At 40.0% G+C, this 274,323-nt stretch overlaps 40 protein-coding genes, 4 non-coding genes and 2 pseudogenes across 60 annotated transcripts in view; 25 read left to right on the top strand and 21 right to left on the bottom strand.

The window, feature by feature from the left end:
• LOC108597012 (nephrin) overlaps positions 1-21,248 on the bottom strand; it is a 22,590-nt gene extending 1,342 nt beyond the window's left edge. The window contains exons 1-10 of one of the 2 annotated variants that reach the window (XM_017983290.1): positions 20,874-21,248; positions 5,064-5,582; positions 4,826-4,996; positions 4,414-4,704; positions 2,866-3,456; positions 2,501-2,803; positions 2,158-2,442; positions 1,818-2,099; positions 960-1,756; positions 474-884 (exon numbers count right to left, since the gene is read on the bottom strand). In XM_017983290.1, coding sequence (XP_017838779.1) covers positions 474-884; positions 960-1,756; positions 1,818-2,099; positions 2,158-2,442; positions 2,501-2,803; positions 2,866-3,456; positions 4,414-4,704; positions 4,826-4,996; positions 5,064-5,582; positions 20,874-20,916 — 3,693 coding nt within the window. In that variant the 5' untranslated portion in view covers positions 20,917-21,248. The remainder of the gene's footprint in view (positions 1-473; positions 885-959; positions 1,757-1,817; positions 2,100-2,157; positions 2,443-2,500; positions 2,804-2,865; positions 3,457-4,413; positions 4,705-4,825; positions 4,997-5,063; positions 5,583-20,873) is intronic. The other variant, XM_017983292.1, reaches the window with a different exon arrangement.
• Positions 21,249-39,745: 18,497 nt separating this feature from the next.
• LOC108596451 lies at positions 39,746-40,853 on the top strand. Its single transcript, XM_017982199.1, has 2 exons — positions 39,746-40,045; positions 40,119-40,853. Exons 1-2 carry the CDS (start codon positions 39,782-39,784, stop codon positions 40,833-40,835), a joined length of 981 nt encoding a protein of 326 aa, XP_017837688.1. The 5' UTR covers positions 39,746-39,781; the 3' UTR covers positions 40,836-40,853.
• Positions 40,853-47,547, bottom strand: LOC108596449. The gene is made up of 9 exons (XM_017982196.1): positions 47,380-47,547; positions 44,943-45,989; positions 44,757-44,880; positions 44,513-44,703; positions 44,199-44,449; positions 43,951-44,140; positions 42,229-43,894; positions 42,045-42,167; positions 40,853-41,993 (listed from the first exon to the last, which is right to left on the bottom strand). The coding sequence occupies exons 2-9, from the start codon at positions 45,971-45,973 to the stop codon at positions 41,112-41,114; spliced, it is 4,458 nt and encodes a 1,485-aa protein (XP_017837685.1). The 5' UTR covers positions 45,974-45,989; positions 47,380-47,547; the 3' UTR covers positions 40,853-41,111.
• LOC108596452 lies at positions 46,003-46,780 on the top strand. The gene is made up of 2 exons (XM_017982200.1): positions 46,003-46,351; positions 46,438-46,780. Exons 1-2 carry the CDS (start codon positions 46,044-46,046, stop codon positions 46,754-46,756), a joined length of 627 nt encoding a protein of 208 aa, XP_017837689.1. The 5' UTR covers positions 46,003-46,043; the 3' UTR covers positions 46,757-46,780.
• Positions 47,548-47,626: 79 nt separating the features above from the next.
• Positions 47,627-48,626, top strand: LOC108596454 (transmembrane protein 208). Its single transcript, XM_017982201.1, has 4 exons — positions 47,627-47,732; positions 47,791-47,946; positions 48,002-48,138; positions 48,207-48,626. Exons 1-4 carry the CDS (start codon positions 47,727-47,729, stop codon positions 48,430-48,432), a joined length of 525 nt encoding a protein of 174 aa, XP_017837690.1. The 5' UTR covers positions 47,627-47,726; the 3' UTR covers positions 48,433-48,626.
• Positions 48,509-55,557, bottom strand: LOC108596450 (ATP-citrate synthase). 2 transcript variants are annotated; one of them, XM_017982197.1, is made up of 9 exons: positions 55,382-55,557; positions 55,028-55,201; positions 53,440-53,625; positions 52,649-53,375; positions 52,275-52,583; positions 51,352-51,562; positions 50,052-51,285; positions 49,655-49,995; positions 48,509-49,592 (listed from the first exon to the last, which is right to left on the bottom strand). In XM_017982197.1, the coding sequence occupies exons 2-9, from the start codon at positions 55,184-55,186 to the stop codon at positions 49,424-49,426; spliced, it is 3,336 nt and encodes a 1,111-aa protein (XP_017837686.1). In that variant the 5' UTR covers positions 55,187-55,201; positions 55,382-55,557; the 3' UTR covers positions 48,509-49,423. The 2 variants fall into 2 exon arrangements, with proteins under 2 accessions (XP_017837686.1, XP_017837687.1); XM_017982198.1 differs by having other exon boundaries at positions 51,352-51,511.
• Positions 55,558-57,324: 1,767 nt separating this feature from the next.
• LOC108597372 (transmembrane protein 131 homolog) lies at positions 57,325-62,689 on the top strand. Its single transcript, XM_017983900.1, has 4 exons — positions 57,325-57,923; positions 57,984-60,353; positions 60,412-62,002; positions 62,063-62,689. Exons 1-4 carry the CDS (start codon positions 57,342-57,344, stop codon positions 62,539-62,541), a joined length of 5,022 nt encoding a protein of 1,673 aa, XP_017839389.1. The 5' UTR covers positions 57,325-57,341; the 3' UTR covers positions 62,542-62,689.
• A 54-nt stretch (positions 62,690-62,743) lies between these two features.
• Positions 62,744-63,435, bottom strand: LOC108596838 (ubiquitin-fold modifier-conjugating enzyme 1). The gene is made up of 2 exons (XM_017982963.1): positions 63,233-63,435; positions 62,744-63,164 (listed from the first exon to the last, which is right to left on the bottom strand). Exons 1-2 carry the CDS (start codon positions 63,353-63,355, stop codon positions 62,790-62,792), a joined length of 498 nt encoding a protein of 165 aa, XP_017838452.1. The 5' UTR covers positions 63,356-63,435; the 3' UTR covers positions 62,744-62,789.
• An 86-nt stretch (positions 63,436-63,521) lies between these two features.
• Positions 63,522-68,668, top strand: LOC108596834 (monocarboxylate transporter 13). 3 transcript variants are annotated; one of them, XM_017982958.2, is made up of 4 exons: positions 63,522-63,750; positions 66,929-67,044; positions 67,104-67,568; positions 67,629-68,668. In XM_017982958.2, exons 2-4 carry the CDS (start codon positions 66,967-66,969, stop codon positions 68,475-68,477), a joined length of 1,392 nt encoding a protein of 463 aa, XP_017838447.1. In that variant the 5' UTR covers positions 63,522-63,750; positions 66,929-66,966; the 3' UTR covers positions 68,478-68,668. The 3 variants fall into 3 exon arrangements, with proteins under 3 accessions (XP_017838447.1, XP_017838448.1, XP_017838446.1); XM_017982959.2 differs by lacking the exon at positions 63,522-63,750 and adding an exon at positions 66,603-66,691; XM_017982957.2 differs by lacking the exon at positions 63,522-63,750 and adding an exon at positions 66,620-66,695.
• Positions 64,215-66,502, bottom strand: LOC108596833 (transcription factor grauzone). Its single transcript, XM_017982955.1, has 4 exons — positions 66,268-66,502; positions 65,223-66,205; positions 64,778-65,159; positions 64,215-64,720 (listed from the first exon to the last, which is right to left on the bottom strand). The coding sequence occupies exons 1-4, from the start codon at positions 66,382-66,384 to the stop codon at positions 64,451-64,453; spliced, it is 1,752 nt and encodes a 583-aa protein (XP_017838444.1). The 5' UTR covers positions 66,385-66,502; the 3' UTR covers positions 64,215-64,450.
• On the bottom strand, positions 68,654-69,516 carry LOC108596837 (proteasome subunit beta type-6). The gene is made up of 2 exons (XM_017982962.2): positions 69,397-69,516; positions 68,654-69,338 (listed from the first exon to the last, which is right to left on the bottom strand). The coding sequence occupies exons 1-2, from the start codon at positions 69,442-69,444 to the stop codon at positions 68,715-68,717; spliced, it is 672 nt and encodes a 223-aa protein (XP_017838451.1). The 5' UTR covers positions 69,445-69,516; the 3' UTR covers positions 68,654-68,714.
• A 100-nt stretch (positions 69,517-69,616) lies between these two features.
• Positions 69,617-70,881, top strand: LOC108596835 (exosome complex exonuclease RRP42). Its single transcript, XM_017982960.1, has 5 exons — positions 69,617-69,791; positions 69,857-70,053; positions 70,111-70,276; positions 70,329-70,617; positions 70,675-70,881. Exons 1-5 carry the CDS (start codon positions 69,735-69,737, stop codon positions 70,854-70,856), a joined length of 891 nt encoding a protein of 296 aa, XP_017838449.1. The 5' UTR covers positions 69,617-69,734; the 3' UTR covers positions 70,857-70,881.
• LOC108596836 (ER membrane protein complex subunit 7 homolog) lies at positions 70,868-71,871 on the bottom strand. Its single transcript, XM_017982961.1, has 3 exons — positions 71,482-71,871; positions 71,279-71,425; positions 70,868-71,216 (listed from the first exon to the last, which is right to left on the bottom strand). Exons 1-3 carry the CDS (start codon positions 71,809-71,811, stop codon positions 70,971-70,973), a joined length of 723 nt encoding a protein of 240 aa, XP_017838450.1. The 5' UTR covers positions 71,812-71,871; the 3' UTR covers positions 70,868-70,970.
• A 153-nt stretch (positions 71,872-72,024) lies between these two features.
• Positions 72,025-79,597, top strand: LOC108597726 (putative ferric-chelate reductase 1 homolog). Of its 2 annotated transcripts, none has more exons than XM_017984420.2 (8): positions 72,025-72,116; positions 76,727-77,211; positions 77,271-77,605; positions 77,659-77,810; positions 77,866-78,487; positions 78,550-78,662; positions 78,842-78,997; positions 79,064-79,597. In XM_017984420.2, the coding sequence occupies exons 2-8, from the start codon at positions 76,739-76,741 to the stop codon at positions 79,175-79,177; spliced, it is 1,965 nt and encodes a 654-aa protein (XP_017839909.1). In that variant the 5' UTR covers positions 72,025-72,116; positions 76,727-76,738; the 3' UTR covers positions 79,178-79,597. The 2 variants fall into 2 exon arrangements, with proteins under 2 accessions (XP_017839909.1, XP_017839910.1); XM_017984421.2 differs by having other exon boundaries at positions 78,869-78,997; positions 79,064-79,593.
• Positions 79,598-79,667: 70 nt separating this feature from the next.
• Positions 79,668-82,813, bottom strand: LOC108595184 (FAS-associated factor 1). 2 transcript variants are annotated; one of them, XM_017980363.1, is made up of 13 exons: positions 82,687-82,813; positions 82,409-82,477; positions 82,154-82,331; positions 81,749-82,085; positions 81,487-81,691; positions 81,342-81,427; positions 81,170-81,270; positions 80,953-81,098; positions 80,741-80,895; positions 80,532-80,680; positions 80,198-80,472; positions 80,007-80,126; positions 79,668-79,948 (listed from the first exon to the last, which is right to left on the bottom strand). In XM_017980363.1, the coding sequence occupies exons 1-13, from the start codon at positions 82,729-82,731 to the stop codon at positions 79,787-79,789; spliced, it is 2,028 nt and encodes a 675-aa protein (XP_017835852.1). In that variant the 5' UTR covers positions 82,732-82,813; the 3' UTR covers positions 79,668-79,786. The 2 variants fall into 2 exon arrangements, with proteins under 2 accessions (XP_017835852.1, XP_017835851.1); XM_017980362.2 differs by having other exon boundaries at positions 79,669-79,948; positions 81,170-81,291; positions 82,687-82,812.
• Positions 82,814-83,539: 726 nt separating this feature from the next.
• On the top strand, positions 83,540-84,982 carry LOC108594737. Its single transcript, XM_017979875.1, has 6 exons — positions 83,540-83,753; positions 83,854-83,979; positions 84,043-84,094; positions 84,144-84,353; positions 84,476-84,648; positions 84,715-84,982. Exons 1-6 carry the CDS (start codon positions 83,540-83,542, stop codon positions 84,867-84,869), a joined length of 930 nt encoding a protein of 309 aa, XP_017835364.1. The 3' UTR covers positions 84,870-84,982.
• Positions 84,983-86,637: 1,655 nt separating this feature from the next.
• On the top strand, positions 86,638-99,692 carry LOC108597202. The gene is made up of 15 exons (XM_017983640.2): positions 86,638-87,128; positions 91,890-92,305; positions 94,290-94,406; positions 94,549-95,326; positions 96,019-96,134; positions 96,205-96,551; positions 96,612-96,801; positions 96,864-97,000; positions 97,065-97,282; positions 97,341-97,416; positions 97,469-97,621; positions 97,690-98,996; positions 99,120-99,221; positions 99,279-99,382; positions 99,456-99,692. Exons 2-15 carry the CDS (start codon positions 92,104-92,106, stop codon positions 99,605-99,607), a joined length of 3,999 nt encoding a protein of 1,332 aa, XP_017839129.1. The 5' UTR covers positions 86,638-87,128; positions 91,890-92,103; the 3' UTR covers positions 99,608-99,692.
• Positions 99,693-101,454: 1,762 nt separating this feature from the next.
• LOC108597429 (membralin) lies at positions 101,455-113,786 on the top strand. 2 transcript variants are annotated; one of them, XM_017983984.1, is made up of 12 exons: positions 101,457-101,529; positions 101,586-101,884; positions 101,957-102,039; positions 102,098-102,337; positions 102,397-102,599; positions 102,654-102,819; positions 102,877-103,039; positions 103,097-103,238; positions 103,305-103,437; positions 110,531-110,630; positions 110,976-111,585; positions 112,577-113,786. In XM_017983984.1, exons 2-12 carry the CDS (start codon positions 101,774-101,776, stop codon positions 113,350-113,352), a joined length of 2,727 nt encoding a protein of 908 aa, XP_017839473.1. In that variant the 5' UTR covers positions 101,457-101,529; positions 101,586-101,773; the 3' UTR covers positions 113,353-113,786. The 2 variants fall into 2 exon arrangements, with proteins under 2 accessions (XP_017839475.1, XP_017839473.1); XM_017983986.1 differs by lacking the exon at positions 110,976-111,585 and having other exon boundaries at positions 101,455-101,529; positions 112,577-112,736.
• Positions 113,787-140,921: 27,135 nt separating this feature from the next.
• On the bottom strand, positions 140,922-159,195 carry LOC108596746 (dystroglycan). Of its 4 annotated transcripts, none has more exons than XM_017982820.1 (13): positions 158,739-159,195; positions 149,045-149,261; positions 148,648-148,842; positions 148,457-148,588; positions 148,250-148,392; positions 147,785-147,865; positions 147,672-147,726; positions 146,166-147,116; positions 144,166-144,246; positions 143,768-144,108; positions 142,554-143,713; positions 142,304-142,495; positions 140,922-142,239 (listed from the first exon to the last, which is right to left on the bottom strand). In XM_017982820.1, the coding sequence occupies exons 2-13, from the start codon at positions 149,123-149,125 to the stop codon at positions 141,956-141,958; spliced, it is 3,696 nt and encodes a 1,231-aa protein (XP_017838309.1). In that variant the 5' UTR covers positions 149,126-149,261; positions 158,739-159,195; the 3' UTR covers positions 140,922-141,955. The 4 variants fall into 4 exon arrangements, with proteins under 4 accessions (XP_017838309.1, XP_017838310.1, XP_017838311.1 ...); XM_017982821.1 differs by having other exon boundaries at positions 146,166-147,113; XM_017982822.1 differs by lacking the exon at positions 146,166-147,116 and having other exon boundaries at positions 158,739-159,190.
• Positions 153,920-154,668, bottom strand: LOC108596749 (annotated as a pseudogene).
• Positions 154,809-155,610, bottom strand: LOC108596748 (annotated as a pseudogene).
• Positions 159,196-159,270: 75 nt separating the features above from the next.
• Positions 159,271-159,663, top strand: LOC108596915 (39S ribosomal protein L34, mitochondrial). Its single transcript, XM_017983123.1, has 2 exons — positions 159,271-159,347; positions 159,407-159,663. The coding sequence occupies exons 1-2, from the start codon at positions 159,325-159,327 to the stop codon at positions 159,627-159,629; spliced, it is 246 nt and encodes an 81-aa protein (XP_017838612.1). The 5' UTR covers positions 159,271-159,324; the 3' UTR covers positions 159,630-159,663.
• Positions 159,664-159,675: 12 nt separating this feature from the next.
• On the bottom strand, positions 159,676-162,439 carry LOC108596913 (polynucleotide 5'-hydroxyl-kinase NOL9). Its single transcript, XM_017983120.1, has 4 exons — positions 162,079-162,439; positions 161,880-162,026; positions 161,760-161,819; positions 159,676-161,705 (listed from the first exon to the last, which is right to left on the bottom strand). The coding sequence occupies exons 1-4, from the start codon at positions 162,359-162,361 to the stop codon at positions 159,694-159,696; spliced, it is 2,502 nt and encodes an 833-aa protein (XP_017838609.1). The 5' UTR covers positions 162,362-162,439; the 3' UTR covers positions 159,676-159,693.
• Positions 162,440-162,813: 374 nt separating this feature from the next.
• Positions 162,814-166,344, top strand: LOC108596914 (ras-like GTP-binding protein Rho1). 2 transcript variants are annotated; one of them, XM_017983122.1, is made up of 5 exons: positions 162,814-162,930; positions 163,699-163,865; positions 165,050-165,199; positions 165,263-165,343; positions 165,408-166,344. In XM_017983122.1, the coding sequence occupies exons 2-5, from the start codon at positions 163,710-163,712 to the stop codon at positions 165,597-165,599; spliced, it is 579 nt and encodes a 192-aa protein (XP_017838611.1). In that variant the 5' UTR covers positions 162,814-162,930; positions 163,699-163,709; the 3' UTR covers positions 165,600-166,344. The 2 variants fall into 2 exon arrangements, with proteins under 2 accessions (XP_017838611.1, XP_017838610.1); XM_017983121.2 differs by having other exon boundaries at positions 162,814-162,986.
• A 7,031-nt stretch (positions 166,345-173,375) lies between these two features.
• Positions 173,376-175,546, bottom strand: LOC108595345 (GTP-binding protein Rit2). Its single transcript, XM_017980567.1, has 3 exons — positions 175,378-175,546; positions 175,099-175,155; positions 173,376-175,028 (listed from the first exon to the last, which is right to left on the bottom strand). Exons 1-3 carry the CDS (start codon positions 175,511-175,513, stop codon positions 174,511-174,513), a joined length of 711 nt encoding a protein of 236 aa, XP_017836056.1. The 5' UTR covers positions 175,514-175,546; the 3' UTR covers positions 173,376-174,510.
• A 760-nt stretch (positions 175,547-176,306) lies between these two features.
• LOC108596663 (aspartyl/asparaginyl beta-hydroxylase) lies at positions 176,307-183,355 on the top strand. Its single transcript, XM_033293360.1, is given in 14 exon segments — positions 176,307-176,486; positions 177,771-177,956; positions 178,017-178,282; positions 178,341-178,445; positions 178,498-178,608; positions 178,736-179,141; positions 179,339-179,416; positions 179,948-180,058; positions 180,219-180,689; positions 181,026-181,123; positions 181,592-181,835; positions 182,047-182,152; positions 182,203-182,928; positions 182,988-183,355. Coding segments are annotated over 14 exon segments (3,111 nt in total). The 5' UTR covers positions 176,307-176,434; the 3' UTR covers positions 183,139-183,355.
• Positions 183,356-183,459: 104 nt separating this feature from the next.
• Positions 183,460-186,804, top strand: LOC108596665 (venom carboxylesterase-6). 3 transcript variants are annotated; one of them, XM_017982670.1, is made up of 5 exons: positions 183,460-183,921; positions 184,804-185,024; positions 185,080-186,114; positions 186,170-186,468; positions 186,530-186,804. In XM_017982670.1, the coding sequence occupies exons 2-5, from the start codon at positions 184,818-184,820 to the stop codon at positions 186,723-186,725; spliced, it is 1,737 nt and encodes a 578-aa protein (XP_017838159.1). In that variant the 5' UTR covers positions 183,460-183,921; positions 184,804-184,817; the 3' UTR covers positions 186,726-186,804. The 3 variants fall into 3 exon arrangements, with proteins under 3 accessions (XP_017838159.1, XP_017838158.1, XP_017838157.1); XM_017982669.1 differs by lacking the exon at positions 183,460-183,921 and adding an exon at positions 184,202-184,300; XM_017982668.1 differs by lacking the exon at positions 183,460-183,921 and adding an exon at positions 184,549-184,599.
• Positions 186,805-187,875: 1,071 nt separating this feature from the next.
• On the top strand, positions 187,876-188,646 carry LOC108596024. Its single transcript, XM_017981382.1, has 3 exons — positions 187,876-188,113; positions 188,170-188,337; positions 188,390-188,646. The coding sequence occupies exons 1-3, from the start codon at positions 187,876-187,878 to the stop codon at positions 188,644-188,646; spliced, it is 663 nt and encodes a 220-aa protein (XP_017836871.1).
• Positions 188,647-188,957: 311 nt separating this feature from the next.
• On the bottom strand, positions 188,958-193,593 carry LOC108595073 (aquaporin AQPcic). Of its 2 annotated transcripts, XM_017980221.2 has the most exons (5): positions 193,415-193,589; positions 190,116-190,358; positions 189,913-190,056; positions 189,429-189,851; positions 188,958-189,245 (listed from the first exon to the last, which is right to left on the bottom strand). In XM_017980221.2, the coding sequence occupies exons 2-5, from the start codon at positions 190,305-190,307 to the stop codon at positions 189,210-189,212; spliced, it is 795 nt and encodes a 264-aa protein (XP_017835710.1). In that variant the 5' UTR covers positions 190,308-190,358; positions 193,415-193,589; the 3' UTR covers positions 188,958-189,209. The 2 variants fall into 2 exon arrangements, with proteins under 2 accessions (XP_017835710.1, XP_017835709.1); XM_017980220.1 differs by lacking the exon at positions 188,958-189,245 and having other exon boundaries at positions 189,372-189,851; positions 193,415-193,593.
• Positions 193,594-199,186: 5,593 nt separating this feature from the next.
• LOC108597084 (aquaporin) lies at positions 199,187-215,434 on the top strand. Its single transcript, XM_017983430.1, has 4 exons — positions 199,187-199,943; positions 208,857-209,041; positions 214,399-214,752; positions 214,814-215,434. Exons 1-4 carry the CDS (start codon positions 199,928-199,930, stop codon positions 215,000-215,002), a joined length of 744 nt encoding a protein of 247 aa, XP_017838919.1. The 5' UTR covers positions 199,187-199,927; the 3' UTR covers positions 215,003-215,434.
• Positions 215,435-216,641: 1,207 nt separating this feature from the next.
• Positions 216,642-217,468, top strand: LOC108595808 (extensin). Its single transcript, XM_017981099.1, has 2 exons — positions 216,642-217,211; positions 217,272-217,468. The coding sequence occupies exons 1-2, from the start codon at positions 216,674-216,676 to the stop codon at positions 217,385-217,387; spliced, it is 654 nt and encodes a 217-aa protein (XP_017836588.1). The 5' UTR covers positions 216,642-216,673; the 3' UTR covers positions 217,388-217,468.
• A 679-nt stretch (positions 217,469-218,147) lies between these two features.
• On the bottom strand, positions 218,148-221,074 carry LOC108595300 (SET and MYND domain-containing protein 4). The gene is made up of 5 exons (XM_017980514.1): positions 220,681-221,074; positions 220,427-220,622; positions 220,006-220,365; positions 219,702-219,944; positions 218,148-219,211 (listed from the first exon to the last, which is right to left on the bottom strand). Exons 1-5 carry the CDS (start codon positions 221,003-221,005, stop codon positions 218,341-218,343), a joined length of 1,995 nt encoding a protein of 664 aa, XP_017836003.1. The 5' UTR covers positions 221,006-221,074; the 3' UTR covers positions 218,148-218,340.
• Positions 221,075-221,400: 326 nt separating this feature from the next.
• Trnat-ugu lies at positions 221,401-221,472 on the top strand. The gene has a single exon. It is a non-coding gene; the product is annotated as a tRNA-Thr (tRNA).
• A 249-nt stretch (positions 221,473-221,721) lies between these two features.
• Trnat-ugu lies at positions 221,722-221,793 on the bottom strand. Its single transcript has one exon. It is a non-coding gene; the product is annotated as a tRNA-Thr (tRNA).
• A 6,026-nt stretch (positions 221,794-227,819) lies between these two features.
• On the top strand, positions 227,820-227,891 carry Trnat-ugu. Its single transcript has one exon. It is a non-coding gene; the product is annotated as a tRNA-Thr (tRNA).
• Positions 227,892-230,348: 2,457 nt separating this feature from the next.
• On the top strand, positions 230,349-243,337 carry LOC108597485. The gene is made up of 5 exons (XM_017984062.1): positions 230,349-230,932; positions 237,709-237,807; positions 241,356-241,759; positions 241,819-242,799; positions 242,864-243,337. The coding sequence occupies exons 2-5, from the start codon at positions 237,730-237,732 to the stop codon at positions 243,228-243,230; spliced, it is 1,830 nt and encodes a 609-aa protein (XP_017839551.1). The 5' UTR covers positions 230,349-230,932; positions 237,709-237,729; the 3' UTR covers positions 243,231-243,337.
• On the bottom strand, positions 233,014-233,085 carry Trnat-ugu. Its single transcript has one exon. It is a non-coding gene; the product is annotated as a tRNA-Thr (tRNA).
• LOC108597486 (persulfide dioxygenase ETHE1, mitochondrial) lies at positions 239,832-241,248 on the top strand. The gene is made up of 4 exons (XM_017984063.1): positions 239,832-240,251; positions 240,313-240,457; positions 240,519-240,882; positions 240,941-241,248. Exons 1-4 carry the CDS (start codon positions 240,066-240,068, stop codon positions 241,116-241,118), a joined length of 873 nt encoding a protein of 290 aa, XP_017839552.1. The 5' UTR covers positions 239,832-240,065; the 3' UTR covers positions 241,119-241,248.
• Positions 243,338-244,744: 1,407 nt separating the features above from the next.
• Positions 244,745-248,300, top strand: LOC108597344 (extracellular superoxide dismutase [Cu-Zn]). Of its 2 annotated transcripts, none has more exons than XM_017983849.1 (6): positions 244,745-244,894; positions 246,489-246,559; positions 246,617-246,844; positions 246,901-247,129; positions 247,185-247,206; positions 247,777-247,987. In XM_017983849.1, the coding sequence occupies exons 2-6, from the start codon at positions 246,497-246,499 to the stop codon at positions 247,970-247,972; spliced, it is 738 nt and encodes a 245-aa protein (XP_017839338.1). In that variant the 5' UTR covers positions 244,745-244,894; positions 246,489-246,496; the 3' UTR covers positions 247,973-247,987. The 2 variants fall into 2 exon arrangements, with proteins under 2 accessions (XP_017839338.1, XP_017839340.1); XM_017983851.1 differs by lacking the exon at positions 247,777-247,987 and adding an exon at positions 248,067-248,300 and having other exon boundaries at positions 244,749-244,894.
• Positions 248,301-249,358: 1,058 nt separating this feature from the next.
• On the top strand, positions 249,359-252,620 carry LOC108595691 (23 kDa integral membrane protein). Its single transcript, XM_017980972.1, has 3 exons — positions 249,359-249,534; positions 251,581-251,769; positions 251,823-252,620. The coding sequence occupies exons 1-3, from the start codon at positions 249,460-249,462 to the stop codon at positions 252,291-252,293; spliced, it is 735 nt and encodes a 244-aa protein (XP_017836461.1). The 5' UTR covers positions 249,359-249,459; the 3' UTR covers positions 252,294-252,620.
• A 582-nt stretch (positions 252,621-253,202) lies between these two features.
• LOC108594736 lies at positions 253,203-257,117 on the bottom strand. Its single transcript, XM_017979874.1, has 3 exons — positions 256,666-257,117; positions 254,565-255,181; positions 253,203-254,000 (listed from the first exon to the last, which is right to left on the bottom strand). Exons 1-3 carry the CDS (start codon positions 257,115-257,117, stop codon positions 253,423-253,425), a joined length of 1,647 nt encoding a protein of 548 aa, XP_017835363.1. The 3' UTR covers positions 253,203-253,422.
• A 3,317-nt stretch (positions 257,118-260,434) lies between these two features.
• On the top strand, positions 260,435-261,245 carry LOC108597641 (translocon-associated protein subunit delta). The gene is made up of 2 exons (XM_017984289.1): positions 260,435-260,771; positions 260,842-261,245. Exons 1-2 carry the CDS (start codon positions 260,529-260,531, stop codon positions 261,100-261,102), a joined length of 504 nt encoding a protein of 167 aa, XP_017839778.1. The 5' UTR covers positions 260,435-260,528; the 3' UTR covers positions 261,103-261,245.
• A 42-nt stretch (positions 261,246-261,287) lies between these two features.
• Positions 261,288-266,428, bottom strand: LOC108597640. Of its 2 annotated transcripts, XM_017984287.2 has the most exons (4): positions 266,410-266,428; positions 264,183-264,529; positions 262,806-262,956; positions 261,288-262,748 (listed from the first exon to the last, which is right to left on the bottom strand). In XM_017984287.2, exons 2-4 carry the CDS (start codon positions 264,367-264,369, stop codon positions 261,419-261,421), a joined length of 1,668 nt encoding a protein of 555 aa, XP_017839776.1. In that variant the 5' UTR covers positions 264,370-264,529; positions 266,410-266,428; the 3' UTR covers positions 261,288-261,418. The 2 variants fall into 2 exon arrangements, with proteins under 2 accessions (XP_017839776.1, XP_017839777.1); XM_017984288.1 differs by lacking the exon at positions 266,410-266,428 and having other exon boundaries at positions 264,183-264,615.
• A 3,694-nt stretch (positions 266,429-270,122) lies between these two features.
• Positions 270,123-271,451, bottom strand: LOC108594735 (putative gustatory receptor 47b). The gene is made up of 3 exons (XM_017979873.1): positions 270,510-271,451; positions 270,292-270,453; positions 270,123-270,233 (listed from the first exon to the last, which is right to left on the bottom strand). The coding sequence occupies exons 1-3, from the start codon at positions 271,449-271,451 to the stop codon at positions 270,123-270,125; spliced, it is 1,215 nt and encodes a 404-aa protein (XP_017835362.1).
• A 191-nt stretch (positions 271,452-271,642) lies between these two features.
• On the bottom strand, positions 271,643-272,521 carry LOC108597259 (probable N-acetyltransferase san). Its single transcript, XM_017983716.1, has 3 exons — positions 272,431-272,521; positions 272,011-272,334; positions 271,643-271,949 (listed from the first exon to the last, which is right to left on the bottom strand). The coding sequence occupies exons 1-3, from the start codon at positions 272,436-272,438 to the stop codon at positions 271,739-271,741; spliced, it is 543 nt and encodes a 180-aa protein (XP_017839205.1). The 5' UTR covers positions 272,439-272,521; the 3' UTR covers positions 271,643-271,738.
• A 117-nt stretch (positions 272,522-272,638) lies between these two features.
• Positions 272,639-273,383, top strand: LOC108597258 (mediator of RNA polymerase II transcription subunit 29). Its single transcript, XM_017983715.1, has one exon. It carries the CDS (start codon positions 272,702-272,704, stop codon positions 273,296-273,298), a length of 597 nt encoding a protein of 198 aa, XP_017839204.1. The 5' UTR covers positions 272,639-272,701; the 3' UTR covers positions 273,299-273,383.
• Positions 273,384-274,323: the final 940 nt, after the last annotated feature.

Here is a 274,323-nt window from a genome sequence, read left to right as displayed (position 1 = left end):
TAAGGGTTTATATTATCATTATTTTGACTAATTAAAAATATTATTGCCTTTAAGCTTTTATATAAAAATCAGCCAAAACCTCGTACTTAAAATTTGTATTAAATATATTTACAGATTCTTAAAACATTTTTTATATCATTACATAAAACATTTGTGGAATTATGTGATATTTATGTGATATACAAATATACACAATTCCAAGATTTTTTATATCAATCTGTTTATATTTTCTGAAATTTATATACAAATTGAGGCATAATTATTCTTTAAACATTTTTAAATTTAAACTAAAGAAATTCGAAATCAGAAAATCAGAAATCAGAAAATATTTGTCTTCAAGATATAGAATAGAAATATTCATACTTAAGGGTTATCTAAAGTTTTCTTGCGTTTTCTGATTTGAACTTTACTTAAAGCCAAGACTGAGCTCTTTACTTTTTAGCGTATTATAAAGTCATTAAGCTTGTACTCACCACAGGTGGATAGGACATGTACTTGTCGCTCATATTGAAGTAGGAGCCATCGGCTGGCGGCGCTGGCGATGGCGATGATATGTAGCTGCCCTTGATGACCAGCGAGGAGGCTGGCGAGGGCGACGGTATGTAAAGGCCGTTCGAGATGAGCATGTGGTCGTCCTTGGCACGCATGGGCATGCCCTCAATCAGACCCGTTGCACTGTTGCGTTGACTGTGCCGCTTGGGATTGGGCAGAGTGCGAGTGAAGTCCGGATTGCACATGGAGTGCTGATAGTGGGGAGTGCACATGGAGCTCTCCTGGTACTTGGGCGGGTACGCCGTCGACTGTATAATGTCCACATTCTCCACCAGATAAGTGGAGGCGGCGGCCTTCTTTTGCACATCCGCCTGCAAAGCAGTGATGGGCAGCTGGTTATAGCAAGTGGGTTCAAGTGGGTTAGTGGCAGAGTTAAGTTTAAGTTAGAATCTCGGGTTGTTAATTACCTTGTAGACTGACTGATTGTCGTCCTTGGAGTAGGCATCATCGTTGCTGGGCTCCGTTTCGCCCTGCGATTTGTTTTGCCGCCGAATGACGAACCAAGCAACGAGGGCTGCATTCAACACCAGCAGCACCATGGCAGCCGAGGTAATGCCAATGATCATCACATTGGGCAGCTCGTCCTTCTCCGTATACTCGGCCGAGTGCGGCTGCGAGCCCTTGCTCAGCGTCAGCTTAATGTCCGGCAAGTATTTGCTGTTGCCCGCCTCGTTGAACGCCATGACCGAGAAGTAATAGTTGCCGCCGGGCTTGAGCTGCTCCAGCGTTGCATTCAGCGCGCCCAGCTTAACCTCCACGGTCTTGTACTTGTCCTCACCCTGCTGCTTCACACGCAGGCGATAATAAGCCTGCATGCCACCATCAAATCCAGGCGTCCACATCAGCTCCACGCTGCTGTCGCTCACATTGCCCACGCGCAACTGCAGCGGCGTATCCGGACGCGTCGGCTTGCTGAACTCCAGCGTAGTGCTGGCCTGGCCCAAGCTATTCCGCACCACACACTCGTACTGACCATAATCCTCCGCTGCAGTGCTTTCAATCAGCAGCGCAGATTCAAAGTAAAGACCATCCACCTGACGTTCCGCCGTGCTGTACTTGTTGCGTCGCTTCAGATCCTTGCCATGACGTCGCCAGATGAAGCTGGGCTGTGGCGAAGCCAGCACGCGGCACACAAGCTGCGAGCGCACGCCCAGACGCGCAGCAAAGCGCGTGTAACCCGGCGTATGATCGATTTCCGGTGAAGCTGCAAGCACAAGCAAGCAAATGAGTTCAAGTCTTGGACATATATGAAGGTTGCAACTTACTTTGCACAACGAGCAGCACATTGCGCGAGACGGGCGCGCCACGTTGATTGTCCACGCTGCAGGTGAAGTTGCCAATGTCGCCACGTTGCACGTTGTCTATGTGCAACAGCGCTGTATTGTTCTCGAAGGAGACGCTCGTGCGCGTGGCAAAGTCGTAGCCGGGACGTGACCAGCTCACATGCGCCGCCTCCAAAGGACGCGCCTGGATCTGACAAGCGAGCACCGCCTGCTCGCCTGAGACAAAGCTCTGGCCCTCGGTAACGGCAGCAATAACAGGCGCATCTATTTAAAGCAGAGCATTGAGCAAATGTTGAGTAAGAGAACTGAGCTTGAGACTTACATTCCACCAGCACTTGCACCTCCAGCATGGCTGTGCCCTGCGTGTTGAGCGCCTCGCAGACATAAATTCCCGCATCGTTGCGACTGAGGCGACTAATGTTGAGCCTTGGTCCGTCGGAGATCAGGCGTTGACCGCTCAGCGCATTGCTGCTAATGGGCAGTCCATCCTTAGTCCAGGTATAGCTTATAGACATGGGATTGCCACTGGCATGCAGCTCCAGCTGCAGTGGAGCGCCCTCCACGCCCACAAAACTTGTCTGCTGAGCGGCATCGAACTTTGGTGCAACTGCAAAACAAATGCCCAATCAGTTAAAAGTCAGGAAAAGCTTATCCTGGTTACTTACAGAGTATATCCAGGCTGATGGTTTCATGCACGCTGCGCTGCAGCACCTCGTTGTGGCTTTGGCAGGTGTAGATGGAGCCATCTAGATCCTGAGTGATGTTCACATGCATTTCCAGCGTGGAGACGGAGCCGCCCCACAGACCCGGACGATTGGCTAGATTCAAACCTTCGACGGGTATGCCGTCCTTCCACCAGCTGATCTTGGCAGGCGGATTGCTGGAGCTGGAGTCGCAGATGAGCTTGGCGCGTATGCCAGGCACCAGATTCTTGGGCAGCACACTAATCTTGACCGTCTCGGGAGGAACTGCAAGTGCAGAAAGTAAATTAAACTGAACTGTTGCACTTCAGCTCAAAATGGAAACTTACAATGCACGCCCAGAGTTTTGGTTGCAAATAACGGTATTTCAATGGCGGCATTCTGCACCTCGCATTTGTAGATGGCATTATTATCGGAGGCATTCAACAGCAGCGACAGCTCGGAGCTAATTTTACTGTCCGTCAGCTTAGTGGCCGCATTCAGTCGCTTATCGTTCTTGTACCAATGCAACGCAGGCGGCGGATTGCCACCCGCCGAGCTGCACTGCAGCTTCAGTATGGAGCCCGAGATGAGTATGTCGCCATTGTTGTAGCCCGTCAACAGCGGAGCCGAGGGGGCGTACAAAACATTCACCGTATGCGAGCCCACCACATTTTGCGATAGCTCCGTATTGAGGGCATGACAAACCGCAATGAAGGTTCGGCTCTGCGCATCGATGGTTAGTGTTATGTTCGAGCTGCTCACCCAGCCGCCGGCAGTGCTGCTGCGCGTCTTGTAGCTGCTATTGTTCAACGGACGTCCATTCATGGACCAGCTAATGCGTGCCGGCGGATTGGACGCAGCGGTCACGCAGCTCAGCTCCACAGTGTCGCCCACTTTGGCCTGCGAAGCGCCGCTCAAATAAACATCCTTGGGTGCATCTACACAGAAATTCATTAAGCGATGGTTAGTTTGGGAATGCGAATGGAACTTAAATTTAAAATTAACAATTCTTTAATGCTAAACAAAGTTAGTAGCTATTACTAATCACTATTTCTTTGAAAGCTCAACTAATTGATTAACTGTCAACATTTATTTTGTGCGCTTCATCTCTAGCTGATTAAAAATTCAAGCAATTGCTACTAATTAGAAATAGTCAAGATTAATCTATAATAACATAATCTACAATAATACACATAATTTATAATCTGGGTTGCCACAGACTCTAATAAGCCAACGAAATCCACTTTGAGCTGGTAGATTTTATGACTTTTTTATGAATGGTAACAACTTTTAGTCACCCTAGTAGCTAAATATTCATAGCAATAAAATCTTCAAAGATTTCAGGATAAGATCTTTTGTTATTTCTCGGAACACATTACTGTGGTACACCTGATTATTTGTATTCGTCTTGTATGAACAAATTGAGTGAAAAAGAATGATCCAAAAAATTCAAACTACTTATAAAATTAGTTGTGAAGGCTTTGCATAAATTTAGGATCATTTTGGTTTATTATTGGAGTCAATGAAATAAAAAAAAAAAAATTCAACGGGAATTTATTACTAACTCTAATCGCAATTAAGCTAAGGCTTCACCTATACATATAATATATTATATATAAAAATATCAAAAATAAAAGGCTAAGTCTGAAACTAGTTTTTTTCATGTCGGTCAAATGTTGATAAAATAAAAATTATTAATATATGAGTAACTAAGGGTTAGCCAAAAATAAATTGTTAGCAATAAAAAATGTTCATTATCTGCTTATATAATTCTCAATATTAATTGATTATTAAACGCTTTTTAATACAGTATTATTTATATTGAAACTGCCTTTTAACTGTAATTACCCCTCTAAAATATTTAAATTGAATTTTGAAATGAAATCAACACTTACAAAGGACAGTCAGGTTAAGCTCCGCTCTGAGTGGCTTCTCGGAGAGCAAGTTCTTGGCCTCGCAGGCCAAATGGGCGCCATTATCGGATTCATTCGCTGTGAACTTGTAGACATTCTCGGAGAGACGGCCGGCGGTGCGTTGTGGCGAGTTAATGGCCACGCCGTTGCGGTACCAAACCAGCTGGGCAGGTGGATTGCCGCCACGACTGCGGCACGCGATTTGCAGCTGTTGGCCGCGGCGCAAGGACTCGCCCTGGCTGTAGCCCTCGAAGAAAGGCGGTCCAGGTGGATCTGCGCAAAACAAGTCAGAGAAGAACAATAAGAAGAAGAAGAAGAAGACGATGACACTTGAGCACGCGACAACGCAGAGTGCATATAATTTAAAAAAAGCGAAGAGGAATTGAAAACTTACAAAGCACAGAAAGTTGCAGCTGGGCACGCATGGGCACATCAGGTGGCAGCGCCTTGTGGCGTGCCTCGCAGGAGAATTCCTTGTAGTCATCATCGGCACGTGGCTGCAGCTGCAGCGTCGATGTGGTGCGATAACGCTTAAGCGCCGTTTGATTAACCACGACAGTGGGCACTAAAAGCAAAGCCATCAATTAGTTCACTTTGAATAATAGTTGCACATAAAATAAAAGTTTACTTACCTATATTCAAGGGTGTATCGCCTTGGAACCAGACAATTTCCGCCGCCGGATTGGCGTTCTCGGTGATGCAGGTGAGCGTTAGATTCTGTTGCTCCACCACCTCCACTTTGGCGTTGCGTGAGTAGCCATCGATGTAAATGCTGCTGGGCGCGGCCACAATGCTCAGCTTAGCATTAGCGCGTATGGCGGGGTTGCCGGGCGCCGGACCCACCTGGCATTGATACTCGGCATCATCCTCGAGCGAGGCGTTACGTATTTGCAAATTGTACACGCCATTGGGCTCATCCACCAGCGCCGAGTAGCGCGGAAAGCCGGGTATGACGGCCAGAAAGCCCAAGGCGAAACCATCCTTAACCCATTGCACCCTCCCAGCCAACGCGGTGACCTCGCAGCGCAGCAACGTATCCGTTCCCTCCAGTATCTGCATATCGTGCGGCGTTACGCGAAACTTTTGCACCACGCCCGCTGCCGACGGAGCTGCGACTGTTGTTGTGGCAGCGCTGCTAACGCCAATGGCAACTGCAAAAGGAGGAAAGCGTATCGTTAGTTAGACAGTTCGCTAGTCGAGGCCATACATTTGGTTAATCGGCACGTTCAACAATTGCGCACGTAGTTGCAGCAGCAGCAGCAGCAGCAAGTCGACAGCAATTGAATCAATGACAGCAGCAGCAAGTATTGAACGCACACATACACACAGCCACCCACACATATAAAATACACATTGCTTAAATGTAAGACCCACAAACGCAACTCAGTCACAACTCACTAATTTGGTACAACTTTTATTTTATTTGCCATTGTTTCTCACGCGCACACACACACACACACACACACACGTGCATGAGTCTGCGTGTGTGTGTGTGTGTGTGTGTGTCAGACTGTCATTGAGACATGGACTCATGTCACTCATGTCTTTCGTTCTCTCAATCTGTCCATTTGCCAGTCTGCATGTCGCTATAGCCCAGCCCACACCTAAATCGAAGTAGGTCTACAGCTTGTGGGCTCATTAGCATTAAAATGTCTTAAAGAAAAGTGCCCTGGCCACGTTCGATACGAAATTGAAGCAAGTTCTAAATGTGTGTGAGTGTGTGTGTGGGTTTTGTCTGTATGTGTGTCGTTGTCGTCGTCGACGACCTAATCAGCATTAGAGCAATCTACATAGGTAATAAGTATAAAAGCACGCACAGTGGTCAATAGAGCATAGAAAATTAAGCAAAAAAAAATATATATATATCAAAAACTCTGAATACAGCAGCCATAATTTACTGTTCAGTTTTATACTAAGCGAAAACAATAAAAATCATTAATATTTAAGTTCTTTTCTTTATTGCTCACACTTGGTTAATAGGGCCTCAACTTTATGAAATTATTCAACATTAAGAATTAAAATTGAAGAAATAAAACTTCAAAACTGAAATGTATTTTTTATAATAGAATTTATAATGATATACACTGTTTAAAAATACATTAAAATTATTTCTTTTTAGCTTTTGTAATACAACAACACGCAGTGCTGCTACTTTTTTGAAATGTTAATAAAATTTCTGGTCAATTTAGAATTTAAATTTATCATTTAATTTGGATTTGCCTTGAATTCAAGTATAAATAATTACTGAACTGCATTTGCACTTGGTTTTCTTGAGTTTTAAAGCATGTTAATTGCCACTTAATGTCAGTAGATTAAACACATAATATTCGTGGCTTTAAAGTTGCTGCAATTAATAATCATTTATCAAGCCAAACAAGATATTTAATTTATTTGCAACTTGGCTTAGAAAATAAAACAAGTTCAGCAGACACAAAACTGGTTCTGTAGACAAACTAAAAGCATTTTTCACATGATTATTTATTAAATACTTTTTTTTGTGTGTTTCTTTTTGTTTTGCTGGTGCCACTGTGCGCAGCGCTGCGTGAGACATGCTTACAAATGGCTCAACAAATAAACATCGCAGTCGTGGACTTCATCAATGGATTAATTGATTATTTGTTGTTGACAATGCGTATGGCTGGATAGATAGAGAGAGGGAATTGAGCACGCTCTGCAAATGAGCTCAATTTCCGTTGAACTTTGGCTGCTAGTAGCAACAGCAGATGACTAAGACATTGGCATATGATCAAGTCCGAAACGGAAATGCAGTTGACCACCCGCAGCTGAGAGTTTTGTAACTTTTTTGAATGTGGGCGCTTCAATTTGCAAGCGCTTAAAAGTTCAAGCAATTAACTGCCAAAGCGAGAGAGAGATAGAGAGAGAGAGAGAGAGAGAGAGACGCTGTTGACCAACTGCAGTGAGCGCACATTTCCTGTGGCAATTAACAAACAGCAACAAAAAGTGCAAAACTTGACAGGTTTTTGTGCTGACGACAATGACGACAAACGACAAAAAGCCAGCGACAGTAGTGTGGAAGACCCAGTCACCAGGTCCCATGTCTACAACTCATTTACAGTCATTACCAGATAGAGAGCGAATGACTGAGCGAGAGAACAATAAGCATGGGGTAATTGTCACACATATGCAAGACAGGACGGGAGGCCAACAAAGAAATCCTTGAAGTGTGACTGACTGTAGGAAGCAAAGGGCAGCAAGAGAGAATAAAAAGCCAAGTCGAGTGCATAAGCAAATGCAAGAAGCTACTGCCTGCAGCAAAGTAAACCGGTTCGAAGCGGTCAATTCATTCATGCAACAGCAGCAGGCAGCAGGCAGCAGGGCAGCATAGATATACACTGTTAAGGGCTGCAGTAATTGTCAACTTGGTCAGCAAGTTGGTCAGCAAATTCTACGCAAACTAAACTAACAGCTTAACCGCAAAAACCGTTGCCCATCGAAGTAGATCCTGGCAACTGGCTGCAACGCTTTTGGGCCACAAAAGTTAAGTGAGTTCCATGTGGTGGCAGCCTAGCCTCGCCTGGCCTGGCCCTGTGCTTGTTGCTAATAGTTTACTGAGCCAAACGTGTGGCAGTGAGGCAGCCAAGCCAAGCGCAACGCCGGATGTCGCACTAATGGTCAACGCAAAGATGCACACACCCCCCGCCCGCTTGGCAGCTCTTACTATATTGCGTTTGCTTTGTAAGTTAAACTATCTACAAGTCATTAACTCATACAAAGCCAGCAACTGTCGCACAGCAGGGCGAAACAGGCCTAAAGTGCTGCTGCTGCTTTTGCTGCTGCTGGTTGCAAGCAGACAATCCCAGTCTTTACTGTAGCGCAGTGTAGTGAAGTGTAGTGTGGCCCTGGACCCAAAGCCAAACGCACATTTTGCCCAACGCTTATTGTTTTTGTCTTTGCCTTTTTTTTCTGCTTCTTGCCTCTCGACTTGTTTCATGTTGTGCTCTCTTATCAAGACCAGTTTTCCAGTTGCTTGTTGGCCTGGCCCAAGCGCGTTAATGGAAAATATTGTGGCATATCACAGGAAATCCGGTGAGTTTTTTTCTCGCTCACGCTCTCGCTCTCTCACTGTTGGCAGCGCCAGGACACTTAACAGCATGACTTTAACAAATATTAACGCCACACATAAATCTTGGGGCTTGGCCTAGGCTTTGCTTTATAAATTTAATTAAAATTGTTGCTGTTTTGTCTCGTTTTTTTGTTTGTGTGGGATTTTTGCTAATTTCGCAATTGATTAAAGCGGCTTTGGTGCTAAAATTTGTTGTCAGCTGTGTTAAGCGGCCACAAAGTGTTTGAAATTGTTTTAAATGCGGCGTTGCGTTAAAGGATTTTTTTCACTCTCTCTCTCTCTCTCTGTGTGTGTGTAGCCATGACAATTATTTTCAACATGTGGCTTAGCATGTGGCAGCAACACAGCAGCCGCAGCATGTTGCTCACACTCTGTGGCCCAAAGGCTTATAATTTGGCAAAGCAGCCAAGTAAATGCTGCTGCACATAACACTTTCTCTCTCGCTCTCTCTTTCACACACTCTTGGCCCCAAAACGTACTTGTGGCATCAGTTTTTTTTCCTTTTTTTTCTCACACTCTCTGTTCCTCTCTATATGTGTTTCTTTTTCTTTCTTCTAAGCGGTTTTTATTCGTTTGTAGATTAAGCAAATGGTTTGTGCGGCAGCAAACTGCTAATACTCGTATTTCATTTATAGGATAAGCCTAAGCCGTGCTTAGTTGCTCAGACTCCGGCAGATTTCTCTCGAGCGTCGTGTGCCGCTTTGATGAGTTGCTTAGTGCCTAAGCTGATAAGATTGTCATCTGAGCAGCATCTCTTATCTATTAATCATTAACGAAAAGCTGCTTCAAATTTAAAAGGCTATCGCCTAGCTTAACTTAATGAAAAATAAATGTTCAAAATTGGTTTTCCTAATCTCTATTAGTTAAAATAAAACTATCTGAAATGATATTCAAGCTCAATAAGTTCTCTATTTCCTTCAATTGAGTTTTTAAAATGCTTGCTCTTCTGCGTATATTAAGCTTAAATTAGTTCTTGACAAATATTTTAAGATTATTTTATTTAGTTTTTATTTTAATTTTTTCTTGTTTTGAATCTCTTGTAAACAACCAAAATATTGACACATTTCCGCGAAAGTATCGCATGTCACTTTTTATCGAAATTGAGGCTTGAGTTAGTCAACATCTGGCAAAATATTATAATGATATTCTATAAATATAGCTTATAAAGATAACAAAATTTAATCAGCATCAGCTCATCAGTATTTTTTGATTTTTTGGACATTCGATACACTCGTGGCAATTCGTTCATATATATTATTTGCTATATATATTTTTTAAAATATTTTACTTGAATTAATTTAGCTAAAAATAATGTTTAAAATTACTAGTACTATCAACTTGAAGTTCTGCTTTAAGACCAACTTTCTATTCTTCATATCCTTTACTACTCTACTTAGTGCAATTTAATTTTTAATATAAACTTGTAAACTTACTTTCACTATAAACTTTACGTATTTCTAAGCTTGTAATAATTTTGTTCATATTTCTTTTATTAATCTTGCCGCCCACTGACGCTCGCATATGCTGCAGGGTCTTTATTTAAAAATTTTCAATAACTTGGATGTCCTCGCAGCCTTTTATGGCATTCATCTTTGATTCATCTTTTACTCTATCCATTCATCTGGAGCATTTTCAATATACTTTATTGCTTGGAGTCGCTTTGGGCTATCTTTATTGCTTTTTTCGCAGCCAATGTCATGGACCCAGGCATTTAATGTGAGCCTGGGGCACGCTTAATAAATTCACAATAAAAACGCATTTGAGTGCCAGACACACAGCCCCCTCGAAAAAATAAAACAACAACAAGCTACAATGTTTAAATGACCTTCAAACTGTTTGTCTCTGCCACCAACCACCCCCTAGTCCAGTGGACTGTGTTCATATTTGGCTCACAAATTGCCGCATTACCAAGTCTGTTTGTACGCCATGCACTGATTGAATTATAAAATTTGCAGCTTAACAAATGTGACCAGCCACAGCTAAACCATATACATATATATTTAGCAAGCCACCACAGCAGCAGCAACCAACAGCAGCAGCAGCAGCAACAGCAGCAACCAACGTTAAACTAATCAACTAATTTGCTATGAACTTTGCGGTCTGCACAAATTAGAGCGCCATAGACACAAGCAGTGTCCACAGCAGGCCGAGCTGAGGCGGAGGCTGTGGCCGAGTTGAGGCTGAGGAGGAGCTACGGCATTAACATTAATTATTTTCTGCTTGATGAGCATTTTAGATGAACACGATGCCTTGAGTTGTAGTCGTCGCATGTAGCTTTCATCTTTAATTAATTAATAAAAATTATTGCTCGCTCTCTCTCTCGCTGTCTCTACGCAGTTGAACTCTGACTCCACTGTCAGTCTGTCAACTAGTCACTTTTGGGCAGTAAAAATATTTCAAATATTTCTGTCATAATTCTTTGCATTGGCGTTGGCGTTGGCTTTGTACTTTGACTGACCGCACAGCGTTCCATGCGGGTCCAAAGCAATTAGTTAAATTAAAGCCTGGGATTTGAGGCCAGAGCATTGGTTAGAATTTTAAATCAATTAAATTTTTGAGAGCACTCAAAATAAAAGCAGCAGCATAATAAACATGAGCACACTTCTTAAAACAAAAGTTTAACACACAACCTTAAAATATATATCTATATATACCTATGCTGCATGCGTTGTAATAGATTTGATGATTTTATGGGCGTAAGCCACTCAGCCAAATGTTTGCTGGCTTAAATGCTGGACAACCAGTTTGGATTGTCAACGTGCTGCGTGGGCTCAAAATCTTCAAAAAAAAAAAAAAAATCAAACGAAAATAAATAAACAACACCCACATGTAGCTTTACACAACAAACTCCAAACTGTAATTTTATGACTGTCTTTTTTTTTTTTCGTTGTTGGTTTTGTTGTAAATTTGACAAATTTTATTAGTCATAAATTGCGCTGTGGCGAGCATTAAATTCATAGAGTCGCAACACCTAGGGCATAGAAATTGCTGCTGCGGCAGCTTATGAAAATAAATGAGGCAAGAAGCGCCTTAACGCCTGCAAATATGCAATGAAAACTTGGCGCATAAAATAATTTTTGGCAAGCAAATGAGTACGCTCGCTCAACTGTTTTGCCTGCGAGTTGAGGCCAATTGACTCATAAAGAAATCAAAGCACAACGCATATAAAACCAGTTCGGAGCCAACCTACGTGCCACCAATACGAGTTTTTTTCTCTTGTCTTGTTTTATTTTTTATGAATGGCTAACAAACTGAATGGCCTGAATGCTCGACAAACGTGGGCCCACAACTCAGCCAGGCCAGCATATGAAAAACTGAATTTAAAATTAAAGCCAGACACTGCAGTCTTAACGTGTTAGCTTGGCTTGCAGAGCACGCACCTGGCTCCAAGTCTGGCTCTGGCTCTGGCTCTAGCTTTGGCTCTCTTTGCTCACATTTTGCATTTAGCTTAGTTTAATGCCTTGCATCGACAGCATATCGAAGACAGTCGCTGCACTTGTCGTTTGGCAAATGCCAAGACACGATTGCATTGCATGCCACACTTGACTGTTGCCGCTTTGCTGCTTGCTGCTTGCTGCTTTGCCTGCCACTGGCAGCTGCATAATTATAATGTCTGGCTGCCCCTAAAGCCAACTTGCTTTATATATACACAAGCCTGTCTCTCTGTCTGTCTTGACTTGTCTTGCGTCTGGCCAAAAGGTCAAACTGCATATTTTCTGAACTTTAGTTTTGAGCCCGAACATGTTTTTAGCAGCTTAACTGTGCTAATAAATATATTAGGCAAATATAAAAAAATATAGCAACACTAAATTTTTAGCATTTTTTATAGCTCAACTCCCAACTAGTTTTAAAAGCAATAAAAAAAGCTAAAATGTGTTTCGAAAAATTAATTTTTAAAATGCAAACATGTGATTTTATTTTCACATTTTGTATTTTTTGTTGAGCTCATTAAATCAAACATAAAATACAAAATATTATGCAAATAATATAAAGCGGCGAACGCAGTTGATTTTTCATGTGTGTGTGAGTGTGTGTGTGTGTGTTATGAATGAAGCGCGTTGAAAACTTTTACAGTTTTTAATTTTATTTATGCATGCAGCTTTATTTTTATATAGCGATATAATTTGTGTTTATTCAGCTCGCTCGTTTGTATAAAAAACTTAATGGCCAGCTGATTGTATAGGCTATTTATAAAATTTCAAGGATGCGTTTACTGATTTATGTGACTGTCTCAAAGCAAAAGTGCGGGCTAAACACAACCAAAAAATACATTTCAATTTTGAGACTAGAGAACTCAAAAGCCAGTCAAGCGTCTCAACTCAACTCAACTCAAGTTGGCCAACTGCTTTGCTTTGCTGGCGAGTGTTAGCTAAGCCAGTGACACTACAAACGCGTCATAGCCGCCCAGATTAATGGCCAGCAAGCTGATTAGTTTGAGGCCAACTTATGAGACAAGACAAAAGGCCCGAGACGTTACCCATAATTAAACAAAGTGTGTGTGTGTGAGCGTTTAGTTCGAATTTGTAAATTATAGACAAGCAAGCTGCACATGCCTACATGGAATATATATACATAAGTATATGTATATATGCCCAGCAACCAAAATGTTCATTTGTCAAAATTAACACGCAGCCAAGAAGCCAAAACGCGCGCGCCCCCCTTCGCTTGGGGTAGGGGAGGGTTTGAGCCTGTCATAATGCGTAGGAGCTGACAGTCTAGCCGTCGCTGTTATTAATTTTTGTAAGCCATATGCTGGCTGCTTATCTGGTTAAGCCGTGTTGGGCATAATTAAATTTAATTATATTTTTAACAACTAACTACATTTAATATATATATATATATAACGCTTATAACGTTCCCACAGTTGCGCTTAGGCGCTGCTTAAATCGAATTATAATTGTATCAACACTCGAGCTAAAATTGTTGCGCAGTTGTTCTTGTTAAACAATTTTCACATTGTCGCAACTTGTTATTAATTCAATTTTTTGGGCCAACATTTACCGTACACTTTTTGTGAGTTTTGAGCCACGTCCCTGGCAGTTTAATTGAGGCAGCTGAGGGGTAAACGAGTCAACTACAACACTGACAACTGCTGTTGTGGAAAACCGGCTTAGGCGCGTCTCACACACACACACACACACACAGATACGCAGAAGTCAAGTCATAGCCATCCATCATTATGAAATGTATACGTGTGCGGTGCGCTGTTCTGTGTGTATTGGTAAGCTGCACCTGCTCGCATTTTGTTGGCCTGGGAAGCCAAAAGCCAAAGCGACTCAAGACAGGAGGCAGCAGGCAGAGGCAGGAAGAAGGTCTGGCCGTCCCATTGATAGTTGCAATGCACTAAGCGCGCTTAACTTTCGCATGAGCAAAGTTGCTGGACAACATATGCTGGCCATCAAAAGCTACAATTTCCACAGCTGCAGCCTCAGCTTCGCTTCAGCTTCGACTTTAGAACAGCAAGCGCTCCAAATTGCGCGAACTGCGAGCGTTGGGAGCACAGCTGGCCCCGCTTAAGCTTCTGTTTTAGTTGATTTTTTGCGCTGTGATTCCAGTTTTTTATACCTTCTATATATATATATTGTTGCTTTTGTTGCTGTTCTGTTTTTTTTTTTTTTTTGGTGTGTGTAAGTTAATATGACTTGTAGCACGATGATTGCTTCCTGTGACTTTGGTGAAGTGACTTGAAGCGCTGACAGCAGCATTGACGACGACGCTTCAGCAGCTTTTGTTGGCCAAGTTTTGTGACTCGTTTTCAGTTTGTGTCGTTTATGAATGAAAAATCGCTGCTGCTGCTGCTTCGATGCTTTTGCTGCTGCTGCTGCTTGTTGGCGGAAGTAATAAATTAATTGAGTAAATATCGATTCGCAGCTGAATAGCTAATTGGCAAGCACACACACACATAGAGATTGGCAAATGAATTTAGCAGACGGCAGCGTGTGCATTTTTGACTGTAACGCATTCAAATCAAGTTAGCAAAATCAAATCTACCCCCGCGCCCAGCAGCATCAGCAGCTACCATAGATTAATGTCCATTGATAGCGCTGAGCATCGAGTGCGCGCATGCAGCTTGATAATTTATTGAAAGCGCTTTTAATGAATTTTTATGTTTGCCGTTGCCTTTAAGTACGCACTGCAGCATATGGGGAGTGTTAGCTGCTTCAGCCAGAGAGAGCGCGAGAGACTTGCTTGTGTTTTAGCCATAAACTTAAAGCCAAATTGACTGACTGCTGGCGGCTTAGAGCCAAGCTACTAAGTGCCTTTTAACGTCTGCTTCCGCTGTGTGTGTGTGTTTTTTTTTAAGCGTCAAGCATTTTCTTTTTATTTTTCAACGTTTATGGCAGCGGCGCAAACAAGCTGCCTCATCATGCGTACTAAATTTAATTAATTGGCCAGCGGTGTTGCCTTAGCAATTATTACTAGTTCCTTAGCCGCCCAACTGCGCAAGCTGCTGTCGCTGTCAAGCAAAAGCAAAAGCGTTTAAATATTGTGAAAATAAAATAACAAGTGCTTAAGTAGTTTATTTTTAGAGCTTAGCTTTGTTTTAAAAATAAAACGTAACATTGGCCTGCTCGATTATTTGTTGCTTAGCAATTGTTATCGTTATCGATGGGGCCGAAATTGAGAGCCAAGAGCAATAAAAAATAAATGCAGTAGCTTATTGCTATAAGAAATAGCACAACTTATGCCTAAGAACGACAGCAACATGGCTAGCCCACACAGTAGTCATTCGATTTGATTGATTTGCGACAGTCTATCAAAAATTTACATTCATTAAGCCAGGCTCGCTGGCATTTGCTCACCGTAGCCCACGCGCTTCACTTTAATTGCAACTGTTGCCAGCAGCAACTTTAGCTGGCTTTAAACCAATATTTTGTGGCAACATGTATATATTTTTTGAGCTGCTGCTGGCTGCTGTTGCTTTATCGCATTGATCTGCGCGTCATGCATAATTGCACATAACAGCCGCAAACACCTAACTGTACATATACATATATGCATATATATAACTTTTATATATGTGCTCGTTATATTGCTGCACGTCATAAGCAGAGGCAGGCAACTGCAACTGTTGCAACTTGTTTGTGGTTGTTGCTGCTGTTGCTGCTGTTGACGCCACCTAACTGTCAACTTTCTTTTTTCGCCAGCGCACATAATTACGGTTTACACATATGTAAACGCTTGCATGTATGTGTTTGAGTTTTACTTGCATAGCAATTAGCATTAAAAGTAAAAAAAAATATCAACTTGCTTTTGCATTTATATAACGCTACAAATTATGCATCATTGAAGCTGCCACAGCAGCAGCAGCGCCAAATTGCAACGACGTTGAATAATGACCGAAAATGCAATAGCAAACAGGCTGCAAAGCCAAATGGCGTTAAGCCGCTGGCTGCCAGTTGCCACCGCCACCGCAGTTGATGTTGAAGCTGCAACTTCAACTTCAGCTGACGACAGACACAAGCAGACATTGAGACGTTGATGGAGTTGGGGCGCGCGCAGACTTGTAGGAGTCGACAGCATTATGGTAGCCTGAGAGTGCCACTGACACCTAGCGCATGCCACGCCCACCCACTTGACGCAAAAGGCGGCAAATCTGCAATTGCAAACATGCAAACATCAACAACAAACACAAACATGCGCCATGAGCCGCTGATAGGCAGCAAAATTATGCTCGAGTGCAGCGCATAGCGATGGGAGAGCAAAACAGAGAGAGAGAGAGAGAGAGAGAGCAAGAGAGTCCAACAAGCCAGTTCAATTATAAAATTCTTCGAAAACTTTTGAAAGTCGCTAATTTAATTAAAGCCTTGAAGCACAGAGCAATCTGCATAAAAATATGTTTTAAATTAATCAAAATACATATGTATGTGTGTGTGTGAACATAAAATGTCAACATTATGTGAATGTCATGTTGATTTTTAATTTGTTTAATGTTGTTTCTTTACACATTTTGCCTTTTTTTTCATTAAGCGTGTGAAAAGCATAAAAATAACAATATCGATAAAGTGAACGTGCTCATCTCTAATTTACAAATGCCCATGCATAACAGCCTGTGTGCATGTGTGCATGTGTGTGTGTGTGAGCTGTGTATATATTTACACATATGCATTGAGGCATAGGCTCAACTGTTGGATTGCTAGATTGAGTGGGTTTTTCTCTCTTTTTTTTGGGTGGCATGCAACGCATGAATAGCGACAGCTTGGTAGCATTGAAAGCGCAATGCAACGCGCCGGGTTTTCACTCACTTGACGCGCAAAGTGCTGCAAAATAAGCGCAGCAATGGGCGCATATAAAGCATCTAAAGAAAGCAAAAAAAAAACAAGCTGGCCTGGGTTGTTATAAAGAGACAAACAAAATGAAAGCGCAGCAGTGGAAGAAGAAAAAAAAATTGGTTCAATTTAGCACAAATACAACTCATGTGAGAGGCTGTGGCAACATTGGCAGCAGCCTACGACAGTTCAACATTTTGCCAGCGACAACAACTCGTTAGCGCAGTCCTTGGGGGCGGGGTGTGCAGCAGTATCAACGCCTTTTTAAATGGGCAGCAGCAGCAGCAGCAACGTAAAAAGCTTTTTATGCAACAATAGAACCGAAAAAACAAACTCGCCAAGTAAAACGCGTTGTTCCCACAGCCCAAAGCACAGAAAATTAACAACAACAAAAATAAACAGGAAAAGTCACTCCACTCGGCTTGTTGTTGTTGTTGTTGTACTTGATGTTGCTGTTGATATTTTGGCAAATTTTCATAAACTGTTATTTATTTTTATTGCACAAAGAAAATGTAAGCAAAAGCGCCAAAATAAAAAAAAAAAAGTCAAGCTAAAAAACGTCAAGTTGCGAGCAATTTTCTGCTGCTTTTCGTTGATTTTTTTCATTTTGTTGCTTTGTGTTGTTGGCAAAAGTCTGTGGCGGAAGTGAATTTGCAAAATACACACACACACAGACAGAGTGTAGAGCAGTTAAAGGAAGCTGCTGTGCGCTTTTGACCAAAGCTTCAGTCGTCCAGGCAAAAAAGCAAACATGTATACTATATACACTATATAGCCGTGTATATAGTGTCAGACTGAGCAGCAGCAAATATGCATAAACCAACAACAACAACAACAACAACAACTGGTAGCAGCAGTCAGAGCAACAACAATTTGAAAGCGCATTTTATTTACATAAAAACAAATGACCAGCATTTTGTGCGAGTCTCCAAGCTGCTAACTGAAGTCAAGCCAGGGAGTGAGAGAGTTCATAAAGAAAAAAAGGTAAGACAGGGGTTGTAATTATGGCCAGGCAGCGCAAGCTGGGGGCAGCCCTCAACAGAGTTGCACACGTTGTTGGGTCTATTAGGCGCGCTCTTGGCCCAGAGTTTGGTGTGGGGAGAGTTTTATGTGCTGGAATGTGCTTGGGAAACTCGCGATTGTCAGTTGCAGACAGTTAACAACATGAGCTGGCAAATATTTAATTGTATGGGCCTTAAAACAAAAAACAAAGCTTGCTAATTCAAATTGAAAATAAAAGCAAAAGCTTGCTAAATTTATAGCGAAATTTATCGATAATTAGCAGCGCTGAGAAAGCAACAAGCAGTGCTAGCTAGAGTAGAATATTTAAACTCAAAAATGTATGCGAAGCAATTGTAATTTCTACAACTAGCCAAACTACTTTTTTCTGAACATAATTTAGGCTAATTTATAGCAGAGCTTAACTACGCTAAATTAGACTCAATTATAATTCGAATTGCTTCGAATCTTCTTCGCTTTTTCGCACAATTTCCATATTCATTGCATAATTATCATATGCAGAGCAATTTTTTTCTTGGAGCAGCTCCAACTGGAGCAGCAGTTTCTAAAGCAATTGCGGTCAGTTAGGGTCTCACAACTTTTTTTTTCTTTACTTCCATATGTGGGCTAGTCATACCTACGCAGCCGCCCAGCCCCCGCCAACCTGTTCAACATCATTTGCAGCACAATTTGCTGCTGCTGTGCCCCATTACTGTGTGTGTGTGTGTGTGTGTGTCTGTGTTTTTTTCTAGTTTTAATCAGAGCAAGTGGCACATTGAAGTGGCTAAAAGCAGCTGCTGGCCAACGATTAGCCGTGCCGTCCAACTAAAAGTCTGGTTCAATGCACTGCAAAGTGGATTGCGTAGTCGAGAGCCTGGCGGGCCAGCCTACCCCATAGAGTAGCTGACAAAGTTTTCAACATGATACAACAACAGTGCGCGTCAAAAGTTTTATGCCACACTCACACACACAAACACATTTGGGGGCAAAATCAGTGCCGGCTAACAAGCCCGAAGAGGCGAAGACGACGAGGTTTTTAGCTCTAATTCAATTTGCTTAGCTAAATCGCCAGCGGATTATGTTGGACATTATATGTATATACGCTTCATAAACCTACATATTCGGCTTTAAGCCACACAGCAACAGCAACAACAACAACAACAGCAGTTTATGTAGGCAAAAGAGATTTGTAAATTCTACACTTCTCTTTTTTTTCTCATCTTGCTTTTTTGCTGTCTGTTCTTTAACCACATCCTCAATTTTTCTAGTTGTAATCATAATTTTTCGTTGCTTCTTTTTCACTTGTATGTGCTACACATGTTGGTTAAAAAAAAAATAAAGATGTTTTTTTTTTGTTTTCTTTTGAGCGCGAGCATGTTGCACGTTTGCGCAGTTGGAGGCAGGTGTATTACTTTTAACAGCCACAAGGCGGTTTGTTTTCCTTTTTCTTTTTTTTTTTTGGCTTTACTCTTTGCTAGGCTTTTGCCTTTAGCAGCTTCGGTTTTGTATTCAACAGCAGCTGCCACGTTCTGGGCCTGTCGTCCCCCCCAGGACATGTGTTGAAATTGAACTGAGCTATGAGGCTTGCAAAAATAAAATATTTAATTTTCAAATTCAAGCCAAGTCTAAAAATTCAATAAATTTCCAATCAAATTTTTATTCGTTTGTAATAAAAATTATTTCTTTATTTTTATTTGTAAGTAGTAAGTTTTAAATAATCATTAACACATTTTAATTTATTTTTTATTGCAAAATTAAATAAAAGTTTTTTTTATTTATTTTTTATTTATATATGAAAAGTCTAGTTTATAATAATAGTAAATTGTTTTTTTTTTTTAATTTGTACTCATATTTTAATGTTATTTTTTATTTATAACACAAAAACATTTTGTTTTTGATTTTAAAGTTAAATTTAAATTTATATTTAATACATTTACTTTTATTTATGACTTGCAAACTCTAGTTACTTATTTTTAACACAGTTTCATTTATTCATAACTTGCAAGAATAAAATATTTAATTTCAAAGCCTAAGCAAACTCTTAAATGCAATTAGACTGAATTTGAATTGCTTTTTACCAAGTTCTTAAATTATTTTTAACACATATTTATTTATGTATAGCTCCAAAAGCGCCGCTTTATTTAGCACGAAGCTAATTTTGAATGCTCACTAATAAATTCGTCATGTGGCATTAGCAGCATTTGGAAAACTGTATTGATCAATTAACAAATTGTTTTTCCTCAAGTTTTTCGATAAATTTATAGCAGCTGTTGCGCTCGATTCATTAACAGCAGCATCATAAATAAATCAAAAGCAACTTTTGTTACAAATTATCTAGCAAATCAAGTTGCGCGTATAAGTAATGCAAATAGTTTTCAATTAGCTGCTGGCGCAGACTACAAAGATGCAAAGGCAAATTGCAAATATTTAAAGTACGCTGGCAAAAATTAAATTATGTGTGCCACAAAGTTCGCCTCGAATTATGTCGCATAAATCAAATAAACAGCAGCAGCAGTAGCAAGTAAAGTTGGAGGCTGCAGAAAATAACTGAGCACAAAAAAATTTATACGAAAAACTTTTGCATTTAAAGCGAATGCTGTGAAACGCGACAAGTACGTGCAGCGGGGCAGGTGGTGGGGCAAGTGGCCCGTGTGTTGGCGCAACACTTGGCTATGGCCAAAAAAAAAAAAAAAAATGCTTATGCTGCCACTGTGTTGTGGTAAAAACCACAGTTAGCAGCGGCGCAGGCACAGCAGCGAAAAAAACAAGTGTTTAAATGTCAACAGCAAAGCGAAGAGAAAAAAAAAAACACACAGCAGTTACCTCCAGCCCTAGTAGACAAGCTAGACAAGCTAGACAAAAGGAGTTATGTGCGGCACACAATTCATATGGAAAGATAAACGCGACTGCGTTGCAAACTCATCTTCTTTTTTTTTTTGTTTTTGTTGCCCAGTCAAATGTCATGAACTCCGCCGCGCAGACATTTGCAGGCGGTCAAAAAGCAACTAACTATGAGTTCTCTTTTTCTTATAATTTGTTGCTGTTCGAGTTGTTGCTGCTGCATATGACGAAGTCGCTTAATAACTTACCTAAAAGCCATGCAAATGTCAAAGTTATCCAAAACTGCATCATCGTTGTTATTGTTGTTAGTTGTTTCGTTATATTCGCGTTGTGTTGCAATTGTTGCTTAGTACTATATTTTTGTTTAATTTCTGCTGTAGGCTGTTTACAGTTGTAACTTGTAGTTGTTTTAATTGCCAGCCAGCGCCAGCTTAGGGCTTGGCAATGCACTTAAGCCAAGCATTTGGTAACACATTTCAAGCACACACAGCACTGCACTTATAAACTCTTTAGGTTTATTTGTAATTGCGCTTCTTGTTGTAAGTCGCAGCTACTAGTTGTTGCACTTGCCACACGAGAAATACGCGCTCACTACATAAACAAACGCTCACGCCGAATTAACTCTGGAGAAACACGTCTGCTTCCGTCAACGTTTCGTTTCGAATTCAACAAAACTGTGCACGTTTGTTCAAGTCGCTGCTTGTCCAAGCGGTTGCAACATGTTGCGGCTCGATGCCAAACTTCAAAAGCAATTTGTAGCCATTAATAAAATTTTTACAGCATTGAAGCTTACTTATAAAATGTTTATTTTGCGCTAATCTAATATATAAAAATGCATACAAAAATTTTAAAAATTGTATTTATTTGTATGCAACATTTAGCAGTTGGCTGCCCATTGCGCATCCAAGACACAACTCTGCTACTTATACACAACATCGAATTTATGCTTTGGTTGCTGTCACAGCTAAGCTTGCTAACAAAACACAAAAAGATTATATGTGAAAACATTAACAAATTTTGTCAAATCTATGAGTTTAAAAGTTACACATTTTGTTAACTCTTATTAGTGAATAAAGAATCATTTTCTCTCATATTATTTGTGTAAATGTGCTGCTCTCCTTGTTACTAAAACACGAAGATTTTTAGTACTGACACTTCGTTTATCTCAGCTCTGCATACAGCAGCCAATGCAGCTGCGCAGTCATGCAGTTACAGCTCTGCTAAAAGTATGCAGACGCACTCTTCGAAAATGAAAACTCTGCTACGCGTTTGTTACAATTGCTGAATATACATTCGCAGACTATTTCGAAGAGTTGCAGGCATATAAGAGTGTTTTCGAAGAGACTTAACAGCGTGCTTGGTTACGAAAGTAAAAGTAACTTTCTGTCTGTCTGACTGTCTGGCTAACAGAGAATTCAATACAGCAATGTGAACAACAACAAAAACAAGAAGAAGAATACTTTACGCAAAGGATTCTAAAAACATTTTTATGCGACAAGTGAAAGTGACTTGCAATACTTTTCGCTGCGAACTATGAATTTTATATGAGTATGTCAAAGGTCACAATGCTCATATTTTTATTTTACGCAATTTATTAAATGTATGCTAGACATAAAGGACTGTAGAATACTTTAAATTAATTATATATGAGTAAATATTTTCAAATGAAATGTGCAAGGATTGGAGCACGCCAAATACTCAAACAGATGGATTAATGATACTTAATAGTCCGAGTTGTAGAATTGGATTACTCGGAGAGTTTGATGCAATAAATAGTTAATAAAGTAGTACAAGATATAATGGGATAAAATTACATTGAATTTGTCTCACAAAATATAAGGAGTAAATTTCACTATTCATCCATTTAATTTAATCATAAGCATGATTGTTAGTCAATGAGAGCAGATTAATTAACATAAGTCTACAAGAATAAGGAGGTAGCTCAATTCCAACACCTTATTAATTTCTAATTTATTAATTCTTCTGAACAGATACAATACGAATCTAATAGTTCGAGTATTATAAGAACCAAAGGCAAGATGAATATTCCAGTGCATATGAAATAAATGAATAGCTCAAATAGCTTAATGGACAATTGGCATAAGAACATAATAATATGCAAATAAAATAATAGAAATGTGTCCATCGTCGAATGTAGAAATTTGAGGTAAGCAAATATATCAAAGCAGCTGCATTAGCAAGCTTATTTATAAAATAATAATTTCAAGCTTTCGCAACACTTTTTGCATTAATAATAAATGAGCTGAAATACTCGTGATACTAACGATAATACTACACTAATAATTTTGTAGCGCTCAATCCAAAGTGTATTGCTTTTGTATTTTCAGCTGAATTTTTTTATATTTTTACAGCATGTTTTGAGAATTGACTTGCATTTCAAGCAGCTGGCAACAAATTGGAAAAAATATTTTAAAAATTCACTTTTGCATTTATTCTTCGACTGTTCGAATGCAATAAATGAATGCACTTTAGTAGCCAAACAGAAAATTGGCGCACACGAAAATATAAACAAACAAACAAATAAAAGAATCAACAAATATGCATATGTCTGTGTGTGTGTGAGCGCTTGTACAATAAAAATAGTAAAACACATCAGCTGGAAAGAGAGAGAGAGAGAGAGAGATAGAGAGAGAGAGAGAGGGCTGCTGGGTATCTGTGGTAGACATTTGGGCGCAACGTGCACAACGTTGATTTTTGCTGCATATTAAGTGCAACGTGGGTGTGCGTATCACATAACTTTGCATACTAGCTGGCTTACTATAGTACGACTAACAACGGCAGGCTTTATTAATGGCTCATAATGACTTAAGTGAAATTACTGAAGCGTAACAGCAGCGCCCCAGCCACACTCTCCCTCTCTCACACTCGCTCTGCAGGCTGCGCCACTGACTCATCCACTGACTGCGGCTAAGTTTTCCCTTTTAGCCTTGTGGTTGTAGCTGCTCAACTGCTCAACCATAAACAGCGTAAATTCCCACGCGGCATTTAATATTCTTGTTGCCCAAGTCAAAAATTTAACGCCGCTCACATGTTGCTCGGCTCATAGCTTGGCCAACGGGGTATATTGTTGTTGTTGGCCAAGTGCATTTATTAAGAAATTGTATAAAGAAGCGTGAAAGTATAATGACTCAATTTTAATTAATTCCAGCTTACGCTAACTGCAATGCAGTCAATAAGCGTAATATGCTCAGCAAAATGCTTTTTAACTAACTCTGGTTGCTAACCTGCGTCTATGCCAGCAAATATGTAGTTAAGGTCAGTTCATATATTATGCTTTGCCTGGCAAAAGGTGCCATAAGTCTATACACACGCACACACACACAAGCAAGTATGTGTGTGTGTGCGCATAGTTTTTATGCCCAAGGGCCTTGCTACATATTTATTTGCGTCTGCTTGTAGACAGAGGCGGCCAAGCAGGCAGGCAAGCAAACTGTTGCCTACTTTTGTGCGTCTCTGATGTCTGCTTGCTAATTAAGCGAATTTTTGCGTAATAAGCTTGTCTGTAATTTGCGCTATCTGTTGGTCTTTTGTTTTTGCCATCAGACCTACATATCGCTGCTGCTGTAGTTTCGCCTCTTTGCCATTGTTTTTGTTGCGGCTTTGGCCCTCGGTCGCCTTCTCTGTGTGTGTGTTGACTTTGTTAACTGTCATCAAGGTGTTCATTGGCTTTGTTATTACGCCTCAATGAATTTTCTCAATGCGCTGTACATGTATTTTTTTCTACAGTGTGTCTGTGTGTGTGTGTGTCTACACAAATTGTGCGCCATTGAAGTGATATATGCGTGTAATTTTTCATATACAAGCAGCAGCTAGAAACGATAGTTACAGTTGAGAGCCCTCTACAAATCATTTGGAGACAGTAACTGAATAAACTGATCTATTGGACAGCACGCCTCGGCACACAAGTGCGTGGTGCGGTGGAGGGCGGGGCAGAGCCTGTGGGGTCAGTCAAAAGAAAATTGAGCACAAATTTAATGGTGTGACTTAATTTATTTGCCTTAATGTGCTTAAGCTGTGTATTGATATGGCAAATTGTAAAAACAATAGCAAATTCAATGAGCGTAGAATATCTTTGTCGATAACGATAAATGCATAAATGAGCAAACTCGATAGGTATTAGCATAGTAATATATATAAATGCTAACAGCTATAAAAATTGCAGAGCAAAGCCTTAAAGTAAAATATTAAAAAATTAATTTACTCTTTTTTTAAATTTAAAAGCTAACGATGTAGCTCATCAGTCATTTTTGTAAATGCCAAAGGCTACAACAAAAAGTTAATAAAAACAATTATCAGCGCTTGCAGTTCAAAAATTGAAATCAATTTTATTTTTATATTTATCATCGTCACAATTGTCAGGCCTTAATTAGCTCTGCCATTAACAGCATGAATATGAGCCATATATATGACAGCGTGACGTAAATACAGTTGTATTTATTTTTATATGGCTGTCACTTAATCTAAGCTTACCGACAGCGCTCAGCAATCAAACAGCTTTAAACAACTGCTGCAGCAGTTCAAAGGTCAATGGATAACAATCTATGAATACCCATACCCATGCAAAGCACACATCACTGCTCATCAACAGACTTCAAACTTCCGCTGCATTTGTGTTTGTGTGCGAGATTTCTGTGGCCGAAATGTTTTGCTGATAAGCCGCATTATTAACGCTACGTCAAACTCAGCACACGCATAATTTCATCAAAAATTTACACACACACACACACACACGCAAGAGATACAAATACATATATATAATATATATGTATATTACGCCAAAGCTTAATGGAAAATGTAAGTCAAACCCATGTTAATATATATTTTTGCACCTGACTTTTTTTTTCATTTTTTGCGGTAATCAAGCAGCATAATAACAACATTATTTACACAGACATGACAAATATAACAGACACACACACATATACATGCGTAGATTGGCGGCATTTTAAGCACATGTAAACAAAACCGTTGAATTAAACCGAAAATTAGCATCGATTAAAGTCAAGAAGCAACAAGCCAAGCTCACCCCCGTGGTCATGCCCGCACACCTTATCAGTTACAAAGCCAACAGACACACACACATTAGCCACGCTTTAAACAAATTTTAACATAATTTAAACATGTGTTGAAGCTGGCGTGCGCGCACACGCTGCGTATGCTTAATCCCTTTTAATCCGTTTTGTAGGCGCACAGCCCGCGCCCCTAAGCATAACCTCAACAACAGTGACATGACGCAAAAACAAGCGCGCTGACTAACCTAAACCTAAACTTAATCTAACCTGCGCAACAACAACAACAACAACAGCAGCAGCAACATCAACAACAAGTGCAGCAGCGAATGATAACAACGCCTGTCGAGTGTCCTTGGCAAGTCCATCGAGGGGTGGCAAGCATAAATAAATAATAGCGTGTATAAGTAACCAACTATGCATGTGTGTATGTGTGTGTTTGTGTGTGTTGTAAAAATATTAGTGTGCTTGCGGCCTTGTCTGCTGCTTACACTTGTGAGGCAGGCGTAGAGCAGCTTGAGTTGCAGCCCTTAAAATGCGCCTGCTACTTATCATATGCAAATTTTTATTAGTTCTTATTTTTAGCTTGCAGCCAGCGCATTTAAGGCAGCAAACGCCTCTCATCCTTGCAGGCAGGTAAACAGCTCGTGCATAAATTCATTAGCAAAAGTTTTTTTTTTGCTTATACTTTAGTAGCTGTTGCTATTGAAACGCCTTGAACGACGTATTAGTTGAGTTAGTGGCGCAGAATGTGAGCAGCCTTTAGCTTTTTTACGTGCGCTCATAAAAAGGACGCATAAATAGCAAACATACCTACATATGTATGTACATATAGTTAGAGCGACCTAAGCTTTAGTTTATGTTGCAACTTCATTTTACGACTTATTAAAATTTGCGAGCCTAAAAGGGTCAATTTGCGCTTTAATGAAACACACACCCACACTCATGCAATACACATACGAGCAACCTTTAATTTATCATTAATTTAATTTGATTTATGCTAATTGGTTTGATTTACTGTTAATGCAGCTGTATGCAAGCTGCGTTCTTATTAAATAAATACAATTTTTCATGAGAATTTTAGGTGTTTAAAGCGAAAAGTAATTCTTCTCAACAGCATTCTGAAATATTTTATATAATTCGTTCTGAGTAAAACAAAAATGTTTCAAATAGTTGCTATTTATTTTTGTTTTGACATACAAAGTTACAAAATATTTATTACATATTTATTTATTATTTCATGTCAAATATGAACAGTCGACGATAAAAGAAACAGATTACATAAAATATTTAAAATTAAATTTAAAATTATTTAAAATGATGATTATTATATTAAATCTCTTTTATTCTGTGGCTTTAGCTTTGGATTTTCTTTCATATTGGGGCACACAAGATTTTAATAAGGAACAAGTAGAGCAACAAAAGGTTTTTTGGAACTTAAATAAAGCATAATTGTTAGCAAAGATTTTAATAATTTTTTGCTTTCAAACTTGCTTGATTATACTATGTTAAAAACCCATGAGAACATATTTTGTACTAAAAACTTTTTATTTGTATTTTATTTACATTTTCTACTTTTTAATTAGTATTTATTATTACTTAATTTTGCATTTTCTTGTATTGTATTGTACTATACTTATTTCATATTTATTTTATATATTTAAAACATTTTTGCCTTTAAGCTTAAAATTTACAAGTCATGAGCAGTCAAAGCTTTGCCACTTACTGTACACGGACTGCAATCTAATTAATTGGACTGCTTGCTCTGAGCTCTTCACTTTGTAGCCACGCTTACTTATCAGCATAAACATGTGCAAATCGACTGATTCATTTATCCGCTGGACCAGCTGGCATCTGTTTTGAACTGAGCTTGTTTTGCTTTGGTCTCGCTTTCTTTGGGTCTGCTGCGATAGCCTTGGCCTGCTTACCAACATGTCCATCTTCAATTGGCCAGGCTGCTGCTGAGAGTAATTTTTCAAGTCTGAAACTGTGTGCTTTATGCAGCTGCTTACAGTTAGTTTGACTGCTCGTTGTTGCTGCATTTGCATGGCAAATGTAATTTATACAAAATTAATTTACGTCATAAAAGGAATTTTTTGTGTTGAGGCCAAGGGCCAGCGAGGCGAGCCAAAGCTTAGTGACTTTCCGTCCAAGTTGAACAAAAGTGAAAATTAATTAAATATATGTACAGCTCAACAGAGAGAGGGATGAGAGCGAGAGAGAGAGAGAAACAAACAAACAGCAAATATGCATTGAAATAAAATAAAAATATAAGCTCAAAAGTAGTAAAACCTAAAGCTCTGGCCCAAAAGGCCCAAAAGCTGTGCACAATTTATGCATGAACACGCCACGCCCCGCACAAACGTAAAGCGCCTACCAGAAGCCAGCAGCAGCAGCAGCAACATTTTGTTGCACTTGCTTTTGCTTTACAGTTGCTTGCCTATTGTAAATGCAGCTTAGAATTTTGTTGCAAATAAAGTGAAATGGCAAATGCGCTGCTACCAAATTCCACACACACACACACACAAACACAGGGAAGAGAGCAAGCGGCGGCATGCGGGACTTGGCGTTGGCTTAAGTCAGCAAGCTAGCGCCAAGAAACAACAACAACGGCAACAACGGCAACAACACAAAAAAATTGGCAATTTAACATTTGACGTTTTCTACGAGACTTGTTCAAACAATATACTTGGGAATTTGTTTTAATGCTCTGGCTAAGAAAAATATAAAAAAAAAGAGTTGCCGGAGCAGGCAGCGGCAAGCGGTGCGGTTGCCCTAAGCTACATGCGAGACAGAGTAATGCAAGCAATAGCAGCGACAAGGACTACTACTACTACTTGCAACTTGCCAGCCAGTCAGCCAGCCAGCCAGTCAGCCAAGCGGGGCAACGAGTAAGGGGCTTAAAGGCGAACACAACTGGCAATAATGGCTTTAAATTTTTATTAGATGACGACGCTTATGCGCCTTAGTTGCCTTCTATTCAGCTACGGCACGTTTCAAGCTGCTTGAAATGTTGAAATGCTGTTGAAAATGCAATGCAATTGCTGTTGTTGTTGCTGCTGCTGTTGCTGCTACTGTTGCTACTGTTGCAATGTGTGCTTACAACTGAGGTAAAAATTTGCCAGTTAACTGCATGCGTTCATATGTTGAAATATAAGCACTAATTACCCCAGCAACAACAGCGAAAAAAATAAACAAAATAAAATAATATAAATACAAGCACAGCCCCAAAAAAAAAAAAGAAATATATGCCAAACAAATCTACACACGTGTGTATATACATATGTCCTTCTGTCTGTAAGTAACTAGGCAGCACCGAAGCTTTTATACGCTGAGCCCCAACTAGTTACTATCAATATACATATTTGTCAATAAATATTGTCATGACTGCCATATGCCCAATGTTCATTTGTGTTGATGCCACAATTTTCTTAAAATTACCATAGGCTAACCAAAAATTCCAGCGAATTGTAAAATATGACAGCTTACAATTTTTATCACTTGCTTTTATTAACGAATGACTATTAAAACACATTTATAATAAATATTTTTGTTGCTTGCTCAATTAAAATTTTTTATTTATTTATTCATTTAATGTCAACTAAATTTTTGTTTATTTAAACACATATAGCATTAACAGAGATATGTTATGTAAGTAATTCTAAGCAGTCATCGATTATTGAGCAATTGTCACGACGTAGCTATCGATAGTGATCGCATGCTGTTAACATGAATTTTAACAGCATGAGTGCGATTACTTATGACATGTCCATTAACAGTCGCTGAAACTGAGCTTAAGCTGCAGTTTGTTGAATTGAAGCCCTTAGAGCCACACACACACACACACACACTCACACACGTAATGGCAAATGTGTTTGTTGTCTGTTTAAACTAGTTGCCCCTGAGCGTATGCTACACTTTATGTTATGTGGCTGGCGTCGCCTAATTCGCATAATTACGCGCTTATTATTTTTGCAAACTGTCTCACTGCTGCCACTGCCGCTTCTGTAGCCTGTTCCTGCTGTTTCTGCTCTACACAAACATACAAGCATACATACATTTAGTCTAATTATATTTGTGCGTGTGTGTTTGTGTGTGTGTACATAATTGTATTTCGCTTTGCGTGCATGCTGTAATTGTATTATTTGCTTGATTTTATTATAAGCTCATGCTGCTGTACAGCAAAAACAGCAACAACAACAACAACAGCAATAGGAGAAAGCTATGCGCTCTGCCCATAATTAACCATATAAATAAAACAGTCGAAAAATGTCCCACAGATATGGGCAGCATTATAACCAGGCCCAGCACAAAAACAAATATACGCGTATTATTTAGTATTGTCTATGCCCGATGGGTTAGATTTGCGTTCGCTTTGTTCATGGTCGCCATGACAGTATTAAATAGAATAGCTGTCACTGCTTTGCATACCCCGCTCAGTTAGCTACATTAAAAGTTATATTTTAATATAAAAAGTAATTATAGCTGAGTAATGTTTTATCAGCGCTTTCAGCTTTTTAAAGGGTATGTTGGCATGATATAATATTCCATGTTGGTTTGTTTGCCTGTGCCATATTTCGTATTTGCTGTATTACTTATTGGCATATTTACAAATACGATTTCACTATTTGTCAGCTGCTAAAAATTATGAGCTAGACTAATTGAAACAACTATTTTTTCTGTTTGCTCTGCGAGCTATTTGCCTAGCGAATTGACAGCCTGCAGTCAGCATAATTTATAACATTTTTTATTAACCAGCAGCAGCAGCAGCTTTTAAAAGTTGAATACTCGCTCGCTCTGTTGTGCAGCTAACAAAAAACAATAATAGTTATTATTTTTATAGCAATATGATTTGTTAGCAATCTGATTATGCAGCTAAGGCTAATCTAATTGAGGTCTGTCCTTAAGCTTCAAATTGCCTTCATGTCTCAAATGACTGCCAGCATGCCTTACTCAACTTAAATGTGCTTCGCCAGGCTCAAGCTGTTTCCGTTTTTGCTTATAGACACACAATACAAGCAGACAAAAGACAGACGGACGCACAATGGGCAATTCAAGCCGAAAACTTGACCGAAGCTTATTTTGTGAAAAATGTTGAATTTAATTTGATTTCAATGCCAATGAATTGATACTACGTAATATGAACATAATGCATATCTGTTAAAATAATAAAAAAGAAAAGAGGTGCATGCATAAATTGAAGAATTTGTTACAATATTAACATTAAATTACGAAACTTAAACCGCAAAGCCTTCGATAAGTTTGACTATGAATTTAAAATGAATTTGAGACATTCTTGACATTTTGTTTGCATGGTATATAGTGGTCCGATCCATTTCAGCACCATATCTAACAATGAACTAAAAACGAAACTATAATATACTTCGATATACAAGCTTAACCTCTGCATGCCTCAGGATCGATTGTAATATATCAAATTAAAGTTTAGTTACACAGTATTTACATTGATAAACATTCTGCTACATCTTATGAGATTAGAAATGTTTTTAGCATTTATTCTATTTATATATCAGAATATTGTATTTTTATAATGTTATCGATTTAATTTGTTTTGAATTATAACCCCAAAAACCGCTCCAATTCCCCACAGTGGAACAAACAGACAGGCACACATATTTCGCTACAGCTTCCGTTGGGAATTTTCATGCAAACACACACACACAGAGAGAGAGAAAGAGACAGCTGGAAATTCAATAGCATTTGAGACTGTGTGTGTGGCAGGCAGCTGTGTGACGTTATGGCCTCACGGCTCAGCACCGCCAATAACCACACAAATTACATTTATTTAAGTTCCGTCACATCAAACGTTTACGGGCTCTGGCCCCACATCATAATTCTGAGTCTCCATGCAACAATTGCCCATCTAATTCACTCAACTGCTCACCTGTTGTCTTGTCTTGCTCTCTCGCTCGCTCAACAAAACTTTTGTCTCCATGGATTGTCGTTGTCTTGGCTGCCGTCGGCGCAGTTAATGTTGTCTGATTTCATTAGCGCTCGGCCCAAGATTTCAAGTTCTACACGACGCCTCGCCCCACCACCCAAACACCTATTGACAGTCATTCTGTTGAGTGGCGACCTTTAAGCTACACGCGTAATTCATCTCTTCATTGCTTTGCTCTGTTGGCTGCTTCGCACGCCAATTAGTGACCCCCCCCCACTCACCATTGGCTCACAAGTATTTAACATGAACTTGAATGAGCTTATTATTGGTTTTTACTTTTCTCGATTGCCCGTCAATATTATAGCCTAAGCACACATATATGCTGCCCTTTATAGGCTTATAGACTTGGATCTTGTGCTCCGCTTGTTGTGGCTAATTTGCTTTTATTAGACGCATTAAATTTTATGCTTATGCTGTTTATGCTGTTCTCTAATAAAACTCGAGAGCCAATAGAAAAATATTGAGACATTGTTGGCAGTGCGAATTGGCCTCTAACTGTTTGCCAGTTGCCATTGGCCTCTTGGCTGCTTGCTGTGCATTTTAATGGCCACGTTTAGGCCAACAGTCGCTGCTGCAGCTGATGTTGGCCCCCATTACCAAGCGGCTAAATGCCATGATTAGAAATTGTCAGTAAGCTATGAGGCGTGACCAAGTAATATGCAAAATGGCATGAAAATAAGGCATCAAAATAAAAGCAAAAAGAGTTTCTGCAAAAAAAAAAAGAAAATACAAAAGCATTGGCCATAAGCAAGAGACAAACCTTAATTTGAAAAAAGCTTAAAGTCTTTTTACTATTTAGACTGCAGTTACTTTAAAGTTACAGCAAGTCTTAGCTAATAAATAAATTCAAATCCACACTTTGCCTTTTTTTTTATATTGAGTAAACTCTGAATATTTAATTTCAATAAAATGTTTTTCAGACATACCTATTTACTAAATGTAGGTATTACCAATTAAGTTGCCGTTGTCTTAAAGGCAATAAATAAATAACAATTATAAATAATTGAAAAAGAATGTGAATTTGTTTGTGATTTTTAAAAAAAAAAATATAGACGCTTAAGAATTTAAATTTCTTCAAAAATGTTGGTAAATTGAAGTAATTTGTGAATATTTTCTCACTAAACAAAAAATAAAATAAATGAAAATAATTGAAAATAATCTAATCTTTCGCAGTATTATTATAGTATACGAATAATTTTCATTATTTTTAATGCAATTCTCAATAATTTCGAATAATCTCAAAAGATCCGAATATTTTCAATCGTAATCAATTTAATTTGTTGATAAAGATTTTCATAGCTATTTTTTACATTTATGTAAATTTTAACAACGTTTCTATTTTCGCTTAGTTATAATTTTTCTTGTTGACAAATTCATTACTGCTTTATGGGCAACATAATAACATAAATTTATAATAAAACTTTTATGACCAAACAATGCTTGAGTTTGCGCATACATTTCATTAATTCCCACATTAAATTTGTCATGTAGTTGAAACTCATTTACACACGTTTGCAGTTACGAAATTTGTGAGCTTAATTAAAAGCGCGCTAGCTGGCAAAAATTTCAATTATATTTTGTGGATCTATCAGTGACAACAATAAACAAGACGAACCAGTTGACACGCCACCAACCCACCCCTCCCCCCACCTTTTGCTAGCTGCTCCAGCTTGTATTTTCATTTCCATAGCATTGCAGTACAGTCATTCGCTTGTTTGTTGTTTGTTATGATATGCGCATATAGGTAAAGGTCTCCCCAGTTGTGCAGCCCCCTCTGCGTCTCCTCCGCCTGCTTGCTCTGCATAGGTATGTGTCATAAAAACAGCCAAACACATAGCGCTGTGCCCCATATATGACAACGAGGCAGCAGCAACAGCAGCAGCAGCAGTGGCAAACTCAAGCTCATGCCCCCAACTGAATTTGTTTGTGTTTTGCGTTTTTTATGCCACACCTCGATGCAAATCATTGCCACATCTGACGCACATGTGGCACGTAACAGACACTGCGACAAGCTTGTGTGCTGTGAAGTCGTCGCTGCCGCTGTTGCAGGATTTGTCTGTTTTCTGATTGTCGTTGTCGGCGTCGGCGGCGGCGGCTGTGGCGCTTGCCCCCATCCCGAGTCCCACATCCATTCCCCCCTAGCAGCGCCTTGCTGTCGTCTGCTGTGACATTTTGTAGGCGCTACGGCGTGCGAAATTGTAAATTTTTGTCTGCTGCCGCAGCCTCCAGCTCCTGCTGCTGTCCATGTCGCTGTTGATTTGCCTGGCTTGATTTTCTACTAGTTGTTGTTGCTTTACGCGTTGGCCTGTGCACATATGCATTATTAAGAATATACTCAGCTGTCAGCAAGTGAGAGCGTCTGTGTGTTTGTTTGTCTGCCTGTCTGTTGGCCAAAACGCTTTGCGTGCGCCACTTGACTGCTGTTATTTTTATTCAAGGTCGTGTGTATTTAGCCCAAGCTTCAACTAAATATTGATGTTGCAACTTCATCAGCAACTGGCCACAAATTGGTGCTAATGGTCGCGCTTAAACAGCGAACTGGCTGTCGATTTTTCAAGAGTTATCACGCATACGTGACGTAAAAAGTTGTTTGCCATAGACTTTTCAGCTGCATGCGCTAAAAAAGTTGCCACTGCTTGCTGCTGACCTGCACCAACAATAGTGCGCTTAAAAATTTATTTCATATTTCTGCTGACAAAACAACGCTGTGCGCCTTTCTATTTGCTTTTCATTTATTAGCAGTGGCTGAAAAAACGCGATTGCTGCAGTCTTTAGCTTCCCTTTGTGCCTTCCTGGAAGTGGCCTGGCACACGTGCTCACAAATATTTGCGCAACGTGGCTGTACACCTCACCTCGCAAGCCTACAGTTGAGAGTATATACTTGGAGATACTCTAGAAAAATCAGGCAGATCACTATCACTATAGTCAGCCTCATACAGATTTTTTTTAATATTTTTAATTTAAGAGAACTTTTAATTTTGACTTTGTTAAGGCCAATAAGAGGAAAGAAGCAGGGAAGGCTGGAATTAAAATAATATATAGTAATAACATAGAATTTATATTCTAAATTGAATAATAAGAATTATAAATTATCAGGTGAATGAAGAAGGGGTTAGCTGCCCCCTAAGTCCTGGAAATATAAAAAACATTCTGGAAATTCATAAATTTATGATTAATTATTTATTTAATTTATAAATTGATAATACAGACCTATGTGTACAAATTAATAATTAATATCAATATAATAAGAAGTATTTAATGTCGTCCCCCTCCTACTTAAATTTCATTGTGTTTACATTTGTGGATCTAGCTCAGCAAATTGAAATAGAATTGGACTATTTCATACTACGTTGGTGTGTTGAACACAAATACAATGAGCATAAATTTGTTTTGTTTTTAAGATTTAGACGAGCTATGTACCAGGTAAGAATATAAGGAATGTCAAATATAATTGTGAGATATTATGGTATTAATTAGCTGTTCATTAATGTATTTAATAATCGTTGTTCATTTATCATCCAACAGTTTACATTTATTTATTGTTACATTTATTGTTCATTTGTGATTGTGAAAATTAAGCAAATCTATTTTTGTTTTATAGTCTTAGAGTCTTAACGTCTTAAAGTTTATTTCGGATCAATATCAGAATAATTTTTTACTAACTTTTCACAAACATAAGCCTAACAAACTTATATGTTTCAATTTCGAACTTCGTAAAGCTCTAACCATAATCATGGGTATGATGTTTAATTAAAGTACAAATTCCGATAAAATATAATAAATATTGGCCAGCGCTAAACAAAAAATCATAGTAATAACCAAGCCTATTACGTTAATGCGCACTTATATTAATGCATTTATAAAGTTATTAATGAGCGACTGCTTTAATTTAAATTTCACGCACGACTTTATATCTTTGCAATAAAGCTTTAAGCCATGAGTTTCATAAAGCGCCCATTATTTACACAGGCGAATCAAAATAAGGATAAACAAAACAATGCCAAACATAACCGACAAACGGAAACAAAGCAACAAAACATAAAAAAGAGCGGACAAATTTACCGGACGCACATATTTCCATGTTGTTTAAAGCCGCCAACACGCGCTCGATTTCAATAAACACAGCGCGGCTCTGGACATGAGGTAAAATCATTTGCCGCTCTCTTGCCAGCTGATAATATTGCGATTTTCATTTGTGGCCGTGGCAATTTAATTTTTGTTTAGCAGCAATTTAGACGCCAACACAGTCGGACAAATACACACACACACACTCAAAAGCGACTTCATGTGTGTTGATGTGTGTGCGAGCATTTGTGGAAATGAAATTTCGAGTTAAAATTGTAAGCCATCAGCCATGGGTTGCACTTTAAGCCTTTTTGCGATGTTAGGATAGCAACAGCTGCTTATATTTTATTATTTACCAAGCTGAATATTGAAAAATGCAAAAAAGGCTTGTTGATTATTTTTTAGTTAAATGTTTGCTTTTAATTTATTGATTAAATGCTTAGTTGGAAACTAAGTCATGCATATGTAGATTTATACGATTCCATAAACTTTCCAAGAATTTTCGCGGCGAATCTATTGTACAAAAAATGCGTAAAGTCGTGCACAGCCGACAGTTTGAGGATCGAATATAAGTTACACATTTATCAATTGATCAATAATATTGAGACTTAATAGGATATGCCACGCCTACAGCTGCTTGCTATGCCCAAATCTTATTTGATTCAATTACAAGCAGACGTGCAGATGTTGAGATTGAGAAATTGAATTCTATGAATTTTAAACTCCAATTAAATTCTATTCAAATAGATTATTTCCAGTTATTTGTTCTATATTTACTTGGGGAAAATACAGGTTATATTTAACTGCTTTGTTGAATAGCAAATATCAGAAATGTTGAAAAGCAAAATTGTTATAAATTTGCAACTGAGTTCGCACTGATTGCCAATCGTCAAACACTAAATACAAATTCTTTTTTGTACACACTCACACGCACACATACACATGCATGCATATATGTATAAATAATAGTAAAAGCCGCATTGGCAGACTACTATGTAGCTGGCTTTGAGCTGCAAAGCAAAGCAAAGCGAGCGCTTGCATTTATTATTGACATGTTTGTGGGCCAAGCGCCTGGCAATAGGCAACACTTTAAGCGCTCAGTTTATACCTTTATATGGCCTCAAAATGTTATCGCAACGAGCAGCCAACCATGTGTGCGGGCAGTTTGCTTTGCAGCGTTAACTTATACTATATACTGTGCACATATACACACATGCATATGTGTGTGTGTGTGTGTGTGTGTGAGTGTTGTGTGTGAAATTTCAATTGCATAATGTCGAAGATGCTTTGCTTAAGCTGGCACAAAACTTAGCTGCTGTAACTTTTCGACTATTTGCACTGACATGCAAAGCAGCAGAAAAATTGTCTGGCAAACTTGCCAGTCAGAACACCACACCAACCAACCACCCACCCAGCCACCCAACCACCCAACCACTGGCTTGCAAGTCAGACGCATAAAGTAGCTGCTGCTGCATTTGTATCTGTTTCTTGCTGCTAACAGTTTTGTTGCATCTTTTTGGGTTCTGGCGTATCTTAAAGATTTTTAACAGCATACGGCGTGCACACAAAACTTGTCGAAAATATATACGAAAATTGTTTAACAAGTTGAATGCTGCCAACATTGAGCTCAGCTCTGCTCTGCTCTGCTCTGAGCTGAGCTGAGGCACAAATCAGAAGAAAAACACAGTAAAAGATGGAAAATATATAAATGCAAACTTTTTTCACCTGCTCCATCGACATGGCGTATGGCGTAGAGCGTATGGGCCTGGGTAAAAGTTTTCGCAGCCAAGTTTGTTGCTTTTGTCGTTTCAGGCAAACACTAAAGTAAAATTCTCAACACTTTAGTTGCAGCTGCAGTTTTGGCTTGGCTTTTAATTAAATAATTCTGTAGCTTACAATGGCAATATAACAAAGAATTTCATATTTGATTGGAGTTGCAGCGATTTGCTATCGACGTTTAGAGCAATTACTTTGGCTGGCAAAATATTTAACTGCATTTCCTATTGATTTTTTGTGCTTTGTAATCAACTTGGCAAGCTGCAGGCAGTCAGGATATTGACGATCTCCTGCAATTGTTGTGCCTCTTACCTCGACACACGAGCTTACGAGCTAAATCTACAAAAACCAAAGCCAAAAAAGCCATTGCCATAGCCATAGCCAGCAGTCATTCAGGAAGTTAGCGCAGCTGCATTTTGTCTATTTTTCTTTAGTCTGTTTCACACACACACAGACACATGGACACACACATGCACACAGGCAGTGTGACAACATTTATAGCAATTTTAACTCGACTTGCTTGCTTGAGCTTTGTTTGCTGCTGGCCAATAAATGAGCATTATATTAGGACATTTGTTTTCAAAGGTAACTTTGTTCAACAAAAGCAACTTAGTCGCGCATATACCATAAAATACATTTTGCTACCATATTGATTCCTTTTGGTATTTTGTTTTAAAACTAATGCTGTTTGCCAGCCAATTAGCAGCTACAAAGGCATAGTTTATAGACTGCAATTGAAGTGCCTTGAAGTAGACAACAATAATTTGTAGTTTCAGTTTCAAGCCGCCTCAACTAAATAACAAGCACAAGTGTGTGTATCAGCACACGCTCAGGTTATATAAAAAAATAGTCAACTAACTAAACTAGCTGGACCTCTATACACAAACACACACAAACGAGTAGTACGCAGAGAATTTGTGACAAAGCTAGCGGTGCCTGCAAGCATGCAACACTTTGATATGGCTACTGTGTGTGTGTTTGTGTGTCCCAACGTGCAATGCTATGCGCACTACATTGTCGTCTCCGTCCGTTGTCTAGTGGCTTTTGTTATTGTATTATGACAGCAGCTGCGCCTGCAAGTATGCACTAATTTTTTCTAGTTGCGCCTCTTGCTAAAACCTGCCACAATAGCTAGGTGGAAATAGTTGGCAACAACGCTGCAGAATTCCAAGTGCTCATTGTCCAGGGCTAGCTACTCATGCATGGGCACGCATTGCCAAGTGTGTCTGCATGTGTGTGTGTGTGTCTGTGTATGTGTGTGTTGGCATATCAACTGGTCGGACATGGTGTAAACACGTTTAATGTTGTTGTCCAGCCATTGCCATGGGTGCAGTTGCTCAGTGTTGTTGCGTTTAATTTAATCTACTAGTCTGGCTACCTTGACATGGACTTGCAGACACAGAGACAGAGGCAGAGACACAGACAGGCACTCACGTCGACAGCATAAAGTGTGTATGCGTGCGTGTGCGGGCTGCTTGAGTGCACCAGCAGTCCATTTAAGTTAACTTTGGTCAGACAAGCTTGTACGCAGCATGCTCAAGGCGCTTTCTTATTGTTACCAACGTTGCGTATTATACTCTGTTGCTTGCCATTCGTCAAACTTTTGCTATCAATTACTTAAACGTTTATTTTTGGCATCAACACTAAAAAAAAAAAGATGAAGCCAAACTGAGCTCAGTGGCTCTGGCAGGTGATTAAAGGTCTGAATTTCTGCATATCCGTATATATTTTCACGTGATCCGCCACATGTGCAGCTCGTTTTACGCGCAACAGAGAGTCAACGCATAGCATCAAAAAAAAAAAGAAGAAAAAAAGGAAACGTAAATTGCACAAGTGCCGGGGCACGCGTAACATTAAAATGGGTTCTCTCTTTTTTATTATTGTTGTTATTGTACTGCGTTCCAGACAGCAAGTATCACAATCATACTGTGTATATGACATGAATTGCATAAAAAAAATTGCAAATAAATGGGTATGGCATTTGCTGCTGGCACATTTTTGTTATTTTTTCCAACAGAGGCGTACGAATCATTTGCAAACGATTAAATTTCAATTGCATGCGCGTTAATCAATGGCAACAAAAGTCAAAAAACACTACATAACGTAAGCTATAATAAAACTTGTAAAAATTTAAGTATTTCAAAATAATAAAAGCAGACAGTTTGCTTAAACTGGCGCCCACAAAGTATCGATACCACTACATTGCAGTGTGGCGGCCGGTCGAGCTCTACAATTTGCTAAACCATAACAAAAAAAAATCGCAAAGTATGCTGTGAAAAAGTTGTAAACAAGAAACCGATGTTGTAAACAAATAAAGTATGCAATGAATGCAAAAAATAAGCAACAAATAAATAAAGCGCACAAGCTTAGAATGCAGCGCTTTGTACGTTTCGGAGAAGTGCTTTATGATGAAAAACTGAATATATTGGTGCTGTGTCGGGGCTGCCAGCGCTGTTTTCCTTTGGAGACTTTTAAAACGCATTTAAACAAATGCGTGAATCTAAAGCACATAACAACAAGTATTAATGAATTGCAGTACAACGAGGCCAAGCGAGAGTTAAGACTTGTAAACAATGGCAAACATAAGGTAAGTGCTAGATTGGCAATGGGATCAATAAAATGGGCAATCAATAAAAACTTTCGCTATTCTTAACTTGCAGCTGCACATATACGAACCTGGGGCGGTAACTGCAGTGAAGAGCAAGCGTTCTGAAATTGACTGGGAAGCAGAGCTAGAGGATCCACGCTGGTATGAGGATACTAAAAAGTTGCCAGCTAAAACCAAGTTGGAGTCACCCAACAATGCCAAAGAAAATGTGGCCAAGACAACAAATGCAATCGTAAAGCAGCAGCAGCAAAAAATACAAAATAACCAGCCAAAGCAGTTGCTGCCAGCGCTACCACCAGCCAAACGAAAGCGCCCAGCGAGTCCGAAGCGTACAATACTTACTAATCAACAACAACAGCAGAGATCTTGCTCCCAGCCAGCAAACCAGACTCTGCATGTACCTCAAGTCATAAAGGACCTAAGGCGCCTTGAGTCGGCAACTAGGCCAGCTTCTGCTGCTGCCAATGTAGACAAAGCAAAACCAAAGCGTGAAGCTTGCATTATAGAAAATATAAGATTATCAGCGCCAAGCTTAAGCGCGCCAGCTGTTAAAGTTAATCAGCCAAACAACAACAACAACAGCAACAACTACAATCAACAACAAATTTTAAACAAATTACGCGCCTGCGGTGTCGAAGTTAAGCGACGTCGTCACACAACAACAACAAATGAACATGCAGCAGCAACAATTACAAAAAATGCCGAGGCATTAGCCATAGTACGTAAGCTACAAGCGCATGGCATTAAGTGCACCAAAGTCAAACCATAAATATTGTCTTTAGTATATAAAATAGTTTATTTATATTCGTTTACATACAGCTAGCGAACAAAAAATGACTTTGTTTTTACCTAACACATGTAACTTAGTCTGTTAAAACACTTAACAATTAATGATAGTATGTACGATCTCAGCGCACTAGAGCGCGGAATGCAAGTTAATACAATAGAACACTAAAACTAGTAAATAATACAACAAGAGACCTATAAATGATTGAGTCGTTTCATTGAAGTGATCAGTGCGCCGCCAAGCAGCGCACATTTGGCGTCAAATGCTGTCCGTTTGATCGTAGCTCGCCAAAGACGGCATGCAAACATTGCCAACGACATCAACACCAGCATCCTCATCTGCAAGCGCATCAAGCTGCTCCTCAGTCTCCACACTAACCAAATGCGTTTGCTTGTACTGCGCATAGTCCAGAGTTGGCAGTTCTATAAGCTCATGTGCGATTGGCAGTTCAGCGCTGTCTTCCTTTAGCTGCACTTGCTCCAGCAGCTTGAGATGATAGAATACGCCTTCATCATCAATTACATAAAACTGCGTGAAATTGTCGCTGGCATAAAAGTGACGCGCTGTTTTGCCCACAAACTTAATGCAGCTCAACAGCGCTGGCAATTTGGCATGACCACGTTTATCCGACCAGTTGTAGGCAGGACTTGGAGCTGGAGCTGCAGCAGCACCAGCAGATGTTGATGTTGATGGTGATTGCGCGCATGGCTGCGTCTCCTCGACTGTGCCCGTCCATCGCGATGCATCCACCTCCTCACAGCCCTTAGCTTTTTGCTCAGTCCTGAAGCGCCGACTAAGTCGCTTTGGCGCATTTGTTGTCTGATTGTTTAGCATATGCTTCACATTCCAGAAGCACAATTGATCACCGCAGCTGATAAGCAGCTGCTTGCATGGGGAGAAACGCAGCTGCATCTCATGGCCGCGATCTGGTATTTCCGGTATGGCATATATCAATTTCAAGATACCGTCATAGCTGTAGACCTGTAATGCTGCCGAGCTCTCGCCGCTCTCAAAGGACAAGGCCAGCAGTCGTGTATCCTGCGAAACAGTTAAATAGTTAATTGACTGCCGCTCCGTTATCTGCTCCTGCAGCAATTGTCGACAGCGCAGCTGATCCCCCAGCACAAATAGTTTATAGATCTAAAACAATTTGATTAGTTTCCTGCATAAATATACTTATGATATGCTTACCTTAATTATATTATCTCTGAATGCCAAAAAGAGCTGTGAATTATGCAGGTCAAAGCCCAGCAGATCATCGCCAACAGGTTCCGTAACAAGCGCCTCTGAGTAACCATTTTCAATGTTAATGTACTGTAAACAAAATAAGACTTGAAAAAACTTTTATATTTTTTTAAGGCGTATGAATGCTTACAAACAATCCCAGTTTGGAGAACAATAGCAGGAAGCGCTGCTCAAAGATGCGTGAGTACATGGTGTCTATGTTCAGCTCCTTGGGCCAATGTGTTGCTGCCTCAGTCGAGCAGGGTAATATAACAGTTTTGGACGCGCAACGCGCTGAAGCAATCAAAAGCGGGCCATGCAATTTCATATAGTCGATGGGTTCGCTGATATAGTTTTGTATGAGCGGCTGATTGGCGCCTATGTTAACAATGCTGCCATTGCTATAGCCAGCTATGATTGTATCAGAGGCGGCACAAAGCGCAGTCATGGCGGATTGACTTGGCGGCGTGGGTATGATGGACCAGTTGGCACTGCAGCTGTTGCGCCGGCATTGCAAGTCTATGAGCTCTGTGTGTATTTGATGAATGCGCGCCTTGGTGTCCACAGCATAAAGCGTGCCATTGGTTTTGTTATTCACTAGCAGAGGACGCAAGTGCACATTGGGCTCCAAAAAGCCGCGCTCATCAGACATTACGCTCTCGTGATCCTCTACATTATGCACCCAGGTAATGGCGTGATTATCAACGCCCGCTACCTGGCGCAGGGTGTGCACATAGAGCAAACGCTTGCCCGCCGCGCCACAAGGCACAATATACTTATAGACTGCATCATGCAGATCGTATACATCCAGACATAGAATATGCTCGCTCACATTGCTGCGCAGCACACGGTGCGACTTGAACTTCAAGTCGTAGACAAACAAGCCCATGCAGGTGCCCAGTATGAGATAACGACCATCCTGAGTGCGCTTGCCGCAGGTAATGACTGCATCGCCCAAATCGTATAGTGGCAATGGCTCCGGCTGCATGTCCCCTATGCGCAAAAAGTCTTGATGCTCAAAGCTTAAGCGCCAGACGCTCAGCTTGCATATGAGCAAGAGTATAGTGTACAAATGACCATCACTGGACTGCTCCTTGTAGACTTGCATAGACAGCGCCGCATCGCCGCGCTGCGTGAACTGCACGCACCTCAATTCCAGGGCACTGCACTGCAAATCCCAGACACTCAGTGTGCAGTCCAGCGTGCACAGCACATAGAAACGATTCAGCACTTGCATAAAGCATTGCACATGCTGCTGCTTGGTTTCCAGTGCGGGTGTGGTGCGTGATTGGCGAAACTTTTCCTCATGCGGCTTCCAGTCCAGTATGCAGATGTCGCCATTGTAGAACGCCACATGCAGTTTGATGCACTCTTCAGATCTATCGTCCAAATAGAAAGCTGTTATGCGCTGCTCTTTGTTGCGTCGCTGCACAAAGTCATTGATGAGCAGCTCATGGCGACGCGGCAGTGACTGCAATTGTTGGCAATATTTGGTGGGCGTGGCCTGCGGATTGCTGTCGCAGCTGTTGTACGCTCGATCTGGCAAAAGGTAGCGCAGCGACCAAAGCTTTAGGCTGCCATTGCTATGCAGTGTTAACAGCTGCTGTTGAAATACGCGCAATTCGAGTATATTGCTCGCATCGTTGTCATCGTTGAGCAAATACGTCTTGGGCGTACCTTCGCTTAGGCTAACATCCGTTAGCAGCAGCTGCTTGGAGCTAAGCGCCATCAAGCAGTAATCACCATCCAAGTAGACAGCATGATGCGCCTCGTCCTGACCCAGATTTATAATTTGTCGATGCTGATGAAAGCGTCCACTAAAAGTATATTGAGTTAAAACTGTTGAGCAAGAGAGAAACGTTGTGGAACTTACTGCTCGGTAAACCAAACGTGATCAGGAAAGTGCTGCACCTGGCGCAGTGCCTCCTCGTACAAAGGACCCTGCTGTGTCATCAAAGCAATTAGCATAAGGCAGGTATAAGGTGAGCTTATCAGTTTCTCCTCAGCCTTGGGCAAAAAGTCTAGCAGTGCATCCAACAGTTGCTCATAGTGCGGATCGTTTTCTGTAATCAATGAAGTTTTAATGTCATCTCAATGGAAGCTATAGTAATATTAAAATACCCGTAATTTGTGTTCTATAAATGTTCAAGACTTGCAGCGTGTGCAGTATTGAGCCGCATGCATTCCAGGGCGTTTTATCATGTCGTATTTTTTGCTCTAAGAAACGAAAGTCTAGCAAGACTTTGCGAAACAAATTGTTGCCTCCAGCATAGTCCTGCACTTTGCTGAAATGATGTCCGATATTACTATAAAAATAGCAATCCTGCAGTTGCAAAGTGGTATCATCGTATTGCTCAAAAAGTCCAGTTATGCTAAAAGCAAACATAAATAAATCAGCATGTATAATTTATGATCTTAATTTATATATAATTTACTTGTAGTAATCAATTATTTTTCCATGCAAGGAAGCGTCATTTTCTGCAGGCATTTTGAGCTCGAAATAAATAGATGGTATGGTAATTGACTGGCGTTCCTCCGCGTCGAAATGTCTAACAACCAGTGAACAATCGCAAAGTCTTTTCACTATCTCTCTGGCATCGTCTACATCCCAAACTAGCGCTAAAAGCTGCAAGACAAGACATTTTAGTAAATGTGACTAATATTTAAAATTATAGTTACATTGATGGGTATTTTAGCTGCTTCTGGAAATATGTAGAGCGTCTTTTGAAACAAACGCCTGTCATCAGTGTTTAAAACATCCAACGATCTTTCAATAATGTTGGTTAACTTGGGTGCATTCATTCTAGATCAAGAAATTAAACAGTAAATATAAAGGTCAAGTAATGCTTTAGTTTATATGCTTACTGCTTCCATTTGGTGTCCAGGCCATCGCGCATGCGTTGGGCTATAATGCCCAAATGTAAAGGATTTCTTATATGCGCGCTCTTTAGATCTGTGAGCAGCTGTTGAATTTGCTGGCGCGGCTTATCTCGCAGATATTTGCACAAGAGCGACTCCATTTCGTTGGACGTGAGCTCTGCCTTGAGCATCAGGCGTGTTGTGGTCTTGGCGGACATGTAGCTAATAACGCTCTCATAGCGTGTGGTCATCAATATTTTGCAGCCCAAGTTGAATGCCTTGAATGTTTCCACATCCTGCACATTGCACAGCACGAGCAGACAATTTTTATTGGTTTTGTCGTTGAGTATGTGCTTCAGTTCAGTGGTCACAATATCAATGCGTGGCGCAATGCTTTGGCTGCTGGGTGTGCTTAAGTGTGGCGCCAGCTGGTGCAAAAATGCTTGCAGCTCTCGCAATCGACTCTCGAGCGTCGTGCAGTTGCGCAAGTTCAACCAGAATATCTTAAAGTCCATGCACTTCTGCACCTTGTATGAACTGCAGACGTCCAAGCAAAGCCATTGCTTGCCTGCGCCCAGCACACCACCGACTACTACATTCTTCCAGGGCCTCAACTTAAGCAGCGCCTCCTGCAATTGCATATAGGGCTCAAGGCGATGCACATTGTAGTCTGAGAAGGCTTGATTATCGTTATAGAGGCGATCTGCCTCGCTTATGTAATGCTCTAGACTTAAATTGCGATGCTCGCTTTGCTGATTAATCAGATCGAGCTGACGTTTCATCGGTTTGATAAGAAACCCGTAATTAATTGCATGACTCGTGTCGTCAAGTGAGGCAATAAACTTATCTACAATCTCATCAGTTTGATCGCGTAATATCCAAAATAGACTTAGAATGGGCTGTGGTGATTTGACTATAAGATCCACTTCATATTTTTTAATTAATTCACGTAGGATTTCCTCAACGTCACGGCAATCAAAGTCCTTGATAAAGTCATCCAAATAGGCCGGAATTATATCTCTGTAGTGACAGCTCATTTTTCTATCGTTTGAGCTGTAAGAAATTAGTTAATTAATCAAGTTTGCTTTTATATTTCAACAAATTAATATGTTCTTAGCTACTTTTCATCTACTTTTAGTCCTTGGTTGCCTGCTAATGCAGCCAAGTACGGCACCACGACTGAATGCCAAATTCATAAAAATGTGGACAAATGCTAAAGAACAAACTAAGACTGTGGTAGCCAAACGCGAGTCAGCTGCAGCTCCACCACCCCCGTATATAATCCATCCAAGCATGCGCTCGCTAATAGAACAGGAAAGAAGTCGGATACCTTACGTTAGATTGCGAAATGCGGAGCTTAATGCGCCGGGAACACTTCGTGCACGTATAAACCCATTCAAAAAGTATTATCCCAGGTACGTCAAGCATGTTGGTTTATTATAATAATATTTATGTGTACATTATTATTATTATTTTTTATTTAATATCTGTTTAATCGAAGTGGAAAATTGAGCACCGTATGTCGAGGCCGTTCAACTATTTATAATAGACCAAAAGTAAAGGCATGGCTAAATATTCAAGTCAAATCGTACTGGGGAGGTGAGGGAGCGCGGTACAAGAGACCTATTTACTTTGATCTGCGCAATGAGATGTATATACAGGGGAGATCCGAAGAGTGCCATACCGAAGATCTTATAGTAGTAAGGAAGTATTTAGAGTGCGCCTTGAAACGCAATATGCGTATGGAATACTTGATTCCAAGATATCCCTTGCATCAAATTTTCTATCATCATAGAACTGTGCACTATAACAACTATTAGAGCTTAAAATATACTTTCAAGAACAAATATAAGCATACTTTTATTTGAATTCGGAGTATACTTTAATTATAGTGCTGCCTTCACTTTATCGCGTATGCACTGTACGCTGCACATTGTACAAAGACATAAAAGGAGACTTCATTTACTACATACATACATACATACATACACATGTATATATGCACTGCATTACACATAATGTGATAAAAATGCAACAATTAAAGCAAGAAACGCCAGAAAAGGTGCTTGTCCACCGAGGTCATCACATGTTAGACATGAGCGTTCTCAGTTCTAAAAGGAGAAATCTGTTTAAAGTTTAAACAAATTATACTAAAAACGTCAGTCAAGGTCGCCTGATGGCCACTTGGAGCACCATCAAGATTATATATACATATATGTATGTTTTATCAGATGCATGTCAACAAACAACTAGAAACTGAGTCATCCTCGGGACTGATATACAGATTAGTAGAGTACACATTTTCAAACTAAATCTCAGCAACAATGGGCAGGTTCAACGAACTAAGCCGCGCACACACACATAGGCAGCCTTAAATATTCATTTGCATACTACACAAGTGTAATTTTGTTAACTCTAGAACTTAAAACAATTTGTTACTAACTCCGTCTTTGTTACTACTGCACGAACACTTAAAAACACTTTATTTTGCTTAAATAATCATAGTTTACAATTAATAAATATATTTATATTGCACTTTTCACTGTTTTAAACAAACATTCGTATAAACAATTCGCAAAACCACTGTTTTTTATTTGTCATAGCGCTCGATTTTTGTTCGATATCGATAATAATTTTTGCCAAAAACACAAAGTCATCCGATGCCAGTAAGAGCAACACAGTGTCATTCATTTTTAAGTTGAGCAACGATAACTACCAAAACTGCATGCCACGTCTGTTTGCTAAATTTGTTTTTAATAATTAGCTGGAACACTCTATTAACACGAAACAATGGCAGTAAGTAAATAAAACCTCACTTTAAATATAGCTAACATTCATTCCAATATCATTGTAGCCACAGCAAAAGGGCAAACAAGGCACCAAGGGTGCCAAACAAATAGTGGAGGAAAACAAGACAACATTGGCTTTTTATAGAAACATGTCTATTGGTTGTGCTGTCCCAGCTATTTTGCTAAATTTTCTAGTCTTTGAGTTTACCAAGCTCACAGTGGTAAGTTTCAATTGATTGCACATGCTAGCCCAATAATCAGTTGAAGTTCTCGTAGTTCATGCTGATCATATCGATGCTTATCTTAGGAGCCGCTTATCAATTTATGGTATTTATGTCGCGTGCCAAATATACGGAGAGCGGTGCTCTCCAGGACTCTGGCAATGACTTAAACATGGAAGGCGGCATTGCGGAGTAAGTGGCGAAAATACCAACAATAAGCTTCCAGTATTTTTAACATGTTTGATTTATACACTCGACAGAAATGTGAAGGACCTTATTATTCTAACGTCTGGCACATTGCTCTTGGCGCTGATATCAAACTATTTCTGGCTGGTGTTGTTGCTAGCGCCCGTGCGCGCACTATGGATGCTTTGGGGCAGTGTAATACAGCCTTGGCTCGCCCAGCGCAATGCCAACGAGCAGGAGCCCGAAGTCGATGAGAAGAAACAAAAGAAAATGGAACGCAAAATGCGCCGCATGAGATAAGGATAAAGGATCATTTACCTAAGCCGGGTATTGTTTTGGTGTGCAGTCATTGTTTTGTAGTTAAAGCCATACTCACTTGAGGCTACTTAACAATTTATTATTAAATGAGATTTTACGCTTAGTTATGTAGCCTTGGGGTCTGTCCAAAGACCGCAACATGGGAGAAAGGTGTTTGTAATTTTGTTCGTCAGATTAAAAAAAAACAACGCAAAGAAAATGCAGTTTCCTTTTTTTTTTGTTTTGTGTACTGCTGTGCGATTTAATTTAAAATTTAGCTGAGTGAACAATTTATAATTGTTAAGCCGTATGCTACGCAAAGTTCACCAGCTATTGTGCTTTTGTAAATATATTTGTATACAATTTTTTTTGTTTTTTTTTTTCAAGTGCATTTGCGTGCAGGAACTGGTGCAATTCTAATCAGTGCAGTTTCCATTTAAGTATTTACGAGCACGCTGATAACTCAAAATAAATTATAAAAAAATTTAAAAACAAATAAAATCATTTTGCAACAATTTATTCTTTGTTGACTGACCAAATTCGCAAGACAAACTAAAGTATAATAAAAAATTATCAATTAATTTATGACATGTATGCCGTTTTTTGAGCTCAAGATTTCACTAATAATGCGATATTGTTTGTCCAAAAAAAAAACCCAGCTATAGACAGCGAGAGCTACTACAATTTAAAAAGACTTTTCGCTCATAAGTTAAGAGTGTGAATATAAATGCAGGCTTAGTTATAAAACTGTAATCATATGTATATGTAATGTATTTAACTAAGATAGATAGATAAAGAAAGAGAGACTGTGTGTGGGTATAGAGATAAGAGAAGCCTGACAGCTAAATGGAGTGTGTTTGTTGTGGAAACGTTGGCATGCTCGCCTCCTCCTTATCTCTCATGGCTACCATGCTAGCCATAAGCAATATTTAACATCTGTGCTTAACTACAACAACATCCAACAATGTATGTAATATATTATGGACAAAGCTCCTTAGTTGTATTGCTCGGGTATAACATAGGATATATCATCCCAAGGATGGCGATAGAGTCCCTGCTTGAGTCGCTTCTGATCCATATAGTGGCCAATGAAGCCTATGCTGCGGCCCAGCACAAACAACGAATTGATGGCACCCACATTAATGTACTCCTGTGCCTCCTCACTACAAAAATGAACGGCAGATGTTTAGTTGTCAATAGTCATAATGCAAATTAGTATTCCTACCTGGTAAATGAGCCGCAGTTGCGCAGCATATCCACAAAGGCTGTGGCTATAACACCATCCACATTTAAAATCAAGTTGGGCTTCTTGTTGGTGGTAATCTTCTCCACTTCGAGCGCATATTTGAGCAGCGGACATTGTGGGAAGTTTTCCATGACAAACTCCTTTATGATCTTGACACGCACATCGGGATTGTTAATGGACTTGACGCGATGGCCAATACCTAAAATAAGTTTGCCCTCCTTGCGCATTTTGTTAACAAACTCCATGGGATGCAAGTTGGTATCGTACGCTTCCGAGAATTGTCTGGCCGAGCCGTCCAAAGCGCCACCAAAGCGATCGCCCTGCAAACAAAATGCAAATAAGCCCAAACCTAATGATGAATAGTGTGCGCACTCACAATGGTCAGCAGTCCGCTAACAACGGAAGACACCAAATCCTTGCCAGCACGTGCACACACAATTGTATTGTGGGCACCCGAGACGGCGGGTCCATGATCAGCGGTCACCATGAGGCACATCTCAAAGAATTTACAACAATAGCTGGGCAGACAGCGCTGGAACCAGAGCAGCGATATAACACCGCCAATGCCCACATCCTTGTTGAGCACCTCACTAATGGGCATGCCTGCATAAATCAGCTCCTGACCGCGCTCATCACAAATCGATGTCATAAACGATGCTGGCTTGCGTATGAGTCCCAGCTCGCGTGCCCAGGAATAATCCATGGGCACAGTTGGTGGCGGCACCTCCTCGCGCGGCACAATGCGTCCCGTCTTGACCAGCTCGCTGTATACATGATTTATGAGTTCGCCAAGCGTATCAAAGCTATCGGGTACATAAGCACCAGCATCGCGCAGCGCCTTATTCTTAGCCGTTGCTGTTTCACGATCGGAATTGGCACACGAGCCGGCATGACCGAATTGCACCTCGGAGGTAAACATGCTAGCACAGGTGCCAATGCACCAGGCCACCAGAGGTTTTGTAATGCGTCCATCCTTAAGCGCAGCGCAGACATCATACTCCTCAGTGCCGCCCACCTCGCCCAGCAGCACAATCAGCTTTGTCTCGGGATCAGACTGGTAGCGCAAAATGTGATCCATAAATGTGGTGCCGGGATATCTATCACCGCCAATGGCAATGCCCTCCAACACGCCATCTGTGGCTTTGCTGATGATATTGTTCAGCTCATTGGACATGCCGCCAGAACGCGAGACATATGCCACGCTGCCTGGACGGTATAATTTCGAGTGTAAAATATTATCCAACATTCCTCCAGTGTTGCCAATCTTGAAGCAACCCGGCTTAACGCCACCCACTGTGGCAGGTCCAATAATAGCGACACCCTTTTTGTTGGCCTCAATGATGAGCTTGCGTGTCATATTCTCTGGTATGCCCTCGGCTATGATGGCCACCGTGCGTATTTGTGGAAACTCGAGCACCTCCAATGTAGAATCATATGCGGAACGCAGCGAAGCAAAATTGACCATGACATCAACTTCCTTGTGTTTGTGTATGGCATCGGACATCTTCTTGTAGACTGGTATCAATATTTCCTTGTGGCCCCAGTAGTACTTTTGCTTGTGATCACCCGTAAAGGGATAAACCATAGCGACCACTGAGGGCTCATCGCGTCTGTTATCAAGCAAAAAAAAAAAACTATTAGTATAAAGTTTATATATAAATATGTCCCTCACTTACCTGCATATGAAATCAAAGTCAAGCATTGACTGCACCGCACGCTGTTGCATGCCCCAAACAATTGCTTTGGTGGTGTTGGAGAAGAACTTTCTATTGAAATTCAATTTAGCGCCATTGCTCTGATGCTGATGATTGTTGGCAGCAAGACCATCGCTCTCATCTGCCGAGATAGGTGGTAGTTTAATCGTTTTAGCTGTGCTCGAGCGCAAGGCTACATTTGTGTGATTTTTTTTGTTTTTTGCAAATTTTTTCCCAAAAATGAGCGAGTTATGTTGATGGGCGAGCGAACGAGCGAGCGAGAGAGCGAGCAAATAGTCGATAGAGTATAGAATTTGACATAACATATATGTACATGTATACACACACAGACACACACACAAACACATTCACATTAAATTTAACATAACCATTTACATTAACATTAACATTACAAGTACCGCGTAGGTGGCGAGTTGAAGTGCGAGGTGAAGTTGAGTTTTTTTTTTTTTTTGTTTTTGTTGGGGGGGAGTTCAGTTCACATAGCGAGTTGAAATTTTGGCCAAACGTATTCAAATATTTTATATTTTTTTTGTGGATTTTTGTTTATGATTTGGTGGATGTGGTTTTGTTGATTGGTTTTTGTTGGTTGGTTGGACGTAGGGCGGTTCAATGCAAATACATACAAAAAGAAATACAGAGAAAATCGAAAATTTAAATGCATATACAGCTCAAGTAAATACATATTTTAAATAAAATTTTTAATATACAAAAGTACAGCACAAGTGCACAAAAAGAAGATCCGCAAAACAATTGCTGTGGTGAGTTTTGCCAATCTTATTTCTGTTGCTGTGCAAATACTACAAACTACAACGCAAAAAGTTGGTGCATGATAATAGACACAGATCGGTGCAGAGTTTGGTTAACACTTGTATAACGCCACCTACCGTTGGATGACACTTCTGCGTCCGATTTAAGATCCGCCTGTGCCTGCTGTCCACCGGGCAGCAAGAAGTTTGCCGTTGAGAACTCCACGCTGGCCACCTGCGGTATGGGACGCTTGCCCAGCGCCATGCCACAAATGGCGGTCATATGTGTTTCGGGTCCGAACACATGCAACGGTATGCCCAAGGTGCTGCCAAAGTCACGCATGCGACGCAAGCCCTCCTGGTAATTAGGTCCAGCGCGTCGCACAAAGATCGAGACATTGTGCTCGACCAGCTTGGGCTGGAATTCACGTAGCGCCGTTATGATGCCTAAGACAAAGTGTAAAATTGATAAGCCAATATGAGCAAGGGCTTGGATAGAGATAATGACTCACCTTGGAAGGTCGCCGCAACATTCGTGAAATTGGCAATGCCGCCGCCTGTGATTAACACCTTGCCTTCGGGGTGCTTGGGTGAGGAGGTCATCAGATTAAGAATTGTCTTGGCGTACTCATACGTCTGCTGCTCCGATGGTGCACCACTGTATTCACCATAGTTGGCCAACTCAGCAGCGCCACCCAAATCGCAAATTGTGTCCGAGTAGATGACGCTGGCACCACCGCCAGCCACCATAGTCCAGATGCGACCATTTCTATTCAATATGGTCAGCTTAAGCGAAGCGCCGCTCTTGGCATCCAAATCAGCTATGTACGCTTCTTCGGGATAGGCATCACGACCGAATGGTGGCGGATACTCAATATCTCCCCACTTGGGACGACAGATGAAGTCAGCAGTCGAGTCCAGCTTGGCTGCCAAGTCCAATATATACAAACTGTCGGCGGTAACCACAAGCGGATTTATCTCCAAATATGTGAAGTACAAATCGGCAAAGGTGTTATATAGCGCATAGATAAACTTGGCAATGCGCTCCTTATTGGCTGTATCTGTAATGGCCTTGAGCAGCTTGCTCTGCACATCAGCCAGGGTCAATGTGCTGTCCACTGGCACCTCCAGCTTAACAGCCTTGGCATCCACATCGCCAATATCCACGCCGCCCTGATGATGGAACAGTATGGTGTCTGCCGTGCGATGCGAATAGATGCACACATACATCTCCTCGGCCTACGGAATATACAGAGTGATATAAGAGCATGGTACAGGGATTGGGAATTAAGTGATGACTTACCTCCGTATGGGGCACAAATGGCTCGATAATGAAATTGCGCAGCTTGCCTACAGCATTGCCAATTTTCTGATCCTTGTTGATACGCTCGCCAATCCATTGCTTCACTTGCTCAAAGTTCTTTTTAACTCCAATAAGTCCGAGCTTGCCACGTCGCTTAATCAGCTGGTCAGGCTTGACTACAAGTGGCTATAAATAAGACATATGTACAATTTTAATTATGATATTACATTATATTAATCATAATCTTTTTTGGGAAAATTTGTAAGCAAAGTTAATTAAAGAAGCTCAGTGTGTAAATCAGCAACCGCTTTTGTACTTTTCCGATCAACCCAAAACGAGTTCAGATCATAAATATTGAAGTAAATGTAATATGAACCCGTTAATTTAAATTGCGAATTGCGTTTTTATTTAAAATATGCATTGAACTCATTAGAAGCTGGTGAATGTATCAGCAGCTAAACCCGCTTACCAGTCACTGAGCGTATCAGTGCAAGATCTGTTCAGTTTGCAAACGTGTGCTGCGGTGCGAATGACAATCTTGCCCAAGGGTCAAGCCAGAGGCTGCGTCATTGACAATGACAATGGCCAATGACAATACACACACACACACACGCATTCATAAAGTACACGCATACATTAGCCTATTAGCAGATCGTACGAGCGTAAATTAAGCAGCAACAGCAACAATGAAAAAGTTTGCCAGAGAACTTCAGACACACACGCTGAGATTAACTGTAAGTTTAGCCCAAGCCGATAATCACGCCACCCGCACACTCAACCTGAACTCTGAGAGAAACTGTTAGACGATTTTACGATTTTAAAATTCACAGACAAATTGTCAATCAGAACGTTATCATAGCCTACAGCAAGATTATTTAGCTTGCATACCTACGAACATAAATTGTTTACTATAGTTTATAGCTTTAGTGTGTGCGAAAAATATCAGCTGATTTCATTGCTTATATACAGTGGAGCTTTTCTATGACAAAAGTTACTGTAAACTGTAGATATATATATATATATATATTTTAAGGTATTCAAGTCTACAAAGACTAAAATATTAGTTTGCTGCTTTTTGAAGTTGTAAGCGAATTTATTTAAAGCTGAGTATGACCTTCAATGTAAAGAAATTAAGGTTATGTGTAATATGTAAAACATGTAAGTTTTCAAATCAGTTTGGTCTATAAATTCTTATTAATTGGGTAATTTTCGAAGTAGCAAAATTAATTTTTTAGCAATAAATATAATAGCTTTTATATGTTTCCATGTATAATTTTATTGGTGTTTGCTCGTACCATTCTTATCAAGAGGCCGCCAATTCGCATATCAAGCACACAGCAAAGATGCCGGTATACACACACACACACACACACAAACAAACGTACTATGCGCACATTGATTAGTCACGGAGCGCAACAGCTTACGGCGTGGTCTATACCGGCGGCATTTGTATATCTACGGTCATTTATCGTCGCGGGTCAAGTTCAATGACATAATGCGCTGCACGTTGCTTTCTTTGCTGGGTGTCTGGCCTAATTATAAAACTAGGCATGCGCTTATCTCTGTCTAAAAAGCATTTGGCACTTACCGTATTGAGCAGCCAGGGATGATCGACGCTTAGCTTGGACCAATCCGTGTCGGCATTGACTGTGGCAAAGCGGCAGGTGGCAGCGCCTGCGCCGTGTTGATTGAGATGACGATTGAGAATATCCTTGCCAGTGGCTTCCGTTATCGCTTTCGCAGACATTTTTTACAATTGCTGCTGTAATTGTTGTAAAGCGTACAAATGTTTATGTTAATTTTCAATTGCTTTTTGCAGCAAACGGTAATAATTTGGAATTTGGCGCTTGTTGTACTTTCAAACTTTGAATCTATTTACTTGGAATTGATTACAAACGCGCCAAAGTTTTCGTATTATGTGTGTTTTGTGAGTTTTAAGCACCTGGCTGAGGCTCTGAAGTGTGTACGACTGTTGTCTGTTTAAATCAATGCGTGTGTGTTAAATATAGTATATATGTATATGTGTTTGCTGGGCTGAGCGCTTTATATATTTATTAGTTTGTTTAGCGATCGTCGCCGTCACCTGTGTGTGCGCGCTTTCTAGTCTCGAAGTAAACTGAAATCTAATATGCAAGCGCAACAGCGTTGAAGGCAAAACCTCGACCCGAACCCACAATGTAGACACGACTTTGACGTCGTTTACGCTTTTATACACTTTGACACACTTTAAAAAAATGGAAAAGGGTATTGTGAAGTTGTGCAAGTGTAGGTAACACGGAGATGGAGGCGTGGCAGACCCCATAAATTCTTCATCATATGTCCGTCTGTATAAACAGAGAGAACTCAGAATTTATAAAAGCTAGAGCAACCAAATGTATGTATGTAATTTCTTCTATTTTTTAGAAATTTGCTTATTTTTTTGAATATATTTTCGTTTCTCCTAAATCTATAATAAATCATTCATCAGCTATGTTTTGCTTTTAATCAATGCCGTTCGTGTAATTGCCGCGCTACCCTAGTCAAAGTGTATATAGAAGTTGGGTTGCGCCCAACTTTAATGCGCCCACTTGTTCATATTGTTATCGTTGCCTACAGTGGCACTTTGATTTAACGAACTAATCTTAAACTTATAACATTCTCAGACAAGCCTCTTGAGAATCTACTAATTATAAAATATAATTCGATCCTAAACAACACTTGCAGCGCAATAACAATGATAACTATATTCTCGGTAAACAGTTATTTATGTTATATCATACAACCTGTTGAATTCATAATAAAGATTAACTGTAATGTTAGATATTAAGATTTAAACATTAAATCAAAACTCGTGCTCAACAAATCTATTGAAATTATATAAATAAAACCCGCTTGGTAACGGTATTAACTGCTGCACTATTACTAAATATTTATTAAATAATGTTATGTAGTTGAACCGGTTTCTCGTCACAGCAAGGGAAAAGGGCAGGTAAATATAAAACTTTCACTCTGTCTCTAGTTTGGGCAAGTGTCTGTCTGTCTGTCTGTCTGTCCGTCTGTTGTATATACATGCATAAATATGTGCGTATGTATGTGTGGCACATATACACGCAGGTAAATTGACGTGGACGCACGCAAATATGTGTTTTTTTTCTGTTTACAGCGAGCGTTTGAGCATGGAATGCTCTATCCGTATATAAAGAGTTTCTATACAATAGTATATGCCTATTAATGCATTAGCACACATTTTATCAATTGCTTTAGGCAGCATTTATGTATGTTAATTTTGCGAATGACTTTGCAGAATCAAAGCTTAAAGCTGCCGCCGTTGTCGACGTTGCCGCCGCGGCGCTGCTAATTTACATGGGCGCGACAAATCACTTTTCTATTGTAACTAAGGGCATATTTTGCTTAATATCAAAGCCCAGTTGTGGTGAAAGTGGGTAAAATCAATAGTGATGCAATTTCGGCTTCTTTCATTTCGGCACAACGCAATATTGATGTAGGTACGTCTGTTTATGCATAAATGTTAGTACATGTATGTATGTTTGTGTGCGTGTGTGTGTCTTTTCATGTTTATTTGCTATTGCTTGCTTTGCACATTAAACTATTTAATTAAATGACTGCTCAATTTAATAACACGCACTACCGACTCACTTTAACTATTTAAATATACTGCGCTTGCGATTTTTTGTTAATAATTTAACGCCACAAATTTTGCTGCACGACTCAACAAATTAACATTGATTTAACATACTGTAAACGCGCTGTTATTGCCGCTGAGCACATATGTCGCAAACGAATATATCGAGTATTTCATTAACGCTTGTCTATCGAGCAGAAGCTCACACACATTATTATTGAATAATATAATTAATTTAGTACTTAATGTGAGCAGCAGGCCAAATAAATACAACAGAAGAATGTACACAAAAACGCTGCCGCTGCCGGCGCTACTGCTGCTACTGTCGCTGCTGCAACCATTGCCATTGGTATTCGCGGGCCTACAGAAGGACTTTATCAGTGTAGAGCAGACGCCAACGTTTGCCGAAACGCAGCAGGCGCATCAAAACGAACAGCTCAAGTTAATGCAATACTTGAATTTCGTGCCAGCAGCCATAGACTTTGGTATATGGTCGGTGGGGCAAACGGTAACGCATACAGTGACGCTATTTAATCAGCACACAAACCGCAGTGTGCAATTAAACGCGGTGACTGGGCCAAGCCCCATATTCTATAGCAGTTTCCTGGGCACACGCGAAGTGCCGCCACAGGGTAACACAACATTCAGTGTGGTATTTTTGCCGCGTCAAATAGGTGCCATATCAACGGGGCTGCTCATCCAAACATCCTTTGGACGCGCCGAAATCGAGGTGCGCGGCGAGGGCAGCGAATGTCCATATCGCCTCAAGCCACTGGTGGGAATTAAAGCGCCCATGAATGCGACGCTTACGCCCGTTATACACATGTATAATCCACATGCGCGACCGCTGCAGATATTAGAGGTAAGCAGACAATATTTTTTTTTGATAAAAAAAAATTCATTTTGTGTATTCAATTTTCAGATCTACAGCAGCGGCGGCGAGTTTCAGCTGGAGTTACCCAGCGGCGGCTCGGAGGGCCCGCAGAATCTGTGGCAGATACCGCCGCATTCCTTAAAGCCAGTCATACGCTTATCGTTTCATGGCCGCACCGCTGGCAACCACAGCGCCTACATTCGCATTAAAATAGCTGAGCAAACAGTTAGCGATGTGGACGAAGATGGTGACACAATTCTGCAGCTTCACAACGAGCATGTACTAGTCATACCCGTGGAGTTTGAAATACTGCCCAATCATGGAGTCTATGCGCGCAATCCACTTGCAGACTTTGGACGCTTGGCCACAGAACCGCCGCATGGCGAAACGCTGCGCTTCAAACTAGAGCTGCAAAATGCACACAGGATAAAATTTCTCCTGAACAATCATGCTATACCAGGAGTCACGTACGACACACAGAATGCTAGCATCGTCATTGATCCCACGTACTATGAGCAGAGTACGAGCATCAATGAGCTAATGTTATTACACACAGCCAGCGGCATGCAGTCATTTACAGTGCTGGTGCGCGCCGAGATTTACAAAGGTGGTCTGGGCTGGGATAAGAACGCCACGCGCTTCATTACTACCGAGGAGGCAGCGGAGTTGACGCTGCCGCGCGAACTCTCGCTACAAAATCATTTTGAGTTGCCACTGCTTGTGCTAAACTATAGTCTAAGTGCAGACTTGGATCCAGCGCTGCTGGAACTGCGCCTAATTGATGAGTTGCCACTGCTGCTATTGCCGGGCGCCAAGCTGCCTTATCTGCAGCTACGTCTGCTGGATCCGCACGCATATTTCGACGCCAAACTGCGCATTGCGACCAATGTTAGCGTCTTTGAGCTGCCTTTGGCCGCTTGCAATGGACGCTTGCATGTGACTACACAGCCCTTTGACTTGGACTTGCAGCGTGACTTGAGCGCCTACAAGCTGGAGCTAGATTTGGGCACAGTTCCCTTTGCAGAGTCCTCGCACGATGGACATATCATCCTGCGCAACGATAATCCGCTGCCCATTAAGCTAACCAATTGGAATTTCAAACTGCCCAAAGGCGTTTACTTTCAAACCACATTTCTGGGCTGCGTGTCCAATGTCAGTGTGCTGCTCGAGAACGACACATCGATGCATATATGCGGCCAGCTGGAGCCAGGCGATTTGGCTGTCTTCAGACTCTCCATACAAAGCTATGTGGCGGAGCAGAGCGCGGGTGTTCTAAAGGTCTGGACACCCTACGAGCTCATACGCGCCAGCGTGCGCTTTCGCGCTTCAGTGGGTCAGCTGGACATAGAGCAGCAGCAGCTGCAGTTCAAGTCCTGCTTTCCCGGCAAAGTCTGCTCGGCCGTGTTGAGCATCCGCTCCAGCTTTACGCATACCGTGCATGTCAAATCCGTCAGCTTCACACGCGTTGGCCTGCGCTTTAAGGACTTCAATGCCAAGGGCACCACCATTGCACCGCAGACGCTGACCAAAGTGGGTCGCATTTACTTTGAGCCGTCGGCTTTGTGTGGCAGCACTTGCTATATACGCCCCGGCTTCGATGAACGTGCCATCTTTCCCAGCTTGGCCGTGGGCGCCAGACCCAACAATAATCTGCTCTACGATGGCGTCGAGGTGCGACAGCGTACTGAGCTTTATCGCAAGCTCAAGCGTCAGCTGCAGAGCCTTTCGCTAACGCTGCACAGTGATGAGCTGCCACCCATGGAGCTGGACTTTGCCATAGCGCTAGAGTGGCCCAAGCTGGTGCAACATCAACCGCTGCCGCCTACGCCCGCCATTGAAGTGGGCCAAGTGCAGCGTCAATGGATTACCATCAAAAATCCCTCCAATCATCCACTGCTGCTGGACTATTATCTCTCGGATCCGGCATATGCCAAACGCACACAGCTCTCGCTGCCCCATGAGATTATCGATGTCAGCAGCAGCAGCTGCTATCTGACGGACAAGCCCGTCTTCTCGCTGCCCGACCAGGTTTTCACCAAACCAATGCTCCTCGAGCCCCACGGCACCGTCACCATACCCGTGCAGTTTAGCGCCTATCAGCCGGACAAGTACTGCACCTTGCTGCATGTGCGCAGCAATCTGACGCTATACGAAGCGGTCTGGCTAACTGCACGCTCGGTTCTCTCTCAATTCCGTTTGGGCAATCGACGTCCTGGCTCGAGCATGCCGCTGCTCTTTGACTTTGATGCGGAGCAATTTGAACGCTGCGATGGCACTTGGCCTGCTGTGCCAGACGATGACTCTAGTCACACGGTCGTCACCAGACGCAGCTTTACGGCTCGCAACGCGGGCATTTTGCCGCTGCGAGTGGACGGCTTCATCATCGGCAGGCGTCCATGCGAGTCTCATGGCTTTAGGGTAAATGTTATTGCAGTCTGTGCTGCTTAATCTGTGCTAATGTTATTCATACTTTTAGGTCCTGGACTGCCACAGCTTCGAGCTGCAAGAGAACGAGACACGCAAGATCGAGATAAGCTACAGCGCCGACTTTACCGCTTCGCGCGTGCAACGCACACTGACGCTGCTGACCAATCTGAGCTATGAGGTGCAGTATACACTGTTGGCCCAACTGCCTGCAGAGAGTGTGGAACGTTGTGCGGCCAGTTTGCCGCGTCCCACCTGGGAGCCATCGTTGCGCAATGCGGCGCTGGTGGTGCTGCTGGTTAGCTTCTGCCTGGTGCTACTGGCGGCGGTGTTTGATGCACGCGCCATTCTGGCTCAGCAGAATGCGTACGATGCAGCGCGTTATAAGGCAGCCGTGCAGCCCACGTTCAATTTGCGCAACATAGTGAAGCAGCAGGTGGCCGAGGAGCAGGCGGCAGCGGCAGCAGCATTAAAGGCTGAGCAGCAGGCGCAGAAACTGCGCAATAGTCAATTAAAGGATTTACGCAAACGCACAACGCTTCAGAGCACACGAAAAGCCAAAACAGCTTGGGCACCCTGGAGCATGGAAACGACAATGCCAGTAGCTACGACGCAATTGACGACGACTCCATTGACCACAGCGACATTGACAACGACGCTATCGACGACAACAACTTTAACGACGACTGCATTAATAACGACGCCTGGAACGGCGACGACATTAACGCCAGCCAAGCCGGTCAGTTCACCCAAGCCCAGCAAGAAATTGCAGACAACGCCGCCAAACGTAACACGCAGAGAAGTGAAGAAAGTCAAGTCCTCGCCACCTGTAGCTGTTGCTATCAGCAAGCCCAAAGTGGAGGCCACACCGCCACCCGAGTTGCCGGAAAAACGCGTGCCGCCTCCCGAATTGCCAGAGAAACGCGCGCCGCCCGAGCTAACAGAGAAACGTGCGCAGTCCGAGTTACCAGAGAAACGCGCGCACGCGCTCGAATTGCCAGAAAAACGCGCTTTGCCCGAAATCACAGAGAAACGCTCGACACCCGAGTTGCCAGAGAAACGAGCGCTGCCAAAAACGCAGATTAGTCCTCCACAGCAAGAAAATGTTATTGCACGCACGCCCAAATTTACGCCCGAGCCCAGCAAGGAGCGCGTGCTGAAGGAACAAAACGGCAGCGCCAAGAAACTAGGCAAAACCCCTGGACGTGAGCGACGCAAGGAACCCAAGCCGTGCACTAGCAAGAAACCCAACACCTTGGAACGTAAGCCCCGCAGCAAGCAGCTCAACTTTAATGTTTTGACGCTGGATGAGAGTGCAGCTGCCACGCCTCTTACGCCCGAACTGGAATGCAATGATATGATCACCTCGCCATGGGAGACCAGCAGTCGTGTATCCTTTAGCGATGTGCTGCAGACGAAGACGACGCAGCCGGCTGTAGAACAAACCATGAACGGGTATCAGTGGCAGACTAGTGGAGATTTGGATTTGGATTTAGACTTGGCAAGCACACAGCTTGGACCCATCGGCAGCCGCAAGAACTGGCAGACAATGACGCAGAACGAAACGCACACAGACACGCTTTTTGCAGCGCCGACAACACCGCCCAAGGCAACTTCAGATTTGCCTATGCCTGGACTTAATGGTGAGTGCTTTGTATAGAAACAAATTAAATTAATAATTATTGTAATTTTTGTTTTGATAGAACTCTGTGACAGTCTCTTCGAGCACCAGCAACAGCAGACGCGTGCACAGTGGGAACACCAGGAAGTGATGCGTAAGCAGCAGCTGCTGTTGGATCAGATGGAGCAGCAACGCAATCAGCAGCAACAGCAGACCAAAATCAGCGAACTGTTGGCCAATATGGAGCAAAGCAATTGGTCAACGAATACAGTCAGCAGCAGCAACAATGCTTGGTCGCCCTTGGGCTACACCGGCTGGTCAGCAACGCAACCAGAAACGCGCAATTCACCCGTCAGAGCTCCAGGAAATGCCATACGTCCGCCGCCTGGCCTTGAGGCAAATTGTAATGGGTTGGCTACATCAACAAATGGTTATCATATCGATCTACTCAACGCACAAGAGGAGTTGCCTATGGCACCGCCCACACAGTACGATCCGTTTACTTCGCCCAGTTCCATCTGGTCGGACACCTGGCGGCAGAACAACAATTATATGAACTGAAATATTTGAAATCCCAAAGCTCACTGAACAAAAACAAAACTAAGCAACCAAATGAAATTCTTACTCTCTAGACTCTAGGTTAACAAATACACAAACAAACAAACACACACATACACACACACACACACACACATTAAAAACATTTAAACCTGGACTTTTGACTAAAATAAACAATTAATGACTTACAATTTGTCTGGCTGTCTTGCATTTTATATAAAAATTTATTTCAATTTGTTCAATTTAGCTACTCAACAATTATCCTTGTATGTTATAATGCCTTTCTCTATAAGATCGGGCACCTCTACAGCCAGCCAGGGTGCCAGTCCGAGCGCCATGGCATGCGCTATGCCAAACTTGGGCACATTTCGCGCCCACAATGGCTTAAAATGATCTGTTAAACAGATCTTGCCACCGCGATACATCTTGGCCGTTTTGCCATCCAGTTCGGGTAGCGCTATCTCTGGTGCTGTCGTTGGGTATGTCACTGGAATGTCGAACTCCACATCGAATTCATATTTAAGAAGATTATGCATGTACCAGCATTTGCCAAACCACTTGGTGCCCTCCTTGTTAGACTCCAATCGAAACCAGTCGCTTCCAGATGCCTTGTTGTTCTCTACATACTATGCAGAAATTGTTGTTAATTAAAACCATCTGTTGTATGCTTATCTCTTATGCCAATTAAGTTTACCTTAATGAGTGCTTGATATTCTTCCTTTAGTCGTTGTACCCACACATCCTTCTCGCGTGGTCCGGCTCGCATTTGCAGCAGAGGTATGCTGCTAAGCGTCTTTCTAGTGCTATCGTCCACCATTTGTGTTTAATTCAACAGCTACTAAATTTAATAAACACAAATAAAAACAATGTTGCTGACACGTAAGTAACTGATCAAGTATCGATAAAATATTCAATAAAGATTGCTCAGGTACAAGTTAATTATATTCGATTAGCTAAACGTCGATATCTGTTATGGCTATCGGCGCTAATATTGCGCCATTTAAACGCCATTCCCTTCATAGCATCCACTGAAACAAAGAATCTTCCCAATAAATATCACAGCACTATGCAGATCTTGCCAAACAAGATTAGCTCGTCGAGCGATACAGTTCAGAAAAACTAATAGGAAAGTGCAAATCACTAAAAGTGCAAATTAAAAAAATTGAGTAAATAAATAATAAACAAATTTTGTGATAACATACTCTAGACAAGGTAAGTGAAAGATAATGAATAATATATTCTTATAAGTCATTCCATGAAATGGCTAAAAAATTGCTTGAGTGTCAGTATGTTTTGGATGCTACCTACCCACGCAGCATCAAAAATACAACAAAGAAGCAAATTTTTTCTGCTCATAGAGTGTGACATATGAAAAGATTCCATTAGACAACATGAAATTACCAGAAAAATGATTGTTTTTTTAAAGCGGTTCCAAAACAAAAATTAAGTGTTTGTCATGCTCCTCGAACAATTGACACAGATTAATTCTGCTCTGCATAGCTTAGACAAATAACAAAAACCACACAATGTGGTACCTATGGACTGATACTGCCAATCCACTGATAAGGTATTAAAACCAATTTCAACCGGTTTGACTGTCAGACTTGTGCACGTTGAGCTGCTGTTCATCTTTGAACAAATAATAAATACTATAACAATTTTAATTGTGGAGCATACTGAAACATGTTCTATATATATAAGAAGCAGCCAGAATCGACCTTAAGGCTGCTGATAAGCAAGAGTACCAGTTTCAGATTTGCTAGCTGCTGGTTTAAACCAGTTCACAGAGTTTACATTTCACATAAAAACCATTTTCAATTAAATGCGCTTACAAATTGTTTTTTAAACTTAATACGCTGATTACTGATGCCGAAATCTCTTGTTTATATTCATTATGTCATAGGGCATTTAATCAACACTCCAAGCTGTTATTAACCAGCGTAGTCGACATTGACTTCGACGTTGTTGTTGTCTCTGCGTCGGGGGCTGCTGTGGACTTACGCAGACTGACGCCAATAATGGTGTCTACTTTGCGATTGCGCTGATGCTTAAAGCGATATTCCTGCCACTCCTTGAAGTGCATTTTCTTGCGATGTGCATGCATGTTAGCATTTGAATTAAACGTTTTCGGACAGTGCAAGCAAGTGTACAGTACCTCACCCGTGTGTGTAGTCATATGTTCCTATTAAAATGTCAGTTATTAATAGCTTCAACACATATTTAATGTTAGCAAACTTACGCGTAGTTCAGTCGGTCTTTTAAAGGCCTTTTCGCACATCGGACACTGATGTGTGCGTGCTGTATTATGCGTATACTTGATATGATGCTGATGCGACTGCAAACTAGGAGATATTTTTAAGCAAACTTCACATTGCATAGGCTGCAAATTATCGGCAGTATGCATCATTTTTATATGGCGCGCCAGACCATATTTTGTAGTTAACATGGAGGAGCATAGGTGACACTTGAGTAGCTGCTGTGGTGAGCCTTCGTGCTCCTGCATGTGGCGCACCAAGGCTTCCCGACCGCGTATTTGCTTGCCACAAACATCGCAGATTTTATCAAATTTACGCAAGTGCACCAGTTTGACATGCTGCTGCATTAGATACTCATTGGGATAACTGCAATAAAACAGTTAAAATTTCAAAAGAACGAATAGTCATGTTTCAAAATTGTTTGCTTACGATTTAGTACAGTGTGTGCATGGCACATGCCACTGATCTTTGGGTATGTGTGTGAGTTTATGACGCTCGCAGACCACGATGCTATAAAATAATTTTGGGCATTTATCGCACTGATAACGACGGCCACGTTGTTTGATCTCATGCATACGCATATGCAGCTCCAAGCTACGACGTTGGCCCATAACGCGTTGACAAATATGACATTTGAACAAATCGGGATTCTGATGGCGGCGCAAGTGATCCACGAGTACGCCACGCTTCCAGAACTTGCGATTGCAGCAAACTGCATAGCCACGAACATTATGCTTTTCTCTATGATGCACCAGCAAAACTGAAAAGTCTGACAATTCCTCACTGCATGTCGGACAGTGTATCTTGAAGTGGTCTTTTATATAACTATTAAACTCCTTGGACTTTTGCATATTGTGCAAGCTGCCCTCTGCCTCACGCTTAGCCTTGGCCGCTAGTCTGGCGGCTTTTAGTTTGGCTGCCTTGACCTTGGCAGCGCCACGCAGCTTTTTGTACTTTTTTGGTCTAGTTGTTCTTTGTTGAGGCTTGGGTCTGGGCTCTGGCTGGCTGACCGGTGCATCGGTTACACTGTCGCTTTCACTGAGCTCCTCTTGCTCGTCCAGCACGTCGGCCATGCTAAGATCCGCCTCGGGATACTCTAATTTGATCTCATTCAGATTGATTTGCTCTAGCACCGCACGAAACTCTTTGCTGTCCATAATTGGTGCTTTGTCAGCAGATTTGCGTGGACGCCCGCGTCGTCGCTTCACTGATGCCGCCACACTGTCGTCCTCTTGCTTCACCATTTGCATGTCCAGCAAAAGTTCGGGCTCCAACAACGGCAAACTTGTATCAAGTTCGTTTTGTTTCTCATTTAAATTATTGTGCGCCTGTTCTACGTTTAAATAAAAACTGTGGAATGCCGATAGCTGCTGCCAGCAAGCGCTACAAACATGCCCAACTGCATAATCAGTCTACAAATTAAAACACGAGAAAAGCTACAAATTACCGTAAATCCATGTTTAGCTTGGCTTACCTGCAGCCAAAAATGTTTTTCTATTATTTGATTCATGTTCAGTAAAGCTGCTTCGCTGGAACCAAATTGTATGTTGCCAATGGCATCATCTGTGCACTCTGTGCATAAAAAGCACATATTTATTTATTATAAATCAAGAAAAACTCGAATAATAAACACGATAGCGGTTTTAGCATTTCAACAATAACAGCTGATGTAATGGAGTGTAGTGTGCTTGCGGATGCGCTATCCCTTTCTCGTAATTTCGATAGCTTTTCGATATATGTTTTTTCAGCAAGTTGGCAGCGCTGGTCTGCTGTTTGTGACTTTGAAATAAATTAAATAATTCAAGTTAATTTTTAAGCGCACATGTTGCTCAATCAGCCAAAAATAGCGCTGAGCGCAGTATGCCTTAGCATATCCAAGCGCTAATCTCGTGTTTGACGTGGGTGCGCTTAACTAACTAAGCTATTTTTGTTGTAGTCAAATATAGGTTTTTTTTTTCTGCTGTAACGCTTTGTTTACGTCTGGGCCAAGTATTTGTTTTATGGTTGGCTAAAGACGTTTCTGCTAAGGCAGATAAAGACAATTGATAGCAATGATTATAGCTGATAAGCTTATTAAACATAATTTATAAATTATTTTAGCTTAACTGACAAAGAGATAAACTTTTTTATTACAGGCTGCACTAAAGAGAATTATTTTGAACACGCAGTTAAAATGGACATAGCAGCCAGAAACGTTGTGCCCGATGGCGGCTGGGGCTGGGTTGTGGTAGCCGCAGTAGCCCTAATTAATGTAAGTTCAAAGCTCTTTTGAGAAAGCGTGTCTTTATCATTTACATATTCTTCTTGCAGATGACAAATCAGTCGATTTTATCTGTTTTTGGTCAACTCTTTGCGGGTCGCTTTGAAGATGACACCTTTACGGCAGCGCTAATAACGAATCTCAATAGCCTGGCCTTAAATTTCTCTGGCCTGCTTATAGGACCGGCTATAAAGAGCTTTAAGCCACGCAATGTGGCTGCCACAGGTTGTGTTCTTGTTTCTTTTGGCCTGGCGCTTTGTTCCTTTGCCACCCAGAGCTGGCATCTAATAGTGGGCTATAGCTGCTTTGTGGGACTAGGCTTGGGACTCATATCACCTTCTACCTTCATGGCTATCAACTCATACTTTAGCAGCAAACGTGGCCGTGCTGTGGGCGTCTCTTTAGCTGGCGCTGGTCTGGGTCAGGTGTTTATGCCACATGTAGTGCGTTACTTTTTGCATACACATGGCTTTCGTGCAGCATTATTAGCCCTGGCAGGCATCTCACTCTTGGGCGTAAGTTAAGCAGCTCCTAATAATACGCAACTATTTATTAATGTTTGCATTATTTTTTAGTTAATTGGCGCTGTGTTTCTTAAACCTTTGCACAACAATCGCAAGCATCTGCAACTGCTGGCAGACAAGGAGCACAAGCAGCAGTCTAGTGGCTTGCAGGCCATAATTGTACAACCAAGAGTGGTTACTGCGGCGCCCAAGACAGAAACGCTGTGTAGTCGCATGGGTCATCGCATAGTTCAGGCTATGGACTTGGAGCTCTTAAAGGACATTGTTTTCTGGAGCATCATAGTGGGCATGGCTTTAGTCTATACAGCAACTATTAACTTCACTATGGTCTATCCAGCGTTTCTGAAAAACACCGCTGGCTTTGACAGCAAACTTATCGCTAGCTGCATGTCTGTGGTGGCGGGCGCAGATATTGTGTTCCGTCTGCTGCTTCCTTGTCTAACGGATCGTTTGAGAATACCATATCGTGTGGTGTTTCTCTTGGGCACAGTGGGCATGCTGGCAGCACGCGTGCAGTTGGCAGAAACTACAAGCTTGCCTGTAATTATAGCCATGTCTGTGCTCACAGGATTGGCCAAGTCAGCTACTGTCATTAATAATAATCTAACGATATCCGCGCATTGTCGGGCCGAGAAACTAGCTGGCGGTTTAGGCTTAAGCATGATAACCAAAGGTGTTGTTGTCATTACTGTGGGCCAGCTGCTGGGTTGGATACGTGACTTTTCCAATTCATATGTCAGCTGTTTATATGCGCAGACTGCATTGCTGCTGTTGGTTGCGCTGGTGTGGACACCAGAGATTTATTATCGCTTTAGAAGACAGCAGAAGCATTTGCGCAATTCCATGGAGACTACTTATGTGACACACGAGCAGTTGGAGAAGCTCAATACGCGCGCCTAAGTGCGTGCTGACTTTAGCAATAAGCAATTATACATTACATTGTGTATGTGATAAGCAAGGGAGCTACTTTAGTTATTAAGCTTTTTCGACTTATTTATTATCCATCTAGCCATGTAAGCCAATACTCTGTAAGCAATTTTGTACTGCCTACCAACTTCCCAATCAAAATACATACGTATTAATATATAAAACACCAAAAATATTATTTTTCGCTGAATTTAGAATTCATTTCATTACTTATTCTATAAAACTACGTGAGCCCTCAATTGTTGACTGGCCTGATTCGGTGTTGTAGAACAAGCGGCGCTCTATGCCATCCTTGGTAATGATGCCAATGCGCACAACGCCACCGGAGCTGCCATCATGATAAATAGCATGCTGTACAGCCTTACGCACAAAATCAACACACTCGTCCTGAGGCATGCCTGGACGATAATGCTCTTTGACAAAGCCATAAATGAAGCTTGAGCCAGAGCCGCCGATGGTGCAGGCTTCACGAGTCAACATGCCGCCAAGTGGTACGCTGTAAACCTGACCACCCTTCTCCGCATCCCAGCCAGCCACTATAATGCCAGCTAACAGCGAGTCGCGATAGTTGTAACAAAAGTTGCGAAACTCTGAGGCAGCTTCCCACACCAGAGGTTCTTTGCCGGTCTGATTCTGGTGATAGTTTAGCGAATAGGCCACTATATCGGCTATAGCCTGTGTGTCGGCAGCGGAGCCACTCCGGCAGCAGTAAACATTGTCGGATATGCGTGTTAGCTTGTCCGTCACACGATTGGCAACATAGGCGCCTGAGCTTGTGCGTGAGTCGGCACCAACTACAACGCCTCCATCGAATTCCACAGCCATAATGGTAGTCTGCATTCAAAAGTTACTGTAATAAGCCGCTTAAAAGTGTAAGAATGTTAGTACTTACGCCAGTGCTGACCGGTGTGTCGGTTAAGTCAAAATCGGGACCCATCATTATTCTTTTTTGAGATATTCAATTTGATTCTGGAATAAAATTTCAAAGCGAAATGACTGGCTTGTTTTTCATTGGTGATTGGAGATGACAAACAATCGATAGTATCGATGCTAAGAAAATACTTGATAGGGATGGGACCCATTGTTCACTCTTTCGCAGTTACACAATTTTGTCACGGATAATTATTTAACGGCTACAGCTGTGTTCGATCTAAGAATCCAATCATCTCTAATAAGTTGCACATGGCTTTGTTTTGTTTATAATTTTTGTTACGAGTATTACTGAATAAAATGGCGTATGTGGCACTAAGTGAAGCTGAGAAAACATTTATTTTACATGGCGTAGAGGTGCGTGTTGAAGCTAACCGAATTATTTTTGCTCTCTAATCCATTTTATTTTTAAATCATTGTAGGAGGACTTTCGTTGCGATGGTCGATCGCGCCGAGATTACCGCCCTATGGAGCTGGAAACTGGTCTGGTTAGCAATGCGAGTGGCTCCGCGCGATTGCGTTTAGCCAATACAGATATATTAGTGGGCGTTAAAACAGAAATTGATGTGCCTAATCCACTGACGCCGGAATTTGGCAAATTAGAGTTCTTTGTGGACTGGTGAGCCGGAAGTAATTATCAATATTATGAGCTAATCAATTAATCGTTTGCAAACAGCTCAGCCAACGCAACGCCTGAATTTGAAGGACGTGGTGGCTCAGATTTGGCACAGGAATTAATATTGTCGCTACAGAAAGCGTATGAATCATCATTGGCCTTTGATTATCGCACATTGTGTTTGATACCTGGACAACAGTGCTGGAAGCTCTACATAGACATATTGGTGTGTAGTGCTAATCTCTTGATAAAGGCTTTTATCAAACAATTTGCTTTAGATACTGGAATGCGGCGGAAATCTGCATGATGCCGTATCATTGGCTGCCAAGGCAGCGCTTTACAACACTAAATTACCAAGGGTAACAGCTACGCTACTGGACGCTGGGGTAACGGACCTAATTATTTCGGATAATCCCTATGATTGCACACGCGTTGGCATTGATGCAGTGCCGCTACTAGTTACAGTTTGTAAGATTGGCGACTATTGCTTAGTGGATCCCTCTGCTGAGGAGGAGGTCTGCAGCACTGTCAGTATGGTGGTTGCTGTGTCTATGCGGAATAATACAGGTAGATGTGGTGGCTATAAAATGCTTAGACCTTTTATAACCAAATTTCTGTCAACAGCCTATCTTTCCGGCACACATATGACTGGCGGCGGTTCCATGCATCGAGAAACAATGCTGAACTGCATCCAACTGGGTCTTTCCATAGGCGAGCAGCTTAATAGCTTGCTAGTCAAAATGCTGAAAGCAGAAGAGCAGCGTGTGGGTCCCAAACGACCCAAAACTGTGGGATTTCTTAAATAAAACGCTTTAGATTATTGTATGAAAATTCTTAATAACTTTTACTCTTGACTACACAGAATGGTTGACAAAAACTGTAAGCTTAGCATTCCTGTTAATTAATTTACTTTATGTTAACTAGTTGCGTTTCTTGGTCTGTTTGCTGGCCGTTACAGGCTTCTTCTCTTTCTCAGGCTGTTTGCCCGAAAGGAATGAGGTTAACATTTCGCTTATCTCGGGCATGTCGTTGCCCATTTTGGGGAACTGCATGTTCTCAATTTCTTTTTTTGTTTCTGGATCGTTGATCATCTTGGGCAGTACCAGCATAAGCAGCAAAGGCAGCGCCATCATAAGCACCATGGGGCTGAACAGGAAATCCGTAATCTTGAAAAGAGAATGAGCTTGTTACCTCAGATCAGCTATAAAAAGTTCTTAGCTTTACATACCTTCCATTGCTCACGTGTCTGGAAGTACTTGAAGCGCATAAGTGGCTTCAGTCTTAGTGGATATGGCAGTTGTACAACCTGCGCGGGTTGCACATAATTTACTTTGCGCGCACGAAACTTGCCCTTGGGATTGATTTCCACACGCACCTGCAAATAGTCACACTCACTATCAATTGCTACAAACCATAGTTTCATGTACTTACGGGCTCGTAGAACACATCTGGATGGTACACGTCAAGCACATAGCTACCGGAAGGCACTCCGCTAATCACAAAGTTTCCATCCTCGCGCACAAATCCTTTATACTCTCCGTTGTTTATGCTAACCACCACATCCACCTGCCATTTGCTAGTACTTGTCATTGGCATTCCTGGCGCTGGACCAGGCCCCACCTCAGGTGCATACACTTTGCCCTCAATCGTATAATAACCGGAAACATCCTCTGACACAAGGTCATCCTGGTTTTGACCAATTACTACTTCACAGTTACTCAAAGCTAACAAAGCTCCGACTATATAAAGCTTTAACCACATTTTCTTATTTAAATTGATTATTTTATGAGTTAATTGAAAACTTTATTGTAGAAAAAAAATTAGCAAATCAGATGTTTATTAGAGGTGCATTGGAATAGCGATATTTCAGCAATCGGTATATATATATCGATAGAGCGTCATAAAGCCACCCTGTTATAAGCACTGCCATCTCTAGCAGTGGCTTCCAATTAGATTTTTAGTTGCAGATTTGAATTAGACGCGGAAAGTTGCAAAAGCAAGCCCTGAGTAAGGCATTTGCTAACGGAGTGTTTAAACATTTTTTAACGCTTTAACTGAAATTTTAGGTTAGTAATGTAATAAATATTATAAATTATGCAGATGTTTCTAAGCTTGATTAGAGCTCGCGTGTTCTAAGCACAGAAATAAAAAGAAAATTGTATGCTGCATGCAATATGCTAATAACTAAATGCAGCAGAAAGTGAAATATATTTTTTACTGCTTTAAGCCGCGCCCAAAGCTAAAACAAGATGTGTGTGGAATTTGTGCTAAAAAAAATCAACAACCTGTGTCAAGTTTAGAAGATACATAACAGTGGTCCAGTTCATTATAAGCAAACTCAAAAACCAAATGAAAAATTCCAAAGTCGCAGTTAGCTTAAGGCAACAACAACAAAAGCATAAAGTTGCTGTTGTTTTTGTATTTATATGTATATGTATCTTTACTTTTAACTATGTCGCATATTGTAGTAAAGGTGTACTGGAAACCGGTCTCCAGTCAGACAATGATGCTGAAGGCTGGTATGTGTGTGTGTGTGTGCGTGTGAGTGTGTGTAAAGCTCTCGCGCGCCGGCAACTCAATAGATTTGCCAGGTTGAAAAAAAAATATTCAATGGCAAACACAGTGCAATTCTACAATGGCATATAATTAATGATACAACTTACGAATAAAATAAAAAAAAAATGACAGATGACGACAGTTGTATGTAATGTAATGGGCTGCGGCTGCGCAGCCGCTAACGAAAGCAGATTTTCTCAAGTGTGCGTGCGTGTTTGTGAGTGCGATGATGATGATGATGCAAACAATGAAAACGAAACTGCAAATACATGTACATGTATGCATAGTGCATAACATAAAAACGGATAAAGCAATTAACAAGTGCAGACAACAACAGGTGTAGTATGCGCGAGTGGGAGTGGGAGTGAGAAAGGAAGCGTAAACGTGTTTATCTGCTGTGTTGCTGTCAAAACGTAGGGAGTGGAGGAGCGTGAACGTGTCGCTTAAACCGTTAGCAATTGGCACACTCAACATACTCCATCGGTTGTTGTTCAATTCCCAAATTGCTGATAAAATCAGAGTAGCTTTCTATTTACAAATTTGCTTACAGCCCAGCCCTAAGTGCATAAGTGTGTAAGTTTTTATGCTTGTGTTCTGCTTGGAGTTCCAATAAGACTTATGTCATCTAATAGCTGTAATTGCAGCATTAATAGTTGCTAGTCTATAAAAGGCACGTGCTGACATACATATGTACATATATATATAGTTTTTAAAAGTCAACTAAATTGTTCTTGCGCATGCACTTATTTGCAAATAATTAATTCATATTTATCAGTTTTGGATGCTTATCAAAAAACTGTTGACTGACGTGTTACAATCAGCAATCGTAAAAAAATTAATTTTATTTGAAGCGTTGCTAAATATAAAACAGAGCAAAAAAGTTAGTGCTTTTGTTATCTTTTACGCTTTATTAGCGTCTAGCTAATCACAGTACTTATAGCTAGTAGTTATTTAAGTTATTGGTTAGGACGACACAAATAAATGGGAAAATTATGTACAGTCATTATCAGATAAAGCCATGAATAGGTAAAACAGAACCCCACACATTGTTGTGCTTGCATTGCTAACAAATCGAAGTTGTTAGCGGTCAGGTCAAAGTTTGTACGTTAACCCAGTTGACTGTTGTGGCACGCGATGTCCAGCCTAAAATTGCGTCAATGACCAACATTTACATGGCCAAGTCAAGCGCTCCCAATAGCCACCCCCCTTTAGCCTTTGCGCATGTTTATTACAGTTGATTGAAAGCCAACAAAGTTCTCGTTTGCTTGCTTAACTTCTTAGCAATTTAAAAAGCAACTTTCTTTAGTGTGTGACTCAGTATTATAATTTAACAATTAGCAGTGAGTTCATTTACCCGTAAATAAATTTTTGCCCGGCCCCATAAATGTCCACGTTTCCTTATGTGAAAACTTTGCGCTTTACTGCAAATTGCATGCAAGCGATATGCGAATTACAAATCTGGCTAAAACTAATTAGAGTCGAGTTGTCAACATGCATATGTGTGTGTGTATGTGATTGCATATGTACGCATGTGACTCTAAACTGGCTTTAACAAGGGCACGGGTTTGGCTATATTGTAGACACCTGACAATGTCCCCCCCCTTGATGTCTTCTCTATAAATGAAAGACGGCTTGCATGTTGAGTTATTTCGTTTTTATAGACAAGTGCCTAAGATAGCGATGTGAGCGTGAATAATATATATAAATATATATAAATATACTAAACAATAAAACAAGTTTTGTGAAAACTTCTTGAAATGCAAAAAATTTTTAATTATAATACAACTTTAAGTTTGCCTAAGTTTAAATGAGCAGCTGGCATTCAAAGTTTTGTATTAAAATGTATAAATATTAAAAATTTCATTAGCCCGCTTTATGTATGAAAGCTAAAGCTATTCAAAGTTAAAAACCACACAACTCTCTTGAAGTTTCAGAATTTTTTAAAGTTTTTTTATACGTTTTTATAATGTTTTACTATACGACCTACATATGTTGGCTTCCAGTTGCCATTTTGATTACTAAGCTGAGCATTTTTTAGCGCATTTTCTTTGCTGTTTTCGATCAATTTTTATATAATTTGACTTTCGTCAAACCGTCATAATACACTTTGACATTCGTGCCTTGGGCTTATGTGCAACGATCGCTGAGGCACGTTGCACGACCGACGAGCATACACAATGTTAGCCCACATTATAATATTATAAGCCATTGTGCCATTGTATTTTTGGCTTAAGCGTCTAATCAGTTTTGTCTCACGTTCGAAACAAAAGCTTGAATGCCAACATGGACGCGTTTGGGGCCAATGGCCACACCAAGAATTGAAAAAAGAAATATATGCATGTACTTATCAATTTTTGTTTTCCATTTTTTCACTCTGGTGAAATTGTAGTTTTCACTTTGTCGGGCATACGCACAGCCTTAAAAAGCGTCAAGTCAAAAAGTGAATGTGTGTGATATATTAGATAAATCAAAAACACGAGCATAAAATAGTTTAACTTTCAAGGTTTCCATGAAGTTCAAAATGTGAACGCCTAGGTCTCCCTCAAATTTGAGGCATGCCAGCAATTGTTTGTCGGATTTACGCTTTAATCCGTGCGTTTCAATTAACATTTCAAAAAATCATAAACAAAAGTTACTTTTGCGCCAAGAGCTGTTATTGTGGTTAATCACACATTAAATTTAAACAAATCATGCATACATATATGTACAAAGCAAAAAACACATCAGATCAGCTTTGAACAACTCAAGGTTGTGTATTTGCTTTTTATAAATTCAAGTTCAATTCAGCATTCTTGAGATACAAACGCGCAGTTTCGTAGTTTCCCGCTCCTCACTCTTGACTCTATGAGTAGGCAGCTAATTAGCATGCTTAGCTCATGCTCCTACACCTAAAAAAAAACAATAATAATATACATATAGACAAGTAACAGCGCTCAGCATGGGAAAAGACCAATTCATTCAGCCCAGGGGCTATGCTCTCAGTTCTTAGTCATATAAAATCTGAGTCAGCATGGCGAAAATTGAAAGCTGGAAAGCCCTGACAGCAACAAATCCACAATTCATGAATTTATAAATAAATTCGCTTATATAGAGCATTGTTAAAGCTAATTACGAGCTACGCTTATCGAACGTTTTATTATTGATTTATTATAGGCGGCGGTGCGTGCGCCTAGCATAACTAAAAAAAAGTATCAAACGATAACTTGAGAAATACACTTCAATTAACTATTAAGTGCAATTCAATTTTTGTGTCAGCTCAATTCAAAAAAAAAAGTTATCCAAAGTCAAAGTCAAAAGTACAGTTTTGTTTTTGTTTTTATTAGGCTTATTACTATATTTTAAGTTGGTTTTGCTAAATCTTTGTTTACTTGCAATGAAGCAATATTGCAAACTGACTATTTTTAGACTATTTTGCGTAAATATTTTTTAAAAATAGTTTTGAGCTTTTGACGCACGCAGCATATCAATTTGACTGTTTATTTAACCTAATGCCTAATAAACAAGGCTGAAGGCAAATTGCTGTTTAATGTAATGATATGATATACATGTAACCAAGTTGTCACGCTTTGTGAATCATTCTATCGCTGTCAGCGATCTCCACATGGCACTTATCAGTGCCAGAACGATGCTTGTCTCCTCGATTCGCATAGCATGCATAATGGCAATCAATAGAAAGCGACAGCGACAGCAAATTGTACAAGCTCTGATGATAAGAAGCAGCTACAGCCACACGCATCGGCGCTTGCAATTATTTATGCCAGAGTAATTAAACCAAGAGAGGAGGAAGTGAGCGAGATGACATAATGTCTTGATGGGCAGTGACAGTCTCTGCGGTCTGTTATGGTTCGTGGGCTAAAGTTGACGCCAAGATTGATGAAGGTTATGCGGCTGCTATAGTCTTAAAAGTGAGGGGAAGGTCTACAAATCTAAGGCAATTTCTCTTTGATTAAAACATGAGCTGCTGAATCAAATTTATGTATCAGTGATCATTATTATTAAATTAAATACATATAAATTGAGACTTATTAAGACTTAATCATTGTAAGCGTATTAAGCATTCGCTATATATTTTTGAAAACTGCTTATAATTTGTCATTTGCACTTGCACTTACTCCGACAGGTGCTCAAAAAGATGTCAAAGTCGTTGTCGTCATCGCATGGCGTACATTGGCCCGTTGCGCTGGTCGCACTGCTGATTGCCATTGTTGCCACTGTACACAGTTTGCCACAAGGTGCACCGGAAACGGTGTGCGACACCATGTTGCCCTTCCATGCGGGCGGCAGTGTGTTGCCCGAGACGAGCGTCTGCCCCTTTGCCATTGAGACGAGCGCCTCGGTGGTTGGTCAGGGACAGACATTGCGCGTGGATGTAAGCGGTGTGCCCGCTGGTTTAAGCTTTGGCGGCTTCATGATACAGGCACGCAATCGCAATCCGCCCTATCAGATTATTGGACAGTTCGGACCCACGCGAGATGGCACAGTGAAGCTAATGAATTGCGAGAATTCAGTTAACAATTCGGCAACGCATAGTAATGCGGGTCCGAAGCCGCAGGTGACGCTAGACTGGCAGTCGCCAGTGGATTTCGTGGGTCAGGTGGTGTTCAAGTAAGTTTAACTGTTTGCCAATTATTATTATATTATATTAATGCTTGTGACATTTGCAGCGCTACTGTAGCTCAATCCTACAATCAGTTCTGGGTGGGTGTTCCCTCTAATCCGGTGCAGGTGGTGCGTCGTGATGTTTCTGCAGCTTCGCTGCCAACCACGCCCAACAATTTCAATACAAACTTTGGCAGCACACGTGCGCCTTATGTGCCGCCCAACTATGTGGCGCCCACTGTTGCTGCCGCTGGCGCTGATCCCTTCTACGATGGCTGCGGTCAAACCAAGAACTGCTTTGGTCTACCCAACGGCTGTGTGGCGAGCAAATCTTGCACTGCAGTCGCTGCCGTCACTGTGCGTGGTGACATTTATGAGTTTGAGCTGCAAAGCAGCAAGGGTAAGTGGCAAGTGTTGCAAGTTGCACAAACATTTAATTCAAACTCCTTTTAGGCACTGGTGCTGCCTATGTGGCTTTGGGTCTGTCGGATGATGCCAAAATGGGTGAAGATCTGACCACTGAGTGCGTGCCCGAAAATGGACGCGTCAATTTGTACTCCTCCTACACCTCCGCCAGTCCCTATGGCGCCAACAGAGCTAATGTGGTAAGTGTCGACTTGGCCTTGAATTATTCACTTAATTAACTTTGGCAATTTGCAGCCACAAAATTCTGCACGCTTGCTGAACGCTTCCATGGTCGATGGCGTCATTTACTGCAAGGTGCAACGCGAGCCCATGACTGTGGTGCAGGGACGCAGCTTCGATTTGAGGAATGGCGTCTATCACATGCTCGTTGCGTCTGGCAGCAGTCTCAAAGAGAATAGCGTGGGCTATCATGACATTGGACGCTTGCCCTCAGCCAATCCCATTAATCTAGCGGTAGTGCAAGATTTGGGCGGTTCCTCCATGCTGCTGGTGCGCCTGCATGGCGCCTTTATGATTGCCGCCTGGATAGGCACCACCTCATTGGGCATTATCTTTGCACGCTACTTTAAGCAAACGTGGGTGGGCAGCCAAACCTGCGGCAAGGATCAATGGTTTGCCTGGCATCGCATGCTGATGGTTACCACATGGACGCTTACGATTGTGGCCTATATTCTCATCTGGGTGGAGCTGAAGCGCGCTGTCTGGCATGCGCATTCTATAATTGGCTTGATAACGGTTATATTATGCTTTATACAACCAATTGGTGCATTGTTCCGTCCCGGACCCAACGATAAGAAGCGTCCATATTTCAACTGGGGTCATTGGCTGGGCGGCAATCTGGCGCACATATTGGCGAGTAAGTGTGACTCACAGGCTGTTAATTAATTGTTTAATAACTAAACGAAATCAATTTTGCAGTTGTTGCCATTTTCTTTTCGGTGAAACTGCCAAAGGCCGAGCTGCCCGAATGGATGGACTGGATATTGGTGGGCTTTGTGGTCTTCCATGTGCTGGTGCATCTGATATTCTCCGTAAGTGCCTGCGCACTAGCGCCCAAGTGTGTGGGTCCCCTCTCTCATGTGCCCCGCCCCCTGCTGTACATACTTTCACATCTTGCCTTGCCGTGTTCTTTAAACATACATTCATTTGCTACTAATTCATTCATCTGTTGTGTGTCGACTTTGAGCTCGAGGCTACGTCATTAATTTAGATCTATTTGTGTATTAACCATTGGCAGATTGCAAGCATTGCCTCGGATCGCCAGCAGAGTCAACGCATCAATACCTTCCAAATGGGCGACATGGCGCATCATCACCAGCACGCCATGCGCAATGGCATGAGCATGGAACGCAAAATGGATGCACCAGTGAGTAGCAACTAAGTCTCTGAACTTTCAGCTCAACTAATCTCTGTTTTCTTCTCTTTTTTGCAGTACGGTGGTTTGCGCAAGGGTCTGTTAGGTGTCTACACGGTGGTGCTGCTGTTGTTTGTTGTAGTGCTCATACTGCTCGTGGTGCTGGCACCCATTGAGAAGCTCTTCAATTAAATTTAAATGTACATTTTCATTAACTTTCTGTTGTACTTAACGGCTCTTAAGCTATCTAAGCCATCTGCAATACTCGAAGCACACACACACACACAGACACAAACTGTCAGCTCAATTTACTTTATGTTTGTATAACCTTCTTATCATGCTTACCATCTGTCTAAGTCTCTTTTTATATATTGTTGTAAATTATAAGCCTCTAGGGGCAAGCGTTTGTTTCAGTACATGTTATATAATTTATTATTAATAAAGTAAAACAAGCCAACTTAAATGCGTTTCATCAGTGCTCTTAACTAAAACGACTAAACGCTAAATCAATTTGCTTAAACATAAACCAGCTGTTGTAAGTTGCTCATGCTGCGCGCATCCTTTTGAGTTTTGATTTATTTATATATATAAAAAAAAACTGTAACTTCTTAACTGCAGCTTGCTTATGCATTTTTTTTTTGCTCTTATTGTTGTTATTGTTGATCTACAATTATAAAATTAACATAAATACAATTCTAACTGATTTTTTTGTTGTAGTGGTTTCACTTATTTATGCAAAACTTAAACCCAATGTAAACGAGAACGCTTTGGAACTCAGCAAAACGTAAAACTTTATGCAAATCAAAAACGCTCCTCTAATATGACCGTCTCCTGTGGATATAATTTTAGCGACTCTAGTGTCTGGCTACCATCAATGGCGGTCAGATCCCGACGTGGCCAGCCACTGAACACTTTATACTCATCAATGAGGAAACCATTAGCAGCCACAAAATTCAATAGATCCTGTAAAAATATATAGTTGAGTTAGGTTTGAAGCGCTTGCATAGCTAACTGTGCTTACCTGTAGTGTATGGTATATGGAGAAACGTCGCTCCAAATGATCGCCAGTTGGTTTACGTACGCGTATTTTGGAAATGTTTGCTTCATGCTCGGCGGGCTCTGGTGGTAAAGATTGACTTGCCTGTGTAGCAATATAGATAATGCATATTAGTTATATACATAAGTAGATGTATAATTTGAAGTCAAATTTACCACTAATCTGATAGACTCGCGTCTGGCATCTTCTTCGGCACGTTCAGATTCAATGCGTTTGCGTTCAGCTGCTTGAGCGGCTTCCTTTTGTCGTTTGGCTGCATCTTTGGCCATGTCTGCCTGCAGCGTGGCCTCATATGCCATATCCTGCTCAGCCTTTACCTGATCGCGCGCCGCTCGCTCATCCTCCTCGCGTATCTCGCCCTGCAGTTGCTCCTCATACAGAACAGTTGTCTCAATCAGACGAGATTGCAAATCACCCAAACCAATATTCCCTATTAAAATACAAGCAATTAATATAAACATATATATATGGCGTATATATAAGGCATACCATGAATCACAGATAAAACCTCGCAAGTTTGACGGCCCATTAGACGACTCTTGCCAACTAACATAATGGCGGGTAGTTTGTCTAGTTTAATATTTCTAGCCGTTAATGAAGCATTACTATTAATGCAGGCTGTCAGCGAGGATAGAAACCTGTTGAATATAAATAAATTATTATATATAATAATTTTAATACAATTTGAAGCTATTTACATGTCCTTGTTGCTCTCATAGGTCATATCCCAGCCATAAAGAACAAAGTTCTCTTTGAATGTTTGTATGATGGCCTCATCCTTCATCAGATGATCACAGAATACGTTTGTGAGTATACTCTCGCCATGGTGCAAGTAAATTGCCAATAATTTACGCTGTAAATATAAATGTTAGTATTGCTAATTAGAGAACAATAAACTTGGCTGGCTCACCTCCTTGGCAGGCTTGTGGCATGCAAGCCTTAACGCGTTATCCAAGCTGCCCACAAAAAAATCTGGAAATGGTTCGCCGAAGCGTTGTCTATAATTTTCTACAAATTGTGAGGATCCACTAGTCTCATCGTTTGTGTTGTTGGGTACTATTGTATTGTAGATAAAAGAATAGCTGTAAATATATATGTTTACATATAAGATATACAAATATACACACTTAAATGTCGGTTTAGTGGCTGCACTGGTGGTGAATCTGAGAAAATATATTCTGAGTTGTTAAAGTCCGTGGCATCCTCAAATTCATCCGCTGAGCTTTCGCTATCAAGTATAACGACCTCGCTGTAAAATATATCTGTTATTCAATACATGTATATTTGTTTAACACTTACGTGTTTGCGTGCAAATTGGCATTGTTTTGAGCACGATTCGCCATGTTGCGCACTACAAAACTATGGGTCTCTTCTATGCCCGATTGCTGTGTAAATAATTTCAGGTTAATGCCATAAATCGTAATTGTTACATTTGTAAACTTACCGCTATGTTAGTGTCATTGTTACAACCGCTGGGCCAGCCAGTCCATTCCTGATGTCGCACTTGTATGTTGGTAATGTAATAGACGTTAGTTTTCAGCTCTTGTATTGTGGTTTGTCCAGATGGGTTGAGTGAAAACTCACGACCCTCCGGCTGCTGCACAATCTTGAGATTGAACACCTTATCCATACGTTGCGTAACTTCATCTCTGTGTTGAAAAAGTAAAATTAGTTTCAGCCTACATAAGCGTAAAACTTGAGCTTACTGTTCTGTATCCATAAAGCCATCATCAGTTAGATCAATAAGTATGAGGTCGTTTTCAGGACTTAAATCCAAATTGCATAGCTGTGTGCTCGGCTGTTGTGCTTCACTGGCCCTGGACGGTTGCCAGCCTCTAATGGCTTGACGACATTGTGGCACGCTGGTCACATCAAAGATCTTTCGCTTCAGTTGCTCTATAGTGGCATTTGGTGGCATGCATATCTGATATAGTTGCTGATTGAAATGTATGTTGAATTTTATAACATTTTGGTTGTTATTCTGTTTCGTGGGATCCAGATTAATGCTCGAAGTCAGCTGTGCCAGCAATTGTGACTGTGAAGCTGCAAGCATAGGAGAAAAAATTTAATATGTGTACATACATATATAAAATGAGCTGCAATGCACTTACGGGGAAACATGCGTGCACTTTGTGAGGGTCCTGGCATTTCATCATAGTTGAAAGGCCTAAATCCATTGCTATTAGATAGTGCTACGGCCACTGGATCTGGTGCTGGTGGCTCTGGAGGTTGTATGTTTGTATTAAATACTGGTGCATCCTCTTGTGGCATGACACGTTTGAGTGCTTCCTACAACATCAAAATATGAGTAGATATTGACGACGCAATTGCATTTACGCATGTGTAGGAATTACAATGCAACTCACCATAAGATCCCAATTCGACGCCTCCAGATGTGAGAAGGCCTCGCCAACATCGTCAATGCCAGTTATGGTCTATGGAATAGATATCAGTTTGCTGTTAGAAAACAATGCAAAGCCAAGCTGCAACTAGACAGACACCCACAAAAACACACACACAAGTATACACAGCGACAAACACGCATTAAAAATGTGCGCACTCAGCACTCGATTTACACTCTTGACCACGAATAATAACAGAAGTTTGAAGGCGTCTCTTGATCAATTGATGCTTCACAGATTACCTGAAAGCTGGCCAATGTTTCTTCTTTATCCTGGTTGTCCGACATTAGTGTTTATTATCAGTATTTTCGAATTAAACTTAAAAATTTTCACAAAGAAAGACAAACTTATTTTTTTTGTTGGTTTTTAATCACTGCGTAGATGACAGTGTGTTGCGCTCAAAGTAAATACACCATAAGTGCCAAATGATTCAGTTCACGGCTCCGAAATGAATCAAATAGCAGGTAGATTTGAAAATTTGGCGCAATTTACAATAATGCGTGAACTATTATCTTGTAATAATGCATTTCGTAAATTTTTTTAATTATTTAGCTATAGTTAAAAATATTTTGATTTAATATAATATTTGTACATTAATTAAATTATATATTACATGAAACAAACTGCCGAATTGGTTCGCTGTTGAATGCTGCGACTGTTGAATTTACTTTAAGCTAGAGCATAGTCTTTTGCTAGCGAATTAAAGTCTTGGCATTTACAATCACTAAAGCACTTATGGCTTGAAGTCAGAATCAATAAACAAACATCTTGTGCAAATTATACTTGCTTATCATGCGGCCAGTTAAGCTTATTGAAGCCCCTTTTTCTTTGGATAAATCTGTAATGTATTCAGTTTTAAATTGTGATTAATATGCGAAACTTAATATTGTGTACCAGTGAGACCGACTCGTGACGCACTCGATATCCCCAACACGCGCGCCACCCACCCACAGAGTCCGCACAGAAAACAGAGCGCTGAACAAATGTAGTCCAATTAATCTTCATAAAAAATTGAAATCAAAGACTGAATGCGATGTGATTTCGATGCGGCCAGCAGTCTGGCGGCCATAGAAGTTGGCAAGCCTTCTGCACAACATGTTGCTCAACGCGAATTTGTGCTACAAAATTCTAATATTTTACATCATCAGCGGTGGTCTGCATTGTTCAGAATCAAATGAAACCACAAGCGAGTCTACTACACAGCTGTCGCAGCGTGTTTACGGTTTGCTAGATAAGTTATCCTGCGGCAGGACTTCACTGCATGCTAGCGCCAAGTTTGCATTGCTGTTGGCCGAATTTCTGATAAAACGTGAGTCTAATGAGCTGTGTGCTTGTGCATTCAGCCAAATAATGATAGATGTGCATGCATAATCATTAATATGCGTATGTGTAATATTTTTAATACGCAGAAAAAATGCGCTACGTAGCCCCCACACGCTACGACAGGCAACTGTATTATCATCTACTGCACCGCATGGAGCAACTAAAACTTAAATTAAATATTAATAGCCATTTGAGTGCGTTGGAACAGCAGAGTAAGTTTTGCTTAAAATATTTAGTGTGCATACCACAAATTGGAATACTTTTTGTGTTTTAAGTACTGGATAATGCCTTTCAGCGCAATGTGTTGCTGCTGCCGCCCAGTTTGAGGTAAATTAAAGTTATTTTTGTCCAAAGCTATACAGGTTATTTATTCTAGATATGGCGCCTTGAATGCAAATGCGGATTACGAGGCGTTGGCATTGAAATATGAGCGCGTGGTTAATAGTGGTGAGCCGAATCGCACAGAATCCGACCTCTGCATGAGAGATATAGTTACGCTGAATACTAAGAATTGCCAGCTGAGTCTTAATTGTCTAAGGGTGTTGACTAGTGAGGCGCCAGCCTATGGTTATCAACGTACCCATCAGTAAGTTAATCTAAAGTTGGGGCTGTGTACGTTGTATGTCTGTTTAGTATTATAATTGAAAACTGTACATTGAACTGTCATATTTTAAAATTATTTTTCATTTTAATCAACCTACATAAAAGAGTACTTCTCTTATACATGCTGCAACATCACAAGTGTGCTCCCCAGCTCAGCCCCCCTATGCTATATGAACAGTTGGGCAAAAGTCATTGCAATGAAATTCTACGTGAACAAAATGCCATACGCAGCTTGGCATTGGGACTGGGCAAATACAGAGATTTATACTTGGAGCAAGGTTTGTGCTATTTGCTTAAATACTCAAGAATGTTTTAATTATTTCCAACTGCATTTTCTTCCTTAGCCACAATCTGTGCACTTTATGGCTTTAATGAATTTCTCAACTGGCGTAATGTGTTGGAAATTGATAGCTGGTATGCTGATGAGTCCGAACATAATGAGCATGTTAACGATCTGGCTTTAGTGTTTTATATAAATGCATTACTCTTGCTGCATTAAATTTATAGTATGTTGTTTTAAGCTTGATGTGCCATATATACAGACTTACATATATACATATAAGCTGCTTTATAACTGAATAAAAATGCAGCATTATTGCTTCTGAGCGCTGACAGGAATGCAGTTATGCAGTTAATACTTTTGTTATTGAGCTGCGTAAGATATGTAAACAGGCATTTGGCTGCAGAGTGTCTGTGGCTGGCAGGGCTAAGACGAAGGGCCAGGCGGCTGGTTGTTGCGCCATTTGTTATGTGACACATTAGTTTCGCTTGGTTGCGTGTTTGGTTTGATGGATGTGACGAGGACTAGAGCGACGACAACGAGAACTACACTTTCCATTACAAAATGCTTGCGTTGAAGTGGAATACTAATATTTGCCCTGGCATACTCGAAAAACATGAAAACATGGAAGCCATGAGCTGGCACCCAGACGAAGCTAGCGCCTGAGCCTGTGTCGTATATTAATGCCTCATTTGCTGCATGCCACATACATATGTGGGGGCGAGTTGCATGTTGCACCCACTAAGCCTTGCACAAAAGAACACACACATACATTTACACACACATGCACACTCACACATGCCCTTTTGGCCTGACAAAGGACTTAGTCGAGTGGGTGAGCCTTGAATGGCGCTGGTCATTAGCAAAGTTGACTGCCGGCAACAACAACAATTGTCAGCTGCCACAGACTTACTCACACCAACAACAACAACAACATCAACAAGAACAACAACGGTAACAATAGTTGGTCAAGTCTCAGTTACAAGCTCAGGTGCTATGCAGACCCTTGCTGTATTTTATTTCGTTTTCATTTCTTCTGTCACATTCGGTCAGCAAGCGGCAACCCCCATTTAGGGGCGCGAGCAACAGCAACACAACAGCAACAACAATGACAACAACAACAGCAATTACAACCCTTGCAACCTGATCAGCTGTCGTTGTTGACTTACTGCCCACTGGCCTTTGCCGCTCGCTCGTCTCGAGTCTCAGCTCTTAATGCCTTGCGTTCTATTGTTTTTATTTATTACCGTTTTTGTTGTTGTTTTGTTCATGCGTGTCGTTGAGTTCATTATGGGCTTACGTCCTCTCAAGTGTCGGTTGCCTGTTGTAGGTGTTTATCGTGCTGTTAAATTGCTGCCAACAGCCAACAACAAGCTGTCTGTTAACAGAGCCCCAACGCACTCTCCCAAGCAAACTGTTAAAAGTGCTTGCGCTCTCGCTAAACAAGCGCAGGCGCTGTTAAATATTAAGCCGCAGTTTGAGTGGAGAGTGGAGAGAGTGGGCGTAGAGTTACCAGCGCTGTAAAAATAAACTAGAGTGCCTAGCAGCTTAAAATTAAATGTAAATATGCAAAGCTAAAAGTATAATTTATTTGTATAGATACTTTGTGAGAAAATATAAAAATGTATTAAGTTCAAACATTGTATTTTGTAAACGCTTTTGTCAACCCTATGAGTTCCTGCATTAGCTCCATGCTAGTCAATGCTTTGCATCTCTTTTTTGTTGAGTACGGATAATCAGTTAGCGGATAGTGTAGCCAAGGATTTGCCAGGCAGCGTAGCCTAAACTCTCTCGAAACTTGACTTTTTACCACACATACTACAGTCGCTCTCACGCTGTCTTGTTTTCGCTCGCTCTCTTGCTCTTTTGCATGCGTTTGTTGTTGAGTTTTTGTGAGTTGAAATCGGCAGTCACTTCGATAGACGCGCAGTAGTCTCCCGTCAATTAGAGTGTAAAAACGTAATCGCTGCGCTTCATACAAAACGGCTAAACGGTACGGCGCCGCCACAGAGACATCCTTTCGCAGGATACAACCAAAATAATACATATACACACACACATATAGACACACACTCACGCAGCAAATACGCTTGCAGCTACTTTTCGTCAAAACTTAACTAAATCAGACGCGCATTTCTCAACGACATCAACGCGTTTTGTCAAGTGTTAAGCGAATTTTAGGCTGCATATTAGTGTCTCTTAACGTGAGGGCAAATGTGCAATGTGAAGGACCAACTGCAGTCAAAGAGTGTGTGTGAGTGTGAGCGTGCGTGCGTGTGCGTGTGTGCTTTAAAGCCTTTCAGTGTGTTTGTGTGCCTGTGAGTTAATGTAAATACCACGAAAATCGCTGCCAAAAATAAAGCAGCCAAAAATCAACGACGTAGAAGAAGAAGCAGAAGTCGACGTCGTCGTCAACGAGCTGCTGCGTCCCTCTCGCACGCCCACGCCAACAACGTCAGCAAGCAAAAGGCAATACAAGTGAGTAGCAATTGTTGTTGTTTTGCTTGCAGAAACCGAGCGAAATGAAATAATGGAAATTTATGTTGGCCAAGCAAAGAGCGCGTTTTGAAGCACCACTTGAGTGTGTTGTGCGGTTGGGTGGCGGGCGTTACTTAAATGCATATAAGCTGTAATAAAGCATGCAAACATACATATATTGTAGCCATAACTGCAGTGACAGCCAACGTACAATACCCGGGACATTTCTCTTTGAGGCAGAATGCTGCTTGTCGTGCATTTTTCTATATAAATTTTACAGTCAGCTTTGGCTTTGATAACATACATAAATAAATACATACATATAAGTATATACCATGTATGTATTTGAATAAAAAGCAAGTGCCGCGGCTGCAGCCAAAATAAGCTAAGCTTACGCACACACGTCACGTCCCCCCAACACCCCACCAACACTCTCTTACTACAAGCACAAGCACACGCTCTCGCTCTCTCTCACTCACACACTCGCACGCCCACTCACTCACTCTCTGGCTGTGTAACTTGCCTGCTCGCTCAGTCAGCGTGTGGGCTGCTTTTGTTTTAGTCTTTGGCTTGAAAATTGCTTTTTGCTGCCGTTTGCAATGTCTTTGACAGCGCGCAAGTAATATGCGCACCTGTGAATTTGCCATAAATTAGGCCTCACACACACACATACACACAAGCATACACATACATATCTAAAGCTTGTAGGTGTGCATATCAAACGTTAAGAATTTAACAGCAAAAGCGCGCGCCAAACCTTGCGCCCTAACTATGTTTGTCTGTGTTAACGTCTCTGTTTGTTTGTATTTGTGTTTGTATCATTTCTTGGGTCGGTCGGTCGGTCAGTCTGTCATGCGTGAGTTGTACGCTCCCTTTAATTCCCGCTTGGCCTGACTGTCTGTCCTGTCTGCGTGTCCAGCTTGCTGAACTTTTATTTTTATTTTGTATTTTTTTTTTTTTTTTGTGTATATTTTGTGGCTTTGCCTTCCAATTGGCTCTCAACAGGGCTTTGCTCTATTTACCTTATAAAAACACAATTTATTGCTGCTTTAACGATTTTTCTTTTTGCGGCCATCGCTGTCGCTGCCGCAGCTACTGCGACTGCTATGTAGTTTTGTTTGTTTCAAGTTTTCTCTCTTTTCGCTCATTGACTTTGATGCTACTCGTTGTTTATTTTCCGTTGCTGTGCGTGTGTGCTTTTCTTATTGGCTTTCTGTATTAAGTTTTGCGTGACATCAACGAAAGCAAAAAAAAATGTATCATCCACACAGCCAGCAAAACAAAAACAAAAACTATACTCGGCATGGATTAAATATAATTTATGCTCGGCTTGCACTGCTGTCAGGCGAACTGGCCTTGTAACGGATTTAAATCAATAATATATACTATGCTATAGCGTGGAATAAAGTTTTTGCCTTTTATATGCAAGTGCTAGAGAATAAGCTGCTTGATTTTATGTATTAGTGATTGTAGCTTTTTTTATGACGAATGCTACACAGAGATAACAAAGCGAGCGCTAAGTTTGTGGCGCTCATTAGCTCAGCTTATAACTTCTGAGGTGCAGGAAATATAAGAGATAATAAGCAAACTGCTGCAAAAAGCGCTGCTAGCATTTACATTATAATAAATGATTTTTTAGAGAAGTTATCCCTTGCAGTATGCTATGTCTTTTGCCTTTGATTGGCTTAGAAATGTTATTCTTGGTTAACAGCTTATGTTAATGTAAAGCTAGGATCGATAGCTGAGCAGTATCGAGATTCTACGCTAGTGTGGAGAATGATCTAGAGAGTTCTTCAAGCACTTTTATTCTTTGAAATCTTGAACCATGATAATAAAATCATATTTCAATTTGCTTTGATTAGCTGTGCAGCTGTACGAGATTGTCTTATGTGCTTAGTTTTATTTTATATTTTTGTTATGCTGTAACATTAGCCACGTGTGAGTTTTGGTCACGTTGTGCACATAAAGAAAGTTCAAAGCAAAAAAACATTTATGAGTTTTCAACTGCCAGCACTCCACACACACACACACGCACACACACACACATACACACACAAACATAAAGCGTCTATTTTTTTGCTCAATCAACTTGAAGCACAAGCCAGAACTTTTTCTGGTCATAAGAAACTAATGCTAATCTGACTTGAGTGCTGGGTAATTTTTAAAATAACAATTTCGATAGCATACTTATAAGTTCTTAAGTGCTGTTGCTTGATATGTAATAAAGAATCTTAATTAACTTAACTAAATCAATGGCACTAAGTGCTAATTGGACACCAATTAGCTGCATAATTGAGTTGATCGACTTTTTTGGCGGCCAGAATGTCCAAGTGCTATTAATTCTGATGCTGCAGATGCTATGCCAATGTGTGGTACTAATTAGTTTTGGAAACTCAAAAGGAAAGCAGACCATAAAAAGCGGACAGTTTAAATCAGGCCACAAGCCACTTGGCACCTTTCAACACTTGGGCGCCCGCCTTTGCTACTTAGACGCAAGCACAAGCCTGAGCAGCCAAATGAGCGCACGTTTGCCTGAATAATGAGTTTTTAGCTCTGCCACTCCTCTGATGGGTACTATATATATATAACTTCAACTTGAACGCAGCTATAGCTCTGGCCTGGTTAAACGTATGCATTTTTGGCTTGGCGACAGCCTTCAACATTTTTGCTGGCCATTCAAAGGCGTCGTACCGGAAAGAAATGCCATTAAAAACGCAATAAAAATGCAAAAAAAAAAAACCAGTTAACAACAACAACAAAAGCTGAAATGAAAGAAAAACGAACAAAAATACAACGTAGAGAGTGCGCAAAAAGCGTATAAAGGAATAGTACACACATTCATATATATATAAATGTGTGTGTGTGTGTAAAATGGTAGTATGTCAACTTCTATATATGTATAGCTGAGAGTTTCTGTGTGTCTGCGGGCATAAGTGTGCGTGTTTAAGGCCTCACAGCACCAAATAGCCAAGGTGGAAAAATCGATATAAATGAATGTGGCAACATTTGGTTGGTGGGTGGGCATATTTTTCGGGGTCCCTCGACTCTCGGGGCAGCCCAAAACTCGAGACAGTACAAATGGCAAATGGTTTTTGGCCTACCAAGCGTCCAACTTGCAAAACTTTTGCACGCACAACCAACCACAACACTCAAAGCGCACACACACAAACTCACGCACAAACGCATACTGAAGACCTGCGGGCCGAGTCAGCGGCAGCCGCCGCGATTTTAAGCGCTGCCATACAAATGTTGATATAAAAATAAAGCAACAAAAGTAACAACAGGCTGTGGAGATAAATTTCGCAGTGATTGCCTTTAAAATACCTTAGAAATAGAAATGTATAAAAGGGGATTTAGGTCAGTGAATAATGAATAAAGTTTAAGCACAATTGCAAATAATATATTCTATATTTTTATGCTAAGCATTAACTAATGATTCAATTATTATTATATCCATAATTGGTGAATAATTACAATTAAAATCAGGTTTATAAATGCCTCGCATTATTGGTATATGAATAGAAATAATTTAAACACTTTACAACATTATTTTGAATAAACAATCCTTCGAAAGCTTTGCTTATAAATACGTATAAGAAAAATAAAATCTGTTTATACATATACAAAAAACTTAATGAATAGTTATATTCGAAATTATAGGTTGTGCTAGTTTAAAATTCAATATCAAAAGCGAAACGCCTGAAGTCATTCAAACACTTATTGACATTTTCCATATAGTATACTCGCAATTAAATTTTCAGCAGGCCCACAGCACGATAAAGAACCTAGCAATTCAACGTGCATGCAATATTATTCGCATACAGGGTATATATAATATATATGTATATATAATAACAACAACAGCAACAAATCGTAGCAATGAGAGGCAAGTTTTCATGCTGTGGCTGCAATTTTTGCCCCAGTAAGCAGGCTACATATATTTCAAGCACGGGTTAAGTGCCGCAGTGTGAGTGTGTGTAGCTTATACATATATATATATATGTGTGTGTGTGTGTGTGTGTGTGTGTGTGTGTGTGTAAGAGTGTCTTATGTTGTACGTGTATTTGTCTGTGACTCGGCTTTACACGCATTTCAATTTTTTTCGCATTTTACGCTTCTGTTTTTTCTTTTTTTTTGGCGTCTTAGACATTTGACATTTCAATTTCAGAATTGACAACAAATCGAATGAAATCGGAGCTGCAAGTTCATTTTCTTGCTTTTAATTCTTATGCCAAATTGTTGTATTGATTTCTAATTACAAGCACATAACGAGCGCCCACTTATAAGCAAAGGCTATGCCAAAGACTGTGGCAAGGGTTTGCGGCGTGAGTTGCAAGTATATGGATTTAGAGGAGTGGCGGCTCAGTCAAGCAAATAGCATCAAATTTTATGAGCTGAGCGGGTGCGCGGGTGCACATTGTCTACTATTTGTTGTGGTGGCACGTTGCCATGGCGGCGTTTATTGATTTTAATTTTACCAACAGGCTGGCTGGCTGCCAGGCAGGCGAGCAGGCAGGCAGGCAGGTAACATCAGCCAACAGCCATCAGCCATCATGGCATCAGCCATGAATCATGTTGTGTGGGGTTCGGGTCTGTGTGTGCGAGTGTTGCGTGTTTAGCAATTTCTGGTCATATTATAATGACCACTTGATTTGACTATGAGCCTTAACCTATGCATATATGTATGTGTGTGTGTGTGCTTGTGTTTGTGTGTGTGCCCTTCGCTTTACTAATTGTTTGCCTTTGTGTACTTATCAACAGGAATCCAACAGTCGCAGTGGCAACGTCAAGACGCATGTACGCTCCTTGCTTAATGCTGCCAGCTGGCCGTAGTCGTCTAAAGCGTGCACATGATCGTGTGAACTAAACAGTGCTCAACACACACTCAACATACAGTTTAGTTTTCTATCTGCAAACACCAGCAGAAGAAGCAGCGGCTAAAGTATACAGCAAACATACAAAAAAAATAAACGAAATGTCAACTTCAAAGCAGCCACAGCGACAACGCCTGCAGCAACAGCAGGAGCAGCATCAGCAGTCGGCACATCAAAGGCTCTATGGGCATTGCTATGGTCATGGATTTGTGTGGTTGCTGTTGCTATCATTGCTGGGTCATCAGCATTTCGTCGTTGCTAGTGTCAGTACAATTGTGGAGCAGGAGGAGGCGGCTTTCCAAGGTGCGTATGACAAGCTCGAATTTGCTGTTAATTCAAAACAGACATGCACTGTGGGTAAATGCATGTAAATAAGAAAATACCAACTAGAACGAATATAGATAAAAATCTGTATTTTAATATTAATTCAAATAAAAACTTATAAATAATTTAAGCAGACCAAATACCAAATGCCTCAGAAATCTTTAGAGATTTACTCTGAAATCTCTAAAATAAAATCGAATAGCTTGGAGTATTAAGTTATTGCTTTAAAGAGCGAGAATTAATAAAGTATTGCATCTAAAAAAATCTGTGGTAGCTCAAAAGCTAATTTAGGGTTAGTTTAAGGTTCTGTTGCACCCAAGTATATAAAAAATTGAATATGCCTAAAGTTCATAGCTTGACACACTGTGCCTGACAGCAAGGTGTCTAATTGTGCAGAAATTTGCTGAAATTTTGGAAAATTTGAGCTTTGACATGTCAATAAATGAAGTGGGCGACCCACTACAGTTAGGCACTCCATGTCTGTCTGTTCGTCTCGCTGTCTGTGGGCCTGGCTGGCTGGCTCTACGTCGAACTGCTTTTGGCTTTGACATTAATGAGCGACTTAATTATGCACTGCACACACACACACACACACAGGCATACGCACACATACATAGACCCTGCACTTAAGTGTGCTAGCTGTATGTGTGCGTGTGTCTGTATGTGTGTGGGTTTGCTTGTTAGCTTGTGTGTGTAAATCATATTGATTATGCAATGTTTTTGTCAAATTTTCTGGCATTTTCGGTTGAAAAATTGCAGCGTCCCTTGTTTGTGCTACGTTTGCTGTTGCTGACACTTCGATTTCAATTGCATGCAATGCAATATGCGATTTTTCAATTTCAATTTGAATACGCAACGACATTTCGTATCGTTCAGGCTACATCAACGACAGCAGCAGCAGCAAATACAACGTGTGTGTGTGCTTGTGTGTGTGTGTGTGTGGTAGTATGCAAATGTGCTGAGTGTCCAGTGCATTTTAATCGGCTTCACACAGTTTGCTTAATCAACTAGCAACCACACGAAAGCCACCCACAGACATATGGCAAGTGCTTGTTTGATCTGTGCATGTGTGTGTGTGTGCGACTTGATAGCTCTCAAAGTATATATGTGTGTGTGTGTGTCGTCTCATGCGTGTTCTATTTAATACAATGAAGCCCAAATGTAGTTCGCCTCATGACGTAAGGCGCTACTTAGCACAACTGGGCGTATGCGTAATCTGACTTTTGCTACTTGAAATATATAAATAAAAACAGGCCGAGCCTACCTGTGTGCACCACTGTGTGCTCAAGTGTGGATCAAAGCAACAAACACACACAGGCATATACAAGTGCCTAACATTTTTAGGCCAGCAAAAGTATTAGCCAAGTAGCAGCATTAGGCACTTTACTGACGCGCATAAGTATGCTATACATTTGTTGGATTTAAATGAAGCCAAAGCAATAGGAAAATTAAATTCTAGCACAAAGCTCTAAAATATATTTTATAATAGTTGTAAAATTTCACATAAATTGTTTCATTGCGCATTCTCTGCTCGTTTATCATTTGACATGCGGCGCAACATTTGTAGTCAGACTTAAACTCCAGCTACATTTTATACAAATGTTGCTCTTGGTTAGGCTTGGTTTTCAAATGTGTGGCCAGTAAATTACGTACATGACTGTGTGTGCGTATGTTGTAAGTCACTAAAGCTCATTAGAATTTATGGCGCACACGTTGGTCACACCCAGGCCAAACAACAGTTGTAATGCCAGCCAGACAAACAGTAGTTATGGCCTTAAAACAGGCACAGAGAGAGCAGCGAGGGACAGAGACAGATCAAGTTGAAAAGAACACAGCTGTGTCACGCACAGCTCAACGAAAATTATGAACTTTAGGCGCAACATTTAAATAACATTGGGACGCAGTAAATTTAACTAAAATTACGATTATTGTTTTTAATATGAATTTATGCACATGTACACAGGTCACTGCGGTCACACGAGCCCCTGCGAGCAGCTCTGCTATGAGATACACGATGGCATGTACGAATGCGATTGCATTGAGGGCTATGAACTGAACAAGAACGGTTACAGCTGTCAAGGTGCGTTTGATATATGTGCTGGCACCAGCAAAGGTGTCTGGCCAGATTGAGTTGTGCACTTTAATTAAGAAAGTGAAATTGAGCACAGCTCTGGCTTGTGATTTGCTGTTTGTATCTAATTTCGCTTTCTTAACTTTTGCAGTTATAAACACCACAAGCAGCGGCGGCAATGGAGGCGGCAAGTCGGATGAGGATGTGCTATATCAGAAGGGCGCCTCCTTTAGCGCCAAGCTTGCCAATGAGGGTCCTGACTCTGATGCCAAGTCGCTTTATGCCGCCGAACAGGACTTGGAAGCAGACGCGGACCTAGGCAGCGATAGTTATGACTACAACGATGAGCAGCAGCAGCGGCAACAGCAGCAGCAAGAGAAGCAACAACAAAATGTCAATTCAAATGATTATTACATATCAGCGGAGAGCATTAATTTCAATTCGGAGAACGATAATCAAGAGCTGTATGGCACAGATTTTAAGGTAGCTGCCAGTGACAGCAGCAGCAAAAACAACATCAGCAGCACAACATCAACGACAACAACAACAACAACCACGCCCAAATCAGCGCAACGTCAAGTTATCGACTATGCTGAAACGGATATGGATGCTGCTGCTGCTGGTGGTGGTGGTGATGACGATGATGATGTGGATGAGTATTATAGCTATAAATCGGACATGTCTATCTACGACGATGTCAATAATAATCAATTAAACTTAAGACGCAACAGCAACAGCAATATACAAACATATCAGCAGACAAGCAACAACAATAACAACAACAACAACAACAACAACAACAAGTCTAATAAGCACAACAACAGCAACAAAGTCGTTATGCATATCAATAATAAAATTGCTGCCAAAAGCAACATATCAGCAGTTCTAGCAAATATTCCTGTTAACACTGAGAGCAGCAGCGACAGCAGGTGAGTGACAAAAGCTTTTAGCTTGGCATAAGCCGTCAGTACACTCAGCAAAATACTATAATTGCCTAATTGAGCTGCAACATTCCTCTCCACAAGCAAAATTATATTGTTGCCAACAACAACTGCTAGCAACTTTAATTTTTGATTCCAAATCAATATATGTTTTCACTTTAATTTTCGTTCTTGCTTGTAAATTGACAACAAAGGAAGAGTTTTAATTTAATTGGAATTACAAGATTCTAGTTTCAGTGACCAGCCAGAATAAAAAAACAACAAACTTAGTTGGAAATAATAAATCCTGTTTACCTTTTTTGAAGTCCATGATAACATTTTCGTTAACTTTATATTATGCAGGCTGCTTACATAACAAGCTACAGCTAGTTAGTTAGTTAGTTAACGCTCACATGTTAATCGACTGATTATCGATAGTCTTAAGAATGTTAGCTATGCTCGATAGATTCAAGAATAAAGTAAAGTTAGCGAAAAGATAGAATTGAAGCAACAACAGAATCTAATTTTAATTTTATTTAGCTTTAGTTGAAGAGTATTTGATTCCTAACGAATGACGTTTGTATAAACGTATAAGCTAGAATAAGTAAGGTAGCTCAATTCACTGATTGGGTGTTCGTAAATTAAAGCTAGTAATCAATCAATTTGGATATAAAATGTTGTATTTTTACTTTTCACCACAGTTCGCCGCCTTGCAATCTGGAATGCGGCACCGAGGGTATTTGTGCCTTGGATGCCACACCAGCGAGTGTGCGCTGCCTTTGCCCCTTTGGCAAAACCGGCAATGGCTGCCAAGAAGGTAACTGTCTACAGGTGTTTGTATGCGTGTGTGTGTGTGCTATAAACTAATACCTAATTCTGCTTTGTAGATATTAAAGCGCACGTGCCACGCTTTGCTAAGCGCTCGTGGCTTGCATTTGCGGCACTGCATGGCGCCTATAAGCATGTGCAGCTGCGACTTGAATTCCGTCCAGAATCCTTCGATGGCATCATATTGTTGAGCGGCGAACGTGATGATCTTACCGGCGATTTCATGGCATTGCTATTGAACAAGGGCTTTGTGGAGTTTTGGTTCGATTGCGGCTCCGGCGTGGGCAGCGTGCGCTCCAGGGAGACCATAATGCTTAACGAATGGAATTCGGTGATTATTTATAGGCATCGCTGGGATGCCTGGCTGGTGCTTAATCATGGCACCAAAGTCCAGGGTAGATCCAATGTAAGTTTTCAAACGCATTACGCATACGCAGTGTGTGAAAGTTTTCTTTACATTTTGCAGGGTTTGTTCTCACGCATCACTTTTCGTGAGCCTGTCTTTTTGGGCGGCATTGGCAACATTACGGGCTTGGCTAAGCGTTTGCCTCTGGCTGAAGGTTTTGCCGGCTGCATTCGTCGCTTTGTGGCCAATGAGCATGATTATAAATTTACAGAGCATCCGTTGGGCGATGTCATTAATGGCTTTGATATACGTACGTGCTTTGATATATATTCGCTGCTTGAACAATTATTATTTCAACTTTTACTAATTTAGAGGACTGCTCCACGGACAAGTGCGTGCGTTATCCTTGCCAACATGGCGGCAAGTGCCTGCCCACAGATGAGGGCGCTGTTTGTCTATGTCCCATTGGCTTTGTGGGTGATCTATGCGAAATACGCATGGACCTGCAGGTAATTCAAAGTTGTTTAACTGTGAAATAGTTTCGTGCATTAAAATTGTTTTATTTTTAAACAGGTGCCCGCTTTTAATGGCTCCTCATTTTTGCGCTATGCGCCGCTGGGCGACAGCGCGCTCATCTGGTTGGAGCTCAAGGTTATACTAAAGCCGGAGCAGCTGGATGGCTTGATACTTTACTCGGGTCCAGAGCAACGCGGTGATTTTATTGCTTTATATTTGCACAATGGTTTTGTGGAGTTTGCATTTGATTTGGGCAGTGGTCCAGCTGCTGTGCGGTAGGTTTTGTTGATTTTGATTATCATTAGTAATTTGTCTTAAATACTTTGTTTGCAGGAGTGAGCATGCTCTAAGTTTGGGTCAATGGCACACCATAAAGATCTCACGCACTGCCAGATTAGCGGTGCTTAAGGTAAGCAAGCGGCTAGAGAATTGAGAAATTTATTAAATTTATTACGTAACAGCTTGATCAACATCAGGAGGTCATGACCATTTCAACGAATGGCTTTTGGCACTTGTCGCTGGCGCAGAATCTTTTTGTGGGCGGTGTCAATCATGTGGACCGCTTGCCATTGGATCTCAAGTACAAGTCCTTCTTTGTGGGCTGCATACAGCGCGTAAGTGTGACAGGCATCGACAGGCAATAAGCAAGTTCAAGTTATAACAATGGATTTTACCTTCCCAGATTGACATCAATGGGCACTCGTTGGGCATTGTGTCTGAGGCTTTGGGTGGCAGTAATATCGCCAATTGTCCGCATGCCTGTGTGGCGCGTCCTTGCGGCCCATTGGCGGAGTGTGTGCCGCAAATGGAGAGCTACGAGTGTCGTTGCAGCATACACAACGAGCGCTGCAACAAGGCGGCCGAAGTGCCACCCGAGCAGCTGCCCAAGCTGAGCAAACAACACAAAGCCATTGACTTGGCTAAGAAGCCGTTGCATGTGCATAAGAAGCATGCCACAAAGCACAAGAGTCTACACAAGCAGCAGCAGCACACTACAGCAACGGCGACAACAACAGCTGCCACCACCATCAGCAGCAGCAGCAGCAGCAGCAGCACAACAACAGCAACAACTTCAACTACAACAACAACGACAAGCACAGCCAAGCCGGAAATCGAAGATGATATCATATTTCGGTTTGTGCATGAGAAGCAGACAGCTCCTAGTCCCCCCATCGCTGCTGCTTTGCCTGCACCGCGTCTGAAAAGCCACATAAGCAAGCATGAGCATCATCAGAAACCGAATGTGTTTGCCCACAAGCTCAGCCGGCTGCCCACGCACTATGAAAGTTTTCAGACAAATCCGGATAGCGATATACTTACCTTTGACGATAACAATGATTGGGTGGCCAGTCTGCAGCAGCAGGAGCAAGAGCAAGAATATGCTGATGCCGCTGCCAGTCAAGTGGCCAACTATGCAGAAGCTGATGCAGATGCGGATGCGGATGCAGATGGCGATGCCGATGCGGATGCCAATGCTTTTGTCTTTGATGAATCACTGTTCGATGACACTGACGGCACTGAGGACTATCAGCGCAAACAGCTTGCGCAGGATATGCAGCGTATTATGTCCAACACCCACGCACACGCCCAGCATCAAAACCAAAAGCAAACACCAGCACCGCAATACGGCGACGACTACATCGATGATGAGCTACTGACACCCGTGCTGAAATCAGCGCCAGCTTTAGTGCTGCCCGCAAGCACACCCCAAACCCATACGGACTGGAGTCTTTTGAAGAAATTTGATTTGTCCGCCGAGCATCAGACGCAGGTGCAAAGCGTGCGCAAGAATTTTGGCGCGTGCTTTGCCGGCACGGACAGTTATTTCCATTACAACGATGCGGAGACCATGAACCAGGTCATCAGCTACAACATTGACTTAAACTTGCGCATTAAAACGCATTCAGAGAACGGCATTATATTGTGGACAGGACGTCAGGGCACCACAGAGCAGCATGATGATTATTTGTCGTTGGGTATTGAAAATGGGTAAGTTAACATAAGTTAAACGCCACTTGCTGTTAAGTCTCTGTTACTTAACACAACATGCACGACATAACAGTTATCGATCGAATCTACATTTGCTCTGTGTGCTTTTATTTTCTGTTATAGATATTTACATTTTCGCTATGATCTGGGCGCTGGTGAGCTGGATATACGCTTCAATGGCACCAAAGTCAGCGATGGGCTATGGCATCGCGTTAGAGCAATCAGGTATAATTTAAATGCTAATTGCTTATGAGTTTATTTTAACAATATATAAATTTACAGAAACTCCCAAGAGGGCTATCTGGAGGTGGATGGACGCAAAACATTAACGCTGCGTGCGCCCGGCAAGCTGCGGCAACTGAACACCGACACTGGTCTCTATGTGGGTAAGTACATTAGCGCTAAACGACTCTTAAATATAAATTATATATATGCTAATGTATATACATTTTTTTGTAGGTGGCATGCCCGATGTATCGTATTTTACACATCAGCGCTATTTTAGCGGCATTATTGGCTGCATATCGGAAATAGTTTTGGCTGGCGAAAAGCTTAACTTTGATCCCAACACGCTGGGCACGGCTCACAACGTTGAAACAGGATTACTATGAACACTGCTACTGCACTAACGCCTCAAGACTTTTATATAAAACCAAAAAAAAAAAAAATAGTTTAAATGTTATGTTTTTATTTGATTATACAACAAAAAACGAACAAAAATCTAAAAAAAAAAAAACTACTTTACCTTTTATGTTTTTGTACAAAGACGCTTTTAAAAGAAAACACGTAAATGAAATCAATTTTGAGACGGTACGGGGAATTTTTTTACGCCAAGAGAGATGAAAATGAAACTAAGTAACTCATACTACATATTATATACAAAACAAACATATTGAGTGTATACAAATGCATATATAGATATATACATACGAAAGGCATGCTTCAAATAGCCTGTGACTGTCAATACTATCAGAACGGATTAGTTTATATATAACTTTAGCAAAGATTTATAAAGAAAAAACAAAACAAGCGATTTAACTGAAAAAACAAAACAAAAACGAAATTAAGAAATGTTTGCAGAATGTGCACAATGTTTTATGTCCATTAGAAAGTTGAAATGCTTCCATCTGTTTTTTTTTCGAACGCTTTATATTTAAATAAACATTACGCTTTATGTGCAGAGCTGCCACATTTTTGTAAGACACACACATACACAACTAAACACACACACACACACGCAAGAAAATGCATATTGGCATTACTTTCATTTTTCGCATTGCCAGTACCTTAAAGAAAATAACTATAACTGTACATTCTGTACTTAATGATTAAATACTTAACACTTCCTGGAAGTTCTATTAACAAAAGACAACAACATGAACAACAAATACAAAAGTTAGTTGCGAAATGAGAAACATATTTAAATGGTAAGTTATTGAATGTGTAGCGTGTAATAGCTTGTAAGTTAAGATACACACAAATACACAAACTCTTGTCATTTACACCTGCCTGCCTAATTAAACTTTTGTATACACTACTTTACACATACAAACAAACACATGGAACACGCGCTGAAACAGAATTGAAACATGTGAGCGATTTTTAACAATTTATATTATGGATGTAAACCTAGCAGCAGCAGCAACAACAAACAAACAGCAACTAGCGAAAAGACAAAAACCAACAAACAACTTAAGCAATTAAACAATCCCATAGCGAAATTTTTAAGAAGCTAACAAACATAAAAGCATAACAAAACAACTAACTTAGCCTGTTGAAAACAAATGTAAAACGAAACGATTAAAGAGCAAATTTGTATTCATCTTATGACTATGATTTTGTAGCTTAATGATAACATCTATGTACGTAGCTATATATATATATATATAAAGATAATATACATATGCGTAATTATATATATAAAAATATGAGAAACTATAGCGAAAGAAAAGCGAAAGCGAATGCTAAGAAAAACCAAATATAATTAAAAAACATACATACATAATGAAATCACAACCACCAATCAGTGTAAAACTAAATTAAACAGACATTCAATGTAGCTTATTTATAAACATATGGAGAAAGTAATGCATTGAGACAATTTAATTTCGTACATTGGTTTGCAGAAAATAAATAAAGAAAATGTTTCTAAAAAAATCAAATGTGTTTCATTGCAAATTCAAAATGTTATTGGGCGCGTAAAATGTTGTGGATGCACAGTACTGTCACTTCTTGTACCGATATTGCGACAGGTTGGCAGCACCACCTTTGATGACGTCACAAATTTAAGGTAGCACAATTTAAATATAGTGGCTAGTCTTAAAAGCTTTTCATCGATTTATTTATAAATTCTTAATGTTATTTTATAGATATATTAATAAATTAAATACAATAAATAAAAGAAATACAAGAAGCATAACTCGTTACAAGTCACGACTACTCTTGCTACGGCTTAAGTAGCAGTTAGACACTATCGCACATCAGCAGTGACAAGTTGCTGCAAAAAAAAAAAAACAAACAACTCACAAAAATGGTAAGTTTATGAAGAATTCTTAATGCACATTATGCAAATATTTATAAAACACACAGAATTAGCATGCTAAGCAATCAAAGTGCAGTGTAGTTGTCACTGCCCACAACGAAAACGTAAAAAGACAGCTAACGTTATCACTGCAAGCAGTCAAAACTTAAAAGGCGAAAAAATAGCTTTTGGACACGGAAGTGTTTCTTGAAACTTGATTAAACCACCTTGGGAGCCAGCGAATTGAGTTTGAGCCATGGCCGCTGCTGGAGGCTTACCCGAAAATGCGGCAGAAATAGCCGTGGCAAATGCCATCAATAACATTAACGAGCGACAGATTTTGAGGCCCCCAAATGGTGGTAACCAGGTAAGTGCCGCACGCACACAAACAAGCGCACACATGTTAACACAATAATGCTTATCTAAACGTATTTTGTAGAACAACATGATGAATATGAGGGATCGTCTGTTTCATGCCATATACTTTCGTGTAGCGGCCACCTATGCGGAACTGGTGCCACGGCAAGTGCCTGATCTGAATAAATTTCAATATATATTTATTTATATTAATCACTTGCAGCAAGGTGCAATTGGCCATAGAGTATTTGTTGCTGCTTAAGGCTTTGATCTTCTTTTTTACGCTGGTCTACGTACACTCGGCGTTTATAAAGAATCCCTGCACTTGCCTACAGGATGTGCAAGGCTGGCCACGCGAAGGCGTCATACGCGTCGAAATTATACCTCATCTAGCTGAAAAGCGAATAATATGGCAACGCATTAAAACGGATAAGCAACTGGTGCAATCACTTAAGCATACTTAGTAAGCGCTGTCAAGACTTAAATTGTTCAATTCTTATGTAAATTGTTGTATCATTACAGTTACTACGGCGTGGGACCGCAAACGCTTGATAATCACAATAATCTCAAGCGCTACGAGGCAATGTTACGTCGACTAAGTCTGCCTGTACGTCCCAACTTTGCTTATGGCAATGAATCGCTTTATTATTACTTTGATGCTATCAATATACTAGATAACTACGATCATCCCACCTCTATACCATTGAAAAGTGATGATGAAGATGGTTAGTAAGACGGCAAATATAAACAAACAGGCGCTAAACTTTTGTATTTTACAGATGAGCAATATATTGTGGAATATTCTTTGGAGTACGGACATTTGCGGCTATCGACGGCAACAAGAAAACGTTTGCATATACCCGTGCTAACAGTGCAATTGGATCCAAATACAAATCCATGCTTTGGCGATAAATTAACACGCTATTTGCTTAAACATTTGATAGGGTAAGCGTCGCAGCTCTGACGAATGTATAATTATATTAAAATTGTTATGCATTATAGGTACGATGACTTGTTAATGGCCTCGGTGCGCATTATAGCTGAGAAGGAAGAAAACAAGGGCTATCTGCGCAATGTAATCACCGGCGAGCATTATCGCTTTGTCTCCATATGGTGGGCTGCCTGGAGCAGCTACCCCGCTGCCTTTTGTGTGATGGTGCTGTTTGTAAGTTCTTATAATATATAAAATCAAGCGCTTGTTTTATCATTCTTCTACTTGCAGACATTTTCGGTATCCATGCTATTGCGTTACTCGCATCATCATATATTTGTCTTCATAGTGGATGTGCTGCAAATGTTGGAGTATAATGTCTCTGCGCGTTTTCCTATTGCACCGCTCTTGACCGTCATACTGGCATTAGTGGGTATGCATAGTCTATCAGCTGCAGCTTGCTACCTCCAGTTTTAATATAATTTTGTATTTTCAACAGGCATGGAAGCGATTATGTCCGAGTTCTTTAATGATACTACAACAGCTTTCTACATCATACTGATTGTCTGGATTGCTGATCAATTTGATGCCATTTGCTGTCATACCAGCATTACCAAGCGCCATTGGCTCAGGTATGTGCAATAATCTATGCATATCTAGCTGAAATCTGAAAGTGAATAACGAATTCAATTACATTAACTCGTCAATCCTTTGGCTCTGCACTTAGCAGTTCATTTTGTCTTGTGTGTTTTATTTTTTTTTTATTTTGTTTTATATTGTACGCATGTTTCACACTCTTCAACGCTTGGGCGCTTGGCTCGTCTTTCGTTCGTTTGTTATTTGAAAATTAACTTGGCTTGCGCAAGCCTCCCCCGAGGGTCGAAAGCAAATCGACCAGCACACACACACACACACACTTGCATACAGAAAATACAACACCAAGTCCGCAAAGCAAAAATTTCATCACTTAAGTCAACAAGCGTAACCCAAGCGGCTCCCGTTACCCCCTTAACCCCCCCGCACATCACATCAGCCCATCTAAACTGAGCCGCGCCATTAGCAAACATTTAAATAAACTTGTTTGTAATAGCTGTGTACAGCAGCAAAAGGAATAATGTGAAGACCTACTAGAAAATAATAATAAAAACAACATTGTATATAGCAACAGCAATTGACAGGGAAAACAGCTGTGCTAAAAACCCCAAAAATTAAGTATGTTTAAGTCCTTCAAGCTGTTTACACTTTTTTGATAAAAGGAAGCGTATATGAAGCTCATGTCCAATATAGAATGTGAGCGAATTCATTTAGTAGCAGCAATACTGAAAGGTGTCTAAGCTCCAAATGCAAGTTTTTCATTCTATGTTTTATATTTCCAATTTATAATATAAGTGGTTATGCTTAAGCGTATCGCATAGTCGGTTGTAACCGTCTTGTAGGCGTAGTTTGAGGTCTGCTTATTGGGGTAGTTTTGTGGGGGCTACTTTGCGGTTTATTGCGCGCACTTTGCATAATTGAGAAGAGCAGTTAGAAATTATTTTGGTAACTGTCTGCGCTCACAGCAGCGCGCAGCTATCAATAATTCAAAAAGACACTCGCGTATTCTCTTTAAGAGACAAACTGTTTATGGCTGTCATTAGAAATTCATGTGCCAGCACACCCCGGCTCCCCCCAATCACTATTTGGCTGTTAAATAGCACTCCACAGTCCGCACACCCCTTTCTAGCATCTACAGTTTCGGCTCATTTTGGTGTTGATTTTGCGTAATTTGCGCCTGAATTAAAAGGCTATCAATGCGGTCCACTCGACGCTGTTGAATTGGTTGCTCTGTTGGGGCCACTTGTCCTATTTGTATTCATTAAATATTCAAGCGCCCAAATCATTTTAAATGTTCGCATAGACAATCTGTTTACTTTGGTTGTCTTTCCAGGCTGCAAACATTTTTATGCATAACAAGAGGGTTTCTTTTTTCTAAAGTAGCCTAGCCCCCAGTTCAATAAGCTTTAATGCATAAATTTTAGGTAGAATAGTTTGTTTAAGCTTATGATTGATTAGATGCCAGACGCTCAAAAATGTCTGCACATAATTATGAGTTAAGTATTACATAATTTTATATATATATATATTTTATTTATTATGATCTTTTAAGTCCCGCAAAGTATTTTGCCATTTCATCTTTAATAGTTTCTATAGGCTATAGAGCAGTCTGGATTGCCGTGCATAGCAATCATAAATGAGATTCAAAGTTATTGTTATTGGTCAAAAGGAAAGTTGCGCAAGTGTCTAGCAACAAAATGAGCATTCCTAGGACATTTTGGCAGGACAAACACACACACACACACACACATGTAATGCATTCATAAAAGGTTTAGCAGAAGCTAAGAGCGGAAGTGGTGTGGGACTTAAATGGCAATTGCATGCATGCGCAGCTTTTCCTCGTTTCATAAGTAAGAATTAATTTTGTGAAGAGTCACAACATATTGACTGAGCTCATCATGCATACACACACATACGCACATACACCCTGCATATTTGCTTGGTTTCATTGTATGTGTGTGTGTGTGTGTTCGTTTGGGTGTGGGTGTGTGTACTTTGGTAAGGTTTAATTTTGCTGTTATTGACCGCCTTGGGCCAAACGAAAGGGGTTTTTGCTATTTCCGTGAATACTTTTTCTTGTGAAAAGCTACTGCGGTTATGGCTTGGATTGAAAACGGGATTTGTTAGCTAGCAGCATCCTGCCTGGCTGCCTGCCTTTTGCTCTGTCCTACATACATTCTAACTTCCTGTCATTGGCTGCTGCCTCAGTTGCCTTTGAGCCCTTAAAGCACTCACTTTTAAAGCTTGGCAAACGTTGGCTCAGCTTACAGCGCCACTCTAATTTCTCTATGTATGTGCGCCCTAATTAGCCACAAATCAAAGTTATTCCAAACTAGCAAATGCAGGGGGACTTCCCCAACCCATCCCATCGCACCGCACACAATCAAAGCCTAATTGACTAACGTCAGCGACTTTAAAGTGGCAAGAACTAAGGTCTTTGACTGTGGGCACGTTTAAAATAACTCAGTTAATCGCCGTTTAACGAGGCAGGCGCCAAAAATGTTATAAAAGCTGCCCCAGCCCTTTCTCAGACGCCGCCCCTCACCGCCCAGAATTGGCCTTGATACTGTTGCTACTGCTGCTGCTGCTGCTGCTGCTGCTGCTGCTCTTGGCGCCTGTCAACAGCTTGGGCTCTTTTGCCGCTTTGCCCTGTGGCTTCTGTTGGCGCATAATGCGTCTTTTGTGCTTAAATCTGGTTGCCAAGGCACGGGGCAGACGACACGTATTAAATGAGCTGCAAAACTGTTGAGAGACGCTGCCTTGCCCCCCGCCAACCAGCCAAACCCGTTCCCAAGCTCAGTTATGACTGCCGGCTACGAATCCAACGATTCCTAACTCTATACAGAGTAAGAGAGCGAGCATCAAGTTGTGGCGCAGATTGTTTTGTCGCTGACACAAAAGCGTAAATATATATATGTATATATATATTTATATGTGTCTATGTGTGTGTGTGGCTTCAAAGAGCAAAAATTGTATCAGTACAAATTGGAGTTGGAGTTATGGCTGAGTGGGTTCAAGTTCGGGTTCGGGTTCGAGTTCGAGTTCGCGTTCGGTTACGCGGACCTACGCAATAGGGCACAAAATATAACAGTCGCGGGTTTCAAGTAGCTGCCCCGTCTCCCCCCGAGGCCTAACCCCAGCTTGGGCTGCCGTTTGCCTTCTTTGCTGCTTGCTGCTTGTCACGCCTTTTGCTAGCCTGTTGTTTACACGCTTGTTATGCGTACCTACTTACAAATAAGTATTTCTATATATATATATACAATATATACTTGGGTATATAGATTTCGACGCTTGTTATGGTTGCCTGTTTAACTTGAAGGTGGCGCCTTGTTCGTCCCTAGCGATGGCTGCGTGAATTGCAATAAAAAAGTATTGGATTATGTAGACTAAAATCACATACTGCTTAATCGATAAAACATTAGTACATAAACCATAATAATTAATGCATGGACTGTTTAGATTTCAAAACGAAAATAATATAGTAGTAATGCGCTTGCTCTATCGATACTATCGATAACATATTTTAGAAAACGTTACTTTTCTTTCAAAAATTTGCTTGCTTATCGCAAAGCTCTCACGCTAACATCTCAAGTGCTCGCATCAAACTCCCAAGTGCTCAAGCCATTGGCAACCGTTGGCAGCGCATTTCCTTGGCACGTATTCCTTTCCCTTAACGCCCCGTCATTTTGTTACGTTCCACAACAGTTGCGCCTTGTGCCTTAGCCTTATGCCTGGTTGCTGTTTGCTGTTCTCGTGTTGATTGAGATCATGTTACGCAAAGTATAATTGCGTCAAGTTTGTTTTGCAGCCATAACTTTTGTCCGCGAGCCAACGCCTCTTGTCACCCCTTGTCACGCCCTTGCCAGCGCGTTGAAGTGGTCTTTACGCTTCTACGGCATATCCTTTGACCTGCCCTTACGCTCCCAAATGCCGACCCTTCGCGCTTCTTCGTACGCTCGTGTTGTTCAAAGGTGCAGCTGATGAGTGTTCATAACGAGCCAAAATCGCTTCATTGTTATATGCATACAGTAGCTGTTTGCTTGCTTGCTTGCGTATTTTATTTATTTTCTCTTTTATATCATTGTTTGTTTGTTTGTATGTTTATTTGTTTGTTTACGTGGCGTATGCGCAACGCAGCGCGGCTCAGCTCTGTGCCCATTTGATGTTGATGCATGGAAAATGGGTCGCTTACACGCATTTATCAATGAAGAGCACACACACATATAAATTTATGCAGACAAGTTGTGTGCCGTTGTACTTTAGTTTTGTTATATTTCAATTAAGTAAACTATTGCACGCTGCAAATGAAATCAAAGTTGCATAAAAATTCTCAGCATTTGTCACGTATTTGCAACAACAAACGCCTGCAGGGCTGTTTATTGATATTTGTCTGTGTGTGCATAGCAAGCAATATTTTTTAATTTAAATTCAATAAAGAATAGAATATGCGTTATGACAGAAAATAAATAAATTGACAACAGAAAACATCGGCGCATTTCTGCGAAATTGAAATTGAGATTTTTAATGTCATATTGTCAGGCGTTATGTGGAAAAATATTGTAATTATATTCATTATAGTAAGGATAAAAATTTGCATTTGTCCAGTAAATTTGTGTTTTAATATGCGATTTCGTGGAAATGCGTCGATGCGTGCTAAAGCTAAAGCTAAAGCTGTTGAAATTCTATGAGCAGTGCAGCCTGCATGTCTGTTAAGCAGTTAACAGCGCTGCCCAAATTTAACTAACAGCGCATTAACAGCAGAGCCCATTGCGCTTGCAGGTATGCAACAAAATATTGGCATAAAACCAATTACTCTATGCAGATGCTTGTGGCCATGTTTTATTGGCCAGTTTACCACAAGTAAACACACGCATGCATGCATAAGGATAAATATTGCAACAGGTGCACGTATTAGTGCAGCACTTTAGCCAAATCGCCCGGATTAATGCCAGCGTTGCATATTCATATGCAGGCACTCACATAAGGTAACATGTCTTGCTCGACTCAAGTGCTTCCTAGCTCATTGAGCACTTTACACATTACGCAGACGCCCCCACACACACACACACACACACACAGACGCAGACGCATGGCAACAGCTGTGGGCGACACTCTTCGGTTGCAATGTCTGCCTTAGCCTTAGCGTGGCGTTTGTTTGCATGCCACAAGAAACACTTGTGACGCTGATCGGATCAGTGGCAACGGCCAGACATAGTCTAAGACTGCAGCTGTGTCAGGTGTAACTGTTTATTTAACCAGCGTTAGCACATGCAACAGTTACTGCTGCCAGCCTGGCTTGTGGCCCACGCTGCTTGCGACGCCTGTTGCAACATCATTTGCCCTCATTTCCGTTTGCTCGAAGGATATGAATGCCAATAGCACTTCCTTAGCGCACATCCGTTGCGACACGCCGCCTGGGTTGGAGACGGAGTCGGGCTCTGTGTGTGCGTGCGGCCCAGAGTCTGAGTCTAAGACTAGGACTGAGTCTAAGACTAGGACTGAGTCTTGTTCCACCCGTTTGACGCTTGTCAACACTACGCTACATTAGGAAAACGAATGAAACGGAAACGAACAAGCGATAAGTGTTGTCTACGTGTTTGTGAGTGCTGCTGCTGCTGCTGAGCGGGACAGCGAGGGTGCGTGGCTAAAAGGGTGCGGAAATTGCTGCAAAGCGTTTCGCACAATGCTGTCAACTCTTTCCATAATGCTGCTTCTGCCGCTTCGGCCTCCAAAGTCTTACCCACCAACCGAATAAATGTCGTGTGTCTTCATTTGTCGCTTGTCGATTCCAATGTTTGTCTGTCTGGGTGTGAGTGTGTGTGTACGTGTGTGTGCACAATCTACTCAAATTAAATTCAATAACATAACTCAATCATGACATACACGCCCACACACACACACACACTCAAGCCCACCCACTCACAATGTTGTGTAAAATAAATTAAAGTTAAATTCCAATGAACAACACCAACCAAGCGTTCGGACACTGTTAATGGCTTTGGCACCGACTGCAGCTCCTGGCAGCCCCAGGTCTGGGTACTTCAATTGTTTGTGCTGCTTATCACCAAAGCGTCGCTGTCTGTCTTTTATTCATTCTGTTTATTATTTGTCGTCTTTTGCCCACAAAACAACGCAGCCAACAACAGCGCTAGCAATTATTTATATTATTAAATCCACTTGAGTGTTTTTTTTTCTTTCTTTCTTGCGCTTGTTGCTGCCGTTTAATACCCAGCATAAGTATTTTGAAGGGAATTGTTAGTGTAGCAAAGTATTAGGTTAAGTCTGATAAATAAGCAAATTTATTTTTATTCAATTGCTTATAAAGCATCGAAACGAATTGTAATTTTTATTTTTTACCTAATTGGTGTGCCGTAGAATTTAAATCAAACCAAAACAAAATAAGCAGAGTTGGTTTTAAGAGTTTAGAACGTTTGCGTCTCCTGTGATTTGCTTTGCGAGATTTCTAGCTAAAGTCTCGAGAGATTGCTGTAGCTCACCTGTGTATGTGATTCTTAAATTATATAACAAGTTTAAAATTGTTGCAATTATTTGGCATCTACTTAAGGCAAAGTAAAATAATCAACATAATGATGCATCTTGATCAATTTAGACTGCAAATGCTTCTAATTTTAGAGTCCGATTAACTAGAAATTTAATTTGTTTTTCCATTTATGTTTGTTACATCTCCCAAGGTAACTTGCAGTCAGTCAGTTTTAAAATAGAAAAGTCCATCAAGCAGCAATTGTTGCTTTTATTTCTATTGTCAGTTGGCAAGGCGTTACTTATGTCATACGCCCCAGGCCGCTGCCTCTGCAACTGTCTGTCGCAACTGTCTGGGCTGTCTGACCCATTTCTCCAAAGGCTTACTTGGCACTTGGCCAGAACGCGCTCTCGCTCGCGCGTAATAAAAATAGCAAAGAAAAACAATATATTATTGTTTTTTATTTTAGCAATGTTAAATACAATATTATTGAAGGGTAATCGTGTCCCAAGTGTATACAGAGCTAAAAAAAAAAAATACTGTTATATATATATAATTTTGACAAGGGTCTGAGGTCAGAGAGTGTTACACTGACAGCTTTTTGTTTGCTATTAAATGTTAAACATGTTTCTGTATTTTGTTGCTTACAGATTCTTCTATTTGTACCACTTTGCGTTCTACGCGTATCATTACCGCTTCAGTGGACAATACAGAACTCTGGCGCTGCTCTCGTCGTTCCTCTTCATTCAGGTAAGCCACAAAAACGGGGCACAATGTGGGGCATTATAAAAGGCAATGACATTGTCATTAACGTTGCGCAATTGGCCTGCCCAGCGCTTCATTCGCCTGTCAACTGCATGACAAATTACCCAGCGCATTATATAGCAGACGTCTATCTGTCTATCCGTCTCTCTGTCTGTCTGTCTGTCTGTCTGTGTGTGTAGCTCACGTGTAGACTGCTCACGTGCCTGACAACTCTCTGCCTGGGTCTCGATTGCATAAGCGCACTTGCCTTTTCTCTCTCTCTGTCGCTCTGCCGCTTTGACTCTCTGTTTAAATTTTTTTTCTTACTGCTCTGCTCGGCTTTCATTGCAGCACTCCATGGTGTACTTCTTCCATCGCTACGAGCTGCCAGCCATTATGGCCCAGCGTCAGGCCTTCATCATTATGCGTAATCAGCCAAATGTGAATGCAGCAGCTGCTGCTGACGGTGCTGGAAACGGTGGAGCAGCTCCTGCCGCTGATGCTGCTGCTGCTGCTGTTGGTGGAGGTGGTCAGCAGATGCAACGTGCTCGGCATATTGTGGTGCGGATCTTTCGCCAGTTGGCTGCACAGCGTCAAACGGCTGCAGCCAATAATGCTGCACTTAGAGCAGCAGCACAAGCCGCCGCGGCCGTCGCCGCCGCCAACAATGCCACACCTGCCGCCGCTGGGCCCGTTATTAACAACAACAATAACAACTTTGCTTTGGTCAATTGGAGACGCTTGCCTATAGTTGGGCAATTGCTGCAGCGAGGCGAGCAATTCGAGACTGTGCGACGTGTGTTTCTTGGCCAGGGTCATGGCCATGGGCAATTGATGCAAGTGCGCTTGCAACGCATTAATGTCGCCGATATGCAGCGCCTGCGAACACGCGTTGCTGTTGCCACAGCAGCGGCCGCAGCAGCAGCGCGTGCTACACCAAATACAGCTGCAACTCCATCAGGTTGAGTATCTTGTCTATGTTAATTAAGTGAGCTTCATCGCTCTCTCTCTCTGTGCCCTCTTGTGGCACAGTTCATTGCGCGCTGAAGCACTTGCAGCCATATGTTGCAAGCTCAATTTGTGTTAAAGCGCTACCCAAAAAACGCTGCAATGCCAGCAATGATTGCGCACTGTTGTCATAGGTACACGCCACGCCCCACTTGCCACACCATTCGCTCGTTGTGTGTAATCGACCGTAAGATAAATTTAAATATGCGCTTTAAGCTGCACTCGAAACCGAAACAAAATAAGCGAAAATATTGCCAACCATTTACAATGTGCAGCAACGAACTTGAAATGCTCTCCATCAAGCATTCCAAATGAAATAAACTCAAGAAACTAGTGACGGTAAAGTTTCATTCAAAATAATAACTGCTATACACTGAGCTACTTACCAAATTTGGTGTCTCCAGCAGTAATTTCATTTGACTAACTTATTAGATTCTCTGTACAATTTGATTTACCGGGTCTTCAAACTATGCGCTAAAAAGTATGCTACATAATTTGCATATTCAATGTTTGCTGCAAATTGAACTGCGAAATCCACATGCCCCACGTGCTCACACACAATTTGCCACAATATAAATCTGAAATGTGTAAAAACAAAATAAGCTAAGAGAAAAGTTTATATGTATTTTCATCCAGTGGCAATAAATGTCAAAGAGGCGACGCACTCAAACATGAAAACAGCCAATATTAACAATATATAAAATATAAATATGTGAAGCTACACAAAATTCTTAAACCCCCGCCCAGCTCCAGTCTCGCTCCTGCGCTCGTTCGTTCGGTCCGTCTGTGTGCTGTTTAACAATAATATGAAATTATTTCTCAATTCGCTTTGCGAAAATGTTTCGAGCAAAACGAATGTTTTGTATATTGTAACGCGGCTGTCATTTCCTGTTTTATTTTCACTTTATTTCATTGCTGACTTTGCCATTCTTTGCATATTTTAGATGTCGAAACAAATCATGGACAAGGACGCCAAGTGCCAGCTACAATGGCAAATAGCATGAATGATGCAGAGGCAAGAGCGCAGGATATGGCAATGGCAGCGGAAACAGCTCAGGGCAACCAACAGCAGCAGCAGCAGCAGCAGGAGGGGAAGCTGGAGTTAAACTTGGAGCAGCCAGTTGCGTCTAAGACGTTGGAAAATCTAAATTCCGCTGCAGCGGATATTATAAATATGCCGGATACAACAAATATAGGAAAAGCAGCAGCAGCAGCAGAGAACACAACAAAAACAACAACAACTTGTTTGGTTGAACCCCCGCAGCTGTCAATGGCAAAGCAATTAGCAAATAATTTGCCAGCTCAAACGCTCGAGCCACAGCAACAACAACAACAACAGCAGAAGATGCCGGCATCAGGTGCAAAGCAGAGCAATCCAATGCAGAGTGACCAGCAGTCAGCACCAGCAACAACAACAACTGCAGCAGCAGCAGCAGCCGCCGCCGCCGCCTCCACATCAAAACAACTTCTAGCCGAGTCCAAGGCGCCAAGCAGCAGCAGCAGCAGCGACAGCAGCACAACGATGGATGGCAGGCAAACAGTTGATTTTATAGAAGGCGACAGCTTCACGTCAACGGCAAATTACGTAGCCGACAAGGCTGGCTCCAGCCACATGCAACAGTCAGACCAACTTCCACCCCAGCCCGAGCTAATGAAAACACCAACACATACATCAAACCAAGTGACAACAGCAGCCGAAGCCACAACAGCCAGCAACTGAATAAGATGACGACAGGGCAAGGGGATTGGATGGAAGCCAATGTTGTGGTATATGCTCTGCTGCGTTATGAGCGTGTCTATGTCTATGTCTATGTGTGTGTGTGTGTGTGTGTGCTGCAGCTTTCCCCCGCCCCCCACCCTCCACAAAAAAAAAACAAGATGTTATACAAGCATAAAACAGCTAGTAAATTTTAGATAATTTGTCTGGTGTACTTATGTCTAGATCATGCACGCTGGCTGACTGTTGTATATGTATGTGTGTGTGTAGTGAGTGTGTGTGTCTGACTGTGTGTGTGTGTGAGTGTGCGTGAACTAGACGCATACAACTTTTGGGGTTTGCTGGCAAAACTGTGTTACTTAGTGATGATGTTTTTTCTATTATAATAATTATTATAATTATGTTTGTTTGTTTTGCGCTTTAGTTTATGTTTATAGTTTGGTTACGTCAACTTTTTAATTAGCTGCATTAGTTTGCAGCAGCTAATCCCAAATGCTTTTTAAATTTTAGTTTGTTGCTTTTTTGTCAAATTAAATACCTACAGCACTTAGGGCAAAAGGACAAGTGATAGATACACAATTTGGGATTTTCTTAGCAACTGTGTTTCGAAAATTGATTTAAGTCTTGGTTCGTGTATGTCGTGCGAGAATGTCTGTGTGTATCTAAGACTTTTTACAAAGCAATCTTCAAACGTTTATCTAAAGCTTAACTAATGTACTACTTTATAAATTATAAATTAATAAATATGCATATTGCGTCTCTATGTAGTTACATGGCATTTATGCCCTAAAAAATATTGCAAATAAATCTGTATCAAAAATATATAAAATTGCTTTTATATTCAAGAGTCGTTCACTGGGTTTGGGCGTTTATTTGTATTCAGCTGTATTTGCTCAGCTTTGTGTGATTAATACAGCAAGCTCTTTGTTTTTCTCAGTACTCAAAAGCATTTGATTTATTAAAGCTTTAGGCAAACATGTGTCTCTGCTCTGACTTAGTCAGTCGCATAATCTTTAAATCAATGACAGCCATGTGTCTGTGCTTTGATTTCCAAAGCGCTTTGTATCGTCTACTTTTCACATCAGCAGGTTAATTAACTTAGCAAAGCTCAAACTATGTTTCTTTTTTATATTGGCGCTCAAGCTTATCAACAGTCAAGTATAGCATGAATAAAAAACACTGCTGTCAATTTAATTTAAATTAAACAAAGTCACATTATGCGGCATCAAAAGCTGAGCTGATTTGCATATTACTGTATGCGAATTAACTCGGCAAAGGAATACAAAGTAATAATAATAATAATGATTATGATAACACCGAGACGAGGCGAGACAGCAGTCTGTTATATACACGACCATATATAGTCGCATATATATGCTTTATATAGAGTTATGTATGTTGGCACTTAAACGCTCAAGTCGCTGCTTAGCTCTGGCAGCTGATAGATTTTATGCATGCCAATGGCTGTAGCTTCTCACTCCAGTTAGAGCTCATGCACATCATTCGTATGCTATCAACATTAGCAATGAGGCATCATCGATTGCTTGTCTATGGCTTGAAGGAAAGACGCCGCCAAACTTGCTGCCAAAGTATGTAAATAAAACAATGCAAATGTCTGGCTCTGGCTTGCCACAGCGGGGCAGTGCTTGGAGCTCGCTGGCTGGCTGGCTGACTGTCTGTCTGTCTGTTGGCAGATTGGATAACATGCCTGGGTTACCTTTCGGTAACGGGCGCTGTCAATGCGCATTGCTTCCAGTTCGTTGATGTGCGCCAAGCCAAGCGTCTTACAATAATAAACAACACGGCAGCGGCTACAGCAGCGTGTACGAATTTAGACATCAGTGGTGGCTGTGGGACATGTGGTGGGCATTCCACACACACACTCAAAAAAGAAATGCCAAAAATACATAAATTAGATGGCGCAAGTAAGTAAGTACAGCGAGCACTTGATTTGGACTGTTTACTTGGCAGGATATTGAGCAGCATGCACGCAACTTGATTATCATCTCGACGCGGCGTCTCATGTCTGTGTGTCTCTTATCAATATTTACAGCATCTACTTGTTTGTTTGCTTGCTTGCTTGCTTATTATTTGCTCATTTGTTTTTTCTTACGCTTTTTGTTTTGCGAGGGTGCTAAGAGAAACTTTTCAATAAAAGATGAGAGTCACAGGCTTGTTGTGACAACACAAGAATCAACACATAATTTACATCTCATTAACACATGTGCTTCATGTGTGTGTGTGTGTGTGCGTGTGTGTGTGTGTTGTTGTCATTAAAAGGCTGTCAAAAGGGACTTCAAGCTTACTCCACAAACTTCAGTCAAGCCACATTTAAACGCGTCTCTTAATCGCAAGTCAAACAAAATGTTGCCTACTTTTGCGCTGCCTCTTAGTGCGTGTGTGTGTGTGGGGAAGTTGGGCATATGTTCAAATGAATCTTAATTAGCTCTTTTGTTGTAAATAAAGCCGCAGGCATACGGCTCGATGTGCGTGCGTTCATGTTTTTGCCTTCAAAAAAGCCATGAAAACTAAAAGATTCTTTTGAGCAGATTTAACGGATTACTTGCATGTGTGTGTGTTCATTTCAATTAATTTACTTGCTTATGCCTTTTAATAGAAATATTACAAGCTGCAGCTGTTGTGTCTTTGATGTTTTAATTGATAATGCAAATACAAATTAAAAATTCAGTTCGATATATTTTGTACTTTTATCGATCACTACTGCAAATGTTAAAATTAACAGCACGCAACTGTTGAGCAGCAGTTGTTGCAACTGAGGCTTTAACAAAACATAACAAAACACAATTCTTATCATATTTAAGCCGCTTTCTTGTTTGCTTTGTTATACACTTATGATTCAGTCAAACAATGCGAAAACAACTTCATTTGGCGCGCACAACTCAAAAAAACTTTTACCTCTAGCCAGCCAGGCAGCCAGCCAGGGCTGTGCTGTAATCAATCTTTGGCAAAGTTACTTAATATAACAAAAGGAATAAACTTTGCCAAGCCAATTTTAAGTTGAATGTTTATTGATGGCTTTTGTCTGTGTGTAACTGTAATGCCAAGTGAATAATTGTGGTTTTTTGCAGTTGAAATTAATAAGGATTTAATTGTAGATATTTTTATAAAACTAAAGCACTGCTACGGTCGTCGACTGCATCCTTTTAACTACGTGTATTCTCAAGCAATAACATTTTATATAACAAGTTATAGCTAGAAGCATACACGTGGCCATTTCAGATTGCCAAGTAACACTCGTAATTTATTTTTCTTTTAAGCAAGCACTGCATAAGTTCTGCTCAATTTGCAGTCACTTTGCTTAACGTGTTTTTAGTTGCTGCTATCTTTGTTTTTATTTAATTTTCAGCTATTTGTACTTACACGTATTCCGAGCTGCGCTCCAGGTTAACATCGTGACTCCTTGTCCGCTGCTTGCTGCTTGCTTTTGGTTTTGTATTACGCTTGATACGCCTAATAATGCCCGGCCGCAGAATTAATTGCACTATAATTTGTAATTAAGTTACAGAGGAAAACACGAAACGGCGCATCCTTGTGGGTACTGCTGGGGCCGTGCCAGGGCAAAATTTCATGCTAATAAAATGCGCACAATGGCGTATGCTGGCATCCAAATGGTGCGGTTACGGCCATGGCGGGGGGGCAGTGCTAGTTGTCCATGACGCGACTTGGTTAGTTTACATGTTTAGGTGTGTGTGTGTGTGTGTGTGTGTGCTGGTATGTGACCGCTACGTTGTTTCACTATAATTAATTAATTACATTATACTAGCTTGCTGTCATCGTTCCAGTTGCGCCTGCTCATGTTGTTGTTGCAGTTGCAAAATGTAATGAACAGACAACAACGACGAGCATATTATGAGCCAAGTCCTCGTTGACAACCAACAAGAGCGTCACTTTCAATAAAATTAAGTTGTTTCGCAATCAGTTGCTGCATCTTATTGCTCTGCTGCTTCCTGTTGTTGTAGTTGTTGTTGCTGCTGTTGCTGCCGCCGTGTTGCTGCTGCTGCTGCTCCTTGGCAATTATTTTGCAATTTGGTGGCTGGGCAAAAGCCAATCAAACAACTTTTGCCCAACAAGTTGTGCAAGCAAAAATGCAAAATGTAAATAAACTCAATTACTGCGTAGACAGACAGACAGTCAGACAGCCAGCCAGCCAGCCAGTCAGCCAGCCAGTCAGCCAGCCAACGAGTAAGGCAGCGACTAAAGGCGCAAGAGAGCGCGAATTAAGCGGTCTGATGCGCGTGAAAGGGAGAAAGCAAAAGTGCATTAAAACTTATGGATTTTGTTTGATGTCAAAGTTCAGTTCAGCAGTAATTAGCAGGTAAAAAGAAATGCACACACACATACATATACATACATACATACATATATGTTTGGTGTGCTTTACTCTTTTATAAATAAACACTTAATTATATTTGAGCAGGCTTTAAATATTTAAAGCAAAAAGCAAAATAGTTTAATATTAAATTGAATTATAGTACAGTACGATTTCTATATAAGCAACTAATCGGAGTATATAACTTCTAAAAAGTTGCATAAATAAAAAACGAATTGATTCTGCTTTGATTGGTAACAAAATCTCTTTGCTTGTCATTTAAATTTCATAGGCTTTATTATTAAAGTGCAAGCTCAGTGTGTGTATATGAAAAAATATATTTGCTTATAGAATCAAATAAAATGTTACTTATGTAGTGGTTGCTTATATATAAAGTTTACTGTATATCCCAAGCTTCGGTTTGCTTTCTCGCTTTTCCGCTTTTACCTTTTTTTCTGCTGCTACGCTTTCTGTCTTAGCCACGCTGGCTGGCGCATTAATTACAAAATTTGTCTGTTTGCCAATAGCGAAATGCTTTATATATCTTTTTTATATACACACATTTGCTTTTGTATTTATTTTGTATTTTTATACATTTCTTATTTTGTGATATATTTGATTTGTCGCCCGGCGGCGACTTTGGCTACGTTGCCATACGAGACAAGGACAAACTTATAGAACAAAACTGTCTTCATTGCGGCTACGTAGTGTATCTCAATTGAGAGTGGGAGTGGAAGTGGAAGTGGGCGTGGCAGCTGCCTTGAGGTGGTCGGTTGGAAATAAATCGCGCATAATGCCGCATAGCGTGGCAACAGCACGAAGTATTTGCACTGCGTGACAAACAATTTGTGCCAACATTGACAGACCCCGACAGCTGGCAACAACAACAGCAGCAGCAGCAGCAGCAATAGCAGCATCAACAGCAGCAGCAGCAGCAATGACAATTTGGAGGGTCAGCAGTCGCATCCGCATTCGCACTCCCATTCGCATTGTTGCCACAGGAAACTTGAACTATTGGCAATTCGGTTGCTGTTGTGTTGTTGCACACGTACATGCCGCATCATTTGTTGCCCAGCTGAGAAATGAGCGACAGGCGGCCATAGTCATATGTCCTTGTGGCCAACACTGTAGACAGTGTCTAAATATTTTCATTGCACTGTGCACTGAGCGTTGAGCACTAATTGAAAAATCATTTGCACAACCTAATTAAGCGCAGCTCAGCGCTATATTGAAAACACATATTTTTTGCCCTGATATCGCTCACAATACAATAAAAACCTACGCTAGGCCACATGCTGCCCCTTATAATGATATTCAAACGACAGCAGCGCGGCCGCTGCCTGCGTTCGCCTGGTTGGGCTAATGTGACACATGATTTCATTTTCATTTTGATTTATGCAAATATTAAACAATGCCAACTGCAAAACAACAAACAGTGCCTACGAATAATAAAAATAATGTAACAAGCAGCCTGCCCGCCTGGCAAAGTAAACAAAGTATGCAAAATGTATAAACGAGCAGCAACTTTGATTTCGCTTCTTTTTTCTCTGAGTTTTTTGTGCTGCTCTTATTGTTGTTTTTATGGGCTTTTGCATTTGAAGTTGTGCTTCATTGGGTTCGATTTGGTTTGGTAGCTTAAGTACATATGAGGGTCTGGGTCTGGGTCTGGACCCAAACCCAACGGGCGTTTTTTAAAATATTTATTTTTTAGTCGTCGCATAGTGCAAGGCTCTAGACACAAAGCAACAATGTTTGTTGCATAACTAATAAGCAAACGGCAGTTAAGCAAATGCTCTCAAGCCAACCTAAGCTTATGCAAACATATATACATATATATACATACGTATACTTTATATACTACACACTATACTTGCGGAGACAAAAGCTGCTCGAGTGCTTCTTTTTATGCTCAGGCTAACGCTTTTTATCTTCATATTGGTTGCTGCTTTGCCATTCTGTGGAAAAATGTTTGCTGCGCATACTTGATAAGCTTTAAGTGGAGTCTAACTGATTTTGTGTTGAAAAGCGTTTAATTTACGTAAGTTTTAACTCGCTTGCTTTAAAATGTGCATGTAACGCTGCTTTTAATATCAATTTTATTACAATTTAAAGCTCAATCTCTTAGTTGGAAATATTAAGCATACGCAATGCAAGTTTGTAGTTCTTCAATTTAAGCAAAATAGTTTGAAAGTATGAATAGCGTAGGTTTCTTTTAGACTAGCTTATGTTTCTTAATCTATCCTATCACTTAAACAAGCTTATTTTTGTGATATAAATTCATATATATTACATAATCAATTCTAGACTGCATTACTACCGTAATTACAATTACATTACTTTAACATACTTACTTTAAAAATTGTATATATTTACCTTGTTACAAATCTGCTTCAGCTTGCTGCCAAATATAAAATAATTTTCCGCGCTAGCGACATTCATGAGTCCTTAGCCATGCATAAATGTATACTAAAATAATAAAAAATGATTTTATGAATTAAATGAACAATATTATTCAAGCAAAACTTCTCTAGACCTCTAGAGCTACATAAATTGTGGAGTTCCTGTAAGACTTTGAAGCTATCTTTATCATTATATATAAAACGCAAAAGTAAATTGCGACTTCAGTGTTTAATACCAAGACTATGCCAAAATACTTTAAGCAACTTACTACTATTTATCTTAAAACGTATACAAAATCTATTATAATACATATAAAAAATATTATTTTAATTTAAATCTTAATTTAATGTGAACTATAAACAATCTACGTTAATAATAGCATCTAACTAATAAGAAAACACTAGCCTCTTAAAAATAAAGTTAAGAAAAAAAAATAAATAAACGAAATGAGTTATCGAATATAAGTCTAAAGTTAAAAAAATTTATAAATAAAAGAAATGAAAATTATTCTGATATAAGTGCAATTTAAACTAAACGCTTAAATTCAGTTTTAGTAATTCAGTTAACATTGTGTTGATTTTCAAAAAGAATTCTCAATTTTTATAAACTAACGAAAGGCTTTAAAGCTCGTAAATACTTAACGTGCATATATTTTAATGCAAATTGTTTTGTTAAAAGTTGTTAAAGCATTTGCGTTGAAAGCGTAAGCTAAAAGTATGCACCCAACATTTTTAAATACAACGTTGATGTTTTTTTATTTTCTGTGTTGTTGTTGTATATTTTATGTTATAGAATTTTCTTAGCATTTGCAAGCTGCTTTGAGCTCAGCGCATTGCTTTTAATTATGTTAATTATTTTATTTTCCATTTTCTCTACTTACTTGACGTTGGCTCGCTACAATTTTCACCTGCGCAGCTTTGCCAAAGACTTAAGACTTTAACTACGCGCACCACTCCCCAACCCACCGCAATAAGAACAAAACAAAAAGCAAGACAAGACAGACGAGACCAAGCGCAGTCCAGCCGCCGCAGCTTCCGCCTGCTGCTTACAGTTATGCCCGCCATGCAACCCTTTTTGTCTGTATTGGTGTATAGTATATGTCTCTGTATGAATGTGTGTGTGTGAGTGTCTGTATTATGTGCTGCATATCAAGTTAATTAAAACGCATTCATTGCAAGTGTCAGCAATGTGAAAATTTGCAGACAGACAAGTTTGGCGCTTGCTTTAAACTGTTTGTGTTGTTTTGTTTGTTTGGTGCTGTTGTTGTTTATTAAATTTTTAGTTTATTTGTTGTGAGTGCAGTTACAAAAGACTGGGTCACAATCAGTGAGTGTTTTGTGCTTGCGTTAATTATGCAGCTGCAAGCGTCCAAGCTATGCAAATTACGTATACGCCACAACGTTTGTGCGAAAGTCAAAAGGCACAGACAGACAGCGACTAATTAAATAGAAGCAAAATGGCCGCACACACAATACAATGCTGATTAGTCTATGAGTCGTCGCCAAACTGCACATGACCACATGTCGCACATGCCACAAATGCCGCATGCCACAAAGGCTAATAAAATAAGCTTGCGATTAATGTGCTAATATTTAATGCGCTTCATGCTCAGGCTCAGGTGTGTGTTCATGCTACAGAAATTGTTACTGCACGCAGCTTATATAAAAGCACAAAGTGAGCGAGAGCGTGCGAAAGAGACAGCAAGAGCGAGAGCGAGAGCGAGCAAGCGAGAGTGCTTTAGTATTTAACGTAGTCGCATTAATACGCTTCAATAGCTGCATTGAATTTCGGTTTAAAAATGTTACGATAAGTCTTTTGCTATATATATATTAAATATCATATATATATACATAAGTGTGTGTGTGTGTATATAGTTTATGCTTTTGTCATAAGATTTTGTGCGTCTAGCAGCTGTAACCTTTGACAGCAGCCGCTTCACTCCCCCAACACTGGCACTGGCACTCAATATACATTTCCACCCTCCACCCACCCGCCAAGCCAACGCCAATATGAAGCCATTGTGTCGTTTTTGGTTACCAACTGTGTCTGCGTGCGCGCGTGTGTGTGTGTGTGTGGGCAAGTCAAACATTAATTGGCACTTAAAGACATTTAATGCTCACATGTTGCTATTGGAAAATTGAAACAATTTCGCTGTCGCTGTTTTCACAGCATTTATATGCTGAACATAACTAGCGAGCAATATTTATGCGCATTAAAGTCACAAGAGCCTGCAGCTTTACTTTACTTACTTGTCGGCATCGCATCGTATCGCTTACATATAACGCATACGCGCTGTTGTCGCTCAATTTTTAATTACTAAAACACATGCACTAGTCTGTGTGTTAAGCATGTAGCTAAGCTGATTTGCGCTTTAATTGAAGTTTGAACAGCATTTTTCAAAGTGACCGCGATCAAGGCGATGACAAAGGCGACAAAAAGCAGCTTGTTAACTATTTTGCGGCTTTGCTGCTGTCATTTTGTTACTTCTTTGTTGTTGTCTGTTTTTTAGCCAATTGATTGAGCGCTTAATGTGTGCTTGATTGAACTCTTTGTGGGCAGCTTTAGTCGCTTTAGTCTGTGGCATTAACTCTATGCATATTGATTACATTTTAAGCAGCTTACCTGCGTCTCTTTTTGTCGCTCTTTCGCTTTATAAAGTTTCGCGCTAAAACAACAAAACGCTTTGCAAGTTTTTCGACTAAATTAAATTCAAATAAATATTCGCTTCAACTTTAACTTGTTAATTTCGCTGCATATTTGCCATATTTGATGGCTGTTTACTTGGCTAACTCAAATGGATGTTTGCTGCTCATAAAAGAAAGAAAAATTGAATGCTCCATCCACACGAGCTATGCATCTTGCTTACACAAACTATTACCTGTCTGTTTGCTATCTCTATCGCATATGCTAGCTGCGCTGCTCGCGCTTATCTTATCTCCTGCCTGACTATTGGATTAGGTCTAAGTCAATATAGTTTAACGGCGGGCAGGCCAACAAATTTCTTTTATTGCTCGCACAGTCAAGCGCATAAAATTCCAATATGCAACACAAGTTGGCGCTCGAGCTCTCACTCTCGCTCTGTCTGTCAGCAAACACACACAGGCAAACACGCTATCAACACACACATAGACAGGCAGACACATGGCCTTGTTGGCTTCGCAGGGCTGGCTGCATATGAGCTGGAGCCTCATAAATTTAGCACCCGCAATGGCAGTTGGCAGCTGCCAGCTGCTGCACCCGATTCCGTTTGCCAACAGCCAAGTGAACCAGGCAACAACGCTGCTGGGTCTGCTGAGTCTGCCGGGTTCGGGTCCGGGTCCGGGTCTGGGTCTGCCTGAGGCATCCTGGCCTGTTGGTGGTCGTTGGCTTCTAATGGCTTTGCTGGCTTCGTTTGTTTTTAGTGCAATTAATGAGGCTGCCTGTCGTCGTGCGTTATCAACAGGTGTTGAATTTCAATTTCTAGTTTATTGCTTATTAGTCCAGCGCGTTGCACTGCTATTCTATTGCTATCTCCCTCAGTTGCTCTCACTCGCACGCACTATTAATTGCTCTATCTTGGCAGCAATAACTGCGAGCAGAGCTTTAACTTTAACTCAATCTACACTGCAATAACATGAGTGAATAAATGCTAATAAAAAAGAATGGCAAACGAAAGTTTAAATAAAAAAGTCAATCCCATTTAGAGCTTCCAATTATAAACATAACTGAACGCTAGGCAAAAGTAAAGTAGCAGCTAAAAATGTGCAAAACTGAATTTGTGTGTAATTAAAAAAAAATGCATAAACAGAAAAATTTAAATTAATTGGCAAAGAGCGTATACTTATTATATTATAGTAAACTTATCGATCTTTCGCTTAAGGAATTTGATAAACATTTATTTATTTGTAATATGTATTTTAAATAATATTTAGATTTGAGAGTGCAATACATAAAATATATTTAAATAACTTGTAATATATAAAATAAAAAGTTTGTTTTGGAAAGTTAATAAAATAATAATAAAAAAAGAAGATTTCTTTAATACAAAATTCATTTGAATAGTTGATTAAAATAATACATAATAATCCAATATTTGATAGCTCGATTTTAAAATATATTAACACTATAAAAAGCTAATCTAATCTTTTAGTAAGTTATGAAATAAATGTAGATAAAATGTTCAACAATAGGCTTAAGCTAAATTTGCTGGCATTAACTACGTTTGATGGCTTGAAATTAATTAAACTTAAAGCAATAAAAAATGTTTTGACGACAGCAAAAGTGAGCATATAAATTAACCGATCTGTATTATGGAATTTAATCTTTGCTTGTGAACTAATTAAATGCTTATCTTGTTTACGTTCGGCTGTAACACAAGCTACGTGTGTTCTTACTTTTTTGCAGTTTAAATGAAATGAAATTTGGTTGTGCTGCCCAAGTAATTTTATAGCCAACACACACACACACACACACACACAGAGAGACGTTGGGTGTGTGGGTGTGCAGGGCCAGGGACATTAATTAAAGCTGACGTCTAGGTGTTAGCACTGACCTGTTACGACAATATATCACAATGATCAATCACGCACTGTAGCCACAGCCAGAGGGCCGAAAGGCAACAGGACACGCACACACACAGACACAGACGGACGCATACAGATGCAGACACAACTACACTGAATAGATAGAGACGTTTCGCTGGCAGACATGCTGATGGAAATTGTAGCTGTGAAGACGGCACGCAAATTGCTGCCGGCAGTGTCCATGTCCAGGTTCGTGTCTGCAGACGCTTGGCAAGCTCAGCTTGAGCTGCCTTGGCTTACTCAGCTTGTGGCTCATTTTTTTTTTTGAGGGGCAATTCAATTTGCTAGCTTGATTTGTTTGGCCAACGGGGTTTGGCTGTCATTTGGGCACGTTTTAGCTTTTTGAACTCACTCACACACACGCGCGCGCACACACACACACACATAAAGTAAATTTTTGCTGCCATATGTTAGCGCTTGTCAGGCACCGCCCCATCCCACCCCCCAACCCCCATACACATATATTTTATGAGCGATAAGTTAGCGCTAAATAATGTCACATTTAATATTTAATATTGATAAAAGCCTCAGCTTAATCATAATACTAACGGCGTCTGTACTTACCGCAGCCGCAGGAGTGCCTGCCATATGGTGTGGCATTCAACGCGTTTGAACGCGACTTCCAGGCGCCGCAAAGTAGGCAACAAAAATGTAATAACTTGTTAATTGCTCTACTCAGTTGTAAACAATTTTTATTTTTTACATATACAGTTATATATATATTTTTGTATATTTATTTACTTTCGCTTAACGCACTTGAACTGCACCAGCGATTTGTTAAGAGCAAATTGACCAACTCGTCGCTTGGCGTTGTAAATGTTTATGCACAATTTGTTTAGCTGTGTGGCCAACGGCGCTGCCACAACCGTTGCCAGTCAGACTGTGACTGTTATGAAGCTTGATAATTTATCGGGCAGCAAGTCTAGTCAGTGGCATGCTGCGCTGCCTGCTGCTGACGTCGCTGCAGACGCCGCGGCCCGCGTTGACATCCACACACACACCCCCCTGCCCCCTAGGCTGACTTCAACGGGCTGGGGGAAGCGTCTTTCATGCCACGTAGCTATGGCAACTTGGGCGCGTCCTACCCCTGCTGCCTTCACCCCCAGCACCACCAGCAGAGTGGCGACGCAACAGTTTTCTAAAGGGATGAAATAAACGTTCACATTGACGTTGGCGTCGCTGCCGCCGCCGACGACGTTTGGCATCCACAACGGCAACCAGTTGCAATTTTTGTTGTTGTTGTTGTTGTTGCCATTGCAGCAGTGTGTGTGCGCCACCCACCTGTAGTCAAGCATACACGGCGTATACGTATTCATATTTTTGTGGATTGCATGCTGGCTTAGCGCTGTTGTTATTGCCCGACGCGGCAGTGCGCCGGCGCCGGCGTCAACTGCCAACAAGTGAAGCAACAAGCAGCAGAGGCAGCCCTCAGGCCAACGCGTCAGTGCGACAGAGCGCGCAATAGCGAGTGCGAGAGAGCGGGCAGCATAAAAGAGCGCGCGCTCACGCACACACACGCAATCTGCGTGTGAAAGAGCAAGCAACAGTTTATGCCTGTGTGTGTGTGTGTGTGTGCGTCTGTGGTCGCCGCACATTAGCAACAGCAGCAACAACAACAACAACAGCAATATGCACAGTTGCCTTTTAATATATTTTTTTTTTTTATAATTTGTTAAAAAATGTTTTTGTTTTATTTTCATTTTTATTGCTTGGAGTTTTTTGCGCTGTCGTCTACTTATTATTATGCTTAATTTTTAGCGAGTCGGCATGAAAGAAAACAACAGCAACAGCAACAGGAATTGTTGGCAGCCCAGCAACCACTGCTGGCATTTAAAGTAAAGCAGGCACTTGGCTTTCTCACACACACACACAAAGCGCGCACACACACACACACACAGAGAGAGACACATGTTGGCCATATGTGATGGCATTTATTGGCATTGAGGCAGGAAGCAAACAAGCAAAAAGTAACAAGTATGTGCTCTCATATGTTTTTGCTTTTACTTAGCTGCGGCTAGCAGCAGCAACAAAAACAACAACAAGGACAAACGCTGGCGCCGGCTACAACATCGGTTGACATCGACAATGTTGTTGTCGTGGTGTGGGGCATGGGCGTGGGCGTGGGCGCAGGACAAGCAGACGCTCAAAAGTCAATTGTTTGCGCCTGCACAAGGAGTCTGGCGTAACTTTCCCAAATATATACGACAGCATGCAACTGTTAAAGAGTATTTGTATATGTGTGTAGCTGTATGTGTGTGTGTGTGTGTGTGTGTGTGTTGTTGACTGATATATGAGTACGTGATTGTGGTTGTGTGTGTCTCTTGCTAAACTTGTTGCTGACGCTACTTGAGCTCGCAGCCAACTTGCAGTCGAAGTTCAAATTTACACAAGTTTATGACTCTCTCTCCCTTTGTGTGTGTGTGTGTGTCTGCTTGCAACTTAAAGTTTGGCAATTGTGCAGCTAAATTGACAAATATTTGTCACATAATCGTCAAGGCTATCAACAAACTTAAAAGCTTCAGTCTTGACTGCAATCTTTCAACTCAAGCCTGCATTATTAACCACAATTTTAATAGTTCTTAAGTAGCATTCAACTCAGCAGCTTATGCTGAAATGTTGTACAACAAATTGTGGCAAACTTCATTACGTCATGGCAAACGCAGCATTAAGTTTTGGGGTTTACTTTATTAAATATTTTAAAACAGTTAAGCAACATCAAATATTCAAATAAATGAATAAGATAAACAGATTCTAAAAAAAAACTACGCTAATTTATTGCATTATTTATTTACTTAAATATTGTAATTTCAACTGGTTGGCATAGCTTTTATATTTATATAAAGAAATAAAAGCAATGTAGTCAATTTTTATTGTAAATAAATTTGCTTGCTCGGATTTTTTTAGTTAGCTAAGCGCTTAATCTACAAATGCTGAAAGTGGAGTATGCAAGTCTGTTATCGAAAAAAATTGAGTTGGAATACGTTATGGGATTTTCTGGTCACCAAAAAACGGAAAAACTATTATATTGTGATTTATGGTATAGTATATTTTTTTTATTATAAGCTCACTCTATTAACGGATTTTATTACTATTAAAAAGCGTTTCTGCTTAGCATTCATTTAGCAAACTAAAATAAAACTTTTATATCTTGAGAATACAAACGAATATCTATTTGTGATTTTTTTAAATTTAAAACATTTTACATTGGTTGCTGGTACAAACATATCTATGTATGTATGTTTCGAAGTTCATGCTTATTGTTAAAAGACAACGCTCATGCAGATCTTGTCAAATAGGCTGATCTATCCTTTCCTCGTTGTTGCAAATTTACGGCCACACTGAGCCTTATGCATATTAACATGTCAATATATTAAGAAGTATAAACTGCTCTACATTTAGTCATTTTAATTTAAATTAAATTGTGTAGAGTGGATTTCACTAATCACTAATATAATCACATGTATAATCCGACTATTATCTAACAAATGAAAATGTTATAAAATAAGCTTACTAGAATGAGTTGATAAATCAACACTAGTTAATATCATTATTATGCTTTTAATTTATTTTAAATTATAATCAGCTTATTTAACTGCAGTACTATACAAACTTATGCACATTTTCAAAATATTTAACTACAAATACATATAGTACAAAGTCTTGCAACTTAAAGTTGCACCAACCAACCATCTAACTGTAATTTCAACGAAAACAAATCACAATATGTGCTAAACTAACAGATAAAACCATTACTACTATATATATGTGGGAACTACTTACTTACTAGCTTTTGTCTCGCTCGCGGATTTGGTGAACTCTACTCAACTTTATTTTTACTATTTTATTAGCTGCAGTGGAGTAGCGCACAAGCATATCAAAATCTATTTGCATACAAGAGCGGTCGCGTATATATGTATGTGTGTGTGTGGCAAGTGGCAGCCAAGTGCCGCGAAGTGTCTCATATGAGAAATTGAATTGTCGCTCATCTGTGCACTTTGCTGGCGGAAATAAACTTGTTGCCTCTTGCCGATGTCAGCAGCATGGTTAATGTTGCTGTTGTTGTTGTTGTTGTTGTTGTTGTTGTTGTTGCGAGGATGTGGCTGTGAATGTCGCGAAGAGGCAGACAAGCCAAAAACCATAGACAGACAATGACTGTCAGTCAGTTAGACAGACAGACAGACAAACAGACAGTCCATGGAGTTGGACAAACAATTGTGCAGAGAGCGTTGAGTATATCTACAGTTGATTGTTGATTGTGTCTGTTGTTCTTGTTGCTGTGTGTTTGGCCTACTTTCGTTGGCAGGCCGCAAAGCCGTTTGGGCCTGGCCACAAACACATCTATATAGACACACACACACAGAGAGAGAGAGACACTCACACCCATACAGCTGCAGACGCAGACAGCTGGCAACAGCTGTTGATTTGAAAATTCAGTGTCTGGCTTTTGCAGCAGCAGCAACGGCAACAGCAACAGCAATATGCAGCAATAATAGCGTCGACGCCGTATAATATACCACACACATTAAGCATACGCACACATTACGTATACGCAGCGCATGGCTTGGTGAGTCTGCGGCAATGTAACGATTGTATATTGGCAATGCATGCGAGAGGCGCAGAGCGTCGGGGGTGCCAATGCCAACTGGCTGAATGGCTTTCTGGCTGACTAGCTGCCTGGCTGGCTGTTGTGGCAATGCCATTTGCATCTTTTACGGCCGCTGTGATTCGATTGCAACAAACAATTTTAACGGGCAATGGGAAGCGCAACGCAGCGCAGAGACACAATAAGCATATAACAATGACATAAAAGCCAAGAACATGCAACCTTTGCAAACTTTAACCTCTCTCTCTCTGTCACTCTTTCTCTCTCTCTCTTTCATACGCTTGCTTCGCTCTCTGGCTGCTCATTGTAATGCTGTCGCAACGGGCGCATAAAAACGTAGGAAATTGTAAATGAAACGCACTTGAAATGCTGCTTGCAAGAGTCTGCAACGTGAAGCAGTCAGCAGTCGTCTCAAACTGGGCGTATCCGCATGCTGCGTCATGGACACACACACACACACGCATATACATAGCCACCCGCCCTCGCTCGCACTTGGATTGAGTTACAGTTACATTCACGAGCCGGATGCGGATGCGGCGGCAGTCAGCAAAAGGCGCTTTGTGGCAACATATGGAGAGTGTGCTTTAAGTGCAATTGTATATCCTTCCTAAGGTTTTTGTGGTATGTGTCTGTGTGCCTGTGTCTCTGTGTGCGTGTGTGCGTATGTGTGCGGCACACATAAATAATACAAGCACATGAGTTTACCCTAACCAACACGCTGTGCCTGGCATGTGAGTCTGACTTAGGTTACACCACACTGACACTCACACTCACACATGCTTAGAAATCGTAGCTGCAACACCCTTTCATGTAATTATTTATGTAATTGTCATCCGAACTTCATAAGATTTCATTTAATGGGCCATATACCAAATATAAATTGGCTTTTCTTGATTTATTTCACCAAGCTTCAGCATGCAGTCGCGGCGCCGCCAGCATTTGTCTAACTGTCACACGCCATTTTACACCCACACACACACACAAACGCACACACCCACACACACAGCAGCTGGTTTCTGGTTGAAAGTGCTGCAGCTTCGTCACTTGCTCTGACCGCAAATCGAATTACACATGCAAATCACTTGGTTTTGGTCACCCAAATGCCCAAGCGTTCCATCGTTCGTTCGTTGTACGTTGGCGAGTAGTTCTCTGTTCTTCCTTTTGGTGCTTACACACTTGTCACCGGATGTGGCTAGCTGATTGTCCGCTGCCATAATGGACAATTTAAAGCAATTACACAGACATGTCCTGTCTACGAAGCAATATGGATTGTGACACTTTCGCTTGCTAAGCGCTCGAAATCGAATTACAGACAAACTCTCTGCAATTCAAAACCTTTTTGTCGCTGATTGACAGTTTAACTCTAATCCATCATTCGAAAGCAACGAAATGCACGCTAGATTGGTTTCAAACTAATTGTTAATATGCGCAAGCAGGTCTCGAAAATCCCACACAAGACAATGGAATGTGCTGTACAAAAAAATTCTCAGACATATGAATTATTTATTAGCGCATAAAAATTGCATAAATAGTTTCGCGCTTGTTCTCAAACAAAAAATATATTTTGTCTGCAAACGTTTTTTTGCAGCTTGTCTAGATCTTTAATGTTGAACAGCTGCCTAACAGCATTGTAGCTGCTCATTAGTCGCTGTAAGCTAACAGACAGTTTAAGTGCAACTCGTCTAGATCTTTAATGTTAAACAGCTGCCTAACAGCATTGTAGTTGCTCTTAAGTCGCTGTAAGCTAACAGACAGTTTAAATGCAGTTGCTGCACATATGTTATGTTACTGTTAAGCAGCTGCAAACAAACAGTTTGTTAACTTAATTAGTGCATTTGTCTGCAATGAATGCAAATGTAAATTTACAAAATAATTGTATCTAATTTATCAAATATCTATTGATTTTACTTACGCTTTGTCAACATCTTTGAAAGGACATGTCAACTTCTAGTTGGCAAGCATTCAACGTTTGTTTGTAGATTTAGATAATATTGTCGTAAGCACTGTTGCATCTTAATTATAACTATTCAACAAATGACCTAAAAATAAACACAATTGACAACAATATTGTGACGCGATCGCGATAAGGTTGTGTGCACCACCCGCTGCTGTGACTAACGCACCCACATGTGACATATAAACACATGCTCACACATACATAAGCACGTGCATATACATATACATATATGTGCTTGTTTGTATGTGTGTATGTTTGCTGTCGCACGTTTCGCAGTTAATTTATATTCATAAGTCAAATTGGTGTACAATTACCGCCCGATTATGAAAACGAGCAGCAGCGGGCGGTCCCCAAGCCCAACAGCCAAACGTTTGTCAATTCCTCCCTCCATCCACAGCACACCACTTGGCTTGGCTTGGCTGTACACGCATCCCTTATTTCAGCTGCAGCTCTGGCGCTGAGCAGGGTCGACGCTTAGTTTTGTAACTGGGTCGCTCGGGTGGGGGGCAGCACTCTCCATATGGAGCAAAGTTGTTGTTGCTATTGCTCTTGCTATTTTTTAATACAGCGACAAGTTAAAACAACAACAGCAGCGGCAGCAGCAGCAATAATAACGAGCTGAGCCACCCCCTGTCTAGCATATTTTCTTTTAGCTGCCCGCCGAGCTATCTCCCCAAGGATCAGCCAAGGCAAAAGCAGCGCGTTGCTATAGCAGAGTGTGGGTGGGAGGCCGTGACTCTGTGTGTGGCTGTAGTGGGAACTACATAGAGCTCAAAGCTCGCCGAGTAAGTAGTTGATGAGCCTGGCGCCTCATTGTTGTTGCTGTTGCTGTTGTGGCTGTTGCCTGTTGCTGTTGTCGTGTCAGGACATGTCACCTACACACAGCCACATGTAGTCACAGCTTTAGTAGAAGGAGCGAAAGCTTCAGCTCCAGCGCAAGCGAGACAGAGCAGCAGGAGTCACACAGTTTGCCTGGCGGCGGCGCTGGCTTGGGCGGCATTAACGAGCCCGAACGAAAGTCCTGGACAAGTTTTGCTTTAGCTACAGCAGCTTTCCAGCTGCTGCCTTATAGCCATAGCCATAGCCATTGCCATTGCCATTGCAGCTAAGCCGTCATCTTGTCATCGTCATGAAAATCTGTGAAGTCAGCCACAATTTTTTGGCGCCAGTCTGCTTAGCAGCCAGCTGTGCGTGTAGATGCGTGAACGAGAATTTCTATGAGCATAACAACCCTCCCACCCAACAGCAACATCCACTCTCTATCCACTACATTGGGGTTAGCCTGACAGGCTAGTAGTCCTCACTCGCTGGCTGGCTGGCTGGCTGACTGGCGGACTGGCTGCGGCGATTGACAGGCGAGCGCGTGAGGCGCGGCAGGGCATTGAAGGCTAAAAATCATTCCGCAATGCTTCATTTTAATTTAGCCACAGCCAGGGCGCTCACAGCGTAGACTCAGCATTTGCTTAAACGTATTCAAAGCGCGTGTACGACGTCAACGGCAAAATACCTCACGCCCTTCCGCCCGCAGTCCCTGCGCGGCAAATGGCATGCGGCTTTAGTTTTAATTTAGTTATTGTTGCCACTTCAATTGCTTGCAGCGACGGCGGCGGCGGCGGCAGCAGCAGCAGCAGTGGCGACGGCGGCAACATGATTCTTGCTTAGACTGTACGCTCTGTCCATATTGCTAGAGTTTGGAGTTAACGTTAACTCGCTTTGCTGGCGAATTAAATCTCGCAAGTTTTATGGCAAAAGCGTCCTTTGGGCTTTGCGCTCGCTGACTTTTTCGATTTCAAAAATCAAAATGAGGTCATAGACGGTGCGGCGCACGCTTGCCATATGGGAAATGTGTCTTGTTTGCCTTTGAAATCGCAGTCCAGAGTCGCCGCTGGGAGCAACAGCAGCAACAGCAGCAGCGGCAACAACAACAAACAGCAACAAGTTTGGTTTTGCTGTGCGCTGAAAAGTAGGCAACACTTTTTCGTGCTCGTTGTTATGCTTTGCTGCTTACAAACAAAATAAGGTGGCAAAGGTATTAAGAATGCGTTGCCAAGTCCAACTCTTGGAAAAAATGATTGTTGCTAAATTTGAACAAATTCTTAGAAGCGCATAATTGCAGCTTGCGTAAGTTAGACAGGCGCTCAGTCTAAAAGTTTATTTATATCGCAGAAGTTGCGAAATCATTACAAATGGCACAGTATTTACTTATTTATATAAGTTATGCCAACATTTATGTATTTTTTTAAATGCAGCACCATTAGTTTGCTGGCTTTTCCTCATGAGCGCTTAAAGTATGCATAACTTTGTAGCTTATTTTTACGGCTATTATATTATAATGTTTTTTTTACATTATTTTTACTTTTTTTTTAGAATTAAATATGTATAACAAGCAAGTTCCATTAGTCTGCGCGCGGATTGAGAACTTTAGCTTTTGGCTTATAGCTTACAGTTAACAATTTTCCATGTTTCCATTTGGTTGGGCGCTGAGGCTTTAGCCCAAGCTAATGATACACGTTCCCTAGAAATAATAGAGTGCAGAAAAAGCAAAAACACGCATAACGCCACTACAATTAATTTTTGGAGCACACTTTAGACTGCCACCCACTCATCGCCTCATCAGCTCAGCCCACCCGCTAGCAGCGAAAGTCAAAGCACTTCAGTTGATGTTTAAGCCAAGTTAAGTCGCTGGCTGCCACTTCTTGATGTTACCTAGCAGCTGACAGCAAGCAGAGCGCAGCATTTACAAATTAGCCTGCGATGCTGCTCTTAGTGGTGCTCTTACTGTTGCTGTGTGGTGAGGCGGTGCGGCGGTGCTGTTTGGTAGTTGGCCTCAAAAGCCAAACAATTAGCTGAAGTGGCTTAGCAGCGGGCGTCTGATTGAAATTAAGTGCAATTCAAATGGCGACACGAAACGTATGCAATAAAAGCAATTTACCTAAAGCCGATACACCCAGCGCCAGCGTCAACCCCTAGCCAAACATCAGCCCCTCCATCCACACACACACACACACCCACTCACAATAACAGAGTGCTGCGCCCCACTCCGCGCCATCAACAATTTTCTTTGCATTCGACTACAAAGCGAACTGTTTTTCTTTTTCGTTTCTACTTTACTCAGTTCCTTTTATTTTTGGTTGTTGTTGCTGCTGCTGCTGCTGCTTTTGCTATTTCCATTGCTGTTTTGTTTGTCTGAGCAGCGGCCTTAGCTTATATCGCAGCAGGTTGCCAATGTTGTCTATTGTGCTCCACTCCGTGCTCCGGTCCGTCTTTTTTTTTTAATGCGTCTTTCTATTGCCTCTCAGTCGGTATCTGTTTGCTTTACTCCACTCGCCTATAATTGATTTGTGCCTGGCAGCAAGTTCAGCTCGATTTTTGCTCAATTGAATGGAAACTCAAATGTACATATGTCCAGGCTCTGCACTCCCCACTCTCCACTCTCTCGACTCTCGTCCTGTTGCTTACAAATCATTGGCTTTTGCATTTAGTACTTGTCAAGCATTTCGAATATTTTATTTCCATCTAATAACGCCAACTGCTTTACCTTGCATTGCTGTTGCCTGCCGCTTTTAATATCTGGCTGCCTTTTGTGTCCAGCAGTGAGTCCTTCCTATGCTATTGTCCTTTGTCTCTCCTGCTATTCGCTGGCATTTGTCACGTTGCAGGTTTTTGGTTTTTGTCAACGTTTGTTTTGTTATTAATCTCAATTTGCCTGCCCCACTCGCTCCGCTTTCTCTCTCTCTCTCTATGGTGTTCTCTGTCTCTCACTCTGGATCTCTCCTTCTTTGCCTTGTGCTTAAATCCTGCATTTTGCATCCTCTGTGTGAATGTTTACCTTGACGCCGAGCACGAAGCAAAGAGCACGGCCAATGTGTGGCAAATGAAAGTTTACTGTCGGGGCACAGGACATAACTGTATCTGCATATCCATGAGATACTCGTTGCTGCCATTTAGTTACACTTTAATCCCACATTGGTGTGTAAGCTCTGGGCCACAGACAGAGCTAAGACGATTATACGGCTGATATATAATTGAAAATGTATGAATTATTTAAAGTGCAAGCTGCAGCCAAGTCGAGGCAGACAAATGAAAACGAATCTTTTTTAAACTGCAGACAAGCAAAAACTCGGAAGCAAACAATTTGCTCCTTTTATGCGGTTAGAATGTTGGAATTTATTTATTGGTAAACGAAAAACTGTACGTATATTGAAAGCTAATTAAAGCAATAAAATGCTTTCAATGCTTCAAACTTAAGTTTGTTGTAATCTGCATCTGGAAAGGGAAAATTAGCAGTGCAAATATTATGAGATAATTGAATGAAGCTGAACTGAAACTTCAAAATTAATTTGATTAGGCGTCAGTAGCATGACGATGAGCTAAAGGGTTTGTTTAATTATAAATATAATAATTTTGTCCATATTTCAGAATCGGTCCAACAAGAGATATATAAATTTGTTTGGCATTTACTATAAGTCTAAGGCATTTACTATATATACTTAGTATACAGAGATAAAGTTTAGCGAATAAAGTTTTGGTCTAATAATCCGACAAATGAATATGAAACTAATTCTATATCTGAAATTATTGCAATACTCGTGCTATTAAATCGATTCGAATTGCAAGTACGACCAATAAGCTAAAATACATTTTGAATTTGTCTATTACCGCAAGCAATTATATTAAGTCTTTCCAGCTGGCGCAGCAAGCGGTGGGCGGACATTTGGCAGCTGGGAGGCGTGACTGCCGCTTGAAAAGAAAACCAGCAATAAGAGCAATACGAAAATATTCAACAATTATTGGTACGTGTGGGTTGCATTTAGAATAAACGCGGCTCGTGCTTGTAAGCCAACTGGCAAGCCTGGCTGGAGGCTGGGCAGCTGTCTGCGATCAGCAGCAGTCTAATGTGGTCTGGATGGCACGGCAGGCAGGCAGGCTAAAGATATGAGAGCGACGCTGTTGTGACAATACAAATAAAATGAAATAGGCGTGGCAGTGCCAAAAGCAACAGCAACAACAAATTTAGCTGCTGCTGCTGTTGCTGTCTGATGGGCAACTGCGAATGGTAAAAACAATGTGCAGTGAAACTGAAATTGGCCAATTTTTTTGTGCTGTAAATATTTTCACAAAGCACAAAAGCTGAAATCCCATTTACGCTAGGTGCGATTGAGCTGTGTGTTTGTGTTGGCGTGGGTGGGTGGGGGAGTATCCAAAGCGATAGATAGACAGAGAAGGAGCGAAATAGAGAGAATGAGAGGCAGAAGCTTTTGGGTCTGTAGTTATAGCCAGTGGTCATAGAGATTGTAAGCCAGACACTGGACACTGGATTTTTGTTTTTGTGCCTTTCGACTGTGTGTGCGTGCGTGTGTGTGTGTGTGTGTATCAAGGCTGAGCCGCTGGACTCAATTGTATATAACAGAGATTTTCATTTGTTGCCGCTTGGCACGCACGCCATAAGTGATTTATTAAGCACACACACACACATACAGATAGATACATAGTCATACATACACATTCATATATGCAGGACAGTTTCTATTTGATGCTTTTACTTCAGTTGCTGTAACACTATAAGTTAATTATATGCGAAGCATTTTGGGCTTTTGGTAACATGAAACGCTGCATAGAGCACTGGCTGCTGGGCTGGGCAAAAATTAGAACAAAAAGCCAAAGTTAAATTCGGCGCATAATGGAGCGATAATGAGTGTTATGGCAACGCGCACTCCAACGAAAGGAAAAAGGATATGCGTCTCCAGCAGCAGCAGCTGTTGCCCAATGATAAAAGCAACAAGTAACACACACACACAAGCCCAAACACAAACAGCACAAAGCACATAAACTACAGCAAGTGTTGCTCAGGCGTCTAAGTAAATTATAATATATTCGAGACCAGCACACAAATTATGAGTAATGTCTACATCAGCATAATGAGCATGCTAAGCAGCAACAATAACAATCTGCACACAATTGACTTTGGCTATACAATATGTTTATGTATTTAGTTCTGAGTACTGCCAAACATGTTATCTCTACAATTTGATTCACAAGAATTCATTAAAAATGGTATTTATGATTTAAATTTAAATTTAAGATGATTTACATTGGATTAAATCACAGCTGTTACATTTCAATACAATAATATGCAGAATATAATCGTACGAATTTTACATAAATAATCGAAATACTTCAAATAATCATTAATTAATTAATTATTTGTAATCGAAATTGAGCAAAAACAATTGTAGCTTTTGGTTCATTCATAGTTAAAAAAATATATTTAAGTAGGAGCTAAAAGCTCACTCCAAATAGAATTTGGTCTAAAGGCTAGCTCAGCTATCAAATAGAGTTCATTGTGTAAAACAATATAAAACTACATGAACAAAAACCTATTTACGTTATCACTCATATGCAGCAATATAAATAAAAATATTAAAAAGTATTTACAACTGCGCAATGGTCGGGCTTGTAATTAATACTTCTAGATGTGCTATCGCTATGAAACTTTCACCACAGTCATAGAAAAATATTAAAAATATAATATATAATTAAAAATTTAACCGGGTCGTACCACTATACACTATACCTTCCATAGAAACGATTGCCTCAGTGGTGGCGCTTTCATGAGAGAGCAGCCACTTCTTTTGGTTCTTGTGTTCAGTCGACTGATTAGATTTAGCCAATTTGATAAGCAATGGAAAATTTAATGATGAAGATTTGCTTTAAGCTAGATTTGATAGTTTTTGAACAATCATTGAAAAAAGTTATTTGAATAAACAGCCAAGTAATATGAAAATTGCAGAAGAATTCAGGAAAATTATATTAAAAATGTAAAGGAAAATATTGCTAATGTTTTGCGTCGTGATTTGGATTATTAATTAATTTTCAAAGGAATTTAGAGATTTTTATTTTTAGACCGTGTGCTTCAATCAAAGTAAAATAAATAAATATTGTGTCATTCTTAGAATAGTTATGTCGCAAATAAACTTCCATGTAATTTTCTGTCGGAAAAAAGCAATTGAAATTTTTACTTCGCCAACACAACACTTTGCTACTCTCTCAATTACCTTGTGTGGGCAATTGAAGCACTTTGTACACTTGCCCCACATGCTTGACCAACAAGTTACAGGTAATTTTCTATGCTCAAAGCAGCAACATTTTGATGCAACAAACTTCGCACGCCCACTGGCTAATTGTGTGTGTGAGTGGGTGGCTGTGTGTGCCTAAGTAGCTGGTGACTTTTTAATTGCGCTGCATAAGCGTATTACATGAAAATTCTGTAAAGTGGCTACAAATGCTTTTGCAGTTAGTACAACGACAACGACAACATTCAAATGCAAACAATTGGCCAAGGTAAAAGTTTTGCTTTGCAGCTGCTGCTGTTATGCGCAGACAATCAGCACTCACACACACAAAGACACGCACACAGACTCACCTGCATGCCGCCCCCAGCCTCCAGTTTTCGCCTGCGTCTGCATTAAAGGTAATGGCAATACTTAAAGCGCTGCGTTACCTTCAGAGCATTGGCAACACATGAATGGATGGATGGATGGATACATATGTAAGGTATACTTTATTAGTGTGTATACATATGTTAGGTGTTGTTGTGTTTCGTTTGGGTTTCCTGGAAAATGTCATGAAAGCTGTACAGAGAATGCCAGAGCCAAAGCCAAACAATACAATTTGTTACCAATTAAATGACTGCATTACATAATAATAATAATAACAACAGCCACTGTGGAATGAGAGCAGTAGCAACAATAACAGCGTAAACAATAAAAGTGCCTTAATTGACTGCGCCGGACTAGCAGATACCCTGCTGCGCGCTAAAGTCGCTAAGCCCCAATGAAATACGTCGCAAGAAACAAAAAAATAAAAAGGCTGCCAATAAATTATACGGGAAATAACAACAACAACAATAAAAAATCAACAATTGTAATCTTTAATAAAATGTACAGTGTTATTTCCTTTTTATTGACATATGTCCTAAAGAAAATTAATAAATAAAATAAGAAATAAAATGTTTGAAGTCTTTTTCATAATATACTGTTAATTAGTTTGGACTTTCTTAGGAGATTTAAAATAGTTGCCAAAGCTTTTTTTTAACCAGCTCCGTCTTATCTATATACAATATGTAGACGTGCTGATTACTTTGTTTTCGTAAAAAAGAATTTATTTAATTTTCTTTTTTGCTTTCTTATTAATTGCAAAACTCAGTGAACAAGGATTAGAGTCGAGGCAAGCAGTCACTAAGTATACAGTTAATACACCCAATTAAAACAGGAATTCTTACAGGGTATATAAACTGGCAAGCTTGGCACTTCACCCCCTCAAGAGCTGAATTTGAGTGACAGACAAGAGAACTTGCTTTCGTTGTTGTTGCCATTACGCCTGGCGTCAGTGAAGTCTTGCAAGTGTGTGTGTGTATGTGTGTGTGTGTGTGGAGTACGTAAGCATGCCCGCAGCCTGGCATTGGCATTCGCATCCACATCCAGCATATTGGTTGTCAAAGTAACGGAATCAATAGCATGAACGTACCCCAAGCCCAAGAACGGAGCACACCCAATGTCTTTATTAGAAGGTGAGCCAAAGCAATATTTTTATTATGTACTTCATTAAGTCAATGTTTTTGATTTTGATTTGATGCTCCAGCTGACCCCAGTAGTAGTAGTAGTAGTAGTGGTGGTGGGGGTTGGGGGTGGGTTGGGTTGGGGCGTACGTATGGGATAAGTTAATAAATTGAATTCATTATGCATTCAGTAGCTGACGCACGAATTCTCTGAACAATTAAAAATCAAACGCGCTGTAATTTATATCAAAATATATATATAAATGTTTATTTAGTTATTGTTTATATGTATATACCATATGCGTATGTATTAGTTGCATGTATTGCAATTTAATTTGCCACAAATTGCAGGCAATTTATTAGTATTTGTATTATTTTTGTTATTGACTTTACGCTTACAAAAACACAATGTCCTTCAATAACAGGCTATGTGCATGTATGTGTGTGTGTGTAGTTTCTATAACTAATTGCTGTTTGTTCAAATCATTTTACACAATTATAATTAAATGTGTATTACGTGTGTATACAATTATTTATTATTTGCTGTTCAGTTCCGCTAGGCAACAATATTTGTTTGGTTAGATATCAAAACAATATAGTTCGTGCTATATATAGTTTACTTTAAGTACTTACTTGTGTTGGTGTTTGTGTGTGTGTGTGTTCAACAAAAGATTAAATAGGACTTTCGAAATGAAAACATAAATATTTATCTTTGGCATTTTTTATTCAAAATAAATGTATACCGTTATTGTTTGTTTGCTTGTTCTGGTTACAAAAAATGTTTCGTACAATTTAATCGAAAAATTATTACACATATGGTCAATATATATGTATAGGCTTAATTTAATAGGCTATACGACTCATCAAGTTCGTATTTTCAACACTTTGTTGTTGTTATTTGTATCGCTCTTGATTTTCAGACATAATTATTGCTCTAACTTACATAGATTACATTTTCTCAAGATTGTGTGTTTTCAATATATAAGTATAAAATCAATGGACATAGCACATGCTACAATTTCAAAATGATTCTCGTACGTTTCACAATTTTAAAGTTACGTTTTTTATATAAATGTATAAATATGTTTAAAGTCTAATCATATATAGGGATTGGTAAAATCAATTATAAACTAGGGGCTACTTTAAGTAATGATTTGATATACTTAGTTACAATTTGTGTGTGTGTGTATTTAAGTTGCATATGTTTAGTTGTGGGGTGGTGGTTCTGTGGGAGGCAGGAAGCACTTGAGTAGCCAAGTTAGGTATATGGAACTATTTATATTTTGATTGGTAATACGACTCACTATTCAATACAATTGGCAGCTGTGTTGTTAAATATTTAAGTAGCATAATATTTGTTGTTTCTTTTTTCGTATCAAAAAATCTTTGCTGCTTCATACTAAATGCAAAACTCAATCGTAGCACATTGTCCCTAACGCAACTAGCATACAAATTGATATGATTTATGCGAATAATTTATATAAAATATTGCCTACAATTGTCAGCACAAACCGTGTGGCTGGCAATGTGGTTTTAAAACATAAGTAAAAAGCTCCTTGCTGCTCTTGTAGTAAAATCATTCAGCTCAAGCTGAACGCTTACAAATTGCTGCATTACAAATTTATTGTTTAATCTAAGCTCTGCTGGCTAAGGACAATTTTTGTGTGTGTGTGTGTGTTGTGTTTGCTTAAAATGCTAAAACTATCAAAATTGGGGCGTATATGTGTTTTTCAAGCTCTTGCGCTTGCTTACTAAATTTTCAATCCTTTTTTGTTGAGTGTTTGTTATAAGTTAAGGTACTTACTATTTAAATAATATGCAGCATAGTATGTGTGTGTGTGAGTGTGTTAGCTAATTATAGTTATAGTTATAAATTATTTGTTTGCCAAGTCGCTTAGTTGAAATCGTTAATTGATTGTTACGCAGTTTTGTGTACGTTGCTAATACTCAGATTTCGGTTATCGATTTTCGGTACGATTTTCTTGTGGGCTGTGGACTGTCAACTTTTGACATTTTGAACAAATTTCGATTTATCGAACGCATTTCGTTTGTTGTGTATAAAGGTTAGGTCTAGATAAACTGTGCACAATTTGTAGTTAAAGTTTGTAAAACGCTTTTTAAGTAATGATTATTGTAGTTGTTGCTGTTCTTATTGTGGTTGTTGCTGCTGCTCCTGCTGCTGCTGTCGTTGACACATTTATGGCGATACATATGGCGGTGGCTTGCGATAAGAGGGCGTGGCTGGTGATTTCCCTCGCACCTCGCGTCCACCCAGCACCACAGCCGGCGGTGGCACATACTCATCCACATCGTTGTCGCCATTCATGTTGGATGTATTGTAGCTGGGCGGCAGCAGTGGCGGCTTCTCGTCCTTGAGTATGACAGGACTCTTGTTGCCAATCTCTGGCTTCTCCTCAAACTCATCCTGAAAGATAACAGGTATGCCCTTGGTGCGAAAAGATTTGCGCTCCTCCTCGTCGCCTGCAAACGCAAATGAATACAAATTAAACAAAGATTAACTAAGAGAGCTGCTGAGCAAGCTAACCCAGCTCCATTTTGCCGCTCTTGTGGCGACGCCTATGCAGACAGCAGGCAATAATGCTGGCAAGCAGTATCATGGCTATAATAATAACAGCGGGCAGTATAAACGTGGCCAAGTACTCCTCGGGGAAAGTAGGCTTCGCGCTGGGATCCTTGCTGCGTGGCGGGCCAAACTCATTCAGACTGCCATCCATGTCTGCAAACAAATGCAAATATTTAGTCAAACTTTTAACATAAACAAATCTCAAGCTTACGTGAGCAAATGCCCGCAGCGACAACAGAAAAGTTGGTCAGATTCAGTTCGGCGCCGAAGGCTTTGCGTAAATCCGCATGGGGCGTCAAATCGCTATTGAGATAAACGCTGCGGGCGGCGGCCATGGCGCGATCGGGGCAACGATTGTGCGACTTATAGAGCGAGGCATTGTAGAAGTTGACAATGGTGCCATCGGAGTCGTGCTGCGGTATAATAGACTTGATGAGCACCTGCTTGGTGTTCGCGTCGCCATTCAGCTGCGCAACGCGCTCCACAAATCTGCGCTGCAGCTCGGGCGTGAACTGCTCATGGCGCAGAGCCAGATAAGCCTTGAAATATATGGCATAGTCACGCTTAGCCGGATGGTTGACGACCACAACAAGCGCATCATTGGCGCTCAAGCCATCGCTGTCCTCAGCTACCAGCAAATATTCCTCAGCGCCGCTGTCTCCTGGCTTGGGTATGCCAAAGAATTCCTGATTCTTCGAATCAAACTGCAGCCAGTGGCGTGAGCTCAAATTGCGATTGTCCTTCGTCTTGAGCGTTAGGGAGAGCTCCGTATCATCTGCATCGAAGAACGTATCGCTGGGCACTTTGTAGACCAGCAGCTGACCCACCGAAGCGTTGACACGATCCACCTGATTGCGCGGCATGGGCGGCACCTTCTTGGCCACCTGCGTTGTGGTGGGCTTTACCTTGTTGACCAGCTCGGTTTTCTGGCAGGCGCCAATAAGCTGACCCGATATCATTTTAATGCTTAGCAGCGGCTTTACCAGTTCGATCAAGCGAGCGGCATTCAAGATATCCACAATCTCATTGAGCTCCTGCTTGGGGCAGTCGCTAGTGGGCAGCGTTTCATTGAAGTAAACAAAGCTGGCGCTGAGTGGCTTCAGCTGCGTCTGGCGTATCTCACGCACCACCAGCGCATGATTGTCGCCATTTTCCAGCGTCTTGGCCACCGCATCCATAAGCTTCAGCTGCCAGTCAATGTTGTGGCTCAGCGGCTCAGTGATGACCACATCAATGATAATCTCATGGTTAATAGTGCGCACCGCACGATGCTGCTGCACACTTATGTCCACCATTTCAGCAACGCTGTTGTTGGCCGAATCCGTAGCCGACAGTTTGTATTCCCAGCGCGACACTGCATCGTCCAGAGGTCTATAACAAAACAAAGCTATAACATAAATTGCAATTTTTAATGTTTGCACTTACAGTCCGTAGAGCTCACGCTTGTCTGCATTGAACTGCAGCCAGGATGTGGGCTTTAGCTCATGTCCATCCTTGTCGGCCAGTTGCAGACGCAAGTTGGTTTGATCTTCAGCATCGTAGAAAGTGTCTGACGGCACTTCATACCTGAACGCCTTGCCCGAGGTTACTGCGAACTTTTGCAAACGACTTTTGATAATGGGCAGACTGTTCTCAGCTGTTTCGGGTTGTTTAGGCTCCGGCTCCACATAGTCCGTGGATGCGTAGGTGCTGCTGCTTAGCTCGACAGCTGGTACTTGAGTTGTGCTGCTTGTTGTTGTAGTTGTTGATCCAATGGTGCTAGACAGCTGCACAAAAAGAGTTAAAAATTATTCAATGTTGCCATTTTAGTTGGGTGCACTCACTTCATTGCTCGCCAGATTGGGCACACTGCTATTGCTGGCCGCCTCCAGCGCATCCACAGCAGCATCATTGTCATCAGCCACCTGTGAAATTCACAAAGAAATCGTTAAAGCACAAATGTCTCATAACGTTCGCTTGAGTCCAACTAATTGTTATTGTGTCATGCTTTGGAGTTGCTGTTTATTTTTTATTTTCGAGTGGGGAGTACGTTACAGGCAATGCCGGGCTGGCTGGGTGATGTTGCCACAGCTACAGAGCTACGCATACAGTTATTATACATACAAATATATAGTAGTTATGTTTAGTTAGTTTCGACATGCAGCGCCAGTTTGATAGCAGTTAGCACATGCAGCTGTTGTTGGGCTAAAACGCACTTAATCAGCACTAATTGGCAGCTAAGTGCATTGGCTGTAAACGAAATCCCTTAATTGGCTTAACTAGTAGTAGTTGTTGGTTCTAGGAACTTTGGTGACATAGTGGGTGGGGGGCGGTAGAAGTAAATGTATAACTAAGTGTAGAGCTAAAGTGCAGCTTATTAACTAAATTTGCGTCTAATTTATAAAGAGTATATAATATATTTGTATTTGTATATTTTTAATGCAAAACAGAGATAACGAGCGAACGAACGAGTGAGCGAGCGAGCGAGAGAAAGAGAGAGAATGGTAGACAGAAGGGCATATTGAGTTCACCTTAGGACTAAGAGAGCTGTGCGCGTGCGTTAACGTTAACGTTGTTGTCTCAACTGTTGGCACGCCCTCAATCTCGGCCAGCGTTGGCGGCACAGCTGTCACTGCTGCCACATCAGCATCTGCATCTGCCTCAACAGTGGGCAGCCAAGTGCTAGGCTCGAGCTCAATAAGCTGCATTTATTTCATTTGGTTTACGCAAAGTCGGAAAAGCATTAATAATATTAAATGTATAAAGGGAAGAGTTTCTTTTGGGGATTCAAAGTGGACTGTAGTGGGAATAGCTGCAACAGTTGGCCTAATCATTGAACACACACTAACTAACAAGTTGGTCGAGTTAATAAAATAAACTATATACAAAACTTAAGTCGCTACCAGCACCAAGAGTTAAAAAATAAAATAAATATTTACAATACATAGTAAAAGAATAAAATATATATGAAGTAATATAAATATAAAATAAATACAACAAAAGTTCTAAATATTAAATATAACATACGAAGTACACAAGAAAGCAAAAAAATTGGAAAGTTAAGTTAGTTTTTATACACTTTAAAATATTTCAATTTCGCTTTGCGCGCTTGAGACTTGAATTTTTAGAAATTAGAGAGAATAAATTAGAAATAAAAATATTATTATTCTTATTTCTTAAATAAATACTTTAAAAACTATAAGCTTTCATTAAGATTTAAAAAAAATTTGAGCTTAGAAAGTTTAGTTATTTTTATACATTTTAATTAATTTTTAATGATGGAATTGACGGCAATAATACAGAATTAATTTGAATATTTTAATTTACTATTGCAAAAAATATACAAAATGAATTTAATTTGCTGCTAAAAGTAAACAAAATGCATGTAAACTTAATTAAATTTAAACTAAACTAAGTTAAACAAACAGAAGGATAACGAACTTATGTCTAAACTTAAACAAGTTTGTAATACAGTCATGAGTTTATATGAATAATGTTTATGAAAACAACAATAATATGGTGTATATAGTGTAAAATATAGACAACACAAACACAAGTATCAAATATTCAACTAGATACACGCACATAAGATATATATATATGTAGATATATGCATATATATGTATAAGGTTGAAGGCAGACGAAACACAACAGGATGTTAGACAATCACACACACACACGCACACATTGATGGAGAAACATAAAAGGCTAAACAACAGTTACAAATGTCGCACAACGAGACGAGGAGAGCGTAAGAGAGTGAGCTTGGTGGGGTGAGAGCTTAGGGAGCGTACGGGGAAAGAGAGAGAGAGAGAGAGAGACACACACACACAAGCGATATTACCTTTGGCGTTTGTGAAAGTGTTGTTGTTGTTGTAGTTGCTGTTGTAGTTGGCATAGTTGCAATTGTTGTTGTTGTTGTAGTAGATGAAGCATGTAAGAATGAAGTTGGTGTTGATGATGCAGATGAAGAGGATGAAGAGTATGTTGCTGTTGTCGTTTCGATTGCTGTTGTTGCTGCTGTTGTCGTAGCATGGGTATTAGCCATATCAGTGTCTATGACACTCTCAGTGCTTGAGCCGGCACTGCTGCTGGTGCTGCTGCTGCTGTTGCTGCTGCTGCTGCTGGGAGTGAGTGTGGCTGAGGGGTATGAGGGATCGACTGCAGACGCTTCAGCAGTTTCAATGATGGATGCGATTGATGTATGCGTATAGGAATTGGATACAGAGGAGCTGGCTTCAGAGGATACAGACGTTGTGACTGGTGTAAGTGGTGTATTGTTGTTGTTGTTGTTGTTGCTGTTGTTGTGGTTAGTGGTCGTTTGTGTGGTGCTTGGCGTTGGCGTGTGCTCGTTTACATCAACAGCGACGGCGGCAGTGTTAAACTGATTGTTGTTGTTGTTGTTGTTGTTATTGTTGTTGGCAGCATCTTCAGCTTTTACCGTAGCTAAAGTGTAGCTGCTGCCAGGCGCCAGAGTTGTGGTGTAGATTGACTGCTGTTGCTGCTCCACAATGTTTGCCTTGAGTTCCAGCCCGTTGGCAAGCTCATTAGCGCGCTCCTCGATTATCGGCGCAGCAGGCACGCCCAGCTGCTGCAGCTCCACGTCATCCACATCGGCAGCATCCTCCTCTGCGCTCAGCACCGGCAGCTCCTTAATATTTTTGGTATTTTCAATGGTCTTGCTAATGACAGACTCCAGCTCCGAGACGCTTTCCTTGATTTCCTCATCCAATTTGTTGGCTGGCGCGACTGAAGGTAATGAGTCCACAGCTTGCTGCGCTTCCTCCTTGTTCTGCTAGTCGTCGTTGAGTTGTTGTTGTTGTTGATTTGGTTAGTGGTGTAGTTTTTGTTGTTGTTAGTTTAATTGATATTTAACATACAATTAGCCAATTAATAAATGAGCACAGTGAGTAAGAGCACAAGATATATATATATATATAGATAAAAGAGAAACAGAAAGAGAGAGAGTTGACAAAAAGAGAAGAAAAAGACGAGAACACCATATGATGAATACAACAATGTAAAAGTTTGCGCTACATCAATTCACAATTGATGTACATTTCATATATATTGAGTATTGGTGTATTAGTGTTGGTGTATTGGTGTTGGTGTTGGTGTAATGAATTTGTGGATGTGTTACTAACAAAGTGCAAATTAACAAACCATAATGTTTAACAACTTTCGTAATTCGATAACGAGTTGTGCTTATGTCTGTCTATATAGCTTAAGATATATTTATATTTAAGTTAATCATATAACAAATTCATAAGACACAAATCTGTTACAAAAAACCTTAAGAAACACCATAAAGAAAATTAAACGCACGAAATTTATAAAAATCAAAACTCACCACGCCATGATGATGACGATGCGCATGCGTTGTAGGTACCTCCGTAACTGGTTCACTGGTAAATAGTTAGCATATTAATATCTATTTTGTTACAGTGTAATATTTTAGCTTACGGCGTGTCCTCATAATCACCATAATCATATTCATCCTCATCGCCACCAGAGCCCTCCGACTGGCGTCGCTTACGCTGCGATCTGTAAGCATAAAAATTATAATTAAATAATTATGCATTTATGTGATTAGAAATGTTATAAATAAATTCGCACATTTAGCTAACAAACTGTATTTTTGAGAACTATATTGGAATTATATCAAAAAACTAACAACAATCTTGAATTATGAACACAAATACGGGTCGTACTTTTAAGAACTCAGCACTTTAAATATTAATAGCAAATTTAATTGCTTTTGGCACAAATGAGATAAGCACAACAATTTGTAAGCAGCTCAAGTGCAATTTATAATTTAAGTACTGTACTCAAAGCTAAGCAAACAATCTTAGATTTAATCGATTTATAAATTCAAATGCGCATTTAGCTTTAAATGTTGCTTGAGCACATTGCGCGCTTTAAATTCACCTCGACTTCAATTCCTTGCGCCAGATAAACCAAAGGCCAAAGTTCTCCTCCGCCAAAGCGCCAATAGTGCCGTCCTTCAACTGATGTCCTATCTGCTTGGCAATGGGCTCACCCATGCTAAAGTAATTCGAGCCGCAGCCAATCTGCATAGGAGAGAGAAGCTAAAGTTTACACGCCGAACAAGCAAAGTAGTTTTAAAGGACTTGCCGTAAAGCTGGCGCGTCCTAAGCGCTTATGCGGCGCATCAAGTTCCTTCTGCCCCTTGCCGCCCTTGCGCAGCGCCAGCTTATGCATGCTGCTGAGCTCACGCTTGCCCACCGTATCCAAGCTGATGAACTCCTGCAAGAGAGAGAAAAAAGAGTTAAGAGTAAGCATAACTGCTATGCATGTTAACTTGCCTGTGGTATGGCAAAGAACTTGGCCAGCTTGGCCTGCACATAGGCGCGCTTTGTCGACGACTCCTCATGCCAGTCGTGCTTGCGCAGCAGCAGCGAGAGCACAAGCTCAGGCTGCGACTGCTGGCAACGCATCAGCTCGGTCACATACGGATGCTGCTTGTAGGCAGGCGCATCTTGTGGCTCAATGACGGGCACCTACAAAGAAATGAGAAGAGTAGAGTAAAGTAGAGAGTTTATCAGTGGGTCCACAATCTAATTGCAACGGCAACTTCAAGTGAAATATGTCGAGCAAGCAGGCAGCATCAATCAAAATTAAACTGCTAAGCCGTGACGCATGCCGCAGCTGCCACAACCTTAATTGATGCTGCTCCAGCTACAGCGCGCGCGCTGCACTCACCTGCGATTCATTCGCATTGAAATCCCGCTCAGCATTTGCTGCCAACAGCAATAGGCTAAGTGTTAGCCCTAGTATTCTCATTCTGCTCCAGCTGCAAGTCTAAAATATAAGTTTCGTTTTCGTTGGCGTTTGATTGGGGTCTCTGGGGAAAGTGTGTGTGAGTGGACTCGTTTGTGTGCAGCAGCTTTTGTTGTTGTCACTGCGTCGTTTACGTCATCTGCGGCAAGAAAACGAAAAGTTGTTAATGCATATTTATGAGTATTTATGCTCATAGGTCTTGGGGCTCGTTTATTAAGTACAAGTTATGCTCATGTTAATTAAGTAATTATGCTAGCTTTAAGCATAAACCAATTGGGTCACAACACACACACAAACTATTTTGGTCAATTGCTTAACCGCTGCGTATACGTAATTAACATAAGCAACTGTTTGCTGTTTGTATGGAAATTAACAACATCTTTGAGATAAGCAATTTTCCTGAGAAAGTTGTTTAGTGTTAAAGGTGTAAGCCATAATTTGTAAACGTCGCTTTTTTGTAAACAAAGTCAAAAGTTTAGCTGAAATTACTTTTACTTTTTCACCCACACACATTTTTGTGAATTTCTTGACCTGTTTGCTTATCTTGCGCCGCAGCTGAAGCAGCTTTTTGTATATTTATTGATAAGATTGTCATGCAGTTCATATACTGAAAGCATTTTCATTCATAGCAACTATAACCCTTCGCTATATAATGACGTCTGCATTCCAATTTTAAACCGAGCTTATCGCACATGTGCGTTTATTTATAGCATAAGCAGTGCCCGATTGCCACTGTAAGCGGCATGCCACATATGACATGTGGTACTTATGACTTAGCATGCGTGGAAAACTAATAAAATTGGCAGCGCCTTAATTGAGGCATTAAATATGCCAGCAACTAGTTTGAGGCCAGACCAGTCAATTAACAAGCCAAAGCAGCCAAAGCAGCGGCAACTTGCATAAACAACAAATAGATAGCAGCGATGCACTGTTGTCTGCTGCCTGCTCTGCGGCAAGTGCAGCATGCAACACAAATTTCATCATGGGCGAGCGTAAATCATGCATTGAAATAAATAAATATAAATTGGTAGCTTTTTCGCACAGCTGGCAGCCACATGCCATTAATATTAAGTAAGATATTTGTATTTATCTAGCGCTCGACTTGTTGAAAACGCTTAACAAATATTTTGCTTGCTGTTCAAAAATTGGAATTTGTGCTCGTTTTAAAGCATTAAATGATTTATGACAAATAAAGAGCTTGAGAATAATTTCTTTGTAATGAAGAAAATTTATTTATTGCTTATCAACTATAAAAATAACAGCTGTTGTTTAATCAGAAACTGTTTGTTATAAGCTTTAAAATAAAAATGACTATGAACTTTACTTTATTGCAGATTTCACTCATTTAGTAGAAAAGTGACACGATTAATGCTGAGAATGATAATAACAAGAATAATACAGAAATATTCATTATGCTTAAATCAATGTAAGCATTTCATTATCCTTTCTTTAATACATAATGAAATGTTTACATGGATTAATTATTCTAATTTTTATTTGAAGTTTCTATATCGCTTCATTTATTTCTCGATTTAATATTTATATAATTATTTTTCTAAATATTTATAAATTCTTTCAATGCTGCACTTTACACTTTTCAATAGAACACAAACTATATCTATCTAACGCTTTTTATAGCAAAAACTTAATTTTAATCCTATGTAAGCAAAATGCAAATTTTCAAATGCGATTTACGTGTTTTTTTCACTCAGCACTTGCTGCAATTTGTTTGTTTACTTGCAACGGGTCGAGCAGCAACAATAAATACAACAAGAGCAACAGCAACAACAACAACAAAAGCAACAAGAACAAGCAGAGTTATTAATTGAACAGCTCGTCGTTCCGCAGTCATTCCCAGCAGTTGTGTTGACTGCCTGCTCGGCATAGCAATGAGCACTAAAAGGGAATAGATACAACTAAGTCTATGGCTATGTGGATGACAACACAGGCGAGCGAACGTTCCATGGTGTGTGATCTCTCTCTGGTGTCTCTAGGCACTCGCAATGCGGTTTGCGGGCAATATGGCCACAAATAGATGAACTTAAAATGCAGCCAAGCATGCCGGGGCCATCAGTCAAGTTGGCAGCAGTTTTGGCATGAATGAGAATGAGCCACACACACACACACACAGACACAAAGAGTTGTGGGTGTATGCAAATGAATTAGCAAAAGAACTGTATATAAGCTAGAGAAACAAGTTTTGCTGCAAGTTCAAACTTCAAGTCAAGAGTTCAGTTCATAAATTCAACAAATAACAAAAGCCAACCAATAAAGGTGGTATACAAAAAACTAATAAACCAAAGAACAAAAGCTACACATAGAGCGCTTATGTTGATGAGTAGAAGACTGTGGCTGCCACACATAGAGCAGACTCCGGGTTGCATGCATTTAATGTCGAGTGGCGGCGGCAGCGGCAGCGGCGGCAGCTTTTAACCCTGCTGCGGGCATTTTTCATTAGCTCTCCAGCAATTATGCTGCAAGTGGTATGGGCTAGGTGTTCTATACTCACACACACACACACACATATGTATCTATCTATAATTGTGCTCATTGTTGTTGTTGCTGTGGCTGCTACGTGACAAGCAAAGTTGTTAATTCTTAAGGGCAACGGCTTGCGGCCAAACTGCTGCAACACAAAGAATTTCTTTCAACAAGACTTAAACAAATTTATTTTCATTATGACCGCACTCACACATACACACACGTACGCATACTTACGCACATTTCGTGCCCAAATTAAAAAAGCGCCTACTTATTGGCACTGAGCCCAGAACTTACTACTGACGAGTTATGACTTTAAGCTGTTGCTGCTGTCGCAGCATTTTTAGACTTATGCGCCTAAGATACCCAGCAAAAGTTGCAGCCAATGGGGTAGCAACAACTCAACTAAATAAATAATTATTAAGTTTTGCACTTCACTAAAAAGTAAATATTAATTTAAGTATTACATTTTATTTGTCTTTTTAATCAGCTTTAAGATTCTATTCGGTTTTTAGAATTATTCATATATTTAAGTCGCATTTTCAGCAGCTTTTAGCTAAATTAGAATTAATTTATTAATGTATGCAATTATATTTTATATTTTAAACAGTTTTAATAGCTTGTATAAATTATTTTTTATTCTTTATAGATCAATTAAATTATATAAACATTTTTAATCAACAATTTAACAAGCTTGCATATTTATTTATTGATTTATTATATTACATTTTACTTTTCAGTTTCAATAACAAGCTAAATAACGATTTTGTTATTGATGTATTAAAAATTATAAAAAGCAGCTTATATATTTATAGATTTATTCTATTATATTTTATTTCAATTTTTATAAAGCTTGTAAAAATTTTATTTAAACATTTATGGCGCTATTAAATTATATTTTACTATGCTGCTGTTATATGTTTAGATTTTTTTTATTGAGCTATTAAATTTTATAAACATTTAGTTCAATAACAAGCTTGTATATTTTTAGATTTATGCCTCAACAAAAATAAATAAATATTGTATTGTTATTAAATTAATTGTTGCATAATTAGTGAATGACACTCTATGCTGAATGATTTATTATTGTTGTTTTTTTTATAGAGCTAGTGATAGATTTCTTATTTATTTTTCTAGTTCGAGCAGCTTGTTTTGTCTACAGATTAATCAGTTTGACTAATAACTCTAGAGTATCCAACGCAACCCCAGCCCATATGCTTGTTTCAACTTTAAGCGTATTTCGTATGTTTTAGTGTGTGTGTGTGTATTTTCCAAGAAATCATAAATATAATTTCTTCAATGTTGCTCTGCGGCTTTCTCTCTGCCTGCCCCCAGCTCCCCCATCCCAAGCAATATGTCGTCTCTCACTCTCTTTTGCGCACTCCCTGTGTTGCTTTTAATTAATTCGATGCCCCGCTATGGGCGCGTCTCCAGTGAACATTTAATGCTTTGTGCAAGTATTTTGTTTACGTAGCTGCTCGATTGAAAATTTGTTATACACATGGACACATATGTGCGCGTGTGTGCGTGTGTGTGTGTGTGTGAGCGACAGCGCTTGTTTGACCCACAATCTTGTCGTTAAAATAGCCCTCTGTTTCACCCCGGAGCCAGCAGTTTGCTCTAATACTTGCTGAATTATGTGTATAATACGTCTTCAATGAACTGGAACCCGCTGCTGCTGTAACAACTCGCAGAGCTGGAAAGCTGGAAAATCTCATTTGTCTGGGGGCGCGCACATGAGAGTACAAAATCTAATGAAAGCAGGCCACAATTACCAAAAATAGCAGCCAATGCCTCACACACACTCAACCGACGCCAGAGGAGACGCAAATAAAAGGCGTGTCGTTCAGTATTTAAAATAATATTTTTAATAGCATGCCAGAGAACATGAAAAGTGTCGCCTAATGCGCTTTGTTTTACAACATTTTTGAGCTTTAAGCACTTTTCTGAAATTTAAGGAGCAGCGCAGACTGACAAAAATATTTGTTGTCAAGCTGGGCAGGGCAGCAACAATTAATGTTGATTGCAGCTTATATTGCATGGGAATGAAAACAAATGATATAGAGGCGAGCATGTGCATAGCTTTGTGTAAAAAGACACACAGTTATGAAAAGGTGATTAATCAAATATCTTTTGCATGCTAAACGATAACACATATTTGAAATTAAAGCAAACCATATTGTCTTTCATATAAGAAATGCTCAGTTGTTAACAAGTGGGCGCAGCCAACTCTTATATACACTTTGAGCCGCTGTCTATGTTGAAAATTGAAACACATAAGTTATTCGATCATTCTGGAATTTATGTCATGACAAATAGTTTTTGTTATTAATGGCAAATTTTTCAAATCGAGCGAAATAAAGAAAAATACAATTAAAGCGATTTTGCTCGGGTATAGGGCTACAAAATTTGCTTGCTCTAGCTTTTATAGCTGCTGAGAAACATTTGCTCATACATCCAGACAGACATGGGTTATATACCCATAGTGGAAATTTATTCTTTCCAAGAATCTAAGCAGCTCAGCTTAGCTCAGACGCAAACTCAAACAAGTTTAAATGCAAGTCCACTCATAGATCCAATTTCTGGCAGCTGGGGCCCAAGCGACCAACTCCTTTTCGCTGAACCAAAGAGCAATCTCCGAGAAGGACGGCAGATTCAACGGCCAACCTGGATCCAGAATTCATCGCATATGGTGCCGAGCCAGAGAGTCATCTGGTAGGGCCCAGCATTTGACGACCGGTCTTAACCACATTCAGACCCTTCCACACCTCGGGAACCACTGGAACGGAGCTCATGTAGTTGAAGCGATGGGTAGACAGATCAGCGTAATGCTTCTCCAACAACTCCTTCTCAGCCCACATGAACCTCATAGCAACCAACTTTAAGACCTTATGCTCAAAGCACTCGATGGACTCCATTGAGCTTAACGATGATAAAAGTGCGCTCCTTGTTGGCGGTTAGAATAGAATATCGACTCATACTTCATACTTTATGGGCTCTGCCACGCTTTTGTCTCTTTGTGACATACATTTGCACAACTTCGTAATACCCATTTCCATTTTTTATAAAGTGTATAAAAATTTCATTGTATGTTGGCAATAGTCTGTTTGAAATTAAAGCAAACCATATTGTCTTTCATATAAGAAATGCTCAGTTGTTAACAAGTGGGCGCAGCCAACTCTTATATACACTTTGAGCCGCTGTCTATGTTGAAAATTGAAACACATAAGTTATTCGATCATTCTGGAATTTATGTCATGACAAATAGTTTTTGTTATTAATGGCAAATTTTTCAAATCGAGCGAAATAAAGAAAAATACAATTAAAGCGATTTTGCTCGGGTATAGGGCTACAAAATTTGCTTGCTCTAGCTTTTATAGCTGCTGAGAAACATTTGCTCATACATCCAGACAGACATGGGTTATATACCCATAGTGGAAATTTATTCTTTCCAAGAATCTAAGCAGCTCAGCTTAGCTCAGACGCAAACTCAAACAAGTTTAAATGCAAGTCCACTCATAGATCCAATTTCTGGCAGCTGGGGCCCAAGCGACCAACTCCTTTTCGCTGAACCAAAGAGCAATCTCCGAGAAGGACGGCAGATTCAACGGCCAACCTGGATCCAGAATTCATCGCATATGGTGCCGAGCCAGAGAGTCATCTGGTAGGGCCCAGCATTTGACGACCGGTCTTAACCACATTCAGACCCTTCCACACCTCGGGAACCACTGGAACGGAGCTCATGTAGTTGAAGCGATGGGTAGACAGATCAGCGTAATGCTTCTCCAACAACTCCTTCTCAGCCCACATGAACCTCATAGCAACCAACTTTAAGACCTTATGCTCAAAGCACTCGATGGACTCCATTGAGCTTAACGATGATAAAAGTGCGCTCCTTGTTGGCGGTTAGAATAGAATATCGACTCATACTTCATACTTTATGGGCTCTGCCACGCTTTTGTCTCTTTGTGACATACATTTGCACAACTTCGTAATACCCATTTCCATTTTTTATAAAGTGTATAAAAATTTCATTGTATGTTGGCAATAGTCTCCAAAAATAAGCCCTAAGATCTATGAGACTTACTCATATACAAAGCAAAGATATGATAAGACATTTTGAAGATAAGACAGCTAGCTGCTGCTCATAGTTAACCTCGTTTCCGGCGTAAACATTGAGCAATAAGCCACATGCAACAGCTATATGCAAATTGGGCACTTAAAGGTGCCAAAGCTGAGGCACGTAGCGCGCTAAGCGGCACGCACACCACCAAAAAGAGAAGCATACGAGACGCCAGCAGCTAAACAGCTGACTGAGCAGCTTTTGATCAACTTTAATTGCTCGTAATTAAACTATGACATGCTCAATTAATGCCACGCCTCTCAATTTACAGCTTCGATTTCAGCTTAACAAATTATGATTACCGAATTCTAATAAGCTTTTGTTGCTCGAGCAGCGCTGCTTGCTTTCGTTATGTTCATGTGGCAAAGCAAGTTTGCATGCAACTCGAGACGCCCGCTACTGCCTCAAGAGCTCGGGACTGGCGGCCATTGATCCGTGGCGACACGATGCGACGCCGCCGCTTTGGCCAAGTCACAACAGAAATATTTCTGCGTGGGACTGTCGTCATCGCTATATAATTTAACTGAGTTTGTCTTGCTCTTTCTCTCTCTCTCTCTCTCTCTCTCTCTCTCTCTCCTTCTCTTTCTTAGTGCTGCCATTTTAAACTTGCTGCAATGCGTTGGAGTTGAATGCACCAACACCTAAGAGACGCTTCATTTAAGCTAATGATTTGTTTTGTGAGTTCATAAAACATTTAACGAGCTGCATTTCCATTTCAATTTTATCATAAAGATTTCAATAAAATATGTATCTCAAATAATATTGCTGTTCATATGGCATAAAGTTTGCATGCATAATGAATTTCATTAAAAATGCTGTATATTTTTAAAAAAGAAGTCAACACAGACACAGACAAACAAATAGCGAATGCTAAAAACAAACAACAGGCCAAGTACTGAGGCGTTGATGAAGTCGACAGGCGTTTGGGCCAGCAGCATGTTCACAAATTTTTTTTGTTCTTGCTGCTTTTGTTGTTTGGTTTTGGCTGCGGCCAATGCGTTTGCCGGTTTTCGAATTTTCGAACAACAGCTGCCGTCATGTTACAAATATACGCACATGCATATGTAAGTGTGTGTGTGCGTGTGAGCAGCAGCGTCTGGTATTTCTGTACTCCAACAGTGCATGGCGCAAAAAAGAAAAAAAATGCAGCGTAAAGTAAAACTGCGCTAGAAATACTTTTCCAAAATATATTAAATATTTAAGTAATTTAGAAATTGGGGATTTTTAGCATCATCATCGTAGCAAAATATTACACACTCAATAAACATTACTCAGCGATTTTCATCATAAGATGACTCATCTCTGATAACTTCAGCTACTAACATTGTTAGCAGCCATGACAACTTTATTTGCTATTAAACAATTTCAAATTATTTATTTAGACTCTTCTAGTGAAACGTTAGAGAGTTTCATCCCTTATAAAAAAGGTAAGGGTATTTGCCTTTGATAATTGAATAAAGAAATGCTGGCTAATGTGAGAAATCAGTCAACAGTAACGCAAAATATTGTTCGTAATGCTAATGCCAGACATGCGTATAAACAAACATATTCGTATTTATATCTAATGCCAAACAGACATAACTTAAGTTTATAGGAGCATAAAATACACGCAGAGTAAGCTCAGCATATAATAAACAGCTCGTTGAGTTAATTGAATGAATGTTGCCTAGCGAGGCTTCACTGTACAGCACGCAGCTGTAGCTGTAGCTGATGATGAAATTGAAATGCGTGCATATGACAACACACAGGGCAAAAACATAAAGAAGCAGCCCAGCCCCGGCCACTAAGACAAGTGTTCAGGCTGGAGAGGGACCAAGGGCTGGACAGACAGGCAGTGTGAGTGAGACGCCCTCGCTATTAGCGGGCAACAAATTGACGCAGTCTGATTAAAAACGCATCAAATAAAACTAAACGGCAAGCGAAGAAGCCGAAAAGTGAGCACAACTTGAGAGAGAAAGAGGCAGGAAAATAACAACCTATGCTAAATGCTCGTAAAAGTAATTTTGTAGCCAAAAACCAACAACAAGCACACGAATATTTTATAAGGCACCCTTATAGCGGAAGGAAAATCAAATAAGGACACAGACACAGCAAATATTTATGTGTGTGTGTGTGTGTGTTTGTGTGCGTACATCCCCCTTTTGGCAGCATCCGGCTCTGCGCGTCGCAGCGAGTGCCAAAAAAAAAACAAGGAATGGCTAATGTTCTATGTCTGCGCGTGTGTGTGCGTTTACACACACACACACAGTTAAATCAGTGCGGGTGCGTCGCGGCTGGCGTTGGCGTCGCTGTCGTTGCCCCTCATCAAAGAATATAGCAAACGCCAAGCGAAGGCAAATGGACACACAGCTGAGTGAGCCTGACAAGAAGTGGGAGCACAAAAGTGTTAAGAGAGGCCAAGAGTAAAATGCTGTAACTGTGACTCTGACAGCTGACTCCCTTCTCTCACTCTCCGCTGCGTCGCTGCGGCTGCTGCTGCTGATTGCAAAAATCTGTTAAATACAAACTGGTCGAGTTTTTTTTTTATTTCGAGCACTAAGTTGCTGATGGACACACACACACACACAGACACACACACTTTGCATCATCTACAACATGTTATGGGGCGTTTTGTATGGAGACTCTCATCTCATGTCGCTTCCGTGTTTCGAAATTCAATTTATGTATACTTTATGATGCTTTTGCTCCACTGCCCCGCAGCAGCAGCCAGACGTAACTGCGACAGCGACAGCGACGGCGACGGCGCTGCTTGTCGTTGCCGGCTCCCCAAATGCTGCTTTTAGCCTTCTCCACGGAAGTCACTGAGCCAGGGAAAATTGCAAGTTCAGGAAAATCGATTTTCTTGTTGTATTTTATTTTATTTTTTAGGGACTACATGGCGTATGCTGCGCGTCTTTCGACCAGGCTTATTGGGCTAATTAGCATGCTTACAACTATAGAGACACATACACACATGTGTAAAAATAAAAATGCAGCACACACACATGCACATGCAGTTGCAGTTGCACTTACCTCTGGCCTGCGGCGTCGGCTGCTGCTTGGCTGAGTTCTATTTAAAAATTGCACTTCAACTGCTTTAACTGCAGCTGATGATGATTTTGATGCCAAAATAGTTGTGTTTAAATCACACACACACGCACATACACACGGCAGCTGCACTTACACTTAAATACATATAAATAGTATAAAAGGTACTAATATTTTTTTTTTGTTAACTGCACCTTTGCACTACTACACTTTTATGTGCTAACTTCGGGTCACAAATGCGGCGCGTAACTCACTTTACTATAGGTTTCTCACATTACATGGCTTTCGAATCCGATTTTCACTTTTTTCTAGTATAACAACAGACAAATAATACGGCCCCAATGAGTTCTGTTAGTGGAGCAAAAGCAAAAACAAATGTGAACAACAGTGTTGCAGAAGTTCATTCGTTAAAGTTGTGCGAGTAAGTTGAGCAGTGCAGCAACACAATGTGCAAGCGAAAGATCCGATGTTCGAGCAATGAGCAGAAAAATACCAGAAAAATACTGTGAGTAAACAGTTTTAGTGTCACTCACAGTTTTAATCATACTGCAAAATATTACTTAACCAAAACATGTTACAAGGACTGATACAGAGGTAAATAATGTAAATAAATGCAATTTGTAACTTAAATTAAATAAACTTATTGTCTGCAGAACCTGCGCTGCGGCACTGAATACGGCGCAGACCATGTGTGTGCGTCAAAAACACGCATTTAATCGTGATGTGCTGAAGACAAAAGTCCGGTGTAACTTTCCAAAGCCGCGCGAAGTCAAACGCATCAATGTCCATGGCTGGGATACCCGCATGGCAACACCAGAAGGACGACGTGTGCTAATGCGGCGCATATTAAAGGGCAGATATGACGTGTCGCACTAGTGTGAAGTAGAAATAAAAGGTTTAATATACACAATTTTCAGTCAGCTTTATTCATTATTTATTCTCAGTCAGCTTTATTTGCCGGTTTTCCCAGAAAACCAGGTGTACGGTGGTAAATCTGTTGAATGCTCTTGGAAGACTTGCAGTCATCAATAAGAAAAACAAAAGGAACTTGATTGGCAACGTTCAAGCCCTGATCCTTGAAGAAACTTTGGGGCAAATACATGTCGCCGCCCATAAATAGGCAGTTCACTTGGCTAAGACTCGCCAAAGGCATAGCGGGCACCAAATAAAGTTGCTCCTTTTTATAGTCAATAGCGCGCACAACACCAATGCCCAGACACTCCACGGGCTCTTTATCTGTCAAGTGTTTGCAAAGATAGACCACATTAGCTTCCATGCCGCGGATGAGCTCCTCGCGCGTATAATCCGTTGAGTTCAAGTGGAGTATATGCAGCTTACTAAGTGGTACTCGCATGGGTTGGCACTCTGTTATATATTTGGCATTGCCACGCAACATGGCACTGAGGCGTGTCAGTAAATTGGCATAACGTAGATCCTTTGCGCTCATTAACCAGGACTTGGACTGGCGCGCCGGGACAGCGCTTAACAGTGGATGATGTGTATATTTTGGCAGCTCACTCGCATCCAACTTGAACTCGTCCGTGGTGTATATAATGGGCACCACTTTGGTAATGTTTTTATGGTCCAGCGCCTTATCAAAATTGTTAATGGCTTTGGTGCTAGCGATTTGCAGCACATCGGTGGGTTGTATGCAGTTGATAAGCAATGACATAAGCTCATAGCCAAAGCCTTTGTTGTAGCCCATTGTATTAATGAGCCAAGGTATATTTTCATAGCTGCTACTAGAATGACAATATACCAACAGCTTACGCACTGCACGCATATATTGCTCCGCACACATGACTATGTTGACATGTCCCACCATAATGGCGTAATCGGGCTGTTTGTTGAGCAAGAAACCAGGGCCCAGTAGCGGTGCATCGATCAGCGTGCAGGAAACCGTTTGGGGCACAAACAATTCCGGCTGTCCAATGTCCAGATCAATGAGCAATAATCGTGGAAAATACTTCAGCTGACGATTAAGTAAATAGCGCAACATTGTGGACTTGCCCACACCTTTGCCGCCCGTAAGGATGAATCTACTTTCCGGTTGGAATGTTAGCTTGCTCCACGCTCGAGGCACTTGCAACGTGTTGTTGCCACTTGCGCGTTGTATGAGGCAGTTGAGCAAATATTCGCTGGCATAGTAGGGACGATTAGTGGCGTTGATTAACGGAAACACATTCTGCGACATGTGCTTGCTAAATATGTTGACTAATTGCTGTGCGCTGCTGTTGCGTTGCAGCAGTACCACTGCATCCTTTTGGCTATCATAGTTGCTCCTTATGTTGTCCAGCTGCGCGCGTGAAAACTGATCCTGGAGCTGACTCCAGTCGTAGTTGTCCTTAACAGGCTTTTTGCTTGCCATGGGTGTTATGCTTATCCAATTAAAACCTTTGGGCGAATATATGGATAGCAGCTCCAAGGCGGGTGCTTTATAGCCATTTATGGTAATGCGACCGCAGAGCAGGCTGACTACAACTGTGCCATATAGTTCTACATCGCTTTTGAGCACCGCCAGCACATTATTGTTCTTGAAGCTATTTTCAAATATATTCACTTCTTCCAATTGCCCTTCTTCATTTGCCATCTCCTCTTGCTGCACCTCGAAACGATCTTCCTCTTCAAATTGCTGCTTCTCCAAATCCTCTTCATCTTGCTGCTCCTCCAAATCTTCTTCCGCATCCGTGTCGGTATTCTGATTTGTGTTTTGGTCTGTCTCTGACATTATATCATCATATACCAATATTTTGGTAACCTCTGCGTTGATATCCTCTGTTGATTTCCATAGTTTCTCCTCATCCTGATCTACATTCGCAAACTTTAATGGTGTATATCCACGCCTGTCGGCCACAATTACGTCTGGTTTAAGAAAGAAATCTTTGTCGTCGTCCAATGAATATTCAGAGCTACTATCATCCATGTATTCCAGATCATCGAAGTCTGTACTATCTAAAATAAATATATATAAATATTTTCATTACTCGTGAATTTTAGTATTCTTACCATCATCAGATACATCCTCTTCGCCATTTTTCTGCTCCGAATCGTAAAATGTACCCACATCTATAATAAATAATGTATTAGTAAATTTATTTTAATTTATTTAATTTTTGCTCTACTCACTGTTAAAACTTTCAGCGGATGAATTCATAGACTTCTTTTGCCTTTTAGTGTCTGATCCGGCTTTCGCAGTCTGCAAGGATCCATTATGATGCTCTTCTCTGGTGCTCCCTGACTCTGCTATGCGCTTCCCAGCTTTCTGCGTATTATCTTTAATAAATAATGTATCAGCCAGTTTATTCAATCTATTTGTACCACTTACTTTTTAAACTTTTGGCAGCTGAATTCAAAGACTTCTTTTCCCCTTTTGTGTCTACCCCGGCTTTAAAAGCTCGCAAGGAGCCATTATCATGCCCATCTCCCGCGCTCTGCGAATCTGCTATGCGTTTCACAGCTTTCTGCGTATTATTGCTTTTTGTTTTCGGCTTATTTTTGGTTTGTTTTGGAGGGCTTTTCGCTGCAGTCGTCATACTGTGTATTGGTTTATTGCCTTTCTTATCGCCGTTGTCTGGTTTGTTTTGTGGTACTTTTTGGCTCAGTAGCATAGCTGTTCTTGACTTCTGCTGGACTGGTTGCCGGACATTTTTAAACGCAGGATGTGGACGTGCGGACTCTGCATTAGCAGTAAGTTTAAATCTTGATTTTGTATTTTTAAAAAGAGTTTTATCTAATTTCGAGTCCATGTCTGTACAATATTAAATTGTGTAGCCGGGCCATGCAAACAGTAACTGTGACTTGGGAACGAATGAATTAATCACCAGTTAAATACACAAATGCAACTCTGAGCGGAGTTTTGATAACTGCCTTACAAAAATTTAAGAACTAAATAATCAACACATAAAAAATTAAAATCATTTATTTAACGTGTCGTTTCATTGGATAATTGAATAATCTAACAACTTGCAAGTAATTGTTTGGCCAACAAGTCCCTACAACGTGGGAACCTTACAACACTGTCACTCAGTGCAACCCTGGGCCAGAAGGCGTTGGTTGTTCATTACTAAGAAATTCATCGTCATTTTGCATAAGAAAAAAGTCGAATTTTAATAGTAATAAATTTTATACGAAACGATTAACGGTAGACGCAAAGGAATTAACATATTTGTGCCATTTTGTAAGCAAATTAAGTGTCGAATTCGTGGCGAGTGTTGCAAGAAATATAATCAAATTGTAAGTGAGAAAAAGTTGAAAGAGCAGTGAAAAAATTCCACACACACACAAGCGCGAAGACACACACAGACAAGCACATGAAATACATAAATGCGAGTGGATGATGATGTTTTTGGAATAAAAGCGTATAAAACGAAAAAGAAAAAAGTTTGATGGCAGACGGAGGACGTAAACCTATGACGCGAGCATTTAATAAATATCTAAATATATTAAAGGAGCGTTGACCAATACGAATGCTAACCAATACATATGCATAGGATATTCATACATACGTGTGTGTGCAAGTGTTGGACAATTTAAAAGACGGTTAACAGAGCATTATTGCAGTTGGCTTAACATACATACATAACTGGCCAAAAAGAATCCCCCACAACTACTACCAACCAACGGTTGTTTGTCAAAAACACCTCATGCGGCCTGTTCTCAGTGCTGCTTCTTGTCTATAGATCGTCAGGGGGAACAACAACAACAACAACCACAAGAACAACAACAAAAATATGAAGTGATAGAGAGCCATTCAAAGCGTATGACTCAAGTGCGTGTGTGTGTGTGTTTATGATTGAGAGAGTGGCGTAAGTGTGTGTGTATATAGCTTTTTCACATTGATATTTATTTTTCAAGCAGCTCGCGCACAGTTTTTCGCAAATAAATTAAACACAACGCATTCGTCGTCGGTTGTTGTTACAACTCTCTTTATCTCTCTCTCCTGCAGAACCTCATCAAATGACGACGATTCGCAAGAAATTGGTAATTGTCGGCGATGGTGCCTGCGGTAAAACTTGCCTTCTGATCGTCTTTAGCAAAGACCAATTTCCAGAGGTCTATGTGCCGACTGTCTTCGAGAACTATGTTGCCGACATTGAAGTCGACGGCAAGCAGGTAAGCCCAAGATGTATTTAAGCCACCATTAGCGCATCATACTCTCCCTGCCATCCTTCCCAATCCAAACAAAACAAGAAAAATCATCTGATCAACTGCTGCGCTGCGCTGCATTACATCAACCCTCTTGGAATTTGTAAAAAAATAAAATAAAAGTTGTGAGTCAATAACAATTTGTAAAGGAGGCAAATACTTGACTCCCACTCTGCCGTTGCACCCCTTCTCTTTGGCCACATAACGATACAAACACACACACATACATACATAGGGAAAAGCACGCACGAACTGCACACAGACGGCGCATTTACCAATACAGACGCATGCACACTTGTATAGCAAGCTCCCTTCCTTCCGTTTCTTGACGGCTCTCTCCCGCTCGCTCCGCTCTTTTCCAATTCGTCTTATACAAAAGCAAGCCCGTTGCGCACAAACACTTTTGCGCGGCTGCTGTCTGTGCTTGCTCTCTGGCCCCCCTTATCATTCAATTAGCATTACCTGTGCTCACGCTTGGAGCCCACACTCTCTTGCTCTCTCTCTCTTTCTGCCACTCTCGTGCTCAATTGTAATAAAACAACGACAAAAGAAGCAGTCAAAACGAAACGAACAAAAATGTTGTATGCCATTTTGATTTGCATTAAGTCATGTTTTGTATATTTGTTTTTGGTTTTTGCTAAATGTTTTCATTTCTATTAATTTTATACATTTGTTTCTTTTGCTGCCTACTTTTTTTGACATAAACTATTTGCGCAGCGCAATATGGCGGTATTTGTGTTTGGATAACGTTTTACATATGATGTACATACATATGAAGCACACACACACACACACACACAAATGTATTTGGTGTATCTGTGTGTCTGTCGTTCACGTCATTTCAATGTATCGTGTCTGATTAATACTTTTGGCATTTCCGCCAGTTCCTTTTGCTATCTTTCAACTTAAAGTTGACTCTCGTCAGCGGCAGACACTTCTTACTCCGTCTCCGTCCGTCTCGGTCTACGTCTTTGTGATGAAAAAACGCTTGCGCTTGAGCTTGAGTTTTTGTGCTACATTTATTGCAAAGTTCGTTATCACTGCCCCGTTATTCAATTGTAATACAATTGTGCTCTATAAGCTACATATATACTTTACTATGTATAATACACATGTACTTGAAAGTCGTCTGATTTGCTTTTGTTTTGCAGGTGGAGTTGGCCTTATGGGATACAGCTGGTCAGGAGGACTACGACAGACTGCGACCACTGAGTTATCCTGACACTGATGTAATACTTATGTGTTTCTCAGTGGACTCACCCGATTCGCTAGAAAATATTCCCGAAAAATGGACGCCCGAGGTATGCTTACGAATAAAACTTCCGAAAAACTTAATTTGATATAATTCCCTTACATTTTTATAGGTCAAACATTTTTGTCCCAATGTTCCCATCATTTTGGTAGGCAATAAGAAAGATTTGCGAAATGATCCCAACACAATTCGGGTGAGTGTTTGAAAAATATATTTGAAAATCTTTCAGTATATTAATAATATGAAATTGATTGTAGGATCTGGCAAAGATGAAGCAGGAGCCGGTTAAGCCGCAGGAGGGACGCGCCATGGCTGAAAAAATTAATGCCTTTGCCTATTTGGAGTGTTCGGCCAAATCCAAGGAGGGTGTGCGAGAGGTATTCGAGACAGCAACTAGGGCTGCTCTGCAAGTCAAAAAACGGAAGAAGACCAGATGCCTTTTGCTCTAAAAGAGTAAACAACATAACAAGAATATAACTCTATACACATACATACACGCCAACATACCCAAACACACACGCACACCCATACAGACAGCCAGATACACACACACACACACACAAAACCTTTTACAACAATTGCAAGAACAGCATGTGGAAATCCTGCAACTATAAACAACTGCTATATCAACAAGCAAGCGTGCAAAATTGTCAACAAAAAAAGCAAAAAAAAAAGAAGGAAGAAAGTTGAAGCGGATTTGATTTTATATACAGTCTAGCGAGTAGTTATTAACCGAAAAGTAAACAACAATAATAAATATTGCATTATTATTATAATTATTTGTAAAACTCTTACGGCGACAAATCAGTTAGTCAGTCAGACAGTCTACTCCAACTATAGTTACAACTACAACAACAACAACAAATACATGCATACTTACTCGTATATGTCCATTTAATTATATATATATATACCGAATATCTCTACGTGTGTGTACAAGTGTCAAGCATCCTATATATCATCATTGTATCCGTTGATTTCGAGATTACAAGCAAACAAAACATACATATGCATGCATCCATGTGTGTGCGTGTGTGCGTGTCTGTGTATAAACAAAAATAGGGAGATCTGTGTGTGTGTGTGTGTATGCGCCTGTTGCTTGAGTGTTGATGATGCAGTCAAAGGCAAACAATATGATTCAACGGACTACAAATACTAAATAAAGAGAGTTTCATTTAAACATTATAAATAGCATATATACAAGTTTTTTGACTCACAAACACACTCAACGTGTGTCCACCACACATAGCATATAAATATTCAATGAAAACTACTTTGCAAATCACACACACACACACACTCACTCAGTACAGATACAATTCAAAAATAACAACAACAAACAAAACGATAATGTTTAAACGTAAGCCACAAATTGAGATGCATTCAAATTTTTTTTTTCATGTGCGAGTGAAGCAAGCTCGTGTTTTTAATATTTGTATTTTGCATTAAAACACAAGATGATAACAAAAAATTCAACAAAAACAAACAAAAAATGAAATGAAAGTGTATTTTATGATTTTATAAAATACCAATATATATATATATATCTATATATATATATATATTTATACATATATTTATAAACATACAGTACATATATATGTGTATGTCTCTTTTTGTATTTTGTACCGTCAAAGTCGTGTAATAATTCTGACAAAAAAATGAAAGAAAAAAACAAACAAAAAACACTCAAGATGATAATGCGCCGTTTTCTACAAATGCTATATATACATATATACTATTTGCTACAGTTACTATTACACAATTAAAAGAAACAACAACTCGACCTGCAACTTAATCGTCGCAAGTAATTGTAAATTTTGTGCATTCAAAGTTTTGCTTCCTATACAATAAAAAACAAAACTACAAACATACAAATAAAAAAAAACTTACAAGAGAAAACAAAAACACATTAACCAGATTACCAAAATTAGATTTATATATGTGTATACAATTGTGTGATGTATACATATGCATATATAAACAAAAAAATATATAAAAAAATTTCTTTTCAAAATTAAAACAATAAAAATAATAATTATTTTTACTAAATTAATCATAATTTTAAAAAATAAAAAAAAAATATAAAAAATATACAGCTGTGTTTGTTTTTTGCCCACCCTAAAGTAAAACACAACACAACACAAGAATTATTTATTTCATGGACTGCCACTGGCACGTCTCGTTTACTCTGTTGTGAATCGGCAACTAAAACTAAAAAATGCATACACATGTACACATGCACAAAAATATAATTTCGTCAGAAATTTGCTAAAGACTTGTGGCGCCTTAAAACCGGTTCCACGGCGAATTCAATACTGCTTAAACTAAAATTCGTTATATTTTAAATTCAAATTCATACGAAACGACCGTTGATGTTCAAATTTCCACCCGGTCGTTAAATTCAAACCAATTACGTTGTGCGTTCCTCAACATCCCGCCCGGCCCTGAAACACAGTTTCAGAATTTGGCAGTGGTACAATTCTGGTAATTGGGCGCGTCATTTCTCCAGTTCTTGTTTTCAAGCTTACTGCCCGTACCAAGCCATCAGGTCCAGGGTGAGTTTGTATAATTCGTGCCAGAATCCATGTTGCTGGCGGAGTGTGCGAATCCTTTACTAATACAATATCACCAACGGCGAGGTTTGGTAATTTCATCATCCACTTTGGGCGCTGCTGCAAAGTGGTCAAATACTCTTGGTGCCAACGCTTCCAGAACGCCTGCATCCTGGATTGTGACTGCTTCCAGTAATCCAAGCGATTCTCTGGCGCTTTGGCCAATGTTATTCTGCCTTCTAGTGAATCATCGTGGAGGGTCCGACCAAATCAGCATTATGTGCATGGTGACATGAATACCCTTATGTCTCAGTTATCGTGATTTGTGGCATATCATGTTGGCCGTAGAGTTGACACAGCTTCCACCTTGTGTCAACAGTTTTTGTGTGTTTTGGGTGTCAATATGTAGCGTGCGCTTTGCCCAGCCACTCGATGGTATAGATGTCCAGTTTACAGAGCGTACTTGCAGACTCCATTTTTGCCACCCAGTGTGGTGCATGCGGCGTTATAAAATTCCAATGATATTCCGTTAGGCTGCCTCTATGGATTTGTGATATGATTCGTTGTTGACATAGCTGCGATGAATGTAGCTGCTTCCATCTCGTGTTTTGATGGCGCACGTTTTAGCACCACAAAGGTTGCGGCCATTATCGCAAATACATCTCTTTGCGCATTTCCCACTCGTGATATGAATCCGGATCGCAGCGCTGCCATGAACGTATCCGTAGTCGAGATTGTAGCCAATTCCAAATGAAAGCGCTGGGTTCGCCATACAATTACAACAGGCAGATATAGCTTTTTGTTTACGTAAGCGCGCCGGCTCCCTTATGTCACCTTTGAGAAGATAGCGGACCAGATAGTCGCAGGCTCAGTGTTTTCATAACGGTAAATGCTTTGGACGAACTCGACTGCAGCAAGGTATCTTGCCATAAACTGATGCGCGGTGTGCTGGCCGTTTGTTTCGCTCAAAACATTTTCAGGCAGTCATGCGTTCAGTTTCCGATGAGTTTCTGCACCTAAGTTCCGGTACGTTTGACGAACGATGTGTGCAAACAACCGCTGTAACTCCGGGGTGCAGGTGGCAAGAATGTTCATGTTCTTATAAATCTAGCTTTGTTATGCGGTGCCTTTTCGGCAAAAATGATTTGGATGCCTTGGTTTGAATATGGTAACTCTTGAATTGCTAGGCCGTCCGCGTACACGCCAAAAGTCCGTATCATCAAAGCATAGGAGCGAGTGTGACGCATATTTTGAGATTAGATCTTCAAGGGACCGCTGGATTTCACAAAAACATTATTCCTGTTCATTTGTCGAATTCGCCTGGCACTGCGCAAGGTGCAAAATCATATACTGTGTCGTCGTCTGATTTCTTCAAAGCGTCAAATGATACAGGAGCGGGATTCGGTGGCGACGTGCGCTTACGCCGCATGAACTTCAAAACGTAAGCCACGATGCGAATGAGTTTCCACCAAGAGGAGGTGCGATCGGCTAGCTCGTCCAGTGGCGATGAGGTTACATATGTTTGGTCCTGGGCTATCAGGGCAATGGATTTCACTTCTACTTGAACACGATCATCTGAAATGAAACTAGAACTGTCTGGGCTACGCTGCTTCCCCAAATCCAGATCATCGTCGTGTAGCCATTGTGGACCCTTCCACCAAAGATCGAAGTCGAGTAGTTCTGAGGCAAGCATTCCTCTTGATGCGCAATCAGCTAGGTTATGCTTGGTGCTGACGTGGTGCCAAGCATGCCGAGGTACAGTTTCCAAAATTTCAGCTGTGCGATTAGCGACGAAGGTTTTTAATTTTGACGGAGTATGCGACAGCCAAGCTAACACAATGGTGGAATCGCACCATGCGTGTACAGTTATATCCATGTGCTGTAGAGCAGATTTAATTGTTGCAACCAGTCGGCTCAGTAATAAGGCTCCACACAGTTCCAAACGAGGCAAAGATTGCTGCTTTAGTGGCGCAACACGAGTCTTTGCGGCGATAATAGACACCTCTATGTGCCCATCCGGATGCCTGATGCGGCTGTATACAACAGCGCTGTAAGCTTTGATGGATGCGTCTGAGAACGCATGCAGTTCAATCGAGCCCGAAATGTATCCAACGTATCTCAGCAACTTCAGCTCCTTTAATGCCACGATGTCGTTTCGATATTTTGTCCACATGTCAGCCAGTCTTGGTCTTGGTGGCAGTTGGGAATCCCAGTCTAAGTCGAGAAGCCATAGTTCTTGGAACAAGATCTTAAATTGGACGACGACGGGTGCCAGGAGTCCAAGCGGGTCAAAGATTCGAGAGACATCTGATAACACTTGACGCTTTGTACTATCCGGCTGCTTGATGAGGTTGACGTTATATGACAACATGTCTGCCTCTGGTTGCCAATATATACCAAGAACCTTTATGGTATGATAATTGTCACTGCCCAACACATCTGTTGATGAAGTTGTCTCGTGATTGCCAATGTGTTTGCTATTAGAGACCCATTTTCCAAGTTCAAGCTGTGCTTGGGCCAATAGTGCTACGAGCTCATCTCTGCGTTGGATAAGCTCGCCTTCGGTAGTGCTTCCAGTTAGAACGTCATCCACGTAGAAATCCTCTAGCAGGATTCTTGCAGCGATTGGGTATTTCTCCTTGTAGTCGTTTGCTAGCTGCTCCAGCACTCGTACAGCTAGGAATGGCGCACAGGCCGTGCCATAAGTAACAGTATTTAGTTGGTAATGATCCAATTGCTCCGCAGGGTGCTCTCTCCATACAATTCTTTGATAATTGCGATGATCATTAGCTACCCAAATTTGACGAAACATCTTTACAATGTCTGCTGAGAAGACATACCGGTGCATGCGAAATCGTAGACAAACAGCCAACAGATTGCGTTGAATACTCGGGCCAATGTGTAGACCGTCGTTAAGAGCATTTCCATTTCGATCTTGATATGAGCCATCGAACACAACACGCAACTTAGTGCCAACCACCGGATGGTGTGGCAAGTAAAATATGTGACTATCTGATGTGTGCAATTCCTCAGGCTTGAGTTTTCGCATGTGTCCCAAAGCTATATATTCTCGCATGAATTTGATATAGCGTTCCTTAAGGCTCGTATCTTTCTGTAGGCGTCGTTCTACGGAGTAAAAACGAGAAACTGCTCCCTGAAGCGTGTCCGAGAACGCGACATTTGAATCCTTGAAGGGAAGCTCCACAATATATCTTCCAAAGGTGTCTCGGGAGTGAGTAGCGCGGAAATGTTCCTCCACCTTTACGTCTTCTAGAGCAGGAGGCAGACTTGAGTGTGTGTTCTCGAGTTCCCAGAACTTTTGAAGAGCATTATCTATTTCCATTGTAGACAGTAACGATGCAACAGCAGTGGGGCGTGGTATCACAATTGATGTGATAACCCATCCAAAGATTGTAGATATAGCGATTACGTTTCCATGGCGGTCGAGTTTCTTCTTGCCAGTGAGTGTAGCCCATACATGGTCACTACCCAGTAAAATGTCGACTTGCGACATGGTATTGAACATTGTATCTGCAAGCGGAATGTCGTCGAAGATTTTAAATACGGATGCATCAATTCCTTGTCTTGGTAATGTGTTAGTTATTTTTCCCAGTACGTGCGCAGTTACGTTAAGCACGTCATCTGATAACCTCGACTTGATGTGCAGTGTACTGAAGCCGCGTGTGGTTTCAGCCTTTACTGATGAGATTCCAGAAATGAGTATTCTGGATGGCGACCGTTTAATGCCAAGCTCGTTGATGCAGCGTTCTGATACGTACGACAGCTCTGATCCACTGTCTAGCAGCACTCGGCATGTTGTATATGTTCCATTTGCATTCAACACGCTGACCAACGCTGTAGGTAGTGTGCTTTTCCGTTGCCCGTGTGGCATGTTTGACGTCGTTGCGCATGGCGCTCTGGCAACGTGAGTCATTGTCACCGATGAAGTGCTCGCATCCTGCTGATCTTCCACTACCATGGCGACGGTTGGTGGAGTTTGATTCTCAGGAGGCTGCGACGCCGTGCCTTGCAAGTGTATGAGCGAGTGATGCCGGCCGTGACAGTGTTTACAACGATACTTGGAGTCACATTTTGCAAACGAATGGTTGGTCTTCAAGCAGTTGAAACATAAATGTTTCTCTTTTGCAAAGGCGTGCCGCTGCTGGACTGGCAACCCCAAGAATTGCTGACAGTCATATAAGGTGTGCTCAGTAGAATTGCAACTGGCACATTTACCTTGTCCGGTTGAGACCAAAGTATGTGTTGACCTTTTAAAGTGGTTGTTGGTGGCCGTAATTGATGCAGCTCCTTCACGGTGGCTAAGCTCAAACTCCTCACAGCGTGCATCTATGAATTTGAGGAAATCATCTGTAGTTGGAGACGTGACATCTCGGCTCGTGTCCACCCACTTGCGTCTAGACTCAGGATCAATCTTGGCAAGTAGCATATGGATCACCCAACAGTCGCGTCCCGTTTGCCCAAGTGCATCCAGTCCCCGCACTATTTCATTTGCACCGTCGGAAACTTTTCGGAGCACTGATACATTTGCCGTCTTAGTTGTGGGCAGCTCCATAAATGCGTCCAATAGCGAGTTGACGACATGACGAGGTCGGTCATATCGTTCGATTAAACGTGCCCAGGCAGTGTCATATGCCGCCTCTGTTATCGGCAAATGACGAATCAATATCGCAGCATCGTTAGCAAGAAACGATTTCAAGTATTGGAATTTCTGCGCCTTTCCCAGAAACTCATTGTTGTGTATTGAGCTCTCAAACAAATCCTTAAATGATGGCCACTTCTTGTAGTCGCCACCAAATGTTTTAATTTGAAGCTTGGGCAATTGTATTGCCATGCCTGGCGTGACAGCGTCAGCGCGTGTGGGTGGTGTGTTTGCTTGAACACGCTCGTAGAACTCCCGTTGAAGCTCAACTTGTTGTTGTAAGACTTGTGAAAGTGCCTCGTTTTCACATTCCTCCCGTTCAGCAACCTTTACTGTTGTGCTGAACTGCCGCCTTAGCGCAGAAAGCAGCACATGTGTTCTCATATACTTGTTCTCGTATACTTCATAGTCGACCAAGGGATCCACATACCCTTGAGACTCCACAAACTCGAACATGTCATCCGTAGATCGGTCAAACTCCGCCAAAACGGCGGCGAGTCTTGACATCATGGACTCCACAATGTCCGCATTGCAATCCTGCGTGGGATTTTCAGCAAACGAAAGCAGCCGTGTCAGACTGGACTTAAGTTTGCTCCTAATAGCTTTGAGTTTCTCCATGTAGAAACTTGATTTGAGTAACCAGCACTCCACGACAGAGATCCGGCTCGAAGGACCAAATTATGTTTGTTAACAACACAACACAAGAATTCTTTATTTCATGGACTGCCACTGGCACGTCTAATTTACTCTGTTGTGAATCGGCAACTAAAACTAAAAAATGCATACACATGCACAAAAATATAATTTCGTCAGAAATTTGCTAAAGACTTGTGGCGCCTTAAAACCGGTTCCACGGCGAATTCAATACTGCTTAAACTAAAATTCGTTATATTTGAAATTCATACGAAACGACCGTTGATGTTCAAATTTCCACCCGGTCGTTAAATTCAAACCAATTAACGTTGTTGCGTTCCTTCAAACACCCATCTCTCTAAGTAAAACAGTTGCTATAACGGGGTTCCAAATTTCTTTATTTTAGGGTTTTCTTTTACATTAAAAGTGTTTTGGAATCAAAGAGTTAAATTCATTGCGCGTAGCGAATTTGATAAACAAAAAAACAACCCAAGTTGGTTAGTTTTAAAATCCAACTTGTTTGTCTCTAGTATTTGGTATTGTTCTATAGGGGGAAAATACATACAATATACATATACTAATGTGTGTGTGATTTATAACATGTTTGGAAAGCTTGCTTTCGTTTACCCGCATTTAATAATGAACTGAATATAAAAAACATTAGATAACGTTACAAAATTTCGTTACATTATTATTTCGATTTCGTTACAATTTTGAATTGTAGTGAAGTTTATTTTGTTTTAACAAATACAACAATTTCATTTCGACTGTGATATTGTTTTTAAAGCTGTGTTGTAGTAGCTGATGAGAGGAACTCATGTATGCTGTTTGCTTATATAGAGAACGTCTGTCTTGTTTACAAAAAGTAATTAACAAAATCGTAGAGCTAATAATAAATAAACTTAAAAGTTAACAATGTCAAACATTTAAACTTAAACGACAAATGCAAACGCATGACAAAAAATCATATTTTAACAATAATCATTGTGTGCGTTCGATTATTTGAACGTTCAGTTGCTATATCTTTAGTATACATACGTTAAATTCAACATTTATTCGATTAATTTAATTGCGTAGTTGTGTCTGTGTGTGTGCGTGTGTGTGTGTGTGTGTTGGCGAGTGTGATGTTTGTTTAATATATAATTAATATACTCAGCTGCTATTTGCTTCGCTTTGCTTTGCGACACGTTTTCAGTTAATGCGCCTGGCATCTTAACAATACAAATTCAAATACAACAAATACATGTGGAATATGTTTAACAAATAAAAAACTAAAATTAACCTGTTTCGGCTATAACAATTACTATTAGTTTGCGCGATTTCTGCTTTCTTTTGATAAATTCATCTCGTAGTTTAGTATGCTTTGCAAAAATGATTAGACCTATATAGTATATATGCTTATATACGGATCGTATATATATAGATACATATATCGCCAAATAAATATAAGTTTATGCTTTAGATGTAGTGATTAATATTGCACTCGTTTGAGGAATTTCCAACATTAGCGCTTCAGTTTAAATTGCGTCTACGCCTGAAAACCAAAGCGAATATGGATCGTAAGCGCCACCAGCGACTGCGATGCCTTGAATGTAATTTCTCTGAACTATTATCGGTGCCCAGCGCCTTTTGCAGCTCCTTGCGGCGTATCTCGCGCACTAGCGTATAAAATGCCTCATCTATGTAATGACGCAGTGCAGCGGAGGTCTCGAAGAAGGGACAGCCGAACTGATTTGCCAAATTCTTGCCTTCCTCAGTGGTGACACGGCGCTGTGACTCCAAATCTACCTTATTGGCTATCAACACAAGTGGTATGTCCTCGGTGAGGCGAACGCGTGTAATCAATTTGCGATACTCGGAGGCCTCCTGAAAGCTGTGGCGATCGGTGACCGAGTAGCAAATGATGAAACCTTCGCCGCAACGCATGTATTGGTCCCGCATGGCCGTGAACTCAACCTGCCCAGCAGTGTCAAGTATATCCAGTAGTGCCGCTTCATTATCAATCACTGCCTGTTGCTGGTAAGAGTCCTCTGTTTTTCCAAGTAATATTTAAGCTATGGTGAATACTTTTTCTTGTTTAAATACTTTAGATGCACTCACCAATTGTCGGATCATGATAGTCCAAGAAACTGTGACTGACGAATTGCAAAGTAACAGCTGTTATGCGCAAGTATTTTTGTTTTTTGTGCGTATGTGTTTTGGGTTGTGTATATTGTGTATACACACGCAGTCGTCGTACCGTGAGAGGGGGTGGGCCATTGGTTGGTGGTTGGTGAAAACAAAGCGTAGAGCGTAAAAGACATCGAGATAATTTATTGATTTTTTTCCACAGGCACAATCAGACAGCACAAATGATAAAACTTGTGAATGCTTGCTTACCCGATTTGCCAACACCTCCATCGCCAAGGATCACGATCTTGTAGACCCGCAATCCCCGCATATTTTGCGTTGGTGCCGTTGGCGGCTTTATTAATCCCATGCTGTGGCCATTTTCCTTGCTGCGGTCACTCGGCATCTAATACAGATGTAGTGTAAAAATATATGTAAAGTGATGTAAAAAAACCATCGATGCATCGACCATCGATGTTCTTTTGACGATATTTCCCGATGTTTTTGCTGATATCGATGTAGTGAGATAGCGGGAAATCATTACATTAGCTGATGTTTGTTTCAAGATTATTCTAATGACTTTCAGTTGTTTTCACTTTTAAACCAACCGTCTGTTAATGCAAAGCAAATTTGTTCGACTTTCAAGTGTTGACAGCGTCACGGCGTGTAGTTTAGGGTTGCTGATAATAAAAACTAGCGATATTTTTCAAATATCAATAGTGCATGCATATTCAAAGAACAATATTCGCAAGTGTCATCCACAATTGAATTGTAATTTGCCTTAAAAATTGCGCCTTGCTTTCTATGGATAAATTATAATTATTTTTATTTGTTTAACGTATTTTAAAAGCGCTATTGTCAAATTGGTAATATGGCGCTATATTTATTCACTAATGTGACTCGTTACATATTATTAGAAATTAAAATGTACTTGGAATCGAATGATTAAAATACGTAGTAACGGCTATAAACTTAAAAAAGCTGTTTAAATTTAATTTTTCAAGAGTAGCAGAAACTTAAAAAACATTTTTTATACATTTTTTCCTAACGTGAATATATTTATCACTTAAAATCCGCTTCTAGAGAGAGATACAGTTTTTTGAATTTGAATTTCTAAAATGACAAATTCCCCGCCAGCTGCCAAATAAATATTCTCCCGCTTTGGGCTCTTGAGAATCTCAACATATTGTTCAGTTACGTACGGTGATCGTGCCGAACGGACCTGCTTGCGGTCTGCTTCGATATCTTGAGAGTGACAAACATTTTGCAGTGCTATAAACATACTATTAAGAGAAAGTTGGAATTAAAAGTCAGTTAGTGGTAGAAGATGTCGGGCGATGTACAGCCGAGAAAGCGCAAGGATAAGCGCCGCAAACGTGGTGAGTGGTGAATCAAGTTGGAAAATACTTTTGAAGATGCGCCATTTGCTGGTGGAAGCTAACAATGTTTTGGGGTGGCTAAAACGCGTAGCTGTTGTCCATTTCTTTTATTAGAATAATAATGTAGTAGAGCGTCTTTAAAAATAACTTTGCCCTATTATATAAAATTATACATTTCGCTCTTTTCGATGTGTGTGAGTGAGTGTGTTTGTGCTTTTTGTCGCTATGCGTGTGCCGCATCGCTGAGCAAAACTATATATACCTATAGGTATTTTTCTCAAAATTTCTTTTATGATTTCTATATGTTTTCAGGGCAAGCGCTTTGACACGCGCTTTTAAAATTTATTGAAATATTCGCCTTTCTAGCGAGTGATAACTAAAATAAAACATGAGAAAAAATATCATATATATATATAGTACATATCTTTTGAGATTACACTAGTGTTTATTTAAAGCGTGAGCAGAGCAGCTGTAAGATAAAAGTGTAGTATTATCTGAATATAAACAAATGCCGGTAGATTTGCGTGCTCTCTCTCACGCTCTCAGTCTCTCTATTAGTTTTATTTGGACTCGCTTTTACAACAGCTAAGATCTTGAAATCTTGAAATTATTACATTGAAGTCCATTAAACTCATAATTGTTTTTCAAGACTAATTTATTAAATGTTGCTGCAATGTTGCATCGCAATAATTTTGAATTATTTTATTTGATTATGCACAAAAGTCAAGACACTTCCGTGAAAAGATATTACACCCACCCAGAGTTTGGACATGTACACACAAGCATTAACACATACATACATAAGAAGCATGTATTTATATAGTCTTTGCCAGCTATGCATACATTGTTACATATAGACTTTTTATTTTCTTTTGGCCATGTGCCCAAGTGCATGACTTGCCGCGTTCTTTGTTTGGCATCAAGAACAACAACAACAGCAACAACAAATACACACAGTATATATTTTCATACATTACACTTTCATCATTTCATAAGGTACATACATGATCAATTGGTAGTGTTATCATATTCTAATTTAATGCTACTAACTTTTTATCTAGATGATCGCAAATCTGAAGGCGATGTGAACGTGCTGCGCCAATCAAGCTTTGAAGGTAGCAACTATATACCCTGCCTCAGTTGCCTCTGCTCCTTTCTCTGCTTTTAATTTTTAATTGCCATTTAGTAGTTCTCTGTGTTTACTAATAAATCAACCTGCTCCAGCGCTTACTATCAATTAAGCATTTTAAACACTTGTTTATGTTTTTTAATTGGAATGCATAGAAGACGATGAATCTTCGCATGGCGTGCACATCACAAAGCTGGGCAAGGACGATGTACATCTCCATGTCCAACATCAGCATGGCACTGGCGGTCACTGGTGTGCAAAGATTATATTCTTCTCACTAATGGCTGTGCTCTTGGGTCTAGTCGGTATCATTATCATGGAAAATCGTGGCATAGAAGATTGTAAGCTATAAAACAAACAAAAAGCTGCAGTAATTCATAGAACAAATGTTATTCTTTTAGTTGATACACCTTTATCAGAGTCTCGATACTCAAAAGTCTTCAACGGTTGGGTGGAGGAGCATCGTCCTGAGGAGCATGACTCACATGAAGCTGCCTTAGATGATGACCATGAACATGATTCACACGAAGAGGTTGAACAAAATGAGCATGAGGATGAATATGAACATGAAGACGAGGAGGAAGAGGCAGATGAACCAGAACAAGAAGGAGAAGAAGAAGACGACGACAATACAGCCGCCGAAAATATGACAGCTGAAGAAGAAGAGGTTGTGACTATAACTAGCACTAACTTAAATATATAATTATAAAAACGTTCTCTTACAGGATGATGATGCAGACACAGATGCTGAAGCGTCCTTGGAGCCCACACAGTCTGTGGCTGAGGATGAGGATGACGATGCGGACAACAATGCAGCCGACGAGTATGAGGTAAATATTTTCTATACTTTTATGCAGTGCAAGTTAAACAAAATTATTTTAGGAGGAGGAGCAAGATGAGGATGCTGACGACGATATTGAAGAGTCATTGGAGCCTATAATTTCACAATCTACAGCTCAAAGTGCACCAGAAGCTGAAGATGATGCAGAAGAGGTACATATATCCTATTTTAGGGGTCTTCTAATTTTGTAATACTTATTTGCATATGCAAAGCAAAAATTGCTAATTCAATTATTTGTTTTTTTCCATATTTAATTTTATATTATTTTGTATATTTAAGGATGAGGAAGATGATGATGATGATATTATAGAAGAATCTACAGAGCCTGCAGCTCAAAGTACACCCGATGTAGACGATGAATATGAGGATAATAATCAGGATGACGAGGAGGAGTTTTTGGCACAGAAATCTGCAGAGCCAGCAGGCCAGAGTACACCCGATGCTGACGATGATAATGAGCAGGAGGTAAGCTTTAATTCAAGATTTATCAAGAAACAATTATTAATTGGAAATTTTTAGGATGACGATAACGACTTTGAGTCTCTCGATCAGCAGTTTGAAGATGACGAAGAGGAAGAAAGACAACGTCAAGCCGCAATGTTAAAATCGGAGCCAAAACAGCCTGAGCTGAAGGACGATAATGATAAGGAAGAAGCAGCGAGTACCACATCCTGGCTGGGTTCTCGTAAGTATTAGATTTAGAGTTAAGACCATTGAACGGTACAAATAAATTGGGGGATAAGTAGGTTTAGGTATGCGAATATATCTACAGTTAATGGAATATTGTACAAGAAAGTGCAAAAGATTTGAAGATTTGCTTTTGTTGCAACGTACACCTTTGATTTGTAATACTAAAACCAAGTTGTAAATTACATTTTACAGTTGCCGTTAAATTTGGCGTTGGCATAGCACTTGCCATTGTATCACGCCTTGTATTGTTAAGGAAAAATCCAAATACAAGTGAGTTATCAATGCTGCTCGCCAATTGTTCCATGTTCGTAATGCTCGTAACTCGATAAAAAAAAATAATACAATATATATAAAACAAAATTGAAATGCATCATCGCGACAAATTCTTCTTTATATGTCTATTATACTTGAGGAAAAGTTTAAATTTAAATTGCCTCAAAAGTATGCTACACATAAATAAAAGAAATTGCAGTGAAAGTGCAATTCAATATTATTTATCGCCGCTTAACCAATCAATGTATGAATGAAATTGACTTTTAACCAATTAATTGCATTAACAACAAATTTATGATTTATTTCACAAAATTTTGCACTTTCTTTTTCATTTTGTGTACTATTTGATAAATTAGCTTAAGCTTTAAATTATATTTATAATTTTTTTCGTTTTTTAATTGTAGTCAAAGCTTTGTTTAAGCTTATGCGCCCATGTATGTATGTAAATGTTGTTGTATGGCTTGCTTAATGCATATATATGTATATATATCGATATCTGTACTGTACTGATTTTTGCTAAACATATAGCCGATGAAGAGCCCGCACCAGAGATCATCATGCGACGTCGCTTGACCATTGCCAATGCGGAGGATAATATACCTGAGGATGATTTAGAGCAGCTGCCACCGCTTGATGATGGTTGAGATTAACTTTCATATATTAAACTTTCACTTCGGCCTGCCGAAGTTGGCTTGAAATAATTTCTAGTATTTTGTTGAGATCAGAAATTATTTTAAAAACAAAGCAGCTGCTTGGGTTTGCGACTTGTATTAATGCTAGCTTGTTCTTCCCAAAAAAGAGGAATATTCCGAGGAGGAGATCGAAATCGAAGAGGAAATCGAAGTGGAAGTCAGCGATATAGAAAGCGATGACAATGTGGCCTTCACTGCCAGCTATGTGCCAGAGACCTTTGAGCAACTAAATGCTATGTACAAGGCGACGACCGGTCAGGAGCAGCAGAAGCAGAAGCAGCAGCAGCAGCAGAAGCCAGCAGAGAAACCCAAAGAAGAAAAAGAGGAGTTACCCGCTGAATTGCCTGCTGGCACAGATATTTATGTTGAGTACGAAGATGGTGATATTGAGGATTATGAACATGATGTAGACATGGATGACAGCGAAGAAAGCGAAGTTAGCGATGCGGAGGAAGATGAAATCTCAGATGTGGATGATGCAGATTTAATGAACAGATTGGAGGTTAGGTACGGACGCTTGCCGCTTGATTGCAAGGAATACGAAAGCGATCCAGATTCCGATGATCCGTCCTGGACACGTAATTACTAAATGTACAATTTAAACGTTATCAGCCTCAACTGTAATTCGAACTATCAATCAACTACAACTCCATATCTGACATCCGACATAAACACACACACAATCGCTCTCTCTCTCTCACAATCGCGTATTATATTAATAATATTATTATCTTAATCATGGCATACGTAACACGTACTCTAAGCAAAATACGTTTATCTACATAGTAAGTCATAGTCTTTAGTTCATATGCTAAGCTTAACTTATTTCTAAGACTGGTCCATTAACCGTTCAGTGGTGTTTATAAGCTCGTTACACAACTGTACAGTCAAACTAACATGCATTTTTCCATTAGAAATCAACCCTAAGCAACCAAGTGGTGCACAGGACACTGATGCTGATGATCTGTTCGAGCAGGAGCTGCGCAGAGCTAATGCTGAGATGATCAATGAGGTGGGCAACATATGAAAACAAATGTTTGTAGCTTAATTACAAATCTACTTCTTTTTTATTTCATACGTAGCTCAACAATCATTAGAACAAAATTAAAACATTAAACAAAAGTCCCTACATAGCTTTAATTAATCTTTGCTTTTAAGCTTTTTTTTATTTGTTAATTTCTTAATATGCAGATGAATGCAATGCAATCTTTAAAAAATAATGTGCTTAAGGTCCAGACATTTATGCTAAGTCTCTAACATAAAACTGAATTAATTAAATTTAAACGCGTTCATCTCTTTATTAAAACACGCTTGCTACTTGATTACACACTTGCCACACCTGACTCACCCACCTGGTCTGGCAATAATTGTCGCTAATCAAATAGCAATTATTGTTTTAATTAGTTAACTAATGTGCGTCTTTTATTTGCATGCAAGTTTATTAATAAATCCTCTTGCCTTGCTTTACAACTAATGCTAGCATCCTGCACGAGTCCTGCGCGCATTTAAACAGCTCACACACAAGCATCCACACCAGCCAGCAGCTCATTTGCATCAGGCGCAAGCCTTGGAGCAACTTGCCACTAAAACAAACAATAAACAACTATTACTGGACGCCATAGAGTCCTATAAACGTTATTTGGCATTTGAGCCCACTTCGATTGGCAACGATGTGGAATATTGCGATGCTGCTGCTCGTTGCATTGAGCACTTGAGATCGTTGGGTAAGTTATGAAATATTTTTTAAAATATGTTAAAATAAAGAGCACTACAATTTGCTCTTGATGTTGATTAAGCAGACAGAAGAAACTAAAAAGAAAAATTAAAAACAATTAACAAATTTAAAGTTGAATAAGCAGCAGTTTATTTGTATAAATAATTTTGTGTTAATGGACAAATTAGATTCAATTATATTAAAATGAAATATATTTACAGGTCAACTGCAGTCGACTGTGGCCATACACAAACAGTTAATAGAATATTTTCCACATGAAGTTAAGCAACGCAATCAGTTGACGCTAACGCAGCTCATATTCAATAAGTAAGCGTACTTATAATTTATAAACAAACATACGATAATTTATTGTTTAGCTTGCTTGCAGTGCAGCAGTTGGCCGCTGAAACTCTCAAGATTTGGCCGCAGGATGCACTGGCTCAGTTGTACTACGGCTTGGCGCTGAAACAGCTGACAGCGGATTATGCCAAGGCGCTGCCGTTTTTGGAGTACGCCATAGCGAGTGAAGCAGCAGGCACGCAGCAAGCGTATTTCTATCTAATGCTAGGCGAAACGCTGCAGCGTCTAGGACAACAGCGCAAGGCTTTGGAGGTTTATCGGCGCGGCGTGGAGAAGAATTACTTTGCCAGCATTTATCAGCGATCGCTCTACAATGTGCCAGAGCTGCGAGCGCAGCCATTTTGGCAGCCTGAAGAGACGGGCTATGCGGAGCAACTGCAGCAGCTGCAGCGTCATTGGCGTGAAATACGCAACGAAGCGTTAGGCCTGCTTAGCAGAGCAGGATACTTTGAGGACGAAACGGAGCAGCTACGTGACACTGGCAAATGGCAGCAGTTTGAGCTTTTTGTGCGTGGACAGCAACTTGCAAGGAATTGCCAGCGTGCGCCTTTAACTTGCCGCCTGTTGCAGCAATTTGTGGCTGCCAGTCGTTGCACACGTGGTCAGGTGAAGTTCAGCGCCATGCAGGCGCACACGCATGTTTGGCCACACTGTGGACCCACCAATACGCGTCTGCGTGCCCATCTAACGCTGCAGGCGCCGCAGCCAGAGCTGACCAGACTGCGTGTAGCGCAGCAGGAGCGGTAACTAGCTCACTGATTTTTCCTTTTATATTTTATTTATATACAATTTGTCAACTTAGCACCTGGCATGAGGGCGATTTGCTGATATTCGACGACAGCTTCGAGCATGAGGTCTGGCATAATGGCACACAGCTGCGTCTGGTGCTCATTGTAGACTTTTGGCATCCCGATTTGAGTCCACAGCAGCGTCAACGCTTGCATCCCATTTAAGTCGATGTAATTTGTAATTCGTTCTTTTGTTTCAACACATTGCAGCCATTTATCTATAAGTTTTAGTACTTTACAACTCATACTGTTTAAGTATTGCCATTAAGCTGGAACGCGTGTTTAGCTCTAAGCATTAATTATGTTGACAGTCTGAAATTGGTTGGCAGCGTACTTATCAGACAAGTTTTATAAATACAGTAAACTTTTACGTTTCAAATAACAAGGTGAATATTTTTAATCATTGCAATTTTATTGCTAGGAAGTTCAAATCAAATCATTTTACTATAATTAGCTCAATTGCCTTGGTTTAAAATATGTACGTTAGTCTATGCGACTTGAATTGAACTCAAATGTAATTTCTTTATTTAAATTATTTAATGCGCGTTGGCGCGCTCTTTGTCATATGATAAAGCAGTTTGCATTTCTTTTTCTTTTGAGGCGTCTGCACAATTGGAGTTGAGCTTCTCTTTTTTATCGTCAGCTGCAGCTCCGACCCATTTTGCATACGAACTCATTCAGTGTCCGGTCGGTCAGTGAAGGTCACTTGAATTTGCATTTTGTAAAGCTGAGCAGACATGCGCATGCAATTTACAATGCAGTGCAACAGAATAATAATATTGAAAATACCAAAAATAAATAAATATCAACAATCAACTATGCACAATTAAATTTTTGTTTATAATCACCCTTGTAGTATTGATTAGTAATTCTTATTGATTAGTAACGGCTTAGGCTTAAATGTCAAATAAAAATGTTGATCAACAATATAAACATTTAGTAAGTCAGGTAAAGTTCTAACTTGCAATTTAATTTTATTATTCAGCGCTGCTTCTATTTAAGTGACCAGCACTGTGCTTACATATGTAATGCTCCACTTAACAGCAATAAAGAGCAGAGCAATCTTCAATTTGAAAGTTTCACGGCTGCAGAGGGCGCTGCAAACTTATTAAAGCAAGAGTAACCCCCTACCCTTGAAGCGTGCGCTCGCTTATCGGAGCGACCTAAATTATGCACTGAGCGCACTTACAGCTGGGGAAATTGTGTTGGAGAGAGTGCGAAGGGCAGACCGAGGCTGACTATAAAAGAGCAGGACAAAAATGAGAGTGCAAGCCAGTTGCAGTTGCAACGGCTGAGTGTTGAGTGTTGCTGATCAATCATACGCACCGTAAGCCCCAATTTGCATGCTGAAAGTGAAACACAAATTCGAGATTCGCCTAAAGCGGCACCGCTCAAGCTCAACTCGAGCTATAAATACAACAACAGCAACTACTACTATTTTTTTCTTGATATTTGTTTGTCTTCGTATAAAACTCAATGCTTTGGTTACAAACTCGTCAGATAAAATTTGTACGCTGTCGTGTCATATTGTTAGACAGTTTGTCGGCGCGATCTATATACAAAAGCGAACAACAACAACAACAAGAAGCACAACAAAGCCAAAAGAAACTCTTAAATAATTGTGAAGTGAGTTGGGCGTTAAGACAATTACCAAAAGAGGCTGTGATTGATAAATAGACGAATGCGCTATAAATAGTGTTGGGAATATTTTTAAACCAATTTTTTTATAATTCGTTGGTTGACATCATCGCTTGAATTCAACTTATTAACATTGAAGTTATGCATAAATAATCGGCGTGTGTATTTAATAACGCGATCTTAACATTTCAGTGTCGCAACTGAAGATGCCTCCAATCGCGTTGACTTTGCTGCTGCTGCTGCTCCTACAGCTCGGTCTGAGTTCAAGTGCGCCGCCCCAGGAGTTGCTGCTGTGCTCAGCAGACTTGGGCTGTCTGCAGGGCAGCTACATGGCAGGACATCAGATCGAACGCTTTGCTGCCTTTATGGGCATACCCTATGCCGAGCCACCTGTGGGCAATCTGCGTTTCATGGTAAGTCGCTGGCTCGCGATTCCTGCTACTGCAACTTAAGCTTAAACTTTCATAGAACCCAGTGCCTGCGTCCAAGCTCAGTGGCATACATAATGCCAGCTATGCGCGCATGGATTGCATACAAAAGAACTTTTTAATGCCTATACCTTCGGTCTATGGCGTGGAGGACTGTCTTTATCTCAATGTGTATCGTCCTGCTGAGCTGAACGACGCTAAGCTGCCTGTTATGGTTTATATACATGGTGGTGGCTTCTTTAGCGGCTCTGCGCATCCGCTTGTGACAGGACCAGAGTTTCTAATGGAAGAGCAAATAGTTTTGGTTACGCTGTCCTATAGACTAGGCGCCTTGGGTTTCCTTTCCACACACGATGCAGCCATAAGCGGCAACTTTGGGTTGAAGGATCAGCGCTTGGCGCTGCGTTGGGTACAACAGCACATTGAACTCTTTGGCGGCGATGCACAGCGCGTCACTATCTTTGGTCAAAGCGCAGGTGGCGTTGCTACTCATCTGCATATGCTGACGACCCAAACGGAGCAGCTTTTTCAGCATGTCATCAGCATGAGCGGCACGGCCAATGTGCCCTTTGCCATCAATCCTCTACCCCTGCTGCAGACGCGTAAAGTGGCAGAGCTGTGCCACGTGAAGAATGCGCAGAGCTTGAGCACCAAACAATTGGCGCAAGCGCTGCGTGAAGTGGATGTGGAGACGCTGATGAATGCGGGCGATGGGCTCAAGTTCTGGCATGTGCATCATATGACCAACTATCGCCCAGTGGTGGAGCGTGGCGGTCAGGATGCATTTCTGCGACAGCATCCCAAGCAATTAATAGCCCAGGCGGACTATAAAAAGTTGCCGCTTCTGCTGGGCACTGTGCCCCAGGAGGGCGCCGTGGCTGTGGTCAACATAATGGAGAATGAACTTTTGCGCGCCGACTTCAATGCAAACTTTGATGAGCTGCTGGAAATGTTATTGGAGTTTCCAGCGTATGTAACTGCAGCAGCGCGCAAGCAGCGTCTCGAATTGATCATTGAGAAATATTTTAATAAGCAGCATGAACTAAATGGCAGCACAAGCAAAGCATTTATGAATGTAAGTACAGCAAAGCTTGGCTAAGCTAACAAATTGGCTTAAAGCTGCTCTTCAGCTCATTACAGATCGCGGCTTCAAGCAGCCGCTCTACAAATTCCTTTGGGACTATGTCAAGAGCGTAGATACGCAGCAGCATCCGCTCTATATGTACAGCTTTAATTTTAAAGGCTCACGCAGCTATGCGGAGCTCTACACTGCACAAAATGTCACTGGCAAATACAATGTCGTACACTGTGACGATTTGTTGTACTTGTTCAACAGTCCGCTTTACTTTCCGCAACGCGTCTACGACAAAGTGGAGCTGCAAGTTATTAAAGCCCTGGTGCAGTACTTTGTGCATTTTGCCAAATTTGGGTAAGTCTTGGCTAGTGCCTCGTATAGCAATCGCTTTGACTATGATTTAATCTATCAATAGCGCGCCGCTTGGACATGATTCATTGTCAGCCTGCACAGCTGCCGTGCTAAAGTCACGAACCAAAGGTATTTGCGATTACCACATGTTTAGAAATGCGCCTGGCTCCGAGCAGGGCTTCCAGTTGACGGTGGAGCAAGCTTATCGTGTTAAGAGCGCACGCTTTATAGGCAGCATGGTGAGCGAAAGCAGAGCTTAGCTAACTCTGCGGTAACCGACTACATTACTAGTATTATAGTTTAATATAAACATTGTTATAAGTTATTTGAATAAATGTAGTGCTGATAAAATAAATGTGCATTCCATTGATGTGTAAGTGTGTCAAATTGTAACAAGTTTTTGTTGTTGTTTTAATTTTTTTTTTTTTTTTCAGCTACAAACATTGACACGTGTCAATTGTTGCACCGCAAACAAATGCCAGGAAATCCTAACGCTTACACTGTTGCATTGAATTTATACATTTATTTATACACATTAAATTTTTATTTATTTTAGCTTGCTTTTCGATCAGCATACAATTAATTTCTTGTGCTTGATTAACATGAATTAGCATTTGGCATAGATTTCAATGATTTTAACGTTTCCAACTGTTGTTGTTGTAGTTGTAGTTATAGTTTTAGTTGTAGTTGCTTTGACGTGTGCGAGTGAAAATCAAAATAAAGGGGGCTGGACGGGAGGCGGGCTCCCAGCGCAAGCCGCTAAATGTTGGCGTAGTAGCCCGTTTAGCGCAAAATAAATAAAACTGGAATCGCGTATACGTCATGTGAACCAAACTCATTGATACAAATACTATGGCACTAAAAATATTGCGAATTGAATGAGTTTCGTTTATATAAAACCCAAACCAACGGGTATTTAAAGCATTGTTTATGTTATATTTATGATAAATATAAATAGCTTAATAGCTGGTGACTCATTGACTCAGCTTGTTTAATATACATTCGTCTCCATTAATGGCTGAGAAGAAATTTTAGTTACGCTGCGACTGACCAAGAGCATTGAAACTTCGTTAGCTGAAAGTTCGCATTGTTTATTTCTAGTTAAATCCACAATTTATTAACTTTTTGATTTATTTATCACTTCGTCTGTGTGATTTATTATATAGATTAGCATAAAATGAATATTTATTTAAGGGCGCCAGCCGTTGAATGTGTCGCACTTTAAGCTACTACTACTACTACTAGCCAGGCTTGCGTATTTGGTGCAAAGTTCAGTGCACTACAAAGTTGACATATCCATTGGCGCTAGCTCAATTGTGTGGACACATGCAATATACTGGCAATTAAATCAATATTAGCTGTACATTATCCTGCAGGACAGTTGCATTTCAACGCCCAGGGAGTTCAGTCATGGATTTAGCGCATAAAATAGTGTTTTGGATTTTACCTCTGTTTTTGTTATGCTTTATTCTAACGCTGTGCGAGGCTTACCTCAACACTGTGCGAATTGAGGAAATACCTTTTGGAAAAACTCCACCACGCATAGCAAGCTTGAAGCTCAAACACAAGGACAGTCGTCGCAGCGGCATTCACTTGATCACCAGTCTAGAGCATCAACGCACTTTTCTGCATTTATTTCATGTGCCCTGTAAGCATTTCAATTATTTAAGATTTCATTCACTAGCTTACATGCTCACATTGCAGACATAATTTGTTTCTATGCCGCTAAGGGCAAGTGGCCATATGTGCCGGGCTTTATGAAAAATCGTGTGGATACGGCTGCCAGAAGTTTCTTTCATCAAAATGACAGTTTTATAAAGCAATTCTGCACCAAGTGGATACAAGTCAAGGAATGCTTTCGACCGCTTTTCGGTAAGTTACTGCAGCGATTTTTATTAGCCTTGACAGCTATTTTGTTTTCTAGACAAATCGAATACCACCATTACATCAGATGTTGAGACATTAGACTTACAGAAACGCTGCAACTGCGATAAGTTAACGTCTACGGAATCACCGGTGCCCGTGGTTTACTTTGATAAGAATTACATTGGCAATGTGAGCTCGGAAACCATTTTGACTACAATTGAGTTCTTGGAAAGTTTTCTGCCACCGCCAACCAAAAAAATTAAGAAAAATAAAATACGCGTGCGTGGACGGGTAGATGAAATGGATATTGATTAACAGCAAATTTAACTATATAAAATTTAACTTTATAATAAATGTCCAAGCACATTACATATTTCTCTCAGCACTTTAGCAATCAAGTGCATTTTTCAATTTAAATTTAAACTCTTGCCGCCACAAAGCAACGATACTGCACTAAGCATCGATGCCACGCAATTGTGGAGGCCGGGCGACGAATATTCATATTCAAAGTATCGCCGTAGCATAAGACGTTATTTTACTCTATTCAAATAAAACAATTATATCAATTACTCTGAACTTGTTCATTGCTTTTAATACAGACAATTAATTTTATTACAAACGTGTTAAGCACAGCTTACATTAATAGGTATTAGTTTAAGAAATGAATTTGTATAAATAAATACATGAATACATAAATACTTGTACATTATAAAATTAACACGTAAACGCAGCAATATTATTGATGAAAGACGATACTGAATCAAAAACATGGAAGTATTTTTTAATAGCTTTCTCTGCTTGGTGTTTTGAGCATTTGAATATGACGCCCACGATTCGAGTGGCCTTACAGGCAGTAAATAGAATGAAAGCTTCGATACTTAGGGATAGTCACGGGCTCCTTCCAGTTTGCGCATCTGTAAAATAGAAAATGGGTAAAAATGTTAGTGTGAAAATGCATAGAGTTCAGTCATTAATATGGTATTTACAATGATTATGAATGATTGGTGCATATGTGTATTTGGGTGTGTATGTGTGGATGTGTGAGTGTCTGTGTTTCAATAGAAACTCTTATCGTGCCAAGCCGCAAATGCTCTCACCTCACGTTCATCAGCATGCGTGCGATACTTCTCGGCTGCCTCGGTGTTCTTGGGTGGTGCCTTCGCCTCCAGCACTTGTGTATACAGCAGCGCAGCCGCCACACCGCCGAGAATGGGACCCAGCCAGTAGACCCAGTGAGCATTCCAATTGTCAGTGGCAAAAGCAGTGCCCAGAGTGCGTGCAGGATTCATGCTGGCGCCTGTATAGCGAATGGTGCCCAAGTGTCCCAGCGTAACCGACATGCCAATGGCCAGCGGAGCTGTGTAGCGCGAATCTGGTTTATTGGAATCGCAAGCACCGAATACGGTAAGCACTAGCACAAGACCCAAGAAGAACTCAATGCCCAAGCCCTGGAGCTCAGTGACATGTGTTTCCAGCGCAGTGTGACCCAAGCTACCGCGATAATGCTCATCCAGCAGAATCTAAAGGGCGGGCAAAATCTTGTTAAAAATGCAGTTGGGCAGAGCAGCTGGTGGCACTCACCTTGACAGCTCCTGTGCCTGCTATGGCACCCAGACACTGAAAGACAATATACAAGAGAGCGCGTAGCACGCTAATCCGTCCTGCTACCAACATGGCAATGGTAACAGCGGGATTCACATGGCCGCCGCTCAAATGTCCCACAATCTGTAAATATTGACAATATGTGAATAATGTGAATATACAAATTATATATTATTACTTACCGTAATGGCTACAAAGATAGCCAAGCCAAAGGCCAAGGCTTTGAAGGTGCCATTCTCAATTTGTGTGCAGGCGCCGCAAGCGAAAAAGTTCAATATTAAATTGCCCATAAATTCGCCAATGAGTGACTGCCAAAGGCGCTGCTCCTTGGACTTGAGCTCATTGAGGCCCAGCGAGTACTCGAACTTGCCCATCTTCACTAGTCAACAATACGCTAGACAATGACAACAGTTTACAGACGTGCACTGCAACAAACCCAAGAAATAACAACTATTAATTATGCACTCTATTTGGAAGAGTACAATTGTCAAACACGAGCCATGCAAGTAAATGCTGACCGCATTAAGTCAAAGCTCTAAATATGGTTGCTGGGCAGGGAGACGGGTCGCGGGGTATCTGAGACTGCAATATTTTAGCACTTGACTGCATTGCTTAGGCTGACAGACGCTCACTTCCGTTAAATGGCACCTAATTGACGTCGCCCACATACGTGTCTATTAACAAACTAATTAAAAAGAAAGCAATGGCTTTCAAAAAGATTTGCTGTCTATCAAAACGCTTTGTAGAATTTTAATTTTAATTCGCTAGGCGTAAGAACTAAACAAACAAACAACCTTGCGCAATAATTTTTGCAATATTAATGCCATGTCGCGTGCGCTTAAAAGTTATAAATAAATTAAAAACACATAAAACTAGTGTACATATTTAAGTTGTGCCCATGCGATCATCAGTCACAAGTTTGAGTTTCGTTTAGAGTCTAGACACAACATGGACATGTTCATATGTGTGTGGCAGTGGCAAGTCTGATTAGCTCACAGATGCTGCCGCTGGTCATATTTGGTGCAAGTGTCTGCCACACAATGCGGTCAAGAGCAGTTGGCTAGCCAAAAATGGGTTACAAGCAGTTGGCCATGCCCCCGCAGTATTTTTTTGGTATACAGATCAGGCTATGCTTTATTTTTAACTGCTTGAATTTACTTAAGAGTGATAAATAATTCTTAAAATTTAATCAAACTATGTGCGTAACTTTTATAAGGAAAAACATGACTAAATTTCAATTTATTACACATTCAAATTAGTTGTAATTTATGCTTTTAAATAGTGTATGTAGTTATATTTATGCTCAGTCATACTATAAATCATTTTGATTGTGGGCTTTTATATGAAATCGAATGCCGCATATGCGACTTTAATTGGAATTGTTAGTTTTGATAGATAAACGAGCGAGCATGACTTATTGCTAGAGGTCTGTTCATAAATTTCAACTTAAATTGACAAAATATATCGTAAATTAATTGACTGTGTAAAGACTTTATAAACTATGGAAACCCACTTAGGTGTCAACATAACCTTTGAGCTCATTGAAAACGAGTTTCCGCGCTTAATCACACATTTATATTTGTCATCATGTAATAATTATTCCCAGGTCGATTCATATTATGTGTAAATTATCTAATTAGCTTAAAAGAATTTTTCATTATTAATTTCCACAATGACTAAACGACATAGCGGCTGTTAAAATATTTATATTAACTACAGCAGCCTGGACTTGTGTAATTAATGAGCGTTAGTTGATCATCAGTTAATCATTGGGAATTGGCAAACATGTGAACTACGTGTAGAAACTGTTTTATATATTTGCCATAATAAAAACAATTCGTGCGTGCTGTTTTGCATAAACTACGGCCCACGTCAACTGGCAAAAGTTTGCTGAACAAATTAACGCAAACGCTGGAAAACAAAAACTTATAGATTAACTGAATTCTTGCACACAATGTAACAAAAGAAATCGCTGTAAAATAATATCAATGAAAACACTTACTATAGTGTGTTGCATTCTGACACCTTCCACACAAAACAAAATTCGCACAAAAAATACAAAAATGTTGTTTCGCAAATATTTGCAAATGAATTCCAAAACGCACAAATGCCAAGTTCATGAACTGGGCATGTTTTTAAAATAAATTTCACTGCATGATTAAAAACATTTGTTAGTAATTAATTTACTTAACGAGCGCAAGTAAATAAAATAAATTTTAAAAGCCATGTAAATATGCAAAGGCGGTGCGAAAATTCGCTTTTGATGTTGAAAACAAACAGCTTAATGGATACAAATAAAAAGTGCTTGAAAATAAAAACAAATGAAATAATCGTCGAGTGTGTAGGTGTCATTTGAGTTTGCAGAGCTCTGATGTAATGTCCACTGAATTGGCTTAAATTAGACTCAAGACAATTTGCAGTTTATTCATGAAGTCATTTTTCTTATTGGAGCACAAGTGATGCCATAAGTGTGGCTGGGAAGTGATTACAGCGTTTTTGAATATAAAGATGGATTAGCAGTCCATTAAGTTTTTTCGACTACTGAAGTGAAGCCTATTCAAGGACAGCATGTGCTCATTTTTGACAGCGTTCGATTGCTCTGAAGTTCTTTTCCTTAAGCTCTAGGCATATGTTGTGAGCTATAAATCAAACTGTGGACGCAGCCAGCTCATGAAGTCATTTCTGGCTGCTGCTGATGACTTGTCTTGATAAACATACCGGTCTCAATTCGCGATGTCACTTAAATAGCCATAAAAGTCACTTAGAATTAGAATTTGTATGCAACAGCAAACAAAATAAACTGGAGCACGCAATTCTAATAGAAGATATAGATTTAAAGAGTCAACATGCATGCACGTGTTGTAACCATAAAAAAAATCAGTTAAAATACTTTACATGCGCATGATGTAAGCCCAGTTGAATACAAAGTTGGCTTAAACCGCCAACTAATGGGATCGTTAAAATATGCCTGTAAACAAAGTTATTGTTGTTGTTGTAAATATAAAGAATTTCCGCCAAAATGTAATTTTCTCTTGTAATTAGCCACACAATAGATCTTAACTATGTATAAAAATATTTAAATATAAAACTCAAAGGCAGCGCGCTTTAATGTAATTTCTCAGAATTTTACACTTGAGCGCGCATGCAAAGAAAAATTAAAACTAATTCTATTTCTATCAGTTTTTGTCGTTGCTACTATATTTTGGCATCAGCCACTTTTCCTTTGAATTTTGATTTATTTCTGTTACAAAACTTAATTTACAAGCTGTTTACTTTGCGCAGAGACACGTGTATAACGAAAAGTAGTTCAAAAGCAACAAATAATAGTTACAACGGTTAGCGAAAAGGTCAAAGAGGATGCTGCTTAGTAGAATAAGTTTTAAAATGAAAACGCAACAGCGCAGGCCTGCTAATTAGCAATTTGTTAATTACTTTAAGCTGCAACCTATTAAGCATATTTATTTATTAAGTATATATTTACCTTGTTTACTAAACTACTTTATTGTGCTGCTTAACACCTTTTGAACATGTAATAAATGCCAATTATTTTTTTTATATACAAAAAACACAAATCACTTTACTGTAGTGTATACAAATGTTTTAAAATTGTATTGCAAGGAAACTTCGCCTCTTAAGCGTTCCGCGCACTTTGAATCGACAACAAACACTGCGCGCCACGAAAAACCGAAAGCGTGAGGACGGTGAATAAAAAAGCAAAGCAGCGTTAAGCGCTATGCGCTAGCACAGTGGTACGCAAACAGGCGACACTGAAAAGTACGCATAGCACGGAGTTTAAATAAAAATAAAGCGAATATACAAATACAGCAACTAATCTAAACTTATGACTCTAACTTGCTTATATAGAACAAATGAGTCTCATTGTAACATTGTAATTAATTTTGTAATTTAAATATAAACAAGCAGTTTTGTTTTTTAAATTTTAAATAAAATAAAATAATTTTAAATAAGTAAATTTGTAATTCCGAATTTTGTAATATTTTGTAATAAATTTGATTTATAAATTTTTATAGAAGAGTACAATTTAAACTGAAGCGTTGCTTCCATAGTAATTTTGGAATAAAATATTTTCTAATATAGGTTGGCACAATAAAATGTTGTAGATGTTGCTTATATAGAATATTTACTGCCTTCATATTCATATTGAAGGAATTAAAAGTGTGCAGTACTTAAGTTTCAGTTGCATGAGCGCTACAATAAAGTTTATGTCGATATTCGGTTCATTTGCATATGATAAGATATATATATATATAAAAAATTTGCATTTGCAGATAACATTTCTTAACCTTAATACACAAAACAAACATTATAGTGTTGCGGCGTAAACAAGTTGTAAACTAATTGTGTGAAGTAGCTGCGCTAATTGCATGCTTGTGTAATTTAATCAATTGAACCACTGTGCGCAGCGACGGCTCACCGCCTAATTAGCGAAGCGCTCAGAACAATCGGTAAAAATGTTCGTGTAGGCGAAGGAGAACTGGCGAGCGAGAGCGAGAGAGCAATAAAGTTATAAACCAAGCAATTGTTGAAGTTACACAGCTTCTTGTTTTTGTTGTTACAGTTATAATTATAAAATGCTGTAATGCTTATCAGATAATGTATTGAAGCACGCGCTCAAAGGGCAAAGCGAAGGGAAAACAATTCAATATAAAACGCCGATTGTGACGTCAGCATGACCCATGTCTTGGCATTCTTAGGCAAACAAAATATTGCAATCAAGCATTTATTGTCTTGTTTTTTGTGCTTTTTATGATCTGTTTAAATATTTAAACATTTATTGGAGCAAATATTAAATTGGCAACAACGCCCCAAGGTTTGCGTGTGAGGCTTATAAAAAAATTTCCACTTGGCGCGATTTTAATGTCGTGCAATTTTCATGTTGTCTTATCAGACAAAACAAACGAAAGTTAAATAAATCACAGCAAGTGAATCGCTTTGATTTTTTAATTAATTTACTACATAAAGAACGTTTCCACTGTGCCGAGCATCATATATGCATAAAAATTGTCACCTGCCATTGACTTTATGAGTGCAATTATTATAAAAAATGAATGATATGTGGGTGGGCTAATGAGCGATCCGATTTCACTTTGTCATTTAATTGTTGCTGCGCGACCTTGGCTTTGATATACTGTGGATTTTATAGCTTGGGAACAGCTCGTAGAGCTAGAAATAAACATTAACATTATTTTCTTTAAAAGTTTAAATAATTTTGATTCTCAAGAGTAATTAAATTTCGTCTTAACTTGCAAAGCTTGGTTTGGTTATATAAAAAAAAGGTGCAGCATACTTTTAGAGCACATTTAAATTTGCGCTGGTTCATGTCTCGGCTTAATTGCTTTGCAAGAAATGAATAAAAGAAATCTAGTACTTCCAAAGAAATGAAATTCTTTAATGACTTTTTGCTGCGGGAAATAAAGCAAACTAATGCGCACATCAATAACGAAGCCTGCCATACTTCAAGTTCAAGCCTGAGACTGCAAACTACTTATCATTATGGAAATTCATGAGCCATACTTGACATTTGGACTTGACCAACGCCCAGTTGTCCGCCAGGACGTATGTCCTTGAGCTTGGCGCGCACAGCATGACAGCGCATAACGTATGAATAAATTTGCATGCCTAGTTCCAATGCCTAGGGAGTTGCGTCAGTCTCCTGTGGGGTGGGGTGAATGACTTGCGGTTATAGTAGGGAAGGCTTTGCAATCAATTAAGCAAATTAAATTTAAAGTGCACACATTTTAGATTCTAAATAGTGCGGAAGCTAACATAAAAATCACAATTTTCTGGTTAAAACATAATGTTGTGGCAATTAAAAGTTCCCCGACTATCATTGCTACACAATCTTCAAGCTAATCGGCAAGCATTTTATATATTTTCATTAATTTAGATTTTTTTGCATTAATTTCCATTGTAGATGCTAATGACTCTTGAGCAGAACACGTACGAAATAAAATCAGCCGTGCCCAAGCTACAAAAGCAAAAAGTTCAAAAGAATAAAATAAAATAAGTACAAATTGTTAAATTGAAATACTTGGTACTGTTTCGCAGTGTTCTACGAAGCTCCACTGAGCAAATACAAGTATTTTTATACAACAATTAAATAAACAGAAATGGCAAAGAACAGAACAAAACAAAACACTGAACACACGCACTTGAGTGTGTCAATCAATTCTATACGTTGTAGCTTATAGATACAAGTGTGAGCCGAGTCGGTAAAAAAGCTAAAACCACAACAACGCTTAATTACCTGCAAAATATTTTTTTGTGCGGGGGGCAACTGCGCACGCGCCGCCGCTATGCGATGCTCAATCCCATTTGGCAGGAAGTGCCTCAAGTGGATGCCGCAGCTGTCAGAACTGACAAAGAAATGAGAACAGAATGTTGCTAATCAAAGCGCTTTTGTTGCATAATTATTAATGCATAATAATGTTTAAACAAATGCTGCCTACACTCATTGAACTCAATAATAAACTATTTTGCATATTGATACTTCAAGCGCTTTTAGCCATATTGACAAGTGAGGCTTGTAGAGCGATTATTGCGTAGATTATGCGGCACAAGTGTCGGCCTGCCATTCATCAAATGTCAGAGTCAGTGCGACTCCCCCAACAGCTTTGGAGCTTTGCAGCTTTGAAGAATTTCTCACGATATGCGTGCATGTCAAATCTTGTTGTGGTTGAACAACAATAAGCAAACACAGTTAGTCTAAGTCATGGCAAGATCAGGCACTAAAATAACAACAACAGTTTTTATTTGGTATATGGCCGCAAGGGGCGGCCTTATTGAAACATGCCCAAGTGGATACACCTCAATAAATGCATATAGTTATAGCTTTATATATACAAGTACCATATGCTCATATCAAGTCGACGATTATGGCTATATAAACGTTGCTGTTGGGCGAAAAAAGTTTGCAGACGGCACTTGGCGTCTCGAGTGTGAACTGAATTACCCACTCTGCGGCTCTCTGTGTGTGTGTGTTAGTTTGTGTGTGTGTGTGAGTTTAAGATACAAAATGTATCTATTGATGGATGTAGCCAAAGCTGAAGTGTCAAAGCAGCTAAGCCAGCATTATTGAGTGGGCGACATTGACCTTTATTTTCGGTTTGTGCATATGCCAATTAATCATCTCAGAGCCGCTGACTCTGTCTCTCTACGCTGATTGCACGTGGCACACGCCCCCAACTCCCAATTGCCAACTGCCAACTGCCAACCTGTTGTTGCCGCAAACTGAACCAATTTTAACTGTTTCATGCTCTCAATTATACTGACTCATGTGCGTTTATTTGCTGCCAGTTGCCATTTATTTAATTTTTACCAACTCATGATTAGGCAGCAGCCATAACTGTACTACAACATTGCGGTACCGCCAATTTTTAAACTTTAACGCACATCGTCGTTCAAAATCTTTCGTTTCAATTTACAATTTCTTGCAAAGCTGTTTCAATGTCGCCCAACGAGCTGTGGGGGCGTTGGGAGGGAGAAGGGAAGGGTCTACCACATGTAATGCTCATTGTAGCTGATTCGCCTCTTGAATGATTTTTTGAAATAATTTTGTTTTCATGCTACAGTAAACAGCGCTACCAAATACACAAATTATTTTTTTCTTTTTTTTGGTAATATTTGCGCACTTTTGTGCTTCATTGAATGCCCTTTAAATGGGCTGATATGGAAAATAAATAAATTAATTGTATCAGCTAACTGGGCAGTTAGCTTTGTGGAAAGTAAATAATACCCAAAAAATCCAAAATATGTACAACTGAAAATTTGCATAATCTTAAAACTATTCTCAAAGCAGTTAGTTGCAAGAAATTAAATTTCTTTTAATTTTCTATTAACTTGCCCAATTGATCTTTGCACTCTAGATAAGCTTTAGTCTTTATTCAAGTTTTTTTTATGTAATTTATTTTACTCATAAAAAATGTTATTTCGATAAGATTTTGGCACTCAAGCAACATTTATTTATCTAATACGTGGGCAGCTTTTAGTTGAGCATATACTTTATACATAAGTACCCGCCTTTTGTTTTTTGTTTTATTCTAAACGACGCCTGGAAATGCGAATGCTAAATTTGCAGTTTTATGACAATTGAAAGTCTAGAAACGATTAGATCATGCCAAAAGTGATGCCATAAAGCGTTTAAATATCAACGGGCCATGCTGAAGCGCAGCAAATTAAGCTTAAAATTTTCCTAGACTTAAGCTTAAAATTTAAAGCATAACGCGCTTTGCACAGTTAGCAGTTATTAAAAGCCTTGTTGCCAAGGCAAGCATTTTAACTTATAACCATTAAGCTCTTTAATGAGCTACAATTTCTTATAACTATCATATGTAGGTAATGGTTGAAACTATCTATATAATTGCGCTGGCGGCTTATCAAATGAATACCCGCTTTGGTTTGCTTTTCTTTATTTTTTGTTAATTTACTATTTTATGGTTTGTTTTGTCAGTCGGTTATTTGTTTTGTCAATAAATTGCAACTGTTGCTTGCGACTGAAATAAATATGACAATGTTGTTATTAACAGCGGCAAAAAATATTATAATCAATATTAAAGCAGCTGCAAAAGAAAGTGCAATAAAAAGTGCTAAGCGGCCTTCAAGCATAACCCATTAGTCTGGGCTGATGATAATGAAAGCCCACTCAATGGCCATAAAACATTTAAAGTGTTTAGTTTTCGCTATCAGATATCAGGTTGTGACTAGTAATGGCATGCTATGGATTTGATTAAAGCTTTGCGGGGCATTAAGTTCTTACAGTTGATAAGCAATGAGCATTGATTAGAAGCAAAACTGAAGTGGCAACTGTAGGGGATTAAATACAAAGAGAGTCACTTTCAATTGCTGCAGCAATCTGATAAGATTAGCAAAATATTTTAAACGGTCAAATTAGTTAACGAAAGTAAGAACAAGTCGTCAAATTCCTATACCAACTTGCAGCGCATTTTAATAATGTCACTTTAACTGCAAAAATGCCAAATAAATTACTAATTAAGACATAAGGGCAAATCGTACTCAGTCCTTAAATGACAAAAACTCAGCAGAAATCAAGCGCCAAGCCCAAAAAACGAGCAAAACCAAATCCAATTTTGAACTAACGCCAGGCCAGGCAAGCAAAACTAAACGCAGTCAAAGCTGGCGGCAACTTCGCAGTCGACAGCGGCAGCAACGTCGCGTCGGCGCTCATGTGTTTGAGCGTATATCAGTTACTGGCAGCACTGCCGCAAAGTTTATTTGCGCTCGAGCAGTGAACGTGGTAACAACAAACGCAGCAGCAGCAACAACAAAATCAAATCAAAACGTGAACAGCGTAACGAAAGTAGTCAACAATAAAATAATAATAGAAAATCTGCATTAAATTGTTTTCGGCAATTGTTTTAGCAAACAGTGAAAGAGACAGAAAGAGAGAGAGAGCGAGAGTGAGCGCAGACGTTTTGTTATTCAAATTGCAATTATCAATGAGACGCCTTTTGTAGCGGTTAATTAAAGTGCAAAATAATTTGGTAAAATTGTTAATCGTGTTTTTGCGCTTTCATTTTGCTTTCAATAGCAAAGAAAACTAATGAAAATTACCGCTAAGTGAAATTGTTATTGTTGAAAGCTGTACAATTTGAACAACAAAAAAAAAAAATAATAAATCATAAAAAACACTCTATTGTTACGGTAAATTGTAATTAACTGCTGTCTGGTCTGGCGTCTTCAGCTCATTCAATTTCGCATTCAATTTTTATGGTCAAGTGCCTGGGCAATTGTGCAACGCCAGCCACTTAACCTTAACTATTATTATTTGGCAATAAAACATTTCGATACAAGTGCGCCAAAAAAATCAAATAATAATACAAACACCACATAAAACTAATAAAAAATCAAAATCAAAGCGCACTTTTACCACAAACGAAAGCAAAACCTACGCGACTCGACTCAAGTGGCAAGCAACAGCGAAAAGACAATAAAGAGACACAAGAAGTAGTGCAAAATGGTTGAGAAAACAGGTGAGTGCTCTGCAGGTGGGAGTGTGATTGGAGTTTTGATATTTTTATTTTGGCGTAGCGAAATTTCGAGTGTTTAATTGTGAAGGTTAATAAATTAAGGCAGATATTGAAAGTTGCAAATTGTGATTGAAAGAAAATAGGTCTATTGCCTGAATTGTGAAGGTTGAGCAGTTTTAAAAACAATGATTTGTTTACTTTCCAAATTAGTTTTTATTGATATAACAATTACTGTGAAGATTTATCAACATGGAATATAATTGTGTGATTAAATTAGTTTTAGATATTATAATATATATATTATAAAATAGAGCTACAAATATTTAAGATTTTTGCAATTATTTTTTTTTAGATTATTTCAAAATATTTTATTAGTTTAAATAGAATTTAAAGCATATCTTGTTTATTATTTATTTATTAGCTGCAACGAACATTTAAGAATTTGTTATAAATTTCAAACTAAAGTGAATTAATTTGTTTTGAATTTTGGAAATGTTTTTCTTTGTTCTTGCTTGTTATGAAATTCGTAACCGTCGATTATTAATAACTTTAATCTGCGCCTTAAGCTGATTTAAAAAATTTGCATTTGTCAGGCTTAACTGTAAACAAGGCTGCATAAAAATAAAACACAGGCTCTCAAGTTATATTTTTAACTTCTTTAGCCAAGCCTAATGACATTAATTTGCTTTAATGTGTGTGTTTTGGTTTTAAGATAAAAAAACTGTAAACTCATTGCTAAGCATTTAATCAACAATGCATGTAAATGTTTGCTACTTTGTTTATAAGTTTTTTCCGCTGTCTCTAGCAGTTTTTTTTTATCAATAACAACATGATTGCTTTTCAATATTTTCACCGTCAAAACATGACAACAAATTAGTCGCTAGTCTGCTATTTTTTTTTTTCATTATTGTTGTTGTTGTAATTTCTGTTAGGTTGCTTCCGTGCCGGGTTTGTTGATGATGTTTTGAGGTAAACTGAAAGTTTGCATGACAAGACTTAGGCAAAGGGAAAGGGAAAGGGCAGCCGACGACAGTTAAACTAAGCTACTTAAACATTGATGACTTCCTAAAGCTTAAACGGAAAAGCAGTTCTTAAGCAATTTGTTATCAATAAGCAAGCCTAATAGCAAAAATATTTGCTGGCTTAATTAATTTTAAAAGCGTTTGCAGCTAATTAATGTCTGCGCTTTGTTATTGTTTAAACAATTGTGCAAACAGGCGTCAGAGCACACACACACAACAAATAGCGCGTGAAAAAATAGCAACATATGGGCAAATATTGAATTTAAATATTAACTGCGTGCAGTCACAGCGCCAGTTGATGACACCAGTTAGAGTAGGCAAACGCTTTTTATAAGGCGCGCTGACATTGCCTCGGCTGCTAACCTTGGCAATGAAGTTACACGGCCTGGCATTCAGTTCAGCTGAGCGTGAGAAGAGCCAAACGTGTTTGTAATTTCTCTTGTACTCGCAAGTTTTGTCCACATGACATCATGGGTGAAATTTGCAATAAGCAGAGAGCAGCATAGAAGTCGAATTTTGAATCTCGCACCCCCATGGGCTATGCTGGCGCCAGGGAGCGCTGCTTCAATGTTGCAAGCGTGAGCGGGTTATTAATGAACGCGGCTTGTAATTAAGTTAATAAGCTTACGGGCAGTTAGAACAGAATGTTGTTAGCATCTTTTCCCATTGGAAAGTTTTGTGTGCTTCGTGACTAGCGAAACAAACAATATCATTAGCTAGAAATTTTACAATAATTAATTAGCGACAAATTAAAGCGCCATTAATAACAGCACAATTAAATGTTAGCTTGGTATTTTTATTGCATTTATGAATGAAGCAAAGTGAAACATTTACAATGTTGGAATGTCAGAATTTATTTGCGCGCCAAGCAGATTATTCAAAATGTTTTCGCACCAGATAAAGATCTGCGCTCAGGTCAGCATGCTGGCAATATTTATTGAACTTCAAGCGATTAGTCAGTTCTCAGTAAGCACGCATAACATTAGTTAGACTTTCCAACTGTCTCTGCCTCAATAAATATTGATCACTTGCTCTAGTGCATTGTCATCAGTGTCGCGGTCTATTAGCTAAAGTGCAGCATGAATTTGCATTGATTTATTGGTTTTGTAATCGAGCACGCCCAAAGGCATAAATTAGCAGGTCATAAAACACACCTCCCGCATACAGCGAGCGGAGCGGCAAAATTGAATAGCCCGAAAAGCGCGAGAGTTGACTAATTAATGAATTTATAACAAAATTTATGACCGACTCTCAGACAGACGCAGCAGTCTTTTATTATTTATTTATACATTTGAACCGGTTGGCTGCAGAAATTTATGAAGAACTGCGCTCAGCTTGTTTTGCTGTCGTGTCTGTTGGTTTGTCTTAATAAAATCATCACCTAGTAGAGTTCGCAGCAAGTATCGGCGCAGCAGAAACAGTATTAATAATCCGATTAAATTGATTAATGAAAGCAAAGCACACGCGCTAGTTGTTAAAAATCATATTTGCTTATTGTATTTTTGGCTTCGCTTTTGTTTGATTCATAATTACAGCGCAAGCGGAGATTAAAATTTATTATATTAATTTTAATAAAACATTAACAAACATATGATGAGCATATGAGAACGTAAATTAGCAATTTATGCGAGTTTTGCGTGTCGCTGGCACATCAGCGTGCCAGCGCGCTGCTGGTGCCTTCTTTTCTATTTTGGCATAATGAGCTGCTTGCTCATACGCCGCGTTGTGCGCTCATAAACAAAGATTAAGTATACGCAGCGATAGGCATATGTCAGTCAGTCAGTCTGTCTGTCAGCCAGCGAACACGCCCCTAAATTGACTTGCTTTAGTGATTTCGCAGGATAAGGGAGTGCCACCCACACACACAAACACACACACACACACATGAATAGAACGCAGCCAAGCCTTTTGCTTTGCTTTTGATGACACGTGTGGCAGGCAGCCGCGCCTTGCTGACTTCGCCTTGACTCCAGCCATTGTTCAAGGTCCGCTCCTTGCGGCGTGCCGGACAGCTACATCCTTTTTGGCAGGACAACTTAACAAGCCATCGAACGGAAGTCACTTGCAGTTGCTGCACTTTTTTAATAAATTCTTGCATCGCGTGCCACAAAGCGCCACTCATGCTGCCTTCTAATTATGCAACACTCACTCACTTATTAAACTCTTGCGTAACTGTACTCTAGCCACAAATGGAAAGAAAACAGCAGCGGAAGCAGCAGCCGGCAATTTCAAAATGCGCTAGCAACTGCGCTTATCTTATCAGTTTGCCCATTTCTAATGGCCATAAATTGTGGAGCGCCGTCGGAGCACTTTAAAGAACTGCTCGAAAGATTTTATCTACGGCCAGAGAGTGCGCTGCTTAGAGGCGTGAATTTAGCAATTATCTAGCTTGTAGACTAGTGTAGGCCTAGCCTTATATGTATTACCATAAATGAATGTCAGTCAGCTGAGCATTTGTCAATCACAGGCCAGGCAGACAGATGCTATCTATAATAATAGCTTAGCAAATTATTGGAATTTTTAATGAAATCACAAAAGCTACGAACTGGCAGCTTGACTTAGTTAGTCACTTTTTTAAATTAAATTATATTTTTAGAATATTTTAAGTGCATAGTAAAGTGTGCAATAATATACCAGGGACCTTCTTATTATATTTTTATTTTGAGTAATTGTAATTTTGAGTAATCACAATTTGTAAGTAAAACAAATAAAAATCAGATAATTGATTATTATTTTTCTATTTTCTCTCAATATAAAATTCAGTTTAATTCAAAATTAAAGCTGCTGTGTTAGTTTTTTAAATAAATACTTCAACTAGTTACAAATTAACATCGATAGACTTTGATACCTAAAGTTTAATTCTAAATATCAAATTCATCAGAATAAATGTATGATAAAATGTTAAAGGAGTTAAAATTCAGCATGGCTTATATAAGCAGATAAATAATAAATAAATATTAATAATTTTGTAATTAAATAAAAATAAATATATATAGATCAAATATTTGCGCAAGCCAAAGAGAACATATAAAACAAATAATTTAAATTTATTATTAAAACAAAACTATCAAATGTACAACTCTGTTTTATACGATAGCAGCAACTCTATTTTCTTGCAGTGTACAAGCGCTTTTCTCTTCATAATAAATAAATAAAAAAAACACACCTTCTATATACGGTATTGCTTTTTATATATGCTGCAGTCATGGCATGGAATTTGCAATTTTATTTAGGCCATAGCGTTACCGTTAGCCAGTGCTGGTCAAGCGGCATAAACACAAGTTGTATAGATTGCCGGCAAGTCAAGTGTGCGGCGCTTGATGCCAGCGCTGTGATAAGCGAAAGTATTTTGGAGCTAGAACAAGGTTCAGGTTCACTCTTCTGCACACTTGCAGCTCGACCTTGACATTAGTTGCATGCGCTCAACTAGATTTGAATCTCTCTCTCTGGTTTTTTGCTACCAAACGCGGAAGATTCAAAAGTTCTACCTGCTTTGCATTTCAATTTGTTGGCCGCGAGTGCGCGATAACATGCAGCACGTGTAGCTACAAGATACACAGTATCTTTTTATTTATTTATTTTTTTGGAGTGCGTAGCGCGAAAGCAAAGAGACTGCCGTTATGATAAACTCATGACGCTGGAATGTGTGTTAACTGGCGCTTTTGGTAACGCTGGCATTTCTCAATTAAAAGTTAATGTTATTTGTTATTTGATAGCAAAGCTTGTTTTGCTTTTCTGTTTGATGCGCACTCTGTAATTAATTTCGTGCTCGCAACTGTTGCATGACTCAGTGAGAGCTGCCACAATATCTCGATATCTGTTGCCATTTATTAATTGCTACACTTCAGCAAAGACTTAAGCACATTTATATCTCTTAGTTAATATCCAAGTGTTTAACCTTCTGCTTTTTATATAGCACTCAATGTCTTGTCGTCACGCCCTCACACAAAATATCAAAACACATAAAAAATGTTATAAAAATAAAATAAATAAATTACCTTCTATTGATTGTGTCTTTGTTTTCTGCTTGTTTTTTTTTTTTGTTTTCTATGGCCAAATTGCTGTTTATTGTGTGTAATGTTTATTATCTTGAGTTTTAATTTTTGGCAACAATTGTTAATGTGTGTGTCTGTCAGTAACAATAATTATTTTTTGCTTTATTTTTATTATTATATTTTTGTTAAATATTTTTTGGACCCAATTTGATGGCAGATTTAACCCAGTTCGCTTTTAAGATAAAGCCCAAGGATATGACTTTGAAAGTTAAGCTACAGATGAAGTAGATATGCATATTAGATAGTTATAACTCATTTTTATTTACTTAATTAAATATTATGTGAGAAAGAAATGACAAATGAAAAAGATGCTGGATAAGTTTACCGAAAAGCTCGTTGCAAAAATTAATGTTGTATAACAATGTTTACATTTTTGAATTATGGTTGCAGTAATTTAGGAAGCAGTAATATTATTATTATTAACTTACTTTTGAAGAATTTCTTTGAAATATTGAGCATACATGTTCAAAATTTCAAGCCAATATCTTAGCCAATACAAATGTTATTGATTTATTCCAATAATAAGTGCATGAAGACAAGAGAGGCGGATTAGTGAGCTGTTGCTTCGCTTTAAATATATATCGTCATAACTAATCTTATTCCTGATAACATCCACTTATCTTTGTATTAGTATTGTATTGTATTTGTATTAGTATCTTCAATCGTCCAGACAGTTTGATATTTGTACATTAGAGCCTTGGGGCTCAATTATAATTTGTTCTGATCAAGGATGCTTTGCAGCTATTTACTCTTAAATTCGACTCGAAAACAAGGCGTGTGTTATGGGACGAACCCATTACCAGTTAACTGGAGATTAGATTCTCCACTGTTCCTCTCTGTTATATTTGCTTTGCTTTGATAAGTAGCTTTGGAGTTAAGTAGCCACATGGGCGTATCTTTATGAGTGCGAATGCGAGTAGTTCGTTTTTTTTATAAGCCTCATAAACATTGCTATTTTTATGTGTGTACTAACGGTACTTGAGTATAATACCCACAATGCTCTGTTATTTAATGACTCTTCTAGTTGTCTGGATTTTACTTGCTGAAGATAACTTCAGTAATTTATTGACTAACAATAAATGTAAACAATAACTGTAAATTAAGTATAAAATTTCAATAAATAAATGTTTCCTTTAGCTATTTTTAAACACTGCATAACTGAATATATTTATAGTTACTGTCTTTAAGTAAATAAACAAACAAACGGCCATCAATTATAAAGTTCTGTTCGTTAATAACATAAGTTTGATAAAACTCCAACGAGCCCATCAACTAAATGCGCAATAAGCTCTCAAACAAAATATGCGAAAATTAACTAAAAATAAAGATAATAATAATTATAAACGCTTGTGTTAATTCTAAAACTCATTATTAGCTTAATATATGAATAGCGTTTAAATATTTGTCTCGTGCAATTCACTTAGCAATAACTCAAGTGCAAATTTCCATTTCCATTTCGCCTGCCAGTTGACACTGAGGCGATTTCATTGAACTTGAGGCGTTTGCTTGAAGTTGAAGCTTCAGCTTCAGCTAATGATTAATATGCTTAAGCTAGCTGATTATGCAGTTATCACAGTTATGGCTTGTACGAAAATATATATTGATTGATTGACGGCTTGATTAATTGTCAGCGCACATTAGCAGCGCTTGTTTTGCTGGCTGCTGTGCATCAAGTTGTCAATAGTTCTAGCCATACCATAATTACCTGTTTGACATTCAGCTTGCCACAAATTGTTGTTGCCGCTGCCGCTGCTGCTGTTGATGTTGATGTTGCTGCTGCTGTTGATTGCTTGTTATTGTTGCCACTGGCTGCAGCAATTTGCATAAACAAATTGAGCTACGCTTAGCATACAATGAGCTGAGCGCGAATTCAACAAATATTTAATTCATATAAACCATAAATTTCATCAAACGCTGTCGGTCTGTCAACAGCGCTCGATCTGATTGCAGCTGACAAGTATTTGGGCTTGTTACATATCGAGTTAGATATCTTGTAGTCCACATAGCTGTGGGTGTTATGCTAATTAGACTCTAAATTGCCAGAAAATTGTGCGCAATTGCCACTGAAGTCTGATTGATGCATGTGCACTGGATTTTGAGGCTTTGCCATAAATAGTTGGACTTTGATTAATTGCACTGACTTATTTAGTTGCACTTCCTTTAAACAATAGGCTTAAATGCCAGGCACGTTTCCAAGCCGCTTTGAAGCACAACTTCCCCTAGATGTAATGCGATAGACGTGTGCTCAATGAATTGTGAATGAAATTCAAGTCAAGCATTGCCATAAGCACTGTCCATGTTTATGACGTTGTTAGTGATTTAGTTCTAGCAGCAGTAAACTAACCAACTCTTTGATACACTTTAATCTAATGAGCTTTAAATTTATTAAAAATTGTGCGCAATTGTTTTCGATTTATGGAGGAGCAGAACGGAAATTCAATATTCACAAATTAAAGTAAATTTGCTTTAGATATAGAAGTAGATCTTATAGTCTCCAACAGTCTCTATCAGCCTCGATTAGGCGTTTGAAATTTAAATAAGAATTAAAAATAAAACTGCATTCAATAAAGTGAATTCAATTTCAATTAGAATTTAGTTTGAAGTCAAATAGCTGAAGCTCAAGCACAAATTGATATTGAATTATACTAAAGACACAAAAAAGGTGCATAACAAAATATGTAGATCAAGAATGAATTAAATTCAAAAATGATTGAAATGTTTTACTTATTAATCTCTAAGTTCTTGTTGCTCATAGACGGAAGAGCTCGACCGACTCAGTTTATTCTGCTGATCAAGAGGCATTTGCGCAATTTCATGCTACCCTTATATATAAAAATCCCCAAGTGTATAAAGTGTCCCGCAAATGGCGCTATGTCGTGCCTGTTGTTATCGTCGGGCGCGTCATAAGACTAACATGGCGAAGAGCATGAAAGCGACAGCGACTAGCGGAGGGCGTGAGCAACAAGCGTGATAATTGCCGTATTAAGTGAAGTGTGCAAACTCAAAGATAACGATAGCATCGCTTATCAGCGTGTCCAAAATGTAGACACATATATTTTCAGCAGGAAAATGCCTTGAAAACGAGCACAAGGCAATAAAGAATTATATATAGCTTTGCTTATTTAATTAGGGATTAATATATTAACTTCTATGCAAGTGGGTCACCAAGTGCTCAAATACACGCTAATGAAAACATAAAAAATATTTACTCACAAGCTTACAGGCTGTTAAAAATTTCATTAAAAGTTTTATTTCAAAATCTGAGTAAAACAAATTTACAATTTTAATTTTGGTTTTGTCATAAAAATGTAAATTTATTTGTTTATATTTTCATATAGCTACTGCATTATTTGTTAATCATACTTAACGCTTTATAAGCATTTTTAATAATTATTGTTGCACTGTAGGTGTCAATTTAGCTTTGTTATTTGTTTAAACAAATTAATTAACACCTGCTTATTAGCATTGAGCTTAAAAAAAACAAACGCAAATAGCTGCTAAATAAACAAATGAGGAAATAATGCGCGACTGAACAAATCAATTAATCAATTGGCGTGAAATTATCAATAGTTGTGAAGATAGAAAGAGATAGATAGAGAAGGAGTGATCTATGTATTTAGAACTATTTCTAGTTAACGCTTAGTTGTAAGTTAAAAATATTTCAACTAATAATTGACTGTCACATAATATTTCTCAACTGATTGATTGCGTGATAAATTCGATAATTAATTAGCAATGTTCATGTGTTGTGGCAAGTTCTTAATCAATGCTCAGCGCAATGGCATTTCACATTATATTGACTTATGTCTTGTTTTTTGTTGCATGCACCTTTGTTGCAGATATGTCGAAATTCGTTGGCGTTGCCGATATAACCGAGAACAAGAAAATCTGGCGCATGCTGCTCGGCGAGCTGGTGGGCACATTTTTGTTGGTATTCATTGGCGTTGGCAGTACCGCGACCGGAAGTGCGTCAGTGCCACAGATAGCGCTCACCTTTGGCTTAACGGTGGCCACACTAGCACAGGTAAGTCTAACCAACAGTCACAGCCACACACTAGCATTGAGATTGCAATCGAAATAAGCACAGAGCGGTCAGCTCAGCTATGCGCTGAGATTGTCGGCAATGCGTGCGTTTCAAGGACACATCCACCGCCGCGTTACACTTAAACTCATTCACAACTCTCGGCAGCAATTGGCAGCAATTGCAGTTTGCAATTTTTCGGGCAAGACATTGGCATTTAAAAAGCCAAAAAGCGCAAAGCAGCAACAGCAACAACTAAAGCAATCCATAAAAACGGCAAATGAATGCGTCGCTTTGGCTGGCTGCGTATGTAATTTACAAGAATTGACAGATTTGCACAAATACAGACAAACACACACAGAGCGACAGAGATGGAGATAGAGCGACTTAAATTTAACCTGCAATCATTAGCGCTGCGCACGCTGCGTATGCGCAATGGAAACAAAATGCGTATACGCCATGTATGTCGCTGTGACGCTGTCTCTGTGTGTGTGTGTGTGTTTAATAAATGCGCTTTTGCTGCAAAAGCGTCTACGTCGCGGCAATTAACATTAATCAACACGCAAAATATGCAATTAGATTATTATGCGTTTAATTACGTTATGCTTTTGATTTGTTGTTGTTGTTGTTAGTCACACACACACACACATACAGACAGACACATGTTATGGCTTTTTTATGCGACTTTTAAACACTGTGCAGCTTTGAATTATTAATTTATGAGCATATAAAAACAAAACTGTGCCCATTGCTGATGAGCTAAGACTAACTAACTAGCTCTAATAGTTGCTAAAGTTCAGCTAAACTGACAGGGCTGAATGCTATACATAAACTACTACATTGATTTGTACAGAGTCTAAAATTCAAAAGCTTAACGTAGATTCTAAAATGAATTTCTATGAATTATGGGACCAAAATAATTTTAATAATAAATACTTGCTAACTGCTTGCCAATTTTCCACAGCTATTATATTTTTACCCATAGGAAAGCTGACATAACAGTTTGATTAGAAAACTTTACCTAGATAAATATTGAGCGCATCTATAAGCAGCAAATTTAAATTAACTTAAAGAAAATGCTCAAAGATTTTATAATGAAAATAACATTTATTTATTTGCTGTTGTGGCCAGTTAAAACATAATTTATTATACTATAATTTTAATTAAAGATGTAAATATGTTTTTCAACTTTCACTCGGCCATGTTAAGCAATTTGTTCAACAATTTTTAATTACCACAGAGCATGCAAATACATTTCGGCTTCATAAATCAAATCGTCTGCTTGCTTTACTAAATGCAGTCAAACCCAGAATGTTGCATATGCCGCTTATCGATGCATCGACGAACGTAATTCGTAGTTCGAGCATTCCCTATGGCTACTACGGCAGCTTTTCCACACTTTCGCCTGCCTTTTGTACGCTGTCATCAGCGATTAGTAACAAAAATTAGTTACGTTTGCTCAATGCAATCAACTGCAAAAGATAGTCACGAGTCATTGGAGGCAATCGCCAGACCAATTAGTTGCAGTTGCAGCAACCCAGCAACGTGTGCCAAAGCATTCAACATGTTCAATTGCTCCAAAATGCCAGCAACAACACAAAAGTTTATACAAAATAGGCTTTGACGGGCGTGTTAGAAATGCAAAACGTGCTAATTGCAAGCAATTTGTTGCCAACTTGCGTTACAGGCCAAAACAATTACGTCGCAGCAGAAGCTACTGTTGCAGCAAAATTGAATTGAAAGCTTGAACTTTGCAGCAACAGCAACAGCAACATTTTATGTTTTATGTACCAGGATGTGCAGCACTTAAATAAATCAACAAAATTTCAAATGCAAAACATCAGCTCTAGTTCAGCATGTTCCCTCCCCCTCTCTGACTTAAGTTGTGCGCAAATCACATTTATATGCAATTTGCATAGCCAACTTGTGTAGACGTTTGCCTGACAGTTCGTCAAAAGTCGCAAACTGCCGCAAAAAGAAAATGCAAATCAAAAGCAACAATAATAAATAGTCAGCAACAACAGCAGCAGCGTTAGCTATCAACAATTGCAATAGAAATTTGCTATGGCAAACAATTGATTAAAATCACGATTATTATTATTTACTTTGCGTCGTCGTTGTATTTCGAGGGTGGGGAAAATGCTGCCCAGTGATTTTTATGCAGGTCAAGCAGCGCAAGTAAAAACTAATAAATTTCAAATGCCGGCAGCTGATGATTATTATCGAGAGCACGCTGCGGCAATTAGAGGCTTGGCTCTCCACAATTATTTATGAATAATAGAATTTCCAAAAAACTAACAATCAAAACAGCTGCAAAGATGTGTTAACTAAGGCCACAATGGCTGCTGAACAAAAAGCCTCCAGTGCCAATCAAGGTGCAACATGCAAGATCAATAAAAAGTGCTGCTTTAATTATGCATGCAACAACAACAGCAACAACAACAGCGACAACATTTGTGCGTGCAACATTCACGTTACGAGCCATCAAAGCGGCCCGCACCAAACTGCACCAAAATAAACGTAAATGGCTAAAACAACTCGTTGGCCAGCTTGGCTGCTGGCTGCTTGGACACCTCGCTTTGGGCCAATGTACGCAGTTCGAACTTGAAACGCATTCACAATCACCAATTGCAACAACAACAACTGCAGAAAAGCAGAACGAAACAAACAAGTTAACATTCAATTTAACTAAAAAGCCATAAAATATGATTTAAGCGCAAATGTCGCGCTATAAATGCAACAACAACAACAACAACAGCAACAACAACAACAGCAACAACAAATAGACGCAGACATTTGTGCGCCGCGGCTGCGCATGCGTAAGCCAAGCACAGCCAAACGATCGATATCTCTATATAGCATGCATATATAATATATCTTTTAGACGGTCTGACGTTGCGTCAAGCGGACACAGCAGCAACAACAATAACCAGATAGCCAGATAGAATAAGAGAGATATTGACAGCAATGCAGTTAGTTCTAGAACTTACGACGTTTATAAATAAAATATAACGAACATAAAATACACTACAGCATTTAAATTGTATTAAACGCTCGATTGTAATAATTTAATTATTATTATAATTGCCTAATGACTTTAAACTTTCAATTTAAGTCCTTGATTAAACTAAAAACAATTAAAACTAACTTAAAATAAATTAGATTGTGAGCCAATTGTAATAAAGCCATATTAATTATTTATATACTATAGTCATTTTTAGTTTTGCATACTGCCAGCAATTTTTCAAAATATAATATTAATAATAATTGTGATATTGTTGACTCATTTTGTTAATTTTTCCGTCAGCTGTCTACAATTGGTATTAACTAACTAAATAAGCAACTGCTTAAGCTTGCGTATTAACATGTTATTATAACTTTTGAGCAAGCAGCTTAAATCTAAGATGCATTAAGCTTATGCTGGATTCATTCTTACCATGCACAATCAACTCAAGCGTGGCAATGGGTCAGTGGCAACCTTTAGAGAGGATGCGCTGCATCTTAACTTCAAAGCATGATCAAGCAAACTCAATAGAAGGTCGCGACTTCTTCTTCTGCTTGCAGCTTTATTATTTATGACTGGGGTTTGGTTTGGCAGTCGCATGACTCAAGCCTGGGTTTGAGATTTCTCACGCAACTGACGCATGTTTTAGTTGAACAGCCCCGTGTCTAGTCTAATGATGGGTTTTGTGTGCAAATTTGATTGATATCAAGCGCAGCCAGCAGGCTGAGCATTTATTTGAAGTGTGCAATTAAATTGTAGCTTGGAAAATGACTGCGAACTGCCGTCATCGTTGGCTTTAATGCGTATGATCTTGATGATTAGGCGCGACTTGGCTAAAACTCATTTTTCACACAGTCACTTTGCCCCAACCACAGGTTGCGAATGCGTGTGTGCTAGACAAAATGTCAAGCGGACTGCTACACTGCGCGAAAATGCTGACATTGAATAGCTAAAACTTGTATGCAACTCTGGCTTGCACTTTTGGCAGTGCAGCTTGAACTGCAATTGCTGCTCGATTTGCGTCTGAACTTGCTCTTTACGCTTTACGCTGTCTGTAATTAGCATGGCCAAATGGCCAATGGCCAACAGCCTCCACTTGGCAGCAGCCGCAATTGCCGCCGCCATTCGCTGGCAAACTTGTCGCCGCTTGCGCATTTATTAATTAAAACCAAAACGCACAACACACAACGCGGCCGACATTGGCCATGTGTGCACTTGAGCTAAGCCAAATTCAAATCAAATCAAATCGCAAATCGCCAAAAGATATGCGGCTACATAGAAGCCTGCCACCAATGACCTTGCAACCAAACTAGTTGCCACTAACTATAAGTGCCAAAAACTCTTTCATTCATACGTATGCGTATGCGAGTGAGTGCTAAGTTCTAAGCCAGGCAGACAACTTACCTGCCTGTCTGCCACATGACTCAAGACTTTTACTTTTTGCCCCCAAGTCAACGCAGCTTGAACTTTAAAGCGCATTGACTGCTGCTACGTGAGTGACAAATTGCTTGTATCCGTTGGCAGCTCGCAATATCGTATGCTAAACTCTATTGAGTAATACCCCCGAAAAATACAACAACTAAAACAACAACAAAAGCAAACAAAGGGTAAAGAGCCAACAATGCGTTGCAATTGACAACTGCTGATGACGTCAAGTGTTGCCGACTTGACATTTGAGCACTTGCAACAAGTCTAAGCACACATACAAATATATATAGCTATATAGTCTTACATATTTTGCATTCTATAAGTTAAGCTGTTGAGCTACAATTACTTTAAGCCTGGGAACATAATTCTAATAATATATTTGCAATTGAAATTAATACAAGCTTAAAGGAAAGTTGTCAATAACCTAAAGCTATGGCGGCTAGCTATTGAAATCCCAATCCTTGCAACGAATACAAAAACATTTCGTTAAATAATTTTAAATAGTTTGGAAAAGGTTTTAAAATATTGTTGAGTGTCAACTGTTTATAATCGACATTAAATAAATAAATACATACGATATACTACAATATTTAAATCTCCTTCCAATTATAGCCGCTTCTTTAGTTCTCTTTTTAAATTAAAATATAATATTTGATTAAAATATTTGCACTCAAGAAATGATTTTTAAATTTTGGTCACCAACCAAATACAAAATAGAAATTGAAACTAAATGGAATTTGTTTGCCAATTTGCAATAAATAATTATAATATTATATATTGTCAAGCTTTAAATAACATTTGCCAATTGAATTGTTTGTAGTTTTTGGAAGCCTTAAGAATCATTGTTGTTGCTCCTTATGTACATTCTGTGCATCTCGTCGTCGTAATCTCACAGCTCTGACACTTGTCTGCTTTTCTTATTTTGCAGGGCTTGGGTCACATCAGTGGCTGCCACATCAACCCGGCTGTCACCATTGGCTTCCTCATTGTTGGCGAGATGAGCATACTCAAGGCGGCCTTCTATATCATCGTGCAGTGTGTGGGCGCCATTGCGGGCGCTGCTGTCATCCGCGTGGCCATTGATGGAATTGCCAGCCCACTGCTGGGTGTTTCGCAGTCTGACGCCTCGTTGAATGTGGGTCAGGTGGTGCTGATTGAGGCATTGATCACTTTCATTTTGGTGTTTGTGGTCAAGGCTGTCTCCGATCCAGGACGCACGGACATCAAGGGCTCGGCGCCACTCGCAGTGGGTCTGTCCATTGCCGCTGGACATTTGTGCGCTGTAAGTTTTAGCGGCCCAGCAACTGAACTTGTAGTTTACTTAATTTATGTTTACTTTGCAGATTAAGCTTAGCGGTGCCAGCATGAATCCAGCGCGCTCCTTTGGTCCTGCCGTAGTCCAGGGCATGTGGACTGATCACTGGGTCTACTGGGTTGGTCCCATTGCGGGTGGTATACTGGCCGCTCTTATTTACAGGTTCGTCTTCAAGGTGCGCAAGGGCGATGACGAGTCCGACTCGTATGATTTCTAAGCTACGGAGCAGCGCCAACTCTCTGCGCGTTTTAAAATTCTTGTTGTTGCACCCTGTGTATTCTATGAACCACCATTCACCACTGCACCACCCACGCAGCTTTTCACGTAGTTAAGCCCCAATGCGAGCCGCACAATTACGAATTACGAATTGTACAATTTTTATTTGTTGAAAAATAAGAATCGCCTTGTTTTAGTATCTACAACTAACAATTAAAATATTGCATACATGTATATCAAAATACATATTATTTTTATAAGCTTAAGCTAAAGTTGCCTTATTTTTACAATATTATATCTCGAAATGTCAAACACCACCATACACGTAATTAAATGCAAATCTATTTGCTAAATATTGTTATTGTCTAATGAATATTGAGCACAAGTGAAAAATGTAATTAATATTTGACAAGTTGTATGTGTAATAAAAATTATAAAAAATACCATGAATGTTTTTATTTAGTAAATTCTATTTAATTGAAAAATCTATTAAGTTAACTTTGTATTTGATTTCCATACAAACTCTAATTAGGAGTTGGAACGTACTAGATAAAAGCATAGATGTCTTAAAATCTTGCAAACGAGCAATATATGAAAATATCAGGAAATTTATTTATATTCCAATTCGTGGGGCTTTAAATTATTAATCCCTATTTGTTGGAAAGTTGGAAAAACCTTTTGGCAAAACGAATTGCCAACGAATAATTTTTGGAATATAAAATATGTTGCATACTTTTAGGGCGGTCATCTAAATGTTGTGCAGCCCTGAGAACTTTAACAGAGCGCAGTTTTACCATTAACATAACATTACAATATTTTTACAATAGTATTTTCAATTGCGTTATTTAATTAAATAAAACAAATCTGAGTGTTTATTACAGTTATTTGGATTGACAGATTTTTCTTTGACTTTTTGCATACTTCTAAATTGCTTACCACGCCTAATTCTCGATGTGTGTGGGGATTGTATTGAAAATTCAAATTTGCCACAAACGGAATTCAACATTCCGTATCTATAAAAAACAGGATGCCTTGAGCTTTCAACATTAATATTAAGAGAAAGTATGGATTGAACAGTAAGTCGACGTCATCTGCAAAATGATGCAATTTGCGTTATTATTTAAACAATAAATCATGAATTACAAACAAAAGCAGTTGAGCAAATAATTGCGCATACATAATACGAGGATGCCTTAATGTCATTACGTGCAAATTGAAGTTCAATAACGCGACGAATGAAGCCGCAATTCAATTAACTCAATTGAAAAGCAAAAGTTCTTTGCGTCATCAAACTGTTTGCCTTATGCGGGCAGCAGGCAACAGGTAATATAAAAATTAACTCCAATATATGTTACAAGGTAAGCTGCGCACGCGTGCTCAACCACCCGCAGGTAGTTAGTATAATTTGAGCGATACTGATACGACTAAGTTTGTCGGTTTCACCGCTGATAAGACGAAAAAATGCCCCAACAACAACAACTAGACTTAGCAGCAAAACACAAACAAATTACTCATGCGTTTTTCAACGAACGTAATAAGTACATTTAATAAATGTATATTTGTTGTTGCTGCTGGCGACAGCGACGACGCTTGATGCTTGAACTGCGGCTGGGCGAGAGTTTAGTCTGTAACTTAAGCGACGCCAGGCAAGTGCTAAGTGACTTGGTGAAAAATGAAATTCATATTGCTGCTGTTGCTAGGAGCAAGCCTAGTGCTAAGCCAGGACATAGAGCCTCAGATACCAGAGGATTTAGCCGCAACAACAACAGTGGAGACAGCAGAGTCAGCAACACAAGCTACAGAGCCCAGTATACCCACAACGCCCGAAGCGCCAACAACACTTCTGGATACAACAACAACAGCAGCATCAACGCCTGGACCAGAATACTTACCACCAACGCCGCCCACACCTGGGCCAGTTTACTTGCCACCCACGCTGCCAACACCGCCGCCGCCGCCAGCAACTGGCTATGAACCACCAGCAGATCCGCTGCCCACACGCCCACATCCTCCCGCCTATCAGCCACCGCAATATCCGCATGTAAAGCCGCCCTATTACTATCCCAAGCCCACACACGCCCAGCCGCCCTATTACTATCCCAGACCCATGCAGCATCCTTTGCCCACACAACGTCCTTGCATCTGGCATACCAAAGTCTGTTATCTGCGCGAGCAATTGGATTACCACAGCAACTATGGCGTATTCGACAGTAAGTATTGCATGTCTAACTCTTAAAGAATTCGAGCTTATAAATGCTTAATTCAAACAGTCAGCAGCTGGTTGCCGACTTATAATTGTTATAGCTGCTGCTATTACGGCTACAACAGCTTTGCGGGCTGCAACAAGCTGCACAATGGACGCTGCAACTTATATAATGCCAAGTAAAAGCAATTAAAATAGTTTACTAATATAAACATATAGCGAGGTTAAGTTATAGTTAACAACAATATTAAAGGCAATTCAAATGAAAATATAAAGATGAATCTCATCGCACCAAAGATTAACAAAGAAATGTTTGTAAATGTTTGTATCAAATAAATTTCAAAATTAATAAAATAAAAATAAATTTCAATAATTTTAAAATCAATTTCGTATTTCCATCCAAGCTTTGTTAAAATTGTATATATTTAAATATATAAACAAAATTATTTATGACCTTTTCCTTTGATTGATTTTGCAGAAACTTTTAAAAAGTTAAACGTTGGAGACAAGAATATCATTAATTTTTAATGCGCAATATTTTTTTAGCACTTGGTATTTATGTATCTAAATGTATTTTTGTAACTTACAATTAGTAATTTGGACGATTAAAATATTATATTGCTTTGTTCTATCTTTGTAATTTAATATATTTAGTTACTTCAATTTATAAATTATTTTGTTAGGTGTATGACAAAGTTAATTTATAAATTTAAGTAATTAAATATATTAAATTACAAAGATAGAACCAAAGCAACATAATATTTTTATTGTTTATTATCATACAGAACTCACTATGTATATATCTATTTGTTAACCCACCAAATGGATAATTAAAAACATTATACCAATGTTATGTCAAAATAATTGAAGCCACTGTTTTGCCATTTTAGCCATTTCCAAATTTGACTCTCATAAGATTCCAGACAGTATTTTCCCTTCATAATTTCAAACAATTGATTTTATATTTTATATTGATATAATCATACATAAGTTCTAAGCAGCTTCTGTCATCTGTCTATATATTTATTCTGTTCCTTTGCAGCGCCACTAATTTATTAAACCACGTTTTTATATAAAGCAAATGCCATTTCATTTTAATAACTTCAAACAAACATGATAAATAAACTTTTCGGGTATTAATCCAACTCATAAACATTGCCCAAGTTGAGGAAGCAATCCTTCAAATGCTGCTGGCACTCGCAGAAATCAGGAAACGGTGGCGCCAACACTTCGTACATAATCTTCAGCAAATCCACAAACTTGTTCAAGGCCTTGGCATAATCGCCGGTGTCATAGAATCTCTTGGCCGTGCGCGTCATCATTTCCGTATCCTGCATAACCTTCAGGCCCTTGAGTATGTTTGTCATTTCACCGCAGGTCACACATTTGATCATGAAGTCGTTGCAAGTGGGCGGCACTTCGATGATGGCCGCACAGTTGTTGGGCGCCTCGCAGCGGAAGCGAATGACGTCACGCGCCAGTTCATCGAAGAGTGGCCAGCTGTCCAGGCAGGCATCGCAGCTGCACTCGAACCAGTAGAGCTCCTTCAGCCTGCTTTGACGATCCTCGCGCTTGTCCTGCGTATAAATGGGACCATAGTTCTCATTGATGGGCAAGCCTGCCTCAATGGGACGCACGCTATTGATGTGAATGGTGTTGCCGCGGAAGTAACGCACCACGCCCGGATCGCAGGAGTGATTGAAGAGCGCCAGCGTGGGATAGATGGCGCCACCAATGAATATGGACTTCTCCCTGCCCGCCTTGCTGTACTTATGCAGCTCGGCCACTTCATGCGTATTGAATTGAATAAACTGCAAGCTGCGCAGCAGCAGCGCATTGATGGCCTGGACTTGCTTGGGGCCGGCTGAACTGCCAAAGTAGCCAGCAGCTTGCAGGCATTTGGTCAGGAAACGGGACATGAGCACGTACTGGAAGAAGTTGGCAGGCGGACGCTCCTGCTGATGGCGTTCCAGGAAGGCAACGCGACGGAAATCGTCCTTGGGTAGGCTGCAAGAATTAAAAAGAACAAAATATTAAATAAATACAATGGACATTGAATTTAATATTCAGTGTGTTCAGATATAAATTTATCGTATATAATGACACTTTGTTTTTAGTCAATCAAATCCATCAACAGATTTAAGCTTCAAATTGAACATTAAAGAACATAAAGGATCTCACTAAAGATTAAATTGATAAGTTATTTTAAGAATTGCTTAATGCTGTAAATTAACTTACATAAAATTCTTAAGCTAAACCATTTTTACGAATCTTCGTAATTTAAGTTCAACAATCAATTACTATGAAAGCATATAAAGTATATATAAATAATAGAATTTCTTAGTAAATATTGATATCATATAAATTATTTTTCACTTTGTTTTATAAAATATATAACTAGCTAAATTAAATTTAATTGGTAATCGTCCGATTTAGCTTCAAATAAAGCTGCACAAATTTGTTCGCTTTTAGTGAAACACTTGCAACTTTAACTTACCTTAGTAGCTCCTCAATTGGCAGCTCCTCGTTGCCAAATGGCTGCAACTGCAAAAAGTAGTCCAAGGGCTTGCTGGCAATGATTCTCAGCGCCATGTGATTGTTAATCGAGGCACCCGAGCGCCATATGATGGGCAAAATGCCGCACTCGTATTTATGATACTTGGCTGTGGAGTTTTGCTGACACTGCTCCGAGCAGTAGATGACATCCGCGCAGTTGGGACAGCAAACGGGTACGACAGTGCTGTAGGTATAAAAATAAATTAATTGCTGTAGCTCAGTGTAACTTGTTGCTGGCAACTTACCGCACAAAACAAAACTCGCAATGCGTTTGAGCATATTTCTCGAGCAGCACTGCTACATAGGGCTTTTCAACGAGCAGCTCCTGACCAACTTGCACATCGGCGGCTGCACGCGCGAATCTGCCCTCCTGCTTATTGCGATCAATGCGCACCAGCTTGCTAACAAATTCCTGTTCCTCAGGCAGTCCTTGTGCTTGCTCCAGACGCGAAATTGCCGTTTGCTTGAGCTGCTGCTGCTTGGCGGCCTGTTTGGCGGTGCGTGGATCAGCCTCCAGCATTTTAATCATAGTTATGGCATCCAATGTTAGCTTGGAGCGACGATCTGCAGGCAAACTAGAGTCGTCCATGGCCGTAATGCATTTTCTGCAAGCAAATAAAAAAATATTAATACAAATTTCAGTCTTAAATGACAGTTGGGAGTTACTTGAATGCGGCTATAGTGCGTGGATAATCCTTTAGAGCTAGAAAGCAGCGAGCTTGGCGCTCATAGAGCTTGTAGATCAGATCCTTGGGATAGTTTAGCTGCAGCGAGCGGCGTATGTCCACCAAGCACTCGCAGTGCTTGTCCAAATGATATAAAGTAGCCGAACGGTTGGCCAAGGCAACAGCACGCTCCGCAACTAAAAAGTCAACACAACATTAATTTTTGTATGCCACAATAATTTTGGTATAACTTACCTTTATCACTTGGCAATGTCACATAGTTTCTGCTGTAGAGCAGCATTGCCTCCAGCCATTTCTTTTGTTTGAATGCCGTTGTGGCACGTTCCTTAAACTCCGCTGCGACTTGTGCGCTCTTGCCCGTGTATTCACGTTCTATTTGCAGCGCCGCATCGCCCGCACGCACCCACTCCAACTGCTCCACATAGGCCACGCGTTCGGCATCGTTGCCACATGTGTCCAATTTGGCAATGTCCGCCTCGCAGCTGTCGCCTCCCGCATTTCGTAGATTTAGATAATATTCGGCAAAAAAGCCTTTCTGCTTACTAAGTGGGGTTTTCATTGTATTAATTAAATGCAATATTTAATTCGAAAACTATCTAAATTATGCAAGTTGCTGAAATTTTTCAATTTTTTAGCTCTATTGCCGATGAAAACTGCAGCCGCACTGAAGAAAATCTAAAATATCGTGTGGTATCCAGACTTTTGCTCTTCTCAAACTATTTTTAGAGCGAAGAGCGCGCTAAGCAAAGAGAGCGCGTAAGAGAGCCGCATTTGTTTACAAACAATGTTGGGCAGAGCGCACAGCGTACAAAGCGCTGTAAGAACAACGTCAACATAAAAATGCTTTCGTCTAAATTAATTTACAGCTGATAATTAAAATGTCAATGAGGTTCTTTTTCTTCTACTCTCACACTCTCCACGTGATAGCAGTTATTTGGCAAAAAGAGCCCATTCGCCTCTTTAGCTCAGTGGTAGAGCACTGGTCTTGTAAACCAGGGGTCGTGAGTTCAATCCTCACAGGAGGCATCCTTAAAAACGCAAGTTTTCTATTTTATTTAATTTTTATAATATATTTTATTGGACTAAAACAGTTTTCATACATTTGTGTAACACTTGCAAACTATATAGGACAATATTTTCTTTTACTTAAGCATATTGCTTATGCATGGATTATAGTTGTTGCTATGCGCTATATAAAACTATTACGTACATTAAATCAATGTTATTGCTTAATAATTTACAAAACAAAAAAAGAAAATAATTGTTTGCTTTGATTGCCTCCTGTGAGGATTGAACTCACGACCCCTGGTTTACAAGACCAGTGCTCTACCACTGAGCTAAAGAGGCCTGAGCAACGCGCAGCGCTAAAGTCGTAGTTGACTTCGCGCGCCTGCGCTAAGAGCGCGCAACAGTTGGTATTGAGTTGCTGCCTGGGTTGTTTGAACAGTTGCTGACAATGCATACGAATTAATTAATTGGGGCTCGAGCCAATTAGTAGGCGTGTCAATGCTATGTGCCATTGAGGCCAAGCTAAGAGTTACTTATTATCTAACATCAGCAGCAGCAGAAGCAGCTGTTGGGTTTTTCTTTGACTAATGAAGACAAGTACACGGCGGTTTTTCTTTTATACTCAACCATGTGTCAAATGCTTGCTATGTGTGTGTTTGTGCTTTTTCAAGCTGCATTTTGTTGTGGTAAGTTGCAAGCAAAACACTTGAGTATTTGTGGCGTGGGAAGGTGAAGATGAACTGCTGACGTTAGCACTGGCACTGGCCTCGGCCCAAAGAAAAAGCGACAAGTTATTGAGGCAAGATAACTGTGACAAATAATAGATTTACAAAAGTAAGGGAGAAAACTGTTAATAAAATGGCTTAAATTTATGCAAAGTAATAAAAGAGAAAACATATTTAACTTTGCCTATAAATCGCAGTTAAAAATCTTTTAAATATGAGATACAAATCTGTTGTATATTAAGTGCAACTGTACTTAAGTTACACAAATGCACATTGAACTGCATGAAATACTTGCTTACATTTGCTGCATTTGTAAGGGTATAATATGTATATCAAATTACAGCCCTTTCGATATGCAAATTTACAGCGGCGCACAAAAGGTGAAATGCGTAAATTACAGTGTCAACATTACAACGCCCACTTTCCACTTTTTTTCGGGGTGGCATACCGCTGTGAAAATGCATTATGCAAAATCAGTCGGACCGAAACGAAACCGAAACCGAATCCAAGAACAAGAATACACCTCAAGCTGCCTAAGCCCGCAGCGCAACGATTATGTGTATGGTAATTTTTTTTTTTTTTCGCTGCTAAGCTGTTGAATCCTTGTAACCCTTTAAGCGGCAGTACAGTGTTGGTAAAGCGTTGCGCTTGCGCAATGGTCATCAATCAAAAAGGGGGCTAGCTGTAGTAGTGAAAGGGAGAGTAGCTCACAATTGCAAATCCTGACAGCTGTCACTTTGTAGTCAGGCAGGCACTCAAAGGATGCGCCCCTCTCTTGCGACTAATCAGTGATTGAACATTAAATATTATCAATATGCTGCATGTAAGCTGCTGTCGTTGTAGCCCTGTCATCCAACTGGCTGGCAAGACCATTTGGCAACTCTCTTTATGAGGCTGCTGTCATTCAGGCGCAAAATATTTATCACTCTGCCGCCGCTGCGCAGGCGCAGGCGCTTCTGCCAGCAGCGCTGTCAACCCCTAATTGTAAAGTATTGTGTTGGCTCTGATATAAATGTAAGTGTGCGTTTGTGTGTGTTTGTCTGGCTGTGTGTGTTTGAATGCAGTTGGTCATTGCATAATGTCAAGCGCTGACCCTGCAAACAAAAATATGTGTCTTTATGTGTGTGTGTGTGTGTGTTTGCATGCAAATTCATGTGGAATAAATGAGCGACTCGACCCACCCAAAAAGCTATAGCCCTATGATCAACAATTCATCACTTTGTGCAATGAGTGCGCCGTCAGTTAATTACAGTTTACATATAGCTATAGAATATATAGTTTACGAGATTCTTGATTATGCAAAAATTGCAGCAAATGCAATTGCACGACTACTAAATACCCTAAAGCGATTTTTTATAAAATAATAAGCAAAAATTACCAGGCAAAAATAATATTTAATGCAGAGCCGAACCCTACAGCTGCGTATGATGAATTAATTTAGAACTGCGAGCAATGTAAATCCTTGCTGACTTAGTTAACTTAAAGTAGTAGTAGTTAGTAGTCTTCTTGGATGAATAGGCTTAATATTATTTATATTCAAAAAATGCACAATTAGATGTTATAAGTGCAAGCACTGAATAAAAACCATAAAATCTTAAATAATTATTTACTTTTTTAAACGTCGTTTGCATATTGACAACAGTTGAATCATGATGAGTATTGGCAGCGATTTTACGAATTTACAAACAAGTCTTGTTTAATTATAATTGTGATATCTAAATTCAAAGGAATGTAAACATTTTATGCCTTATCTGAACGATTTAATGCAATTATTTGCAAATGAGTAACACACTTTACGATTTACGAAGAAGTGCAAAATTCTCTGCTGGCTTAATTTAATAATTTAATTAACACATAAGTAGAGTACTCTTAATTATTTCTTCTTCAAAGCTAAACAAACTTTTGTATAGATGATTTTATTTGAAAAGTTTTTCTATTGAAACCATCGTTGCTTAAAAATTTCTTTACATCTCAAGTGTTTTATTTCCAATGTGCAGGGTATAGTAGTGCGCAGATTTTATTATTGTTTAAATTTGCGAGCCTTATGCAATGCACTTCCGGTATTCTGTGGCATTCAAGCTGCGCTCTATTGTTGCAAGCAGCTCTTGTCAGCTTGCAGTGCAAGCTGAGGCAAACAATGGGTTAAGGCCTAACCCAGGCAGCAAGCAATTAATGGCCCAGACTGAATTTTAGCTGTGAGCAGACTTAAGCAGCTTCCTGTGCACTAAACAAAATTAAATTGCAAAATTTGTATATAAAAAATTAGTTCAAGCTAAATGTCAACTGTGGTGTGGGCGTCACAAAATTTGGCATTTTAATACAAGTTGAATAATGCTTAACAATTTATAACAATTTGCGTTGCTATTGTGTGTGACGAACTCTTGCGCACATATTTGTATTTGTATTAAAAGCAAAACAAGCTAAAACACGTTTTGTTAGCCAAGAGGCAAAAAGAGAGCTACGATGCAAATTTAATTGTGTCGCTTAATTAAAATTTAAACGTTCAAATCGTTTAAATAGATTTTAGCTTAAGACGTCGTTGACAATATTTACATTTACTCATCAAAAATCACAATATCAAAAGCAGATAAACAATAAACCGATGTTATCGCTCAACGAAATGGCCTCCAAAAAGCAGCTAAAGTCAAACGAATCGGGTAAAGTAGAGTTGGGATTAGCATAAATTAGTTGGCAGATCAATCAGAGACATAGACTCATAGTTTGTTTAAAGCTAAAGCGAACGAGTGAGTGCGTCTGCTTTTTCTATTTCCATAGCCATTCACTTATCAAAGAATCCTAAGCAACGCCACATGTGTTTTTCACTTTAAATTGTTAATGTTTAAAAAGCAAACTCAACGGGACATTAGAGCATAGGGCTGAAGGCTGCAGCGAGGGGAAAATTTGTTATGCGCACACACAATTATAATTGAATTTTCATTAACGCAATGCAGGGAACTCTTTGGCCAACACACAATCAGTACCAATTCCAATTAATTAAGTGCAACGAAGAAAAATACAAACCGAATGAATAAAGCGGAAAAGAGTGAAAAAAGCAAAAACGCGATGTTTACAAAGCCAAAGCGATGCACACACAATGGAAAGTGCGCTCTCGACTGCGTCGGGGCCATTGTGCGTTTCAAGTGGGAAAAACAAAAGCTAATGCGGCTGGGCACAGGAAAACCCCGCAAGGGGGTTGAACATTACAACATAACAACAACAATATTTAAGCATTTCGAGTGCCGCAGCGTCGGCGTTAGCGCTGGCAGTGGCAGCTGCAAGGACGCAAGGACACGCAAATGTTGACGCCACTGGCGCGTGCGCAACTCACTTTGTAATACAGTTACAGTTACAATTTGCGCAGGCTGCAACGAGAGATTGATGAGCTTGACAGACTGTGACGAATTGCTCAGCTCATCCTCGTCCTCGTCCTTTTTTTATGCAGGATATGCGCAGCATTGACGAATTGCTTGGCCTGTCAACGCGTCTCCGTTTACGAGCTCAGTTCGTTTCCTTTTTTGTTGTCAACAGCAATTTTACACTAAATCAGCCAATTTTTCACCCAATTCCCGTGCATTGTTCTCTACAGTTGGTAAAAAAATTAAGCTGCTAAATGCAGCTAATAAAGATTTGATGTGATTTGTGCAGCGTTCAGTTCAGATTGTGGTTGAGTTTTAATGCGATTTCAACGATTTGTATGAATTTATGCCCAAAATGCAGGAGGGTTGTTAAATAGCTGTTATTTAGCAATAAAAAATAGGTGAGCTATAATCAAAAATTCATTGTATTTATTTAAATGTTACATTCAATTCAAAATGCATTGGCGCCTAATCTGTGTGAAATAAGCGCGCAGTTTAAATTAAGCTACAGACAACAAATAACAAAATAATACAATGTATTGTATAATCTTTTATTTGCATACACTTTAGCAATAAGATGAGCATATGCAAAATATGACAACAAATTTCAGCTGAGCAGTTGATTCACTTATAGACAGACCAGTATATTTAGTTTGCTAATGCGAATCATTCTGATTTCTATAACTGACATCTTTATATGAATAAAAGAATTATTTTAGCTCTAATTTTTTTTTAAATAAATTAAATCATTTATTGTGTCCAAAATCATTCACTCTTAGAATTGTAGGGCCGTCTAGGTTAACAATTATTGGTGTTTATATTTATTTAATATTTCTGTTAGATAGATCTATTGGGTGGATTCATTTTAGTCTAGATTGGATTAGTAGCGCATTGGCTAGACTACAAGCCAACAAATTGAGATGGGCCATGAGCTTCTTCGCATATCGGCTGCTGTGTTTGTTAATCTAATCTCCGATCATTACAAATTCTCTAATTCGAATCTTAACAATTAACAATTGGGTAATTCATTCATTAACCAGTCTTAGAAGATTAACTCAAACTAATTTGTTTATTAACTAATTGCGAAACTATCGTTGTTCACTTATTATGTAAATAGCAAAGTTGTTTTAAAGTCAGTCAGTTACTCATGCTGCTCAGCTGCTAAAATATTATAATTATGCTTATACTTAAAATGTTATTTATTTACTTTACTTTACTTTATTGAGTTTGGCGCAGCGCGAAATAAATAAAACAGAAATAAATCAGCATAACGTGCGTCTGTTAAATTTGGTTTTTTGACATATGATATCTGTCTATATAAGGCTAATAAATAGTAAGCGTCATTTGTTATATGCTAACAGATTAACAAATGTCCACTCGCAGCTTGGCAAACTACTTAGGCTCATAGAGCTATCAACATATGTTGGTTGCGTCTTTGGGTTCTGGCTGAGTTTTCGTTGTGTTATTAACGCCTTTGCAACAGCTGTTAAGTTTTTGTCTAACTTCTATTGCCTTTGGCTCACAGCACGCGCCAGTTGCTTGTGTTGCTGCTGCTAATTGCAATTACCTTGCTGACCCCGAGGGCTAGCTAAGCGCTGCTGCCTGCCACAAATGTGTGCGTCACATGTGCGCAGAGCAGCAAAAATAGAAGAAACAATTGATTTGGCATTTGCCAAGTGACACGCAGCAGTTCGAGATCCAGTGAAGCGCATAGATCGTTGATCCATTTTGCACGCATCGCTGCATGGAAATCGAACCGCTCTTCACACATTCATTTACACACACACACACAGACACACGCATAAGCTGCGGCAATCAAAATGATGATGATGTGAAAATATATTTGTTCATTGGGCATGTCGTTGGCAGCCTAATGGCTCCAACTCTAGCCCCGTCTGCATTACAGCTGCCCAAGCAGGTTTCACTTATCACACACACACACACACATACTAAGACATTAATACAGGTGAGCCTGCCAAAACACTCAATTGCTATAGCCCTAATTGTCATGGGCCACTGAAGCGCAGCTCGAGGCGCAACTTCAACTTTAACTTAATTATAAGACGCTGTGTGTTTAAGTGTGTATGTGTGTCTGTGTGCGTGTGTAATTTTTAAAAATTAATATCCGGTCGTCTGCTGCGACCTTGCCCCGTCAACATTTATCAGCCAACATGACAACTGTGTCAACATATGTTTCAGCACTATCTGAACACAAGTTGAAGATACAACTTGTAGATACAATTGTGCAGCTTAAATTCGCTAGTTTTGCGGCAAAGAATTGTGCGCCTCTTTAGCTCAGTGGTAGAGCACTGGTCTTGTAAACCAGGGGTCGTGAGTTCAATCCTCACAGGAGGCACTAGCCCAACAGCAATAACTTTTTGTCTCAAACGCAAAGATTTCAAGCTTAATTTATTCTATTGAGTTTCAAATTTCAAAGTTTAACATTTTATATTTAAAGTGTATAGCATAGTGGGCACACTTCTTGTTAATCTCCACATGTGGCTTGACAATTTCCACAAGTTTACGTTGCTTGTTGCGCTAATTAGAAAATTGCATTAGTGACACAATTTATGGTTTTATGAACAAGAAATGCTCATGTACCATGCAGAGCAGCGCAGCAGCATTGGGAACGTCACGTCAGCAGCAGCAGCAGCAAAGCGGGAGTAGAAGCTGCACTCAATCTCAATATATATAGTAAGCCATATCTTAAATTGGAACATGGCTGCATAAATTTGTTTAATTGCGCTCGAGCCTAAATGCGTCTGGGAGCGAGAGTTCGACACTTGGCAGCTCTCGAGTGTCGACTCTGTGGCATAAATTAGTGGCAGTCAGTCAGCCAGGGCGCTGTCAAGTGCTTTGGAAAATTGTGAGTTTTTCTCGTGGCCTTTGGCCTTGTTTTTTCCTGTGTTTTTTGGTTTTTGAAAATGCAACCGCATTTAGTGCGGCATTTTTTGTTGCTTTGCTTTGCTTTTCATTTTCCAGAAAAACTATAAAAAACGTCGCTGTGGAGTGACAGCGACAAGTGATTTTTCTTTGGTAAACAAGAGGATGCTCTAGGAAGTGTGTGTTGTTTTTATTACGCATGTGTGTGTGTGTGTAATTTATGCTGTTGCTATTTCTCTTTGTCGCGCTCTTTCTCTTTTTGCTTTGTTTACCTGCTCAGAATCAAAAGACTGCAACAACAAACTTGCTTTAGCAACTTAAACAGTTTTGTTTTGTTTTATTTTTTTTGATTTGGTAATAAGCTAACGGTAACATAAAGTTCCTAATGGACCCACAGCATTGTGCGCTTTTTTATTTTTTTGATTTATAGGCGACTACATTAGCTAATCGACAGCTTGGAAAGTGCCACTCGAAAAACACCAACAACAGCAATAACTGTAAACCGGTATTAAAAACCTTAAATTTGACTAAGGGGAGTTGGCACTCGAAACGCGTGCGCGACATGCGTAAGGACCTTTTTTTGTTGTTAATTTTTGGTAATGCATTTTTTGATTTATTTGTTTGCTGCCGTTTTTTTTGTAGATTCGTGTGTCTGTTTTGGCTGCAGCATGCTGTGCTAATTTTAATGATTTTTAATGGGCAAATGTAATCAACGCGCAGCAACCCCCGCCACAAACCCTAAATCAGCAAAAAAAGGAAAAGGGTTGCCTTTGCGATTTGTTGTTGTTGTTGTGATCATTTTAATTGACTTTGCGCACGAGCGCGCACTGATCTGTATCAGTATCTGTGTCTATATCTCTGCACGCACTTCAGACAGACACCACCGACCAACATTTGGTTTCAGCCGTAGTCAAGGGGTTCGAGCTGGAGCACGGAAATGGACATTTAAGATGCACACACATCATCAACACACACACACACACACAAAATCTAAAGTCGTAGGCAGCTGTCAAAATAAGGAGACGCCTACTGTTGATGCAATAGAGCAGCAGTGGTGGGGGAAGCGCAGTTCAATGCACTGCAACTACTACAAAAGTATTGTGATTTTATTTTATTTTTTCAAGTCAAAGTTGAGCCGCGGCTTGACATGGCCCAATAATCCACACACTGAAATCGTCTTGCGTCTCGCTCTTGATCAAGAGCGCGCTACGCTCAGAGCGCGCATTTCAAAACCCACCACCAAACTAAACTGCGAAACGCACTTAAGTGAGAGTGGCGAGAGGCGCTGCAAAAGTTACAGCAGCGAGAGCATGGCAACAGTCTTTATACGCAACATTCTGAGTCAGCTTATTCCAGCTTATTTTTTTCCTCAATCTAGGCCTATCTCGTCTCTCAAATATCTGGCAACACTGTCTCTCACCGATCAACATATAAACAGATAAACACGAGTAATAATTAGAGCGTGGTTTTGAAATAAAATTAGTTATTAAATCATTCATTCATAATATTCTTCATTAGATCATTATTTTGTGGATATGTGTATAAATTTCGCAACATTGTTAATTTCTGTGCAATGTTAAATTAATCACAGAATAATATAAAATAAATAGTTATGCATTTGAGAGAAAGTCTTATGTTTAATATTTATTAATATTAATATTTAATTTTTTATAATTTAACTGCATATTGTTACGCAATTATGTTTAAAAAATATTTATCTTAAATGGATTTTTATGCCCTGTGTCTTTATTGGAGAGCAGCTCTGCTTTAAAATTCACAGCGTCAAACAAAACATGTCGGCTAAGCAGCCCTCGCAGTTGCTGCTGCTGCTGCTGCTCGCGCTCTCTCTCTCACTGATTGCTGCTATCGGATCGGCTGTTCGTTGGCGCCTGAGCTGCGCTCAGTTTTTAAACAGTCGTCGTGGTGGTTACAACGTTACGCGCTCTCGCTAAATTTCGCTGCTCGAGAATTCGGTTTTGCGCCTGCGCAACTTGAAAACTGCGCTTCTTATCAGCAGCAGCGCTGCGTTGCACAGTGATTCGTTCTCATTGGTTTTGTTTGCAAAGTGTTTTGCGTGCAAGTTTCCTGTTTGCTGCGGAAATGCACAAGGCAAAGGAAATTCAACAGACAACAAACGGAAATTGACATGAATCTGTGACGTTCAAATAAAACACAAACCAAAATTAATTGCAACAAAGCGCAAACGACAATAATTTGCGCGCAAAGTCAACATTTTTAATAGAAATAATAATAATAAGCAATCAGCAATCAGAAATCAGAGTGAACACACACAGAAACCAAAAAACCACAGTGAGGCTGCTGCCAACAATAGCCGCTTACATTGATTTATAGCTCGAGTGTAAATAATTGCAACAAAAGCGCACAAAGCGAATTAAACATACCCGAAACATAAACGAAACGACACAAAGTGTATTGAATGCTATTGGAGATGAAATTGCTGCTGCATTGATGAGCTGAAGCGATTCTGAAGCGCGTTTAACGTTTAATTTTGTGGTAAGTGCGCAGCAATCAACAATTAAATGTATTGTAAGTTGTAGCAAAGATTGCGAAAGGTCAAAGCGATTACAGTGTAGCCTGACTAAGGCCACTCCTAAAAGCGCCGCACACATGCCACACGATTGTGCAACGAATGTGGCTTAAACTGTTGTGCGCAAATATTTTTAGCAACATTTAATAACTACCGTTAGTCAAAGCGTGTTTTTTTTATATAGAAATATAGGTTTACGGCTGCGTCATTTTATCATAACAAAAGAATTGCCTTTCGAATATGTTGAAAGGCAGATTGTTGTTTAAGAAGCGTTTTAAGCAGACAACAATGTTGCAAAGTAAAGTGCATAAATAAATAATAATAACAATAAACAAAACAAATTAAATTCTAATAAAATTGCTTGACAAGTGCACTACAGAAATTCACTAAATAGTTGCTGCTCATAAATAATTTAAAACAAATGACTTCAACTTGTTTTTCTTAAGCGCTTGAGCTTAGTTAATACATTTTTCTTAGTGTAGTCAGCCCTATGCGCTATAGCTTTGTAGTTAGATAATTACATATGATTTTCTGCGGTTGACTCACAAGTCAGGTAATTGTGGCTCACACACACACATACAATAAAACAATGCATTTCAATTCAGGTGGCAGCTTTTTTTTTGTTGTTTTAAATTTGTTCTAGCTGCGCTCTCTGTCGCTCCTGCACCATCATTAATTTTAATAGTGTTGGCCGCGCATTGCATTTGAATGACAATTGAGCTGGCAGCTAGAATCAAAGAAAGAAACCTTATATGCATATATAGCAACCCTTTTGGGCCAAACAGGATGTTGGCTGCTTGCGCTGATTAACATATTTCGAAGATCTTGACTTTTTCGTGTGTATTTTGATTAGGTTTTGGCTTTTGTGTTTGTCTTTTGTCTCAATGCTAACAACCCAATCAGTTGGGCCTGCGGCATTCATATGCAAATCAAGTCGGAGCGTATATTCTGTGGAGAGTGGTATTTTTTATTATTTTTAGCGCTGCGTACTCTCTTCACTTTCGTTGCGGAGCTAACTGTGTAAACAATTAAAATCGCTCGCTCAATAGATTTTCTTTCACCTGCGCGATTGATATTTCCGATTTGCTTGACAATTTGCGCTTTCGTTTTGATTGAAGGCCAATAACTGGACCAGGCTACGCATTGTATTAACTTTCTATATAGTCGCGTAGAATTGAATTAACATAATATTTAATGATTTACGCTAAGCGCAGCGCAAACTTTCACGCGACCCAAATGACATTCTAGCTCTAAACTCATTTCTAAACTAATGCTAACAAATGTAATGATGGCTAATTATCAACATGCTGTGTACTTGGCTAACTAGCCAGCAGCAATAGACAACTCTCTCTTCTCATCTCTTTAACGCTTTAACTCTTGCTCTTTAGCTGTCTAGGGGTTAAGTTGGTATGAGTCAAAGTTGAAGCAAAACGCAGCTAAAAATAAAATTTTATTTGTGTCAAGTCATTAGCTTAACACACACCTCAAACAATTTCTCAAGCATAGCCTTAAATGCTCACAGCTTCCAAGCTATCAATGCCATTATTATTATTATTATTGTTGTTGTTGTTATACACTTGTGTCAACTCTATTTAAAAGCTGCGCTAATTTCTACAATAATTTCAAGCTTGTCGCTGAAACTGTGCCAAACTAATTCGGCAGATACTCACGCACACTCATGAGTGCCACTCACAAACTATTATTAAAAAACACTCTTAAGTACACGTACATATAATGTTAACATGTATATTTATCAGCCCAGCAGCTGTGCAGCAGCAGCTTTTTGGTTTTTACATTTTTTTGAAACGCAAACTGCGCGCTGGTAAACAAAAACTTTGGCATTAAAGCAATGTGCTCAATTTTTATTATAATAAGCGCACAATGTTTCATTGATACAATTAATATGCTTGACATACACATACATACGTGTTTTATGAGCTTAATTAATAAACTGACATGGCTATAAATAATGATTACAACCTTGAGCAAAATTAGTATTTGTTACAAAAATAAAAAAAAGTAAAAAATGCCATTAATTATGTTGAGTTGCCTCCTGTGAGGATTGAACTCACGACCCCTGGTTTACAAGACCAGTGCTCTGCCACTGAGCTAAAGAGGCGCTTGCTGTCTTGCTGTCTGAATTTCAATAGCATATACACACACAGAACGCTTCTTAACAGCGCGCTGCTCAACTTAACAGCAGACTTAACAGTAGCAGCAGCATTTAACAGCAGCGCGCGTTTTAACTCATTTGTATAAACTTTTTTCTTGATTAATATGTATTCAGCTGTTTGTTTTGTAAGCGCAGCAGGTGTCATCGCCATGTATGTCAATATATAGAAATATTCGCGTAAATTGTGGGCGCAACTGAGCTCATCTCGCAACAATTTGTAGGTGCGCAATGGAAAAAATCTAATAAATTATTACCGCATATGTATGAGTGTATTTGTTTGCTTGTATGCTGTTTGAAAACAACAACAACAACAATAATAAGAGTTGGGCTGGCAGGCAGGCTACACCTTCAATCAAACTAAACGCGTTTCAATTCAAACATTTTATACGTGGGGGGCAACGAAAATATATTTCAGCTGACTGACAACAGCAACAAATAAATAAATAAAACATTATGCATTATGCGTGTAATTTCAAATGGGAATTGCCTTTTGAATTCGTGCATTTAATTTACATAAAAATTGAATTTCAAGCGACTACGCAGTGTGGGCAGCTTTGAAAATTAAGCGAAGCTTACACTTAGGGTCTTCGACTATAAATCCCAGATCAAGCTTAATATTTATGGGCAATGAGAGCAGCTAATTACTGGCAGAGCTTGGAGCATGATATAGACATCCTCACACAGCAAGTGGCTTGGTTAATTAGAATTTATGGCCATGATCAGTGTCTGTTTTATCGGCTTTGCTATCCCACGAGACAGTTGCTCTGGTCAGACCACATACAGACACGCATAGCATTAATATCTATGTCTATATCTATGCGACACCAATTTGAGTAACATGTGACCATTTTTTTCACTTTACTTTAAGTTCATTTTCGGCCAAAGTCAAAGCCACGAAAATGAAAAAAGTTAACTTAAAGCGCTGTCAATAGACCGGATTACAGTCAACTAACAAGTTTCTTTCACCTTGTTGCAGTTGTCCCAGTTGCTTGAGCAGCGCAGCGCGTCGTCGCCAGCAACAGCAACAAATAAACATGAAACATTAACAACTCACAAAATTGATATTGCATTGCGTTGTGTGTATTTCAACATAAATTTAACAGTACATTTGCAACTAGTTCTAAGGCCTGTTTCGTTTACCTTGCTGCCGCCGCCGCCGCTGCTGCTGCTGCAAAATTGTTTAACTGTGCAACTGACACCTGCCCCAAAGTCCGCTCTTGCAACTTTTGCGCGGTTGAATTTTTTTTTAAATATTATTTTTTTTGTCAAGTTCTGCTGCTTCACTGTTGACTGACACCGGAAACTTGCTGCCGTAGCGCCTAAGCTGAATGAGAATTATTCAACGAGGGCTGCCGCAGAAGTTGGAAAGTCAATAAAACTACAAAATATATACAAAGCCACAGAATTTCAAATGAAACTTAAACCATATCCAATATTTTAGGAGTTACAGAATCCTCTTTTGAAGGCAAGAGATAAATTTTAGGAAATTTTTTTATGAATGCTTAACATTGTATGCTAACTTATAAAATCTGGCAAATCCCTAGGCTCTTAGTACGATTTGGTTAAAGAGATTTCAAACTAAATTCTCTATTATTTTAACTTAGTAGTCTTAAGCACTGGTACCAGATTTTGAGAGGAAACATAAGCTAGATTGAGGAAAAAAATAAGCTAGAATAAGCTAGATTCAAAATTTTCGTAAAAACTCATGTGAAGACCTAAAAAAGGTCGCAGAGTACTAAAGCCTATTCATATAGGTAAAAAAGGCAATGCCTGCAAATTTTATTGAATTATGAAGACCAAAGACCAAAATTTAAATAAGCTAGATTTCAAGCTTAAAGCTAGATCTAGCTTATAATAAGCTTATATAGTCTGAAGAGCTTTGTCAGTTTGTATTGTTTTAATAATTTGATTATATTTTAGTTATTTTTGTTTGTAAGTAGTCGTAAGCATATATATTTAATGTTACGTTTCCAACCTGACAACTCTTGCAGCCAACCTCTCATTACGTTGCAGCGTATTTTTGTTCAGCGTCACGACGGCGACCAACGCTTGTTGAAGTTAATTATCGGGCATGGTCATAAAATAAGTACACTTCTGTCCATTTGCTCTTGGTCTTGGCATGGTTGCGCTTCAGCGACTTTAACGCCCCGTCAGCGCCCACACGCCGCCAAGCCAGCAGCAGCAACAAGCCTGGGAAAGCGTCGTCACATGGCCAGCGGCGGTTGCAGTTGCAGTTGCTCGGTCTCTGACCATGTCTTGTTGCACTTGTTCTTATTGAATTGAACCCCTTGGGTTGGGCTGTGGTGTGGTCTGCACGCAAATTCTGTTATATAGCATATATAATAACTTATTATAGTTGAACGATCTTCATGCTTCAGCGCTATATAATATTTGTTTTGTTTGGCTAGCACGCCACGAACTCTCACGTTGTAACTGAAACTGTAGCAATTTAGCGACCTTTGCAACAATTTTCACAAATTGTTTTTTGTATTTTTTCAAATGCTAAATTGAAGTGTAGCTAAATTAGATTAATGATGGCAGCACACTAAGCATCAAAACATAGAGCCTCAAGCAACTACCACGCGGCTTAGAAACTAACATAAACTCTCTGTGCTCTGAGCTCTGAGCTCTGAGCGCTGTTCCTGGCCCAAAACAATCAAAACACGCAAGCTGCAAAAACAAAACCCACAGCCAATGGCGCTGACACGTTGATGAGGTTCTGAGCTAGAGCTAAAGCTACAGTTGAGATTTTGTAGAACATCAGCAACATGGTAATTAGTCTGGGAGACTAATGACTTGGTTGTTTCAACCTGATGTTGAAGGAAGTTCGAGCGCAATGTCAAAGTGATGTTAGAGATACACACAGCGCCCACAGATACTGTGATTATCAGAGCTTAGGTTCTATATAATTGTATGTGAATACAATGGGCTTGGATTGTTAGAAAAGGTTCAAAAGGAAAGAAGTTTATTCAAAGCGTATATTACAAGATAATTTGAAGTAAGACTTACAAATAAACTAAATAGTTCGCTTGACCTTTTGGATGCAAAGACGAAAATAACTTGAGATGAACTTTTAATTGTGTTCGAACTTTCAAAAAAGCATAACAAATTTGTTTAAATTTTGTTATTATAGTAAATTGCTTTAAGTGTGAAATTCAATTAAAATATAAAGAATAAAAAACTTAAAAATATATATAAAATACTATAAAATAAAACACGATATGTTTTCAAAAATTTCGCTTCAAATTCAAAAGGTTAGTGTATTGTACTTATGAAATTATATTTGTAAAAAAATTGTTCAAAGCAAAAAAATTTAAAAATAAATTAATGTAGCTCAGGAAATTTTATATTTGTGCAGATTTAATTGTTATTTAAAAATAAAGCAATAGTAAAAGAACGCAGTGTAGTAAAATAATTTAGATTTAATTTCTTATTTTTTTTTTTTAAGTAATTGACCGCTGAACTTTCTAGTCTTAAAGCGTAAGGTAAATATAAGTTATATGATATATATGTATATATAATTTTACAATGAGAATAAAGCAACAGACCGCTGTGCATTTCCATGCAGAGTCTTAGAAAATCCAAGCTTCCAATAAGATTCTAAACAAATAATTCACACCCGATACTCCCTTCTTAAAATCAGGAAGCGAACGATTTACCGTTTACAACTTTTGCTTGAGCATTAATCTCACTCTTATAAGCTTGTGCACGCAATGAATGATAAAAACAACCTTTGGCCGCATTTGTCAGATACACATTTGTGTGTCACAAGTATCTATGACAAGCCAATGCAATGAATGAGACGCTTTGTTTCAAGTGCCGCAACAGCAACAGCGAAAGAGAAAAAAAAACTAAACACAGAAAAGTAAAAGACACAACAAGTGAAAAGCATAAAAGACAAGAGTTGCCGCCGCATTGGGTAATGTGATCTATGCAAACAACCACAAGCGGCAGCGGCAGCGGCAGCGGCAAGCGGCAACATTAGCTCTCCATTGTATCTGTATCTGTATCTCGTTGTGTGTATCTTGTGGCTATGCAAATCTGCATATCAAATGCATTGCTTAGTTTTCTTTGTTTTCCAGCGCAAACATAAGAAACATAGAAAAGTGCGTGTTGCCGCTGGGGCGGCTGCTGTTGTTGCAACAACGGCACTTTCAACGCTTTGCAGCACATTTGCATGTCATTATGAAAAAGAAAAAGATTCTTTTCAGCAGAACTCATAACCAAATGTGAACTATTTAGAGCGTTTTATGCCATTGGCAGTAGGTTCTAGTTGCAGCCTAATTAAGCGGACAGCAACGAGGCGCAAAGCGAGTTGCCACAAAACAATTTCCATGCCAAAGTTGTTAAGAGCGACGAACCGAAAATTGCCAAACGACTAGAAGACTGTCTAGCTGCCTCATGTGGCATGTAATTGTTTTAGCGCAACCAAGTGGAACGCAAATTAAAGTGACTTTGAAGAAGTGAAGCAGCAACACTTGGGGCAGCACTCTCAGTGTTGAGAGTTGAGTTAGTTTAAAGTGCGTTCTTGCCATTTATTAAAATGCATTTTTTTTATTCTATTTGCAGTACTTTGTATAAAATTTCAACATGGATAGCGGAAGCGTCGTTAGCGAACCGATATCCGCGCATCATCGCGCGTTTGCCAAACAGAAATCGGCCTCCATGGTAAGCAAAAACACACCCATAGCAAATACACCCATATATCATTTGAAAAGCATATTTATAATAACTATAATTATGTTGCGCCGGCGCCCTATTGTTTAATTTGATTATATAAGCTGCAAATTACTTGCAGCTAATTAGTAACAGACACGCACACAAACACACAATTGCTATAGATATATATCTATATGTTTGTAGTCAACAGCATCTAAGTTACTTTACATAATTTCACGCTAGAAAGTTGTCGAAAATGAAATGCGCAAATACCGACTGGGCATGCAACCAAAAAATATAAATAAATAAATAAGCCCATAGACTTGCAACTATTTACAACAATTAATTGTTTATGCCGAGTAATGCATTTTGAAGCAACACTTTCCATCATCCATTGGTGTTGCCAAAGACTTTCAGGCTTTTCATTAAAGATGAGAAATATTTACGAGTCTTTACGCCGCTGTGGAAATAACTCATCATTAGTCATAAAGAAAACTCATTTTGCTTTTACTAAATGCGATCTGAAGCTTCAACAAATGCAATGTTGAAAAGATAACAAAATTATGATTTGAAATTAATGAAAGTAAAAATTACTTAAGCTGACTATTTATACATTTATTTAGTGTCGACTGTGAACGACGATAAAAATCTTTACAAGCAGTAAAAATTAATTAAGCTAAATATTTAAAATTAAGTGTGCTCTAAAAAGTCAAAGAATGTAAAACAAACCCACGCAGTTCTGGGTTAGTTTTAGTTATTAAAAGTAAATAAGACTACATTAAGAATAACAATTTGTAATCTAAGTCAACCCACTCAGTCTAACTGAAAGAATTTGGAGAATTAATAAAAGTATAAGCTCAATAAATTTTTTTAAGTTGACTACCTTAAGTAATCCAATTTATTATTTATTTTCAAGTGTAGATTAAAATCTCTACTGAGTCAACCCACTCAACCTTAGTTACCAAATGTAAAAACCCTCGCATTTGGTAATAGTGGGTGTCATTCAACTTGTAAAAGATTGACTTTGATTAAATCATAGATGTGATGTTGAGGCCATTTCCGCCCACACATAAACATTATTTGACTTTCCACATATGATGAGCACAATACTAACAGTTTTGTATTTTTTACCATTGCCTCGAATAATGGTAACAGTTACACTCTTCTATTATACGCTATGACTTTCACTTGCTGCAAAAAACTGATTGAAAGCAGCAGCAGTAAATTTATTTATTTTTAGATTTTGTTACGGATCGTTTACTTAGTTAGTTAGCTACTTAGTCAGACGTAACAAAGTACAGACAGACATAGCGAAAGAGATGAAGTAATATGTAACTGAACTTTGTATATGCAACCCTGGCTCCATTCAACCCTAAGCGGCAAAATGTGCAAATGTCACATACGCCCAATTAATTTCTTCCAGCAATTACTCAACGTAAAAAGATCTGGACTGAACGCTATAAAATATGTAAATTTATTTATGATCTTAATGAAAAGTCACACATATGAAAAAAGATCAACACGGAAGTTCTCACGTTCGAACTGGACAATGTCCGGCACTTCTAGCCGCAATTTTGTGCATTTTTTTGTAATAATTCTAAGCTGCATTATTACAGCCAAAGGGTTGCAGGCGAACTCTTCAAAGGGTTGCACATTTTAGGGTGCAGCATATTTAATTTGTAACGGCTACTTGCCGGCTTCTTTATTTGTCATGTTCTGCTTCTTCTTCTGTTTTGTTTCTTGCGCGCACAGCTGACTCTGCCGACTGCCGGCTGAGCACGTAGACAAAAGCTTCATTACGTCAACAGCAACAGGTTTCGTTTGCATTGCAGCAAAAGCTCACTGCTAGCGACGAAAGCTTTTGTCAGTTGTTACAAAAGCGTGTGCGAGTTAACAGCTGTTGTGCTGGCAGCTTTCTCTTTATTTTCACAATTTGTTTATTATTGCAATTGTTTAACACAAAAAACGTTTGTGTAACGCGTTTAATTGTGATATCAAGTGTTTGTGCATAAAATTGTCAACTTAAACATAAATAAAAAAATAAGTAATAGCTTATGCGCAGCTTGTGACTAAAAATAAATCAATTAGCAATTTGTTAAACGGCATTTGTGCTTAAGCTTACTAACAGCAAGTGTGATTATTCATAAATACAATAAACACACATTTAGCAAGATTACACTTGCTGAACCGGCGTCATATAAATAAAAAAAAACAACAATAAAAGCAGCAGCAAAAGCTTTAAGCTCGCAGCTTAGTTCGCTACTAAAATGAGAACCGCTTGCGTTAGTCTCTTTACGGCATTCGCTCGTTTGCCTACTACGCTAAACGAAGCTCGCTGGATCGGCAGCTACAGTAAGAAAATAAATCTTTGCGATACTTACAAACGACGTTTGGTTCATACAATGAGCTTGCCACAACGCATTCCCTTCACCTCGGACTTTTTCTTTCGTCAGGTGCGTATATGTAGCTCATCAATAATTTATATGATGTAACTGGAAATTGAACAATCAACAGCTGTTCGATACGGAAAGCAGCACGTATAGCTATCTGCTGGCGGATGTTAACTCAGGCGAGGCTGTGATCATTGATCCCGTGCTGGAGCAGGCAAAGCGCGATGCGCAGCTAGTTAAAGACTTGGGCTTCAAGCTCAAATATGCCAGTGAGTAAACTAGTGTGTGTAACTGGAATGAATTTCACAATTTCCAACTAAATCTGAGCAGTCAATACACATATGCATGCGGATCACATAACGGGCAGTGGCTGGCTTAAGCAATTGACTGGCTGCCAGTCGCTCATAGCTGCGGCTAGTGGCGCCAAGGCGGATCGTCATTTGACAGAGGGCGATCGCATAGAGTTTGGACGTCATGCCATCGATACTTTGGCTACGCCTGGACACACCAATGGCTGCATGAGTTATGTGATAAACGAACAGGGTTGTGTCTTTACCGGTGATACGCTTTTGATACGCGGCTGCGGACGCACAGATTTCCAGGAGGGCAGCTCTAAGCACTTGTATGAGAATGTGCATACAAAGATCTTTAGTCTGCCGGAGCAGTATCGCATCTATCCAGCGCATGATTACAAGTGAGTAATCCTATACACTACCCAAAAGTTGAAGCTACTAAAATCTTTACTTTTGTAGAGGACAGCTCGAGAGCAGCGTTTGGGAGGAGAAACGTTATAATCCTAGACTTACCAAAAACTTGGAGGAATTTGTCAAGATTATGGATAATCTTAATCTACCATATCCCAAGAAAATCGACGCTTCACTGCCCGCAAATCGCGAATGTGGCGTCTATGATATACCCAAGGAACAGTAAATGAAACTGTGCTCAAAGCTTGTTGATGAATGGACTAATGGACTGCAATATTCTTATATTATATATCGAACAAGCTTGTAACCTCAGCTATTATAAATAAAATATGTTTTTCTACAATATCAATATACACAAAATGCAAACTAATCTCTTGCTTATCAACTATATAAGCTTGCTACATGATAAGCATGTTATCATTTCTAATTACTCACTCTCCACTCTCTCCCTCTCTGCTTGCAGACCATACTCAATCCGAAGAGCTGTGCTAGCGCAGCCAAATACAGTCTACATAATGCCGCCCACAATCAGCACGATAGCAACATGAGCAGCTCTGCTTCACATTGCTCCTCCACCACTGGACGTAGACGCAAGGGCGGCTCCTTGGGCGGCACGCTCTCTTCACGCTCCACACGCAGTGAGTCGAAGGAGTTGCGTACTGCGCTGCAGGATCGCGAGGCTGTTATACAAAATCTGCGCATACAGCTTTGCCTGGGCAAACTGCCACGCCCCAGCGGCCCGCCTCTCGACGAGTCGGAAAAGCCAGCTGCCGAACAGAAGCTGCAACGCCTCAAAGCCGAAGCGGAGAACAAAAGAATCAAAATCAAGAATCTCAAAAGCGCACTGGAGAAGTTGGATATCACCGAGTAAGTAAGAGATGCATTTCATTCCCCATGAAATTGCTAATCTTTAATCTTTTCTGCAGCAACATAGACATACGCATACGTCAGGCGGAGCTGGAATATGCTTTAGGTCGCGAGGAGTTGCAGATGCTGTCTGTGGTGGAGGAAGCGCGTGCGCTGCAGGCGCGTCTGGAGAAGTCCAAGCCCGAGGCACAAACGCTCTACAACATTATCAACTCCGGCGTAACGTTAAGTCTGCATGCCGTAACTGCTACGAGTGGACGCTGGGCGGCTCAGCAGCGACCGGAGCAGTCGGGTTTCTTTGTCGAGTGGGCACTGGAGGGAGATGGTTTATACAAGGGCGATCGCATCTTGGAGATCAATGGCAAATTGGTCACCAGCAAGACCAAAGAGGAGCTGCAAAAGCATGTGGGCAACTCGGGCAAGTGTCAGATGGTTGTGCTGCGCAAGAAATCCATGCCCATACCACAGAAACAGCTCGACCAGGAGAAGGAGAACAATATGCGTCTGCAGCATCGCATTTCCTACCTGGAGGAGCAAGTGCGTGAGCTGCAAACGGTGAGCGTCAAGGAGCTGCAACAGCAAAAGCAACAGCTGACGACCAACAATGCGCATGTCACTAGCATAAGCATTTCCTCACCACCATCTCCCTCGACGCCACCCGATAAGCCGCTGATCTTTCAACGCGGCAATTACATTACGACCTTGGTGGGCGGCAAGCCCATCGAGCTGGTCGCCGAGGAGCCCCCAGCACATGTAACCAAAACGCTCATCAAGGAGAACACGCACATTGATCTGCGCGAGCGCTTGCCACAGTCTCATCTCTACGCCATGCCCTCCAAGTCGCTGTCCGCCTCCAGAATATCCATCAATAGCGACTCTGCCTACATGCAGCAGCAGAAGCGTGAAAAGGAGCGTCAGCGTGAGCGGCATGTGCGCCAAAGAGACAGAGAGCGCACCCATGATGCACTGCAGCAACAACAGCAGCTGCATCGCGAGCATCTCATGGCGCGCAGCGTGGAGCAGCTCAATCAGTACAATGGGTAGGCATTCATATAAACAAAGACAAGGAACAGTTTAATAATTCACTTGCTTTTTCGTTTGCAGCTTGGAGCGACGTCCACAGCGTCCTAGTGAGGCGCACACATTGCGCGCTCGCCTGCCCAGCGATATGCGTAGCGTCAAGTCCTTGGACTTCGATAGTGAATCTGAAACCCACAAGCCAGCTACAGTGCGTCCCACGCCGCCCAAGAAACCGCTGCGTCTCTCACTGCAACGCGCCCAGAGTCTACAAACTGTGGAGCTCCATGCCAATGCGGATTTGGATCGTAAGCGACCCATGAAACGTGTGCACAACAAAAGCGGCGGCTCCTCCGCCTCCTCGCCCAGCGACGAAAGCGTGCACAACCCACAGCTCATCGAGCACTGCAGTCCCATGCACACAGCCTCGCTGGGGCGGCACAAGCTTATCTAAAAATTCCGAATCTCTCTTAGCATAACTCTAAATTTATTTTAGTATTTTAGTAGGGGAACTGCTGCAATGCAGCTGTGATTCTCAAACAGGCGGACATGTGCAAAATTATTAATTATAACTAAAATATATATACACTCATTTTTATATATATTTGCGTATTTATTTAAAGTTCACTTACAGTAGTAAGGCTTGGTTCCATTTTGACATAATTTATAGCTTAAGTAAGCGAGAGCAGTGAAATTGTTTACACACTCCATTAGCACAAATGTTTGTTTTTTATTCAATTCAACTTTCGTATTATTTAATATTATTTTAGTCCCTTTGACGTTTAGCTATGCTTGCTTGATTTTATTTGCTTTACAAGTCTATTTTTGGTACATATTTACTAATCTAGAATAATTATCTTGATTGGAAAGGTAAGTAGGTAAATTGACGAGTGTCAATCCATCATTCCTTGAGTTATTGATTTTTTATTAATGTTTGCTTAAGAAAGTAGTGAAAAGTATTTTGTGAAATACTTAAAGTTCAAATTGCGACTTATTTTTACCAATTAAATTAACAATAGCCAGTTAAAGCTTTAAATATTTGTCGAATACCGTACTCAATTATCTTAAAGGAAACTTATAATTTTAAAAGTACCGTAATAATAATTACTATTGATTTTTGATATAGGATTTTTATCATCGATAATGATTATTTAATTCTATATAAATCCTGAGTTATTTTATTCAAATAATGAATAGATTTAATAGTAAAAAACAGAAAACTAAAGTATAGAAATTTTCTGTTGTCCATGTTCATTATTAATATTAATAATGTAAATAAAAAATGATCATTAAAATTCATGCATCAAGCTTCACCCTCGTTTTTTAAACTTACTATCTCAAAGTTTCAAATTTACAAAGTTTGCTTTGTCATTGTTGCCATGGCTCAGCGTATTCTATAAGAGCATAAGCTTAAGAATTATTGCTGTTGTTGTTTAACCAACAGTGGAAATTGTATAATTATATTTGCATTGCCTTGCAGGCACGACTCGCCGTACTAACCATTCATAACGAATGATTGGAATTTGAATGAAACACACGTTGCTGTGTTTAGCTTTTGTTGTTGGGCTGTGGGGAATTTAAAGGAATGCCAATTAGATAAGTGCTCAATATGCAGCAAATGCAAGCGCACATGTGAATAAACGTTTTGAAGAAGAAAACTAATCAAACAGAAAGCGAGAGAAAGAGAGAGAGATGCGCGCATAACGTTTTGCACAGTGGCCAAAATTTAAAATCTCGCGAGCAGCTGTTGAAACGAGAGAGAGCTTGAAAGTGAGAATGAGCGGCAGATAAGAATCGCAAGCATTGCAATTTGAGCGAGAGCATGAGCACGAGCAGATAAGAAACGATCGCTTGTTTGCTTTGCCCTCCCACGATGTTGACGGCGGTGGCGTCGCTGCCGGCAGCATAAACTCAGTTTTGAGCGGGCGGCGCTGCACGCTTTGTAGTCGATTTGCGCTGGCAATGCCAAGACTGGAAACAGTTGCGTCGCAGGTCTCCAAGCCAACGGTTGCATTTGCATATTGAAACAGTAAATAAATAAATATTTCGGGCGCTCTTGCTGTAATTCGTTTACGGTGCAATTAATTAATAAAACAACAACAACAAACAAACAACAAGGTAAGTTAAATAAATTAAAATCAAAGCAGATATAAAACCTGCGCAACAGTTGTTTATTAAGCTGCATCGACAATTAACAATCAAAATTGCTCAAGCGCAAGCGGTTCAATTGTTCTTAATAAATTTAAAGTAAACCAGTTTTTGATTTATGTACACGCCAGTATATAAACACAATTAGTACATTGTGCGTATGTATGCTCACTTGTAGGTGTTCACCTTTTTGCTTTTGCGTGTTTAACTGTAACCAGTTATTCGCCTTACCTTTTGTATCCCCAGATACATACTGAATCATACTTTTGTTCATGGGTATACTGAAGTTGCGATTTGAGAATTTTTAAAAATTGCTAACAACTGTTTACGCAGTTGTCAAGTTTAATTTGCTGCCAATTATCATAAAAAACAATTGTGTGCAAATTTGAGTTGAGACTCTAAAGCGTCGTTTTATCTAGTGCTAAACCGAGAGCTCTCCCCCACGCTTTAATTAGCATCCAATATTCAAGGTCATTTGAAATTTAGATAAACAAGTGCTTCGTTTATATTAAGCATTGTTAAAGAGAATTACAATCAACTCTTAACAATCTATTAAATTATTATATTTATAGTAGCGAAACGCAGCACAAACAATAATATTGATTAATTGAACTTAGATAACTTCTTACGTGTAGAAACTTAAGCAATTCCTAACTGACTAACTGATTAGACGCACTTCAAAAGCGATTGGAGCTACAGTAACCACAAAGTAACTAAGTCTACTAAACTCTCTCTAGTGTGCACAATTAATTTTGAATCAATCATCAACGGTAGTTAGCACGTCATTAAGCTAATTATTAAACACAAAGGTTTTCAGTCATAACGATTAATGTTTAGTTCAAGTATTTAGTCTGACCTTACGTTGGAGTTAAGTAACTTTTGTAATTGACTTTAGAACAATCTCTTATCTTATCCCGGGTGTGTGTTGTACATATAAAAGCTTTTAATAAAGCAAACGGTTGAACAAACGATAAGTTTCATAAATATATCATCATAAATTTACAATAGGTAATTTCAAAATTGTGCGTACGTCCAAATAAAAAGAGAATGTTGATTGGCCTTCGTATAAACTTGCAACTTGTTGGCCATCCGCACTTAACCCTGTGTGAGTAAAAAGGCTGTTTCAATTTGCTGCTGCTCATATGCAATACAGTTGTGTGTGTAAGTCTGTGCACAATGACCCACAAATTGAGGTTAGTCGCTTCAATTCCGTACACATGACGACAAAATTAAATAACTAAGAATACAAGCTAAAGCTTAACATTGCATAAAATATTATTCAAATAATAATATAAATATTTATACATATATAAATGTATATAACATGCTAAACTAAATGATTTTGTGTGCTTAAGTGTGATTTTTATAAAATGAAAGTGCGCTCATTGCTAAATTGGATAAAAGGTCTCGATCACAGGCAGTTAGTTTAGCTCAAGGGGGGTGGGGGTGAACACGCTCTGACGCAAGTGGCTTGCATTGAAAACAAGTGCTATATAAATAATATATATAATATATATACGACTGAGTAGTCAGCTGTTAAATCTAATACATATTTTATTCTCAGCTTGCAACATGTTGCGTCTACTGCTGATCAGCGCGGCGTTGTTTGCCACAGTTGCTGCTGCTGCACAAACGGTAAGTCTAACTGACATTACAGCAGTAGCATAAATTAACATTCTATGCACTTTATAGCGCAACATGCCCATTCAGGCCATTGCCTATATCACAGGACCTGTGCAGGCGGACAAGAGTCAGGTGAAGGGCAATGTTACGTTCATACAAAACGATTGCGGCCAGAGCGTGCATGTGCGTGTGCAGCTTGAGGGCGTCAAGGAGGGCAAGCATGGCTTCCATATACACGAGAAGGGAGATCTGAGCAATGGCTGTGCCAGCATGGCGGGTCACTATAATCCCGACAAGGTAGAGAGCTTGACACAAGCAGCTTAAGCATTAAACTTCATTTATGATATTTATAGGTGGAGCATGGCGCTCCCAATCATGAAGTGCGTCATGTGGGTGACTTGGGCAACATTGAGGTGAACGCTTCGGGTGTCATCGACATGACCTACACCGATTCCGTTATAAGTCTAACTGGCAAGCGCACAATTATTGGACGTGGCGTGGTGCTGCATGAGCTGGAGGATGATCTCGGTCTGGGCAATCACACAGACTCCAAGAAGACAGGCAATGCAGGTGGACGCATAGGTAAGCTCTGATCTATTATATATTTACGCATATTCATTTTTATATATCTTTGCAGCTTGCGGCGTTATTGGCATTAAGTAAATATCTGAAAATCTCTTCAAGTGTAACTAAAATACGAAATCTCTCTGTGCTTTTTATATGGAAATAACTTTTTCGCACTTGTCCCCCAGCTAATAAATTACTCTAATGCTAATTGTAACTGTAAATGTATAACTGTAACTTCATTGCACCCCTGTCCGAGACTGTACTAGCCGCACATTTTGTTTTTGTGCTGTCATAGTGTTTGTGTATTATTATTTTCTAGCCAAGTCATTAATATAATATTGTTGTAGGCCTAATCAAAATACAGGTACTATTCAAATTATCAATTAAGAGCGGCAGGAGGGTAGGTATGTGGCTTACAGCAGTGGCGTAGGCTAAGGGGATATATTTGTGCTTGCTAACCCCCCTTTTAGCACGCCCTTGTGCTTACATATATTTGTAGCATGAACTAACACCACCAATCGTTCATCATTATCCATCAGCGCTGCTAATGAAATGCATTTTAATTCATCAACTAGTGTTTACCTAAACTTCATACACACACACGTACACACACACACACATACTATTGCACACTCTGCTGGAACTGCTTATATCTCTTGCAGCACGCTTGATGACTCATTCGACACAAGTGCAACACAAGCTGAAGAAGCGGAACAAGAGCAACAACAACAGCAACAACAACCACATCCCGCCGTTAGACAGCCAACATTTTATGTGCCACACGATCAGCCTCACGATCATGTTATATATCCACTACTGCGTCATCCCTATCCATATGCATATCCGTATTATTTCTAAGTGTTAGTGCTTCTATATGTTGTCTGCCATAACTGTACACCAAGCGGCTTATTCAGCGCACTAGTTAGTTAATCTTTATGCATTCTATTCACAGCTCGAATCTGGAGGAATGGCCCTGCCTACGCGATGGCGCCAGCAGCCTGCGCCTCTCCTTGTCCATTGTGGCTTTAGTGTTTGCTCTCTTCATTACACGCATGTAATCAACTATTCTAGCAACTCAGCATTACTTTATCATTGTTCTAACTAAATACTCCCATTTGCTTGGCCATAATACGCTTGTAATTTATCCCAACAATTCTGCAAGAATAAAAACTAAAGTTCGATATTATTAAACTTACTTTTTTGGCAAATTCCTGTGCTGCGATTGCGACCTGCTGATAAGACTGGCGCTTAAAAATTTGCCAGGCATTGGCACGCAAGAAAAACCTCAAAGTCCGGCGGGCTTGAATGAGGTCAAGTCGCTTTACCTTTGCCTGGAACTGATGACAGAGTTTTATTTTCGTTGGCAGGCTTTAATTTCTAGAATTCTTTAATTATTCGCACTAGCCTGACATTTATTTCATGAATAGCATTTATAACCTACGAAGTTGTTCACATGAAAGCACGCAATTCATTTTTTATTATTCTAGGAGTGAGCGAAAAAGTTGGAAAGTAACATTAGTAATCAGTCCATTGATATATGAGCATATTACAAATTAAGTGGCAGAGAAATAAAACTGGCTATAATCTTTATATGCATAATATTTTAGCGTAAAGTATTACAGTAAATATTGACTTAAGCAAATTAATTGAATGCTTTGGAAAATCTGTCAGTTCTATAAGATATAAGAAAACTCAATTTTATTTTTGTAGTCGGTCATTAAACCTTTGGATAAATATATTTCTTATTTTCCAATGAGTTTGCACTTTCTATAGGCACCAGCTTGGGTTTCTTACTCTAATGAGTGCATTGACTCGTTAGCCATGTTTACAGTAAAGCTAAGACCCACACAGTGTTACTGGAAAAGTCTGGGAATTTGTGCTGCCCACCAACACACTCACACTGAAACAGAAAATGGGTTAGCATAGCATAAAAGCAGCCTACAGCTCCTACTGCCTCCCGATTTCATCGACCAGCCCCTAATCGCATGCCCTGAATAGGGCGCCAAGCATGGGGCTTCGCTTTTCCTCGAAAATACTTTCACTCACTTTTACTTTGAATTTGCCTATCGTAATGACCAAATGCTACGGCGGGCACTGACTACGCTGGTCTGAGTCCGGCTAACGGTTGCCAGCGTCGTCGCTTGGTTGTGACCACAACATAACGCTGACTTGGTTGCCAACATCATCATTAGCTCAGCCAGAACACAGCGCCGGTCAGTTCCATTTGTAACGCCATTTTGACAAGTCGCGCGCGCTCTTGACTAACCTAACTAAGCTGCTTAGGCATCCGTCAGTTCTAATTTTAGAATATCTGAGAACTTGTTTTTAAACGCTCGACGCTTTCAATGAGAATCACAATGCGCTCTTGTGGTCCCAGCTTGATTAAATATATTCTATTTGCATTCAATGTGCTATTTGCGGTAAGTTCCTTAATTAGCATAAATCGAGAAAGTTCAAAGACCATTGAATATGAATATAAGAAAAGAAAAAAAGTTATAATAACTACACACAAATTATTTAGTAGAACAAATTATCAAACAAAATAATTAAAAATATATTTTGCTATAAGCTTAGAACATTTCAATTTATCTTTTAATTAACAAAAAATATTTCCTTGCAAAAAATATATATACATATGTATATATATTAGTTAGTATAAATATAGAAACTTTAATGGACCTTTTGAGAAAAGTTCGAAGCAAATAAACGGAAAACCCTAAAAAGAAAGCACAAGTTACAATAATTTAAAGCTTATCATTACTAAACAAAATTTTTATCTCAGGAAATTATGCTACTAAATAAATTTAACAGATATATTTGCTTAGCATTATTTGCTTTCAATAAATTTTCGGAGTATCTGAAATATTTGCCTTGCAATATCTATATTTAAATATATATTATTTTAAATATTTCATTATCTTAAAAATATTTCAAGCTATGCGGCAAGTTGCTTAGCCAGCAAAAGTCGAAAAAGTTCAATGAATATTTTTAAAAATAAAATCCACATAAGCTACAAATGTTTATCAAGCTAAAATCTACTTTAAAATAATGTTTACTTAAATAAATTATAATACAATACTTATTTCAATAAAATAACAAAAAGCAATACTTTTTTTTTTTTAAAGCGATACTTAACAATAAATACCTATTTATTAAAAGAGCTTTGATATAATATTTATAAATTAAATTATATTTAAATATTTCTATATTTAATTTGCAAATTACAAAAAACATTTTTATAAAAAAAAGTACATATATTATTAAAAACTTTTCTGAAGTCGCTTATAATTTATGAAGTACACACACATAGACTTTTGTTAATAAACTGACATTTGTGCTGTTTACATTTGCGACATGTGCGACTATTAATCAGCAATTGATAATCGCTGGCCAAAGGACATTTGTCATTGAAATAGAATGGCGTGCTTACAGCACAGGACATGTAATCTCATTTAACTACCATGCAATTTGCGGCTTTTTAAAAGTTTATTAAATTACCAAGCAGACAGCCAGACAGACACACACATACACATGTCAATCAGCGGCTAATTTGCAGTAATTTGGCGCGCTCGAAAGCAGGCAACACATTTTTCAATGCCAGCAGCTCGAACTGCAGCAGCAACCTTCGCATTGAACCAGCAAGCAACCAACAGTTAGAGCCTTAAAAACAATTGCAACAATGATGACATGGAAATGCCACTGACCAATGTCCGTGTTGTGGCAGTTCGCTGCCGTTTGTTCTGATACTTATCAGGCAATTAGTATGGCCAAAGCACGCACAACCACCAAAGATAAATATGTATATCAAACAATATATATAAGCCTATATATGCCCGCTGTATACAATTGTATGTATTGAATGCATGCTTGGCTTTGATTGTTGTACATTAGAATAGCTTAATTTTGATATTGCTGTGTAGTAAATCGATGACCGCATTTCAGTTCAATTATGTTTGAGTTTGGGCAGCACGCTGACGTCATAAAGCGCAAGCAAATGCGTAATTTACTTAACTTGAACTTGGGTTATGTTGAAGAAAATTAAAAAGAAAAGCAATTGAAAGAAGAATATATACATACCATATAGCATGAAGTTCTTTTGGTAAAAATTTAATCTAAATTTGGCATACGCAGGTTTGCAAAAAAAATATTTGGATATATTGGTCCGAAATCTCTTAAACCAAAGCGCAGAAGTTGAAAAGGTTTTATTTTAATTATGGTGACAAAGTGTATAAAAAATAACATAAAACTAGCACAAAGCTAATTTTGAATTGCTTTGGAAATTGATTTGAAATTTGGTGGCACTTCAAATACAATAAAACTCTTTTATTTTCTATTCTTTACTTTGGAAATTGAATTACATTTTTTTAAATATGTAATAAATTAAACTTAAATTGTCTGATTTTAAGATTTTACAAATAAATTGAATTTTAATTTGCTCTCATATTTATTTTTTTTTTCCTTTTTAGCTTTCCGGCCTGGGCATATTGATAGCAGGTGCCGTTGTGCTGTCCGATGTGAGTGAGTTTAATCATTTTGTGGAGGGACGTGTGCTGGCGCCTCCAATTGTGCTCATCATCACCGGCTTGGTCATATTTCTGATTGCTTCCCTTGGCTGCTTTGGTGCCATCAAGGAGTCGCCCACTCTGCTGCTAACCGTAAGCATATTACGCTTCATTTTTTCCACTACTACGACTGAATATTTCTATAGTATGCAGTGCTGCTGGCCATAATCTTCATCGTTGAGCTGGCGGTGGGCATTGCGGCCAGCGTGTTTAAGAAGGATCTGGAGGGCATGCTGAAGAACTCACTGATGGAGTCCATTAAGCGCTCCAATGCTGAGGACAATCAGGCCTGGGACAATGTGCAACGCAAGTTGATGTGCTGCGGCGTGGACACGCCCGCAGATTGGCGTGAGCATAGCCTCAATCATACGCTGCCCGCGAGCTGCTGTCAGCCGCAGTATATTGAGGCGAGCATTGGTCACTGCAAGGAGTCGCCCGCTCTGGGCAAGGACAAATACTTTCAGGAGGGGTGTGTGGGCAAACTTAAGGCGCGCATTGATAAGAACGCAGTTGTTCTAATTGGTGTGGGCATTGGCATTGCTTTCATACAACTGCTGGGCATAGCCTTGGCTTGTTATCTGGCAAGTGCTATAAGGCAAATGCGGCAGGCTAATTAAATTCCACACTTATCAATCAGTTGTAACTATTTCTAGCTCCTATGAGATTTGCTCCTAAAAGTAGACTTTGATTTAATCTCAAGTTAAAGAAACGCAACAATTCATTGAGTTTTCTAACAAGCAAAACCAAGTCCACCTGTTAAGAATTTATAAACAATTGTCAAAAGCTTTGCAGTCCTTCATTTACTATAAATAAATCTAGCAAAAGTTATTAGCCCAATAATAGCAACCATAAGATCACTGATCAATGAAAATGATAATTTTCATTTTAAAGCTGAGCTAATATAAGAAATTTAATTAAATTGGAGCATCGAAATAAACAACGATTACACATAATTTAAATATATTGCGGAATTACTTTAGTCTATTCACATTAAAATAAAATAACTGAAAATAATTAAAAATTATTCTTTATATTATTTTCAATTATTACATTATTTGCTTCAGTTATTTTTCAATTTTTATACACTTTGACATTTCTTCAACTATTTTTGTTGATTGATTATTTTTCTGCAAAAAAATACAAAACTTAAAGCTGACTATCGACGTAATAGTTATTTAATAGTTTTGTTGCAAATAATTGGCATAATCTTTAGATTATTTTCAACTACTTGAATGAGCTCAAATAATTCCACATTATTTTTAAATTATGTGCAATCTTTAATCATTATTATTAGCAAATATTTCACCTGGACATGAAATGATTACAATTATATTCCAAAACTAGTTGAATTGATTGGTTGGCAATTAAAATTGAACAACTATGATCTCAACCAATTATATTTATATTCTAAACAAATCTGATATAACTTTTCATTATAAATAAATTGAACTTGATTGTGGTAAACTTTTGCTTGTCTCTGCATAAATGTTTAACAAATAAAACTACTGCAACGGTAAAGCTGTGTGAGTTCTACAATTTATTAATGTTACGCATCCTCTATGAGGACTCGAGTACATGTGGGCGGGACTACAGAAACTACAGCTAGGCGCAGTTTTGTTTTGGTTTTTGTTTTTTTGTTGATGCTCTGGTGCAAGGCTCTTTAACAAGTGCGCGCTACAGGATTTATCCTTAGGTTTTGATATCAAATGCATAGCTTGGTCCTGTTTCTACTGCTGGCGCCGCAGTTCACTTGCTCTGCAGCAAGGACTCGGAGAGGCGTTCAATGGCCGTTGCTGGCGTCTTGCGTGTTTCCTTCTCATCAGCAGCAGCTGCCTCTGCCGCCGCTTCAGCTGCTTGCTGCGCTTTGGTCTCCTCATGCTCGCGCTGCTTCTGGAAATGACGAAACTCCGTGGGCGTCAACATGCCACGCAGGACAGTGTCGTAGCTAACACTGACGCCCTTGGCGCACATCTTCTGGTAGAGCTTCCAGCACTCGCGCTCCTTGATGCTGCACACATACAAAGGATAATTGTACTCCGGCTGCGGCACATTGCAGCTGCCCGCTTGATTCTCCTTCTTCGACTCTTCAGTGGGTGAATCCGCTTCAGCTTGTGATTGCTGCTGCTGCTGCTGCTGTGGCAAGGACTCCATTGTGGCCTTGCTGCCTGCGGATTCGCTTAGGAAGATGGAAACGGGCGGCGCTGTGGGCGGTCGATTGGCGCGTATACGCGCAGCTAACGGCGCTATGGATCCGCGCCTGATCATGTGCGAGTACTCCTTGGAGGCCAGTTGAAAGGTGGGCGGATAGCTATCTTGAAACGAGACTGCAAATCGAGTTAGTGGCGCTGACAAGCTAACGGTGATACACTGAGAAAAAGGTTTTTGATAATTCAATTCTGTTAATTTTTACATTTATTACGTTTTGCTTTAGGCAACAATTCCGAATCTTGTCTTTACTTTAGAGATCTTTTTGCTTTAGATATGATATTCATGTACATTAATTAATTAAAATTAATTTTAAAACATTTTTACTAGCACGAATTTATTTCTTTTTTATTAAAACTTTGATTTTCTATTGATAAAATACAAGAATTTATTTCTTTTTTATTAAAACTCTGATTTTCTATTGATGAAATACAAATTTAAAATAATTTAAAAGATGAAGTTGATGTTTTAATGAGTTAGTTTTTAAATTGTACCATAAGCTAAAAAAAATTAATTTTTCAAATGTTTGCATATTTTAATTGTGAAGCTAATACTAGTTTTTGCCTTTGCATTTACTTTTAGCTTAGGAACAAACTATTTTTTGTTTAATTGACCTTCGCCTACTGCAATTGCTTGCTAACTCATAATTTTCTCTCAGTGTACACAAGCATAGAGTCACTTACCTGATTTGCCCGTTTTGCGCAGCAGCGGCGCCCGGCGCTGTGGACTGCGCTGTGATCCCTGCACGCCCGGCGAATCGTTGCCCGTGGGCGTGGCCGATGAGCTCTCCTCACGCTCCGAATCGCTGCCCTCGGAGCTCAGCAGTGAGACCAGGGTAATGACATCGGCAGAGACAACGCTGCGAGCGCGACTCAGCGGCTTCTTTTGGCTGGAGCCAGTGGCATCGCTGCTCAAGAGGGAACTGCTGCTGTCCGCTGGCACAGTGACCACCGCCGAGGAGGCAGTGCGTGTGAAGATCTTGCGACGACGCAGCTTTTGCTGCTGGCGCTTGCTGGCGGCGGAGGCAATGCACTTGCTCTCGTCCAGGCGCACGGGAGCGGACATAGCACGCACCAAAGGCGGTCGACGCTGCACAGTTAAAGCGCTGCCCACGTTATCCTTATCCGCCGCAGCTGAGGCTCTGCCCACTGTTGTTGCTGTTGTTGTTGTGGTTGCGCTTGAGTTTGAGTTGCCTTGCTCCACAGACTCTGAGGCACTATCGATGTCCTGCTCGTTGGTCGCACGTATCGTTTGTGCCAGGACTATGTTCAAATTGATGCGATTCTTATCCGCCTTGGCGCTGTGGCAGCAACAAATCAAATGAAAGTAAAAGCGAAAGTGAAAGTGAAAGTTGCAAGTTAAGAAGTTAGCAATAAGCATTTCCCAGTGACCTACTCGCTGCACTAAATTTAAATCAAATTATTGCTAGCATTAGATTTTTGCAATTTATGCTGTGCTCGTTATCCAAAAAAAAGAGGAAAAGAAGCAAATTACAAATTGGCCGCATGCAACATGCCGCAACCAAAATAGAAATTAATTCGTGCCACCTACAACTGACAGCTCCGCTCCCCCCTCTCTCGCTTACACTCAACTCTGCAGCGTTTTTGTAAACGAAACCATGTCAATTACATTTACAATTTGGCGCCCAAAAAAAAAGCGAAAAAAGTCCTTCAACGCGAAAGTGAATCTTGGCCCGCAAAAGTTCAATGAACCAATTGAACGCTACGGCTCTGACTAGATAGTTAAAGCTCGCAGCTCTCGCTGATCGACTTAAGTGTGTCGCTAGCGCAACGCTTGAGTGACACACGCCCCAGCCACCCACATACCACCCACCCACTCACAATTGCTCCATAAAACTTTGACGTTGGTGTGAAAGGCGTGCAAATTGCATAAAGTATCGAAAGTGTCATTTGTAACATATCGAATTGAGTGTGTGCCAAGGGGTAAGAGAGGCTAGTGGGTGGGTTGGGGGTGGGGCACCCCATTTAGCTCGTTTATTATGCATATAAATACTTTACTTATACGCATTTGAAGCCGCTAGGACATGCCAAGGTCAAACAACATTTTATTATTTTATTCCAAAAATATGCATATTGAAGTTAGATATTTATTATAGAGCAGAGCTATATAAACATTTGTAAATGTTGACTATATCTATTATATTATCACAGTTAGTTTGAAAATTTTGACCAACAAAAATTTCATTGTGATACAAATGATAAAAAATTAAATTCTATTTAACTCTCAAGTTTTTATTAACATGCATATAAAATGGGGAACAAATAGTATAAAATTATATTCTATTTGTTTGTCAATTTTTTTATTAAAAATAAAATAAAATATTGAAAATTGAAATGTAAATAATTCCTAAGTTATTTATCCGATCGTTCTGAAATTTTTACAATCGATCGAAAATATGAAAATTTTAGAGGCACAAGCGTTTTGATTTTCTTCTAGGAAATCTCAAAATCTTTTTTTGTATATAACAAAATTTTTGTAAACGGATCTTTTATTTGTATATACAAATTTAGCTAAAATAATTATAATAACAAGTAAAATTTTGTGAATAAGCTAAGAGTTAATGTTAATTGCTCCATTAATTAGTTGTGGATAGTACTTATGATAAAATAAAGAATATATTAACTTAATAAAACCACATTTATAATTTACACTTGATATAATTAAAAATTCATAGCAGTTCTTTGACCAAATAAATAAATTATCTAAAAATTAGTTTATTGAATTTATAAAGCCGCTTTAATATTTTTGAATTATTTTACTCACTTGTGTTCTGCTCGATTATCCTCAGCTTCCCCCTTGATACGCTGCTCCTGGTCGTGCTCCGCCGACTGTGGAGTAGACTTGAGCAGCGATGTGGTCGAGGACCAGGCCACAAGACTTTTATCACTCAATCTTAAGCCGAGTTCCGCCTTAGTTGAGGATAATCTGGCGTTAATTCGAGACGTAGCTTCGTCCAGACCCAGCGTGGGCTGACGCCGCACTGGAGCCGGCGCGTAGAGCTTCTGTCGTATATTCTCAATGGAACGTCCAACCGAAAGACCGCGCGATAGGTAGCCACGCTGCTGGGCGGTATATCTGCTAACGCTGTGGGCGTGGCTGGAGGACTCTATGAATGAATGTTGCTTGCGTACGGACGGCGTCGTCGTCGTCGTTGTCGTGGCCGTTGCCGTGGACGGCGTCTGGAAGCGGCGGCGACTTACCAGCGATAGCGACATGTTTGATTAGCGACGGTGACGATGACGATGACTGAACAATGCCGACTGTTTATGCTTTCGCCCAATTGCCAATCAGTTTACGTTTCAGTTACCAGCCGCAACCACATTGAATGCAAATCAATTACGTATTCATTAAGCCGCAAGCAATAACTTTGTCAACAAAGCCACTCCTGGAGCGGGAATGGGAAGGAGAAGGGGAACGGTAATGGGAATGGGAGTGGGTGACAGTCACGAACAATGTTAGCGACTGCCACTTGAGTCTCTTTTGCTTGGTTGACTCTAAACTTTCACTTGCAGTTAATTTGCTGCTGCTGCTACTGCTGCTACGAGTCCTCCTGCCACGTGGCAACTGACTCTGACTCCTGCTCCACGCGTCCTTTGTGCTCGCCTGCCACGCGTTAACTGCTTTTTGTGAATGAAGCCGTTCCAAGCGCCAGGAGCTTTGCTGCTGCTGCACTTGCTTTTCGTTATGTTACTCGTGGCTCAACAAACAGTCAAACTAACAACAAACAACATAACGAATTTGGCGTTGCCAACGTTGCCGCACCCGCCCTCTCTCCGCCCACTAATCCGCGCTTCGACTCAATTTGTCTCCTAACCTGACTCGAACTGGTAGCGGTGCCATCGCCTCGTCCGTGCTGCAAACTACAGCCAACTACTGTTATGCTCTCTGCTCGGCTGTCGACTCGGCTTTACCCATAGTTGTGCCCCATTTCCGCTGCCCCCACACGTGCCGGCGAGCGGTAATTTCACGCCAATTGCGAGGGTAGCTTTCAAAGTATTCAATTGCATATTACCAAAGGTAATCCTAGATATTACATTGTATACCAGAGGCAATTTTTATTTGCAAAAGTATCTAATAGCTAAAATATATAGAAATTTATAAGAGTCCACACTGTGTTTCTTAAAGATTAAGTTGGTTTTAGGTTTCGAACAATGAAAATCACAGATTTGTGTAAAAATTTTATTTATTTAGTCAATATTTGTAATATAATAATTCAATATTTATGCATAAGACAGTAGAATAGTCTTTCAAATGGACTCTGGGCTTAGTAGTCAAATAATTGGCAGATATCGACCTGAAACTTGGTATATTTCATAAATATTAAAACTCTTAATAATAAAACAAAATTTTAAGTTTAATTAAGCACGCCTAACTTTGTCTACCCCGACCGCCATATATGCAACATAGCGTATACGTGATTTTTATTTTGCAAAACTTTTTATTTTTGTGCCTGAAATATTGCATATGTATATTACATTGTCTCAAAATATTTTCTGAAGGCAGCTTAGTCGTAAGTTAAAGGCTTAAATTATTTTGTTATTAGCTAATTGGATACCAGAGTTAACTTTTGAGGACAAAAATTGTGAAAGTAAAAAAATGAAAATATGAAATACTATAGAAGTGTCTAAAGTATGTATAAAAAGAATATTTATCTTATAAAATTCTTCAATCCAGTTTCCAAGTGACGCATCAATGTGGAAACTCAAAACCTACAAATTATTAAATGCTTAATTGAGTTTACTTTACAAACTGCCCTCTAGTTTGTATGTTTACTAGTATAACTTGGTGACTGGCAAGTTTTTGCCAACTCAATGAACTCGCACGAACTTTTGTTTTCATTTCGAACAGCAAGACTTTCCCCTCTCCCCCGCGTCACACGCCCACTTTAATTGTAATCAAATGCCCTGCAGCAAGCAAGGATTACAACGTGCGCTGAATAAATCCGTATGCAAATCCTTAAGGCAAATAACGCTTGCTGAATGAAACTAAATGAATGGACGAATGCGTGAAGTCGCGTACAAGTCGCTCAATGTCAACAAAATGTTAGAAGTACACACACACGTATATACATAAATACATGCATGCATGTGTGTATGTATCTATTTTGCTGGCAAGTGAAAAACTTTCACATTTGTGACAATTTCAAATTCATCAAAGACATGCAAAGTTCTATAAAAGTTGCCGTGCGCGTTGGCAATCAAAAAGTAACGGTACACATAAATGCCGTAGAACCAAAATGAAATGAAACAAAAAAAAAACACACACATACACATACAAGAAGACAAAGCAACAATAACAACAGCAAGTAACAATAAAAGGCATCAAGAGCTAAAAACCAAATCAAGCCATTTTCAGGGTCACATGCCATTCTTACATACAAACACACATACATATGCATGGATCTGTAAGCACTTATGTGCAATATTTTGATAGTTCTACACTATAAAAATGTATAATAATTAAATTGAAATTAAACATTTCTTGCAATAGTTCAGCTCACAAAATTATTGTTTTTTATTTGACTATTGCGCAATTTCAGATTTACCAATTGATTTTCTCTCAGTGTATGCGCATTTGCAAATTGTTAGCCATGAATGACAGCCTGAAATCATGGCAAATACTACCCATATATACTAATGTACTTAAAACAAAAACTGTAAGCCAAAACCCAGCACATTAATCATTTCAAGTCGATATTTATTGGTACTAGGCAAAAAATCAAACGGCACAAGTTTCCGTTCTGCGACATTTTGGCATGAAAATTTCAATTTTTGGCATTTGTTTTCTGCCATCTCGAAACAATTATAATAGAAATGAGCTAAGGTAAACAAAGCGCTAAATAAATTCATATTTGTCAGGATGGTGTCAAAATACCAAGCGGTGCCCAGCACCGTTCATCAAATGCTAAAATATTTGACAAGATGTACAAAAGTATTTCAATTAGAGCTTAGAACGGTAGAGTGATGGTGTAGTCTGTATTATGGTCATAAATATTATTTAATAACAAATATATATTTTTGATTGGTTTGTTGTGCTAAGACTTACTATTTGATTATCAGCTGTATTAACTTTTAAATTCCCGATTTATGCGCGCGCATATTTATCGATCGGAAGTGACTCTCAAGCGAGAGGAAGTGACTGTCTAACGCTTACAGATCAGCTGGGCTCTTTGTTTTTGTGTTGTTTTTTAAAATAGTAAAAGCAAACTAATTAGTTTTATCGAATGCAGCGCACAATAAGTGCAACATGCTGTGATAGTTTGATAATTATTTTTAATTGCAACTATTTATTTTTTCATTATTTTTTCATAATTGATGCTTTTAAATTATTAACATATAGCATAAATTTAACAGCTGGGATGTAGTTGAAGCTGATGTTTGTAAAGCATTCAAATTATGGCGGAATGTTCAACAAATCATACTATCGGCAACTATCGATTGCTTGAATAACTGTCGACTGTGACACATAGTTTCGATAGTTTTCCAATTGGATGACACTTGCAACTGCTGACGTTTCAGCGGCTGTCAGCTGTCAAATTTCGTTTGCTGTCGTGGCGTTGAAACATAGAAAGTTTAACTAAACGTTGAGTTAATTCTCTATTAAAAACACAACTAAACACATTCAACATGAGTCGCCAGATGTTTGCGCTTTGCCTGATTGCCGTGGTATGTGCCACTGGTGCCTATGGAGCTAGCTGCAAGGCCAAATTGTCGGCGTTCAGCACACAGGACGCCACGATTCTTACTCAATTGGCGCACGTAGCCGAATTCACATTGGAATGCAGCAAGTCGGAGCAGCCTACTCTGTTCGCTGAATTCCCCTGTGGCAAGGTTGTGCCTGTGGCCAAGGTTGGCGACAGCAAATACCAGGTAAGTTATCCAGCAGACAACTAAACATTCAAGCAAAGCTATATTGTGGTTGTTGTTGTTGTTTTTGCAGGTGAGCTGGGTGGAGGACATTAAGCACGGCAGCAGCGGCAATGTGCAAGTGCGTCTCTTCGATGAGGAGGGTTATGCTAATGTGCGCAAGACTCAGCGTGATGGTGGCAAGGTTTCATCGGTCAAGTCGCTGCTGGACATCAGCGTGCCCACAAAGAGCGCCTACAAGGGACCCTGGATCAACGCTGAGCTGTTGGCTGCCTTCATGGTTGGCGGCGTTGCCTACTTTGCCTTCACCACCAAGGGCAAAGTGCAGTCCTAAGACTACAGACTGTCTGCACAGATTTTTTGAATGAAATTCATTCACCATTAACAAATAGCAACAAATTAATGAAATTAGACTGTCACGGGAGTTTCCATAGCCATCTTTAAATCGTGTTGAATAAAAGTTCAAAAGTCCATCAAGTTAAAATACTTTTTAATGCAGCTAAATTAAGTTTACTTAAGCACTAGAATACATTTTTGAATGAATGAATTTGATAGTCAATTTAATTTACAACAGAATCTGTTTGTAATTTAACTTCTTAAACATTCAAGTTTATAAGTTAGCTCATTTACATATTATGCTCAGTGTTGGACTAATGCACTGCTCCAGCAGCTGTGCTGGCTATGCTGCTGGGTGCCATCACTTGCATGCCGCCATTCATATTGCTTTCCTCATCGGACGAAATATCAATCATGCTCTCCACGCGTGAGGGTGACATGCAATAAACAAAATGCTCTGTGGAACCTTCTGGTGCCATCGACGTTGCTGACATCATTACTGTGCCATCCGCTGGTGGTGGAGGCGGCGTATCTGTGCAGTATTTAAGATTAGCCGTGCTGCCTGAATCTTCTGGTGGGGGCACGCCATTGCAGTCAAAGTTCTCCAGCTCCAGCTCAATGTCGCTGACAATGCGCATGCAACGCATTTTGGCCAGTGATTGGAATTTCATGGGCATAGCGCGCACCTGTCGTGCCAAACTCAAAAAGAATAGCGTATTGGCGTCCAATTCGCGGTTGGCCTGCAACACGGCGGAGACATCCCAATCGCTCGGGTAACGTGGATCGCTCATTTTGCGCGTCTTAGCCGGCGAGGGCTGCGAGCAGTTGGATGCCGATGCAGAAGAGGAGCAGCTTAGATTAATGGCCGCTGTCTGTGGCGAGGGTTGCACACGTCGCACCTTGGAGCTGGGCGGCGGTGGTGGAGGCGGTGGCGTGGGATCACCGAGACCTAGAGCTGGTAGATTGCCATTGAGTTGCTGCGCCCGGTTGGCCAAGCTCTGAAAGAGACCCAAGGGTGCACCAGCAGCAGCGGCGGCATTCAGCTCCTTCTTAAAATTGTCGGCGGCGGAAAATAACTGCGGCTCAATGATTAAGCAGCCCACATTGCTGGCTGTGCTGCAGTTGGGCGGCGTTAGTGCCGAGTTGGGCGGTAGAGTCAAGCCGGCGGCAGCTGCAGCTGCCTTTAATGTAGCAAGTGGAAACGCAGGCAAACCGCCCATGCCCAGTGGCAAGCTAGCGAGCGTTGCAAGCGCTGCAGCATTGGCGTTTTTACCTGCCACACCCAATGACAGCGGCAACATGTTGTTGCCGTTGTTGCTGCTGCTGCAAGCTGGCGGCGTCATAGCGTTAAGTGTAAGTGGCGCTACTGTGGCACAATTGCTGCCATTGCTATTGCTGTTGTGATTTTGTGGCGGCGGCACCACATTGCCGCCTGGTGAATTGAGACTGGGAGGTGTAGCTGCCACGCTGGGAGTTAATATGGGCGCCGTATAGCTGTTAACGGTTTGTGTGCTTAGCCCAGTTTGTGAACTAGCCTCCCCTCCATTGCTGGTTGCCTTGGACAGCACCTGATAGCCAAAATCACACTCGTTTTCAAATTCATTTTCCTCATCGTTGGATTTGCCATTCCCTGTTGCTGAGTTTCTAGGGAAATGGAAATCTAAGCTTTAGGCGTTCCAGCTTGCAAATTATTAAACTTACCTGCCAGGTCCTTGAAACGGCTTAAGGAACTCCATATGATCGGCATGCGCCCAGTATTGATATTTCTTTGATGTTTTGGTGCCCACGCGAAATGAGCGTAAATATTTTGTATAACTGTCGCGTAGATTTTTCCATTTTCTCTTGGAAGCCTCTGAAAAAGTTAAATATACATTTTAATTAACTGCAACTGTTTTATGTCACACAAACGTCAATGCAGGGACAACCTATAGCCAAATCGCTGACGTGGTGTATCCTTCTCAATAAAAGTGAAATGATATATGTATGTATGTAAGGCTTGTAACTTCTCAAACAAAAACAACTGCGCTGCATTTGCTTGCGTTTTTAAAAGCCGACAGCTGAGAGCGCGCTCTTTTAAGAAAGAGAGCGAATGCAGGTAAAACGCTTAAGAGAGCGAGGTGCGTGGAAGCAACAGGGTGTCGCAGATGATAATGTGACATATAGGAAACATTATAAAAAACAAAACAAAAGTATGCCGAATGATGCGATATGTTTGTTAGTAGCTGTTTTGATTATGCGTTAAATATGTCCTTTTCTTTAGTTAATAACTAAAGTTTGTGCAACGCTCTCTGAGCAACGCAGCAGCATGTAAATAAAAAAAACCAACAACACTGCTGACTCAATGCGCAGTTTTTGTAGCGATTTCGCTCTTTTGACGCTCGTGTTTTGATTATGCTCTTGTTAGATGGTCGCTTGGCTTTGTAAAACATTTGACAATAGTATAAAAATATATTTATGTTAAACATGCAATTTAAAATGGATTAACTAAATATGATAATGTTTGTTGCATTTGCAAGTGAATAAAGAGTATAAACTATTCTGTTGACTCAGTTTGTTGTGACTTCCTATTCTTTTGCTCTCTTGCTCTCTCTCTATTGAATTTTTCCTTTTTTGTTTTCGTCTCTCACTGCAATTCGCGGCGGTCGCGTTCTGCACAGCACCATTGCCGCACTCGCCCCCGCTTCCAACAGCACGCACACGCACTCATACATACAAATATACAAGCGAGAGCGCGCGCACACACACAGATACACTCGGGCTATATTCATGTGAGTGTATACAAAATAAACGGCCGGACCGGCGGTTCGTCGCTTCAACGTCACTGAGAAGGCAGAACATTTTGTCCGCTGCTGAGTTTCGCAGCATACACACACACACACACACACACATGCACACCTACAAATGTATCTAGATACATATACTCATATGTGTATATGTGGTTCTGTGTGTGTGTATTCGTGCACGTAGTAATTTAATTTGAGCAGGCGGCGGCCCTGTGACGCCCGCCGCTGCATAACTTCCTTTTTTTCTATAGATTCACTTATGTGTATGTATTGGTTATATATTTTGTATCCTTACCAACAGATAATCCAATCTCATCGGCAATTTGCGACCAGACCTTCATCTTCACCTCGACATTCTTGTAATCCGGATTGTGATTGTTGTAAACAACATCATAGCGCTTGACAATATCTATAAAGTCCGATGTATTATCGGATGTGGTTGAGGATTCGCTAATAGCGCGCGCCACTTTAATTTCCTTCATGGCTTAGCTTTAACGGTTTTTCCGTTTGAAGTAATCACACACACACACAGGCACACACACACACTCGTATTCACTATTGCACACAGTGAAAAGTATTCTTTTTATAGGCGTGGGCGCGCTGCGATTGCCGCTCTATGACCGCTTCGACAAAAGTTGGACACTTGAATGAGGAGAGCGCCGCACAGTGCATGCACATAACCTAACTGAGGCAGCAGCGGCGGCAGAGACCGCAGTCGACTGCGGCGCCAACAACACGACGACGACAACAAAAGCAGCAGCAGCAGCAGCAGCAGCAGCAGCAGCAGCAGCAGCAGCCAGGCAGGCAGACAAGCAGGCAGGCAGGGAAGAAGAACAAAAACAATAACAACAACGATAGCAGCAGCAGCAGCAGCAACGCGCCAGCGTACGAGAAACGAAGCGACGATTGTATGGAACCGTCGGTTGGAGGACGTGTAAAAGAAGAACAAGAAGGCAACCAACAACAGCAGCAAACCTCATCATCATCATCGTCGTCGTCGTCGTCATCATCATGGGCAACGTTGGCGTACAACAGCAGCGGCGGCTGGCAGTCAGCCCCATGACAAGCACTCACACACACACTAACGCACACAAGCACACTCACACACATACATACACGTATACGCATATACAGAGACAGGGAAAATAGCGACAGAGCGACAGCGCAGTTTGGCGCTCGCAATAAACGCGCAACGCTTGGCTCCCCCCCATTCACCTCTCGCTTGCCTGCTCGCCCCGTTTGCCCAACAACCACAACGACGACACAGAGCGCCGCTCCAACGTTTCGTTTAACCGCCCACATTGCGACGCCCGCTGTTGTGCGGAGCCAAACGGCAGCAGCAGCAGCAAACGACAACAACAACAACAATAGCAGCAGCAGCAACAGCAACTAAAACAACAACAACAAATACAATTTCACGACAACATCGTCGTCCGACCGACCGACCGACCGACCCACCAGGCAAAATCATGAGTTTCTTGTTGTTAGTGTTGTTTTTGTTGTTGTTGTTGATGCCGTTTCAGTTTGTTTTTGTTAACGTATGTACATATGTATGTGTGCGCTTGTGCGTGTGTGCTAGGCGTGTGAGAGCGGTTGGGAGCGCACAAAACTGAAAGCAATCCCCACACTTGCCTTGGCGTTCAAATAAATTGAAGGGTTCCTTCCTATATCGCTGGCGTGTGCTGCTACAAATATCCTGAGCGGCAACTAAACTAACCGATCTTGATTGAGAGCAGTTGACTGATAACAACACAACTGCAGCAATGTAAAATGAGATGCACTCACGTGGGATCTTAATTAAGAGTAATTTTAAAGAGTTCATACAGATCATGCTCTTGACTTTAATCAGCGCTTAATCAGAGCCAAGCAAGCGACTCCTTACACACAAAGCTTTGAAAGCTCAATTTTCATTCATACGACTTTCTAAACCAAACTTGTATAAGTGTATGCGTGTATGTGTGTGCATGTATTTACTCCTGTGGGTGCAGCTTTAGTTTGTTTCTCTTTAAAAGCATAATAGCGGCATATGTATTTGAATTTGTGGGTCTGTTGCTAAGCTGTTGCACCTTTTATGCGACGACAGTTGTCATTACATTTGCGGAAACGAAAAGTTCAAGGCCATTATTTAGCATACTTATGCTTCATAGCTTTGTTTACATAAATTAACTGCAGCTTAAAATTGATCGTCGTCCAAAATAATGACTACTACTTGCTTTTGTTTCCGATTTTCTATATGTGCTGCTGTTGTTGTTGGTTTGACTCATGTCGTTGCCGTTGCTCTGTCTCTTATCAGTTACTGCGGCCAGCGCCCTCGCTCTTGCGCCCTCACTCTGCGCTACTCTTAGACACGGCAGCTATTGTTGTTGTTGTTGTTGTTGTTGTTGTTGTTGCTAAATAACTTTTGCTCTGCTTCTTGCCATAGCGTTTGCGTTTGATTTTTGTCGTTTTGCCTCTTGTTGTTGTTGTTGTTGTTGTTGTTGTTGTTGCTGCTGCTGGTTGGGGGACGGCGTCGTGGAGCTTACTCGCATTTTGTGCTGTGCCGCCGTTCCCTTTATTCGTCTGTTCATAAGCTGCTTTTTGGACGAACAACCGTCACCGACGTCGTCTTGCTTGCCGCCCGCCGCTGAGCAGCATCCCAAATTGTTCCATCGATTCAAGGCAGCAGCAGCTACAGTAACAGCAACAACAACAACAGCAGCAACAGCAGCAGCAGCAGCAACAGCAACGTTGTAGAATTTTGTGTTGCCTTGCCTTGCTTTGCTTTGCTACCCATCCTGGTTCTCCACTCCCCCCTGCTTGTGCGCCAACAACATCATCTGTTATTGCGGCTCTTTTCCTTTTTTTTTTTGTTTTTTTTTTTTGTTTTTGCGTTTTCTCCAAGTTGTTTTTGTTGCTGTGGCCCGTTGTCGTTGTCGTCTTGGCCCACTCAGCTGCTGCTGCTGTCGCTGCTGATGCTGCCGCGACTGCTTCTCTTGTCGCTGATTGTTGACTGTAGCGAACCTACGACCAGTTAGTTCCCTTCTCTGCAGGCTTTGCGTCCCGCCCGCACACTTCCTTATACTGCGTATGTTTGCTCCTATGCATGTGTCTGTGTGTGCTTGAATGTGTTTACGTGGCGGACGAGCGTGCCCTCGTCGTATGTGTGTGTGTGTGAGTGTGTATATGTGCTTGTATCTCTTCAGCTTGTGCGCGTTTTTGTTGCTTTTATTATATTTTTTCGCTTTTCTCTATGCCCCGTGCTTCAACCAGCAACGGCAACGGCAACAGCAGCAGCAGCAGCAGCAGCAACAGCGGCGGCAGCCAAGCACCTTCCTTTTTTCCCAGCTCCTACTGCGAACGAGCGACTGCCTTTCATTCCCTCCCAGCCCGTACAGTTCCCACCCAACGCGGCCAACTGCCGTCTACCGCGTCCTTGTGGCCTCGCCATGCCAAGTCGCCGAGTTGCCATCGCCAACGTCATCATCATCATCATCAGCATTGCCATCAAAAGCCCGGCAGCCAGCCCAGCACGTCTCCTTCACCACCGCCGCCTGCTTTGCGCCCCCAAGCAGCAGCGCCAAATGGCTGAGCGGACGAGTAGGCTGGGGTGGGACACTGCTGGTGGAGTGGGGTGAGCGGGCGTGGCGGGTGCTAGCTATATGTATATATGTGTGTGTGTGTGTGTGTGTGTGTGTGGGGCGTTTGCGTGTAGCGGCGTGAAGCCGGGGGCATGCCTGTGTGCATGGGCGTGTATAAGAATATAGCTGTATGTTTATATGTGTGTGTGTGTATTTGTCGTATGGTGTTGTTGCTTCTGCTGCGATGTCGCTGCTGCTGCTGCTGCTGCTGCTGTTTGGGGTTTTGCTATCATGTTGGAAGCGGCCTACTGAGAGCGACGAAGTTTGTGACGCAGCCAACGCCAGCGTCGCCGTCGCCAGCACCGCCGCTTATTTTGAGCTTTTTGTTGTTGCTGCTTTCATTGTTGTTGTTGTTGCTTTTGTTATTGTTGCTGTTGTTGTTGCTTTTTGCGCAAATCGATAAACGATGTCCGGGACTGCCGCATAGCCCAAACGCTTTGCGTGTATACCTATGGTACATACATATGTACAATATATATATATATATATATATTATATTATGTACTCGAAGTGCGTATGTATGTGTGTGGGAGCAAAGCGGCTCAAATACATATGGCATATCCCGTAGCTGGACAGTTGCACCGAGTACATTTTATATGCAGTAATTGCTGCACTTACTGAACCTTGACTATTGGATATACCTATATTTATTAATTGCATTGATTGTGCATAGAAGTTAAGAAAATGCAAACGCCAAGGACATACTGAACTATTAAAGTGGCTGGGCTACATGCAATTCATCGCCATATATTGCCCTCCGTGAAGCACAATATACTTGCTACAGGACACCAACAAGCCATACGACGATCTGCATTGATTTTGCTGTACATCCATCATAGAATACTTGACTCTCCAGCAAGCATAGCTGCAAACTGGGACCTAGGCTGACCACCTGGCTCTAGTCAACACAATACAAACGGGTGAAGCTACTCCAAGACCATCTCCTCGACTGGTCAAGAGATTGATATGGCAGCAGACGCACACGGAGCAAATACCAACAGCTGCTGCTGATTCAACTCATCCTACTTACAAGTGAGAAAACGAGCAATTAGAGCTTAAGACCCATGCTAAGACAACTTGAATAAAAGCACTGCAGTTATAAGGATGAAGACACGTGTACTGATTAACCTCTCCACGTAAGATCTAGACGATTGAGTCGAAACAATTGATTGTTCGTCTGTCCTCCTATGGAGCTTATGTTTAAGCTCTACATTTATACAGGTAGGCGGTTGATCTTGGGGTCGTGCGCATTGCTTTGTAAGATGATCTTCGCCACATCGAGCACAATTGGGTTGTCGACGACAGTACTTAGCTGTGTGGCCAAATTCTTGGCATCGTATGCATTGAGCGATTTCTGATGTTTTGCGCATCCTTTCAATTTTTACTCGTTGGCGGCAAAGTGTTAGTATATCATATATAGCATTTATTTTTGCACATGGCTTAATATTAATCACTGAAAGCTGAGCAGAGCTGATAAGTTTTCAGCAGCTGACGAACTTATTTGGAATTGTGATTTGGGATGGATTTCGAAGCATTAATTAGAGAAGTTGCGGAGAACCCACCAGTTTGGGATAAAAAACACGAACACCATATGAATAGGGTAGTAACGGAAAACATATGGGACTCTATTGCTAACAATTTAAGTGCATCGAGTAAGTACAAATTCGGTATAACGCGCAATGCTGCCAGAATCGCTTTCTAGACGCTAGATCTAGCGTTTTTTGGAAGGCAAACAGCCGTAAAAATTGCAGGCATTTAGAACCCGGACTTTTAAAGATATATATTTATGTTTTTCTTATTAACGAATAAATACAAACATTTAGTCACAGTGTCTATAATATGTAGTTTTACGCTCTAAAATTTCAGAACTCGATTGTAAGAAGAAATTCAAATATTTAAAGGATGAATACAGGAAGGCACTTCAAAAGTTCCATCAATCAGAGGATCCAATCCGCGTCTCACCATTTAAATATTTTAACCTGATGAGTTTTTTGCGAGACAACTCAACACAGAATTTTGCCGGAATTGACAGAAAACAAACAACTACATGGAAAAACAACACTCAAAAGAATAAACAGATTGCAAAACGCAAGATAAGCGAGGACGACAATTACTTGCAAAAGAAGCTAAAGCTTTTGGAGGCAGACATCGAACGAATAACTAACGAAGACTCGGACGACTTACAGTTTTTTAAGAGCTTACTGCCTTTCCTAAAAAAAATTTCCCCCCTTAAGAAACTACAATTTCGGGCAAATTTGATAAATAGCGTTATCAATATAACAAAAGAGGAGGAGCAAGCTAATATTTAAAATTTAATAAAATATATAATAATTTTAAATAAGCTAAACAATATGTACATACATATACATATGTAAATTCTGTTAATTTAGAACATCATTTTATAGATAATTAAAAATGTTCTACACATATTTAATTTGAATAAAAAAAATAAAAAATTGTTTAAACGTAAGAACATTAAATAAAAAACAAAGATATTAAAGTAATCGTAATTTTAAGCTTTCTGGATGCTCGGCTAAGAATTCCAGCTCTGTAATTTATCTTATTTATTCATCTTTTGAGTGCGTGTTCTCCATTTATTTAAATTCTGTTAATTGAGCTTAGGATTTTATAATCTCCACATCTTTCGGCATAGATTGCTTATCCTTTTGCTGCAACTGAAAAAGCAACTGTACCAGCACTATAACATAATTAGCTAGCCCATTAAAAACCTACGAAATAAATAAAAAATTAAGACTGTTATGAGCTACAGTTAAAAGAAATACTTACCACATAGAGCATACTGAGATTAAGCGGAGTCTTCTTGCCAATGGTGGTCGTGTGCTTATTATGCATGCACCAATGTTGAAAGCATTCTATACGACACTGAATCTGCGGGATTTGCTTAAAGTGGGCGCCACATGCGCTGAGCAAATGCATGCAGTTGCGTTTCTGGCAAGGATTAGGTGGACTATAATACATGAAATGTAATTTATGTTATGGCTTACCTCACGCTGCAATATGTAGCCATAAACGCAGGTCATGATAAGCTTATAGATGTGCACGGCCAGATGCAGCGTCAGAAAGGCGTATTGGGTATCCCAAGGCTCTTGGTGCAGCAACTTTTGGCAGACAACATACACAAAGCCCGTCATGTGGGTAAAATCGTAAAACATGCCGGCAGCAGCAAGCGTGCCAACGGTTTCATTTAGCTCCTGCACTAGCCAGGAGCCGCGCTTGGCGAATGCAAAGAGTAAGTCAAGCTGTAACTCACGCTCCGTTGCTGTGACACTCGTAGCCGCATAGAGCTGGCGCAGCAGCTTCATTACCAACCGAAACCGCACGCGTAGGTAATCCATTAGTCCTATGTGTATGAAGCTGAACAGTCCCAAGGTGCTGGTCACCAAGGTATAGCTGCAAGCAATTACCAGCGTGGATAAAAAGCCGCAACTACAGCGAGTTGTGTCAAACATCAAGGTCAATGTGATGACCAAATACAGGAATGTTATGCCCACAGTGCCGTACCAGTATTTGCCGCGCGTGCGATGATAGCGCCAATTTACAAATGGAAAAGCTGCAGAGATTTGTGTGTCCAGCAGCTGCATGTTGGCCAACAGACGTATATGACGACGTCGCTGTGTATCCAATAGCAGGCAATACTCTATGTAGGTTATAATGCAGCAGACGCACTCCCAGCTGAAGATAATCTTCACCACAGGCGAGAGATGGCTAAACATGGCCTGTGACATTTGCGCGTCGCTGAGCTTTATATAAACGCCCGTTACAAAGCCACCAATAAAGAAAATGCGTATGCTCAAGGCATAGATCACTCTTTGCGGCGTCGTCTGCAGATGATGCAGACGAAAGGTAATGGCGCCCCAGTAAAAGAGCAAGCTGTATAGGCTCTCGTAGCAGTAGACAAAACCAACGTGCTTTGGCTTGGAGCTCATGCTGCTGACTGCTCTGTTGGTAACTGTAATCAACATTTAGCCATCGTTTTGGGTTAATTGAACACACAATTAGCCAGTTTGGGGGTTTATTTAGCACCTACTAACACATATACACATGTCGGGTCTACCTAACTAAAGGCCTATATTCAACTTATAAACGTACATAATTGGTTTTAGTTTTATGCCTAGTATATATATTTTTTTTTTGTTATATTCTTCTGTTGTGTGTGTGTGGGTGTGTGTTTATGGAGAGTGTTTTAGCTGAGCAATTGTTTTCACGCATGCCTTCAAGTCCGACGCTCCTTCTTGTCGCTTACAGCGCCATTGGTATAGGCATGATTGTGCAGCTGATCAATCTTCTTGCGTCGCAGCGCCTTTTGCAGCACATGCGCATCCGCTGGCTCAATGCGTTTATAGTACTGCTTTTTGGTATCAACAATCTCAAAGCCAAACTTTTTATAAAACTCAATGGCGCCATCATTGTTAATTTGCACGTGCCTGTTGAAAATGAGAAACATTTGTTGAATATGCCCAACAAAAAGCTTTAAGTGCAACTTACAAGAAAATGCTATCAAAATTCCCATCCTTTTCAGCATAGTTGAGTATATGCTCAAACATCACAGTGCCAATGCCCAGGCGGCGATAGGGCGATAGACAACCAAGTGTCATTATATATAAACGACGCTGGTTATCCGTTGTATCAATGCGACAGCAAACGGCGCCCACCACAATGTCATTGTAGTAGGCAAGCTTGGCCAGCTCTCCGGCTTCCAGCACATCGACATAGAATTTGTCATTGTAGGAGACGGGAAACACAACCGTATTCAGTTTCTTCAATTGTTTTATGTTATGCGGCGTCACATCGCCCAATTCAATGCTTGATCTATCGTATTAGAATTTATAAAGTTAACACATTGTTTAGTTATATTTTAGGTTAGAATTGTACGTTTAAGTGATTACAGGCGCTGCGCTTACTCACCTGGTCATCGTATTAATTTAGAATAGTTTTGAGTTTTAACAACGCGCTTTGCGCCTAATTTTGAGTAGAAAAATTTGTCGAATTGTATTTTATCTTATTTTTATTGTTTACAGAACTTTGGTCGTTCTGTATGTTACTTAACATTAGTTGGCGGCAGGCCGATTCATCCAACAGCAGCGCTGCAACATAACAAACTGTCATCCGACATAACGAAAGTCAGAAAGTAGATTTGTTGTGAAAATTTTGTGCTTAACAATTGTTTGATAAAACTATGAATCCAAATATGAATATGATGCAAATGGCGGGGCCACCAATGATGCAGGTGATGCAGTCATCCCCGCAACCCATGATGCCCGCCGGTCCGGTACCAATGCAACAGCAACACCAGCACCAGCAGCAGCAGCAGCAACAACAACAGCAACAGCAACAACAGGCAGAAAAACTAGACAACATATCAAGAGTAAAGAGTCTTTTAGGACTTTTGCGTGAATCAATGTTCCTGACCATCAGATCAAGTGCGTTCACGCTGCAGCAGAATAATTTGGCGGATAATCTGAAGCGAGATACAGCTGGCCATGGTCATGTGCCACGATTTGATAAACACTTGGAAGATTTTTATGCTTGCTGCGATCAAATGGAACTGCATCTAAAAACAGCCATTCAGTGCATGCAGCAGCTAACATCTTCGCAGCATTACTTGCCTGGCGCTGTAACTGCAATGCGCATGGAAAACTTTATGCAAGACAACCCAAATGGACCCATACCGTATCCCACTTTTTTGAATACAGTGCGCGTGCATGTGCAGTCAGCTAAAGATATTCATGATACTTTGATTAGTGCAGCGCAAAATATTTCTCAGGCTGATTGATAGTTGTAGCAGTTTTAAGTTGAATTTAGCTAGTTGTAAGTACTGTATAATTTGTAGTTTAAGTTTATAAGCGCTCTAAATAAAAGCAAAACATTGATAAGAAAATGTTTTGAAATTAACCGGCTTAATGTACAGTAAATGTTATGGGCAGCTCCATAGCAGAAAATGTTGTTAACAGGAACAAGTGAGCAATGTTTGCAGCCGCAAAGGAATTTGCGCGTCTTTTTTACGCTTGTTTTGTTTTGCATTTCAGCTGAAATAACAGCCTCAGAAACATTTACATGATTGCCAAACGAAAAAATCAAAACAAAAGGTAAAGTAATATAAGGAAAACTTGGCAAGATGTAAACAAACTCTTCTTGGAACTTGTAGAATGAGCAAACGGCCAGTTACATATCAACAGTTTAGTAAATTTATGCAGAATTTGCCTGACATTGCTTTCGAGTTACAAATCGCCGAAAAACATAAAACGCTAGACGAGTGCGCCAAGTGGTACTACGAAGCGTTCTACAGTATACCCGCTGTACGTGAAAAATATGAATTTAAGTTAAGGCCATGTTCCCAGGCAATGCGAAATAGATTGCTGCAGCTTCCAGTGGGCAGAAAGGGCACAAAAATGACAGCCCAAGCAGTTGATGTGGGATTGGGATATGATGACGGTGTCGAAGTCAATGAGTATGTAATTAAAACTATACTTGAATTTATTATATAATTATGATTACTTTGTAGAGCTGGACTTGGACGTTTTAGATTTCCCGTCACATTTGAAACCTTTGAGCAGCATGTAGACAAGGATAAGCTGCTGCGTTATTTGGTACGAAAGCATATCAAGGAAGCGGAGCGTCAGGCATGCTTATCCAACGCATCTAAGGGCCGCAAAATGTTGCGAAGATATTACATTACCTTTTATATAAATCCAAGTCACCGCTTATCGAGTAAACATGATTATTTGAGAGTACCTAATGAATTGTGTGAAAAGTTCTTGCTCCCAGGCAAGCCATTGGATGAATTGGCTCATAAAACAA

Source organism: Drosophila busckii, chromosome 2R, assembly GCF_011750605.1.
Source record: "Drosophila busckii strain San Diego stock center, stock number 13000-0081.31 chromosome 2R, ASM1175060v1, whole genome shotgun sequence".
Classification (NCBI taxonomy): domain Eukaryota; kingdom Metazoa; phylum Arthropoda; class Insecta; order Diptera; family Drosophilidae; genus Drosophila; species Drosophila busckii.
This window is presented reverse-complemented; position numbering and strand designations above follow the sequence as displayed.

Coding starts and splice junctions, on each gene's coding strand:
- LOC108596838 (XM_017982963.1), bottom strand. CDS start 63,355: ATGGTGGACGATAGCACTAGAAAGACGCTTAGCAGCATACCTCTGCTG. Junction 63,165..63,232: donor AATATCAAGCACTCATTAAG/GTAAACTTAATT, acceptor ATTTCTGCATAG/TATGTAGAGAACAACAAGGC.
- LOC108596833 (XM_017982955.1), bottom strand. CDS start 66,384: ATGTGCTTTTTATGCACAGAGTGCACAGATGATGCCATTGGCAACATA. Junction 65,160..65,222: donor TGCACACACTGTACTAAATC/GTAAGCAAACAA, acceptor GTTTTATTGCAG/TTATCCCAATGAGTATCTAA. Junction 64,721..64,777: donor AAAGACCGACTGAACTACGC/GTAAGTTTGCTA, acceptor ACATTTTAATAG/GAACATATGACTACACACAC.
- LOC108596449 (XM_017982196.1), bottom strand. CDS start 45,973: ATGAGCTGTCACTACAGAGATATAATTCCGGCCTATTTGGATGACTTT. Junction 44,881..44,942: donor CTGGACACCAAATGGAAGCA/GTAAGCATATAA, acceptor TTCTTGATCTAG/AATGAATGCACCCAAGTTAA. Junction 43,895..43,950: donor CACGTTTGGTTTACCGAGCA/GTAAGTTCCACA, acceptor ATATACTTTTAG/TGGACGCTTTCATCAGCATC.
- LOC108597485 (XM_017984062.1), top strand. CDS start 237,730: ATGGATAGCGGAAGCGTCGTTAGCGAACCGATATCCGCGCATCATCGC. Junction 237,808..241,355: donor AACAGAAATCGGCCTCCATG/GTAAGCAAAAAC, acceptor CTCTGCTTGCAG/ACCATACTCAATCCGAAGAG. Junction 241,760..241,818: donor GAGAAGTTGGATATCACCGA/GTAAGTAAGAGA, acceptor TCTTTTCTGCAG/CAACATAGACATACGCATAC.
- LOC108596913 (XM_017983120.1), bottom strand. CDS start 162,361: ATGCTACTGAGCCAAAAAGTACCACAAAACAAACCAGACAACGGCGAT. Junction 161,820..161,879: donor ATCCGCTGAAAGTTTTAACA/GTGAGTAGAGCA, acceptor TATTTATTATAG/ATGTGGGTACATTTTACGAT. Junction 161,706..161,759: donor AGAGGATGTATCTGATGATG/GTAAGAATACTA, acceptor TATTTATTTTAG/ATAGTACAGACTTCGATGAT.
- LOC108596454 (XM_017982201.1), top strand. Junction 47,947..48,001: donor AGTTTACCAAGCTCACAGTG/GTAAGTTTCAAT, acceptor AAGTTCTCGTAG/TTCATGCTGATCATATCGAT. Junction 48,139..48,206: donor ATGGAAGGCGGCATTGCGGA/GTAAGTGGCGAA, acceptor TACACTCGACAG/AAATGTGAAGGACCTTATTA.
- LOC108597486 (XM_017984063.1), top strand. CDS start 240,066: ATGAGAACCGCTTGCGTTAGTCTCTTTACGGCATTCGCTCGTTTGCCT. Junction 240,252..240,312: donor CGGACTTTTTCTTTCGTCAG/GTGCGTATATGT, acceptor AACAATCAACAG/CTGTTCGATACGGAAAGCAG. Junction 240,458..240,518: donor CTTCAAGCTCAAATATGCCA/GTGAGTAAACTA, acceptor AAATCTGAGCAG/TCAATACACATATGCATGCG.
- LOC108597202 (XM_017983640.2), top strand. CDS start 92,104: ATGTCAACTTCAAAGCAGCCACAGCGACAACGCCTGCAGCAACAGCAG. Junction 92,306..94,289: donor GGAGGAGGCGGCTTTCCAAG/GTGCGTATGACA, acceptor ACATGTACACAG/GTCACTGCGGTCACACGAGC. Junction 99,222..99,278: donor CATCGCGTTAGAGCAATCAG/GTATAATTTAAA, acceptor ATAAATTTACAG/AAACTCCCAAGAGGGCTATC.
- LOC108595808 (XM_017981099.1), top strand. CDS start 216,674: ATGAAATTCATATTGCTGCTGTTGCTAGGAGCAAGCCTAGTGCTAAGC. Junction 217,212..217,271: donor CAACTATGGCGTATTCGACA/GTAAGTATTGCA, acceptor TAATTCAAACAG/TCAGCAGCTGGTTGCCGACT.
- LOC108596915 (XM_017983123.1), top strand. CDS start 159,325: ATGTTACAAGGACTGATACAGAG. Junction 159,348..159,406: donor TTACAAGGACTGATACAGAG/GTAAATAATGTA, acceptor TATTGTCTGCAG/AACCTGCGCTGCGGCACTGA.
- LOC108594735 (XM_017979873.1), bottom strand. CDS start 271,451: ATGAGCTCCAAGCCAAAGCACGTTGGTTTTGTCTACTGCTACGAGAGC. Junction 270,454..270,509: donor GCTACATATTGCAGCGTGAG/GTAAGCCATAAC, acceptor AATCCTTGCCAG/AAACGCAACTGCATGCATTT. Junction 270,234..270,291: donor ATCTCAGTATGCTCTATGTG/GTAAGTATTTCT, acceptor TTTATTTCGTAG/GTTTTTAATGGGCTAGCTAA.
- LOC108595184 (XM_017980362.2), bottom strand. CDS start 82,731: ATGTCGGACAACCAGGATAAAGAAGAAACATTGGCCAGCTTTCAG. Junction 80,681..80,740: donor TATGAGAGCAACAAGGACAT/GTAAATAGCTTC, acceptor TATATTCAACAG/GTTTCTATCCTCGCTGACAG. Junction 80,127..80,197: donor GCGAGTCTATCAGATTAGTG/GTAAATTTGACT, acceptor ATTGCTACACAG/GCAAGTCAATCTTTACCACC.
- LOC108596834 (XM_017982958.2), top strand. CDS start 66,967: ATGGACATAGCAGCCAGAAACGTTGTGCCCGATGGCGGCTGGGGCTGG. Junction 67,045..67,103: donor CCGCAGTAGCCCTAATTAAT/GTAAGTTCAAAG, acceptor TTCTTCTTGCAG/ATGACAAATCAGTCGATTTT. Junction 67,569..67,628: donor CAGGCATCTCACTCTTGGGC/GTAAGTTAAGCA, acceptor ATTATTTTTTAG/TTAATTGGCGCTGTGTTTCT.
- LOC108597372 (XM_017983900.1), top strand. CDS start 57,342: ATGTACACAAAAACGCTGCCGCTGCCGGCGCTACTGCTGCTACTGTCG. Junction 60,354..60,411: donor GCGAGTCTCATGGCTTTAGG/GTAAATGTTATT, acceptor TCATACTTTTAG/GTCCTGGACTGCCACAGCTT. Junction 62,003..62,062: donor GCCTATGCCTGGACTTAATG/GTGAGTGCTTTG, acceptor TTGTTTTGATAG/AACTCTGTGACAGTCTCTTC.
- LOC108595691 (XM_017980972.1), top strand. CDS start 249,460: ATGAGAATCACAATGCGCTCTTGTGGTCCCAGCTTGATTAAATATATT. Junction 249,535..251,580: donor CATTCAATGTGCTATTTGCG/GTAAGTTCCTTA, acceptor TTTCCTTTTTAG/CTTTCCGGCCTGGGCATATT. Junction 251,770..251,822: donor CGCCCACTCTGCTGCTAACC/GTAAGCATATTA, acceptor ATATTTCTATAG/TATGCAGTGCTGCTGGCCAT.
- LOC108596451 (XM_017982199.1), top strand. CDS start 39,782: ATGAATGCAAAAAATAAGCAACAAATAAATAAAGCGCACAAGCTTAGA. Junction 40,046..40,118: donor TAAACAATGGCAAACATAAG/GTAAGTGCTAGA, acceptor CTTAACTTGCAG/CTGCACATATACGAACCTGG.
- LOC108596837 (XM_017982962.2), bottom strand. CDS start 69,444: ATGATGGGTCCCGATTTTGACTTAACCGACACACCGGTCAGCACTGGC. Junction 69,339..69,396: donor ACACACCGGTCAGCACTGGC/GTAAGTACTAAC, acceptor TTTTGAATGCAG/ACTACCATTATGGCTGTGGA.
- LOC108596665 (XM_017982668.1), top strand. Junction 185,025..185,079: donor TGGGCAATCTGCGTTTCATG/GTAAGTCGCTGG, acceptor AAACTTTCATAG/AACCCAGTGCCTGCGTCCAA. Junction 186,469..186,529: donor GTGCATTTTGCCAAATTTGG/GTAAGTCTTGGC, acceptor ATCTATCAATAG/CGCGCCGCTTGGACATGATT.
- LOC108596024 (XM_017981382.1), top strand. CDS start 187,876: ATGGATTTAGCGCATAAAATAGTGTTTTGGATTTTACCTCTGTTTTTG. Junction 188,114..188,169: donor GCATTTATTTCATGTGCCCT/GTAAGCATTTCA, acceptor CTCACATTGCAG/ACATAATTTGTTTCTATGCC. Junction 188,338..188,389: donor ATGCTTTCGACCGCTTTTCG/GTAAGTTACTGC, acceptor TTTGTTTTCTAG/ACAAATCGAATACCACCATT.
- LOC108595300 (XM_017980514.1), bottom strand. CDS start 221,005: ATGAAAACCCCACTTAGTAAGCAGAAAGGCTTTTTTGCCGAATATTAT. Junction 220,623..220,680: donor GACATTGCCAAGTGATAAAG/GTAAGTTATACC, acceptor TTGACTTTTTAG/TTGCGGAGCGTGCTGTTGCC. Junction 219,945..220,005: donor TGCGAGTTTTGTTTTGTGCG/GTAAGTTGCCAG, acceptor TTATACCTACAG/CACTGTCGTACCCGTTTGCT.
- LOC108594737 (XM_017979875.1), top strand. CDS start 83,540: ATGTTGCTCAACGCGAATTTGTGCTACAAAATTCTAATATTTTACATC. Junction 83,754..83,853: donor GGCCGAATTTCTGATAAAAC/GTGAGTCTAATG, acceptor TTTAATACGCAG/AAAAAATGCGCTACGTAGCC. Junction 84,095..84,143: donor CTGCTGCCGCCCAGTTTGAG/GTAAATTAAAGT, acceptor TATTTATTCTAG/ATATGGCGCCTTGAATGCAA.
- LOC108595345 (XM_017980567.1), bottom strand. CDS start 175,513: ATGCCGAGTGACCGCAGCAAGGAAAATGGCCACAGCATGGGATTAATA. Junction 175,156..175,377: donor TGGAGGTGTTGGCAAATCGG/GTAAGCAAGCAT, acceptor TGCGCATAACAG/CTGTTACTTTGCAATTCGTC. Junction 175,029..175,098: donor CTATCATGATCCGACAATTG/GTGAGTGCATCT, acceptor TTGGAAAAACAG/AGGACTCTTACCAGCAACAG.
- LOC108596835 (XM_017982960.1), top strand. CDS start 69,735: ATGGCGTATGTGGCACTAAGTGAAGCTGAGAAAACATTTATTTTACAT. Junction 70,054..70,110: donor TTAGAGTTCTTTGTGGACTG/GTGAGCCGGAAG, acceptor GTTTGCAAACAG/CTCAGCCAACGCAACGCCTG. Junction 70,277..70,328: donor AGCTCTACATAGACATATTG/GTGTGTAGTGCT, acceptor AATTTGCTTTAG/ATACTGGAATGCGGCGGAAA.
- LOC108597344 (XM_017983849.1), top strand. CDS start 246,497: ATGTTGCGTCTACTGCTGATCAGCGCGGCGTTGTTTGCCACAGTTGCT. Junction 246,560..246,616: donor TTGCTGCTGCTGCACAAACG/GTAAGTCTAACT, acceptor TGCACTTTATAG/CGCAACATGCCCATTCAGGC. Junction 246,845..246,900: donor GTCACTATAATCCCGACAAG/GTAGAGAGCTTG, acceptor TGATATTTATAG/GTGGAGCATGGCGCTCCCAA.
- LOC108594736 (XM_017979874.1), bottom strand. CDS start 257,117: ATGTCGCTATCGCTGGTAAGTCGCCGCCGCTTCCAGACGCCGTCCACG. Junction 255,182..256,665: donor GATAATCGAGCAGAACACAA/GTGAGTAAAATA, acceptor TTGCTGCCACAG/CGCCAAGGCGGATAAGAATC. Junction 254,001..254,564: donor GCGCAAAACGGGCAAATCAG/GTAAGTGACTCT, acceptor CTCGATTTGCAG/TCTCGTTTCAAGATAGCTAT.
- LOC108596836 (XM_017982961.1), bottom strand. CDS start 71,811: ATGTGGTTAAAGCTTTATATAGTCGGAGCTTTGTTAGCTTTGAGTAAC. Junction 71,426..71,481: donor CAGATGTGTTCTACGAGCCC/GTAAGTACATGA, acceptor GACTATTTGCAG/GTGCGTGTGGAAATCAATCC. Junction 71,217..71,278: donor AGACACGTGAGCAATGGAAG/GTATGTAAAGCT, acceptor TCTCTTTTCAAG/ATTACGGATTTCCTGTTCAG.
- LOC108597429 (XM_017983984.1), top strand. CDS start 101,774: ATGGCCGCTGCTGGAGGCTTACCCGAAAATGCGGCAGAAATAGCCGTG. Junction 103,438..110,530: donor ACCAAGCGCCATTGGCTCAG/GTATGTGCAATA, acceptor TGTTGCTTACAG/ATTCTTCTATTTGTACCACT. Junction 111,586..112,576: donor TACAGCTGCAACTCCATCAG/GTTGAGTATCTT, acceptor TGCATATTTTAG/ATGTCGAAACAAATCATGGA.
- LOC108597084 (XM_017983430.1), top strand. Junction 209,042..214,398: donor CGGTGGCCACACTAGCACAG/GTAAGTCTAACC, acceptor CTTATTTTGCAG/GGCTTGGGTCACATCAGTGG. Junction 214,753..214,813: donor CCGCTGGACATTTGTGCGCT/GTAAGTTTTAGC, acceptor TTTACTTTGCAG/ATTAAGCTTAGCGGTGCCAG.
- LOC108595073 (XM_017980220.1), bottom strand. CDS start 190,307: ATGGGCAAGTTCGAGTACTCGCTGGGCCTCAATGAGCTCAAGTCCAAG. Junction 190,057..190,115: donor CTATCTTTGTAGCCATTACG/GTAAGTAATAAT, acceptor CAATATTTACAG/ATTGTGGGACATTTGAGCGG. Junction 189,852..189,912: donor CAGGCACAGGAGCTGTCAAG/GTGAGTGCCACC, acceptor CCCGCCCTTTAG/ATTCTGCTGGATGAGCATTA.
- LOC108597641 (XM_017984289.1), top strand. CDS start 260,529: ATGAGTCGCCAGATGTTTGCGCTTTGCCTGATTGCCGTGGTATGTGCC. Junction 260,772..260,841: donor TTGGCGACAGCAAATACCAG/GTAAGTTATCCA, acceptor TTGTTTTTGCAG/GTGAGCTGGGTGGAGGACAT.
- LOC108596452 (XM_017982200.1), top strand. CDS start 46,044: ATGTTCTTAGCTACTTTTCATCTACTTTTAGTCCTTGGTTGCCTGCTA. Junction 46,352..46,437: donor TTCAAAAAGTATTATCCCAG/GTACGTCAAGCA, acceptor GTTTAATCGAAG/TGGAAAATTGAGCACCGTAT.
- LOC108597259 (XM_017983716.1), bottom strand. Junction 271,950..272,010: donor AATTTTGATAGCATTTTCTT/GTAAGTTGCACT, acceptor CATTTTCAACAG/GCACGTGCAAATTAACAATG.
- LOC108596450 (XM_017982197.1), bottom strand. CDS start 55,186: ATGTCTGCGAAAGCGATAACGGAAGCCACTGGCAAGGATATTCTCAAT. Junction 53,376..53,439: donor CATTTGTGCCCCATACGGAG/GTAAGTCATCAC, acceptor TATATTCCGTAG/GCCGAGGAGATGTATGTGTG. Junction 49,996..50,051: donor TTAGCGGACTGCTGACCATT/GTGAGTGCGCAC, acceptor TTTTGTTTGCAG/GGCGATCGCTTTGGTGGCGC.
- LOC108596914 (XM_017983122.1), top strand. CDS start 163,710: ATGACGACGATTCGCAAGAAATTGGTAATTGTCGGCGATGGTGCCTGC. Junction 163,866..165,049: donor TTGAAGTCGACGGCAAGCAG/GTAAGCCCAAGA, acceptor TTTGTTTTGCAG/GTGGAGTTGGCCTTATGGGA. Junction 165,344..165,407: donor ATGATCCCAACACAATTCGG/GTGAGTGTTTGA, acceptor AATTGATTGTAG/GATCTGGCAAAGATGAAGCA.
- LOC108597726 (XM_017984420.2), top strand. CDS start 76,739: ATGTCAAAGTCGTTGTCGTCATCGCATGGCGTACATTGGCCCGTTGCG. Junction 77,606..77,658: donor TGAGCTGCAAAGCAGCAAGG/GTAAGTGGCAAG, acceptor AACTCCTTTTAG/GCACTGGTGCTGCCTATGTG. Junction 78,998..79,063: donor AACGCAAAATGGATGCACCA/GTGAGTAGCAAC, acceptor TCTTTTTTGCAG/TACGGTGGTTTGCGCAAGGG.
- LOC108597258 (XM_017983715.1), top strand. CDS start 272,702: ATGAATCCAAATATGAATATGATGCAAATGGCGGGGCCACCAATGATG.
- LOC108596746 (XM_017982820.1), bottom strand. CDS start 149,125: ATGAGAATACTAGGGCTAACACTTAGCCTATTGCTGTTGGCAGCAAAT. Junction 148,393..148,456: donor TAGGACGCGCCAGCTTTACG/GCAAGTCCTTTA, acceptor TCTCCTATGCAG/ATTGGCTGCGGCTCGAATTA. Junction 142,240..142,303: donor GAGCGGCAAAATGGAGCTGG/GTTAGCTTGCTC, acceptor TTGCGTTTGCAG/GCGACGAGGAGGAGCGCAAA.
- LOC108597640 (XM_017984287.2), bottom strand. CDS start 264,369: ATGAAGGAAATTAAAGTGGCGCGCGCTATTAGCGAATCCTCAACCACA. Junction 262,957..264,182: donor TGAGATTGGATTATCTGTTG/GTAAGGATACAA, acceptor TAACTTTTTCAG/AGGCTTCCAAGAGAAAATGG. Junction 262,749..262,805: donor CCGTTTCAAGGACCTGGCAG/GTAAGTTTAATA, acceptor CCATTTCCCTAG/AAACTCAGCAACAGGGAATG.